Source organism: Chiloscyllium plagiosum, unplaced genomic scaffold, assembly GCF_037043375.1.
Source record: "Chiloscyllium plagiosum isolate Xiang-an unplaced genomic scaffold, Cpla_swu_hap1 HiC_scaffold_37, whole genome shotgun sequence".
Lineage (NCBI taxonomy): Eukaryota > Metazoa > Chordata > Chondrichthyes > Orectolobiformes > Hemiscylliidae > Chiloscyllium > Chiloscyllium plagiosum.
The window spans coordinates 27243734-27491024 of record NW_028270175.1 but is presented as its reverse complement, the minus strand read 5'-3'; the positions used below and the strand labels follow the sequence as shown (position 1 = coordinate 27491024).

At 48.7% G+C, this 247291-nt stretch overlaps 1 protein-coding gene and 1 long non-coding RNA gene across 2 annotated transcripts; one reads left to right on the top strand and one right to left on the bottom strand.

Annotated features, from left to right (window-relative positions):
* Nucleotides 1-13107: 13107 nt before the first annotated feature.
* On the top strand, nt 13108-183052 carry fhad1 (forkhead-associated (FHA) phosphopeptide binding domain 1). The gene is made up of 32 exons (XM_087980527.1): nt 13108-13169; nt 16290-16393; nt 17621-17827; nt 22867-23146; nt 26355-26443; nt 29585-29818; nt 33234-33357; nt 34360-34490; nt 36283-36360; nt 39193-39297; nt 41614-41721; nt 44317-44403; nt 55886-56029; nt 57720-57912; nt 59361-59431; nt 60700-60837; nt 65046-65153; nt 66674-66781; nt 67578-67667; nt 68940-69177; nt 72602-72731; nt 103092-103198; nt 108597-108756; nt 112730-112856; nt 132355-132493; nt 139032-139165; nt 150706-150798; nt 153358-153578; nt 157810-157978; nt 168530-168610; nt 174826-174966; nt 181682-183052. Exons 2-32 carry the CDS (start codon nt 16298-16300, stop codon nt 181712-181714), a joined length of 4164 nt encoding a protein of 1387 aa, XP_087836653.1. The 5' UTR covers nt 13108-13169; nt 16290-16297; the 3' UTR covers nt 181715-183052.
* An 11892-nt stretch (nt 183053-194944) lies between these two features.
* On the bottom strand, nt 194945-204348 carry LOC148139786 (uncharacterized). Its single transcript, XR_015753471.1, has 3 exons — nt 204059-204348; nt 196775-196987; nt 194945-195590 (listed from the first exon to the last, which is right to left on the bottom strand). It is a non-coding gene; the product is annotated as an uncharacterized LOC148139786 (long non-coding RNA).
* Nucleotides 204349-247291: the final 42943 nt, after the last annotated feature.

Sequence of the window (247291 nt, the reverse complement as noted above, 5' to 3'; positions counted from 1 at the left end):
TCTCTCCTCCTCTCTCTCTCTCTCTCTCCTTCTCTCTCTCCCTCCTCTCTCTCTCCCTCCTCTCCTCTCTCTCCCCTTCTCTTTCTTTCCCCCTCCTCGTCTCTCCCCTCCTCCCTTTCCCCTCCCTCTCTCCCCTCCCACCCTCCCCTTCCTCCTCCCTCTTCTCTCACCCCCCTTCCCTCCCTCCTCTCTCTCCCCCTCCCTTTCTCTCCCCTTCCTTCTCTCTCTCTCCTCTACCTCCCTCTCTTCCCCCCTCCCTCTCTCTCGCGCCCCCCTCTCGCTCCCCGCCCTCCCTCCTCTCCTCGCCCCCTCTCTCTCCCCCCCTCCTCCCTCTCTCTCCCCCCTCTCCTCTCTCCCCCTCCCGCCCTCTCTCTCCCCCTCTTCTCCCCTCTCCTCCCTCTCTCCCTCCTCCCTCTCCCTCCCTCTCTCCCCTCCCTCCCTCTCCACCCACCCTCCCTCTCTGCCCCCTCTCTCCCCTCCCTCCCTCCTCTCTCCCCCTCCTCCCTCGCTCGCCCCCCCCCTCGCTCCTCCCTCCCCCCTCCCTCTCTCCCCCCTCCCCTCCCTCCCTCTCTCTCCCCTCCCCTCCCTCTCTCCCCCTCTCTCCCCCTCCCTCTCACGCCCCCTCCCCTCCCTCTCTCTCCCCCTCCCTCCCTCTCTCCCTCTTCCTCTCTCTCTCCCCTCCCCCTCTCCCTCCTCCCTCCCCCTCTCTCCCCGCCCTCCCTCGCTCCTCTCCTCTCCCTCCCTCTCCTCTCCCTCCCTCCCCCTCCCTCCCTCTCTCCCTCTCCCTCCCTCTTCTCCCCCTCTTCTCTCCCCCTCCTTCCTCTCTCTCTCCCCTCCCTCTCTCCCTCCCCTCCTCTCTCCCTCCCCCTCTTCCCCCTCTCTCTCCTCTCCCTCACTCTCTCTCTCCCACCCTCCCCCTCTCTCCTTCCCCTCCCTCCCTCTCTCTCCCCTCTCTCTCTCACTCCCTCCTCCTCCCTCTCCACCCTACCCCTCCTCTCTCTCCCCCCTCTCCCTCTTTCTCTCCCCTCTTTCTCTCCCCCTCCCCCTCCCTCCCTCTCTCTCCCCACTCTCTTCCCCCTCTCTCTCTCTCCCTCCCTCCTCTCTCCCTCTTCTCTCTCTCTCCCCATCCTCTCTCCACTCCTCCCTCTCCCCCTCCCTCCCTCTCTCTCCCCTCTCCCTCTCCCCCTTCCCTCGCTCTCTCCCTCCCCCTCCCTCTCTCTCCCTCTCCACCCTACCCCTCCCTCTTCTCTTTCTCTCCCCCTCCCTCCTCCTCTCTCTCCCCGCCCTCCTCCTCTCTCTCTCCCTCCCTCTCTCTCCCCCTTCCTCTCTCTCCCTCCCCTCTCTCTCCTCTCCCTCACTCTCTCTCTCTCCCACCCTCCCCCTCCCCCTCTCTCCCTTCCCCTCCCTCCCTCTCTCTCTCCCCCTCCCTCTCTCTCCCTCCCTCCCTCTCTCCCTTCCCTCCCTCTCTCTCCCCTCCCCCTCCCTCCCTCCCTCCCCTCCCCTCCCTCGCTCTCTCCCTCCCTCCCTCCCTCCCCTCTCTCCCTCTCCCTCCCTCCCTCTCTCTCCCCTCCCCCTCGCCTCCCTCTCTCTCCCTCCCTCTCTCTCGCCCCCTCTCTCCCCTCTTCCCTCCCTCTCTCTCCCTCCCTCTCTCTCCTCCCCATCTCTCTTCCCCCCTCTCTCTCCTCTCCCTCCCTCTCTCTCTCCCCTCTTCCTCTCTCTCTCCCCCCCCTCTCTCCACTCCTCCCTCTCCCCCTCCCTCTCTCTCCCTCAATCCCTCTCCCCCCCTTCCTCGCTCTCTCCCTCCCCCTCTCTCTCTCCCCCCTCTCTCCCACTCCCTCCGTCTCCACCCTACCCCTCCTCTTTCTCCCCCTTCCTCCTCCTCTCTCTCCCCTCCCTCCTCCTCTCTCTCCCCTCCCTCTCTCTCCCCTTGCTCTCTCTCCCTCCCCCTCTCTCTTCCTTCCCTCTCTCTCCTCTCCCTCACTCTCTCTCTCCCACCCTCCCCCTCCCCCTCTCTCCCTTCCCCTCCCTCCCCCTCTCTCCCTTCCCCTCCCTCCCTCTCCCTCCCCCTCCCTCTCTCTCCCTTCCCCTCCCTCTCTCTCCCTTTCCCTCCCTCTCTCCCTCCTCCTCCCTCCCTCTCTCAGCCTCCTCCTCCCACCCTCTCTCAGCCTCCTCCTCCCACACTCTCCCTCCCTCCCCCTCTCTCCCTTCCTCTCTCTCCTCCCTCCTCTCGCCCCCTCTCTCTCCCCCCTCCCTCCCTCTCTCTCTCTCTCTCCCTCTCTCTCCCCCCCCCTCTCTCTCCCCCCCCCTCTCTCTCCCCTCCATCTCCCCTCTTCCTCTCTCTCCCCTCCTGTCTCTCCCTCCTGCCTCTCCCTCCCTCTCCCCCCTCCCTCCCTCTCTCTGCCCCTCCCACTTTACCCCTCCCCCTCTCTCTCCCCCCTCCCTCTCTCTCCCCCCTCCCTCCCTCGCTCGCCCTCCTCCCGCTCTCTCTCACCCCTCTCTTCCCCCTCCCTCTCACCCCCCCTACCCCCTCCCTCCCTCCCTCTCTCTCCCCCCTCCCCCCCTCTCTCACCCCCCTCCCTCTCACGCCCCCTACCCCCTCCCTCCCTTGCCTCTCTCTCCCCTCCCTCCTTCTCTCTTCCCCCTCTCTCCCCTTCCTCTCTCTCTCCCCCTCCCTCTCTCCCCTCCTCCCTCTCCCCCCTCCCTCCCTCTCTCCCCTCCCTCTCCCTTCTTCCTCTCTCTCTCTCCCCCTCCCTCTCTCCACTCCTCCCTCTCCCCCTCCCTCCCCCTCACTCCCTCTCCCCCCCCTTCCTCGCTCTCTCCCTCTCCTCTCCCTCTCTCTCCCACTCCCTCCCTCTCCACCCTACCCCTCCCTCCCTCTTTCTCTCCCTCCTCCTCCTCTCTCTCCCCTCCCTCCCTCTCTCTCTCTCTCCCCTTCCTCTCTCTCCCTCCCCCTCTCTCCTCTCCCTCACTCTCTCTCTCCCACCCTCCCCCTCTCTCCTTCCCCTCCCACCCTCCCTCTCCCTCCCCCTCCCTCCCTCTCTCTCCTCCTCTCTCTCCCACTCCCTCCCTCCCTCTCCACCCTACCCCTCCCTCTCTCTCTCCCTCTCTCCCTCTTCTCTCCCCCCTCCCTCCTCCTCTCTCCCCTCCCTGCCTCTCTCTCTCTCTCTCCCCCTTCCTCTCTCTCCCTCCCGCTCTCTCTCCTCTCCCTCCCTCTCTCTCTCCCCTCTTCCTCTCTCTCTCCCCCTCCCTCTCTCCACTCCTCCCTCTCCCCCTCCCTCCCTCTCCCCCCTTCCTCGCTCTCTCCCTCCCCCTCCCTCTCTCTCCCCCTCTCTCCTACTCCCTCCCTCTCCACCCTACCCCTCCCTCTCTCTTCTCCCCCTCCCTCCCTCTTTCTCTCCCCCACCCTCCTCCTCTCTCTCCCCTCCCTCTCTCTCCCCCTTCCTCTCTCTCCCTCCCCCCTCTCTCTTCCCTCCCTCTCTCTCTCTCCTCTCCCTCACTCTCTCTCTCCCACCCTCCCCCTCTCTCCCTTCCCCTCCCTCCCTCTCTCCCTCCCTCTCCTCCCCTCTCCCCCTCTCTCTCCCACTCCCTCCCTCCCTCTCCCTCCCTTCCCCTCCCTCTCTCTCTCCCTCCCCTCCCTCTCTCTCTCCCTCCCCCTCTCTCCCTCCTCTTCCCTCCCTCTCTCAGCCTCCCCTCCCACCCCCTCCCTTCCCCTCTCTCCCTCTCCCTCCCCTCCCTCTCTCTCCCTCCCCCTCCCTCCCTCTCTCTCCCTCCCCTCCCTCCCTCTCCCTCTCTCTCTCTCCCTCCCTTCCTCTCTCTCCCTCCCTTCCTCTCTCTCCCTCCCCCTCCCTCTCTCCCTTCCCCTCCGTCCCTCCCTCTCACTCCCTCCCTCCCTCTCTCGCTCACTCCCCCCCTCCCTCTCTCTCTCCCCCTCTCTCTCCTGTCTCTCTCACTCCCCCTCCCTCTCCCCCCTCCCTCTCTTCCCTCCCTCTCTCCCCTCCCTCCCTCCTCCCTCTCTCCCCTCCCTCCCTCCCTCTCTCTCTCTCTCCCTTCCCCCCTCCCTCTCTCTCTCTCTCCCTCTCTCTCTTCCCTCCCTCTCTCACTCCTGCCCTCTCTCACTCCCCCTACCTCTCTCACTCTCCCCTTCCTCTCTCTCTCCCCCCTCCCTCCCTCCCTCTCTCTCCACCCTCCATCCCTCTCTCTCTCCCCCTCCCTCCCTCTCTCTACCTCCCTCTCTCTCTCCCCCCCCTCCCTCTCTCTACCTCCCTCTCTCTCTCCCCCCCTCCCCCCTCCCTCTCTCCCCCCTCCCCCTCTCTCACCCCTCCCTCCCTCTCTCTCTCCCCCTCCCTCCCTCTCCCCCTTCCTCGCTTTTTCCCCCCCTCGCTCCCTCTCTCTCTCCCCCCTCCCTCCCTCTCTCTCCCCCGCCTCTCTCTCCCGCTCCCTCCGTCTCTCTCTCCCTCCCTCCCTCTGACTCTCCCCCCCTCCCCACTCTCTCTTCCCCACCCCCTCTCTCCCCCCTCCCCCTCTCTCCCCCTCCCCCTCTTCCCCCCTCTCTCTCCCCCATCTCTCCCCCCTCCCCCTCCCCCCTCCCTCTCCCTCCCCCTCCCCCCTCCCTCTCCCTCCCCTCCCTCTCCTCTCCTTCTCCCTCTCTCCCCCATCCCTCTCTCTCCCTCTCTCTGCCCCCTCCCACTCCCTCTCTCCCCCCCTCCCCCTCCTCTCTCCACCCCTCCCCCCTCCCTCTCTCTCCCCGTCCCTCTCCCCCCTCCCCCTCCCTCTCTCTCCCCCCTCCCCCTCCCTCTCCCCCCTCCCCCTCCCTCTCTCTCCCCTCCCCCTCTCTCTCTCTCCCCTCCCCCTCCCCCCCTCCCTCTCTCTCCCGCCTCCTTCTCCCTCTCTCCCCCCTCCCTCTCTCTCCCCCTCCCCCTCCCTCTCTCACCCCCCCTCCCCCTCTCGCTCCCCCCTCCCCCTCCCTCTCTCTCCCCCCCTCCCTCTCTCTCTCCCCCTCCCTCTCTCTCCCCCTCCCTCTCTCTCTCCCCCTCCCTCTCTCTCCCCCCTCCCCCTCCCTCTCTCTCCCACTCTCCCCCTCCCTCTCTCCCTCCCCACTCTCCCCCTCCCCCTCTCTCCCCCTCCCTCTCTCTACCCCCTCCCCCTCCCTCTCTCTCCCCCTCCCCCCTCCCCCTCCCTCTCTCTCCCCCCTCCCCCCTCCCTCTCTCTCCCACTCTCCCCCTCCCTCTCTCCCTCCCCACTCTCCCCCTCCCTCCCCCCTCCCTCTCTCTACCCCCTCCCCCTCCCTCTCTCTCCCCCTCCCCCTCCCCCTCCCTCTCTCTCCCCCTCCCCCCTCCCTCTCTCTCCCCCTCCCCCTCCCTCTCTCTCCACCTCCCTCTCTCTCCACCTCCCTCTCTCTCCACCCACCCCCTCCCTCTCCCTGCCTCCCTCCCCTCTCCCCTCTCCACCTCTCTCTCCCCCTCCCCGTCCCTCTCCCCCCTTCCCCTCCCTCTCTCTCCCCCTCCCTCTCTCTCCCCCTCCCCCTCCCTCTCTCTCCCCCCTCTCTCTCCCTCCTCCCCTCCCTCTCTCTCCCCCCTCCCCTCCCTCTCTCTTCCCCCTCCCCCTCCCTCTCTCTCCCCCTCCCGCTCCTCTCCCACCTCCCCCTCCCTCTCTCTCCCCCTCCCTCTCTCCCCACTCCCCGTCCCTCTCTCTCCCCCCTCCCTCCCTCCCACCTCCCCCTCCCTCTCTCTCCCCCTCCCTCTCCCTCTCCCCCTCTCCCTCCTCCCCTCTCTCCCCCCCTTCCCCTCCCTCTCTCTCCCCCCCTTCTCCCCCCTCCCCCTCCTTCTTCTCCCCCCTCCCCCTCCCTCTTTCTCCCCCCTCCCCCTCCCTCTTCTCCCCCCTCCCCCTCCCTCTTTCTCCCCCCTCCCTCTCTCACCCCCTCTCACTCTCCCCTCCCTCCCTCTCTCCTCTCCCTCCCCCCCTCCCCCTCCTTCTCCCTCTCCCCTCCCTCTCCCCCCCTCCCTCTCCCCCCTCCCCCTCCTCCCCTCCCCCTCTCTCCCCCCTCACCCCTCCCCCTCTCTCCCCCTCCCTCTCCCCCCCTCCCCCTCTCCCCCCTCCCCCTCTCTCCCCCCCTCTCCCCCCCCCTCACCCCCTTCCCCTCCCTCTCTCTCCCCCTCTCCCTCTCCCTCTCCCCCCTCCACCTCCCTCTCTCCCCCCTCCACCTCCCTCCCTCCCCCTCTCTCCATCCCTCTCCCCCTCTTCCCTCCCCTCCCTCTCTCTCCCCCCTCCCCTCCCTCTCTCTCTCCCCCCTCCCCCTCCCTCTCTCTCTCCCCCTCCCTCTCTCTCCCCCCCTTTCCCTCCCTCCCTCTCTCTCCCCCCTTCCCCTCCCACTCTCTCCCCCCTCTCTCTCTCCCCCTCCCTCTCTCTCCCCCTCCCTCTCTGTCCCCCCTCCCCCTCCCTCTCTCTCCCCCCTCCCCCTCCCTCTCTCCTCCCCTTCCCTCTCCCTCCCTCCCTCTCCCTCCCCCCTCCCCCTCTCTCTCCCCCCTCCCCCTCTCTCTCCCCCCTCTCCCCTCTCTCTCCCCCCCTCTCCCCATCCCTCTCCCCTCCCCCTCTCTCTTCCCTCCCTCTCTCCCCCTCTCTCCCCTCCCTCTCCTCCCTCCCTCACCCTCCCTCCCCCTCTCCCCTCCCTCACCCTCCCTCCCCCTCTCCCCTCCCTCTCTCTCCCCCCTCTCTCTCTCCCCCTCCCTCTCTCTCCCCCTCTGTCCCCTCTCCCCCTCCCTCTCTCTACACCCTCCCTCTCCCCTCTCCCCCTCTCTCTCCCCCCTCTCCCCATCCCTCTCCCCTCCCCCTCTCTCTCCCCCTCCCTCTCCATCCCCTCCCTCTCTCCCCTCTCTCCCCTCCTCCCCTCCCTCCCCTCCCTCTCCCCCCCTCTCTCCCCTCCCTCTCCCCTCCCTCTCCCCTCCCTCCCTCACCTCCCTCTCCCTCCCCTCCCTCTCCTCCTCCCTCCCCTCCCTCTGTCCCCTCTCCCTTCCCCTCCCTCTCGCCCTCATCCCTCCCCCTCATCCCTCCCCCCTCTCTCTCCCCCTCCCACCGCTCCCTCTCCCCCTCCCCCCTCCATCCCACCCCTCCCTCCCCCTCTCCCCCCTCCCTCTCCCTCTCCCCCCTCCCTCTCCCTCTCCCCCTCCACCTCTCTCCCCCTCCCTCTCCCCTCCACCTCTCCCCCCTCCCTCTCCCCCTCCACCTCTCTCCCCCTCCCTCCCTCCCTCTCCCTCTCCCCCCTCCCTCTCCCCCCTCCCTCTCCCCCCTCCCTCTCCCCCCTCTCCCCTCTCCCTCTCCCCCCTCCCTCTCCCCCCTCCCCCTCCCCCCTCCCCCTCCCCCTCTCCCTCCCCTCTCTCCCCCTCTCCCCCTCCCTCTCCCCTCCCCCTCCCTCTCCCCCTCCCTCTCTCCTCCCCTCTCCCCCCCTCTCCTCTCTCTCCCCCCTCCCTCTCCCTCTCTCTCCCCCTCCCTCTCCCTCTCTCTCTCCCCCCTCCCTCTCCCTCTCCCCCCTCCCTCTCCCTCTCCCCCTCCCTCTCACTCCCCCACTCCCTCTCCCTCTCTCTCTCCCCCCCTCCCTCTCCCTCTCTCTCTCCCCCCCTCCCTCTCCCCCTCTCTCTCCCCCCCTCCCTCTCCCTCTCTCTCTCCCCCCCCTCCCTCTCCCCCCTCCCTCTCCCTCTCTCTCTCTCCCCCCTCCCTCTCCCTCTCTCCCCCTCCCTCTCCCTCTCTCTCTCCCCCCCTCCCTCTCTCTCTCCCCCCTCCCTCTCTCTCTCCCCCCTCCCTCTCTCTCTCTCCCCTCCCTCTCTCTCTCTCCCCCCTCCCTCTCCCTCTCTCCCCCTCCCTCTCCCTCTCTCTCTCTCCCCCCTCTCTCTCTCTCCCCCCCTCCCTCTCTTTCCCCCCCTCCCTCTCCCTCTCTCTCCCCCCCGTCCTCCCCTCTCTCTCTCTCCCCCCCTCCTCCCCCTCTCTCTCTCTCCCCCCCTCCTCCCCTCTCTCTCCCCCTCCCCCCCTCCTCCCCTCTCCCTCCCCCCCTCCTCCCCTCTCTCTCCCCCCCTCCTCCCCTCTCTCTCCCCCCCTCCTCCCCTCTCTCTCCCCCCCCTCCTCCCTCTCTCTCCCCCCTCCTCCCCTCTCTCTCCCCCCCTCCTCCCCTCTCTCTCCCCCCCCTCCCCTCTCTCTCCCCCCCTCCTACCCTCTCTCTCCCCCCCCTCCTCCCCTCTCTCCTCCTCCCCCCTCTCTCTCCCCCCCTCCTCCCCTCTCTCTCCCCCCCTCCTCCCCTCTCTCTCCCCCCTCCTCCCCTCTCTCTCCCCCCCCCTCCCTCTCTCCTCCTCCCCCCCTCTCTCTCCCCCCTCCTCCACTCTCTCTCCCCCCTCCTCCCCTCTCTCTCCCCCCTACTCCCCTCACTCTCCCCATCCCCCTCTCTCTCCTCCCCCTCTCTCTCTCCCCCTCCCCCTCTCCCTCTCCCCCCTCCCCCTCCCCCTCTCTCTCCCCACTCCCTCTCTCTCTCCCCTCTCCCTCTCTCTCTCCCCCCTCCCCCCCTCCCTCTCCCCCTCTCCCCCTCTCCCTCTCCTCCTCCCCCTCCCCCTCTCCCCCCCTCCCTCTCTCCCTCCCCCCCTCTCTCTCTCCCCTCTCTCTCCCCCCCCTCTCCCCCCCTCCCCCCTCTCTCTCCCCTCTCTCTCCCCCCCCTCTCCCCCCCTCCTCCCCTCTCTCCCCCCTCCCCCTCCCCCTTTCCCTCTCTCCCCCTCCCCCTCCCCCTTTCCCTCTCTCTCTCCCCCTCCCCCTCTCCCTCTCCCCCCTACCCCTCTCCCGCTCCCACTCGCTTCCCCCTCACCCCTCCCACTCTCGCTCCCCCCTCCCCCTCTCGCTCTCTCCCCCCCTCCCCCTCTCTCTCTCCCCCCCTCCCCCCTCTCTCTCTCCCCCTCCCCCCTCTCTCCCCCTCTCTCTCCCCCCCCCCCTCCCCTCTCTCTCCCCCCTCTCTCTCCCCCCTCCCCCCCCTCTCTCCCCCCCCTCGCCCCCTCTCTCTCCCCACCTCCTCCCCTCTCTCTCCCCCCTCCCCCTCCTCCCCTCTCTCTCCCCCCTCCTCCCCTCTCTCTCCCCCCTCCTCCCCTCTCTCTCCCCCCCTCCCCCCCTCCCCCTCTCTCTCCCCCCTCCCCCCCTCCCCCTCTCTCTCCCCCCTCCCCCTCTCTCTCTCCCCCTCCCCCCTCTCTCTCTCCCCCTCCCCCCTCTCTCTCTCCCCCCTCCCCCCTCTCTCTCTCCCCCCTCCCCCCTCTCTCTCTCCCCCCTCCCCCTCTCTCTCTCTCCCCTCCCCTTCTCTCTCTCTCCCCTCCCCTTCTCTCTCCCCCCTCCCCCCTCCCCCTCTCTCTCCCCCCCTCCCCTTCTCTCTCCCCCCTCCCCTTCTCTCTCCCCCCTCCCCTTCTCTCTCCCCCTCCCCCTCCCCCTCCCCCTCTCTCTCCCCCCTCCCCTTCTCTCTCCCCCCTCCCCTTCTCTCTCCCCCCTCCCCCTCTCTCTCCCCCCCTCCCCCTCCACCTCTCTCTCCCCCACTCCCCCTCCACCTCCCTCCCCACCTCCCCCTCCACCTCTCTCACCCCTCCCCCTCCCCCTCTCTCCCCCATCCCCCTCCACCTCTCTCCCCCCTCCCCCTCCCCCTCTCTCCCCCATCCCCCCGTCCCCCTCTCCCCCTCCCGTCCCCCCTCCCCCCCTCCCCGTCCCCCTCTCCCCCTCCCGTCCCCCCTCCCCCCCTCTCTCTCCCCCCTCCCCCTCTCTCTCTCCTCCCTCCCCCTCCCCCTCTCCCCGTCCCCCTCTCCCCCTCCCGTCCCCCCTCCCCCCTCTCTCTCCCCCCTCCCCCCTCTCTCTCTCCCCCCTCCCCCTCCCCCTCTCTCTCTCCCCCTCCCCCTCCCCCTCTCCCCCCTCCCCCTCCCCCTCTCTCTCTCCCCCCTCCCCCTCCCCCTGTCTCTCTCCCCCCTCCCCCTCCCCCTCTCTCTCTCTCCCCCCTCCCCCTCCCCCTCTCTCTCTCTCCCACCTCCCCCTCCCCCTCTCTCTCCCCCCTCCCCCTCTCTCTCTCTCCCACCTCCCCCTCCCCCTCTCTCTCTCCCCCCTCCCCCTCTCTCTCTCCCCCTCTCTCTCTCCCCCTCCCCCTCCCTCTCTCTCCCCTCCCCCCCTCTCTCTCTCCCCTCCCCCCCTCTCTCTCTCCCCTTCCCTTCTCTCTCCCCCCTCCCCCCCTCTCTCTCTCCCCTCCCCTTCTCTCTCTCCCCCTCTCTCTCCCCCCCTCCCCCTCTCTCTCCCCCCTTCCCCTCTCTCTCCCCCCTTCCCCTCTCTCTCTCCCCCCTCCCCCTCTCTCTCTCTCCCCCCTCCCCCTCTCTCTCTCTCCCCCCTCCCCCTCCCCCTCTCTCTCCCCCCTCCCCCTCTCTCTCTCTCCCCTCCCCTTCTCTCTCCCCCCTCCCCCTCCCCCTCTCTCTCCCCCCCTCCCCCTCCACCTCTCTCCCCCCTCCCCCCCGTCCCCCTCTCTCCCCCCTCCCCCTCTCTCCCCCCTCTCCCCCGTCCCCCTCTCTCCCCCCCTCCCCCTCCGCCCCCCTCTCCCCCTCCCGTCCCCCCTCCCCCCCTCCCCCTCCCGTCCCCTCTCTCCCCGTCCCCCCTCCCCCTCCCCCTCTCTCTCCCCCCCCTCCCCCTCCACCTCTCTCCCCCCTCCCCCCCGTCCCCCTCTCTCCCCCCTCCCCCTCTCTCCCCCCTCTCCCCGTCCCCCTCTCTCCCCCCTACCCCTCCGCCCCCCTCTCCCCCTCCCGTCCCCCCTCCCCCCCTCCCCCTCCCGTCCCCCTCTCCCCGTCCCCCCTCCCCCTCCCCCTCTCTCCCCCCCTACCCCTCCGCCCCCCTCTCCCCCTCCCGTCCCCCCTCCCCCCCTCCCCCTCCCGTCCCCTCTCTCCCCGTCCCCCCTCCCCCTCCCCCTCTCTCCCCGTCCCCCCTCCCCCTCTCGTCCCCCTCTCTCTCCCCCCCCTCTCCCCCCCCCTCTCCCCCCCTCCCCCCTCTCCCCGCCCCCCCCCTCCCCCTCCCCCCTCTCTCCCCGTCCCCCCCTCCCCCTCTCTCTCCCCCCTCCCCCTCCCCCTCCACCTCTCTCTCCCCCACTCCCCCTCCACCTCTCTCCCCACCTCCCCCTCCACCTCTCTCACCCCTCCCCCTCCCCCTCCCCCTCTCTCCCCCCATCCACCTCCACCTCTCTCCCCCCTCCCCCTCCCCCTCCCCCTCTCTCCCCCCTCCCCCCGTCCCCCTCTCCCCCTCCCGTCCCCCCTCCCCCCCTCCCCGTCCCCCTCTCCCCCTCCCGTCCCCCCTCCCCCCCTCTCTCTCCCCCCTCCCCCTCTCTCTCTCCCCTCCCCCTCTCTCTCTCCCCCCTCCCCCTTCCCCTCTCTCTCTCCCCCCCTCCCCCTCCCCCTCTCCCCCCTCCCCCTCCCCCTCTCTCTCTCCCCCCTCCCCCTCCCCCTCTCCCCCCTCCCCCTCTCTCTCACCCCCCTCCCCCTCCCCCTCTCTCTCTCCCCCCTCCCCCTCCCCCTCTCTCTCTCTCCCACCTCCCCCTCCCCCTCTCTCTCTCCCCCCTCCCCCTCTCTCTCTCTCCCACCTCCCCCTCCCCCTCTCTCTCTCCCCCCTCCCCCTCTCTCTCTCTCCCACCTCCCCCTCCCCCTCTCCCCCCTCCCCCTCTCTCTCTCCCCCTCCCCCTCTCTCTCTCCCCCTCCCCCTCCCTCTCTCTCTCTCCCCTCCCCCCCTCTCTCTCTCCCCTCCCCCCCTCTCTCTCCCCTTCCCTTCTCTCTCCCCCCTCCCCCCTCTCTCTCCCCCCTCCCCCCTCTCTCTCTCCCCTCCCCTTCTCTCTCTCCCCCCTTCTCTCTCCCCCCTCCCCCTCCCCCTCTCTCTCCCCCCTCCCCCTCCCCTCTCTCTCCCCCCTTCCCCTCTCTCTCTCCCCCCTCCCCCTCTCTCTCTCTCCCCCCTCCCCCTCTCTCTCTCTCCCCCCTTCCCCTCCCCCTCTCTCTCTCCCCCCCTCCCCCTCTCTCTCTCTCCCCCCTTCCCCTCCCCCTCTCTCTCCCCCCTCCCCCTCTCCCTCTCTCTCTCCCCTCCCCTTCTCTCTCCCCCCTCCCCCTCCCCCTCTCTCTCCCCCCTCCCCCTCCACCTCTCTCCCCCCCTCCCCCTCCACCTCTCTCCCCCCTCTCCCCCGTCCCCCTCTCTCCCTCCGCCCCCCTCTCCCCCTCCCGTCCCCCCCTCCCCCTCCCGTCCCCTCTCTCCCCGTCCCCCCTCCCCCTCTCTCCCCGTCCCCCCTCCCCCTCTCGTCCCCCTCTCCCCCTCTCCCCCCCTCCCCCCCCTCCCCCCCCTCTCCTCCCCCCTCTCCCCCGTCCCCCTCTCTCCCTCCGCCCCCCTCTCCCCCTCCCGTCCCCCCTCCCCCTCCCGTCCCCTCTCTCCCCGTCCCCCCTCCCCCTCCCCCCTCTCTCCCCCTCTCTCTCCCCCCTCCCCCTCCACCTCTCTCTCCCCCACTCCCCCTCCACCTCTCTCCCCACCTCCCCCTCCACCTCTCTCACCCCTCCCCCTCCCCCTCCCCCTCTCTCCCCCCATCCCCCCTCCCCCTCCCGTCCCCCCTCCCCCCCTCTCCCCGTCCCCCCCTCCCCCTCTCCTCCCCGTCCCCCCCTCCCCCTCCCGTCCCCCCCTCCCCCTCTCGTCCCCCCCTCCCGTCCCCCCCTTCCCCCGTCCCCCCCTTCTCTCTCCCCCCCTCCCCCCTCCCCCTCTCTCTCCCCCCTCCCCCTCCCCCTCTCTCTCCCCCCTTCCCCCCTCCCCCTCTCTCTCCCCCCTTCCCCCTCCCCCTCTCTCTCCCCCCTTCCCCCTCCCCCCCTCTCTCCCCCCTCTTCCCCCCTCCCCCCTCTCTCTCCTCCCCTCCTCTCCCCCCTCCCCCCCTCTCTCCCCTCTCCTCTCCCCCCCCCCCTCTCTCCCTCTCCCCCCTCTCCCCCTCCTCTCTCTCCCCTCTCTCTGGGGGTGGGGTTCCCCGTTCCCATGGAGCTGGTGACGCTGCTCTAACACAGACACAGACGGAGAGAGACGGAACTCGGGGAGAACCGACTTCTGGGGAACCAGGAACCGGCAAAACGGAGCGAGCGCCCGGTGGGAACGTCCTGAGACCAGAGCGGGAGTGTGTACACCGGGTGGGTGTGTGTGAAGTAGCTGAGAGTGGAGTGCGAGCGTGTAAACTGGGTATGAGTAGAGTGAGTGTGTAACTGGGTGTGAGTAGAGTGTGTGTAAATCAGGTGTGAGTAGAGTGAGTGTGTAAACCAGGTGTGAGTGGGGAGTGTGTAAATCAGGTGTGAGTGGAGTACGAGTGTGTAAACTGGATGAGTAGAGTGAGCGTGTAAATCAGGTGAGAGTGGAGTGTAAATGTGTAAATCAGGTGTGAGTGGAGTTTGAGTGTGTAAACCAGGTGTGAGTGGCATGCGAGTGTGTAAACCAGGTGTTATTGGGGTGTGAGTGGAGTGTGTGTGTGTAGACTGGGTGTGAGAGGATTGTGTGTGAGAGAGAATGATGGCAGTGTGTGTGAGAGAGGTGTTTGAGTGTGTACACTGTGTGTGAATGGAATGTGAATGTGAGAAGGTTCCCACATGTGAGTGGAAAGTGTGTGACAGTAATTTTCAAATTGTGTCTGGCCATAGAACAGCTTCCGGATGACTGAAGGACACTAATGTGTTGTAGATGGCAATGGTCAAAGATTGATTTTGTGACTGTGCTCAGTTGCCTAGCACAGGGTTTGGTGTGGGCTCCCTTGCTTTTGTAGTATACATTAATGATCTAGACAAGAATGTTGGGGGTACAATCGCTAAGTTTATAATGGCATAAAAATGTGTATTGTGGTAAATAATGAGGAAGAAAACCTTAGACTACGAGATGATATGAACAGGTTCATCTGAAGGGCAGAGCAATAACAAAGAGGAGTTTAATCCTGAAAATTATAAACTCATGCATTTTTGGAGGACAAACAAGACTAGGCTGGACACATTGAATGGTTGGACCCTAAGAAGTACATAGGATCAGAGGGACCTTGGTGTGTATGCCCATGGGTCCATCAGGGCAGTAAGACAGGTAGATAAGGTGGTTAAAAAGGCATATGGGATACTTGCATCTATTAGTGAAGGCATTTGAATACAAGAGCAGAGAAGACATAACTGGAATATTATGTGCAGTTCTGGTTGCCACTGTATAACTAAAGTCCCCATAGCCCTAGAAGATGACTGAGCTGCTCTCTTATTAGAGAGATGACTGGCGGTGGTTTAACCTGAGGGTCACCATGCCTCAGGTGAAGGCAGAGGTTGAGAAAGAGAGTCCTTCATTGCAACCCATATCCTTCCTTCAGAGGATGCAGAGGAGATTCACTAGGGTATCACCTGGAGTGGTGGGACTCAGCGATGTTGAGCGACTCAGTAGACTGGGATTGGTTTCCTGAGACTAGGTGTGTGTGTATAGATGGAGTGTGTGTGGAGACAGTGTATGAACGAAGTATGTGTGTGAACATAGACTGTGTGTGAACAGTGTGTGGGTTTGTGCAGATAGTCCATGGTTGAATGAATCATTCAACCATTCTGTGAAATCCCAGGCTGGGATAGGGTGGGCAGGTTTGGGGTTTGGCAGCAAGGACCATTTCTCGGGCAATCTCTGTTTGCACAGCTATTTCTGACAGTAACGGATTGCATTATCATGGACAGAGGGGAAGTGATGGGGCAGGAATATCCCAGCCACTGCTCTGGGTTACTGAGCCTGACCAAGTCATCTCTGGCTGATCTCAGCATCTCTGCACTAAGAGGGAGGACATTGTCCATTCAACCAGGAATCCTTTCCTGATTTTCCGCTGATTTTTGTGAGAGCAGAGCCAGGGACTGTCTAAGATTCCATCCACAGCTGGATATTCCCAACCTTGCTGTGTGGATTCAGGCATACAGAAAGAGGTAAGATGTGCAGAGAAGACCCTGCAGCCCCCACCCCATCCTCACACTAAGAAGGAGAAATGCAGGGAGAAATCTATTGCTATTATAATAACCATCCAGATCTAAATGAATGAATCCTGTATTTTTTTGCAGGGATTTGGTAGTTTTGGTAAAGTCTCACTTATTGCCATCTCTAAATGTTCTGAGACATCAACTTTTCTTTGATTAAGGAACCCAACAACATTTGGTGAAATTTTTGGGCGGCATGGTGGCACTGCTGCCTTACAGCACCAGGACCCGGGTTCAATTCTGCTTGGGTTTCCTCAGGGTGCTCCGGTTTCCTCCCATAGTCCAAAGATGTGCAGGTTAGGTGAATTGGCCATGCTAAATAGCCCATAGTGTTAGGTGCAGGGGTAAATGTAAGGGAATGGGTCTGGGTGGGTTGCGCTTCGGCGGGTCAGTGTGGACTTGTTGGGCCGAAAGGCCTGTTTCCACACTGTAAGTAATCTAATCTTTTGTCAGAGCCAAACCTCTTTCCTCTCCCTCTCCCACAGTCTATATGTTTATAAAACAATGAAAGCATGGTCATGAATTAATGATTCAAAATGAAAAATAAGATTATTTTTCATAAAATAAAATGAGAATCTATCTTGAGAAAATTGGTACAATGTTTGACTGAACTGTTAATTGTGCAGATTCCTAGTCCTAAAGCTTTACTCGGAGATTCTGGGGCTACTTCTGAAGTCAGAAGTCACGCTGCACCAGCTTATAGTCCAACAGGGTAAAAACAATAACTGCAGATGCTGGAAACCAGATTCTGGATCAGTGGTGCTGGAAGAGCTCAGCAATTCAGGCAGCATCCAACGAGCAGCGAAATCTTCAGGCAGCATTCCAACAGGTTTATTTGAAATCACAAGCTTTCATAGCGCTGCTCTTTCGTCAGATGATGCCCTGACTTCACCTGATGAAGGGGCAGTGCTTCGAAAGCTTGTGATTTGAAATAAACCTATTGGACTATAACCTGGTGCAGCGTGACTTCTGAGTCTGTCCACCATGGTCCAACACTGGCACCTCCACCTCTGGGGTGGGGGTGCTTTCTGACAGGGTCCTGTCTGATGTTTGTCCATCAGAAGAGATAATTTCATAACTTTGTGGTGATGGTACTGACCCCTCTTGTTGGTTTGTTAAATGCCACGTCATTGGCCTATTCAAGGGGCATTTTGGTGTCATTTTATTTTTTCCGCTCTGGTATCAGTGGCACATATGTATGCCAGGCCTTCTTCAGATAACCCACTTTGGAAGAGCAGCGTTTTCTGGTACTGTTAACATTTCTCATTTATTCCCATGTGTTAGGCACTGGGATGAAGGGTTATCTGAAATTTTCCAATGGGATTTACGCACTTAAAACCAAGACAACAACCATCGGACGACTCAAGGAATCTGCCCTGTGTTTGCAGGTGAGGAATGTTGAGTACTAAACACTGTGGGACAGCCCTGAGGGGTGAACAGCAGGGGGGAGGGGGGCTGCAGCATGCTGGTGGACACAGTCAGGTGACACGTTTTCAGAATTCCTCAAAACATTGGTCAGGCATGGGGCAACCTTTAAGTCTCGCACATTTAAACTTTCCACGACTTAATCTGAAGGGCCAGTCAAAATTGGAGGCATTATTTTGAGAAGTGTTGTGATCGCTAACCATAGCATCTAGGAAGTGTGGGAAGAGGTCATTTGGCCCACTGATTCTAAACTGACCTTCTGAAGAGCATTCCGCCCAGACCCACCACCCCCCTCCCCTTTTTCCCATGGCTAATCCACCTGACCTGCACATCATTTGACTGAGGAAGGAAACCAGAGCAGCCGGAGGGAACCCACGCAGACATGGGGAGAATGTGCAAACTCCGCACAGACAGTTGCCTGAGGGTGAAATTGAACCTGGATCCACGGTGGTATGAGATAGCAGAGCTAACCACTGAGCTAATGGGCTGTCCCCAGTAAGATACTTGGGAGCGCATCGTTTATCTGTTGCACAGTACATTACTGGCCAGTAACTGTTACTGATCCGTTCAGGGGAGGTGATGGCCTACAGGTATTATCACTGGACTGTTAATCCAGAGACACAGCTAATGTTCTAGGGCCTGGGTTTGAATCTTGCCATGGTAGGGGGTGGAATTTGAATTCAATTTTAAAAGAGTCTGGAAGTAAGAGTCTAACGATGACTATGAATCCGTTACCAATTATTGGAGTAAAAGAAACATCTGACTTACTAACGTATTGCAGTGTCTAATGTCCTCCCTTTAGGGAGGGAAACCACCATTCTTACCTGGTCTGGCCTACATGTGACTCCAGACCCAGTGCCCTCTGGGCAATTAGTGACGGGCAAGAAATGCAAGAAATGAGTGATGAAAAAAACAATTCTGCACCTGTCTTACATCACTGCAATGAACCAAGGTATTGGGTACTTGGGTAAATGTGCCCACATTGCTTCTCACCCACTGCCCCCTCCTGTTGTTGCTACCAGAAACCAGCATCTGGAGAGGTCCCAGTCTCACTGAGTGTGAGATTAACCTCGGTCATATTGAATGATGCAGCTCAAAGGGCCACACAGCTCTATCCTACCTTGAGTTCTGACTATTGAAGTTGCTGAATAAATTCACTTACAGTTTGTCATTGAATCTTTCTCTCTCAGAATAGAGGGATTGATGACCGACACGCCCTGATTGAGTTGAACGACTCTGAGAACTGCTTTGTTGTCCAGGACCTCAATTCCTCAAACGGAACGTTTGTGAATGACTGCCGTATCCAGAACGCAGCGGTGAGACTGGCGCCAGGAGATGTGCTACGTTTTGGGATTGGGGGTGACACCTTTGAGTTGCTGGTGGAGACTGTTCCTTCGGTGAGTGGGGCATTCGGTGCTGTTGGGTTGGAATGACACCATGAATGTTCTGAAGACACTGGTGTGTGGTAGGATCCAGCCATGATTTACCAGGTATTGCACCGGTCTCTGTGCCAGGAGGGTGAGGGTACACCCATGACCTCTGCAGAATCCCACTTCAGTATCCAGGCTATTTCTCCCACTGAGGGAGTGCTGCACTATCTGAAAGAGATATCAAACAGAGGGTCTGCCTGCTGTTTTTGTGCACCTAAGAGATTCTGATGCACTATTTCTGAGAACAGTGAGGGGGAATTTTCTTGGTGTTCTAGCTAATCTTTAAGCATCAAAAAAAATCATTAGCTTGTTGTTTGTGGGATCTTTGCTGTGTGTGGAATATTTATTGAGTTTGCTACAATGCAACAGCGACCTCACTGTACAAGTGTACTCAGTTGGCTGTAAAGTGCTTTCGGGCATCCTGAGATGCTACGTAAATGCAAGTCTTTGTTTTTCCTTTGCACTGGTGTTCCTTTCCAGAGTGGCTATTCTTCACATGTGAATATTGTCACTATCAGAAAGTACCTCTCTGTCTGAGGGCAGCACTGCATCTATATTTAATCAGTCTGAATATCAGCCCACTTTCCAGCCTGAGTCACTGGAGACTGATCAAGATCAGCACCCTTTAGTAATATTCCCTGCTCTAGCCAGAAGTACCAAGGTGGTGGGAGCTCCCAAAACGCTGCCCCAAGCTGAGGTTGCTAACTCTATGCCGAGCTGTTTTTGAGCATTGTGTAATTATGATGGTTTCTGGTAACTTTCTCAGGCAAGCTCATATTTACAGAAAAATATTGGCAGGATCATAGTATCTGAAGTGCAGGTGGAGCCCCATCCAGTCTGCACTGACCGTCCAAAAAGCATTCTACCCATCACCCATCCAGTCAGTCACCATTTCCCATGGCTAATCCATCTAGCCTGCACATCCCTGGGCAATATGGGCAATTTAGCATGGCCAATCTACCTAATCTTTTGAACTGTGGGAGGAAACCCATGCAAACACAGGGAGAACATGCAAGCTCCACACGGTCACCCAAGGCTAGAATCAAACCCAGACCATTGGCAATGTGAGATAACAGTACTAACCAGTGTGTCACCATGTCTCCCTGCTTCCTACTTGGAAGAAAACTGAAGGTCATAGAGTTACAGAGTCATAGAGATGTACAGAGCCTTCGGTCCAACTCATCCATGCCGACCAGATATCCCAACCTAATCTAGTCCCATTTGCCAGCACTTGGCCCCATATCCCTTTAAACCCTTCCTATGCATATACCCATCCAGGTGCCTTTTAAATGTTGCAATTGAACCCACTTCCACCGGCAGCTCATTCCATACACACACCACCCTCTGAGTGAAAAAGTTGCCCCTTAGGTCCCTCATCTTAAACCTATGCTGTCTACTTTTGGACTTCCCCACCCCATGGAAAAAGACCTTGTCCATTTATCCTATCCATGCCCCTCATGATATTATAACCCTCTATAATGTCACCCCTCAGCCTCCGACGCTCCAGGGAAAACAGCCCCAGCTTGTTCAGCCTCTCCCTGTAGCTCAGATCCTCCAACCCTGGCAACATCCTTATAAATCTTTTCTGAACCCTTTCAAGTTTCACAACATTGTTCCGATAGGAAGGAGACCAGAATTGCTCACAATATTCCAAAAGTGACCTAACCAATGTCCTGTACAGCCACAACATGACCTCCCAACTCCTGCAATCAATACTCTGACCAATAAAGGAAAGCATACCAAATGCCTTCTTTACTATCCCATCTACCTGTGACTCCACTTTCAAGAAACTATGAGCCTGTACCCTAAGGTCCCTTTGTTCAGCAACACACCCCAGGTCCTTACCATGAACTATATAAATCCTGCCCTGATTTGCCTTTACAAAACGCAACACTTCACATTTATCTAAATTAAACTCCATATATCACTGAGAGCCAGTGTCAGTTATAGTGTCATGAAACTATCACCAACTTCTGTTAAAAAAAACCTATCTGGTTCACTAATGTCCTTCAGGAAAGGAAATCTGCCATCCTTCCCTGGTCTGGCCTGCATGTGACTCCAGACCTTCAGCAATGTAGTTGACTCTTAATTGTGCTCAGACATAGCCTAGCAAGCCATTCAGTTCGAGGACAGTTAGGTACAGGCAACAGACTTGGTCTTGCTAAGGACACATCCACATCCCATGAAAGAATTAATTTTAAAAAGACATTGATTTTGTGACCTGTCACTTTGCAACACCAGTTCTGTTGTACATCCACATATTACAAACACTAACTGCAGTGTTGTGTTTTACAGTAAAATGGCTAAAACGTTGGGGGTCTTTTTATTTTCAAGACCAACAATTATAAATACAGAAAAACAGCAAGCGCTGGAGAGATTCAGGAGGTCTGTTGGCAGAAACAGGGCTAATGTTTTGACTAGAATATGGCTCTTCTTCAGAATTCCACCAAACCAGATCACCAAGTCAGAGAAAGTGAGGGGAGAGGACCAAGTAGAATCTCTGAGAATGATATCAACATTGGCTGTTTGACACAGGTCAGGCAGATCCTGGCTTCGGTCTCTGGTCTGTGCCATTATTGGGTCCCAGGGTGGTGACAAGCTTGCTATAATTGACCTGATGAAGGGCTCATGCCTGAAATGTTGACTCTCCTGCTCCTTTTGCTGCCTGACCTGCTGTGCTTTTCCAGAGCCACACTTTTCGACTCTGACTCTTGTCATGAAACGGGGTAAACTCTCCTGCTTAATTTAAACCAGCAACACAGAAAAGGTTTACACCGTGTAGTAATCTGTGAAAACTCGAGAGGCCGAGAACTATTTAAAGTGAAAATTAACAACTTTATTTCTTAAAGTATGACAGAGAATAATTAACTAACAACTATTTACAACTCCTTCCTCTAACCTATCTTTTACTTTCCCTTCTATAATACTAGTCTGATAAAACCCCTGAGTAAGATTTCAAAACCTGGTAGCTGTCGAATCTTCCCTTTGTATCTTCCTTTGTAGATTTGCTCTCCAGGTCGGTGTCGATGTTTTTTCTCTGTGCAAACCCCTTCTCTAGACTAGTACCTCTCAGAGAGTTCTGACTAGCAGCCTATATCTGTTGATCTTTTGGTGGTTCTCCCTCAACTGTTCACATTTTCCCAGTCTTAGACTCCCAAAGCATCGGATTGTCATTAATATTGTCAATATACTAAATTTAAACTTGATTGGAGTTTGTTTTTTTGGGGGTATAATTTAAACTGATTGGCCTAATTCAAATTTGTTTTTTGTCTCCAGGCAACCAGCTACACTAGCTGCTGGACCAAAAGGTTACATTGTATCTTGTTCAGAACACTTGGTACTGTCAGGTAGTTCTGCTTGCTTTTAACTTTGTTAAAGCTACAGTACACCCACATCTTCATAACAGTCTGCAGTCCTCACTTTCTCCATAATTGACCTCAGCACCTTTGAGCTGAGGAGCTGATATTTGACCTTGGTTTCCTACTCACTATTGGGAAGCAGCATCTCTGAAACAGCATGGTTGAACAGCCTGTTAACAATCATTATCCAGATTTCGACCATGATGATTAGGGAGTACAGTGAGGCTTCCAGGAGGGCTGCTGGTGTTTGTGAAATGGTATTTCATTAAGGGTGAGCAACCTCAGGGCAGATGGGAGGGTGTGTATGGAATTTACCATAGAAGCAATGCCAGGCGAATAGTAGGTTGTAGTGAAACTGGTCTGCAATATCATTACAAAAAATTATTCGACTTGTCTTAGTTTATCACAGAATCATGGAATGTTACAGCACGGATGTAAGCCTCTTGGCCTTTTGTTCCTGAACTGGTTCATTGTTAAAGCAATTTCAAACTAATCCCACTGTCCTCTTCTTCCCCCACAGGCCCTACACTTTACTCAGCTTCAAACTTTTATCTAGTATGTATTTCGACGGAAGTGTGCAGTTATCTGCCACAGCCACTCAGTGTGGTAAAGCATTCTCCCAGTCCCCTCCGCATGACAAAAATCTTCTCGTCTGTTCCCTTTTGATTGGAGCAAATTTAAAACTGATGTTCCCTTATCACCGACACTCAGCCACAGGAACTAGCCTTTCCCTACTCGTTCTATCATGACTGTTTTGATCATTTCACATCCTCACTTATATTTTCCTTTCGCCTTTTCAGCACATGCTGCTCCCAGTATATTCAGTCTTTCCCTATAACAGTTGTCTCCCAGCACTATCATTATGTTCATCCACACTCAATATTCACTCTGGCCTAAAGAATGTTTTGTACAATTTCATCATAACTACTTACGCTTGTACCGTATCACTCTGTTTATTAAACAGCTTTATCTACCTGCAATCGCATGCTGAGAGGCTTTTGTTTCTGAACTTAGGGGTATCTGTTTCTTCAAATCCTTCAAGGATCTGGAACACTGCTATGAGATCTGGGTGGTGCAGTGGTTAGTTGGATTTGATTCTACCCTCAGGTGACTGTTTGTGGAGGGTTTGCACATCCTATCCCCAGGTTTGTGTGGGTTTCCTCTAGCTGCTCTGATTTCCTCATCCAAAAATCTGCAGGTTAGGTGGATTAGCCATAGGAAATGCAAGGTTACAGGGACACTGTTTGGAGGGTAGATGCAGCCTGGATGGAATGGCCTCTTACCACACTGTAGGGATTCAATGATATCCTTCCACAGTGGGAAAAGCCCAAATGTTAACTACATCTTCCCTGATGATGTGGAAAGCGAATTTGGAGCCTTCTGATTTTTCTCTGTCCTTCCATGAATATCTCCTTTTTGACTGAGTGACCAGGGTCGAACATTATATTCCAGGTGTTTACTGACCAAGGCATCCACTCTCATGTCCAGCCTACTTACAGATTATAGTTCATCATTACCACGGCTTTGTGTTTGATGCTGTTTGGACATTTTGAGGCAAGTCTGTGCAGACTGCTATCAAGTGCTGACACTGCTTGTTATCCTGATAAAATGTTTAAATGTTCTTTTCCTCCTCTCCCCTCCCGTCAGATGTTCTGCCCTCCGGTCAGTCAGCGGTCAGCGTGGCCTGGACACCTTCAGATCATCGAGGACTCTCAGCCCCACTCCTGCCCTGTCGCAGTCTCCCAGCTTCCTTGGCTGCCCACACAGAGTTCCACCAGCAGTCCGAACGGCTGGGTTCAAGGAAACAGCGCAACCATTCCTCACCCGCCCCTGAAGAAACGGGCAGCGAGTGCGGGCAGTAAGCGGGTGACCAGCGCACCCCCCATTGGCACCAGCAGCAGCAGCAGCCCGCCCACTCTCAGACGAGGTATAAGCACTCATTGAAAATGGGCTCTGTAACCAATGCCGTCATCAAGGTGGCATGGTGGTTTAGTGGTTAGCAGTGATACTCACAGCACCAGGGACCCGGGTTCGATTCCAGCCTCAGGTGACTCATTTAAAAGGCATTTGGGTGGATATAAGAATAGGAAGGTTTTAGAGGGATATGGTCAAGTTCAGTCAAATGGGACTAGATAATTAAGAATAATCCACGAGTTGGATCAAAGGGTCTGTTTCCATGCTGTATGACTCTATGACTGTCTGTGTGTAGTCAAGATTAGAGTAGTGCTGGAAAAGCACAGGATTCCTGATGAAGGACTTTGGCCCAAAACATTGATTTTCCTGCTCCTTGGATGCTGCCTGACCTGCTGTGCTTTTCCAGCACTCCACTGATCTAGCCCCTAATCTCCAGCATCTGCAGTACCCACTTTCTCCCCCTCAACTGGCTAGTTAGCACGTTCTTCCTGTTTTTGCGTGGGTTTTCTCTGGGTGCTCCGGTTTCCTCCCACAGTCCAAAGATGTGCAGGTCAGGTGGATTGGCTATGACAGGGATGGGGTTGGTGGGAAGCTCTATGGTGGATTGGTGTGGACTCAATGGGCCGAATGGCCTGCTTCCACACTGTAGGGCTTCCATGATCTCACATCGCCACCAACTGGTTCAGATGGGCACTGCTCCCCCATCCTGTGGGGGCTGCAGTATATACACAGAGTTCAGGACTTGCTCCATGTCTGACTTCCAGCTGTCCAAAAGGAATCTTCCAAAATGAAGTTACCAGAAGCCCAGTAAGGCAGCATCTGTTGTAGGGTGAGCTTTATGGAGTGGAGGTTCAGCTACTGTATAACTGAGTCTCTGGGCTGCTCCAGAACTACCTGTGTTTGACTCCAAAAGGGCTACAAGACACCTACTTACAGCAGGGGCTGGAATTCTGAAACTAAACCAGGAATGGCTAGAAATGCTCAGCAGCTCAGGCATCATCCGGGCAGAAAAAAAAGGCATGCGAAAGTGTGGCCTGCAGATGCTGGAGTTCAGAGTCGAGAGTGTGGTGCTGGGAAAGCACAGCAGGTCAGGCAGCATCCGAGGAGCAGGAGGGTCGACATTTCGGGCAGAGCCTTTCATCAGGAATGAGGCTGGGAGCCTCGCGGGTGGAGAGATAAATGGGAGGGGGTGGGGCTGGGATCTGATAGGTGGATGGAGTTGGGGGGGTAATGGTGATAGGTCAGAGAAGAGGGAGGGGAGAAAGAAGATTTAATGTTTCTAGTCTGTGATCTTATAACCTGGAAATCAGGTGAAAAACCAGTAATACCTGGAAATAGATGTACTGGTAATTCGGGAGCTCCATTTGGCATTATAGAAGAGGAATTGGACCAGCATGCAACATTTGCGAGTTTCACTGGATTTTCCTTTAGGAATAGAGTCCTTTCATTTATGCCATTGACCTGAATGATGCCAGAAGGAGCAATGCAGAACGTGAGGAGTAGTGCACCTTGCTTTAAAACAGCTGCATATGCACAGGGCGCCCAACTGTGTTCTTTCTGGTGTTGGGGGACCAGTACAATAAAGGGAACCCATTCACCATCATCCCTTGGGAGTCCTGGGGGCACCTTCTCCCTCAGCACTGTCTCCTCAGCCCAGTTCATGGTTAGTCAGCAGCAATTGGACTCTGCACACTGCAGCTGCTGTACAAAGAATACTTTTCTCCATGGGCTCAGATTCAGCAAGGATAAATTCAGTTTGAGGTACTGTTTGATTCATTGTGAATTCTACCCACCTTCTACCCTTTTCCCAACCTCAGCTTGTAAAACCAACCAAAGGGTCACCCGTCTCCCAACTAGCTGTGGGATCTTGCTGTGCTGGTTGTGCCCACACTACGGCTGTCTGTCCCGCTGAATTAAAATAACCTTGTGAAACATTCTGAGAGGTTTTAACCCACATGGTCGGAGTGAGATGTGAGAATGCAAGTGTAGTCTGTTCGGATATAACGCGATAATTCCTTTCCTTTGCGATCCCGTGTTGTAAGAAAATTGACTAATTGCAGCATCATTTAAACCAATGGGACTGGAATCACATTACAGCCAATGCAGGGAAGGAAAGTTCACATTTTACAAATAACAGTCGAAATTCTTCACTTGCCTTATAGCCAATTCACATCGAAGAAACATGCATTATAGCAGAACCGACTTGTAGAATATTTTGAAAACCAGCCCCATGTGTGAATAAAGAAAGCAAGTATTCTGATCAAAAACAAGGACGTCACAGTGTAGAGTGACGTTCAGCCCATCTTGCTGTGGTAGCTCCTCAACTGGACTACCTCAGCCACTGAGCTTTGCTTTATCACATAATCTCGACTTGTATACTGCAGTGTTCACTGCAGGCTGCAATGAGATGGATTTTCTACCCCAAAGAGATGTGGCAGTACAATCGTTGAGCATATTCCAAGAGAGAAGTTGATAAATTTCCTTATGCAGGTAAGTGGGGTTGAGGCTATTAATCTAAATGAGTGTTGGAGCTGCCTTGAAGGGTAGAATGGTTGACTCCTGTTCCTATCAATGACCATCTGTTTTAGTGACATGAGTTGACAGAGAAATGTTACCTAAGATAAGAGAACTTTATGTTCATCATTAACACTGCCCTGAGCAAGCACAAAGCCTTAATCTAACAGTTTACCCTCAGGACAGTACCTCATAGTGAGTAGCACTCCCTCAGTACTGCCCTGGAAGGTCACCCTTGATTATAAATTTTGGAATCAAGCTTGATATCAAAGACAAACTTTGTTACTGTTATGTCAATCAATAAAGGTATTGCATTCCCCCTCTTGAACTGAATGCCCCTCTCCTCTAACACTGGCTTTCTAAACATCCTTGTACTTTATACTTTTTGTACACTGATCCCTTCTGATCCTGCAACATTGCCAATCCAACTTTACCCTCCATCACTGACAGCTCCTTGTCAGGCTTGATGTCACTGGAAATATCTCCCCTCCACTTGCCCACCTCCCTGCCTCCGTTAACAATTCTTCTCAAAAGCCTCCTGCGCAACCTCATCACAACTTCTCTATTCTCCTCCCCTTCTCCCATACTGTCCACATTTTGCTCTTCATTACGAAGCAACGTGAGATATCTGGGCAAGTAGGGAGCACGGACGTGGTGCTGCTATTGGTGGTGGCGACGTGAACAATAATTTGCCTTCTCGTTAACAGGAGCCTGGACTAATACCCCGGGTCGATCTGTGGGAAATGGGGTCCCTTTTTGCAACTCTCAGAACCAGGAAATGCTCTTGCAAGAGAAGGTGAGGGAACTATGCAATTCCTGCCCCAAACCCCAACTCAGTCCTAAACTTTGCTCATCACTACTGCTGCTGGTAGCTCCTCCTGCTGGCAGAGGTCTGCTATAACAGCATTCCCCACTCACACTATCCTCACACATCCACTGTGCCTCACCCTACAGTTGTTCTGTGACATCCATCATCAAACAACATCTAGACTGACCCCTCTTTCAGCTGCCGTCCACCTTGCCCTCTGAAAGAGCTTTGAGCAATTGGATATAACACTGAGTCATTGATTAATTTTGTTCCTTTTCTGTGAAAATTTTACGCTCCCTATGTTTCTCTCTGTTCCAGTTTGTGTTTTCACTTGTTTTGTTTTTGAGGTGTGAGCTTGTGAAAGGTTCTATATAAGTTCTAAAAACGTTACAACGCCATCCCATTCTCCCAATTCCTTCGTCTCCGCAGCATCTGCTCCCAGGAGGACCAGTTCCAAAAACGTACAACCCAGATGGCCTCCTTCTTCAAAGACCGCAATTTCCCCCCCGACATGGTCGACGATGCCCTCCACCGCATCTCTTCCACTTCCCGCTCCTCCGCCCTTGAGCCCCGCCCCTCCAACTGCCACCAGGACAGAACCCCACTGGTCCTCACCTACCACCCCACCAATCTCCATGTACAGCGCATCATCCGCCGTCATTTCCGCCAACTCCAAACGTACCCCACCACCAAGGATATATTTCCCTCCCCTCCCCTATCAGCATTCCGTTAAGACCACTCCCTCCGTGACTCCCTCGTCAGATCCACACGCCCCACCAACCCAACCTCCACTCCCGGCACCTTCCCCTGCAACCGCAGGAGGTGCAAGACTTGCGCCCACACCTCCCCCCTCACCTCCCTCCAAGGCCCCAAAGGAAACTTCCATATCCGCCACAAATTCACCTGCACCTCCACACACATCATCTATTGCATCCTCTGCACCCGATGTGGCCTTCTCTATATTGGGGAGACAGGCCGCCTACTTGCGGAGCATTTCAGAGAACACCTCTGGGACACCCGGACCAACCAACCCAACCACCCTGTGGCTCAACACTTCAACTCGCCCTCCCACTCCACCAAGGATATGCAGGTCTTTGGACTCCTCCATTGCCAGACCACAACAACACGACGGTTGGAGGAAGAGCGCCTCATCTTCCGCCTAGGAACCCTCCAACCACAAGGGATGAACTCGGATTTCACCAGTTTCCTCATTTCCCCTCCCCCCAGCCTGTCTCAGTCAAATCCATCGAATTCAGCACCACCTTCCTGACCTGCAATCTTCTTTCCGACCTCTCCGCCTCCACCCCAGTCTGACCTATCACCCTCACCTTGACCTCTTTCCACCTATCACATTTCCGACGCCCCTCCCCCAAGTCCCTCCTCCCTACCTTTTATCTTAGCCTGCTGGACAAACTTTCCTCATTCCTGAAGAAGGGCTTATGCCCGAAACGTCGATTCTCCTGTTCCCTGGATGCTGCCTGACCTGCTGCGCTTTTCCAGCAACACATTTTCAGCTCTAAGTTTATCTTTTTCTCTACCAGTATAACAATACTGTGGCTTTATGTATTTTGTCTTGGTTTTGTTTTTGAAGAGAGATTTTAAGGCAGAGGCGACGAGCTGTCTATTGAAAACTTGTCAGATAAATAGATTGTGAGACCTTGGGTTTTTTTTAAAAATGTTGGAATAATAGAAGCAACCTGAATGGGTGTGGTCAACTCCAACAGAACCAGGATTTTTAGTATTAGTTTTCAGTAGAAGCTACTGGGGTCTTGAAGGTGCGTAAGCTGTTTCTTCCCTCTCTTGGTTTATAGCTAAGAACTGGGGGTTCTCTTCCTGCTGCTGGAGTTGTATGTGAGACAATCTATTTTTCTGAATTTGCCTTTGTGAAGGGTATGCTTATGGGATGTTATTATATAGGAACAGTTGACAATTCAGTAGCTAACAAATATTATTTTATTCAGTTTTCTAATAGAATTAATTATTCCCATTTCTGCTTCCTTCTGTCTGAGTTTTAATTTAGTGTGTGAATAAAGTGTGTTTTGCTTCAAGCCTTGTAGTTTGACCAATCGAATTGCATCCGGAACACAACACCTGGCACTTATCTTTGAAAATAAGAAAAGTTAAGGTCTAGGCTGTATTCCAAATGTGTTGAGGGGGTCTGGTCTGGTTCATAACACCCAGGCTAGGGATATTTTCCTAACTGGCCTGTTCAGATGTAGGTGGGACTTGAATGTGAGCCTCTTGGCTCAGAGGTAGGGGCACTACCAACCACCACAAGAGGACTCATTGGTTACCTGTTAAAACATTTAATTTCCTTGCTCAAGTTGTTGGTTAGGCCACTTTTGGAATATTGCGTGCAATTCTGGTCTCCTTCCTATCAGAAGGATGTTGTGAAACTTGAAAAGGTTCAGAAAAAATTTACAAGGTTGTTGCCAAGGTTGGAAGGTTTGAGCTATAGGGAGAGGCTGAACAGGCTGGGGCTGTTTTCCCTGGAGTGTCGGAGGCTGAGGGGTGACCTTATAGAAGTCTATAAAATTATGAGGGACATGGATAGGATAAAGAGACAAAGTCTTCTCTCTGGGGTGGGGGAGCCCAGAAATAGAGGGCATAGGTTTAGGGTGAGAGGGGAAAGTTATAAAAGAGACCTAAGAGGCAACTTTTTCACATATGTATGGAATGAGCTGCCAGAGGAAGTGGTTGGGGCTGGTACAATTACAGCATTTAAAAAGGACCTAGATGAGTATGTGAATAGGAAGGGTTTAGAGGAATGTGGGTCAAGATTAGTGTGGTGCTGGAAAAGCACTGCAGTTCAGGCAGCATCTGAGGAGCAGGACAAATCGATGTTTTGAGCAAAAGCCCTTCCTCACTCCTGATGTAGGGCATTTGCCCGAAACATCGATTTTCCTGCTCCTCGGATGCTGCCTGACCTGCTGTGCTTTTAATCTTGACTGTAATCTCCAGCATCTGCAGTACCCACTGCTGCCTTCGAGGGAAATGGGCCAAGTGCTGGCAAATGGGACTAGATTAGGTTAAGATGTCTGGTCGTCATGGGCGCGTTGGGCCGAAGGGTCTGTTTCCGTGCGGCACATCTCTATGACTCTAATTGGTTGTTTGGACTTCAAATTACAGGAGCATCAGATCCTCCGACTGGGAGATGAAATAATCCGTCTAAGTGTTTTCGAAAGTGAGTCCAAGCGTAAAGACACCGTCATTGCCAGCTTGCGAGATGAGGTTTCGGCCTTGAAGCTGCAGATATCCCAGGTGACTCCCAGCCAGAGCGACTTGGAAATCACGCAGCAGTTACTGACACTCGGCTGTGACATTGAAGCTAAACAGGAGCAAATTGAAACACTGAAAGATGAGGTACGATGTTTGCTGCTTTGTTCACTGTGTACTTGACTCTTGTTTGGTGCATTCAGAATAAAATGAGTTGAGATAAAACCTGTGCTCAGAGGATTCCCATCGGTGATGATTGTGTACAGCGGTGCCCAGAGTTATCCAGCGGCTTATTTTGACACGTTTTTAACTTGTTTCATTGCAACTTTTACATTCCTGCAGTGGCCGCGGTTGGCTTGCTGGGGTTTGGTCACAGCACCCAGACACAAATTAAAGAGAAGGTATTAAAATAAAATTCGCCTGTTCAGGTTGACAAAATCTTGTCACGGTTTGCATCCTTGTTCGCACAGTGTAGAATGTTAGTAATTCACATCGCAGCCTCCAAAGCAGTCTGACGCAAGCTTCTCAAACCAGAAGAATGGCAGAAAATAAGAAATAGGAGCGGGAATAGGCCATTTGGCCCATCGAATCTTTCGCCATTCTGTCAGATCGTGGCTGATCTGATTGTGGACTGAAGTCCACTTTCTGCTTTCCTCAATACCCAGTGATTGCTTTGTCACTCAGTAAACTAGCTTAACTTGCTGTGAGTCTGTTTAATGAGGCAGACAGGGAAGAGAATTCCAAAGACTAACAGCCCTCAGAGAAGGAATTCTCCCCCATTTCCATCTGAAATGTATGACCCATCTCCCCTTCTTTTTATTCTGTTTTCCCATGCTTTTACATTCCCCCACAGGGGGACACATCCTCTCAGGGCCTTACATGTTTCAAGAAGATCACCTCTTGTTCTTGACTCCAACCTGCTCAACCTTTTCCTCATAAGCCAACCTGAGAGTCCCAGGGATCAGCTGAGTGAACCTTCTTTAACCTGTTTCTAATATAAATGTAGGGCGACCAAAGCCTGTACACAACCGTACATAAGTGCTGTCTCACCATTGCCATGTACAGCTATTGCAGGACTTTCCCACTTTAGGGTGGTCAGTTAGCTCAGTTGGCTGGAGGGTTGTTTTCCGATGCATCGTGGTGCCAATGGCGCTGGTTCAATTTCTGTGCCAGTTGAGATCACCATGAAGGACCTGCCTTCTCAACCTTGTTCCTTGCCTGAGGTGTGGTGACCCTCCGATTAAACTGACCCCGAGTTACCTCTCCCTGAGGAGAGAGCAGCCCTCTGGGTCCTTACCTTATCCTGAATCTACATTCTACCCCACGCAATAAAGCGCAACATCCCACCTGCCTTCCCAATGACTTGCTGATTCATGATTCGGAGATGCCGGTGTTGGACTGGGGTGCACTAAGTTAAAAATCACACAACACCAGGTTATAGTCCAACAGGTTTATTTGGAAGCACTAGCTTTTGGAGCGCTGCTCCTCCATCAGGTTGTGGAGTATAAGATCATGAGACACAGAATTTATAGCAGAAGTTTACAATGTGATGTAACTGAAATTATATATTGAAAAAGGCCTGGATTGTTGCTGATTCATGCACAAGGACACCCAGATCCCTCTGTAGTTTTCTGTGGTTTCTCTCCATTTCAATCATATTCTGCTTCTCTATTCTTCCTGCTAATGTGAAAACCTCACACTTTCCCACATTGCACTCCATTTATTGCCCATTTGCTGAACCTATCTATGTTCACTTGTGGACTTGTAGTGCAGGTACACATGTGAAGAATGCAGTCTGACTGTGATCATTGGATGAAATCAGATTAAGCTACCCCGGTCATAGAGTCATTGAGGTCTCCAGCATGAAAACAGGCCAACTTGCCCATGCCACCCAGTTTACACAGTTTAAGCGAGTCTCATTAGCCTGTGCTTGGCCCATATCCCTCCATGAACCTGTCTAAACCTTTCTTAAATGATGAAATTGTACTCACTTCCATCACCACCTCTATCGGCACATTCCAGACACTCACCAGCCTCTGTGTGAAAACATTGCCCCTCTGGACTCTTTAGTATCTCTCCCCTCTCACCTTAAACGATGCCCTCTAGTTTTAGACTCCCCTGCCTGCTAGCTACCTTTTTATTCCTCTCATGATGTTATATACCTGTATAAGGTCACCCCCTTAGTCTCCTATGCCTATTGAACCTCTCCTTATAACTCGATTTCCAGCCCAGGTAACACCTCAGTGAATCTTTTCTACACTCTTTCAAGTTTAATAATATCCTTTCAGTAGCAGAGCGACCAGAACATCACGCTGTACTCCAAATGTGACCTCACCAACGTCTTGTCCAGCTGCACCAAGACATCCCATCTTCTATACTCCATACTCTGACCAACAAAAAGCTAGCATGCTGAAAGCCTTCTTCACCTCCCTGACTACCTGTAACTCTGTTTTTCAAGGAGCTATAAAACTGTACCCCTAGATCTCTTTGTTCTATAACACGCCCCAGGGCCCTGCCAAGGTGTAAATCCTACCTTGGTTTGCTTTACTAAAATGCAACACCTTGCATTTATCTAAGTTAAACTCCATCTGTCTTTACTCAGCCCACTCACCCAGTTAATCAAGATCTCGCTGAATTCCCAAGTAACCTTCTTCACTGTCCATTATACCACCAATCTTGGTGTTATCTGCAAACGTACTAACCATACCTCCTAAATTCTCATCTAAATCATTTATATAAATGATGAGTAACAGTGGATCTAGCACCAAACTTTGTGGCACACCACTGGTCACAGGTCTCCAGTCTGAAAAACAACCCTCTACCACCACCCTCTGTCCTCTACTGTCAAGCTAATTTTGTATCCAGTTGGCTAGCTGTCCCTGGATCCTGTGAGATTTAACCTTACTCAACAACCTATTATGTGGTATCTTGTCAAAGGCCTTGCTAAAGTCCATGTAGACAACATCTACCAGACTGCCCTTATCTATTTCTTAGTCACCCCTTCACAAAACTCAATCAAATTCATGAGACATGATTTCCCACGCACAAGCCATGCTGTCTGTTCCAAATGAGTCCTTGCCTCTCCAAATATCTGTAGATCTTGTCTCTCAGAATACCCTCTCTCAACTTACCCACCACAGACATAAGGCTCACTGGTCTGTAATTCCCAGGCATTTCCTAGCAGCCTTTCTTAAATAATGGCACATTAACCACCTTCTGATCTTTGGGCACTTTGCCTGTGGCTGCTAATAATACCAATTATCTCCGCTAGGGGCCCTGCAATTTCCTCTCTTTGTCCCACAAACTCCTGGGATACACATTATCAGGTCCGGGGGATTTATCTCTACCTTAATGCAGTTTAGGACTTCCGAGCACCACCACCTCTTTCGATTTCCCTCTCCCCGGTCTGGGAATGGTTAGGTCAATTGTATGAGTGACGCATACAGACTGCATCTCGCAGCCACCTCGCCTCTACCACATCGTCAGGTACTACACTCCAGTTGTGTAGAGAATGGGTGCTGGTAGAGGGTGATCAGTTATCTCATTCACTCTTTGCTTCAAGATAACCAAACTTCAGAAGGGCCCCAGTGAGGTGATGCGGCATTCTCTGACTGAAAAAGACCTGGAGATCACAAAACTGAAGAGTGAAACTGAAGACCTGAAGAAAGACAATAATATTCTCTCAGGTAGGACACTGAGATTGTGGGCAATTTCCTGACTGCATGGGCAACTGAGTGACAGAAGGTTAATTGCCGAGGGAGTGGGTAGAGGGGCATTAATGAAGGGGGTCAGGGCAAGGGTGTTAATGGATAGGGTCAGTGCAGGGGAAGGACTAATGGATGGGGTCAGGATAGAGGAGGGGGTTAATGGATGAGGTCAGAGTCAGTTTTCTGCCACCAAACTATTCTTGGCTCATTGGAGAAGTGAACTGAGCAGGAACTATGGCAATCCACTGCCTGGAGCCCATCCATTAACACACAATGTCTGAATGGGCGAGGGATTACATTCTCCTCATGGGCCCCATTCCAGTTCCTTGCTGCGTTACACACGTCTGCTCGCCCCGCCTTCTCCCTGTAACCCTTGATCCCTTACTAATTAAGAACCTATCACCATCTTAAATACACTCAAAGACTTGGCCTCCACAGATACACCACCCTTTGGCTGGAGAAACTCCTCCTCACTGCAGTTCGACAGGGTTGTTCTTTCACTCTCGGCTGTGCCCTCAGGCCCTAGTCTCCCCCACTAATGGAAACATCATCTGCTCATCCACTCTGTCCAAGTCACTCACTCTTCTGTGTGTTTCAGTAAGGTCAGGCCTACCCCCTCGGCAATCTTTCTACCATTGAGTACAGACCCAGAATCCTTGACCGCTCCTCAAATGACATGCTATATGACAAGTTAAAATGGTGGCTTGGTAAAGGAGCCCTTGCCAGTTACTGAGGAAGAGAGATGGAAGTTCGAATCTTGCCCGAGGCTGGTGGGTGAATCACCTGGGTGACAGTGGCCCACCTCCATAGTTTCCATGACACCAATGTCTGATCAGCATTAGACTGGGTCAGCGAGGCAGACGGATTTAGGTGGGTCAATACCATCAGGCCTGGGACAGATCAGAGTTAACCACGGGCGCAGTAGGAAGGTTAAATCATTGTCCCATCCCACTTGATAATTTTCTGCTCCCCCTTGGACAGGGCTGGTGACCAGTTTGCAGCGTGACATCACAGCCAAAGACCAGCAACTGCTTCAGCTCCAAGCAGAGGGAGAGAAACTGAGGGCAGAGATCCGAGACAAAGAGGGACAGCTAGCGGCCATGTCAGCCAAGGTAGGCACTGGGGCAGGAAGGAAAGGGCATGATTTAAATGGATAAAAATCCACTGAGGTAGAAGCTTTAATCTTAGGGAAGGCGATGGCTCAATGATGTTGTTGTCACTAGGCTAGTAATCCACAGACTCAGGTAATGTTCTGGCAACTTGGATTTAAATCTGGCCTTGGCAGATGGTGGAATTTCAATCCCATAAAAATCTGGAATTAAGCTTCTGATGATGATCTGGAATTAAGCTTCTGAATCCAACTGTCAGGAAAAATCCATCTGGTTCACTAATGTCCTTCAGGGAAGTGTGAGGACGAAATTTGGGTATGACATGAGCTAACCTGTAAATCCACGGGAAATCCCAGCTAGGATTAGCATGAGGTAGAAATTTCAGAGGCAATAATCAGATGAATCATTTAAGATCCCTTTTCATTTACTTGATTCAAGAAAGTGGTCAGGTTAAAAGAAAAGTTAATGAAACACAAATTCTGATGCAGCAAACAGAGTTTCTGTGAAAATGCAACATAGTTGATTCAGCATTAATCCTGAGGCCTAATTTGATTGTGAGGGTGACCCTGTACCATACCGAGAAGGACAAAGCAATGGGGTTTAGAGTTGGATGGGAACACAGCACAGGCTTCAGAGAGAAGACAGAATGACATCTGGGGAGACAGGGAGTGTGGTTACCACTACTGTCTCATAGCGCCAGGGACCCGGGTTCAATTCCCACCTCGAGCAACTGTCTGTGTGGAGTTTGCACATTCTCCCAGTGTCTGCGTGAGTTTCCTCCGGGTGCTCCGGTTTCCTCCTACAGCCCAAAGATGTGCAGGTCAGGTGAATTGGCCATGCTAAATTACCCGTAGTGTTAGGTGCATTCGTCAGGGGTGAATGTAGGGGAATGGGTCTGCATGGGTTGCTCTTGGGAGGGTCAGTGTGGACTTGTTGGGATGAAGGGCCTGTTTCCACACTGTAGGGAATCTAATCTAAAATGAAACAAGTGCCTTGCCGCTTTTTGGAATGTGTGAAAAACACACAATTGAAATTTAAGTGAAGATACCACCTATGTAATTTGCAATGTATTAATATCTGATGAACCCTTGTGGAGTTAGAGTGCTAGCTCGGAATCTTTTCTGGGATGGACTCAACAACATTGGTTCAATAAACAATCACTGACTTGTACCTCGAGGCTCCTGAGATTAGTTTGCAAATAATTTACTACGACATCCTTACCCAGTCAGGCCTATATGTGACTCCAGACCCACGGCAATTTTGTTCGGGTCTTCACTGCCCTCTGGCCGATTAGGGATGGGGAATAAATGCTGGTCTCGTCAACGATACCCCTTTCACACAAACAAGGAAAAATAAGCTGGAGCTGGCCGAATGGCCTACTCCTTATAAGTTTTTGTAAAACAGAGGAGGGGAACTGTGGCCTACTCTCATGTCTTGATTGCTATTCTGCCCCCACTACTGTGTTCAGCTTATTCAACATAACCCTGAGATTAGCTGTGATCCATTTTGACCTGGACTGAGTGGGCAGGCAGCCTCTGTGGAGAGAGAGAGAGAGAGAGAGATAAACTGTATTAATGTTTCACATCAGTGCCCTTTGCTGACTAAAATCCGTCAACCTGAAACATTGTCGCTGGATTAAAAAGGGTTTTTACCTTCTGGGGAGGGTTAACATTTTCAGAATACATTTCAATATTTTAAAGCTGTTGTTTTCAGAGGATCTTGGACTTATTTTGAGTGAGTCTCTCTCAGACCTCTTTGCGTTAAGTTTCTAATTTTAAAATCCTTGCTGCTTCAGTTTTCCAGATTGCGAGAATCAAGAGGCCACCAGGAGGAGCTCGTGAGCAAAGAAAAGGAGCTGGTGACCCACAGGCATGTGAGTGGAAATAGTAATGTGCAACTCCATCGTAGAGTCACAGAGATGTACAGCATTGAAACAGACCCTTCGGTCCAACCCGTCCATGCTGACCAGATATCCCAACCCAATCTAGTCCCACCTGCCAGCACCCAGCCCATATCCCTTCTGGAAGCATTTAATCTCCTCTGATTTTCACCCCTCTTTTTTGATTAGATTAAATTCCCTACAGTGTGAAAACAGGCCCTTCGGCCCAACAAGTCCACACCGACCATCCGAAGAGTAACCGACCCAGACCCATTTCCCTTTGACTAATGCATATAATACAATGGGCAATTTAGCGTGGCCAATTCACCTGACCCGCGCATCTTTGGACTGTGGGAGTAAACTGGAGCAAACCCACGCAGACACGGGGAGAATGCGCAAACTCCACACAGACAGTCGCCTGAGGTTGTGTTTAAACCGGAGTCCCTGGCGCAGTGAGACAGCAGTGCTAACCATTGAGCTACCGAGCTGCCCCCTTTAGTCTTGAAGGTCCAGCTTCTGGTTTGCAAATTGTGAGTGGGGGTTTCAGTTGATAGCCCTCTTGCCTCTGCTGATAGGCCATTGCAGTTCTGAGGGAGCGCTGCACTGTTAGAGGTGACATCTTTTATATGAGACTTCACACTGGTCTCCTCGCTCAGGTTAAAAAACCCTTTGGCACTGTTTTCACAAAGAGCTGGAGAGTTCTTCTCAATGTCCTGACCAATTTTTATCCTCAATCAACATGGAAAGGAAAACAGATTATCTAGTCATTATTGTACTGCTGTTTGCCTGAGCTGGCTGTGTGCAGACTGACTGCAGTGCAATGTTTCCCACATTACAGCAGCATCTACATTGTAGATCTACATTCCCTTCATTAGCTCTGCAGTACATTGGAATGTCCAATGGTTGTGAGGAGTGCTGCTATATAAATGCAAGTCTGTCTTTTCTTCAACACTTTATAACCAATTTGCCACAGCTATTGTAACATGGTCCTTAACTTTCAGTGATTGAATTAATTCAAACAAAAATACTGTATGTGGGATTCAGGGTAGTGTACCGGCATTGGTTGAAGATGGGTTAGTTGAAAGTAAACACGCAGAAATATATGGGTCACTGTCATAGTTGGCAGGTAGACGGACTGTAGTGGAGTGTTGAAAATGTGTTGCTGGAAAAGCGCAGCAGGTCAGGCAGCATCCAAGGAACAGGAGCATCGACGTTTCGGGCATAAGCCCTTCTTCAGGAATCAGGAATAGTGGAGTGTTGCAAAGATCGGTGCTTGGCCTCCAACTGTTCACAAGCTACATCAATGATCCAGAGGTGGAGACAAAACGTAAAATTTCCAAATCTGCAGAAATCATGAAAGTAGTGGGAGCGTGTGTGTTGTGAGGATGACACACCTGGATGTGGACAGGCTGAGTATGTGATGTAGATAAGTGTGAGGTTATCCACTTTTGTAGGAGGACTGGAGATATTGAGTATTTCTTAAATGCTCCTGTTCCTTGGATGCTGCCTGACCTGCTGCGCTTTTCCAGCAACACATTTTCAACACTCCACTACAGTCCGTCTACCTGCCAACGCAACAGTGACCCATATATTTCTGCGTGTTTACTTTCAACTAACCAATCTTCAACCAATGCCGGTACACTACCCTGAATCCCACATACAGTATTTTTGTTTGTAGGAAGTATCAATGTGCAGAGGAGCTGGGTATCCATGGTCACTAATACGGAGTGACCGCCATATCCGTGGAATCGTTGTCCGCAGTTTCAGTTACCAGTAGTTTATCACGGCTCAAACATATTATGTGGAATGTTCCAGAACCAGGAGCAAGGGGCTGCTGGGAAGCTAAATTTCCCATTTCAATGAATGGGTTTGTTCCTATCCGTGGTTTTGGGCATGGTAAGATGATGTTGAGATAGATGATCAACCATGATTTTAGAATGGCTGAACAGGTTCAAGGGGCTGAATGGCCTGCTTTGGTGTCCTACAGAGCTTCGAATGGATCCAACCTCTGTGGTCATGCTGTTTTGAGGTACATGGAAAGGAGGAACACCAGGGAAAAGGAAGGTGAAGGAGTTGGTTGGGTTGTAGTGCTCCTAATGGCCTGTGGGGGTTGGGGGCAGTGGAAGTCAGATTAGACTAGCAGTCTACATAATGGACCAGGCAAAAGCTGCGTGTACAAATCAGACAATGGGGTGAAGAGAAACTGTTTCCTTTCTCCAGGATGGCCCAGATTCCTACCAGTCGTCTCATGGTATTTAGGCAATAAAAAGAACCAAATACATCACTAGTTGGGATTGGGTTGGTCGGTTGCAGATTGGCTAAAATACCTGATTGGCTAAAATAAATTAGGAGGAGAAAGTGAGGTCTGCAGATGCTGGAGATCAGAGCTGAAAATGTGTTGCTGGAACAGCGCAGCAGGTCAGTCAGCATCCAGGGAACCTGAAGGAGGGCTTATGCCCGAAACGTCGATTCTCCTGTTCCCTGGAAGCTGCCTGACCTGCTGCGCTATTCCAGCAACACATTTTCAGCTAAAATAAATTGGGGTTGATGGTGGAGAAAATGTTGCTTGTAAATGAGGAAATAGCAGCTGAATCTCAGCTGTGAGTGAGGAGATACTGGTTGAAACTTTTAATTGTGGAGATATGAAAATGGATGAATATTCTGGAGTGTTTCCACTAACCGTTCCCTGCCAACGCACAGACTGCACGTAATGTACAGGAAGAGAGGGTTCAAGGAGCTGAACGGTCTTTTCTCAGCCTCTCTGGAATTTAAATAAGATGAAAGGAAATAAATGGAAAACTAATGCCCCTTCTGTGTTTGTGCCAGAATGCGAATCAGCTGGAGAGGCGGATGAAGGAGTTGGAGTCAGAGGTCAAGCAGCTCCGTAGTCAACAGGATGACATGAAGACCAGTGCATCTGAGGAGAAGCAGGTAAGCACCAGGAACTCCGATGATTAATCCCATAGCTTCCCCAAAGACGTTCCCTCATGCTGAGGTACCTTTCCATAGTTGACCTTGAGTGACATCCACCCAAATCTCATGCTCGAAGTGTGAGGCAGAGCAGTCCGCACCCATCCTGACTTTACCTTCGCCTCCAAAATCCATACTTCCACCCACATCTCTACTTCCCAGTGGGAAGTAGTAATCTAGTGCAGGTGTCCTGGACAATTTTCTCGTATCCTGTTCATCCCAGGTTCACTGAAGCAGCTTGTAGATGCTGGTTTGGCTAAACGTCAATCCCATTGATCAAAGCTGAGACATTCCTGAACTGAGAGCTTCCTGCTCAAAGCTGAGACTTTCCTGGGCAATTTACTCTCTTTATGAAGTGACTGTAGAAACCTGAAGGTCTGAACTTTAATAAAATGCATGGAGATGGTACAATGAACTTATATGCAAGATGGTTAATGGTAAGGAGAGGCTGGACAGGCTGGGACATTTCCACTGGAAGGTAGGAGGTTGACGGGTGACTTGATATAGGTTTATAAAATCATAAGAGGTTGGGGGATTTCAAGTCTGGGGGGATATATTTTAAGGCGGGAGGAGAAAGATTTAAAAAGACAATTTTTTTTACTCAAAGACTGGTTCGTGTGTGGAATGAATTTCCAGAGGAAGTGGTGGATGTGGATGTAGTTACAATGTTTAAAAGACATCTGGAGGCACATGCATAAGAAATGTTTGGTGGGATATGGGCCAAGCGCAGGGAGGTGGCACTAGTTCAGTTTGGGATGATAGTTGGCATGGACTGGTTGGACCTAAGGGTCTGTTTCTGTGCAGTCCGACTCTATGTCTCTATAAGTGGTTGGTAAAATATACCATGTTTATGCACCTGCAAATCAGGAGCTACAGTAGCCCATTCAGCCCCTCAAGCCTACTAGTCATGGCTAACCTGGTTACGGAGAGGGAGCTTAACCTTTGGTTTTCCAATGGGAATGAACCGATTAAACACCAAGTTGCAATTGGATCCAGTGGGGGCTCAGCTGGAATGATTACTCAGTGTAGTATTTGTATCAATAATCTCAGCCTAATATTATTGATTCCTGACTAAATTATCAATAAAACACAATTTTAAAAAAATATTATGGACTCTGAAAACTTACTTGAAGCTATTCACAAAATGAAAGCCAAGCATTGACCTGTTGTATATTTTATGTTTTGGAACAGTGCACAGAAGACTCTCGTGTCTATGTGTGTATGATTTCACGACCAATGGTTTAAAATATGTGTTCCATACCTCGCTGGTGTTCACAGCGCTGTCTGCACTTTGTTTCCTTTTAGCCAGTCCACATCCAAGCTTAACCAGTCAAACACAGTGAGCATCAATAGTAAACAGACTCAGCTAATCAAGGACAGAACAATTGAACATTGTATGACCTATGGCTCAGTACGTCATAAGTATGTAAGAAAGGTAAAGATGACTGAAAAGCCATTCAGCCCAACAAACCTTAACCCTCCGATAGCCCCAATTTCCTGTTAGAAATGTGAACTGTAGGCAACTGTGCTCAGCTTGGTTCAAAAGAAGGGTCACTGGACCCAAAACTCTGCTTTCTCTCATGGATGCTGCCAGACCTGCTGGGTTTCTCCAACAATGTCTGTTCTTGTTGTTGTTGTTGTTCGTGTATGGAGGAACTTCCTGAGGAAGTGGTGAACGCGGGTACTATTACGATGTTTAAAATTCATGTGGATAAGTACATGAAAAGCAACATACATGAAAGAGCAGCACAGTGGTTAGCACTGCTGCCTTGCAGCACCAGGGACCCGGATTCGATTCCATCCTTGGGTGACTGTCTGTGTGGAGTTTGCACATTCTCCCCGTGTCTGCGTGGGTTTCCTCCGGGTGCTCCGGTTTCCTCCCACAGTCCAAAGATGTGCGGGTCAGGTGAATTGGCCATGCTAAATTGCCCATAATGATAGGTGCGTTGGTAGGAAATGAGTCTGGATGGGTTACTCTTTGGAGGGTCGGTGTGGACTTGTTGGGCCAAAGGGCCTGTTTCCGCACTGTAGGGAATCTAATCAGGAAAGGTTTGAAGGGATATGGGCCAGGAGCAGGCAGGTAGACTAGTTTGGGATTGTGTGCCAAATGGACTGGTTGGATTGAAGGCTATTTCTGTGCTCTATGACTGATTGCATTCCAAAATAGTTTATTTTATGCAGTTTTTCTGAGACGCATCTAATGAGGCCTGTGTTCCTGGCTCCATTCTCCTGCTTGTTCTTGAACCAACTTACTGCAATGCTTCTCTTTTGTTTCAGGCCCGAGAGCAGCTTCAAGATGAGTTGGAGAGGACCAGGCTACTGCTTCAGGAGATGGGTCGAAGGGAGAGACTGGTGAGGGTCGACCTGGAGCAGGCCCAAGCCAAGGTTAGAGAGAAAGCTGCCGTGTTTGCCCAGAGACTCGCAAGCTCAGATCACGGCTAAAACACGTGGAACTGGACCAACATCTGGGGGAAGGCCGGGGAGGGAATGGCTTCAAGAGCCACGCTGTAGAATTGGCCAAAGGCTGCCAAGAGTTGAGTGCAGCCAATGTGCTCAACGTGTCTCAGTTGGTGGTTCTGACTCAGAAGAAAGTGTGTGTGTCCCAAAGATGTTGAAGCCTGCTTCACATATCACTGTCATTCGATACTCTATGGCCAACCTGCCACATCTGAGCTCATCCTAAAATACCGCTGTATACTTCCTGACTCACCACAGGCCTGTTCACCTATTGGCCCGGATCTCACTTTGACCGCCAGCCCAGCAACACAACTATTTTTAAGAATCCTCATCCTTATGTTCAGATCCCTCCATGGCCTCATGCCTCTCTTTTTCTGTTACATCCTCCAAATCTGTCATCAGTAATAACTTGCATTTATAAAGTGCCTTTAACATAAGAACCATCCCAACGGTCCTCCAAGAAAACTGACTCATTGAGCATCCCTGATGTTTAGCACTCCACCATTGGTGGTCATGCTTTCAGCTGCTGAGCTCAAACTCTGCAATTCCCTCACTATTTCTCTATTCCCTTGTAAGATGTACCTTACCACGTCTTCCCTCGAGTAAGCATTTATTCAAAGTTTTTGCTATGTGGCTTAATATCAAATTTTGTTTGATAACGCAATGCAAAGCACTTAGGGTGCTTTTACCAAGGAGCTACATAAATACAAGTTGTGGCTGTCACTTTTATACACATCATGACATGAATATAGAACAAAAGCTGTATTGTAAGAATGAAATATTGTTGCATTGTGGACGGTACCATCTTCAAATAAGATGTCAGCTAAGGCATCTGGTCCCCTTGGACTCCATGTCAATGTCATCCTGGTAGCAAGGCCAACTCATTCCTCAACAGCAGATCTGTGTCTAAACATAGCAAGATTCTGAGGTAGGACTTGGTTTCTGGGACAAAATAATTGCCTTCGGTCAGGTTCTGTTGAGTTGTCTGTCAAACTATTGGATAAAGTTGGGTGTCACTGATCAGGATAGTTAAACCAAGGCTAATATCTCCATCACTCATTTCATTGGGAGAGAAAGATTGCCTTTCGATAACGCATGTCTCTCAGGATGTACCAAAGTAGTGAATTATTTTTCCATCTTGTGGGAAGAGCATAACTAGAGACCATCAATATAAGATAGTGTTATAGACCAGGTCAGATCCCCTCCATACATTTCAAGAAAGTAGCCCAGCCCCTAATTTTTCTGTTTTGAGCAGGTATAAGGTGAATATTCCAGGAGGGATGCAGCTAGTCAAAACCCCTTGGATTTAAACAAAACAGCATTTATTTACAGAGTACCAAATGAAGCACAAACAAAACAGAACTGAATACAGAATAACTTAATCTTTTTCGAAAACCCAACAGACTATCCCAACTTAGTGATGCTGTTCCAAATTCCTGCAACAATCCCCATAAACACCCCTTGGCAAAAAAGGTAAAGTCAAGCACAGGGTCTGACAGGAGAGAGGGAGACTCAGTGTGGAACACCTTCTTCCATGTCGCTGTTTCTTTTGGATTCCCAGCTAATAACTGACCAGCAGCTCTGAGCAGCCAGACTGCTCAAACCCAACCAAACCGGTGAAAAGCTGAGCTGGGAGAAACAACCATTCCCCTTTCATTGCACAAGTGTTTGTTTAAAACCTTAAAAGCTTCTTCAGGTAGATAAACCCAGACATTTCGGAATCTATATATTTATAACACCTCTGAAAAAATACCCTAGGTCAACCTAACCTTGTAAAAGGAGCATCATCATCACAATAGTCACCTGTAAATCCAACAGAGAATTCAGGATAAACTGCTTTACCTAACAAATGGGTCAAAATGTCATGTGGGTAGTCATAGTGGACAGTACTGATGTATTTAGAAAGCAGCTGGACAAGAGGATGAGCACAGGTAGAGCACGGACTCCAGCATGGACTGGTTGGGCTGAAGGTCCTGTCTCTGTGTCATATATCCTACCTAACTCAATGTAATGTGCAATCCCATTTGTTAAGTTCGACTATATAAATACCAGTTTGAGCTCAACAATAGCCCACGGGGTGCCCAGTTCTGGGAATATTGTTGTGATGATGGTTAGAGACAGAATATTGGTCAGGATAACTCGCTGCTCCTCTACACATATTATGCCGTCTTAATGTCAGCACAAATCACCTTTATACATGAGACTGGGCCTCAGTTTGAATCTTTGTAGAATGACAGCTCCCCATCCTTAACAATGCAGCATATACTTAATATCGAATTAATACCGAGTAAAGGCCCGAAACTTGGAATGGAACTCTACAATCTTCTGACTCAAGGCCACTTTGTGACCAGCTGAACCAAGGTGTCACTTAAAGGAGGGCTTTCAGGGGTTTTTTTTGTTAAATTGAACCCGCTGAGGGATATGTTTGTATTGGAGTGACAGCTGCTTGGCAATTCAGCTGTAATATTGCGCTTGAGTGTGTGTCCCGATATCAACCTAAAATATCCTATTGTACTTATGCAGCTGGAGCGATTCCGAAGCCGTATCATGCAGACCACGTACTCTGCTCCAGGAGTTCAATCTCCTACGGAGGCTCTTTCCGATGAGCAGGTGGGTTCCTGTTATTGTAGCAATGGGTCCAGCTCTTTATTGCTGTACAGGGGCCAAGGAAAAGATCAGACTCAAAGAGCATGAGGACCCTGGTCCTGAGATACACTCAGAGAAACTGCTTCCACTCTCTCTGGTTTGGGTTGTGCTGACTGTCCCTGGTTTATACTTTCCTGGCAGATTTAGACAATAATGCGTCAGAATATTTTACGTTCACATGAACCAAACTGGGATTCAGTTTAATATCTTATTTCAGAGATGACATCTTCAAAGCTGCAGCACTCTGTCAGTACCACACTGAGCATGTCACCTCACTGGAGTGAACAAGGAGGAAGTGAGGACTACAGATGCTGGAGATCAGTGAAGAGTATGGTGCTGGATGGCCCTTCCTGATGAAGGGCCTCCGCCCAAAACGTCGATTCTCCTGCTCCTCGGATGCTGCCTGATCTGATGTGCTTTTCCAGCACCATACTTTCAACTCTGATCTCCAGCATCTGCAGTCCTCACTTTCTCCTGGAAAAACGCAGCAGTTCAGGCAACATCCGAGGAGCAGGAGAATCGATGTTTCGGGCAGAAGCCCTTCATCAGCAATGAGCCCATTCCTGATGAAGGGCTTATGCTTGAAACATCGACTCTCCTGCTCTGCGGACACTGCCTGCCCGGCTGTGCTTTTCCAGCGCCACACATTTTGACTTCTGGCTCAGAGGCAACAGGTCCACAAACTGAATTGGAAAAGTCTCCATTTCTAATATCGATCGAATACAGCACAGTTACCTGCACCCTAACACAGAGCAGGAGTTGATGCTGGAACCTTCAAGTCTTTACTGTGAAGATACTGAGTCCCTTAACCAGCCTGAACTCTTGGGGCAGTAGCTCAGGTGAAGTGACGTTCAACACGAAGTGAGCAGCTTTTGGTCTCCTTATCTGAGGAAGACTGTTTTGGCGATGGAGGGAGGGCAACAAATGTTTACCAGGCTGATTCCTGAGGTGGCAGGACTGATATATGAGGAGGAACTGGATTAGTTAGGACTTGGGTTTCGAATAAGGAGGGGGCAATCTCAAATAAAGCTGTACGATTGTAACAAGACCAGACAGGAGAAATGCAGGAAGGATATTCCTGCTGATCAGGGAGTCCCAAACCAGGGGTTCACATTCTAAGGATATGGGATAGACCATTTAGTACAGAGATGAGGAGAAATGTCTTCACCCAAAGAGTGGGGAGTAGGTGATGTTCTCTGGCACAGAAAGTAGCTGAGGTCAAAACATGGGAATGTTTTCAAGCAAGAATTAGATATAATTCTCAGAGCTAAAGGGATCAATGGGTGTGGGGAATAAACGGAGCAGGGTACGGAGTTGAATGATCAGCCATGACTGAATGGCAGAGAAGGTTCAAAGGGCTGAATGCCTTATTCTGGTGCTATTTTTCATTGTTGCTGTACCACCTCAACAAAAGGATGGGAGTCTTGGAATGTGCTAGCAGGGGCACCATTTCAGCCTGGCTTTGGGCAGCCCAGTACAGTAGCAAGATTTGGTTACATTGTTATGTTCTGGGTTTTATAACTTCATTCACTGCCCACGTGTATCTGGCTCTATACCGCTGAATCCAAGGAGGCACTGCTGAGGGAGTGCTGCATTTTCAGATGTACCAACTTGGAAATGAGACATTAAAGTGAGATTCTCACGTGGATATAAAACTTTTGGGTGGCGTTATTGGAAGAAGTGAAGGACATTTTTCCAAGATGGCGTGGAGAATATTTATCCATGAGTCAATACCCCTATAAAAAACTTGCTGATGATCCCATTGTTCCTTTTGGGGAGTGGATGTTTCTAAAATGGCTTCCTGCATTACCAGAATGTCATTGAAAAGTATTTCATTGTCTGTAAATTGGCTTTGGGGGTGCTGGAGGTCAGGAGAGGCGCTACATGAATGAAAGTCTTCCTGTCTGATTGTTGCCCATGAACCTATTCTGGAAATTCTGGGTGTTATCAGGTTTTGCTGTGATGCTGCATAATTCAGACAGAACCAACACTGACTGTCTAGGCTTGTACCGGATGATTGGCCATTTGGGTCAGGAGTTTTCCCTTGAAAAATCAACATCTTAATGCTTAATGAAATTGCAGTTAAAATGCATTCTGGAGGAGTAAGTTTCTCACAAATGGAGTAACTCCCAGAGGCTGCTTTATGAGTCGGTTTAAAGAATGTGAGGCAGCCTTGTTCATTTACTTTGCTGACTTGCTGATGCATGTTGCTAGTGTTCACGTTTAAGCCTTGTTTTCTTCCAGTAGTTATCTGATTAATGAGTAAATTGTATTTTTGCATTATAAAGATCCTATATTCTGGGAACGTACTGGAGTCGAAACAGTATCATGGAAACTTGATATTGCAATGAGACTATATAATAAAAGTCACTGCACTTAAAAGTAACTCATTGTATGTGAAGTGTTTTTGAGAGATGATAAGTTTGTACACCCACTCTTGCTGTCAGTACAGAGACTGTAGACAGGCAGGGGGCTGGAAGAACACAGCAAGCCAGGCAGCATCAGGACTGTGCCAGCTATATCCAGTTATAGAATCTTGGAAGGGTTACTGCCCAGAAGGAGGCCATTTGGCCCATTATATCTGTGCTGCTTCTCTGCAAGAGCAACTCACCTCGTGTCACTTCCCTGCCTTTACCCCATAGCCCTGCAAACTTTCCTCTTTCACATAACGATTCTTTTGAATGCCATACTTGAATCTAACCCCAGCATATTCTCAGGCACCACATTCTAGATTTTAACCAATTGATACATAAAAAAAATAATGTCTTCAGGTTGCCATTACTTTTTTTGCCGATTTTACTTTAAACCTGTGTCCTTTCGATCCTCCTGACAACATGGGCAGCACGGTGGCTCAGTGGTTAGCACTGCTGCCTCACAGCGCCAGGGACCCAGGTTCAATTTCCAACCTCGGGCGACTGTCTGTGTGGGTTTCCTCTGGGTGCTCTGGTTTCCTCTCACATTCCAAGATGTGCAGGTCAGGTGAATTAGCCATGCTAAATTGCCCATAGTGTTAGGTGCAGTAGTCAGGGGTAAATGTAGGAGAATGGGTCTGGGTGGGTTCTCTTCGGAAGGTTGATGTGGACTTGTTGGGCTGAAGGACCTGTTTCCATACTGTAGGGAATCTAATCTAACAGGGACAGCTTCTCCCTGTCAATCCTAGAACAGAGCACTCATGATTTTGAATCCTTCTATGAAATCTCCTCTCACCCTTCTTTCCTCCACTGTCTCTGAGCTGCCTGCCTATCTGAAGTTTCCTTACCCATTCTTGGAAATCTTCTCTGAACCATCTCCATTGCATTCAGATCCTTCCAAATGTGTGGCTTTTGGAATTGTGCATAATTCCGAAATTGTGCAATACCTTCCACAGGTTTATCATAACTACCTTGCTTTTTTTCTCTACACCTCTGTTTATAAAATACAGATTCTGGTATGTGTTATTGAACATCCTGTTCACCCTGCCGTGCCACTTTCTGTGTACGCATACTTCAAATTTATCAATGCTCCGTTTCCAGTTGCTAGATGTGTTGGGTATGTTCACTTTGCTGATTTTGATCCCATCTCCTCTCTTTAATTATGTGTGTGAGGTTCTAACTAACCTTGATCTCCCAAGTACTGCTTTATGAATCCAAGGTGTTCTCCTTAAAACATCTTTGTACTTGCACACAATCTCCGAGACTCTGGTCAAAACATTTGCTTCATTCTAGATTTCTCTGTGTCATATAACACTCACCTCATAATTCCGCAGTTAGGCATCATCAGCATCTGTGCTTTCTACTGTTACCTCATTCCTCCACCTCTCTCTCCAAGTCTCTACCCACTCCACCTTCCTGATGAACACCGTCCTTTCAAACTCTCAGACTATGCAGAGTTTGTGATCTTGGTGCTTTAATCGATCTCTCTGATCTAACTCTGAACTCATTTTGAGGTGTTTGGTGTTGTCTACTCTTCCTTTCTTCAGTGTGAGTGTTCCCTCCCCTGGGGAAGGGTCCTGTTGTAACGCTTCTTCTGAGAAATACTTCCACATTCCTATTGGTTCATGTTCAATTAAATGACTGTGTAATAAGTACTTCTGACAATCTCTTGATCTGTAAAAATCCTATGTGATCTCAGTTGCTATGGCTACTCTAATCATTCTTTCCTTTTGTTGATCTCTTATCTTTCTGAACTGTGTCTCTGGTAACTCTTGTGTTCTTTTATTAACATTTCTGTCCTGGATGTTTCTTTGCTCTTAATTCACACATTTTCACACGGTTACAGACTGAAATAACTCCACGGAGATGGGTATCCTGTCACTCTTTATTTCCTGTCACTGAATTTGGCCTGAAGCTATGGGTGGCACTGCCTTCTCCTCAAGTAGACCTAGCAGGGGTTTGTGGTCCGTTTTTATCGGAAACATACATCCATAAAGGTATTGGTGGAACTTTCTGACTCCAAACATGACCACCAAATCTTCCTTCTCTATGTGGGTGTATTTACACTCTGCATTAGCCGAAGTACTGGATGCATATGCTATTGGAGGTTGCTCTCCATTGGGCCACTTATAAGCTAATACTGCCCGATACGATACAGCAAGGCATCACATGTCAATACCAGATCTTATTTGGGATCGTAGTGTGCCAACACCTTAGAGGATGTTCCTTCACTTTCCCTGAAAGCTGTGGCTTGTCTATATGACCCAAGGCTGATCCCTTTTTAAAGAGTTGATGAAAAGGAGTCAGGCTGTGTATGAACTTTCCTTAATAATTTAGCAGGGAGGACCTGGACTCTGGTACGGATGTGGGAACCAGCGCACCTATGATTGCCCTCACTTTATCTTCCAACAGGTACAACCCAGTCTCATCAATTCTGTAGCCTAAGCAGGTCACTTGAGGCGACTGGAACACATATTTCCTTTCTACGGCATATGTCCGCTTTGGAGAGATGTCTAAGGACAATATCCAAGTTCTCTAAGTGCTCCATATTGGTCTTTCCTATTCTTAGTACATCATCTAGATAAATGGTGATCTGCAGGAGACCTTGTAAAATGTTCTCCATCAGCAACTGAAAAAAATTACACAGGCTGACCAACTCTTCTGGGTATTAATTGTATCATACTTCTGGGAACGCCAATCTAACTGCAGTTGCACGTACACATGACTCCTGCCCAGCTTCGTGAAGGATTGGGTATTTGTACAGCTGTGAAAAACGGTTTAGCGTTTGTTTAAAACCCCCCCACAAAGATGAACTGACCCATTGGGCTTCATCATTAGTACGACTGGTGCTGCCCATTCCAGCCTTCTAATTTCTCCCTCTACTTTTACCCATAAGGCAAATGGCATTGGGTGGGCTTTGCAAAATTGTGGAATTGCCTCCTGGTCCACATGCAAGGTGGCCTTCACTCCTTTGATAGTCGCTAGACGTAGTGTTAGGTGGATTAGTCAGGGGTAAATATGGGGGGGGGGTTTCTCTTCGGAGGGTCAGTGTGGACTTGTTGGGCTGAATGGCCTGTTTCCACACTTGTAGGTAGGTAATCTAAACTAATTCCCCTGGTTCTCAAATTGCCAAGTAAACCAGTAACGTCTCAGAATTAAAGGACGCTTGGGCTCGTAATATTCCTTAACTAAATCCATCAACTCTTGTAAGATTTTAGTATCTGATGCCTCAAGGAAAGTTAGGCTCCCAATAACTGAAAAAGCTGTAGGACCACAAGCAGTCAGGAGAATTCCGTGTTGCTTTTCATCTGCCCCAGTGTCATTTGCCTGGACAAAATAACACATACTTTCCACGTACTGGGTCCAGTCTTCAATGGTAGTATCGAATGAGTCAAGCTTCCCAAATGACAGCATGATGCCAGAAATGCTTACCCCAACTCAAAGATGATTGTTGTAAGTGAATTCTTCAGAAGCATGCTTTTCTCTCGTCGCCACTGAGGTAACACCACAGAGGCCGGTATCCCATCACCGAATTACCCTTTATTTACACATGCAAAGCCCGTGACAGTGATCCAGCTCTCAGAGTGAAGAGGACGTGTGACACTCCTGTTTATATCTGTCAGCCAGGGCTCCCTGATTAGACCAGATTAACAGCCCTAATCAGGGAACTCATATTCTATGAGGTCCACCTGGCTGACTTTGTTACAATCACTACATGGACATTTGGTGGTGTTTGATCATCACTTTTGAGACAGAGATAGAGGCTGTGTTCTCAATCTCCTGCCCGTCAATACTTCCGATGACTAATTTTCATCCTGTACTGATGATGATCTGGAGCTCATTGATGCACTTTTTAATTTTTTTCTCAATAATGTCTTGATTGTACAAACTCCTTGTCAGCTTCTCCATTTGATCGAGGATAGTGAGATGAACATGTGTAATGGATAAATCGGATTCATGTGCAAATCTCTTGAACTGCTCATTTGCAGTATATTGCACACAAGGGAACTGCTCCTAAGTTACAGCGAGTCAGGGTAATCAGCCTCAGGGGTTTGCTGAGGCACCAGGGAGGAACTGGAAGCCAAGGTGGGGGGGGGGCGCTTTTGAATGAGAATGGTATTGTGTGACCGTTTTGGTTTGTTCCCTGTTTAGTTTGAAGCCAACGAGGCATCATTCATGCAAAGGAACGTCATGACATTGTAACCTATATAACACACTGATTGTGGCTATGGAAATACTGAGCAATAGGGGGCACCTCTTGAGGTAAACACCACCTTGGCACAATGTAGGACCCAGCAGCAATAGACTGTTGCAAATCTCATGAACTTGCGCTCTGTCCAGTGGAAGTGGGTAACCAGAGGAAGGAGAGACCGGAGAGCCACGGTGAGAGTCGGGGGCCAGACAGTGTGATTTATCCCAGCCCTGCACTCACTAGGAATGGCTCCACTCTGAGAGTACAATGTCCAGAAGGGTGTGTATTAAGAATATTTTCATGAGTGATTCTGTCATAGTTACTGCTGTAATTCAGTGTCAATACTGTGTATGTAATGTTGATATTTTAACTTATTTCTTTATTTTTTGACTCTTTACCTAGATTCCTTGTACCTAAGATGCTGCCATGAATGGCAACATTGTCGACTTTACACTGTACTTCTGTACACGAGAACATATAACAATAAAACCTAATTCTAATTCAATCCGTTCTCCAATAAAAATCTATGATAATGATGATGACCTTACCCATGAACTCAAATCAATCCATTTCTTACTGCTTGCATTGCCTGATGGGAAAGGATTCTAACTTGGCCTTTCACTGCAGGAAACAGTGAAATGGCTGATTATTTCTTGTGTAAGATTTAAAAACCTTGGGCACTGCATCGACTGTTGCATCTTCATGTATCCCTTTGTAATGCCCAAATAACCTTGATGAAGTCTCTGAAGATTTTCATGTCTCTCTATCTCTCTCTTAGACAGGCTTTGGGATCAAGGATAACTTTCTTCCACTCCCCTTGTGAGTCCTGAGGTGACTTAATAGTCTGAGTGCTCTTGGAATCACTAAACTCTCATTTCAAACTAGCAAGTCGTCAATAACAGTCAGAAATCTACAATGTCCTGACAGAGTTTGGCATTATTCTATCTGTAGGCTGGCCAGTATTCCAAACGGTCCTGCCTTACCTGAATACATTCTTCATCATGTATTTGGACTTCCCTGGTTTCTTATAGTTTTCTCTCTGTTGTTGTAAATGTTTTGTGATTTTTACCATTTGCCAACATTAGTGCTGGTGTAGGTTACCTGCCTGAAGGTAGCACCTTCCTGAAGAAGGGCTAACGCCCGAAACGTCGATTCTCCTGTTCCCTAGATGCTGCCTGACCTGCTGCGCTTTTCCAGCAACACATTTCCATCTCTAGGTCACCTGTTGTTTGGTGGTTCCCCTGCACATTGTCTCATTGGATCAAAATCCCAGAATTCCCTATCTCCCTCACAGCACTGTGGGTCTCCGTACGCCAGATGCGCTGCAGAGGTTCAAGAAGGCAATTTCTTCACTTGGGCAGCAAGGCACAGGCGATGAATGCTTGCCCAGCCAGCAATGCCCATGTCGCACAAGTGAATAAAACAAATCCTTACCAGCGTCAGTTTGAACTGTTGAATCCTGACTCTTCCATTTGTATTCAACAGCTTGTGGTTTGTTTATATTTTCTGAAAAAATGTTAGTGTGTCTACATAACTGTCAAAGCCTCCTTTTCAGTCACTGTATGTTGCTGTTCCACTTTCCATCTTTCTGCCCTGTAGGATTACTGCCCCCAATCCTGTTGTAGATACATCGACCTCTGTGACAGTCAGCAGGTGTGGATTAGATTACATTACAGTGTGGAAACAGGCCCTTCGGCCCAACAAGTCCACACCGACCCGCCGAAGCGAAACCCACCCATACCCCTACATTTACCCCTTACCTAACACTACGGGCAATTTAGCGTGGCCAATTCACCTGACCCTGCACATCTTTTGGACTGTGGGAGGAAACCGGAGCACCCGGAGGAAACCCACGCAGACACGGGGAGAACGTGCAAACTCCACACAGTCAGTCGCCTGAGGCGGGAATTGAACCCGGGTCTCAGGCGCTGTGAGGCAGCAGTGCTAACCACTGTGCCACCGTGCCGCCCACGGTGTGGATCATGATGTGCTAAGATTAGATTACTTACAGTGTGGAAACAGGCCTTTTGGCCCAACAAGTCCACACCGACCCACAACACTACGGGCGATTTAGCATGGCCAATTCACCTAACCTGCAGACTTTTTGGACTGTGGGAGGAAACCCCACAGACACAGGGAGAATAGGCAACACAAACAGTTGCTTGAGGTGGGAATTGAACCTGAGTCTCTGGTGCTGTGAGGCAACAGTGCTAACCACTGTGCCACCAAGCCGGCCACACTGTCTGCCCAAAGATGTCTGATGCAATTAGGAATTGTTTGTCAGACTCTTTAACTGGTCAACATTTCAACAGTATGGTTGACCCTGATGCAATAGTTTTGTTAATGGTTCACTTTACTATGAGCTCTCAAGGCACCAGTCGTACTAGTCTTGTGATTTTACTGAAAGATGACAACTCCCTCTCAGTGTTTCATGGCAGAGGTTGCATGACTGCAGCCTGGCAGGAAGCACATTGGTACAGTCTTGTATTTCTATCCCGAGCATCTCCCATGATACAGCAAAAAGACGCATACATTACCTTGTAGATTTCTCAGTGTTACCCAATATTTACATGAATTGGCCAAAAGGCTTGTTTCCATTTTGTATTCCTGTAGGACTCTAACTGTTCCTGTGCATCGGCAGACCATTAATCTCCAGAATCTCTGCATATGCAATGCGCACGTAGCCATTAAGTTGTGCTGCTCTTTTTAACGGTATGCAAGAACAATTCCCGGGGAGTGTCGTCATCTTGGTAACTGTTGTTTCATTTTCGTTATTGGGTTGCTGTGGACTTTTGGATCAGATGACGAATCTGTTGACTGTGTGGGCAGTGGCTTCACCTTTCCTGGTCAGCTGCCTGGAGTTGAGTTGACAAGTGTGACGCTGGAAAAGCACAACAGGTCAGGCAGCATCTAAGGAGCAGGAGAATCGACGTCATCAGGACGAAGGGCTTATGCTTGAAACATTGATTTTCCTGCTGCTCAGGTGCAGCCTGATCTGCTGGGCTTATCCAGCACCACACTTTTTGACTCTGACTCTCCAGCATCTGCAGTCCTCACTTTCTCTCGGTGCCTGTAGTTGAGGAACAGTTTGTCCAGTTGTGCTTCCGTGCCGGCAGTTGTTCAGTTCGAAACATGTATGAATGAGATGGTGTCTGTTCCATGCAGGTCCCAAATTGTCACTTGGGCTGTCCTTTGTTGAGAGCGTCGAATGCTTATACCCTGACCAGCTCTCCAATGTTTAACTCTGGCAACAATTTAGTGGTCTTGTTAAAATGGTGTTTTGTTTTCTGCTGTTTCATCTTGATGTAGTCACTCACACTTCTTGCTCCTTCTGGCTTCAGTAACTTTCTTTGGAAGAATAGTTGGTATGTGATATGACATTCACATTTGTACTGGATGACTCTCCAAGCTTTCAGGAGATGTGTTTCTACACTCAAAGATTGTCTTTTATACAGCTATGCGTGATTTGCTTAATTTCTCATGGTCCCTTTGGCAAGTTTCACCTCGGCCTCAGTCTTTCTGTTTGACTGGTGATCTGCAGAGGTGATGTGCAGTGTTGCATTTCCCAATCCTTTATGCAGAGGCTGAATTCTTCATTCATCACAGTGCTGGGAATGCCAGTAACAGCTGAAGGATCCTTTCAGGCATTTGGCAAAGTCGGCTGGCCCATCTGCCAGTATTCAGAGAAGTGATCAACTGCAACAATTTAACCAATTCCTGTGGAGTGTGAGAAGATCTACTTGCAGTGTTATCCAGGGTCTGTCTGGGATGTCGTACGTCATCAGCTCTGGAACATTCCGACATCATTAGTGCTTTTATTTTTTATAGCTCCTCATCCAGTGCATCCCAGATCCTAACCATTGACTGGTGCTGGCTACTCTTTCTATAAAAGAAAGGTTCGCCTCCTGTCCCCAGTCAGTCTTTTGCCAAATGCCTTAAAAATGTATTCTCTCGCTCTCAACCTTCTGCCCGATGGGAACAGCTTCACCCCAAATATTCTATCCAGCTGCCTCTTGGATTTTCTCTTTGGGGTAGAGAAGGTTAGGAGAGCAACCCCACTTGCTCCAATCCATCCAGGTTCATCAAATTCCTCATGCCTGGAAGCATTCGCATGAGTCATTTCTTCACTCTCTCAAATGCCCTCACGTCCTTCTGAAATTGAGGTATGCTGAATTTTTTTGATTCAATGTAAGTTGGATATTCACATCACAATCACACCAAATCCTGGCATCACCTGACACAAACAGAGGTCCACACACACTCAGACACTCGAACAGACACTGGCACACAGACACACAACACTCTCAACCACACTCATAAACAGACACACCCTCTCAAACACACAGACACTGACATAGATACTGACATGGACACAGTCACAGGCAAACACTGATAAATACACTCACAGACAAGGACGTGTGCACACTGACACAGACAAGCACTCACACTGATGGACACACACATGTAGACACACTTTCAAGCACCAGCACACAAGTGTACATAGTCACACCCTCTCTCTCTCGCACACACACACACACCCCACCCTGCCTTAGCATTGCGTTATATTGAATAGTGAACATGGGTAAGTGTGCTGAACTAATACAGGGTGCTGAGGCCAGTTAGAACATCTGAATTCAGGTGAGCCCAAAGCTTGGGACTTTGAGGACAGTACAGCTAAGGAGCATAATTAGCCAAAAGACACTTTGGGTGGGGAGGCAGAGCCACTCTTAGATTTGATCAGTGCACAAAGCCCATGTCTTTCTCCATCGTGTACTCCAGCTAGCTGATGGAGAGTGCTGGTCAGCTCTCAGTGAATCTACTTGTCTGGATTTCTTGTTTTCAGGTGGTTGAGCAGATGAAGCACATTATCGATGAGCGGGAGGAGTTGAAGGAGAAGCTACAAGGGGAACTGGATTGGAAAGTCTCAAAGGAGGAGAAATGGTTCACCAACACAGAGGGCCTGAGGAGAGCACTCGATGAGATGCAGGTGAGCAGCAATACACAAAGTGACTGCTTGACAAGGATTCGGGTCAGGAGCTCCTCACCTCACCTCACCTGACTGAGCCGTGCCTTCAAACCGTGGTACAGACTCCATGGCCTCCACCATTGGTCCCCTGGAGGACCCCTGCAATGCCTGAAGCTGTTCAGTCCCATGAGGCAATCACCTCATTGGTTCTGAAGCCCCTCTGAGGTCCCACCCCCTTGAGCTTGTTCTTTTGATTGTGAGGCCATTCACCAGCAGAATTAAAGATCACGGCCTTCACGTCAAAGTCCAATGTTTCTCTGTAGAACAAGGACAGACAAGGTCCTGGAATCTGTTCCACCATTCATGGTGGGTCTATATGTCAAATCCATCTGCCCACTGGGGTTCCATATCCCTTTATTATTGCCCTTACCTAACATAAGTTTTCCAGGTCATCTTCCCAGGCTGCAGGTAGTGGGTGTGGCTGACATTCAAATGTTTCCAAGCTGATCCATACAACCAGCATCAATACAGAAAGATTTGAATTTATATAGTGGAAGACCGCTAGATGTCTCAAGATGCTTTACAATTAATTGAAGTACTTATCTATTTATATAAGCAAATTAATATAAGAACCATGCAACTTGCACAAAGAAAACCCCCATATACACAATTTGAGTAATGATCAGATAAACCTTCATTGTGTGTGTCATTGATAGAGGGAGAAACATTAACCAGGGTACTAGGGATAAACCCCCTACTCCTCTTCGAAATAACATTTAATCCACTCGAACAGTCAGATGGGGTCCTGCTTTACTGTCTCATCAAAAAGACAGCACCTCTGACAGAGCAGCACTCCCTCGGTACAGCACAGCAAGTGTTAGTCTTAATTCTCGTGCTCATGCCCCAGAGTGGGACTTAAACCCACGAATTTGTGATTCCAACTGAGCTGCAGCCATTGCAAATGGATGGTTTACACTTCCTGTGAGCTTCTGTGTGACAGTCCAGGCCAAAAAACGTGAATAGCCCAACTGAATATGGAAGGCGGTCACAGATTGTCAAATGAGCAACAACAGAGGGATGTGACAGTCCCATCAACCTGCTGACCTGCTCCAGAAGCTCATTGCCAGCTGGTTCCCTACCTCAGGGCATCTATCCAAAGACAGCTCATCATTCCAGGATCACCTCCAGGAATGTCATTCATTGGAATGGATATTGGATTGATCTGAAAGGGTTGCCCCTTGTTTCCTTGATTTTGATGGAAATTGAGGAACCTCAATTATCTGAAGGGCACGAGCAGGGAGTAATTCATTCGGTTACTCAAATACTGGATAATCAAAGTTCCTATGTATATAAATGATGATGTGCAGTCACATATTGGAAAGCATTGTGCAATGTCAAGACTTAACACTTTCCTAGTTTGTTAGAAGGGACAGCCTTATCTCCTCCATGTGGTTGAACATCATGGTTAGGGTCAGGGATTACGTGAGCAGCAATTGCTGCCATCACAGTTAGTATCTTCTGAGCTGCCTAGTGTTTTAGATGATTGTGTAGACAATGTCACAGCTCTACCTCCCATTGTCAGGCTGTCTCTTGGAGACTTTCCCTTCACGTTTTCACCTCAGCTATTTCCACCTTCCACAGATTCCAGAGTTGTGTTGCTAGGAGTGACTGGGCTTTTCTAACACAGGCTGTAAATTGTATTTATCACCAGGCCCGTCTGCAGACTGACTTTGGGAACCGTGTGAAGGAAGAGCTTGAGAGGATCCAAGAACTCTCCATTGATCAGAACCTTCTTTGGGTACAGAAAGCGGTCGCTGGCATTTTAAGCCTCACGTTGTCGTGGCAACAGCAGTCAGAACAGAGCCTATTGGATGTAGGGATAGATACATCCAGCTATGAAGGAGGTGATGGCATTGTTCATTAACACTGGAGTGGGCTGGTGTCCCAGGGTATCTGCCATTGCTATGTCAACCCTTGGGAGTTTGGTTAAAACCGCATCCCATTCTGGGAGAGAGTGTTGGGTCCTGGACAGGTGAAAAACCTGAAAGAGATCTTTTCTACTCTGCAAATCATAAACTGATTTATTGGACAAAAGTTGTTTAAACATATAAGTAGATGAACTGTAGTAACCCTTAATAGAGCTTATTACTTTGCCCCCATTCCCATTATCACTGCAACATAAACCACTCCTGAAAACCACATTTGGAACAATGGCTTTTTTTAACAATTTGTTCTTGGGTGGTGGTCATTGCTGTCATTTATTAACCATCCCTGATTACCCTTGAACAGATGGTTGAGAAACTCGTTCTTGAACTATTGCAGTCCACATGTTAGGGAGGGAGTTCCAGGATTTTGACCCTCTGACAATAAAGTCAGGATCTATGTGACTTGGAGATGTCCCCTTGCATCTGCTGTCATCATCATGGGTATGGAAGGTGCTGTTAAGTTTTTTAATGAGTTGCTTCAGTGCACCCTGCACATGGTACACCATATTGCTGTTGTGTGTTAGTGGCCAAGGGAGTGAATATTGGAGGTGGTGGAAGAGATGACAACCAACTGGGCTGCTTTGTCCTGAAAGGAGTTGAATTCCTTGAATGTTGATGGGCCTGCACTCATCCAGGCAAGTGGACCATATTCTGTCACACTCCTGACTTATACTGAGTGAATGTTGGAATGGTTTTGGGGAGTCAGGAGGTGAGCTATGTGAAACCACACAATTCCCAGCCATTAACCTGCTCTTGCAGCCACAGCGTTTATATAGCCAATCCCATTTCTGGTCAATAATAACACACAGAATGTTGATGGTGGGAGATTGAGCGATGCTAATGCCATTGAACACCCCAAGGGCCGGGGTTTAGATTCTCTTTTGTTGGAGATTAGATTAGATTACTTACAATGTGGAAACAGGCCCTTTTCGGCCCAACACATCCACACTGACCCACCGAAGCGTAACCCACCCAGACCCATTCCCCTACATTTACCCCTTCACCTAACACTACGGGCAATTTAGCATGGCCAATTCACCTAACCTGCACATTTTGGGATTGTGGGAGGAAACCGGAGCAAACCCACGCAGACACGGGGAGAACATGCAAACACCACACAGAGTGTCACCTGAGGCGGGAATTGAACCCGGGTCTCTGGCGCTGTGAGGCAGCAGTGCTCACCACTGTGCCACCATGGTTGTTGTGAAGTTCCCTTCTCCAAGGCTAGGGCAGGACAGTTTTGAGGGATCTGCCAACTTGCCCTGTGACTAATCTGGGACTTGATAGGGCAGAGGGCTGAAGGTGAAGGATGCACCATTATTTCGAATGGGGGTAATGTCAGCCGGTTCCCTTTTGTTTCTTTGCAGGAATGGTTGGATACTTGCAGCAGCTGCAGGCGAAGCTTTATGGGGCAGAGGAGCAGATAAAGACATTGCAGGTAACATGTGAGGATTCCAGAAGACCGGGAAAGCCCTTTGCCAGCAATCGATAATGCATCCCTCTTCATAAACAGGAACCAATACATGGACTCACACAGCAGCAGGAGCCAATGCATACATAGTATCTGTCCTCACCCAGTCCCCAGACATTTTTCAGCACAGGAGCTGTTTGTGCGTATGTGATTGTTCTGTCTCTCTCAGACCCAGTTAGCGATCTGCCTTGCTGACCCAACAGACAAGCAACTTCTCCCCACAGACCTTGGACAGATTTTCTGCCTCTGTTCCAGACTGGCAGTGTAGTTACTCACTGAGATATTGAGACTGAGGCTGCAATTATTTTTAAAAACTCATTCATGGGGTGAGGATATAGCTGGCTAGACCAGCACTCATTGTCCATAAGATAGCTAAGAGTCAACCACATTGCTATGTGCTCTGGAGTCACATGTGGGCCAGACCTGGTAAGGCTGGCAGTTTTCTACCCTGAAGGGCATTAGTGAACCGGATGGGTTTTTTCCAAACAATCTCTCTTAATGATATTTATTGAATTCAAACTCCGCCATCTGTCATGGCAGCATTTGAGCCTGGGGTTCCCCAGAACATTATCTGGGTCTCTGGGTTAAGAATCCAGTGATAATCCCATGAGGCCATTGCCTTCCCATTAATGTCATATATCGACAGATGATTTCTAAAATCAGTAAGGTGCCTGGGCCAGCAATATTCCAGAATGTTCCCTCAGGATTCGAAGGCAAATTATAAGCCTGACTTGCCAACTCCGCTCTAGGTTTTAATTTCATGGCTTCATGCATCTGACTGCCTCCACCAGTCAAGTAGCCTTTACCCCAGCTCCCAATATTTTTATAATCAACAGTTGAAAATGGTAGAAGAAATAGGCGATTGTTTTTCATACCGGAGGATATTGCTGCCTGTAGTTGTGTCATGGAGATTAATCATTACCTCCAGGGCCTTCCAGCTCACTTCTGGTATACCCTCTCCTCCCTGACCTATCACCTTCATCCCCTCCCCCACTCACCCATTGTACTCTATGCTACTTTCTCCCCACCCCACCCTCCTCTAGCTTATCTCTCCACACTTTAGGCTCACTGCCTTCATTCCTGATGAAGGGCTTTTGGACGAAACGTCGATTCCGCTGCTCCTTGGATGCTGCCTGAACTGCTGTGCTCTTCCAGCACCACTAATCCAGAATCTGGTATATTGCAACCTAGCTTTTAACCCTATGCAACCTAACAGCCTGAATGTGTCACCCCAGGGACAGTCGGATCAGGAGCAGAGATCCTGGGAGAATGAGAGCAAGGAGCTGCTAAATGAGCTGAAGGCAGAGTGGGAACGACAAATGGCAGAGGAGATAAGGCATTCACAGGCAGAGGTTCAGGAAAGGCATGACCAGGTGAGCAGTCTCTGCTGTGACGCTGGAGTCGGTCTGTGTGTTCCCAAGGTTTCATCCCAGTGCAGCTCATTTTTTCACATCGGTATCAATCCCATGAATGTGTCTCTTCCCCCTGAGTGTCAGGAATCATGTCACTGAGCTGTATCAGGCCACAATGTAACCTGGAATTACCTGTCGGTCATTTGATGACTCTGTTTCTGTGTGGGTGAGATTTGACTTCATCAAGTCTGGGGTGCTGCACCAATCCTATAATGCACCACCTCACTATGTCGTTGCCCCGGAGGCAGTGTTTGTTGCTGGGAAGACCTCTGACAATACCTGCATGAGTGTGAAACAGCGTTAAGTGTATAAAGTTAGAAATCACACAACACCAGGTTATAGTCCAACAGGTTTATTTGGAAGCACCAATCTTTGCACCGCTGCTCCTTCATCAGGTCATGATTTGGAGATGCCGGTGTTGGACTGGGGTGTACAAAGTTACAAATCACACAACGCCAGGGTATAGTCCAGCAGGTTTAATTGGAAGCACTAGCTTTCAGAGCGCTGCTAATGAAGGAGCAGCACTCCGAAAGCTAGTGCTTCCAATTAAACCTGCTGGACTATACCCTGGTGTTGTGTGATTTGTAACCTTCATCAGGTGATTGTGGAGTATAAGATCATAAGACGCAGAATTTATAGCAAAGGTTTACAGTGTGATGTAACTGAAATTATATATTGAAAAAGATTTGGATTGTTTGTTAAGTCTCTCATCTTTTAGAATGACCATGTTGGTTTCATTTCTTTCACATGTAAATCACAGAACTTCCTTAAAGTTGCATTTTCAAGTGAACTTTAACAATTGGTGTCATGTCGGCCCAGATAATGCATTGAAGGTGTGAGCTACCCTGTGTGAGACTGTCTGTGCCACAATGTTCAGACTGATTCTAATCTAAAATATGGATTTCTAGAATCTTATATGGATTTGTGCAGTTTTTGAGCAAAGTAAAATGTAATTCTGCAAGTACAAATTCACCCCACAAACTTATATGTGAATGTGTGCATGGTTGTGTGTGGGGGTGGGGGGTTATGAGTGTCTGTGAGAGAGTGTGTGTGTGTGTGAATGTGAGTGCAGAGGGGTATACGTCTGTGAGAGGGTGCACGTGTGAGTATGGGAGTGTATGTGTGAACATATGAGAGACAAATACACTCCTACAGTCACACACGCACCCTCTCACAGATTTATACCCCTTTACACTCACACTCACGCACATATACACTCTCTCACAGACACTCATAATCCCCCCCGACACACACACACACACACACACATACACAATCACACACACACACACTTTTGGATCTGGTCTATCCTTTTCCATCACTCTTTTAAATCTAATAGCATTATGGTTGCTGGCCAAAAGTGCTCCTCCACTGACACCTCAGTTACCTGCTCTGCCTTATTTCCCAAAAGTAGGTCAAGTTTTGCACCTTCTCGAGTAGGCACATCCACAAACTGAATCAGAAAATTGTCTTGTACATACTTAACAAATTCCACTCCATCTAAACCCTTAACACTATGTCAGTCCCAGTCTATGTTTGGAAAGTTAAAATCACCTATCATAACCACCCTATTATTCTTCCAGATAACTGAGATCTCCTTACAAATTTGTTTCTCCATTTCCCTCTGACTATTAGGGGGTCTATAATACAATCCCAATAAGGTGATCATCCCTTTCTTATTTCTCAGTTCAACCCAAATAAGATGCATTGGTTTTAATTTTCCAAAATTGTTTTGGAAGAGACACAGTCACATTGGTTTAGAAGATAGAGAAATGTATCTCCTGTATATAGAAAGAGAGGGAGACACGAAGCAGGAAGTAAGAGACCACTCAGCTTATCATCTGCTGTTGGTGAAATGTGAGAAGGTGTCAGAGACGAGAGTGAGCAGAAAAGGTTTAAACAAAGGGATGAAAGAGATCGATCTGAGACTGGTACAGTTGAGAACAGAAGTGAATCAAACAGTCAGGGCAGGCAGGGACAAGGTAGGACTAATAAATTAAACTGGATTTATTTCAATGCAAGGGGCCTAACAGGGAAGGCAGATGAACTCAGGGCATGGTTAGGAACATGGGACTGGGATATCATAGCAATTACAGAAACATGGCTCAGGGATGGACAGGACTGGCAGCTTAATGTTCCAGGATACAAATGCTACAGGAAGGATAGAAAGGGAGGCAAGAGAGGAGGGGGAGTGGTGTTTTTGATAAGGGATAGCATTACAGCTGTGCTGAAGGAGGATATTCCCGGAAATACATCCAGGGAAGTTATTTGGGTGGAGCTGAGAAATAAGAAAGAGATGATCACCTTATTGGGATTGTATTATATTTCCCACACATGGCTTTGTGTGTGGGAAATCATGTCTCACAAACATGATTGAGTTTTTTGAAGAAGTAACAAAGAGGATTGATGAGGGCAAGTGGTAGATGTGATCTATATGGACTTCAGTAAGGCGTTCGACAAGATTCCCCATGGGAGACTGATTAGCAAGGTTAGATCTCATGGAATACAGGGAGAACTAGCTATATGGATACAGAACTGGCTCAAAGGTAGAAGACAGAGGGTAGTGGTGGAGAGTTGTTTTTCAGACTGGAGGCCTGTGACCAGTGGAATGCCACAAGGATCAGTGCTGGGCCCTCTACTTTTTGTCATTTACATAAATGATTTGGATGCGAGTATAAGAGGCACAGTTTGTAAGTTTGCAGATGACACCAAAATTGGAGGTGTAGTGGACAGCGAAGAGGGTTACCTCAGATTACAACAGAATCTGGACCAGATGAGCCAATGGACTGAGAAATGGCAGATGGAGTTTAATTTAGACAAATGTGTGGTAATGCATTTTGGGAAAGCAAATCTTAGCAGGACTTATACCCTTAATGGTAAGGTCCTAGGGAGTGTTGCTGAACAAAGAGACCTTGGAGTGCAGGTTCATAGCTCCTTGAAAGTGGAGTCGCAGGTAGATAGGATAGTGAAAAAGGCATTTGGTATGCTTTCCTTTATTGGTCAGAGTATTGAGAACAGGAGTTGGGAGGTCATGTTGCGGCTGTACAGGGCATTGGTTAGGCCATTGTTGGAATATTGTGTGCAATTCTGGTCTCCTTCCTATTGGAAAGATGTTGTGAAACTTGAAAGGGCTCAGAAAAGATTTACTAGGATGTTGCCAGGGTTGGAGGATTTGAGCTATAGGGAGAGGCTGAACAGGCTGGGGCTGTTTTCCCTGGAGTGTCAGAGGCTGAGGGGTGACCTTATAGAGGTTTACAAAATTATGAGGATAAATAGGCAAAGTCTTTTCCCTGGGGTCAGGGATACCAGAACTAGAGGGGCATAGGTTTAGAGTAAGAGAGGAAAGATATAAAAGAGACCTAAGGGGTAACCTTTTCACGCAGAGGGTGGTGTGTGTATGGAATGAGCTGCCAGAGGAAGTGGTGGAGGCTGGTACAATTGCAACATTTAATAGGCATTTGGATGGGTATATGAATAGGAAGAGTTTGGAGGGATATGGGCCAGGTGCTGGCAGGTGGGACTAGATTGGGTTGGGATATCTGGTCGGCATGGACGGGTTGGACCGAAGGGTCTGTTTCCTTGCTGTACATCTCTATGACTCCATGACTCTAAGTGGACGAGCCATTTCAGTCAAGGGCGGAAAGATTGGAGAAGGTGGCACTGTTTTCTCTGGAGAGGAGAAGGTTAGGAGGAGATTTGATGGAAGTGTTTGAAATCATGTGGGGCCTGGACAGAGTGGATAAGGAGAGATTCTTCCCACTCAAATGGATCGTGAATCACAAGACACAGTTTTAAACAAGCAAATGGGAGGTGAGAAAAACAAACTGTGTGACGCAGAGTGTAGATCAGGCACTGCCTGGGAGTGTGGTTTATTCAAGACAGTTAAGAGGGCACCAGGTGGTTATCTAAATGGGAGCAACGTGCAGAGGTACAGGATAGAGACAGGAAACTGGCAATCATTCCAAGTGTAGACAGAGCTGATGCAGACACGATGGGCCCAATGGCCTCCTTCAGCATTGGAACAATTCCTTTGCAGACTGAGAGCCCAAGGTACACCTGGGGTCAGAGTTCAGACCAGAGGACACCTACAGGCAGACGGGGGAGGTGGTGAACAGACAGCCACATGTCCATGGATGAGGCTTTAATGAGCTGCACTGTGTTTCCCACAGCAACTGGCTGAGGTGGTGGCTCAGGAGAGAGAGAGGGGAACAGAAGCGGCAGAGGAGGAGAAGAGGAAGCGAGAGGAAATGGAGCTGCGCCTCAAGGAATTGAATGAGGTGAGAGGCAGCCATTCCTGAGGTACAGGATACCCTGGGACCTGGCTAGAAGTGATACACGGGAGCTGAGGCTACAGCCTTGTACGTGCAGTGCATGGGGTGGGGATCTGTGCTGAGGAATAACACATGAGACTGGGGCTAAGGCACAATTCTCGGAGCCCCTGTTGGGGAGGGCGGGTCTCACTCTACTAACCCCAGCACGGCCCAGCCATGAGGCCTCTTCCAGAATGCTGTGTCCAGTTCTGGCCACCCAGTTCCAGGAAGGATATTATTAAGGTGGAGAGGGCTACGGATGTTGTCAAGAATGGAAGGTGTGAGTTATAAAGAAAGGCTGGAAAGGCTGGGACTTTAACCAGTGGAGAGTAAGAGGAGGAGAGGTGACCTGATAAAAGTTCATAAAATCATGAGGAGGATAGACAGTTTATTAGAACTTAGAATCTCAACAGTGTGGAACAAGCCGTTTAGACCAACAAGTCTACACTGACCCTCCGAAGAGTAACCCACCCAGACTCATTCCCCTACCCCATTACTCTACATTTCCCTGACTAATGCAGCTAACCTACACATCTCTGTGCACTATGGGCAATTTAGAATGGCCAATTCACCTAATCTGCACATCTTTGGCTTGTGAGAGGAAACCGGAGCACCCGGAGGAAACCCACACAGACACGGGGTGAATGGGCAAACTCCACACAGACAGTCGCCTGAGACTGCAATCGAACCCAGGTCCCTGGCATTGTGAGGCAGCAGTGCTAACCACTGAGCCACCATGTGTCCCTATGGTTAATGGTAAGTGTCTTTTCCCTGGGATGGGGGAATTTCAACAATTGGGGGTACATTTTAAGGTGAAAGGAGAGAGATTTAAAAAAGTAGGTGCAAATCTTGTACACGGAGGGTGATTCACATGTGGAATGAGCTTCCTGAGGAAGTGGTGGATGTGGGCACAGATACAACAGTTGAAAGACATTAGGATGAGAAAGGTTTGGAGGGATAAGGGGCAAATGCAGGAGGTGGGTCTAGTTTAGTTTGGGATTATGTTCACCACAGACTGGTTGGACCGCAGGGTCTGTTTCCATGCTGTGTGACTCTGTGACAATGACCCAGAGTGTATAATGGTTGTGGGTGATGTCACAGGGCAGCTGAGCCTGCACTTTAAATTTACTTCAATATTCAGAAACACTCTCTATGTTAAAGTGAACATGCTTTCGATTTCATAACATTTAATTGAGACGTTCAAGAGGGCACCAGGTGGTTACCTAAATAGGAGCAACGTGCAGAGGTACAGGGTAAAGGCAGGAAATTAGCAATCAGTGCAAGTGTAGACAGAACAGGTGCAGACACAATGGGCCCAATGGCCTCCTTCAGCATTGGAACAATTCTGCTGCAGACTGAAAGCTCAAGGTACACCTGGGGTCAGAGTTCAGGCCAGAGGACACCTACAGGCAGACGGAGGAGGTGGTGAACAGACAGCCACAAGTCCATGGATGAGGCTTTAATGAGCTGCACTGTGTTTCCCACAGCAACTGGCTGAGGTGGTGGCTCAGGAGAGAGAGAGGGGAACAGAAGCGGCAGAGGAGGAGAAGAGGAAGCGAGAGGAAATGGAGCTGCGCCTCACGGAACTGAATGAGGTGAGAGGCAGCCATTCCTGAGGTACAGGATACCCTGGGACCTGGCTAGAAGTGATACATGGGAGCTGAGGCTATAGCCTTGTACGTGCAGTGCATGGGGTGGGGATCTGTGCTGAGGAATAACACATGAGACTGGGACTAAGGCACAATTCTCGGAGCCCCTGTTGGGGAGGGCGGGTCTCACTCTACTAACCCCAGCACGGCCCAGCCATGAGGCCTCTTCCAGAATGCTGTGTCCAGTTCTGGCCACCCAGTTCCAGGAAGGATATTATTAAGGTGGAGAGGGTTACGGATGTTGTCAAGAATGGAAGGTGTGAGTTATAAAGAAAGGCTGGAAAGGCTGGGACTTTAACCAGTGGAGAGTAAGAGGAGGAGAGGTGACCTGATAAAAGTTCATAAAATCATGAGGAGGATAGACAGGGTTAATGATAGGTGTCTTTTCCCTGGGATGGGGGATTTCAAGAGTTGGGGGGCACATTTTTAAGGTGAGAGGAGAGAGATTTTAAAAATATGGGGTAAATCTTATACACAGAGGGTGATTCACATGTGGAATGAGCTTCCTGAGGAAGTGGTGGATGTGGGCACAGATACAACAGTTGAAAGACATTAGGATAAGGACATGAATGAGAAAAGCTTGGAGGGATAAGGGGCAAATGCAGGAGGTGGGTCTGGTTTAGTTTGGGATTATTTTCACCACAGACTGGTTGGGCCGAAGGGTCTGTTTCCGAGCTGTGTGACCCTGTGACAATGACCCAGAGTGTATGATTCCATCTTTCCTGTATGTGTTTGTTCACAGAATATGAAGGTGAAGGATCAGGAGATAGAGGCTCTGAAACAGCAGCTGAGCAACATGTCACAAGAACTCAAGGGAGCGAGGAAGATTGAGGTAATGTTCTGTCCAACATGGTGCTTTCTGCTGAAAATAAGTGAAAGTTTTTGTTGTATTGCTATAGTCTTACCAGACCATAGGGGCAAGGGGCTGCTCTCTTTTTTGAGGGAAGCGACTGGTGGTGATTTAACCTGAGGACCACCAGACCTCAGGTGAGGGAAGAGGTTGAGAAGGAGAGTCCTTCACTATAACCTCAAACCAGTGATGGGAATTGAACCCATGCTGGTGGCATCACACTGCTCTGTATACCAACAATCCAGCCAACTGGGCTAAACCAATTCCCTATGTGCAACACTAAATCAGGAAAGTCACTTGAAATGAAAGCACGAGAGTAGGACAGAGATGGGGGGTGATGAGGTCAAATAACCAGAAGAGAAATTTAGGATTTGTGAGGCAACTTTGCATCAAAGACAAAGCAATTCATGTGTCATTGATCCTCTGAGTAGGATAACAGAGAGTGAAATCCTGGAATGATTTAAGCAGCAGCTTGAATACATCCGGAGCCAAATGATTTTCCTCATCTGTATTTATTTATGCAATGAATGTTGCCCTTCATTTAACAAATTCTCCTTTTGAACTGCTGCATGGTTTACGTTGAATGTCTTACATCTCCAATCTGTGCAGAGGTGACTAGTGGAGAGCAGTTTTTATTTAAAGTGCTTTAAAACAACTACTCCAGGCCTCAGCTCTTTCTACAGCTTTTCCTCCTTCTCAATCCAGGCCTCAGCTTAATCGATCAAGCACAGTGAGCATCACGAGTAAACAGACTCAAATAATCAAAGTATTGACCACTGCATTCTGCTGTCCCAATGCTTGACTGGAGGATTCATGGATCTGCCATGGACAATTCAGTAGCTTCAAGCTCCCAAAATTGATAGAGTGAGAGGGAACCGGCTTCCAAAGTTGCTGATGGCTGAACTGAGGCCTAGCCGCTCTCATAGAACATGGAACATAGAATATTACAGTGCAGTACGGGCCCTTCGGCCCTCGATGTTGCGCTGACCTGTGGAACCAATCTGATGCCTATCTATCTGACACTATTCCATTCTCATCCGTATGCCTATCCAATGCCCATTTAAATGCCCTTGAAGTTGGCGAGTCTACTACTGTTGCAGGCAGTGCGTTCCATGCCCCTACTACTCTCTGTCAAACTCATTTAGTTTGCAGTTCTTAAGATTCATCTCCAAGACCTCCAGCAAACTGACTCATGTCTTCAGTTACTTCTGCATCTCTCTGCCCCTTTGCTGTGATCCCTCTCTCTTGCGGCAGGTTGATTTGCATCAGGAGCTGGAAGCTCAGCAGAGCCGTCAGAAAGCAGAGGTCGAAGGCCTCAGGGATAAAATCGATCAGGACAGGCGCGGTCACCTGGATGAGCTGGCAGAGTTCAAGGAGCAAATCCGGCAGCATTCCCGGACAATCGTTGCTCTGGAGGAGAGACTGCTCACTGTTACTAAACAGCTCCAAGCAGGAGAGGAGGAAAGAGTGATCTTGTCAGGAAAACTAAGGGGTAATTGTACATAATATACAGGCTTATAGTGGAAGGGATATTTACAGAGTACGTATTGAGTATTTAACTTCTCACAATCTAAGTTAAAAGACTTCATGCTGAAGGCTTGATAAAATTGAGATTGCAATATATAAAAGGAATTATGATGATGTTGCTATTAATACAAATTGCTATGGGGTCTGGACATTTTTGCAGGACAGAAACCAAAGGGAACATTGAATGGGCATTATTTTGGAATGAAAGGCTAGAAATTCTGGGGCTCCAAAGATCATTTGGATTTGGGTTTAAAAGATAAAATGTCAAAATCTTCCCGATGGCCCCAAAAATGCAGTATAAAGTGGGCTGGAGGTTACCTGGCAAGTTCATGGCTTGGGCAGATTAGTGTTGGTTAGGATTTCATACAGTCATAAAAATCGACAGCATGGAAACAGGCCCTTAGGCCCAACTTCTCCATGCTGCCCAGTCTTCACAATTAAACTAGGCCCCATTTACCTGCATTTGGTCCATATCCCTCTATCCCTATCCCATCCATGTACCCATTCAAATGATTCTTGAATGAGAAATTATACTCGCCTCCGTCACTACCTCTGGCAGCCTGTTCCAAACACTCACCACCCTCTGTGTGAAACAATTGCCCCTCTGGACCCTTTTGTATCTCTCCTCTCTCACCTTGAACCTATGCCCTCTAGTTTTAGACTCCCCCACCACAGAGAAAGCTGTTGGCTATCTATCTTATCGATGTCTCTCATGATCTTAGAAGCCTCTATCAGGTCACCCCTCAGTCTTCTATGCTCCAGTGAAAAGGTCCCAGCCTATCCCAACTTCTCCTTATAACTCAAACCTTCCTGTCCAGGCAGCAACCTAGGACAGCTGGTCCTGCTATAGTGCAGGTCGCTCCATTCTCATGCAACCCTCTGCCAGAAGAAAATCACGTAATAGCGACACCTTTTAACTAATTGGGCAAGAATCGCATTATAACCAATACATGCTTTAAAAACTTTGTGCTTTAGAAACAGTGTCCCTAATTCATCAGAAGTGTTATAGCGAATTTGTGTTAACAAAATGTGTGTTATAGCAAAGTGGCCTTTATAGGTGGCACGGTGGTGAAGTGGTTACCACTGCTGCCTCACAGCGCCAGAGACCTGGGTTCAATTCCCACCTCCGGCGACTTTCTGTGTGGAGTTTGCACATTCTCCCCGTGTCTGTGCGGGGTTTCCTCCCGCAATCCAAAAAATGTGCAGGTGAGGTGAATGGGCCATGCTAAATTGTCCGTAGTGTTAGGTGAAGGGGAATGGGTCTGGGTAGACTCTTCGGAGGGTCGGTCTGGACTTGTTGGCTGAAGGGCCTGTTTCCATGCTGTAAGTAATCTAAAAAACAACCTGTAAATCTTTTCTTCCAGTTTAGTAATATTCTTTCTACTGTAATTTAATGGAAGGTGATTTGTTTCTCAGAGGCACAGGTACAGTGAGTAGAAAATTTCTTTGAAAAAGCAGAACAGATGAATTTAGTTGCTTGGATCCACAAATCTTTAAATCTGGTAGGGACAGAGAATGGGTTTGTGGTGTTCTCGAACATCAGGAGGCCCCCGATTGTTACTCGATGTGAGTGTGTGGATCGCGAATCAGGGTGCAAAGGGTTTGGAAACGCAGCTCCTCATCCAATGCAGCACTCCCTCAGGACTGACTGGAATAGATACTGAGTACTTGACTTTTCACAATCTAAGTTAAAAGACACCGTGCTGAAGACTTGATAAAATTAAGATGCTGTATATCAAAGGAACTATGACGATGTTGTTATTAGAAATAAATACAAGTTGGTGTGTGGTCTAGGAAGTTTTTACAGGACAGAAACAGAGGGGAACAATAAATGGGCATGTCCTCAAGTTTCACTGGTGTGTTTTGAAAGTACAGTTTATATCCAGTGATGTGAGAGGTGTGAAAGGCACATGGTGGAAAACCAGACGGTATTAAGTATCTGAAATGATACTATTCAGTTTAAATCCGATTACTAACTCTTGCAGCATTTACTCTACATAAGTAATAACAACTTGTATTTACACCATACAACATCTCCAACACCCTTAAATGTCCCCAGAGCACTTCATTAGGAATGGAATCAAACTAAATTTAACATCAAGCCACATTTGGAGATGTCACGATCGTGGCCAAGAGATTGACCAAAGAGATAAGTATTACAAAGCATCTTCAAGGAGAAGAGTGATGGAGAGGAGCGGGAGGAGTTTAGGGCCTTGGCAGCTAAAGACATGGCCGCCAATGGTGGAGTAATTAAAACTGGAGTTGTTTACACCAAACTTGGAGGAGATCAGATATCTCAGAGGATTATAGGGTTTGAGGAGATTACAGAGATCGGGTGTTGCAAAGCCATTGAGGGATTTGAAATCAAAGACAGAGAATTTGAAAATGAAGGTGTTGCCTAATCAGGAGCTAGAGTACATCAGTGAGCAGAGAATGATGGGTGAATGAGACTTGGTGCAAGTTAGGAGATTGCTAACAAAAGGTCCAGGTGACCTTGGGAGACCAGCCAGGAGCGCATTGGAACAGACAAACCCAGAGGTAACTCAGACTTGGATGATGGTTTCTATAGCAGATGAGCTGAGCCAAGCTGAAGACAGGCTGTGGTGGTCTCAGTGAATGGCCCAGAGATGTGGCTAATGTGGGCACCTTGCAGTGGGAGAAAGTGAGGACTGCAGGTGCTGGAGACCAGAGTCAAGAGTGTGGTGCTGAAAAAACACAGCAGGTCAGGAGGAGCAAGGGAATTGGGCTTTCGGGCATAAACCGTTCATGAAGGGCTTATTCCTGAAATGTCGATTCTCCTGCTCCTTGGATGCTGCATGACCTGCTGTGCTTTTCCAGCACCACACTCTCGACCTCGCAGTGGGATTGTGTATGACACCCAGAGTCTTGCTCAGCTGCAGACAGGCACCATACGATAATGAAGGAGAGGAAACAATCCATCAGTGTTGATCCATGCCAATACCTGACCAGACACCTCACCTCCCGTAATCCCATAGTCATGCCATTTCCCACAAGACAGAACGTGCCAAAACATTGGGCCAAGCAGGTAATATACTTTGGAAAAATTGCTGTTTGATGACCAGATGATCAGTCCATTGTCCCATCCAATGTTAACTGTTGATCCATGCACCTTATTACATGATACCATCGTTGTCACAGCCAAGAACAGACGCAGCATTCCTCTTAGAAGCTCAGAGAAAGTCGCGCACTCAGCACTTGCGAAGAGTTTCTGGTCAACAGAACCCGTGCCCCCTGACCACACAATGCCATACAGCTCCCTCGGCTGGACTACACTGGCCTGGAGCAGCTGTGAGGTGGAACAGGGGGAGGCAGCAAGTGAGGGACCCCAATACCAGCTGACAGCACTGCTTTTGGTTCTCTTTTCACAGAGGCTAAGGGGAAACTGGACAAATGGGAAAGGAATCGCACTGTGAGGCAGCCTGTCCAGTCACCACCAGCAGTGGCAGCACCAAACACATCGGACACACATGCCCAGGAACAGGCATGTGCCTTACTGCAGTAAGTGTCTTTCTGGGTTGAATTGAATGCCATATGGATTTCCATGAGCGTTAATTCACCAGGACTGGATTGGGGCAAAGTCCTATCACAATAACCAGTGAGTGGTTTACCATAGATCCATCTTTTAAACCAGAATGAATTGACAAAAAGAAGCATCTTGAATAGGTAACAGTTCTTCCAAATGATGAACTGAAATTAAAATGCAGTTTAATTTATCAGTCCTACCTTGTTCTCTTCCCACACCTCTCATTAGTGAGAGGTGACTGGTGGTGGTTAAACCTGAGGGCTCCTGTACCTCAGGGAAGGGGAAAGGTTGAGAAGGAGAGTCCTTCATGGTAACCTCAGCTGGTGTAGGAGTTCAATCCACACTGTTGGCATCACAGTCCCATTAATTACATCCCATTAGCTCCACCAGTGTTTGCAATCAGTTTCGGCTCCACAACAATTGATTATTAGTCAGTTCTGAGTGACAAGGGCTGAACTGATGGGAGCTATTGTTCGATGAAATAGTTTCACTTTGCTGTGGATGTTGGCTAGCTCAGTTGGTTGAATGCTTGGCTTGCAAAGCACTGTGATGCCAACAGTGTGGGTTGAACTCCTACATGGCTCAGGGATGGACAGGACTGGCAGCTTAATGTTCCAGGATACAAATGCTACAGGAAGGATAGAAAGGGAGGCAAGAGAGAAGGGGGAGTGGCGTTCTTGATAAGGGATAGCATTACTGCTATACTTAGGGAGGATTTTCCTGGGAATACATCCATGGAGGTTATTTGGGTAGAACTGAGAAATAACAAAGGGATGATGATGATCACCTTATTGGGATTGTATTATAGATCCCCTAATATTCAGAGGGAAATTGAGAAACAAATTTGTAAGGAGATCTCAGTTACTGATGGGTGACCTTATAGAGGTTTACAAAATTATGAGGGACATGGATAGGATAAATAGACCAAGAATTTTCCCTCGGGAAGTCCAGAACTAGAGGGCATAGGTTTAGGGTGAGAGGGGAATGATATTAAAGAGACCTAAGGGGCAACCTTTTCACGCAGAGGGTGGTACGTGTATGGAATGAGCTGCCAGAGGAAGTGGTGGAGGCTGGTACAATTGCAACATTTAAGAGGCATTTGGATGGGTATACGAATAGGAAGGGTTGAGAGGGATATGGGCTGGGTGCTGGCAGGTGGGACAAGATTGGGTTGGGATGTCTGGTTGGCATGGACGGGTTGGACCAAAGGGTCTGTTTCCATGCTGTACATCTCTATGACTCTATAACCTGTAAGAATAATAGGGTAGTTATGGTAGGGGATTTTAATTTTCCAAACATCAACTGGGACTGCCATAGTGTTAAAGGTTAAGATGGAGAGGAATTTGTTAAGTGTGTACAAGACAATTTTCTGATTCAGTTTGTGGATGTACCTACTAGAGAAGGTGCAAAACTTGACCTGCTCTTGGGAAATAAGGCAGGGCAGGTGACTGAGGTGTCAGTGGGGGAGCATTTTGGGGCCAGCGACCATAATTCTATTCGTTTTAAAATAGTGATGGAATCTAAAAGTTGAAGTTCTAAATTGGAGGAAGGTCAATTTTAACAGCATTAGGTGAGAATTCTCAAAAGTTGATTTCAGGTCAGATGTTCTCAGGTAAAGGGACGGCTGGAAAATAGGAAGCCTTCAAAAGTGAGATAACAAGAATCCAGAGAAAGTCTATTCCTGTCAGGGTGAAAGGAGAGGTATAGGGAATGCTGGATGATGAGTGAAATTGAGGTTTTGGTTAAGGAAAAGAAGGAAGCTTATGTAAAGTATAGACAGAATAGAATGAGTGAATCCTTAGAAGAGTGTAAAGGCAGTAGGAGTATACTTAAGAGGGAAATCAGGAGGGTAAAAAGGGGACATGAGATAGCTTTGGCAAATAGGGTTAACAAGAATCCAAAAGGATTCTATAGATACATTAAGAACAAAAGGATAACTAGGGAGAGAATAGGGCCCCTCAAAGATCAGCAAGGTGACCTTTGTGTGGAGCCGCAGGAGATGGGGAAGATACTAAATGAGTATTTTGCATCAGTGTTTACTGTGGAGAAGGACATGGAAGACGTAGGCTGTAGGGAAATAGATGGTGACATCTTGAAAAATGTCCATATTACAGAGGAGGAAGTGCTGGATGTCTTGAAATGCATAAAAGCAGATAAATCCCCAGGACCTGATCAGGTGTACCCTAGAACTCTGTGGGATGCTAGGGAAGTGATTGCTGGGCCCCCTGCTGAGATATTTGTACCATCGATAGTCAAAGGTGAGGTGCTGGAAGATTGGAGGTTGGCTAACGTGGTGCCACTGTTTAAGAAGGGTGGTAAGGACAAGCCATGGAACTATAGACCAGTCAGCCTGAGCACGGTGGTGGGCAAGTGATTGGAGGGAATCCTGAGATACAGGATTTGCATGTATTTGGAAAGGCAAGGACTGATTAGGGATAGTCAGTGTGGCTTTGTGAGTGGGAAATCATGTCTTACAAACTTGATTGAGTTTTTTGAAGAAGTAGCAAAGAGGATTGATGAGGGCAGAGTGGTAGACGTGATCTATATGGACTTCAGTCAGGCATTTGACAAGGTTCCCCATGGGAGACTGGTTAGCAAGGTTAGATCTTATGGAATACAGGGAGAACTAGCCATTTGGATATAGAACTGGCTCAAAGGTAGAAGACAGAGGGTGGTGGTGGAGGGTTGTTTTTCAGACTGGAGGCCTGTGACCTGTGGAGTGCTACAAGGATCGGTGCTGGGTCCACTGCTTTTCGTCATTTATATAAATGATTTGGATGTGAGCATAAGAGGTATAGTTAGTAAGTTTGTAGATGATATCAAAATTGAAGGTGTAGTGGACAGTTTAGAAGGTTATCTCAGATTACAACAAGATCTTGATCAGATGAGCCAACAGCTTGAGGAATGAAGGATGGAGTTTAATTTAGATAAATGTGAGGTTTTGGAAAGGCAAATCTTAGCAGGACTTATACACTTTATAGTGAGGTCCTAGGGAGTGTTGCTGAACAAAGAGACCTTGGAGTGCAGGTTCATAGCTCCTTGAAAGTGGAGTCGCAGGTAGATAGGATAGTGAAGAAGGCATTTGGAAAGCTTTCCTTTATTGGTCAGAGTATTGAGTACAGGAGTTGGGAGGTCATGTTGCAGCTGTACAGCAAGTTGGTTAGGCCACTGTTGGAATATTGTGTGCAATTCTGGTCTCCCTCCTATCAGAAAGATGTTGTGAAACTTGAAAGGGTTCAGAAAAGATTTACAAGGATGATGGCAGGGTTGGAAGATTTGAGCTATAGGGAGAGGTTAAATAGGCTGGGGCTGTTTTCCCTGGAGCATCGGAGACTGCCTCATAAAGGTTGATAAAATCATGAAGGGGACATAGATAGGATAAATAGACAAAGTCTTTTCCCTGGGGGTGGGGAAATCCAGAACTAGAGGGGATATGTTTAAGGTGAGATGGGAAAAATTTAAAAGGGACCTAAGGGGCAACATTTTCACGCAGAGTGTGGTGCATGTATGGAATGAGCTTCCAGAGGAAGTGGTGGAGGCTGGTACAACTACAGCGTTTAAAAGGCATCTGAATGGGTATATGAATAGGAAGGGTTGAGAGGGATATGGGTCAAGTGCTGGCAAATGTGACTAGATTAGGTTGGGAATATCTGGACAAGTTGAACCGAAGGGTCTGTTTCCATGCTGTACATCTCTATGACTCTCTGACTCTACGACTATGGTGACACACCAACTGTCACTTTGTTGTGGTGCAGAGCTGATATTCTGCCACTTGAGGGCGGTGTTGCAGTGTGTAACAGCAAACAACAGTTTAAGATGTCACTTCATGGGCAATGGTCGGGAAGGAGATAGGAACATTCTGGAACTGTGGGGGCACAACCATAAAATCCTTCCCAATTGACCTCCAAAGTGAAGGCATAGGCCTGGAGTTTTTAGGTCTGTGATGTGGATTTCTCTTTCAATGTCATCGGTTTGAATCAAGAGGATCTCCAGGCTTTCAGTAATGCTGATGTCATCAAGTTGGACACGCGAACCAATCTCATGGACATATTCCCACAGACAGCAAAGGAAAAAGTATAAACAGTGCTGAGCTCTGTGTCCTCCTCTACACAGCGGAGGCAAACATAAACGGAACAAAGATCAGACATTGCTGGAGAAACTCAGCAAGTCTGGCAGCATCTATGGCGAGAAAGCAGAATTAACAGTTTGGGTCCAGCGACCCTTCTTCAGAATGGACGTAAACCAGGTGACCATTATGCAAAACACTTTGCCCATAAAAATGGCCCTGAGTGTCCAGTTGCCTGTAACTTCAACACATCACTGTGTTCCCAGAGTTGAAAAGTGTGGTGCTGGAAAAACGCAGCAGGCCAGGCAGCATCCGAGGAACAGGAGAATCGACGTTTCGGGCATAAGCCCTTCTTCAGGAATGGGGCTGGTGTGCCAAGCGAACTGAGATAAAAGGGGGGGGAATTTGGGGGAGGGGCGCTGGGAATACGATAGGTGGAAGGAGGTGAGGGTGAGGGTGATAGGCCGAAGAGGGGATGGGGGCGGAGAGGTCGGGAAGAAGATTGCAGATCAAGAAGGCGGTGCTGAGTCCGAGGGCTGGGACTGAGATAAGGTGGGGGGAGGGGAAATGAGGAAGCTGGAGAAATCTACATTCATCCAGTGTGTTTGGAGGGTTCCTAGGCAGAAGATGAGGCGCTCTTCCTCCAGGCGTCGTGTGGTCAGGGTCTGGCGATGGAGGAGGCCAAGGACCTGCATGTCCTTGGCGGAGTGGGAGGGGAAGTTAAAGTGTTCAGCCACATGGTGTTGGTGCGGGTGTCCCAGAGGTGTTCCCTGAAATGTTCCGCAAGTAGGCGGCCTGTCTCCCCAATGTAGAAGAGACCACATCAGGTGCAGCGGATACAGTAAATGATGTGTGTGGAGGTGCAGGTGAATTTGCGACGGATATAGAAGGATCCCTTGGGGCCTTGGAGGGAGGTGAGGGGGGAGGTGTGGGCGCAAGTTTTGCACTTCTTGCGGTTGCAGGGGAAGGTGCCGGGAGTGGAGGTTGGTTTGGTGGGGGGTGTGGACCTGACAAGGGAGTCGCGGAGGGAATGGTCTCTCTGGAACGCTGATAGGGGTGGCTAGGGAAATATATCCCTGGTGGTGGGGTCTGTTTGGAGGTGACGGAAATGACGGAGGATGATACGATGTATCCGGAGGTTGGTGGGGTGGAAGGTGAGGACCAGTGGGGTTCTGTCCTGGTGGCGATTGGAGGGACGGGGTTCAAAGGCGGAGGTGCGAGGCCAACATCTCTGATTCAGGTCTATTACAGTGCTCCAGCAAAGCTCAACACAAGCTGGAGGAACAACAAATCATCTCCTGTCTAAGTACCTTCAGGACTCAACATTGAGTTTAACAATTTCATATCCATTACCCAGCCCTACATTGTTTGGTCCTGTTCTGTATTGGTTGCTCCAAGCCATTCAGATATATTCATGGTTCCTGTTAACGCCTATTCAGCATTTATTTCTCTCCCAGCTTACAATCAGCAATTACAGAACCAGATGGGTTTTAAGACAGCAGTTACCATTCGACTAACTTTTAGTTCCAGACTTTTCAATCCCCCCAATTCAGATTTCACTCTCTGCTACAGTGGGATTTGAACCCACATCCCCAGAGCATTAGTCTGGAGTTCTGCCTTACTGGGCCAGGTGATATTACCTGGATGTCACTGCTTCATGTTCAAGCTGAATACAACAATTCAAAGAAAGAGCAAAACCAACAAAATCAAAATGGAAACATTGTGAACTCAATCTCTGTTTGTTGTTTAAATCTAAAGTTGTTGAACCTAATGTTGAGAGGTCAGAAGACTTTCTCTGCACTGATGCTGCCTGGCCAGCTGCGTATTTCCAGTACAATATTTTGTTTCTGTTTTCAGCTGCCCAGCACCCGTAGTGTTGTGCTGCTCTTGTATTAGTGTGGAGGGAGCTTTGTTGAGCATCCCATAGAGTCGTAGAGATGTACAGCACGGAAACAGACCCTTCGGTCCAACCTGTCCATGCCGACCAGATATCCCAACCCAATCTAGTCCCACCTATGGCTGGACCTTATTCTGATGCTGTGCTGCTGATATCTGCTCCTGGTGTTCCTGTTCCACAATTTGTGTCGACACACTGATGAGACCTGTTATATTGCTTTCAACACTTCATTGCAAAAAAATGGCTCCAGAAAATCATATTATGCTGTTAACATAGGTCACGAGTGGCACTTTTGGAGCCTCTCATGGTGGAAGACTAAACAATTTGCTAATTGAGTGCTATTTTTTAAAAGCTGTAAGTGTTTAAAGTGTTTGATAAACAGTTCTGTATAACTTAGCACAGAAACCTTAGTGCACTACTTTGATGAATTCCTTCAAATGAACACAGAACAAAGGGAAACGAAATCCTGATAACAACCTGTTCCTGCAGGGCATTCCCTCCTCCAGTGTGACTGCATATTACTCTGTAACACGACTTGATGTCAATTCGTGTTGACACTCATTGGATAAAAACCTAACCCTGAGTTTCAGTAGCTCATTGAGTATAGGACCATTTTCAAAAGGAACATAACTATTTTTCTTTCGTGTTCTCGGCTAAACGTTGGAAGATGCAATATTTTTAATTTTTTTGACAGTGTATGGAATGAGCTGCCAGAGGAAGTGGTGGAGGCTGGTACAACATGCAACATTTAAGAGGCATTTGGATGGGTATATGAATAGGAAGGGTTTGGCAGGTGGGACTAGATTGGGTTGGGATATCTGGACGGGTTGGACCGAAGGGTCTGTTTCCGTGCTGTACATCTCGATGACTTATTCTGTATATTTATACTTGACACATTTCTGGGCGGCACGGTGGCACAGTGGTTAGCACTGCTGCCTCACAGCGTCAGAGACCCGGGTTCAATTCCCGCCTCAGGCGACTGACTGTGTGGAGTTTGCACGTTCTCCCCGTGTCTGCGTGGGTTTCCTCCGGGTGTTCCGGTTTCCTCCCACAGTCCAAAGATGTGCAGGTCAGGTGAATTGGCCAATCTAAATTGCCCGTAGTGTTAGGTAAGGGGTAAATGTAGGGGCATGGGCCTGGGTGGGTTGCGCTTCGGCGGGTCGGTGTGGACTTGTTGGGCCGAAGGGCCTGTTTCCACACTGTAATGTAATCTAATCTAATTTCCAGTAAACCTGTGCATATAATTCCCACTGGGACATCATCAAACCTGCAGAAACTGGTTCCTGAGTGAGGTGTTTAGGATGACTGCCTCTGAATGAATTGTGCAGGATTTCTCCAGCCTCTTGTTTAGCCTTATCTCTTCATTAGGCTGGCGTTGGCTTCTTTTCAGACTCGACGCTTGATTTTCATGAGGGAGCAAGCACCATCAGGTTCAAATGTAAACGCCTCAAGTGTTGGCTAAATATCAGTCTTAATTAAATCAAAAAGCCAATAATGGATGTGGCAATTATAAATTCCGATCTACCAAATTCGGATTTTGTTGAGGTGGTTTGTGCCCATGTGATGCCCAAGTTTCTTTCTTCAGAGCGGGGACAAGCTAAAATTAATTTGGCTGCATCTGTCCCCAGGTCCTAAAGGTGACTTGGTTAACCAGTGATGAACCATGTGGTTAACCAGTGAGCAATAGTTGTGGTGCTGAAATTTGCAAATCGTCCAAAATTGGAATTACACAGAATGTAATTTCCAGAAAGCATTCAATAAGGACCCACATTGCGGAAAATAACAACTCACGGTTGGAGGAGGTAGCACACCGAAGCAGACAGGGCTCAAGGCCAACTATGTGGATGGAGAAATAGCAAATATATTCATTCCAACAAAGTGTGAGGTGGTTCAGCTTGTTATGCAAAGTATTGGGAAGATTCCACATATGCATGCAGAGCCCAGGTTATGAACAGCAGGAACAGAGCTCTCAAGGTGTACAGATGAGCTGCTGTATCAGGCTGTACAGAGGGAGCTGGGGTCTCGGTATGTACAGAGGGAGCTGGGATCTCAGTCTGTACAGAGGGAGCTGGGATCTCAGTCTGTACAGAAGGAGCTGGGATCTCGGTGTGTACAGAGGGAGCTGGGATCACGGTGTGTACAGAGAGAGCTGGGATCTCAGTCTGTACAGGGAGAGCTGGGATCTCGGTGTGTAGAAGGAGCTGAGATCTCGGTGTGTACAGGGGGAGCTGAGATCTCGGTGTGTACAGAGGGAGCTAGGTTCTCGGTGTGTACAGAGGGAGCTGGGATCTCGGTGTGTGCAGAGGGAGCTGGGATCTCAGTCTGTACAGAGGGAGCTGGGATCTCAGTCTGTACAGAAGGAGCTGGGATCTCGGTGTGTACAGAGGGAGCTGGGATCTCAGTCTGTACAGAGGGAGCTGGGATCTCAGTCTGTACAGAAGGAGCTGGGATCTCGGTGTGTACAGAGGGAGCTGGGATCTCGGTGTGTACAGAGAGAGCTGGGATCTCAGTCTGTACAGGGGGAGCTGGGATCTCGGTGTGTAGAAGGAGCTGAGATCTCGGTGTGTACAGGGGGAGCTGAGATCTCGGTGTGTACAGAGGGAGCTAGGATCTCGGTGTGTAGAAGGAGCTGAGATCTCGGTGTGTACAGGGGGAGCTGAGATCTCGGTGTGTACAGAGGCAGCTAGGATCTCGGTGTGTACAGAGGGAGCTTGGATCTCGGTGTGTACAGGGGGAGCAGAGATCTCGGTGTGTACAGAGGGAGCTGGGATCTCGGTGTGTACAGGGGGAGCTGGGATCTCGGTCTGTACAGGGGAGCTGGGATCTCGGTGTGTACAGGGAGAGCTGGGATCTCGGTGTGTACAGAGGGAGCTGGGATCTCAGTGTGTACAGGGGGAGCTGGGATCTTGGTCTGTGCAGGGGGAGCTGGGATCTCGGTCTGTACAGGGGGAGCTGGGATCTCAGTCTGTACAGAGGGAGCTGGGATCTCAGTCTGTACAGAGGGAGCTGGGATCTTGGTCTGTGCAGGGGGAGCTGGGATCTCGGTCTGTACAGGGGGAGCTGGGATCTCAGTCTGTACAGAGGGAGGTGGGATCTCAGTCTGTACAGGGGGAGCTGGGATCTCGGTGTGTACAGGGGGAGCTGGGATCTCGGTCTGTACAGGGGGAGCTGGGATCTCGGTATGTACAGGGAGAGCTGGGATCTCGGTGGGTACAGGGGGAGCTGGGATCTCGGTGTATACAGAGGGAGCTGGGATCTCGGTGTGTACAGGGAGAGCTGGGATCTCGGTGTGTACAGGGGGAGCTGGGATCTTGGTGTGTACAGAGGGAGCTGGGATCTCGGTGTGTACAGGGGGAGCTGGGATCTCGGTGTGTACAGGGGGAGCTGGGATCTCAGTCTGTATAGGGGGAGCTGGGATCTTGGTGTGTACAGAGGGAGCTGGGATCTCAGTGTGTGCAGGGGGAGCTGGGATCTCAGTGTGTACAGGGGGAGCTGGGACCTCAGTCTGTACAGGGGGAGCTGGGACCTCAGTCTGTATAGGGGGAGCTGGGATCTCGGTGTGTACAGAGGGAGCTGGGGTCTCGGTGTGTACAGGGGGAGCTGGGATCTCGGTGTGTACAGAGGGAGCTGGGATCTCAGTCTGTCCAGGGGGAGCTGGGATCTCGGTGTGTACAGGGGGAACTGGGATCTCAGTCTGTATAGGGGGAGCTGGGATCTCGGTGTGTACAGAGGGAGCTGGGATCTCGGTGTGTACAGAGGCAGCTGGGATCTCGGTGTGTACAGAGGGAGCTGGGATCTCGGTGTGTACAGAGGGAGCTGGGATCTCGGTGTGTACAGGGGGAGCTGGGATCTCGGTGTGTACAGAGAGAGCTGGGATCTCAATCTGTACAGGGGGAGCTGGGATCTCGGTGTGTACAGGGGGAGCTGGGATCTTGGTGTGTACAGAGGGAGCTGGGATCTCGGTGTGTACAGGGGGAGCTGGGATCTCAGTGTGTACAGGGGGAGCTGGGATCTCGGTGTGTACAGAGGGAGCTGGGATCTCAGTGTGTACAGGGGGAGCTGGGATCTCGGTGTGTACAGGGGAGCTGGGATCTCGGTGTGTACAGGGGGAGCTGGGATCTCGGTGTGTTCAGGGGGAGCTGGAATCTCGGTGTGTACAGGGAAGCTGGGATCTCGGTGTGTACAGCGGGAGCTGGGATCTCGGTGTGTACAGGGGGAGCTGGGATCTCGGTGTGTGTACAGGGGGAGCTGGGATCTCGGTGTGTACACGGGGAGCTGGGATCTCGGTGTGTTCAGGGGGAGCTGGGATCTTGGTGTGTACAGAGGGAGCTGGAATCTCGGTATGTACAGGGGGAGCTGGGATCTCAGTGTGTACAGGGCGAGCTGGGATCTTGGTGAGTGCAGGGGGAGCTGGGGTCTCGGTGTGTACAGAGGGAGCTGGGATCTCGGTGTGTTCAGGGGGAGCTGGGATATCGGTGTGTACAGAGGGAGCTGGAATCTCGGTGTGTACAGGGGAGCTGGGAACTCGGTGTGTACAGCGGGAGGTGGGATCTCGGTGTGTACAGGGGGAGCTGGGATCTCGGTGTGTGTACAGGGGGAGCTGGGATCTCGGTGTGTTCAGGGGGAGCTGGGATCTCGGTGTGTTCAGGGGGAGCTGGGATCTTGGTGTGTACAGAGGGAGCTGGAATCTCGGTATGTACAGGAGGAGCTGGGATCCCGGTGTGTACAGGGGGAGCTGGGATCTTGGTGTGTACAGGAGGAGCTGGGATCTCGGTGTGTACAGAGGGAGTTGGAATCTCGGTGTGTACGGGGGAGCTGGGATCTAAGTGTGTACAGAGGGAGTTGGGATCTCGGTGTGTACAGGGGGAGCTGGGATCTCAGTGTGTACAGGAGGAGCTGGGATCTTGGTGAGTACAGGTGGAGCTGGGATCTCGGTGTGTACAGAGGGAGCTGGGATCTCGGTGTGTACAGAGGGAGCTGGGATCTCGGTGTGTACAGAGGGAGCTGGGACCTCGGTGTTTACAGCGGGAGCTGGGATCTGAGTGTGTACAGGGGGAGCTGGGATCTCTGTGTGTACAGGGGGAGCTGGGATCTCTGTGTGTACAGAGGGAGCTGGGATCTCGGTGTGTACAGGGGGAGCTGGGATTCCGGTGTGTACAGGGGGAGCTGGGATCTCGGTGTGTACAGAGGGAGCTGGGATCTCGGTGTGTACACGGGGAGCTGGGATCTCGGTGTGTTCAGGGGGAGCTGGGATCTCAGTGTGTACAGGGGGAGCTGGGATCTCGGTGTGTACAGGGGGAGCTGGGATCTCGGTGTGTACAGGGGGAGCTGGGATCTCAGTGTGTACAGGGGGAGCTGGGATCTCAGTGTGTACAGAGGGAGTTGGGATCTCGGTGTGTACAGGGGGAGCTGGGATCTCAGTGTGTACAGGGGGAGCTGGGATCTTGGTGAGTACAGGGGGAGCTGGGATCTCGGTGTGTACAATGGGGAGCTGGGATCTCAGTGTGTACAAGGGAGCTGGGATCTCAGTCTGTACAGAGGGAGCTGAGATCTTGGTCTGTGCAGGGGGAGCTAGGATGTCGGTGTGTACAGAGGGAGCTGGGATCTTGGTGTGTACGGGGAGAGCTGGGATCTCAGTCTGTACGGGGGAGCTGGGATCTCAGTCTGTACAGGGGGAGCTGGGATCTCAGTGTGTACAAGGGAGCTGGGATCTCGGTGTGTACAGGGGGAGCTGGGATCTCAGTGTGTACAAGGGAGCTGGGATCTCGGTGTGTACAGGAGGAGCTGGGATCTCGGTGTGTACAGAGGGAGTTGGAATCTCGGTGTGTACAGGGGGAGCTGGGATCTCACTGTGTACAGAGGGAGTTGGGATCTCGGTGTGTACAGGGGAAGCTGGGATCTCAGTGTGTACAGGGGGAGCTGGGATCTTGGTGAGTACAGGGGGAGCTGGGATCTCGGTGTGTACAGAGGGAGCTGGGATCTCGGTGTGTTCAGGGGGAGCTGGGATCTCGGTGTGTACAGAGGGAGCTGGAATCTCGGTGTGTACAGGGGAGCTGGGAACTCGGTGTGTACAGCGGGAGCTGGGATCTCGGTGTGTACAGGGGGAGCTGGGATCTCGGTGTGTGTACAGGGGGAGCTGGGATCTCGGTGTGTTCAGGGGGAGCTGGGATCTCGGTGTGTTCAGGGGGAGCTGGGATCTCGGTGTGTTCAGGGGGAGCTGGGATCTTGGTGTGTACAGAGGGAGCTGGAATCTCGGTATGTACAGGGGGAGCTGGGATCTCGGTGTGTACAGGGGGAGCTGAGATCTCGGTGTGTACAGGAGGAGCTGGGATCTCGGTGTGTACAGAGGGAGTTGGAATCTCGGTGTGTACAGGGGGAGCTGGGATCTCGGTGTGCACAGAGGGAGCTGGGATCTCGGTGTGTACAGAGGGAGCTGGGATCTCGGTGTTTACAGCGGGAGCTGGGATCTGAGTGTGTACAGGGGGAGCTGGGATCTCGGTGTTTACATCCGGAGCTGGGATCTGAGTGTGTACAGGGGGAGCTGGGATCTCGGTGTGTACAGAGGGAGCTGGGATCTCGGTGTGTACAGGGGGAGCTGGGATCTCGGTGTGTACAGGGGGAGCTGGGATCTCGGTGTGTACAGAGGGAGCTGGGATCTCGGTGTGTACACGGGGAGCTGGGATCTCGGTGTGTTCAGGGGGAGCTGGGATCTCAGTGTGTACAGGGGGAGCTGGGATCTCGGTGTGTACAGGGGGAGCTGCGATCTCGGTGTGTACAGGGGGAGCTGGGATCTCGGTGTGTACAGAGGGAGTTGGGATCTCGGTGTGTACAGGGGGAGCTGGGATCTCAGTGTGTACAGAGGGAGCTGGGATCTCGGTGTGTACAGAGGGAGCTGGGATCTCGGTGTTTACAGCGGGAGCTGGGATCTGAGTGTGTACAGGGGGAGCTGGGATCTCGGTGTTTACAGCGGGAGCTGGGATCTGAGTGTGTACAGGGGGAGCTGGGATCTCGGTGTGTACAGAGGGAGCTGGGATCTCGGTGTGTACAGAGGGAGCTGGGATCTCGGTGTGTACACGGGGAGCTGGGATCTCGGTGTGTACAGAGGGAGCTGGGACCTCGGTGTGTACAGGGGGAGCTGGGATCTCAGTGTGTACAGGGGGAGCTGGGATCTTGGTGTGTACAGGGGGAGCTGGGATCTCGGTGTGTACAGGGGGAGCTGGGATCTCGGTGTGTACAGAGGGAGCTGGGATCTCGGTGTGTACACGGGGAGCTGGGATCTCGGTGTGTACAGTGGGAGCTGGGACCTCAGTGTGTACAGGGGGAGCTGGGATCTCAGTGTGTACAGGGGGAGCTGGGATCTCGGTGTGTACAGGGGGAGCTGGGATCTCGGTGTGTACAGAGGGAGCTGGGATCTCGGTGTGTACACGGGGAGCTGGGATCTCGGTGTGTACAGAGGGAGCTGGGACCTCAGTGTGTACAGGGGGAACTGGGATCTCGGTGTGTACAGGGGGAGCTGGGATCTCGGTGTGTACAGGGGGAGCTGGGATCTCAGTGTGTACAGAGGGAGTTGGGATCTCGGTGTGTACAGGGGGAGCTGGGATCTCAGTGTGTACAGGGGGAGCTGGGATCTTGGTGAATACAGGGGGAGCTGGGATCTCGGTGTGTACAGAGGGAGCTGGGATCTCGGTGTGTTCAGGGGGAGCTGGGATCTCGGTGTGTACAGAGGGAGCTGGGATCTCGGTGTGTACAGAGGGAGCTGGGATCTCGGTGTTTACAGCGGGAGCTGGGATCTGAGTGTGTACAGGGGGAGCTGGGATCTCTGTGTGTACAGAGGGAGCTGAGATCTCGGTGTGTACAGGGGGTGCTGGGATTCCGGTGTGTACAGAGGGAGCTGGGATCTCGGTGTGTACAGAGGGAGCTGGGATCTCGGTGTGTACACGGGGAGCTGGGATCTCGGTGTGTTCAGGGGGAGCTGGGATCTCAGTGTGTACAGGGGAGCTGGGATCTCGGTGTGTACAGGGGGAGCTGGGATCTCGGTGTGTACAGGGGGAGCTGGGATCTCAGTGTGTACAGGGGGAGCTGGGATCTCAGTGTGTACAGAGGGAGTTGGGATCTCGGTGTGTACAGGGGGAGCTGGGATCTCAGTGTGTACAGGGGGAGCTGGGATCTTGGTGAGTACAGGGAGAGCTGGGATCTCGGTGTGTACAGGGGGAGCTGGGATCTCAGTGTGTACAAGGGAGCTGGGATCTCAGTCTGTACAGAGGGAGCTGAGATCTTGGTCTGTGCAGGGGGAGCTAGGATGTCGGTGTGTACAGAGGGAGCTGGGATCTTGGTGTGTACGGGGAGAGCTGGGATCTCAGTCTGTACGGGGGAGCTGGGATCTCAGTCTGTACAGGGGGAGCTGGGATCTCAGTGTGTACAGGGGGAGCTGGGATCTCGGTCTGTACAGGGGGAGCTGGGATCTCGGTATGTACAGGGAGAGCTGGGATCTCAGTGGGTACAGGGGGAGCTGGGATCTCGGTGTATACAGAGGGAGCTGGGATCTCGGTGTGTACAGGGAGAGCTGGGATCTCGGTGTGTACAGGGGGAGCTGGGATCTTGGTGTGTACAGAGGGAGCTGGGATCTCGGTGTGTACAGGGGGAGCTGGGATCTCGGTGTATACAGGGGGAGCTGGGATCTCAGTCTGTATAGGGGGAGCTGGGATCTTGGTGTGTACAGAGGGAGCTGGGATCTCAGTGTGTGCAGGGGAGCTGGGATCTCAGTGTGTACAGGGGGAGCTGGGACCTCAGTCTGTACAGGGGGAGCTGGGACCTCAGTCTGTATAGGGGGAGCTGGGATCTCGGTGTGTACAGAGAGAGCTGGGGTCTCGGTGTGTACATGGGGAGCTGGGATCTCGGTGTGTACAGAGGGAGCTGGGATCTCAGTCTGTCCAGGGGGAGCTGGGATCTCGGTGTGTACAGGGGGAACTGGGATCTCAGTCTGTATAGGGGGAGCTGGGATCTCGGTGTGTACAGAGGGAGCTGGGATCTCGGTGTGTACAGAGGCAGCTGGGATCTCGGTGTGTACAGAGGGAGCTGGGATCTCGGTGTGTACAGGGGGAGCTGGGATCTCGGTGTGTACAGAGAGAGCTAGGATCTCAATCTGTACAGGGGGAGCTGGGATCTCGGTGTGTACAGGGGGAGCTGGGATCTTGGTGTGTACAGAGGGAGCTGGGATCTCGGTGTGTACAGGGGGAGCTGGGATCTCAGTCTGTACAGGGGGAGCTGGGATCTCGGTGTGTACAGAGGGAGCTGGGATCTCAGTGTGTACAGGGGGAGCTGGGATCTCGGTGTGTGCAGGGGAGCTGGGATCTCGGTGTGTACAGGGGGAGCTGGGATCTCGGTGTGTTCAGGGGGAGCTGGAATCTCGGTGTGTACAGGGAAGCTGGGATCTCGGTGTGTACAGCGGGAGCTGGGATCTCGGTGTGTACAGGGGGAGCTGGGATCTCGGTGTGTGTACAGGGGGAGCTGGGATCTCGGTGTGTACACGGGGAGCTGGGATCTCGGTGTGTTCAGGGGGAGCTGGGATCTTGGTGTGTACAGAGGGAGCTGGAATCTCGGTATGTACAGGGGGAGCTGGGATCTCAGTGTGTACAGGGGGAGCTGGGATCTTGGTGAGTACAGGGGGAGCTGGGGTCTCGTTGTGTACAGAGGGAGCTGGGATCTCGGTGTGTTCAGGGGGAGCTGGGATAACGGTGTGTACAGAGGGAGCTGGAATCTCGGTGTGTACAGGGGAGCTGGGAACTCGGTGTGTACAGCGGGAGCTGGGATCTCGGTGTGTACAGGGGGAGCTGGGATCTCGGTGTGTGTACAGGGGGAGCTGGGATCTCGGTGTGTTCAGGGGGAGCTGGGATCTCGGTGTGTTCAGGGGGAGCTGGGATCTTGGTGTGTACAGAGGGAGCTGGAATCTCGGTATGTACAGGAGGAGCTGGGATCCCGGTGTGTACAGGGGGAGCTGGGATCTTGGTGTGTACAGGAGGAGCTGGGATCTCGGTGTGTACAGAGGGAGTTGGAATCTCGGTGTGTACGGGGGAGCTGGGATCTAAGTGTGTACAGAGGGAGTTGGGATCTCGGTGTGTACAGGGGGAGCTGGGATCTCAGTGTGTACAGGAGGAGCTGGGATCTTGGTGAGTACAGGTGGAGCTGGGATATCGGTGTGTACAGAGGGAGCTGGGATCTCGGTGTGTACAGAGGGAGCTGGGATCTCGGTGTGTACAGAGGGAGCTGGGATCTCGGTGTTTACAGCGGGAGCTGGGATCTGAGTGTGTACAGGGGGAGCTGGGATCTCTGTGTGTACAGAGGGAGCTGGAATCTCGGTGTGTACAGGGGGAGCTGGGATTCCGGTGTGTACAGGGGGAGCTGGGATCTCGGTGTGTACAGAGGGAGCTGGGATCTCGTTGTGTACACGGGGAGCTGGGATCTCGGTGTGTTCAGGGGGAGCTGGGATCTCAGTGTGTACAGGGGGAGCTGGGATCTCGGTGTGTACAGGGGGAGCTGGGATCTCGGTGTGTACAGGGGGAGCTGGGATCTCAGTGTGTACAGGGGGAGCTGGGATCTCAGTGTGTACAGAGGGAGTTGGGATCTCGGTGTGTACAGGGTGAGCTGGGATCTCAGTGTGTACAGGGGGAGCTGGGATCTTGGTGAGTACAGGGAGAGCTGGGATCTCGGTGTGTACAGAGGGAGCTGGGATCTCAGTGTGTACAAGGGAGCTGGGATCTCAGTCTGTACAGAGGGAGCTGAGATCTTGGTCTGTGCAGGGGGAGCTAGGATGTCGGTGTGTACAGAGGGAGCTGGGATCTTGGTGTGTACGGGGAGAGCTGGGATCTCAGTCTGTACGGGGGAGCTGGGATCTCAGTCTGTACAGGGGGAGCTGGGATCTCAGTGTGTACAAGGGAGCTGGGATCTCGGTGTGTACAGGGGGAGCTGGGATCTCAGTGTGTACAAGGGAGCTGGGATCTCGGTGTGTACAGGAGGAGCTGGGATCTCGGTGTGTACAGAGGGTGTTGGAATCTCGGTGTGTACAGGGGGAGCTGGGATCTCAGTGTGTACAGAGGGAGTTGGGATCTCGGTGTGTACAGGGGGAGCTGGGATCTTGGTGAGTACAGGGGGAGCTGGGATCTCGGTGTGTACAGAGGGAGCTGGGATCTCGGTGTGTTCAGGGGGAGCTGGGATCTCGGTGTGTACAGAGGGAGCTGGAATCTCGGTGTGTACAGGGGAGCTGGGAACTCGGTGTGTACAGCGGGAGCTGGGATCTCGGTGTGTACAGGGGGAGCTGGGATCTCGGTGTGTGTACAGGGGGAGCTGGGATCTCGGTGTGTTCAGGGGGAGCTGGGATCTCGGTGTGTTCAGGGGGAGCTGGGATCTCGGTGTGTTCAGGGGGAGCTGGGATCTTGGTGTGTACAGAGGGAGCTGGAATCTCGGTATGTACAGGGGGAGCTGGGATCTCGGTGTGTACAGGGGGAGCTGAGATCTCGGTGTGTACAGGAGGAGCTGGGATCTCGGTGTGTACAGAGGGAGTTGGAATCTCGGTGTGTACAGGGGGAGCTGGGATCTCAGTGTGTACAGAGAGGAGTTGGGATCTCGGTGTGTACAGGGGGAGCTGGGATCTCAGTGTGTACAGGGGCAGCTGGGAACTTGGTGCGTACAGGTGGAGCTGGGATCTCGGTGTGCACAGAGGGAGCTGGGATCTGGGTGTGTACAGAGGGAGCTGGGATCTCGGTGTTTACAGCGGGAGCTGGGATCTGAGTGTGTACAGGGGGAGCTGGGATCTCGGTGTTTACATCGGGAGCTGGGATCTGAGTGTGTACAGGGGGAGCTGGGATCTCGGTGTGTACAGAGGGAGCTGGGATCTCGGTGTGTACAGGGGGAGCTGGGATCTCGGTGTGTACAGGGGGAGCTGGGATCTCGGTGTGTACAGAGGGAGCTGGGATCTCGGTGTGTACACGGGGAGCTGGGATCTCGGTGTGTTCAGGGGGAGCTGGGATCTCAGTGTGTACATGGGGAGCTGGGATCTCGGTGTGTACAGGGGGAGCTGGGATCTCGGTGTGTACAGGGGGAGCTGGGATCTCGGTGTGTACAGAGGGAGTTGGGATCTCGGTGTGTACAGGGGGAGCTGGGATCTCAGTGTGTACAGAGGGAGCTGGGATCTCGGTGTGTACAGAGGGAGCTGGGATCTCGGTGTTTACAGCGGGAGCTGGGATCTGAGTGTGTACAGGGGGAGCTGGGATCTCGGTGTTTACAGCGGGAGCTGGGATCTGAGTGTGTACAGGGGGAGCTGGGATCTCGGTGTGTACAGAGGGAGCTGGGATCTCGGTGTGTACAGAGGGAGCTGGGATCTCGGTGTGTACACGGGGAGCTGGGATCTCGGTGTGTACAGAGGGAGCTGGGACCTCGGTGTGTACAGGGGGAGCTGGGATCTCGGTGTGTACAGGGGGAGCTGGGATCTTGGTGTGTACAGGGGGAGCTGGGATCTCGGTGTGTACAGGGGGAGCTGGGATCTCGGTGTGTACAGAGGGAGCTGGGATCTCGGTGTGTACACGGGGAGCTGGGATCTCGGTGTGTACAGAGGGAGCTGGGACCTCAGTGTGTACAGAGGGAGTTGGGATCTCGGTGTGTACAGGGGGAGCTGGGATCTCAGTGTGTACAGGGGGAGCTGGGATCTTGGTGAATACAGGGGGAGCTGGGATCTCGGTGTGTACAGAGGGAGCTGGGATCTCGGTGTGTTCAGGGGGAGCTGGGATCTCGGTGTGTACAGAGGGAGCTGGGATCTCGGTGTGTACAGAGGGAGCTGGGATCTCGGTGTTTACAGCGGGAGCTGGGATCTGAGTGTGTACAGGGGGAGCTGGGATCTCTGTGTGTACAGAGGGAGCTGAGATCTCGGTGTGTACAGGGGGTGCTGGGATTCCGGTGTGTACAGAGGGAGCTGGGATCTCGGTGTGTACAGAGGGAGCTGGGATCTCGGTGTGTACAGAGGGAGCTGGGATCTTGGTGTGTACGGGGAGAGCTGGGATCTCAGTCTGTACGGGGGAGCTGGTATCTCAGTCTGTACAGGGGGAGCTGGGATCTCAGTGTGTACAAGGGAGCTGGGATCTCGGTGTGTACAGGGGGAGCTGGGATCTCAGTGTGTACAAGGGAGCTGGGATCTCGGTGTGTACAGGAGGAGCAGGGATCTCGGTGTGTACAGAGGGAGTTGGAATCTCGGTGTGTACAGGGGGAGCTGGGATCTCAGTGTGTACAGAGGGAGTTGGGATCTCGGTGTGTACAGGGGGAGCTGGGATCTCAGTGTGTACAGGGGGAGCTGGGATCTTGGTGAGTACAGGGGGAGCTGGGATCTCGGTGTGTACAGAGGGAGCTGGGATCTCGGTGTGTTCAGGGGGAGCTGGGATCTCGGTGTGTACAGAGGGAGCTGGAATCTCGGTGTGTACAGGGGAGCTGGGAACTCGGTGTGTACAGCGGGAGCTGGGATCTCGGTGTGTACAGGGGGAGCTGGGATCTCGGTGTGTGTACAGGGGGAGCTGGGATCTCGGTGTGTTCAGGGGGAGCTGGGATCTCGGTGTGTTCAGGGGGAGCTGGGATCTCGGTGTGTACAGGGGGAGCTGGGATCTCAGTGTGTACAGGGGGAGCTGTGATCTCAGTGTGTACAGAGGGAGTTGGGATCTCGGTGTGTACAGGGGGAGCTGGGATCTCAGTGTGTACAGGGGGAGCTGGGATCTTGGTGAGTACAGGGGGAGCTGGGATCTCGGTGTGTACAGGGGGAGCTGGGATCTCAGTGTGTACAAGGGAGCTGGGATCTCAGTCTGTACAGAGGGAGCTGAGATCTTGGTCTGTGCAGGGGGAGCTAGGATGTCGGTGTGTACAGAGGGAGCTGGGATCTTGGTGTGTACGGGGAGAGCTGGGATCTCAGTCTGTACGGGGGAGCTGGTATCTCAGTCTGTACAGGGGGAGCTGGGATCTCAGTGTGTACAAGGGAGCTGGGATCTCGGTGTGTACAGGGGGAGCTGGGATCTCAGTGTGTACAAGGGAGCTGGGATCTCGGTGTGTACAGGAGGAGCAGGGATCTCGGTGTGTACAGAGGGAGTTGGAATCTCGGTGTGTACAGGGGGAGCTGGGATCTCAGTGTGTACAGAGGGAGTTGGGATCTCGGTGTGTACAGGGGGAGCTGGGATCTCAGTGTGTACAGGGGGAGCTGGGATCTTGGTGAGTACAGGGGGAGCTGGGATCTCGGTGTGTACAGAGGGAGCTGGGATCTCGGTGTGTTCAGGGGGAGCTGGGATCTCGGTGTGTACAGAGGGAGCTGGAATCTCGGTGTGTACAGGGGAGCTGGGAACTCGGTGTGTACAGCGGGAGCTGGGATCTCGGTGTGTACAGGGGGAGCTGGGATCTCGGTGTGTGTACAGGGGGAGCTGGGATCTCGGTGTGTTCAGGGGGAGCTGGGATCTCGGTGTGTTCAGGGGGAGCTGGGATCTTGGTGTGTACAGAGGGAGCTGGAATCTCGGTATGTACAGGGGGAGCTGGGATCTCGGTGTGTACAGGGGGAGCTGGGATCTCGGTGTGTACAGGAGGAGCTGGGATCTCGGTGTGTGCAGAGGGAGTTGGAATCTCGGTGTGTACAGGGGGAGCTGGGATCTCAGTGTGTACAGAGGGAGTTGGGATCTCGGTGTGTACAGGGGGAGCTGGGATCTAAGTGTGTACAGGGGGAGCTGGGATCTTGATGAGAACAGGTGGAGCTGGGATCTCGGTGTGTACAGAGGGAGCTGGGATCTCGGTGTGTACAGAGGGAGCTGGGATCTCGGTGTTTACAGCGGGAGCTGGGATCTGAGTGTGTACAGGGGGAGCTGGGATCTCGGTGTTTACAGCGGGAGCTGGGATCTGAGTGTGTACAGGGGGAGCTGGGATCTCGGTGTGTACAGAGGGAGCTGGGATCTCGGTGTGTACAGGGGGAGCTGGGATCTCGGTGTGTACAGGGGGAGCTGGGATCTCGGTGTGTACAGGGGGAGCATTGATCTCAGTGTGTACAGAGGGAGTTGGGATCTCGGTGTGTACAGGGGGAGCTGGGATCTCAGTGTGTACAGGGGGAGCTGGGATCTTGGTGAATACAGGGGGAGCTGGGATCTCGGTGTGTACAGAGGGAGCTGGGATCTCAGTGTGTTCAGGGGGAGCTGGGATCTCGGTGTGTACAGAGGGAGCTGGAATCTCGGTGTGTACAGGGGAGCTGGGAACTCGGTGTGTACAGCGGGAGCTGGGATCTCGGTGTGTACAGGGGGAGCTGGGATCTCGGTGTGTGTACAGGGGGAGCTGGGATCTCGGTGTGTTCAGGGGGAGCTTGGATCTCGGTGTGTTCAGGGGGAGCTGGATTCTCGGTATGTACAGGGGGAGCTGGGATCTCGGTGTGTGCAGGGGGAGCTGGGATGTCAGTGTGTACTGGGGGAGCTGGGATCTCGGTGTGTACAGGAGGAACTGGGATCTCGGTGTGTACAGAGGGAGTTGGAATCTCGGTGTGTACAGGGGGAGCTGGGATCTCAGTGTGTACAGAGGGAGTTGGGATCTCGGTGTGTACAGGGGGAGCTGGGATCTCAGTGTGTACAGAGGGAGTTGGGATCTCGGTGTGTACAGGGGGAGCTGGGATCTCAGTGTGTACAGGGGGAGCTGGGATCTCAGTGTGTACAGGGGGAGCTGGGATCTTGGTGAGTACAGGTGGAGCTGGGATCTGAGTGTGTACAGAGGGAGCTGGGATCTCGGTGTGTTCAGGGGGAGCTGGGATCTCGGTGTGTACAGAGGGAGCTGGGATCTCGGTGTTTACAGCGGGAGCTGGGATCTGAGTGTGTACAGGGGGAGCTGGGATCTCGGTGTTTACAGCGGGAGCTGGGATCTGAGTATGTACAGGGGGAGCTGGGATCTCGGTGTGTACAGAGGGAGCTGGGATCTCGGTGTGTACAGGGGGAGCTGGGATCTCGGTGTGTACAGAGGGAGCTGGGATCTCGGTGTGTACAGGGGGAGCTGGGATCTCAGTGTGTACAGGGGGAGCTGGGATCTCAGTGTGTACAGAGGGAGTTGGGATCTCGGTGTGTACAGGGGGAGCTGGGATCTCAGTGTGTACAGGGGGAGCTGGGATCTCGGTGAGTACAGGGGGAGTTGGGATCTCGGTGTGTACAGAGGGAGCTGGGATCTCAGTGTGTACAGGGGGAGCTGGGATCTCAGTGTGTACAGAGGGAGTTGGGATCTCGGTGTGTACAGGGGGAGCTGGGATCTCAGTGTGTACAGGGGGAGCTGGGATCTCGGTGAGTACAGGGGGAGTTGGGATCTCGGTGTGTACAGAGGGAGCTGGGATCTCAGTGTGTACAAGGGAGCTGGGATCTCAATCTGTACAGAGGGAGCCGAGATCTTGGTCTGTGCAGGGGGATCTAGGATCTCGGTGTGTACAGAGGGAGCTGGGATCTTGGTGTGTACGGGGAGAGCTGGGATCTCAGTCTGTACGGGGGAGCTGGGATCTCAGTCTGTACAGGGGGAGCTTGGATCTTGGAGTGTACAAGGGAGCTGGGATCTCGGTGTGTACAGGGGGAGCTGGGATCTCAGTGTGTACAAGGGAGCTGGGTTCTCGGTGTTACAGGGGGAGCTGGAATCTCAGTCTGTACAGAGGGAGCTGAGATCTCGGTCAGTGCAGAGGGAGCTAGGATGTCGAGGTGTACAGGGGGAGCTTTGATCTCGGTGTGTACAGGGGGAGCTGGGATCTCGGTGTGTGCAGAGGGAGCTGGGATCTCGGTGTGTACAGAGGGAGCTGGGATCTCAGTCTGTACAGGGGGAGCTGGGATCTTGGAGTGTACAAAGGGAGCTGGGATCTCAGTCTGTACAGAGGGAGCTGGGATCTCAGTCTGTACAGAGGGAGCTGGGATCTCAGTCTGTACAGGGGGAGCTGCGATCTTGGAGTGTACAAAGGGAGCTGGGATCTCAGTCTGTACAGGGGGAGCTGGGATCTTGGAGTGTACAAAGGGAGCTGGGATCTCAGTCTGTACAGGGGGAGCTGGGACCTTGGTGTGTACAGGGGGAGCTTGGATCTCAGTCTGTACAGGGGGAGCTGGGATCTCGGAGTGTACAAAGGGAGCTGGGATCTCAGTCTGTACAGGGGGAGCTGGGATCTTGGTGTGTACAGGGGGAGCTGGGATCTCGGAGTGTACAAAGGGAGCTGGGATCTCAGTCTGTACAGGGGGAGCTGGGATCTCAGTGTGTACAGGGGGAGCTGGGATCCCGGTGTGTACATGGAGAGCTGGGATCACGGTGTGTACAGCGGGAGCTGGAAACTCGATGTGTACAGGGGGAGCTGGGATCTCGGTGTGTACAGGGGGAGCTGGGATCTCGGTGTGTTCAGGGGGAGCTGGGATCTCGGTGTGTTCAGGGGGAGCTGGGACCTTGGTGTGTACAGAGGGAGCTGGAATCTCGGTGTGTACAGGGGGAGCTGGGATCTCAGTCTGTACAGGGGGAGCTGGGATCTTGGTGTGTACAGGGGGAGCTGGGATCCCGGTGTGTACATGGAGAGCTGGGATCTCGGTGTGTACAGCGGGAGCTGGGATCTCAGTGTGTACAGAGGGAGCTGGGATCTCGGTGTGTACAGAGGGAGCTGGGATCTCGGTGTGTACAGGGGGAGCTGGGATCTCGGCGTGTACAGGGGGAGCTGGGATCTCGGTGTGTACAGGGGGAGCTGGGATCTCGGTGTGTACAGGGGGAGCTGGGATCTCGGTGTGTACAGCGGGAGCTGGGATCTCGGTGTGTACAGGGGGAGCTGGGATCTTCGTGTGTGTACAGGGGGAGCTGGGATCTCTGTGTGTTCAGGGGGAGCTGGGATCTCGGTGTGTTCAGGGGGAGCTGGAATCTCGGTATGTACAGGGGGAGCCCGGATCTCGGTGTGTACAGGGGGAGCTGGGATCTCGGTGTGTACAGAGGGAGTTGGAATCTCGGTGTGTACAGGGGGAGCTGGGATCTCAGTCTGTACAGAGGGAGTTGGGATCTCGGTGTGTACAGCGGGAGCTGGGAACTCGGTGTGTACAGAGGGAGCTGGGACCTCGGTGTGTACAGAGGGAGCTGGGATCTCGGTGTGTACAGAGGGAGCTGGGATCTCGGTGTTTACAGCGGGAGCTGGGACCTGAGTGTGTACAGGGGGAGCTGGGATCTCGGTGTGTACAGAGGGAGCTGGGATCTCGGTGTGTACAGAGGGAGCTGGGATCTCGGTGTGTACAGGGGGAGCAGGGATCTCGGTGTTTACAGCGGGAGCTGGGATCTGAGTGTGTTCAGGGGGAGCTGGGATCTCAGTGTGTACAGGGGGAGCTGGGATCTCGGTGTGTACAGGGGGAGCTGGGATCTCGGTCTGTACAGGGGGAGCTGGGATCTCAGTGTGTACAGGGGGAGCTGGGATCTCAGTGTGTACAGAGGGAGTTGGGATCTCGGTGTGTACAGAGGGAGCTGGGATCTCAGTGTGTACAGGGGGAGCTGGGATCTTGGTGAGTACAGGGGGAGCTGGGATCTCAGTGTGTACAGAGGGAGCTGGGATCTCAGTGTGTACAAGGGAGCTGGGATCTCAGTCTGTACAGAGGGAGCTGAGATCTTGGTCTGTGCAGGGGGAGCTAGGATCTCGGTGTGTACAGAGGGAGCTGGGATCTTGGTTTGTACGGGGAGAGCTGGGATCTCAGTCTGTCCGGGGGAGCTGGGATCTCAGTCTGTACAGGGGGAGCTGGGATCTCAGTGTGTACAAGGGAGCTGGGATCTCGGTGTTACAGGGGGAGCTGGGATCTCAGTCTGTACAGAGGGAGCTGAGATCTCGGTCTGTGCAGAGGGAGCTAGGATGTCGAGGTGTACAGGGGGAGCTTGGATCTCGGTGTGTACAGGGGGCGCTGGGATCTCGGTGTGTGCAGAGGGAGCTGGGATCTCGGTGTGTACAGAGGGAGCTGGGATCTCGGTGTGTACAGAGGGAGCTTGGATCTCAGTCTGTACAGGGGGAGCTGGGATCTCGGAGTGTACAAAGGGAGCTGGGATCTCAGTCTGTACAGGGGGAGCTGGGATCTTGGTGTGTACAGGGGGAGCTGGGATCCCGGTGTGTACATGGAGAGCTGGGTTCTCGGTGTGTACAGCGGGAGCTGGGAACTCGGTGTGTACAGGGGGAGCTGGGATCTCGGTGTGTACAGGGGGAGCTGGGATCTCGGTGTGTTCAGGGGGAGCTGGGATCTCGGTGTGTTCAGGGGGAGCTGGGACCTTGGTGTGTACAGAGGGAGCTGGAATCTCGGTGTGTACAGGGGGAGCTGGGATCTCAGTCTGTACAGGGGGAGCTGGGATCTTGGTGTGTACAGGGGGAGCTGGGATCCCGGTGTGTACATGGAGAGCTGGGATCTCGGTGTGTACAGCGGGAGCTGGGATCTCAGTGTGTACAGAGGGAGCTGGGATCTCGGTGTGTACAGAGGGAGCTGGGATCTCGGCGTGTACAGGGGGAGCTGGGATCTCGGTGTGTACAGGGGGAGCTGGGATCTCGGTGTGCACAGGGGGAGCTGGGATCTCGGTGTGTGCAGGGGAACTGGGATCTCGGTCTGTACAGGGGGAGCTGGGATCTCGGTGTGTACAGAGGGAGCTTGGATCTCAGTCTGTACAGGGGGAGCTGGGATCTCGGAGTGTACAAAGGGAGCTGGGATCTCAGTCTGTACAGGGGGAGCTGGGATCTTGGTGTGTACAGGGGGAGCTGGGATCCCGGTGTGTACATGGAGAGCTGGGATCTCGGTGTGTACAGCGGGAGCTGGGACCTCGGTGTGTACAGGGGGAGCTGGGATCTCGGTGTGTACAGGGGGAGCTGGGATCTCGGTGTGTTCAGGTGGAGCTGGGATCTTGGTGTGTACAGAGGGAGCTGGAATCTCAGTGTGTACAGGGGGAGCTGGGATCTTGGAGTGTACAAAGGGAGCTGGGATCTCAGTCTGTACAGGGGGAGCTGGGATCTTGGAGTGTACAAAGGGAGCTGGGATCTCAGTCTGTACAGGGGGAGCTGGGATCTTGGAGTGTACAGGGGGAGCTTGGATCTCTGTCTGTACAGGGGGAGCTGGGATCTCGGAGTGTACAAAGGGAGCTGGGATCTCAGTCTGTACAGGGGGAGCTGGGATCTTGGTGTGTACAGGGGGAGCTGGGATCTCGGTGTGTACAAAGGGAGCTGGGATCTCAGTCTGTACAGGGGGAGCTGGGATCTCAGTGCGTACAGGGGGAGCTGGGATCCCGGTGTGTACATGGAGAGCTGGGATCTCGGTGTGTACAGTGGGAGCTGGGAACTCGGTGTGTACAGAGGGAGCTGGAATCTCGGTGTGTACAGGGGGAGCTGGGATCTCAGTCTGTACAGGGGGAGCTGGGATCTTGGTGTGTACAGGGGGAGCTGGGATCCCGGTGTGTACATGGAGAGCTGGGATCTCGGTGTGTACAGCGGGAGCTGGGATCTCAGTGTGTACAGAGGGAGCTGGGATCTCGGTGTGTACAGAGGGAGCTGGGATCTCGGTGTGTACAGGGGGAGCTGGGATCTCGGCGTGTACAGGGGGAGCTGGGATCTCGGTGTGTACAGGGGGAGCTGGGATCTCGGTGTGTACAGGGGGAGCTGGGATCTCGGTGTGTGCAGGGGAACTGGGATCTCGGTCTGTACAGGGGGAGCTGGGATCTTGGTGTGTACAGGGGGAGCTGGGATCTCGGTGTGTACAGAGGGAGCTGGAATCTCGGTGTGTACAGGGGAGCTGGGAACTCGGTGTGTACAGCGGGAGCTGGGATCTCGGTGTGTACAGGGGGAGCTGGGATCTTCGTGTGTGTACAGGGGGAGCTGGGATCTCGGTGTGTACAGGGGGAGCTGGGATCTCGGTGTGTTCAGGGGGAGCTGGAATCTCGGTATGTACAGGGGGAGCCGGGATCTCGGTGTGTACAGGGGGAGCTGGGATCTCGGTGTGTACAGGGGGAGCTGGGATCTCGGTGTGTACAGGAGGAGCTGGGATCTCGGTGTGTACAGAGTGAGTTGGAATCTCGGTGTGTACAGGGGGAGCTGGGATCTCAGTGTGTACAGAGGGAGTTGGGATCTCGGTGTGTACAGGGGGAGCTGGGATCTCAGTGTGTACAAGGGGAGCTGGGATCTCAGTGTGTACAGGGGGAGCTGGGATCTTGGTGAGTACAGGTGGAGCTGGGATCTCGGTGTGTACAGAGGGAGCTGGGATCTCGGTGTGTACAGAGGGAGCTGGGATCTCGGTGTGTACAGAGGGAGCTGGGATCTCGGTGTTTTCAGCGGGAGCTGGGATCTCTGTGTGTACAGGGGGAGCTGGGATCTCGGTGTTTACAGCGGGAACTGGGACCTGAGTGTGTACAGGGGGAGCTGGGATCTCGGTGTGTACAGAGGGAGCTGGGATCTCGGTGTGTACAGGGGGAGCAGGGATCTCGGTGTGTACAGGGGGAGCTGGGATATCGGTGTGTACAGAGGGAGCTGGGATCTCGGTGTGTACACGGGGAGCTGGGATCTCGGTGTGTTCAGGGGGAGCTGGGATCTCAGTGTGTACAGGGGGAGCTGGGATCTCGGTGTGTACAGGGGGAGCTGGGATCTCGGTGTGTACAGGGGGAGCTGGGATCTCAGTGTGTACAGGGGGAGCTGGGATCTCGGTGTGTACAGAGGGAGTTGGGATCTCGGTGTGTACAGGGGGAGCTGGGATCTCAGTGTGTACAGGGGGAGCTGGGATCTTGGTGAGTACAGGGGGAGCTGGGATCTCGGTGTGTACAGAGGGAGCTGGGATCTCAGTGTGTACAAGGGAGCTGGGATCTTAGTCTGTACAGAGGGAGCTGAGATCTTGGTCTGTGCAGGGGGAGCTAGGATCTCGGTGTGTACAGAGGGAGCTGGGATCTTGGTTTGTACGGGGAGAGCTGGGATCTCAGTATGTACGGGGGAGCTGGGATCTCAGTCTGTACAGGGGGAGCTGGGATCTCAGTCTGTACAGAGGGAGCTGAGATCTCGGTCTGTGCAGAGGGAGCTAGGATGTCGAGGTGTACAGGGGGAGCTTGGATCTCGGTGTGTACAGGGGGAGCTGGGATCTCGGTGTGTGCAGAGGGAGCTGGGATCTCGGTGTGTACAGAGGGAGCTGGGATCTCGGTGTGTACAGAGGGTGCTTGGATCTCAGTCTGTACAGGGGGAGCTGGGATCTCGGAGTGTACAAAGGGAGCTGGGATCTCAGTCTGTACAGGGGGAGCTGGGATCTTGGTGTGTACAGGGGGAGCTGGGATCCCGGTGTGTACATGGAGAGCTGGGATCTCGGTGTGTACAGCGGGAGCAGGAAACTCGGTGTGTACAGGGGGAGCTGGGATCTCGGTGTGTACAGGGGGAGCTGGGATCTCGGTGTGTTCAGGGGGAGCTGGGATCTCGGTGTGTTCAGGGGGAGCTGGGACCTTGGTGTGTACAGAGGGAGCTGGAATCTCGGTGTGTACAGGGGGAGCTGGGATCTCAGTCTGTACAGGGGGAGCTGGGATCTTGGTGTGTACAGGGGGAGCTGGGATCCCGCTGTGTACATGGAGAGCTGGGATCTCGGTGTGTACAGCGGGAGCTGGGATCTCAGTGTGTACAGAGGGAGCTGGGATCTCGGTGTGTACAGAGGGAGCTGGGATCTCGGCGTGTACAGGGGGAGCTGGGATCTCGGTGTGTACAGGGGGAGCTGGGATCTCAGTGTGTACAGGGGGAGCTGGGATCTCGGTGTGTACATGGAGAGCTGGGATCTCGGTGTGTACAGCGGGAGCTGGGATCTCGGTGTGTACAGAGGGAGCTTGGATCTCAGTCTGTACAGGGGGAGCTGGGATCTCGGAGTGTACAAAGGGAGCTGGGATCTCAGTCTGTACAGGGGGAGCTGGGATCTTGGTGTGTACAGGGGGAGCTGGGATCCCGGTGTGTACATGGAGAGCTGGGATCTCGGTGTGTACAGCGGGAGCTGGGACCTCGGTGTGTACAGGGGGAGCCGGGATCTCGGTGTGTACAGGGGGAGCTGGGATCTCGGTGTGTTCAGGGGGAGCTGGGATCTCGGTGTGTTCAGGGGGAGCTGGGATCTTGGTGTGTACAGAGGGGGCTGGAATCTCAGTGTGTACAGGGGGAGCTGGGATCTCGGTGTGTACAGGGGGAGCTGGGATCTCGGTGTGTACAGAGGGAGCTGGGATCTCGGTGTGTACAGAGGGAGCTGGGATCTCGGTGTGTGCAGGGGGAGCTGGGATCTCGATCTGTACAGGGGGAGCTGGGATCTCGGTGTGTACAGAGGGAGTTGGGATCTCGGTGTGTACAGGAGGAGCTGGGATCTTGGTGTGTACAGGGGGAGCTGGGATCTCGGTGTGTTCAGGGGGAGCTGGGATCTCGGTGTGTACAGAGGGAGCTGGGATCTCGGTGTGTACGGGGGAGCTGGGATCTCGGTGTATACTGTGGGAGCTGGGATCTCGGTGCGTACAGAGGGAGCTGGGATCCCGGTGTGTCGTGAGGGAGCTGGGATCTCGGTGTGTACAGGGGGAGCTGGGATCTCGGTGTGTCCAGGCGGAGCTGGGATCTCGGTGTGTACAGGGGGAGCTGGGATCTCGGTGTGTATAGTGGGAGCTGGGATCTCAGTGTGTATAGGGGGAGCTGGGATCTCGGTGTGTAAATAGGGAGCTGGGATCTCGGTGTGTACAGGGGGAGCTGGGATCTCGGTGTGTACATGGGGAGCTGGGATCTTGGTGTGTACAGGGGGAGCTGGGATCTCGGTGTGTACAGGGGGAGTTGGGATCTCGGTGTGTACAGGGGGAGCTGGGATCTTGGTGTGTACAGGGGGAGCTGGGATCTCAGTGTGTACAGGAGGAGCTGGGATCTCGGTGTGTACATGGGGAGCTGGGATCTTGGTGTGTACAGGGGGAGCTGGGATCTCGGTGTGTACAGGGGGAGTTGGGATCTCGGTGTGTACAGGGGGAGCTGGGATCTCAGTGTGTACAGGAGGAGCTGGGATCTCGGTGTGTACAGGGGGAGTTGGGATCTCGGTGTGTACAGGAGGAGCTGGGATGTTAGCCTCAGGGGTGTCCAGTGTCCTCTGGTGATGGTTGTTTTTAATCTGACAGTTGGTTTCGAAGGTGACCTCTTCAGGTGGTGCTGCTGCTGCTGCCCTAGGGATTACTGTTGTCAGTGGTAAAGCCAGTTTGGGAATTCAGCATTGAGACGTTTCTTTTGCAATGACAGCCTAACACTAATGTTGGCTGCATGTCATTTTGATTTAGATTCAGCTGAGTTTCCATCTGCTACTTGTCTCACATGATTACATGTCGAATTTAATCTCATGTTTCTGCTCTGGTATGCCACAGGAAGGAGTTAGCAGAGACTCGGGTCCAGGTCCTGGCACAGCAAGATGTTATTCTCGGGCTGAGACGAGATCTAGCAGGAGCTAATGCCAGAATGTCAGACTTGGCAGGTAGGTTACCTCGGCTGAAAATGGCTTCCAACACCTGTCCAGCATTGCCTCTTTGTGTTCCAAAATTACTCTCTGAGGAAAGGTTGTGCGACATTGTGTCTCTCTGACTACAGGCAGACAACAGGCTATTCAGCCCCTTGAGCCCCTGGGTGCTTGCCCAGACCTTCAGAGCCTCATTGTCAGTGTTCCCGTTGAGGCTCAAATCAATGAAAATACCATTACATGGGCAGCTCGGTGGTTAGCACTGCTGCCTCACAATACCAGGGACCCGGGTTTGATTCCAGCCTCGGGCGACTGGCTATGTGGAGTTTGCATATTCTCCCAGTACCTGTGTGGGTTTCATCCGTGTGCTCCAGTTTCCTCCCACAGTCCAAAGGTTAGGTGGATTGGCCATGCTAAATCACCTCGTAGTGTTCAGGAGTAGTGTGGGATGCTCTTCAGAGGGTTGGTGCAGACTTGATAGACCTGATGGCCTCTGTCTGCACTGTGGGAATTCAGTAATATCCGATTCCAAGCAGCTGCAGTATTTCTGTTTTTGCAAACACCATTTATATCACACAAATGCCAGCTGATGACCATCTCCATTAATAGAGGGTTGAATGATCAGCATTTCCAAGCTGTAGGGTCACCATTGACCAGAGCCCCATCTGGCCCAGCCACACTGTGGCTTCAAGAACAGGCCAGAGATTGGGTAATACGTTCACCTTCTGATTCCCCAAAACCTTCCCATCAGCTCAAAGGCCCCGATCAGGAATGTGATGCAATATGATTGTGGCTCCAATAACAATGAGGAAGCTATTGCCATTCAGGGAAAAGCAGTGGGGCTGATAGACCTGCTCACCTGGTATTAAAATTCCTTGACCTGGTTCCTTCGCTGGTGCTGAGTCAAAATCATGGAACTGTCTACTCACCATCACCACAGGGGCAGCCGCACCATGGAACTGTCTACTCACCATCACCACAGGGGCAGCCGCACCATGGAACTGCCTACTCACCATCACCACAGGGGCAGCCGCACCATGGAACTGTCTACTCACCATCACCACAGGGACAGCCTCACCATGGAACCCCATACTCACCATCACAACAGGGACAGCCTCACCATGGAACTCCATACTCACCATCACAACAGGGACAGCCTCACCATGGAACTCCATACTCACCATCACCACATGGACAGCCTCACCATGGAACCCCATACTCACCATCACAACAGGGACAGCCTCACCATGGAACTCCATACTCACCATCACCACATGGACAGCCTCACCATGGAACCCCCTACTCAACATCACCACAGAGACAGCCTCACCATGAAACACCCTACTCACCATTACCACAGGGACAGCCTCACCATGGAACCGCATACTCACCATCACCACAGGGACAGCCTCACCATGGAACTCCATACTCACCATCACCACAGGGACAGCCTCACCATGGAACCCCTCACCATCACCACAGAGGCAGCCTCACCATGAAACACCCTACTCACCATCACCACAGGGACAGCCTCACCATGGAACTATCTACTCACCATCACCACAGGGGCAGACTCAGCATGGAACATCCTACTCACCATTACCACAGGGACATTCTCACCAATGAACCCCTGACTCACCATCACCACGGGAACAGCCTCACCATGGAACCCCCTACTCACCATCAGCACAGCGACAGCCTCACCATGGAATTGCCTACTCACCATCACCACAGGGACAGCCTCACCATGGAACTATCTACTCACCATCACCACAGAGACAGCCTCACCATAGAACTATCTAATCATCATCGCCACAGGGAGAGCCTCACCATGGAACACCCTACTCACCATCAGCACAGGGACAGCCTCACCATGGAATTGCCTACTCACCATCACCACAGGGACAGCCTCATCATGGAACCCCCTACTCACCATCACCACAGGAACAGCCTCACCATGGAACCCCCTACTCACCATCACCACAGGGACAGCCTCATCATGGAACCCCCTACTCACCATCACCACAGGGACAGCTTCCCCATGGAATTGCCTACTCACCATCACCACAGCGAGAGCCTCACCATGGAACTGTCTACTCACCACAGGAACAGCCTCACCATGGAACTGCCTATTCACCATCACCACAGGGAAAGCCTCACCATGGAACCCCCTACTCACCATCACCACAGAGCCATCCTCACCATGGAACTGTCTACTCACCATCACCACAGGGACAGCCTCACCATGGAACCTCCGACTCACCATTACCACAGGGACAGCCTCACCATGGAGTCCCCTACTCACCATCACCACAGGGACAGCCTCACCATGGAACAGTCTACTCACTATCACCACAGGGACAGCCTCACCATGGAACCTCCTACTCACCATCACCACAGCGACAGCCTCACTCTGGAACTGCAACTCACCATCACCACAGGGACAGCATCACTATGGAACTGCCTACTCACCATCACCACAGGGACAGCTTCACCATGGAAACTCCTACTTACCATCACCACAGGGACAGCCTTACCATGGAATTGCCTACTCACCATCACCACAGGGACTGCCTCACCATGGAACCCCCTACTCACCATCACCACAGAGCCATCCTCACCATGGAACTGTCTACTCACCATCACCACAGGGACAGCCTCACCATGGAACTATCTACTCACCATCACCACAGAGACAGCCTCACCATAGAACTATCTAATCATCATCGCCACAGGGAGAGCCTCACCATGGAACACCCTACTCACCATCAGCACAGGGACAGCCTCACCATGGAATTGCCTACTCACCATCACCACAGGGACAGCCTCATCATGGAACCCCCTACTCACCATCACCACAGGAACAGCCTCACCATGGAACCCCCTACTCACCATCACCACAGGGACAGCCTCATCATGGAACCCCCTACTCACCATCACCACAGGGACAGCTTCCCCATGGAATTGCCTACTCACCATCACCACAGCGAGAGCCTCACCATGGAACTGTCTACTCACCACAGGAACAGCCTCACCATGGAACTGCCTATTCACCATCACCACAGGGAAAGCCTCACCATGGAACCCCCTACTCACCATCACCACAGAGCCATCCTCACCATGGAACTGTCTACTCACCATCACCACAGGGACAGCCTCACCATGGAACCTCCGACTCACCATTACCACAGGGACAGCCTCACCATGGAGCCCCCTACTCACCATCACCACAGGGACAGCCTCACCATGGAACAGTCTACTCACTATCACCACAGGGACAGCCTCACCATGGAACCTCCTACTCACCATCACCACAGCGACAGCCTCACTCTGGAACTGCAACTCACCATCACCACAGGGACAGCATCACTATGGAACTGCCTACTCACCATCACCACAGGGACAGCTTCACCATGGAAACTCCTACTTACCATCACCACAGGGACAGCCTCACCAAGGAACCGCCTACTCACCTTCACCAGGTGGACAGCCTCACCATGGAACTGCATACTCACGATCATCACAGGACGAGCCTCACCATGGAACTGTCTACTCACCATCACCACAGGGACAGCCTCACCTTGGAACAGTCTACTCACTATCACCACAGGGACAGCCTTACCACGGAACTGCCTACTCGCCATCACCACAGGGACAGTCTCACCATGGAACACCCTACTCACCATCACCACAGGGACAGCCTCACCATGGAACTGTCTACTCAACATCACCACTTGGAGAGCCTCACCATGGAACTGCCTACTCACCATCACCACAGAGACAGCCTAACCATGGAACTGCCTACTCACCATCATCACAGAGACAGCCTAACCATGGAACTGTCTACTCACTATCACCACTTGGACAGCTCACCATGGAACTGCATACTCACCATCATCACAGGGACAGCCTCACCGTGTGGAGGTTAATGTTTCAGGGAGGCAGCTGACCACATACCACCTTCTGAAGGACAATTAGGGATGGACAATAAATTCTGGCCCAGCCATTAACATCCACACCCCATATATGAATAACAAACTGAAAAACTTACAATGACCACTTTCTCGTGAGATGGATAATAAATGGCAGTCTTGCCAGCAAGATCCATACCCTGTGAATTAATTTTTTAAACTCCCCTAAAAGAGAAACTGAAAAAGAACTCTCCAATAATTCCTCTGTTTCTCTCTCTCTTTCATTCTGTTTTGTTTTTCTTTTTATGATTTCTCTTTCCTTCCTCTGTTCTCCCTCATTCCAATCTGTGTGTTTCTCAATTTGTTTTTTGATTCTATTTCAGCATTAGGAGTCTTTTATCATTTATATTGTATTTTGGCTGCGTACAAATGTGCTTTAACAAAGTTAAAACCTTTTATTACTGGTTTCCATCTTCTCCCCTGTACTCTGTGGCGGTGTTGATTTAACACTGAGCTTGGCTTGAAGCAGTGTTTAAATTCACATTTACTTGTGGGTATGTAGTGACGTGGTTTCTGCCGTGAGAAGTCTCAGAGCAGACATCCGAGAATCCATCAATACTGTGAGACAAATCAGTGTGATGGCAGACACTGGAAACATTGTCAGCAGGTAAATTAACAAAGAATTTTGTTAATATTTTGTATAAACTGCACATCAGCCTGCAAGGGAGTTTCATATAGAAGCTTCTTTTTCTGCCTCTTTTTCTCTTAGTCTACCCACTCCCTTTATCTCAACCATTTCTGCCCCAGCTTCACCGGTGTGGCTCCCATGAAAGATTGAACCAATTTGCAACAGCTAGGAGCAGAAGTAGGCCATTTGGCCCATCGAACCTTCTCTGCTATTCAGTATGATCCTGGTTGATCTTCTATCTCAATGCTGTACTCACAGTCCATGCCCTTACCCCTTGACACTTTTAACCATTGCAAATCTATTTCTGTCTTAAATATATTCAGTGACTTGGCCCCCCACTGCTTTATGTGATACTGAATTTCACAGGCTCACCACTCTTTGAATGAACCATGTGCCAGACAATCAGATAATCGGGGCATCGGATGAGGAATTGACCAAGACACAGGAGAGAACTCACATGTTCTGCCTCAAAGTAGTTTCCTGGCATTTTTAATGCCAACCTGAAAGATAGCACCTCCAACAGAGCAACGCCACCCAGTCAGAACCGCATTTAAAAGTCTCGTCAAAGGTTAGCATCTCCAACTGTGCAGCACTCCCTCAGTTCTGCAAGGGGGTATCAGCTTGTGTTATGGGTTCATGTTTCTAAGGTGGGACTTGAACCAAGAACTTGCGACTCCAAAGCAAGACTCCTACTCACTGAGCCAAGGCCAACACTAGGTACGCACTGTGACAATCTAATTTCCCAAAAATCATTCATGTTTTCTCACCTCTGGTTAGATTGAATGGGATCAGTTCAATATGTTGTGGTCACTTACAGGAGAGCTGAGCGAGAGGCAGAAAGTGGAGCTCGAACAGAACCGAGTAACGGTTAAGGGTCAGGAACTGGAGCTGAACACTCTACGACAACATCTGGCCAAGATGTCGCAGCTGGTGGACATGAAGAGTGAAGAACTTCAGAGCAGGAACGGAGAGTTGAGGTATGTTAGCATCCGAGTAGCCAGATGGAGAACTTGAGAGAGCACTCTGTCTTGGTGCTGGTGCGAGCTTGGACCATCTCCTTCACAAAGTGGCAGAGAAAGACTCTGCCCTCGAGTGAGGGGGCTTGACCAACTCTGTGGTGCAGCATCGAGGAGCAGGAAAATCGACATTTTGGGCAAAAGCCCTTCATCAGGAATGAAGGCAGGGAGCTCCGGAATGGAGAGCTCAATGGGAGGAGGGTGGGGCTGGGGAGAAGGTAGCTAAGAGTACAATAGGTGGATGGAGGTGGGGATGAAGGTGATAGGTCAGAGAGGAGGGTGGAGCAGATAGGTGGGAAGGAAAATGGACAGGTAGGGCAGGTCATGAGGATGATGCTGAGCGAGAAGGTTGGAACTGGGGTAAGGTGGGGTGAGGGGAAATCCATCATGCACAGAGGTTCATCTGGGAGGTGGCAAAGGAATATTGATCTGATGTCATGTGTTCTGTACGGTTTAGATAGTGAACGCATTGCTTAGTGAGGTGCTGAGCCGGGGATGCCCGAGCTGAGTTTATCCCCGTTAACCTGGGGGAACAATAGAGGATAATATTTGATAACTTTGGGCTATGGGGAGAACTATTTAGCCAGAGTTTCAGATTATTGTCCAGAGATTCCATCTGAAATGGGCCAGATCAACTAGGGTCTTAACAGTCTCAGAAAGGATCATCATTCAGCACACTGTAGAATCGCAAAATGGGACTGTGTGTGTGTGGGGGTGTGTGCATGTGTGTTGGGTGTGTGTGTGTGTGGGTATGTGTGCATGTGTGTGTGGGAGGGTGTGTAGGGGTGTGTGTGTGCGCGTGTGTGGGGATGCGTGTGTAGGGGTGTGTGCGTGTGTTGGGGTGTGTGTGGGGGTGTGTGTGCGTGTGTGGGGGGGCGTGTGTAGGGGTGTGCATGTGTGTGTGGGGGTGTTGTGTGTGTGTGTGTGTGCACGTGTGTATGTGTGTGTGTGGAGTGCGTGTGTGGGGGTGGGTGGGTATGTGTGTGCGTGTTTGTGGGTGTGTGTGTGTGTGGGGGTGTGTGTGTCTGTGTGTGGGGGTGTGTGTGTGGGTGAGTGTGCGTGTGCGCCTGTGTGTGTACGTGTGTGTGTGTGTGAATGGGGTTACGGTGGCGATAACCCTATCAGAGAGCATGCATACTGCCTTTCATGATGAGGAGTTCACCGGGTTTCTCAGTTCAAGTTGGAAGTGTGACTGGAGTGTTTCAGCTGCTGTTTTGGCTGGCTACAATGTGTGCAATGTGCTGCCTGTGCTCTCAACAGAAAAGCGTGGGAATGATGCAAACTGACAATGTAAGTGACCACTGTAAGAAAAGTACAAGGCAAAAGTAGCATTCTTCACTCTAATCCCTGTGAGAGGGATCATGAAATAACTGTCTGTCACGTGTTTATAAACACACACACACACACACACACAAAATTGGCAGTAATATTGTTATAGTTGCAAAACACCTTTAAGGAAAGATATATAAAAATTAAAATTAGTAAATATGTAAGTTAGCTTGAACCTTCCAGCTCAGCGAGCTAACTTACATACTTATCATCAATCTGAGATACAAATCTTCTCATAAGTCGCTCAAAAAATTAGTTTGCTCTCTTTAGGAAAAGAGGCAAAAAAGCTGCAGATACTGGATTCCAAAATGGACAGGCAGGAGGCTGGAAGAACACAGCAGGCCAGGCAGCATCAGGAGGTGGAGAGGTCGACATTTCGGGTGTAACCCTTTTTGAGATTACACCTGAAGCATTGACTTCTCCACCTTCTGATGCTGCCTGGCCTGCTGTTTTCTTCCAGCCTCCTGCCTGTCTACTCTTTAGGAAAAAAGCCAATAAGAAAAAATTTCAATGACTTCAGTTAACATGGGATGGGGCTGCCACACCCGCTAGACATTGACCTGAGGGATAAGCTGGGCTCCACACAACGTGCCTACCAACAAATAGTACATCGTCCATCCCATGGAGCAATGCTCTTGTGTCGTGTATTGGCTGCTGGAGGAGCCTCGGCTCAGAGTTAATGAACTGGAGTCTAAGGTGCGGACACTGCTACACATTGGGGAGGGGGAGAGGTACTTGGGCACAGTCTTTCAGAAGGGAGTCACACCTCTTCGAGTAAGTACACCAAATTTGGTCTGTGGTCAGGGACAGGAGGTTATGGCTACGAGTGAGGCTGGTACGGCTATCCAGAACTCAGCCTTGCAGAAGCCTCAACCAGTGCCATTGTCCAATAAATACGAGGTTCTTGCTCCTGGTATGGATAAGGGCATAGATTGCAGGGAAGGTGAGTGAACTGATGACAACACTTTGGTGCAGAGTGGTATTCAAGTGGAGGGAGAAAACAGATATATAATAGCAATAGGGGATGGTATAGATAGGGGAATAAATATGCAAATCTGCATAGTGTAAGTAAAATTAGAGAGGTGAATGCATAAAGATTGCTTGAGACAAATACGCTCCAATTCAGAGGGTGTTGGCACCTGTCCTGCGAAAAGAGAGACATGTCCATTTGGGATAGGTCTAATTTAAACCACGCTGGGACCAATATCCTGACAAATCATGTAACGAGGATTGCAGATGAGGCATTAAGCTCATTAATGGAGAAAGGGTTCAATTGAAGGAAAGTTTAAAAATCAAAAAGGATGAGAGAGCAGAAGTACAAGGTAATGAAGAGATGAACGATAATCAAAGTGTGACTGGAAAGAAGAAAAAAAATGCAGAAGTGTGCACGAGAAATTAGAACCACAGTAATAATTGTTAAAAAGTCAAAGCTTAAGACTGTTTATATGAATGTACACAATATTTGTAGCCAGATAAAGGAGCTGATGTTGAAGTCGAAATAAATGACTAAGACTTGATACCCATTATGAGACATGGTTGCAGGGTGACCAAGTCTGGGAACTCAATACTCAAGAGTATCTAATGTTCTGGAAGAGTAGGCAAAAGAGAAAGGAGGTGGTCATGTTGTTAATGAAGGAAGATATCAGTGCAATGGTGAATAGTGATATAAATCCAATATAGCATGTTGTAGAATCAGTTTGAGTGGCAATAAGGACTAGCAAGGGAAAGAGGCCATAGGTCAGAGTAATCTATGTAGCCCTGAAGAGATGTCTCACTGTAGAATGATATATAAATGGGGAAATAATGGAGGCATGTAAGATAGGCACTATAATTGTCATTTTCAAACATTGTCAATCTACATATTGACTGGATAAATCAGATGGGCAAGGGTAACATTGAAGATGAATTTGTAGATTGCTTTAGGGATTGATTCTTAGATCAGTATGTTGCACAACCTACCCAGGAAACAGGCTATTTTAAATCTAGTAATGTATAATGAGACAGGATTAATAGGCAATTAATCTCACAATTAAGGGTCCTGTAGGGAGTAGGGATCACAACATGGTAGAATTTCAAATTCAGCTTGATGGAGAGCAATTTGGGTCTCACACCTCAACTTAAATAAGCACATTACAAAGTCATGAAGAAAGAGTTGTCTAAGGCAGGCTGGACAAATAGATTGTGAGAAAATTAGTAGATGAGTAACAGCAAACATTTAAGCAGATATTTCATAATGCTGGACGATAATTTATTCTGGTCATAAAGAAGGCCTCAGTGAACTACCCGTGGGTAACAACGGCAGTCAAGGGAAGGACCCAAATGAAAACTAAAGCATACAAAGTGACAAAAGCAAATGGCAGGCCAGAGGATTGGAAATTTGCAAGGAGCCATCAACAGATATCTAAAAAGCTAGTAAGGAGAGAGGAAAATGATTATGAAAATAAATTGACAAAACATGTAAAAGCTCCTGCTGTTTGTTTTTATCAAGTATTTAATAAGTATGAGTAGACACTCCTCATCCCACCCTGAGCCATATGTCTGTAGCTTACCCACTCCTTCTCCTGTTCAATTTCCTTCTTTCTCAGTGTGTAACAATCACTTGCAGGAACTGTAAAGAGAAGCTGGAGCAGCTGAAAGCAGCGAGGAAAGAGAAGGCGATGCAGTGTGAGGAACTACAGCATGAACTCGATGAACGAGATAGCCAGCAGCACCAGGCCTCCATACACACTGAGGTAATGTTGGCTTCACTGTACTCTTATAAGAAAGCCGCATACCGACTCAATGTTACTCCAAACCAGTCATTATCAATAGTGCTCACCTGTGGACTGAGGGCCTCAACCCATTGTATACATGAAAGGTCCCTGAGTGAGCTCACCCACAGTTGTCCCTAGGCACAGGATATCAATCAGAATTCCCAATCATATCTGGGGATACCCTCCTGGAAAATGGGAGGTTCAATAAGGATGGGATTAGGTTCAGGGGTGATGCCTTTTATGGTTGATTAGCTTGCCAGAGCTTACAATCGAAGCACGTGCATTTGGATAGGCTGTTGAAACCATTTCCAAGGTGTTCATGCCTGAACTCAATGAGGGCACTGACTTAATGTAGCAAACACAATGGGCAATTTGCACAAAATAAAGATCCACTCACAGCAGTCTCATGATGAGCACATCCAGTCATAGAGTCATACAGCACAGAAACAGACCCTTCAGTCCAACCTAACATAGGCTCGAGGTAAACTAGTTTCACCTACCTGCTCCTGGCCCATGTCCCTCCAAACTTTTCGTCTTCATGTATCTACGCAAATATCTTTTAAACATTGTAATTGGACCCGCATCTACCACTTCCTCAGGAAGTTCATTCAGTCTTTCCATGATGTTGGTTAATGGATAAATGTCGACAAAGATGCTGGAAAGAATCCCCTTGCTTTTCTTCAAAACACAGCCATTGGTTCGTTTGCATCCACCTTGACCAGGTCCTGCACTACAACAGCAACCACCCGAGCATACACAAGACATTGCCATGACCATACTCACTAGCCACGCTGCCTTACAATAAAACACACCTCAGAACTGACAGTCAGACTTCTCTATAACCACTGGGATTCGTGACAGCCCATAAACCGACAGGCAAGCTCAGACAACAACTCACCAGAACAAAAGACCCTGTACCTATCATGTGCAAGACTAATGTAATTTACAGGATTCCATGCAAAGATAGCATGAAACACTATGTAGAATTAACAACTAGCAATCTGCATCCACAAACACCAAATGGCCACTAAACGACATGACCAGCTCTCCCTAGTAGCCACACACGCAGATGACAAATTCGACTGGGACAACACGATAATCGTAGGACAAGCTTAACAAAGGTCAGCCAGAGAAATTCTAGAAGCATGTCAGTCATCCATGGACTCCAACAACAAACACATAGATCTAGACCCAATTTACCGGCCACTACAACAGACTACTGGAACCAGCAACCGGAAGCAGCAGAAACGGAACTAAATAAATTCCAGAAGAGGCAGTATAGCAGCGTTTCTCACAAGGCTCCAAAGCACTGAAGATGTCACCTAGATAGAGGATGAAACATCAACAAATCAACGTCCCAGCTCGGCAAACATACCCACAGTTACGTTCACCTCGCCTTAATATCTCAGCTGAAAGACAGCAGTTCCAGCATTCCCTCAGTCCTGCACTGAAGGACAACAATTGGTTTGTGTGTTCATGTCTCCGGAGTGAGGCTTGAACCTGTGAGGTTGGAGCTGGGCATGCTACCAACTAAGCATCAGCTGATATGGCTTTAGCCCAGGATATACTAGACCATATCTATTCAATAGCCCAGCATTTGTAGGTCTTCTTTCATGCACGACACACACAATAATGGGGTACGAGTGATTGGTACAGCTACAGGACAGATACCAAAGAAACGTTGGTGGGGGGGTGGCCTTGTCTTTGGAATCACAGCCCAGGTACTGTTGGGCAAGAAATCCTAAATGTCGACAACACCCTGATTTTGGATGGTGGTTGGTTTCCACAAACAACTCAGTGAGTATCACGAAAACACTCTGATCCTGACTCTACATTCACTCGATGAAAAATTGCTGCTTTTTTGTGAGATGTTTTAGATGTATCACGGTCTGCACCAATTCAAAGTCGTGGCTCACTAGCCCTCCCGCGGAGCAATTCGGAATGCCAGCCTTGCCATGGCATCCACTTCCTGTGAGTGAATAAAAGTATAGCATTTCGATAAAGTGAATGATTGATGATGCGGAAAGTCAAAATGTGTTTCACATTTTTGTTGGCACCTTATCAGCTTCAAGTGCAAAGTAACACAGAGTAATTCAGAGGAACACAGAGGGTCCCTGGGGTCAAACCCAGCAGAGTGCTCCTTACTGTGCCACAATGGCATTTTGCACTTGCCCCCAAAATAAGCTCTTGCTATGAGAGTGGGAAATGCCACATTCAGCTCCCCTCAGATAAAACCCTGACAGTCAGCACTGCATCTGGAGGTCATCTCATCCACTGCGCTGGAGTCGGAATCCGGAGCCGGAGGCAAAGGATGGAACTTTCTTTGGGCAAGCATCCCATGGGAGTGGGTGGAAAACTTACCCAATATCACCCTGTGATCACCTCACATAGAGTTTACAGTTAGATTGGGGTGTGGTGAGGGTTGGTGGGGGACGTCATTTTGTGGTGCAGTGGTCATGTACCTATCTCTGGACCAGAAAATCCAACATAACTACAATGGGATGAACATAAAACCAGGGTTCCACATAAGATCTTTCGTTTAAAACCCAGAGCAGGACATCAACAGTGTGGAAATTCCCACCCTTTCCATCGCCTCAAGTTGAAAGGTTTACTTCATTGATGAATATCAGATCAGCTCTGTCCAGCCATTCTGCAATATAGTGTGGTTAATAAGCAGCCAAATGGACCATGCAGATTTCTGCAGGCGTGGGTTGCTTGCAGATGTTAAAGTGGCTTTCTCTTCATAATTTATGAAACTTTGCAATATGCTGTGTGCTACAAGTCTTGGAAGTTATATATAGAAGCAAGAAATTCACAGTCGGTCCATTGATGCCTTGATGAGTGGACGCCCTTTGCTGGAGACTGACAAGAGGGCTCTTGTTCAACTGCTGGGTATATTGTTTCTCAGCTCAACGCTGGGTATTTTTGGAGCTTCTGCTGTGCTGCTTTTTAGCGTTTATGGCAACGAGCACTTGAAAGCACAGCCTTAATGAGGTCATACAGCGTAACCCGTCTATGGCGACCGGAATTGGAAAAACTGTTGCAAAAGATAAGATCATAGGGACCTTCAAAAAGAAATATGTTATTTCTGAAACTTCTTTGAATATTTCTGTTTGCTAATTATTAAAAACAAACATTGGATATGGGGAGGAAAGGCCTTTAAATCAACAGTCAAGGGTTATCCTGAGACCTAATCAAGAATCTGTTTATATTCCAGAAGACACTGCATTGTGAGGGTGGACATGTTGGGGGTGGGGCAGGATTACGTCCTATCAGAGTTGAGAACACCATTTTGGTGATATAGAGATTATTCAGAGTGCTGGAAGCACACAACCAGTCTCCTAGCATTTGGAGAAGAGAGAACATTTCAGTTAGTCTTTCAGATGGAGACCTGGTAGAGAATGATCACTTCTGTAAAAGTCCAGCAGGAAATGCACTTTCTGCCCGACTTGGTTAAAGATCAATGAGGCATCTTCAATGCACAACCTAACCAGGCATTTTGAGATTCCCCATTTACAATTGGTTTTCCCCAGCCACTCTGCACTATCACGGGCTGCATGAAGCAAAATCACCCTGGGAGCGTAGCCTGCAACAAAGAATAATGTAATTTACCATTTCTGCTCCTCCTGATCCTGTATTTAGCTCCCAATTTCAATCATCACCACCGTTTGTCCCCAATCCTCCTCTTGCCAAACCCCATTCACAGTGTCAGCTCAATACCTCCCAAAACATTAAGGGTGTGCTCCAACATCTCATTGCCTCCATTATAGAGAGGCCCCATGCCCAAAGTCTGGGGGTTTGTAACCTCACCGTTTTGTGTCAGGACACATACCTATTTTAAAATGGGTCCATCCTAATTCCTGAGCCCTGGTGTCCTTTTCTTATTGACCCATTACTTAGGTTTCCGAACCCCTTCCCATGCCCTGTACTTGTTGTATTTGTTGATCCCGTAATGGGACCAACTCTTCCATTTATGGAGGGAAAACAGCAATCAAAGGAATGGTGCCAAACAACTGAAAATCGATATTTTATCTTCCACCATTGGCCTTTGACCTTATGCACTCCAGCACCTGATCCAATCAGATGACAGGCAGGTCTCCCTCAAGGTCCCTCCCTCAGCTACAATGAGCACAAACATTCCATTCCCTTTAAAACCATATATTTCCCTGAGGTAACAACAGGGCTGTTATAAATGTTGATTTTAAATTTGCCTGACTTAAAAAGGAATGGGACATATTAATTTTGAAATGAAATTCGTGAGCTTTTCATGACAAATCTTTAATTGATGTAACTCAGGCGAATGAGATGTGTAGCATTTCTAACCACATTACTCAGTGCTGCAATATTTTCACAATGACTGAAGCATTACCAAGTTTGTCTACATGCGTCACTCCTCTCAGCTTTAAGCATCATTTGTTCAGCTTTAACACTAAAACAAGATGTATTACAGTATAGCAATAGTTCATGACCAAAGAGTTGGTTACAAGTCCTCCACCCTCATCATAATTGGCTCAATGTTTCTGAACAATAACCACTACCACATAGGTAATCTGTTGTGGAAACTTACTCAAAGATTGTTGAATGCTTTGAATCCGAACTATTAATTATCTGTGTAAAAGTTCAGCTTTTGGAAAGCCCGCGTTACTAATGGGTCAGTGCACTGTCCAGTGCTGAACTGATCTTCCTATGGACCTGGGAGAGACAACTTGGATCCCTGGTGTCTGCTCAGTCACCCATTCTCAATTGAACCAGCATTACTTGCGAAGGTGGGGCTTGTGTGGGCGAAGAACCAATTGGCCCCAATGTCCCTGGACTAGGGAAGTGGGAAGAACCAAAATCCCTTGTATCCTGCTGTTGTTTGATCTTGAAATTGGATACTAGGCCTGTCAGTGGCATAGTCCCTAGACCAACAGCCTCGTAATGCTCACTATAGAATAGAATAGAATCCCTACAGGGGGCAAAGAGGCCATTCAGCCCATTAAGTCTACACCAACCTTCCAAAGAGCATCCCACCCAGACCCTCCACCCTATCCCTTCATCTCCCATGGCTAATCCACCTAGCCTGTGCATCCCTGGACACTATGGGCAATTTAGCATGGTCAACCCACCTAACCTGCACATCTTTGGACTGTGGGAGGAAACCAGAGCAGCCGAAGGGGACCCACGCAGACACGGGGGAGAATGTGCAAACTCCACGCAAACAGTCGCCTGAGGGTAGAATCGAACTCGGATCCATAATGCTGGGAGGCAGCAGTGCTAACCATCGTGTTGCCCGTGACAAGTCGTAGAGCTGTGTCAGGCAGGAGCAGACACCAGCGGAGAATGTAACAGAAACGTCAGAGGAATAAAATAATCTCCTTTTCAAATTCAACTGGTATCCATCAAACTGTGCATCTCTGAGAGTCCCCATGCGGACAGGAACTGGCTGCTGATAAAACAGCTTCAAAAGCTGACTGTGTCTAATAATGTTTTGTCCAGGGAGTTGTGTTATGCAGTCTTGACTACAAACAACTGAACCATGGGATTGGAACACCACCGAGACACGCTTCAGATGTCTGTTATCTGTGTCATCTCCGTCTTTGATCCCCCTGCAGGGAGAGGAATTGCTCATTTTCAAAAATCCAGTGTAAGCATTCTGTCCATGCTACAGTAGATGTTCATCCCTACTCTCCAAGCAAGTTGGCATTTAATTGAGTGGCTTTCAAGGGCACTTCCAGAGGGCTATTCAACATCGACCATGTCGACAATGTTATAACTCTATATGAAGTTATATAGAGGCCAGACCAGGTAAAGGAAGGCAAGTACTCTTTCCCTACTGGATGTTGGTAAACCTGCTGGATCGTCAGGCAGCTCTCTGACAGCTTTGTCTTCACTGACAGCAGCTACTTTGTTCCAGATTGGCTGAACAGAATTCAAATTCTCGAACACTCACGGTGAGATTTGCACCAACGTACTCTGGGTCATTGGTTCAGCAGTGTGAGTGGTTACCTCTTTGTTGGGAGCTCTGAGTGTTTTGTGCCAGTGCTGTAGAATGTCCAGTGTGAGACAGTGGACAATGAGGTGCAGAGCTGAGCTGAACCCGATTGGAAGCCACGATCAGCCGTTATCTTATTGAATAGCAGAGTGAGCTTGAAGACCCACATGGCCTTGCCCTGTTCCTAAATCATTGGTTTTTAATCTATTTCCCCAACCTCTGCGTTGACATTAAACATACCTGGGGCCTGCTCTTTTGAATTGTGTCACCTCTACGATAGCACACACGTTGTCGAGGAGCCTGTGCGGCCCGATGGAGAAGTTAGAATAATGGAAGCAATTTCTTGCCACAGAAGCGAATTTTCTAAGGGCAGTTGAAAATATTCCCAAAGGAAGTATCGAAGCTGAGATAGGGGGAAAAGTTGGGAAATGTTACAGATTTCTACCTGAGAGAATGTAGGAAAGACTCATCATTTAGTCGGTCCGATCTTATAATTTGTGTTTGCAGAAGCAGAGATGAACCTAGCTGTTGTACTATTGTTGGAATTCAGAAAACCTGACCCCAGCATCATTAATTTGGAACCTGTGACTATTATTGCAACAGTGCTGACCCATATTTGTCAATATTTTTTAATCTCCAGCATATTTTTAATCAAGCTGTTCAGACGTATTGTTTAAGGCAAGCAGGATTTACAGAGATTCTGACACCTTGTCTGTGCTTGTAGCAGTACAACCCTAATTCTAGCTCAGCCCTGACTGAAACCAGGTCCACCCGGCAGCATAGTGACAGTGTTTCCTGAATCCCTGGTCTTGCATCTCAACCTGGAATGTTTGCTGTTACTGAGCTCCCAGGGAGGGAGGGACTCACAGGTAAAAACAACCACTCTGGGATGATCCTAACCTCTGAGGCAGGGAACTGGGGAGCAAGTAGGACAACTTGCAGGTACTGAACCTGACCCCAGAGGGATTAAGGTCCCTCTTTGGGGACTTTCACAGAGGTGTAAATTGACGTGGAGGTGGGTTCCATGTGACAGGCAGGTGGGGTAGAGATGGGCAAGCAATGCCTTGCAGCTTGATCGATGTAGTGGAGGGTGAGAAACTGAGGGAGTGCCTCAGCATGGGGTTCTCTCCCTAACCTTCTTTCTTGAGATTTAAAATGGAAACACAGACTCAGCAACCAAGTTGTGGGCGAAGAGAGTGGGGCGCAATCCCTCTTCAGGAAGGCCTTTGATTACACCCACACCCAGGCCCACAGGCCCATCCAGACCATGGCATGACCCCCTGCGTGAGTGCCTACCGGCTGGACCACATCCTTCACCATGTCAGGGAATGCCCTTAACAGAGCTGCTGGTGAGAATAACTGGCTGCAGCCTGATTTGAGGGCGTGGATGTTTGTGCTGCCAGGTCAACTCACCCCTTGGCAAAAATGCACTCTGCTAGAAAGGAGGTCAGGAAACTGGCATATTGGGCGGCAAGATTAGAATGATGCTGGAAAAGCACAGCAGGTCAGGCAGCATCTGAGGAGCAGGATAATCGACATTTCAGGAAACGGCTGATGAAGGGCTTTTGCCAGAAACGTTGATTTTTCTGCCTCTCGGATGCTACCTGACCTGCTGCGCTTTTCCAGCACCACTCTAATCTTGACTCTAATCTCCAGCATCTGCAGTACCCACTTCTGCCTATACTGGGTGGCATCCAGTTCCCATTCCCCGTCTTGGCAGGGACTGAAAATTCAGCCGCATTCTCCGATTGAAGATGAAAGCAGGCAGGGAACTCGTCTGGAATATGGAAAATGCTCAGCCGATCTGGCAGCACCTGTGAAGGGAAATAAAGATCTAGCATTTTTCAGGTCAGTCCGAAACATTCACGCTGTTTCTCTCTACAAGTACTGGCCTAACCTGCCCAGTACTTACAGCTCCACTTTCAGATTTCACCTGGAACAGTCCGATCAGGTTTCCAGAGGGCTCTGATCAGCTCTGCTTCTGCCCAGCTATGGCAGAAGGTTTGATTCATTGTCATTGCAAGCAAAGAGTCCACCTTTTCAGGACTTGTTTCAAAGTTTCCTGTTCAGAAACTGTTAAAATGCAGCACTGATTTCTCAAATGTGTCGGTCTTGATGCTATCATTAATGCAACAGCAGGAAAGCATCCAACCAAGGAAAATGCGCTCTTGCTGAGGTCTTTATTATGTCTTTTTAGAAATTGGCTCACATATCACGATCTGCCCAAGGGGAGACGTTGGCTGAGATTAATCTGAGCAGTCTTCAGCTGCTCAGTTATTATTCCTGGATCGGAAATAAACGGCCCATTCCCTTTCTCAGCTGTTGTTTTTACACGTCGAACCTGAGCCACTTGTTTGATAGGTGCAGTATGGAACAGGCCCTGACGATGGGTACACACATACTGCTAATGACCAGGGGCCATGCTTTCAGAGGGCACTCACTGGCAACAAGGCATTCACAACAAGTTGCTCCACTCTGGGACAAAATTCCAGATCGGATTGTCCCGGACCGGGAGTGCCCTCCCCTTGGCCATTCGTTTGGACGACCAGGGTTGCAGTCTGGGTGACATAGTCCATCCTTGGCTGCAATCCCCCTCCCCACCGGGCATGAGAGGATGAGGACGTTTCATGGGAGAAGGGGCCTGTAAGAGGGGTGTGGTGAGGAAAAGAGACTATCAGAGGAGAAAGGTAACTGTGAGGGTATGGAAGGGAGGAAGGCTACAAGGAGAATAGGGGAAGACAGTCTGCACAGGAATGGGAGTGGACAGAGGCTGCAATTGTTCCTCATGGCGTTTTGGGTTTGATAAGCTGGTCCATAGACAGATTTTAACATCTTTTAAAAGCTTCTTAATTGCCTGTTTCAGCTGTAACAGGCGAGACTCTGCCTCCAGTGGAACCCACCTGTCATTTTGGATGTCCCTCAGTTTATGTTAAAGGGTACTATACACTTGCCACTTGAGCCTGCAAAGCCCAATGCGCAGATTGTTTTTATTGCTCACAGATCTTGCATTTCCCTGCCATTTTCACCAACCAATCCCTGTTCTTCCTGTTACTGGGTCCAGTGACATTGCTGCAATGTATCCAGTGCAGCAGCTGTAAGAGGTTCCTCGAGATCCTCTGGGAGGCACTAGCTGGGCGATCGGGGTTTTCCAGTCTAATCTGCACGGTAGCTTGGCATGTATCTCTGCAAGGTTAGAGTCATAGAGATGTATAGCACGGAAACAGACCCTTCAGTCCAACTCGTCCATGCCGACCAGATATCCTAAATTAATCTAGTCCCATTTGCCAGCAGTTGGCCCATATCCCTCCAAACCCTTCCTATTCATGTATCCATCCGGATACCTTTTAAATGTTGCAATTGTACCAGCCTCCGCCACTTCCTCTGGCAGCTCATTCCATACACGCAAACCCCTCTGCATGAAAAAGCTGCCCCTTTTAAATCTTTCCCCTCTCACTTTAAACCTATGCCCTCTAGTTCTGGACTCCCCGACCCCAGGAAAAAGACTTTTGTCTATTTATCCTATCCATGCCCCTCATGATTTTATGAACCTCTATAAGGTCACCCCTCAGCCTCCGACGCTCCAGGAAAAACAGCCCCAGCCTGTTCAGCCTTTTCCTGTAGCTCAAACCCTGGCAACAGCCTTATAAGTCTTTTTTGAATCCTTTCATGTTTCAGAACATCCTTCTGATAGGAGGGAGACCAGAATTTCACACAGTATTCCAAAAGTGGCCTAACCAATGTCCTGTACAGCTGCAACATGACCTCCCAACCCCTGTACTCAATACTCTGACCAATAAAGGAAAGCATACCAAGCACCTTCTTCACTATCCTATCTACCTGCGACATTACTTGCAAGGAACAATGAACTTGCACTCTAAGGTCTCCTGGGATATCTGTAAGTCTGTTCTTGAGCACGGGCTGGATGTTCAGGTTTGAGCAAATGGTAGGTGCTCTCTATGGCAGCCATTGACTCCAGAGTCATAGAGTCATAAAGCACGGAAACAGACCCTTTGGTCTGACCAGTCCATGCCTACCATGTTCCCAAACTAGACAAATCCCTCCTGCCAGCACTTGGCCCATATATCTCCAAACCTTTCCTACTGATGACTTATCCAAATATCTTTTAAACATTGTAGCCGTACCTGCATCTACCACTTCCTCTGACAGTTCATTCCACACAGGAATCACTCTCTGTGTAAAAAACGCTGTCCATAAGGTCCTCATTAAGTCTCTCTCCTCTCATGACTGCACTGAGCAAGATGTCCTTTAGGTCATGTTGTCACACCAAGAGATGGTGGTGCCAGTGTATAGAGCAGGAATGCATCCATGTGCTCTTGAAGTAACCTTCTTGATGAAGGGGAGTGATGGTTGTGGCCGGCAGCTTTTTCTGAAGTAAACATCCATTTTCGTTCCAGTTTCCAACTCGGTGGTTTGCAGGCATTCCCCACCAGGCAGTCACAGACAGCGTTGGTATTGAAATCGCCAAGGACAAGGAGGGGCATTCTAGCTGAGTTGAGATATTCGTGTAGAACATATCTTTGTCAGCTGAGTTAGTGTTCAGGGTCTGAGTGTAAATATAGTGGAGTGTTGTCGCTGCTGGTCTTGAGGGGAGAGGTGCAGGGACACGAAATGTTGAGAATGGCTGATTGAAAGTTTCGTGGCAATTACCCCTTTGCCATGAAGCAGACACTGAGGGTGTTGCTGACCTTGAGGTCCTCCCGACCAGTAGAGGGTGTAGCAGACATTGTGTTCTGTCACCATCTTGTTCCGAGAAGTGGCCCTCACTCAGACCATGCTGTATTGAAATCCAATCTGCCCCATTCACGGGCTGAGCCTCATTGAGAGCAACTGTTGTCATGAGAGTCTCACATACCAGCAGTCATGTGTCAGAACATTTGCTCTTTCCTTCATTTTTAATGGAGCTTAGAGCTCATGTCTTCTTCTCTGTAGCAGTTTGGCCACATTAAGAGATGCCCATTTACTGAGGTCACTCTTTCTAGGCTCCTCTCCAATTCAGGGGTGGGCAGTACTGTCCTTTCAGAAAGCCGCTTGGTCAATCAGGGTATAGTCACCACGGGATAATGTTGTCTCTCAATCATCAGCCGGCACCCCATTTTCACTTGCTTGCCAATGCTCTAGGATCTGCTTGTTGAGTTTCACTTAGAGGCTGGACTCATTTATTTTTCCTGCAAAGTGGAGCATTAAGGTGGAGCAGTTTCTCTGTCTGACGCCCTTCAAACCTGAACTTCATCTTTCATGGCCCAGTGAACTGGGATGGAACTAGTTTCTCCTGTCCCTGGAAGGTCACTGACCAAAGCTTCCCTTGCTATTTTATTCTTGTTTAACGTACCAATAACCATCATCTAGACAGTGTGCTCCAGAACATAATTGCCATTCGATACACTTGCCATCCTTCCACCTTGGCTGTTACCTTTGTCAGATTATCTGGCCCAGACGGTGTCAGGTTCATTATTCCTCCCCTCACTACTTGTTGCCCATCAGCTCAGATACTGGGCCTGGGTGTTGGAGCCAGCAGTGAGAGCTGGGTGTAGCTGAGGGCCAGTGACTGAAGTGTCAGGGTACTACCTCTATCTGAAAAGCCCATATATCCCTCTACATATGTCAACAAACGTCCGACCCCGTTTGATGCCCTCGCCACTAAAAAGAGTCTACACTTCAAAAGTATTTCTTCAGTTATACAGCGCTTTGGAGTGTCCTGAGGGTCTGAGTTAAACAAGCTCTGTCTATGAACTGCACTATATTCATGATTCGCCTTCAGAACCACATGACACCAAGTTATAGTCCAACAGGTTTATTTGCAACCATAAGCTATCAGAGTCCCCACTCCTTCCTCAGGCAGCTAGTGAGACAGAATACTTTGGACACAGAATTTAAAAGTAAAAGATACAACTTATGCGGATGTATTGAACAAACCTAGTTGGCTATTAAGTCTTTAGTCAATTAGAATGGAGATGCAGGTTTTGATTAATTAATATGTAAATCCTTGCCCCAAGGTAACTTCGGTTTTTATCACAATAAAGGTGACACCTTAGGTCAGCCATTGCATTTTGTGCAGGTCCTGGGCCTCCTCCGCCGCCACTCCCTCACCACCCGATGCCTCGAGGAAGAACGCCTCATTCTCCACCTCGAACCCTTCAATCCCAGGGCATCAATGTGGACTTCACCAGTTTCCTCATTTCCCCTGCCCCCCACCTCACTCCAGCTCCAACCTTCCAGCTCAGCACCGTCCTCATGACCTGACCCACCTGTCAATCTTCCTTCCCACCTATCCGCTCCACCCTTCTCTCCGACCTATCACCTTTACCCCCACCTCCATCCACATATTGCACTCTCAGCTACCTTCTCCCCAGCCCCACCCCCCTCCCATTTATCTCTCCACCCCAGAGGCTCCCAGCCTCATTCCTGATGAAGGGCTTTTGCCCAAAACGTCAATTTTCTTGCTCCTTGGATGCTGTCTGACCTGCTGTGCTTTTCCAGCACCACTCTAATCTAAACATTGCATTTTATGTGTGAGGCCATGTTTCAGTCTGTTTTATCTCATCCTGGAGCCAGAGTGGTTTTATTTCCAAACTAGGAATTTATAAAATGCCAGATTGACAGACTGCCTACACACCATGTGCTTTTTGAATAAAATAAAATGTATTTGCAAATTCAAATCTGCAAATGCAAATTCACCCCATAGACTTATATGTGTGTGTGCGTGTGAGGGAGAGGGAGAGAGCGTGTGTGTGTCTGTATGTGAGGGAGAGGGAGAGAGCGTGTGTGTGTCTGTGTGTGCGTGTGAGGGAGAGGGAGAGAGCGTGTGTGTGTCTGTATGTGAGGGAGAGGGAGAGAGCGTGTGTGTGTCTGTGTGTGCGTGTGAGGGAGAGGGAGAGAGCGTGTGTGTATTTGTGTGTGTGCATGCACGAGTCATCTAGGTTTGTTCAATACATTCAAACAAGTTGTATGACCCTTTGATCTTTTACTATAAATTCTATGTCTGAAGTATTCTGTCTCACTAGCCGCCTGAGGAAGGAGCGGGGATTCTGAAAGCTTGCGATTGCGAATAAACTGTTGGACTATCACCCAGTGTCATGTCCACCTGGCGCCTCCACTTCAGGGCTCCTGACGAATCCTAGTCTTTGCTTTCACTGCCTCACACAAGGGTCCATTCCACTTGTTGATCACTGCACTGAAGATCTCCCTGACATCCTTTCTAAAACTGCCCTGTGTTATTAGCCTGGCTGACGTTGCTCTGACATCTGCCTGTTACTTCATCTTTATACTCCCTCTCCCTCCTGCTCTGGTTATGCTGAGGTGAACTAAACTTTGACTTTTCACCTCATTCCCACTTTTCAGTCAATCTGCCACCTTTAGTAAATATACTTAATTCTGAGAAACTATACCCAGCTCGCTATAACCTCTGAGCCCCAGACAAGTGCACTCATTACTTGAAATCTACATTTTATTTCCCAAGAATATCCTGAAACCCCTTTAACACCAAAATAGTAACTATACCCATCACCATAGCACCCAGTTTATAGATATATTTAATCAATCTGCTCAGGCACTTTATAATCCACCTACAGAGCAGTTGGGACTTGAATCTAAGCCCTCTGGCTTAGAGGTAGGGGCACTACCACTGCACCACAAGGGCCCTTAGCACCCAGTTTATACTCTTTTGAAAATAACCAATTAAACTAAATTATACCAAATTAAAAGTTAGCAATCACATAAAGGAACATGGTGACAAAATCCAAAGCTCAACGGATACTTTAAATTAAAATCTCGTTATGAGTGGAAGTCATGCACTCCAGCCCCCTCGGTGCCTAGCAAGCATGGGAGAGCTCAAACCTGTCAGGGACAGCACTCTGTTTATATGAGTACAACAAATACCTGTGATAGACTTTGAGGGTATCACTCCAAGATTTTATTTTTCTCTCCTCCGTTAAGATGCTCTACAAAACTTTTAAAATATTCTTTCTCAGGATGTGGCTGACCCAGCATTTACTGCCCGTCCTGACACCCTGAAGAAAGTGATGATGAGCTCCTTCCCTCTTTGTGGTTGATTGACCTGTTCCATTATTTCTTACCATGACTTGGAGCGGCACGGTGGCTCAGTGGTTAGTGCTGCTGCCTCAGAATGTCAAGGACCTGGGTTTGATTCCAAGTGTCTGTGTGGAGTTTGCACATTCTCCCCGTGTCTGTCTAGCTTTCTTCCCATGGTCCAAAGATGTGTGGGTTAGGTGGATTGGCCATGCTAAATTGCCTATAGTGTCCAGGGATGTGTAGGTTAGATGGGTTAGCTGTGGGAAATGTGGGTTTATAGGGTAGGGAGATGCGTCTGGGTAGGATGGTGTTTGGAGGACTGGTGTGTACGCGATGGGCTGAATGGTCTACTTCCACACTGTAGGATAACTATGTTTTGGTGTCAGATTTTACCAGGTAATGCTCCTGTGAACCTTGAGGTGTGTTCCTAAAACATAATGGCTGTATGAATGCACATTGATGTTTACATCTCTTGTCTGGTCTGGCAACAGCTTTGGGGAAGGAAGGAAGGAAGGAAGGAAGGAAGGAAGGAAGGAAGGAAGGAAGGAAGGGGAGAATTAATGTTGCTCGTTTTGATGCACTGAACCGCTGGAATTTATTTCATTCTTGAGTCTCTCTTCTGTGCTGCTTGGCAGGTAATTTCATCAGTGGAATTAAAGTGCCAATCTCAGGGGATGTGACAGCATGCACAGTGAAAGAGAGAGAGGGAAAAAAAAACCTTACAGTACCAAGAGAATTCATTGCCTTCTGGAAACATAGCCGAGTAACCGCTCAGTGTCAGGCACAGAAGTGTGTTTTCTACCCCTGTTAATCTAAATTCTGTCAGATTCTGAGAGAACTGGGGGTGGGTCCCTTTCTATTCTGTGGCCCTGTTCTGAATTAATGCATCCCACACAGCCAAAGGGCCAGAGACGTTTTTACAGATAAATGATAGGAACTCTATAGCCCTGCTTGTACATGAATACTGGAAAGGCAGGGAGACATCTTTCAGTGGCTCTGGAGCAGGCGCTATCCTCACTGATGAATTGAACCAGTTCACTGGTTTTGGAAAGGGTGAGTGTGGTGGAATCGTGAATTGTACTCAAAAGCAACCCTGCTGCATAAACACAGATTACCAAACAGGAAAGAAAACATTTTTTTCCCCTTCTACATTAGATTACAGCCTGATGGCCCTTTGTAAATCTGGTGGATTGGTTGCTTTGAGCTTCACGCTGTAGTGTCCCTACTGCCTCTGTTATTCTGACACTGTTACTAATGATGGACCTCAGCACTAGCCTTCCTATAAACAGCTTCCCGGGCCCTGCTAATTGCGGTAGCTTTGTCTCTCCCCTTTCAATTTGTGATCGACTGTGTAAAGGATTCGGTGAATTAAGCTTCACAAAGACCAGAGAGAGCTGCTGCTTGAACAGATAATGGTGCCCCTGAGAGTGTGGGACGTGCTGAGAGTGTTTTATTAGCAGTGTGGTGAAGTCTATGTAAAAATGCAGAGTTACGACATTCAGCAGAGCTTTGCATTCCCGTCGTTCCTCAATGCTGCTGTAAAACTATCAGCTTCCAGCCAGTGTTTTCTGCCCATCCATTTCCCTCCCTTTTCCTAAAACTGATATTCCCTGGTGTATGGTTTTGTGGCTCAAGTAATGACCTTGCACCAAGTAGGATAGCTATTCACTGCAGAATGGATGGGGGCCTGGGGGGGTGCTCCTCTAATCGTTCCCTCATGTGTGCTTTTGATTGAGTCCTATGGTACAGAATCAGGCCATTTGACCCAACTGGTCTGTGCTAGCTTTTCTGCTCTGCATGATACATTGTTATTTGGAATGAGAAGCACAGAACACTCCCTGACCACCTCCCGACTTGAGCAGTTCTGCCCCAGTGACAGTTAGAGAAGTTATACCAGTGAAAGGGACTGTTTTATGTTCCTTTGTGATTATGTCCCTGAAATTTTCTCAGCTATTTGAATCTCCATTATCCACGCTGCGACTTATATACTGGCAGGGAAATATGCTAGAGCTGCTCGGGAGGATTTAAACTAGTAAGGTGGGGGGGTTGGGACCCAGGGAGGTAGTGAGGAAAGAGATCAATCTGAGACTGGTACAGTTGAGAACAGAAGTGAATCAAACAGTCAGGGCAGGCAGGGACAAGGTAGGACTAATAAATTAAACTGCATTCATTTCAATGCAAGGGGCCTAACAGGGAAGGCAGATGAACTCAGGGCATGGTTAGGAACATGGGACTGGGATATCATAGCAATTACAGAAACAGGGCTCAGGGATGGGCAGGACTGGCAGCTTAATGTTCCAGGATACAAATGCTACAGGAAGGATAGAAAGGGAGGCAAGAGAGGAGGGGGAGCGGCATTTTTGATAAGGGATAGCATTACAGCTGTGCTGAGAGAGGATATTCCCAGAAATACATCCAGGGAAGTTATTTGGGTGGAACTGTGAAATAAGAAAGAGATGATCACCTTATTGAGATTGTATTATAGATCCTCTAATAGTCAGAGGAAAATTGAGAAACAAACTTGTAAGGAGATCTCAGCTATCTGTAAGAATAATAGGGTGGTTATGGTAGGGAATTTTAACTTTTCAAACATCGACTGGGACTGCCATAGTGTTAAGGGTTTAGATGGAGAGGAATTTGTTAAGTGTGTACAAGACAATTTTCTGATTCAGTATGTGGATGTACCTACTAGAGAAGGTGCAAAACTTGACCTACTCTTGGGAAATAAGGCAGAGCAGGTGACTGAGGTGTCAGTGGGGGAGCACTTTGGGGCCAGCAACCATAATTCTATTAGATTTAAAATAATGATGGATGACTAAAGAAATTGAGGGTTTGGTTAAGAAAAGAAGAAAGCATATGTCAGGTATAGACAGGATAGATCGAGTGAATCCTTAGTCAAGTACAAAGGAAGTAGGAGTATACTTAAGAGGGAAATCAGGAGGGCAAAAAGGGGACATGAGATAGCTTTGGCAAAAAGAATTAAGGAGAATCCAAAGAGTTTTTACAAATACATTAAGGACAAAAGGGTAACGAGGGAAAGATTAGGGCCCCTCAAATATCAACAAGGCGACCTTTGTGTGGAGCCGAAGAAAATGGGGGAGATACTAAATGACTATTTTGCATCTGTATTTACTGTGGCAAAGGATATGGAAGGTATAGAATGTAGGGAAATAGATGGTGACATCTTGCAAAATGTCCATATTACAGAGGAGGAAGAGCTGGATGTCTTGAAACGGCTAAAAGTGGATAAATCCCCAGGATGTGATCAGGTGTATCCGAGAACTCTGTGGGAAGCTAGAGAAGTGATTGCTGGGCCTCTTGCTGAGATATTTGTATCATTGATAGTCACAGGTGAGGTGCCGGAAGACTGGAGGTTGGCTAATGTGGTGCCACTGTGTAAGAAGAGTGGTAAGGACAAGCCTGGGAACGATAGACCAGTGAGCCTGACACCAGTGGTGGGCAAGTTGTTGGAGGGAATCCTGAGGGACAGGATGTACATGTATTTGGAAAGGCAAGGACTGATTCGGGATAGTCAACATGGCTTTGTGCATGGGAAATCATGTCTCACAAACTTGATTGAGTTTTTTGAAGAAATAACAAAGAGGACTGATGAGGGCAAGCGGTAGATGTGATCTATATGGACTTCAGTAAGGTGTTCAACAAGGTTCCCCATGGGAGACTGATTAGCAAGGTTAGATCTCATGGAATACAGGGAGAACTAGCCATTTGGATACAGAACTGGCTTATAGGTAGATCACAGAGGGTGGTGGTGGAGGGTTGTTTTTCAGACTGGAGGCCTGTGACCAGTGGAGTGCCACGAGGATCGGTGCTGGGCCCTCTACTTTTTGTCATTTACATAAATGTTTTGGATGTGAGCATAAGAGGTACAGTTAGTAAGTTTGCAGATGACACCAAAATTGGAGGTGTAGTGGACAGCGAAGAGGGTTACCTCAGATTACAATGGGGTCTGGACCAGATGGGCCAATGGGCTGAGATGTAGCAGATGGAGTTTAATTCAGATAAATGCGAGGTGCTGCATTTTGGGAAAGCAAATCTTAGCAGGACATATACACTTAATGGTAAGGTCCTAGGGAGTGAACAAAAAGATCTTGGAGTGCAGGTTCATAGCTCCTTGAAAGTGGAGTCGCAGGGAGATAGGATAGTGAAAAAGGCATTTGGCATGCTTTCCTTTATTGGTCAGAGTATTGAGTACAGGAGTTGGGAGCTGAAAATGTGTTGCTGGAAAAGCGCAGCAGGTCAGGCAGCATCCAACAAATAGGAGAATCGACGTTTCGGGCATAAGCCCTTCTTCAGGAATGAAGCCCTGAAGAAGGGCTTATGCCCGAAACGTCGATTCTCCTGATCCTTGGATGCTGCCTGACCTGCTGCGCTTTTCCAGCAACACATTTTCAGCTCTGATCTCCAGCATCTGCAGTCCTCACTTTCTCCTCCACAGGAGTTGGGAGGTCATGTTGCGGCTATACAGGACATTGGTTAGGCCACTGTTGGAATATTGCGTGCAATTCTGGTCTCCTTCCTATCGGAAAGATGTTGTGAAATTTGAAAGGGTTCAGAAAAGATTTACAAGGATGTTGCCAGGGTTGGAGGATTTGAGGTATAGGAAGAGGCTGAACAGGCTGGGGCTGTTTTCCTGGAGCGTTGGAGGCTGAGGGGTGACCTTACAGAGGTTTACAAAATTATGAGGGGCATGGATAGGGTAAATAGGCAAAGTCTTTTCCCTGGGGTCAGGGAGTCCAGAACTGGAGGGCATAGGGTGAGAGGGTAAAGATATAAAAGGGACCTAAGGGGCAACTTTTTCATGCAGAGGGTGGTACGTGTGTGGAATGAGCTGCCAGAGGATGTAGTGGAGGCTGGTACAATTGCAACATTTAAGAGGCATCTGGATGGGTATATGAATAGGAAGGGTTTGGAGGGATATGGGCCGGGTGCTGGCAGGTGGGACTAGATTGGGTTGGGAATATCTGGTCGGCATGGACGGGTTGGACCGAAGGGTCTGTTTCCGTGTTGTACATCTCTATGACTCTATGACTAAGATGTCAGTCTGGTTAACTCACCCAGTCCTCTGTTCTTCCTGAGAATTAACCTTCAAAACCAAACAAATAAAACCATTTATCTCAGCCCGCTTGGCACACCTTCTTCATTCCTGAAGAAGGGCTTATGCCCGAAACGTCGATTCTCCTGCTCCTTGGATGCTGCCTGTCCTGCTGCGCTTTTCCAGCAACACATTTTTCAGCTTTGATCTCCAGCATCTGCAGTCCTCACTTTCTCCTAAATAAAACCTGCCAGCGTAGTAAGAATGAAATCCTGTGGTTGCGTTGTACATTTTCAAGTCTCATTCTTTGCTTTCTGTTGATTCATACTCGATCAGTGACTCTTCAAATTCAGCGCAAAAGATGATGTGTCAATCTTACTTGTTCAAACGTATCATTTCAGGATAAAGCGCACTCTGAGATCGTGATGCTTGCAGCACAGTGCAAAGGTCACCGTCACGAAGAGGTCATTCAGCGACAGCGTGAGGCACTGGCTGAGCTACGAGCCAGGGTGAAGGTGCTGGAACAGATTCCCACTTCTAGTAAGAGTCCGTTTACTGATCAAAACTTTGTCTCTACTCTCTGACATCTGTCCGCATTATCCAGCCAGTAAAGCAGCAGCCTAACACCTACACCATCCCAGACATTATCATTCCTTGCCACCTCCAACCCACTCCATGGTTAGACTCTTCACTCCGGGACCCTCATATCAGACACAGCTTTCCGAATCAGAGGCCAGCCTGTTTCCAGACTGCCTTTCCCTCTGGGGAAGGATTGCTTGTCCCCAAAGTATCCCACATTCTAGCTGTCAGAACCAGCCCCTCCACAAAGTCAGGATAAGTGAATCTACTAGTTCCCTTTAATCTCACTCTGGGCTTGAATTAAGCAGGACCCAATAAACTAAACAAGCACTTACATGAAGGGAGGCGGTGGCATAGTGATGATGTCAACTGGACTAGCAAACCAGTTGTTATCGCTGGTCGGTTAGCTCTGTAGTCTGGACAGCTGGTTCGTGATACAGTGAAGAAGGGCTTATCCCCGAAACGTCGATTTTCCTGCTCCTTGGATGCTGCCTGGCCTGCTGCGCTTTTCCAGCAACACATTTTTCAGCCCTGATCTCCAGCATCTGCAGCCCTCACTTTCTCCTAGTGATACAGTGACTCCAACAGCATGAGTTTAATTCCCACACTGGCTGATGCTTCCAGGATGGACTTTCCTTCTCAACCGTTCCCTTCACTTGAGGCATGATGGCACTCAGATTAAACTCGAGAGAGAGTCATCTCTCTCTCTAATGGGACTATAGCAACTTCTATTTTTCCTGTGACCTGGAACCCCAGGCTAATGTTCTATCACGACAATTGGTGAAATTTGAATTCAATTAAAAATATACAGTTTCATGGCAATCATGTAACTACTGTCAAATGTCATCAAAATCTCATCTGATTCACTAATATCCTTTCGGGAAGGCAAACTGCTCTCCTTACCTGGTCTGGCCGACACGTGACACCAGACCCACCACAATGTAGTCAACTCTTAATTGCTGTCTGTAGGAGTTGGGTAATCAATGCTGGCCCAGCCAATGAGATCCACATCCCATGAGTGAGTTTTAAAAAGAACGATTGTGTAGCACCTTTTACAACCTCAGGATTCCAAAGCATCTTATGGCCAGTGAAGAGTTTGTTGAAGAGTAGTCAGTGGTATCATTTAGGAGTGGACTGTGATAAAGATCAGAAACACGCAATGACCAACACACACGAGGTTTGCAGAACACCCAACATAATCTCCTCAAACTTGAGTTCCACACATGTAACAAGCACAAATACCAACCCACAATTCATCAACTTTGAGAGTGTGATGCTGGAAAAGCACAGCAGGTCAGGCAGCATCCGAGGAGCAGGAGAGACAACGTTTTGGGCAAAACCCCTTCATCAGACCTTTTTCCTGCTCCTCAGATGCTGCCTGATCTGCTGTGCTTTTCCAGCACCACACTCTCGACTCTAATCTCCAGCATCTGCAGTCGTCACTTTTGCACAATTCATCAAAGCCTCCGCCTAATCTCAATGCCCTGCACCCCAGTGCTACCCAGCTACATTACAGCCCATTTTGAGAGCCAGCTACATCTCAACAAAAAGAAATCTTGGGTCACATTGTTCTCAAGTCCTGCTTTGGGAAAATGCTGTTTTCTGTCAGACAGGCATTGGAAAAGAATGGAAAGCTTAACGGAACTGAAGGCCTCTAATCCTGTCGCTTAATCTCGTTCTGGATTAGTGGTGCTGGAAGAGCACAGCAGTTCAGGCAGCATCCAAGTAGCAGTAAAATCAACGTTTTGGGCAAAAGCCCTTCATCAGGAATAAAGGCAGAGAGCCTGAAGGGTGGAGAGATAAGTGAGAGGAGGGTTGGGGTGGGGAGAAAGTAGCATAGAGTACAATAGGTGAGTGGGGAAGGAGATGAAGGTGATAGGTCGGGGGGGAGGGGGGAGTGGATAGGTGGAAAAGAAGATAGGCAGGTAGGACAGGTCATGGGGACAGTGCTGAGCTGGAAGTTTGGAACTGGGGTGAGGTGGGGGAAGGGGAAATGAGGAAACTGTTGAAGTCCACACTGATGCCCTGGGTTTGAAGTGTTCCGAGGCGGAAGATGAGGCGTTCTTCCTCCAGGCGCCTGGTGGTGAGGGAGCGGCAGTGAAGGAGGCCCAGGACCTCTATGTGGCAGAGTGGGAGGGGGAGTTGAAATGTTGGGCCACAGGGCAGTGTGGTTGATTGGTGCAGGTGTCCAGAGATGTTCCCTAAAGCGCTCTGCTAGGAGGTGTCCAGTCTCCCCAATGTAGAGGAGACCGCATCGGGAGCAATGAATACAAACTGCTGTACTTTTCCAGCACCACTAATCCAGAATCTGGTTTCCAGCATCTGCAGTCATTGTTTTTACCTAGCTAAATCTCGTTCAGCCTGGCGATTTCCCACATTGTGAATGTGATGCCCATTCCTTCCCCTGTTATATCCCTAAGCTCAGACTAACCTCCAATGTTGACACTCACCAGCTGGTACCTTCAGGGGAGGGGGTGGAAATACGGGATAGGAAACGAATTGGGGTTAATCATGTCAAAAAAAACAAGGAACCCATGTTTATTCCATTGGGCAGAATGCAGGTGGTGAGGTGACTGGCAAGGAGAGAGGGATGTTACCAGGGAGGGCACCATCCACATATTGCATCCATCATCTCTGTGCAGTGAAACTTGTAGCAAGGAATGCAAGGACTGTGGACTGACAGTCAAACAGCAGAGTGCAATTTGCCCCGGCACTTAAACCTGCTCGCTGTCCCGTGTTCGGTATCTGGCCCACTTGCTAACTCCCATGTATGCATGGAAGTAATTGTCATTTAAAAAGACCCAATATTACCTCAGTTTTACTAGAGAGCTTTTACTACTGCATTGAATGCTGGGATAGTTCTGCCTCCAATGCCATGGGGGTTTTGATTTGTTTTCCAGGGAAAAGGGAGAAAAGGCATGAATGAACATGGCAGGTGATTTGTCATCACTCAGGTGCATCAATACTTTTCCTGTCTGGGGGACTGTCTATCACAGTCTCTGATGATGGTAGAGGTTGAGCGTTTTTACTCTGTGAGAAATTACTTGCTCAGTAAATGGAGCTTGATTTCCCTCTGTAGCCAGTGGCTCAGTCTTTGCCACATTTATATTTTGAGTTTGATGTGGGAAGACAGTGAGCAAAGATTCAGCACCTGGGGTATATCCAAAGCTGCAACTCTAGGTGCCTCACAAGAGTGTAATCATTGAGGCGCACTATGGCCCATATTATTGAGGAAAGTGTGGATGGACGCGACTTGGTGACCAATGCCATGCTGTGCATGCTCTGGGAAAATTTCATGGGGACAGTGAGAGGATAGTTTTTATCTAATGCTGCGATGTGCGTGCTCTGGGAATGCCTGATAGGGACTGTGTAGAGGCAGCTTTTCTCTATATCTGACCCTCGCTGGTCATGACATGACCTGCACTACTCCTTTGGAAGCAATAAGGTACATTTTCCTCACTTGATTCAAAATCACACTTTTAGAAATGCAGGCAGGCGAATCATCCTGAGTTTGCATAACTCCTGACACAAGTGGTTTGAACAAGATGTTTTCCTGACTCTCCAAAGCCTGTAACTCTTTACCAGACCTTTCAAACAGGTTCTGACACCTGACTCTGTGTTTTCCTTTGACCATGACAATGACTTACTGATTCATCTTGGGCCTGCCATACAGAGCAGTCCTCATGTTATTAACCAGTGTCAGTCCGCAGTGCCTGCTGTACAGTACAGCCCTCGTGTTATTAACCAGTGTCAGTCCGCAGTGTCTGCTGTACAGTCCAGCCCTCGTGTTATTAACCAGTGTCAGTCCGCAGTGCCTGCTGGACAGTACAGCTCCTGTGTTATTAACCAGTGTCAGTCCGCAGTGTCTGCTGTACAGTCCAGCCCTCGTGTTATTAACCAGTGTCAGTCCGCAGTGCCTGCTGTACAGTACAGCCCTCGTGTTATTAACCAGTGTCAGTCCGCAGTGCCTGCTGTACAGTACAGCCCTCGTGTTATTAACCAGTGTCAGTCCGCAGTGCCTGCTGTACAGTACAGCCCCTTTGTTATTAACCAGTGTCAGTCCGCAGTGCCTGCTGCACAGTACAGCCCTCGTGTTATTAACCAGTGTCAGTCCGCAGTGTCTGCTGTACAGTCCAGCCCTCATGTTATTAACCAGTGTCAGTCCGCAGTGCCTGCTGTACAGTACAGCCCTCGTGTTATTAACCAGTGTCAGTCCGCAGTGCCTGCTGGACAGTACAGCCTCTTTGTTATTAACCAGTGTCAGTCCGCAGTGCCTGCTGCACAGTACAGCCCTCGTGTTATTAACCAGTGTCAGTCCGCAGTGCCTGCTGGACAGTACAGCCCTCATGTTATTAACCAGTGTCAGTCCGCAGTGCCTGCTGTACAGTACAGCCCTCGTGTTATTAACCAGTGTCAGTCCGCAGTGCCTGCTGCACAGTACAGCCCTCGTGTTATTAACCAGTGTCAGTCCGCAGTGCCTGCTGTACAGTACAGCTCCTGTGTTATTAACCAGTGTCAGTCCGCAGTGCCTGCTGCACAGTACAGCCCTTGTGTTATTAACCAGTGTCAGTCCGCAGTGCCTGCTGCACAGTACAGCCCCTTTGTTATTAACCAGTGTCAGTCCGCAGTGCCTGCTGCACAGTACAGCCCTCGTGTTATTAACCAGTGTCAGTCCGCAGTGCCTGCTGGACAGTACAGCCCTCATGTTATCAACCAGTGTCAGTCCGCAGTGCCTGCTGGACAGTACAGCCCTCGTGTTATTAACCAGTGTCAGTCCGCAGTGCCTGCTGCACAGTACAGCCCTCGTGTTATTAACCAGTGTCAGTCCGCAGTGCCTGCTGGACAGTACAGCCCTCATGTTATCAACCAGTGTCAGTCCGCAGTGCCTGCTGGACAGTACAGCCCTCATGTTATCAACCAGTGTCAGTCCGCAGTGCCTGCTGGACAGTACAGCCCTCGTGTTATTAACCAGTGTCAGTCCGCAGTGCCTGCTGGACAGTACAGCCCTCGTGTTATTAACCAGTATCAGTCCGCAATGCCTGCTGTACAGTCCAGTCCCTGTGTTATTAGCCAGTCTCAGTCCACAGTGCCTGCTGTACAGTACAGACACCTTAATACATTCAGTGTTGATTTCATGCTGCTTACAGCTGTGTCTGTTGGAGGGAAACCTCTCAGCTGATAGCCACACTGTCCCTTCTTATTTTGAACCAGTCTGCCAGTCTAGTTGTCACTGTCTCTCTCTGTCTTTCTCTCTCCCTGGAGCTTGCTTTTTCTAAACACCCGTTATGGGGCCTTTAATTTGTTTCCTCACCAGCTCCTGCTCTTTTCAAGTTGCTGCGCCCCCAAACCCCAACCTTGCTGGACTCCCGTTCCATGGAATCTCAGTACACCTTAGAACGGGTTTAAAGCAAAGCAACTGAAAAATAAAAAGTCACTTGCTGTCGGTAGGTGCATTCTGCTCATCACCAACGTGCTTCCCAATTTCCGTCCTTCACTGGACTTTTGTCTCCTGTACAATGAGCCTCATTAAGTCCTGCCCTGCGTATTCCTTTGTTTCTGTTTTTGAAAATAGTTTCTCTCTGCGGCTAACTCTTCAAATATGCCTGTCTCAGTCTCTGTGTAAATATTTCCATTTCTGTCTGTCTCTTCTAAATAAATGCGTCTCCATCTCTGTTCTCCTCATGCTCTGTCAGAGACAGAAAGGAGTGAAAAATGCTCCTTTTTTGTTGGCTCTCCCTCCAGAATTTTGGGGCAGAAGATGAAATGTAAGATGTACCTGTCTTCCCATATCAATCCTTACTCCCTGATGGTTTTCCCTCGATATCTATGTGCTGCTCTTTTTCTGCATCATTTCCCTACCGTTACTACTTTCTCTGCCTTTTGCTTGCTCTCTCCCTCTGTCTGTTTCTCCTCCTGTCCTCACTGTGTCTCTATGTCTCTGTTCTTGCACTGTGACCATTTAGAAGGGACATTTACATTCAAGGCATTTTCAGCTACCCTTTCCCATGCGCGAAGCACTCAAGTCAAGAGGATCAGGAATGTAATCCATTGTAATTTTCAGAGGTGACTGATTGTGCTCTATCTGTGAGGGGTGGCACAATGGTTGGCACTGCTCCCTCATAGTACTTGGGTCCCTGGTTCAATTCCAGCCTTGGGCTGTGTGGAGTTTGCGCATTCTCCCCGTGTCTGGGTGGGTTCCCTCCCACAGCACAAAGATGTGCAGGTTTGGTGAATTGGCCAAGCTAAATTGCCCATTGTGTCCAAGGATGTGCAGACTAAATAGTGTAGCGATGGGAAATGCAGGGTCACAGGGATGGGGTGAGATGCTCTTTAGAGGGCCAGGGTGGACGTGATGGGCTGAATGGCCTGCTTTCACACTGTCGGGATCCTCTGAAGGGCTTATTTAAATTCTTAGCCAAGGATTTAATGTCAGAGTGGGATGACAGGATGGAGATAAGAAAGCAGCTTTAGATTTCATTTGAACCTTTGATCTTGGCAGGAATCAGCCAGGAGCAGGCCTCCCAACACCTGACAGTTCTGAAGAAGGAGCTGACTGACCTGCAGTCCCAGCGAGCGCTCAGCGGGAGTGAATCCTTCAGCAACTCCTCACCCAGTAACGATTCAGCGAAACTGGTAATGTTAGTAGTTTTCACCCTGCTGGGTGGCTGCCATCAAACTCGCTGATGTCCCAGCCTGTTCATTCAAAAGATCTCATTAACTTTGCATCATAAATAAGTGCACTCATTTACTTAAGTAATTGATTTTTCTTCACAGAGATGCTTAGTCATAGCAAAGTGAGCTGCAAAGTAGCAGCAGGGAACTTAAGTCAGCAGCAAGAGAATGCCAGCACTGGGGGAAAAAACCCTTTGTAAAGTAAGTGCTTTGAATGCTTCCTCCTGAGGTCCCCAGCATCACAATTGCCACCCTTCAAGTCAATTTGATTCACTCTATGCGATATCAAGAAATGGCTGAAGAAATTAGGCCTGTTAATAGACAAGTTGTGTCAGTACAGCTATAACACCGGCATCTGCCCAACATGGCAGAAAGCTGCTCAGGTTTGTCCTATCTGCCCACAAGTAGCAGGACAAATCCAACCTGACTAATTACCAACATATCAGTCTACTCTCAATCTTCACTATAGTGATGAAGCATGCTATCAAACAGCAAGTCTTCAACACTAACACTGACAATCACTTTGTGTTCAGCAAGGACCACACACACAGCTCCTGATCTTGTTCCAACGTGGACAAAAAAGCTGGACTCCAGAGGGGAAGTGAGAGTAACTACCCCTAACATCAAGGCAGCATTTGACCCAAAGAGCCCTAGCAAAGCTAGAGTCGTTGGGAATCGGGGAAAACTCTCCACTGGTTGGATCTAGGAAGATAGTTGTGGCTGTTGAAGTTCAGGCATCTTAGCTCCAGGGCATCAGTGCTGGAGTTTCTCAAGGTAGATGTTTTCTAACCAACGGGTTCAGAGATCTTATTAAACACCTTTGGAGCAGGTGGCGCTTGAAACTGGGCCTCCTGGCTCAGAGACAGGGTAGTGTCCAAGATGCAATCAACTTTAGCTGCTTCATCAATTACCTTTTCTCCATCATAAATTCAGAGGTGAGGATATTCACTAGTGATTTCACAATGTTCAGCACCTTTTACCACCCCTGAAATATCAGAAAGATCTGGACAACATCCAGGCTTGGTCTAATAAGTGGTAAGTATTATTTAGGCCACACAGTGCCAAGCAATGACCATCACCAACAAAAGAGATTCCAAGCATCATGCCTTGACATTCAATGGCACTAGCATTACTGAATAGCCCACTACCGTTATGTGTCTTACAGGGGGAGTGCACTGGTAATCAGGTCTAACTACTCCATGAGCCATCCCAACAGAATAAATGTGTCATCGAAACACCAAAATAGTCAATTTGTGTTACGTGCACAAGAACAGGAACCAGCCTTAGCTTGATTTCAAGAAGCTTGCTATTGACTGGGTTTTCCTCAGAATAATTACATCATCACCAGAAATAAAGTGTGCTGATACACACTTAAATAAATCAAACCAAACTCTGAGTTCAGCGAAGATTTTAGAGAATAGCTAGTTGGTGTATTCACTTCGGGACTGAAACTGTACGGTCTTGTGGTAGGAGATATAGATGACTCAGAGATTAGAAAAAGATCTCAGTGGCAAAATGGCCCATTTCCAGTGATGTTTCACCAGGCAGTGGCTAAAATAATGCATACCTGCTATATCACATTGGCAACATGCATGAGATGTCCATGCATTTTGATATGCCCAGCTTCTGAACTGTGCAGCAGAAAGATTCAAAATAGTTCGAGTGAAAACCACAGGACATGACATGATTCACCATGGGCGCTCGTCTGCATGGCTGACAGAACAAAATTAAAGCTTGTGGTAATTTTCTAATCTAAAACTGTGCTGAACATGCCTGATGGAAGAGGTAGTAGGAGAGCATTACTGGGGTGGGAGGGCTCTTTGACGTTGGCATCCTTTCTGCAGCAGCGAGAGGTATAAATGGTCCATGGACGGACGGTTGGCTTCCATGAATGTCTGTGCTGTGTACACAACCTTCTGTAGTTTCTTCCAGTCCTGGGCAGAAGAGTTGCTGCATCAGGCCATGGTGCACCCAGACAGCATGCGTTCTGTGCTGCATCTGTAAACATTGGCGAGGGTTGTTATGGACATGCCGACTTCCCTAAGCTGCCTGAGGAAGAAGAGGCATTGTTGTGCCTTGACTGTCGCATTTATATGCCAAGTCCAGGACAGGTTGTCAGTTATCGTCACTCCCAGGAACTTGATGCTTTCAACCCTCTCAATCTCCACTCCACTGATGTAGATGGGGGCGTGTTCGACTCCTTTCTTCCAGAAGCCAACGGTCAGTTATTTTGTTTTGCTGAAATTGAGAGAGCAGTTGTTATCACAGTACTATGACACCAAGCCCTCTATCTCCTCTGTGTATCCTGATTCATTGTTATTTGATATCCATCCTACCACAGTGGTGTTACCAACAAACTTGTAGATGGCATTCATTTGGAATTTGGTTACACAGTTGTGGGTGTACAGGGAGAGTGCAACATTGGTGGGCTCTAGTGTTGCGTGTTGTTGTGGAGGAGGTGCAGTTGTCTATCGTCACTGTTTGCGGCCTATGGGTTAGGAAGCTGAGGATTCAGTTGCAGAGGGTGGAGCTGAGACCTTGGTCTCAGAGTTCAGCAATCAGTCTGGAGGGGATTATGATGTTGAAGGCAAAGCTATAGTCGAGCAGGAGTCTGACATAGGTGTCCTTGTTATCCAGATGTTCCAGTGATGGGTGGAGGGTTAGGGAAATGGCGTCCAGTGTGGACCTATTACATTGGTAGGCAAATTGCAGGGGAGCAAGGCAGGCTGGGCAGCTCGCGTTGACATGGGCCATGATCAGCCTTTAGAAGCACACATAGCTTCCTTGCCTCTATACTTTCAGATAAAGTCTTAATGGTTGCATGATACAACTTGATGTTGGCTTTATGCAGTTATCATGACTTAGCAGAGTAGCTTTGCTCTCCAGTGTGCTATCTGTCATCACAGATGAAGGAGTGTTACTTATAGATGTGTGGTTGTTGTCTGATATCGTATACAGTACTGTTAGTACCTATCCTGTGCAGTTGATGATATATGGTTTGGATATGTTGTCTATTTTTTTCACAGGACACAACCATTGCTCATTACAATGTCATATGATCTAGACTGTACGTAACAATATAGTATCTTTTAACAAGTCCATGTATTTGTATGAAAATCCCAAACTCATGTTTTGCCCTGTTTCAAGTTGGGATAACTACTTGAGTTCTGGTTGGTCCTTGTACCAGTTCCCCCCGCCCCCATCTTGTACACATGTGACTGGCTGATAAAGGTATGGAAAGGAAGAATTGTATGGATTAGTCTCCCAAGTGTGAGAGCTGCCAGTGAGGGCAAACTGTTGGAGTGGAGTTGGACATGGATTGAGCAAAGCTATCTTAGCAAGTCGTGCTACATTTGACAATCAGGGATCTTTTGGCCCAGCTTTGCAGTGTGTTCTGGGTGACACTATCTGTGGATAGTGAGAAGAGAACACTTCATTTCCTACATATGTCTCTGAAGCACCGAGTTCCGCAAACCATTGTCAAACACAATTTGTTGAGGTACACAGAACATACTGATGTGTCAACAGCTATTGCATGAGTGCTATATTTGATTTGTCGTGGAGTAGGGAATTTAGTGAAATGGTCACCTGAGCGTATTGGTGTGCATGTAAAGGGAATATATCAGCGGTGCTGCTTGCTCTTGACCATGACTCAGAAGCAAACATGTTTATAGTCTTGTGATCATGGGCTCACATCTTCCACAGCAGATGGTTAAACTTGAAATCAGTAAGATCTGGAATTGAAAAGCTAATCTAATTGTAACAACTGTTGGTTGTTGTAAGTACCTATCTAAGTTCATTAATGCCCGTTAGGGAAGGACATCTGCCATCTTTACCTGGTTTGGTCGAAATGTGGCTCCAAACCCATAACAATTTGGTTAACTCTTAATTGCCCTCTGAAGTGGCCTGGAAAGCCAATCAGTTCATGGGCACCATTCAAGGAATAGGTAACAAATACTGTTCTTACCAACAACACCCACATCCCACTGAAGGAAAAAAAAAGCTTGACCACATTTATTTGTCTGACTGCGGTCTGCAAGCAATAATATCATGGCTACCTCTTGAACTTCATAGATTCCCTACAGTGTGGAAACAGGCCATTCGGCCCAACAGGTCCACACTGACCCTCCAAAGAGTAACCCTCCCAGACTCATTCCCCCTACCATATTACTCTACTTTTATTCCTGACTAATGCATCTAACCTACACATCCCTGAACACTATGGGCAATTTAGCCTGGCCAATTCACCTAACCTGCATATCTTTGGATTGTGGGAGAAAACCGGAGCACCAGGAAGAAACCCACATAGACACGGAGAGAATGTACAAACTCCACACAGCCAGTCACCCAAGCCTGGCATTGAACCCAGGCTCCTGGCACTGAGGCAGCAGTGCTAACCACTGAGCCACCGTACTGCCCTTCATTAACATACTGTGCTCCATGGATGTAACTTTGACCTTGTTCCTTGATTGGCTTTCCTTCAAATGCTGCTTTGGAGCATTGTATTGTCCTGGGGAATGTAGAGGGCAACTGAATGACCTCCATATTTTAGCCCAAGACCCTCTTATACAATATAGCTTGCATATGTCAGGAAAGGCTGGAAACTGGCTGGCTAGATTAGACAAGTCACGCTTTGTTCAAGATTTCGATATTCCATTGAATGTGTTGATAGCTGCTGTCATTGTTCCAGAGTCCTTGCTGCAATTGCTTTACGTTTGTGCCATTCTTCGTGAGAAGTGTCAATGGTGTGCTGTGTGAGTTTGTCCAGGAGTGGCTTTCTGAAGGACTGATGAGTGTGGAGCCAATGCCAGAAGCCTTTCAGCCATATTAGCTTCAGTGAAATCACATTTCTCACCCTTACGTTGACACCTGCCTTTGAAATGGTCTGTCTTTTCACCTGGATATTGGATAATGACATGAACTCAAGCCTGTGTATCTTGAAACTGACTTGAGCTTTAACATAATCTGCTGATATCTGATTAAAAAAACCTCTCTTAGGATCTTTGCATGTGATCAGAAATACCAGGGAATTTACTTTCTTCTTAACCCCTCAGTGCCCAGGAAGAAATGTAACTGACTGGTGTTCTCTGTCAGCTATCTGCTGTTCCTGAAACTCAACATTTTTTCTTTAATCAACTGAACTGCTGAAGAAAAGCCAATGGACTGTCGATCCATGATGAGATATCTACTTTCCATTTTTCCTTGTGTATCATCATGCTCTTTAAAAAGTGAAAGCTAAAAGCTATCCTGCAGCGAGTATTTTTTGGCTTTTTCTCTTTTGTGTTATTGCAGCTGTAAGAATTTAGACATTATAGGTGTGTGCCTATAGCTGGCATTCACACCAAGAAAAAACCAGTGATGATGTGATGTTTCCCTTTTTTTAATTTTCACACCCAGTAGAAAATGTCTGAATTAACTGTCGTCTGGATACAGGTAAGGCCTTTTCAGTGTAGCAAACGTTTTTCCTGTTGTTCTAAACTGCTTTTATTTTTGTTGTTGAATCATTTTTTTTAAATTAGAGCTGTCCTTCCAGCATCCTTTAGCTGCCATTTTATTAAAAAAGTTGGAAATATCCTGGGCTTCTTGAAAACAACCTTGTGTTTCAGAGAGAGAGAGAATGATACAGTGCTCACTAAGCGTCAGTACCTGCTTTGTACCCGTTACTTGTTCGGTCTTGGTTGTAGTTGTAACCTCAGTTCTGAACTTGGCAGATTGATAGATAAATGTTAGGAAGAAGACTTCTCAGAAGTACCATACTGGCATCACTTTTTCAGTCTGCAGTGTCCAGTTACTGTCACCATTATCTTTCAGTGCCCACTTACTGCCATGACGTGTTTTGTGTTTATGTTAGCCTGTGTAACGTAAAGCACAGAGACTTGGGAGTTTTTGTTGAGACAAATGTCTTGAAGTTTATTTCCAACACTGCCTGTTTACTGATTATAATATCACAGACTAACATACAGTCTGTTTCTGTGTTTACTGATATCACAGTGCTTTATATACAAACAGATGACTGATTACACTGACTCCAGGACACAGAAAGAGTAGCTGAAGGTGAGGGGGTTTATCTTCATACCAGAAGGTTACATGTCATGATGACATGTGATTGTTTTAAAGGGAGCGGCCTATCTGGTCTGGAATCTATACAACAATACAACAGTCATGTCATCAGATAGAGGGATGCTATTATCAGATTTGTTTAAAAAAAACAGAATATCCAATACATTGGATGAAGAGGAAGATGATTTGTTGTGGAGGGATGATTCTGAAACTGAAATCTGATCCAGAGTGGATCTCTACAATGATTCCAAAGTAACTCAGGATAAATTCATTAAACCTTCATCATCAGGTGCTGAAGGCAATAAATTGATTAGAATTAAAATGTTTTGTTAATGGCTAAAGGTATTTTTGAAGAATTGAATTTATGCAGAAACAAATGCCAAATTGATTGAAGTTACTGATGCAGTTTAATTCCTATTTCAAAATGGTGACCACTTACACCTGTGGCTCACACTTTATTCTTTGCATCCCTCATTTCTGGAAGTATTTTTCATAGGTCCTTATTTACAACCACAATCTACATTGCACAGAGTGCTTCCAGTAAAATGTTCAACTCAACACACAGTGCTCCCTCAACCAAAATTCAACTTGCTAGTATTCCCTGTGTAAAGTGGGTGCCAAATATTCTACAGGTACTTTGATCATCTTCCAAGAGCCATGATATAAATAATTATATTTTTTATCAATAGAACTCAGAACTTCCTCTCACTATCTCTTACCCCAGTACCTTTTAACATTTCTCATTGCAGCCTTGTTGTATCTTACTGCTGCTGGATTCTTTCAGTCACTGACATTTTGGGGGCCTGGGTTTTGCTCTGTTGTGATCACAAGGAGGCAGAATTTACAAAGTGATGCCTGAGATGCTGTTAGGAAATTGAGAGCTTCTGTGTTTATATATTGCATATTTCTGTGATATAATAATATGCAGAACTTTACAGAGGTTTATATTACAATTTCATATGTTACATTCACAAAAAGATATTACATTGCGCATAATGAAAAGCCCAGAAAAATATTGGCTTTAAGTCTGGTATATCAGATCTGGTGAAACGCATCTGTATCGAATGCTAAGTGGGATTAAAAGATGAAGAGGATTACACAAAGTGACACAGTTAATAAATTTACAGTGACTTAGTTTCACACTAATAGAGTTAATTCCTAGTTAATTAACTACGTACTTAATACTCTGCTGATAACATGAGCAAGGAGTATTGTTGCCTGTAATGTCAATTATTCTATTGTGGAGGATTTTATGTTTCTGTTTTCATGCCCTCATGCTCCTTGGAGAACAGGGTGGTTAGGCTTATCTGAGGGGAAGACCCTCTTGGCAATACAAAAGGCAATACAAAAGGTCTACCTGCCAGGCACAAATACCTCTCTGGACACTCACTCAGAGTACAGAAACAGACCTCTCGACTACACTCACTGAGGCTGTCTGAAGCAAAACTCAAACTGCGGATCATTAATGCGGATACTGGAATTCCAAAATCAAAAATAGGGAAGTCCACAAACCTTGAGCAGGTCTGGCAGCAAGGCTCAGACAGATGCAGAGTTACTGCTTCAGGTCAAGGTAAATTCTGTTTTCCTCTCTCCATAGATGCTGCCAGGCCTGCTGAGCATTTCAGCATCTTCTATTCTCCTTTTCAAACTCTGCATCTTCTGCCTCAGCAGGAATGTTGCCACTAAGCCAAAGGCTGGTGCAGAGGTGCCCATGGGTAAACATACCATAGAATTCTACAGACCAGAATGGTCAAGGTTTGATGCCCTGTCAGTGCTGACTGAGCTGACCCAGGCCAGGAGCATTAGGACCTGGTGATTGTGGAGAAAATTTGTGCAATGTACAATGAGGCTTATTCCCCAGGCTTCCTATTGACTGCTGTCCAATAGCCCTGCTACAAAGAGTGATGACATGATCAGGTCTGGCTATAATTCCCCACAAGACAAAGTGGAAAGGAAAACTTGCATAGTCTCTCAGTTAGTTATCTCTCAGATTCCTGTCACAGCTCATTTACTCTGGCTGGTCTCTCGAGGGTCAGTATCTGAAATATTCTGCCTGGAAAGCTGGTTGAAGTTGATTCCAGACATTATGTTACAGTGGAGTTGGACAGCTACTTGAGTGAGGACCCTCCACAGCTACGGACAAAAGGTGGGAATGTAGTGCGAAGCAAAGAGCAGGATGGGACGAGTAGCCTCCTTCTGTTCTGTAAATCTCTGTTCATTCTGTTCTTTGAGATCAATGGAGTTATTGGATCATCAAATAGCACCATGGCTTCTTTAATAGTCGAGAGTGTGGTGCTGAAAAGCACAACAGGTCAGGCAGCATCTGAGGAACAGGAGAATTGACGTTTCGGGCATAACCCGTTCCTAGTAAAGGGGTTGTGCATGAAACGTTGATTCTCCTGCTCCTCAGATGCTGCCCGACCTGCTGTGCTTTTCCAGCACCATACTCTCGACCCTGATCTCCAGCATCTGTGGTCCTCACTTTCTCCAGGCTTCTTTAATACCAGAATTACTGGTGCAAGTTACCAGTGTCACAGTTTAATGTTTCATCTGATAGACAATGTAAGATCTTAGGAATAGGAGCAGAAGTTGGCCATCTGGCCCTTCGAGCCTGCTCCACCATTCAATAAGATCATGGCTGATCCTTTCATTGACTCAGCTCCACTTACCCACCCGCTCACCAGAACCCTTAATTCCTTTACTGTTCAAAGATCTTTGTCTTAAAAACATTCAATAAGGTAGTCTTCACTGAGCAGGGGATTCGACAGATTCACAACTCCTTCGGTGAAGAACTTTCTCCAACTCAGTCTGAAATCTCCCCCTTTTTTTGAGGCTATGCGCTGCTAATTCTAGTTTCACCCGCCAGTGGAAACAATCTCCCTGCTTCGGTCTTATCTATTCCCAAATAATTTTATATCTTAAGATCCCCCCTCGTTCTTCTAAGTTCCAATGAGTATAGCCCCAGTCTACTCAATCTCTCCTCATAAGCCAACCCTCTCAACTCCAGAATTAACCTAGTGAAAGTCCTCAGCACCCCCTCCAGTGCCAGTACACCCTTTCTCAAGTAAGGAGACCAAAACAGTACACAGTACTCTAGGTGTGGCCTCACCAGTACCCTATACAGCTGCAGTATAACCTCTCTTTTTTTAAACTCCATCCCTTTGGCAATGAAGGACAAAATTCCATTTGACTTCTTAATTACCTGCTGCACCTGCAAACTACCTTTTTGTAATTCATTCACAAGAACACTCAGGTCCCACTGCACAGCAGCGTGCTGTAGTTTTTCACCAGTTAAGTAATAGCTGTTATTCCCACCAACAGTGCAGCATTCTCTCAGAGCTGCAGTAGGGTGGGTGTTAACCTGGGCACATGACTGCCCTCTGTAGTGGGACTTAAACTCACAATTGGGGAGAAAACAGGGATAACTGGCACTCTCAGTCCAAATTCACACAAGTTAAACGGTTTGGGGGATGAGGACAAAATGCCTGGACCACAGGCTTTCTTATCCCATGGTGAGCTGCTTGCCTGCACTGTAGCTGCAACCACTGAATCAATACTGATTCAACAAAGTGCTCCTCAATAGCAGGACATGTCAGTTCACAAATCTGATATGAGCTGTTTGTCAAAACAGTGCAATTTTAGACCTCGCATTTATTTACATTTACTAGTTTGTTAAATTACTTGCTCTATGGCACTTCCTGCTGTAGAATTCTCTAACAATTCATTCTGCGGAATTATGCAACGGCTCTTTTGTTGAATTCTCCCAGAACAGAGATTAAAATGGTCTGATTTTCAACTAGATCTGCCCTGTTAATGCTCCCTCCCTGTTCTGCATACAGTGACTCATTGCTGGTCTATGCCCAGTCATCCCGTGGTACCTCCTCATGGTCTGAGCTGCTACAGTGAGTGTATAGACAATTAAAGCACAGAAAGCATTCCACCCCAGGGGTGATGGTGGCCTAGAGCTAGTGTCACTGCTTCAGGAAATCTGAACAGCCCTGGAGGTATAGGTTCAAATCCCATCATGGATGCTGGTGGGAATGCATTCACGTAATAGGAATCTGGGATTGACAGCTAATTTTAATAATGAATCTGATATTGATTGTCTTACCCATCAAGTTTATTAATGCCCTTTAGGAAAGAAAATTTGTCCATCCCTACTTGGTTCAGCCTACAATAATGTAACTGACTGGTAACTGCACTCAGTAATGTCCTAGTCAGTCACTCAGTGCAAGAGTATTTCAGAATGGGTAACAAGTGCTGTTGTTTTCACTAACTTTCAGCTCAATGCTGTCTGATGTTCACAGGCAAACATTGGAGGGCCCAGGGACCTTCCTCACCCAGGATTTCTCACGGTAGATGGAGACCTCACAATCACAGATCCAATCAGGTGATGAACCAGACACCTGATGTTAAACCTGAGACCTGGCACTTCTTGCTCTGGGTGCTTCAGTCACACTCTGCTTTTTGTGCTGAACATCTGTTGAAATCCTTGGCAGGTCGCAAACCTGACGCAAACTTCAGAGTCTAAGACAACGTTTGGCAGTATGACTGAAACTGGTAACTGGTCAGATTGCAGAAGTTGCATCTGAGGTGAGTTTATGAAATAAAAACAGAAAGTGCTGGAGAAGCTCAGCAGGTCTGTCAGCATCTGTGGAGAAAGAGAGCGAGAAACCAAATTTAGTGTTTCGAGTCTAATATGATTCTTCTTCAGTTCCAAAGAAAAGTTATTGGACTCAAAGCAGTAATTGTTTTTCTGTCTCTCTCTCTCAACACATGCTACCAGACCTCATAGAATCCCAACAGTGTGGAAACAGGTCATTTGGCCCAACTGGTCTATACTGACTCTCTGAAGAGCATCCCACCCAGACCCATCACCCTACATTATATTTGCCAATGGCTAACCCACCTAGCCAGCACATCCCTGAACACTATGAGCAGCTTAACATGGCCAATCCACCTAACCTGCGGCTTTTGGAGTTCTTCTAGCACTTTTTGTCTTCATTGGCCGTTTTTGCTTTCAGATCAGTCTGAAAGACCGTTTGTGCTCAATTCCATCATGGAGGCGCTTGATGTCTCTCACCTTCTTAAAACATCTTCAAAGGCACATCAGGGTTGTGCATTTAAGACAATCACTGACAAGCCCAGTGTGAAATTCAGGAGAATTTTTATCCAGGGGTGGATGAGAAATGTGGAACCCTCCACCACATTGAGGGACAGGGGCAAATAGCAAGGGTGTATCGAGGAGGAAGTTAGGTAAGCACATGAGAGAGAAAGGAAATAGAAGGAAATGATGTTATAATTGAATGAAGTAAGGTAGGTGTGTGCTGTATAAAGACTGCTGCAGCCCATTTCAGCTGAATGTCCCGTTTCTGTGTTTTAAAGTCTGTGTAATTTAATGTAAAATGCACAATTGTAATAGCCTGTTTTCTCGATTATAGAAGCAAAAGGATTCCTTCTGCATTTCTGAAGCCTCCATCGATAGGACAGCACGTTTGGAAATGTCTGAGGCCCTGGACCTCAGTGAAAGGACGGTAAGTAGACCCCAGTTCTGGAAGGAAGGTTCAGCATTTACTCTACAGAGTATGACAGTGAATATTGCCTTACCATTATGCCTGTAGTCTCTACATGGGTGAGAGGAGGGGTGTGATACTCAATGGGTTAGATTGTATTGTAAAATAACAGCCACAGAATGGATTCAGTCCCCACACTGTCTGAAATAATTCTGTCTCCTTGTCTTGCCCATTGCAAAATCATTGCGTTAGTTATAATTAGCAACTAAGCCAAAAGGTACAGGACATGAAAACAGAGAAGAAAATGTGTTGCTGGAAAGGCGCAGCAGGTCAGGCAGCATCCAAGGAACAGGAGAATCAACGTTTCGGGCATAAGCCCTTCTTCAGGAATGAGGAAAGTGTGTTCAGCAGGCTAAGATAAAAGGTAGGGAGGAGGGACTTGGGGGAGGGGTTTTGGAAATGCGATAGGTGGAGGGAGGTCAAGGTGAGGGTGATAGGCCGGATTGGGGTGGGGGCGGAGAGGTCAGGAAGAAGATTGCAGGTTAGGAAGGCGGTGCTGAGTTCGAGGGATTTGACTGAGACAAGGTGGGGGGAGGGGAAATGAGGAAACTGGAGAAATCTGAGTTCATCCCTTGTGGTTGGAGGGTTCCCAGGCAGAAGATGAGGCGCTCTTCCTCCAACCGTCGTGTGGCTATGGTCTGGCGATGGAGGAGTCCAAGGACCAAATCCCTCGAACTCAGCACCGCCTTCCTAACCTGCAATCATCTTCCTGACCTCTCCGCCCCCACCCCACTCCGGCCTATCACCCTCACCTTGACCTCCCTCCACCTATTGCATTTCCAAAACCCCTCCCCGAAGTCCCTCCTCCCTACCTTTTATCTTAGCCTGCTGAACACACTTTCCTCATTCCTGAAGAAGGGCTTATGCCCGAAACATCGATTCTCCTGTTCCTTGGATGCTGCCTGACCTGCTGCGCTTTTCCAGCAACACATTTTCATCTCTGATCTTCAGCATCTGCAGTCCTCACTTTCTCTCAATGAAAACAGAGAATCCATGCACAAACCACATCACAGCCGCTGTCCACAACATGGAACAAGGAAACATCCCAAATTTACAAAAACAATTTTCAACAAAACATCATCATGAATACCCAATGATTCTACAAATTACATTTTCACACAAGGTCTGAGGAAAAATGCCCTTAAACGTCTTTCTTAAATTCAGAGCATTTCTGACTGGAAGAATGGGAGAAGTCTTTTCATGAGCATCATAGAATCCTACTGTATGGAAACAGGCCATTTGGCCCAACAAGTCCGTACCGACTCTCCAAAGAGTATTCCACCCAGACCCATTCCCCTACTACTCTACATTTCAACTGACTGCTGCCCCTAACCTACACATCCCTGAACATTGTGGGCAATTTAGCATGGCCAATTCACCTAACTTGTGCATCTTTGGTTTGTGGGAGGAAACTGGAGCACCTAGAGCAAACCCACACAGATACTGGGAGAACATGCAAACTCCACACAGACAATCACCCAAAGCTGGAATCAAAACTGGGTCCCAAGTGCTGTGAGGCAGCAGTGCTAACTACTGAGCCACCGTGCCACCCTATTAAGCCTGCTTCTGTCCGTCCCACCATTGGCCTTCCCCGGATGGTTAATTATCTGTGAAGAAGTTGCCTGTACTTCCTTAATGATCTAAAAAAGAATCAAACAAAATTTGAAAACATGGATCCAATTCTCATATTGTTACTGCTCAACTCTGGTCTATTTTTTCAGCCTCACCTGAATTGCTGCTGGATTCCCTGAAATATTTAATTAAGATAGCCTTCACATTGGTTGTGGCTGTATCCCTACCTCAGTTTTACTGATATTGTGGTAATGGTGTACAGGAGAAGACCATTCGGCCCCACAAGCCTGCTTTGCCATTCTAACCTGAATTTCGACTCCATTTACTCACCTGAGATCTGTTTCCCTTGACACTTCTACTTAACAAAAACGTCTCACTTTCCACCATTAATATTTCAATTGCCCCCCTGCAACAACAACTGGGGAGAGAATTTCGACGATCGGACTTGTTGGTCCAAAGGACCTGTTTCCATACTATAGGGGATCTATCTATCTATCTATCTATCTATCCTTTGTGAGTGTGAAAAAGTGCTTCTTGAATGGCCTATTTCTAATTTTAGGATTATGCTTTTGTCCTAGATTCCCCACTAGAAGCCACAGCTTCTCGATATTTAACCTGTCAAATTCCTTCATCTTTACCCATCCGCCAAGTTTTGAAGTGCATGGGAATACCCATGACATTTACTGACCCTTCCTTATAATTAAAGATTTTAGTGCCATTCTGCGGGGTCGTATGTGTTATCTCTTCCAAGGCCAGTGTTTGCTACCACGCAAGACTCTACAACAAAAACATTACTCCCTTCTCTTTGCATTCCAAATCTTTTGAGGGCTATGACGAGAAGTAGTCAGTCTATTTGATTACTTTGTGAACCTGTGTGTTAGATCCTTTGTCATTTGTGTTCCTGGGCATGCTGGTCCATTTCTTGCCTTTCTCTTTCCCATCATGTAGTATCTGGACCTGGTAAAGGCTCTTTCCAGCCTGCTCAGTGTGAAGGAACTTTCGGGGTCCCTCTCCTTGAAGCATGTTCCACGGGATGAGAGGGTGAAGCTTGGGAAAGTGCGGCATAGGAACCTGGAGCTGGTGAACAGCCGAATTACTCAGCTGAAGGGTCAGCTACAGAGGAAAGATGAATTGCTGGGGGAATATGAGAATGACCTGCAGCAGCTCAGGTAGGTGGAAGAATCTAAGTGAATACTTGCTTCTGTGCACTGCTTCTCGTGTTTGAATGTCTTCCTGTGGCTTGGCAACCAAACTGGAGGTCTATCTAACTAGAGCAGTGCACATTTTCACCATCACCTTTTTGCATTTGTATTTCACTGTTTGAACTCTGTTTAACCATATTTCATTGTCTTTGCTGGTTGTTGTGCTGCAATAACACGTTTAGAGTCTAGTCTTTTGGGATGCCAGATATCTTTTCAATTTCACTTTTCACCAAATGCATATGCGGCTTATTTTGACTTCCTACATGCAGTATCATAGAATCATAGAATCTCTTAGGTGCAGAAGTGGCCATTCAGCACCATTTTATCTAACATTGACCTTCTCCTTATCAACCTGTCATCTTTTCATCGTCATCACTTGGGGGATCGCTGATAGATATTGGTATTCTGTTAAGCAAAGCCTCGATTTAAAAATTCTTATCCTTGATCTCCAGTACCTCAATCTCCTCACCTTTTCTCTGTAATCTCCTCTAGCCCCATAATCTTTGCAACTGTCTAATCCTGCCTATTCATGATAATCCTCAGTTTCAGTTGTTCAACCACTGGTAGCCATATCAAGGCCTGAAGCTCTGGGACACTCTCCCTACATCTTTCTTCCACTCTCTCCTCTTCTAAGATATTCCTTAAAACCAATCTTTGTGGTCAAGCTTTTCGGTCAGCTGTCCTAACATCTCAACCTCACCTCCCCCACCCCAATTCTCTGCAAATTATATTCGATAATGCTGCTAAGAAGCACTTTAGGGCATTTTACTAACAATATAAAATGTATCTTCGTGTTGTTTGAAATCTCTGAGTTTCTCCAGTTCAACTGCCTTCCCCAATTTGGTGTCACCAACAAATGTAATTGTAAATTGTAAAAATTAATTGACACAATTCCATGCCCCAGTATCCCAATCATTGGCTCCCATCTACTGCACTAGTCACCAAAAGTTAAATTATCCAGCAGTTACCCATTGTTTTCTGCCTTTTGCTAATTTTTTTTATTCACTCCTAGTGAATTGCTGCATCTTTCTGTTCAACTAGCAGCATTTTTAATGGTATTTTGTCAATATATCTTTTGATGACCAATTTGTCAGATTCAGTCGGCGGGTGCTTTTCCAGCACTGCTTATGGGCCAAATGAAACACAGTTGCTTCCCTTACTCCTCAATGTTAATCTATCACCATCCTTGTAATTACCAGAAAAACAAAGAATAACATTCACACCAAACAAATACCAGGCAATGACCACCGCCACTCAACAAACTGTCAACATCCTCGGGGTTACCATTGACTAGAAATTCAACCGGACTTGCCAGATAATTATAGTGTCCACAAGAGCAGGTCAGAGGCGAGGAATGTTGAGGGGAGTAACTCACCTCCTAACTCTCTGAAGCCTGTCCACTATCTACAAGGCACAAATAGAGTCATAGAGTACAACACGGAAACAGACGCTTCGGTCCAACCTGTGCATGCTGATCAGATATCCCAACCCAATCTAGTCCCATTTGCCAACACTTGGCCCACTTGGCCCATTCCCCTTGAAACCCTTCCTATCCATATATCCATCCAGATGCCTTTTAAATGTTGCAATTGTACCAGCCTCCACCACCTCCTCTGGCAGCTCATTCCATACTGGTACCACACTCTGCATGAAAAGGTTGCCCCTTAGGACCCTTTTACATTATTCCCTTCTCACCATTAACCTATGCCCTCTAGTTCTGGACTCTCCTACCCCATGGAAAAAGACCTTGTTTATGTACCCTGTCCATGCCCCTCATGGTTTTATAAACCTCTATAAGGTCACCCCTCAGCCTCTGACATTCCAGGGAAAACAGCCCCAGCCTATTCAGCCTCTCCATAGAGCTCAAATCCTCCAACCCTGGCAACATCCTTGTAAATCTTTTCTGAACCTTTTCAAGTTTCAAAACATCCTTCCTGTCTCAGGGAGACCAGAATTGCACACAATATTCCAAAAGTGGCCTAACCAGTGTCCTGTACAGCTGAAACATGACCTCTGAACTCCTATACTCAATTTACTGACCAATAAAGGAAAGCAAAACAAATGCCTTCTTCACTATCCTATCTACTTGCAACTTCACTTTATCAGGAGTGTCATGGAATTCACTTGCCTCGATGGGTGCAGCTCCAACAATGCTGAAGAAGTTTGACACCATCTAGGCCAAAGCGGCCCACATGATTGATACCACATCCACCGATGCTCAGTAGCAGCGGTGTGTACCACCTACAAGATACGCTGCAGAAAATCCAAAGATCCTCAGACAGCACCTCCCAAACCTTCAACAACTTGCATCGAGAAGGACAAATGCAGGACATACATGAGAATGCTGTCACTTGCAATTTTCTCTCCAAACCATTACCCCCCCCCAACCCACCTTCTGACTTGGAAATAAATCGCTGTTCCTCCACTGTCACCGGGTCAAAATCCTGGAATTCCCTCCCTAAGGGCATGGTGGGTCAACCTACAGCAGGTGGACTGCAGCGGTTCCAAAAGGCAGCTTACCACCACCTTCACAAGAGCAACTAAGAGTGGATAATAAAAAAAGTCCTTTCAATCTTTTGGATCCCCATTTCCCCTCAAAGACCTGACCCGAGATCACATTGACCCTTCACAACCCCCATGTTAAATTTAGCACTTCTGTGTTTTCTCTGGGTTATTTTGATCACAGGAAGTTGCCAAATAAGATCCCAAACAGTGCTGTGCTCGAACACAGCCCTGTACACCCTGGAAAAAATTATTCACAGCAATCCATATTTATAGGGCTGATCCTGTTCAGTTTCTGACCAATAGTGACACTCCCCACCAAGATGTTAACAGTGGGACATTAAGTGATGATTAAGCCATTGACTATCAGCAGGAAATTATATATGTTCAGTTTCTGGTCAGTACAGGTCGTTCTGCTATAACACAACAGTTGTGTTCATCTGTAACCTTGCACTATAGAAAGTCGCTATGGAAAACCACTATAGAATATTGCACTATAGAAGATTGCTAATAGAAAATTGCTGTACCCATTCAATAGAAAGTTCACATTATCCAAACAGCATCCACAATTCACCAATCACATTATAGTTAAATTGTGCTGACGGAACACATGCTACAGCAGAAAAACCTAATGACCACAGGATGTTAGACGTGGGAAAACGCACTCACGTTATTGTAATTGAATGTGAAGGAGCGATAGATGGATTACTTCTTGTTGAAGATGCTCATTGCCTGGCACTTGAGTGTTACAAACTACTAATCAGCCCAAGTTTTAATGTTGTCCAGGCCTTATAACTGACACACTCAGACTGCGTCAGGATCTGAGGAGTCACCAATGGAATTGAAATATTTTGCTGTGCCATTGCTAATGGTGAAGGCTCAGAAGCAATTCCCAGGCTCTGCTAACTTGGATGAAATGCAACCTCATTTGCAAGCTCCCAATATAATTATTCCTTATATAATCATAGAGTCATACAGCATGGAAACAGACTCTTCGGTCCAACCAATCTATGCTGACCATAATCCCAGACTAAACTAGTCCCACCTGCCTGCGCTTGGCCCATATCCCTACAAACATTTCTTAATCATGAACTTATCCAAATGTCTTTTAAATCTTGTAATTCTACCTGCATCTACCACTTCCTTTGAAAGTTCATTCCACAAAAAACACGCTGTTGTTAGCCCTCGTCTTTTTAAAATCTTTCTCCGCTGACCCTAAAAATATGCCACCTAGTCTTAAAATGCCCCACCCGAGGGAAAAGGCACCTACCATTCACCCTATCCACTCCCCTCATGGTTTTATAAACCTCCATAAGGCCCCCCTCAACCTCCTATGCTCCAGTGAAAAAAGTCCCAATCCATCCAGCCTCTCCTTCTAAGTCAAACCTGCCATGCCTGGCACTATCCTGGTAAATCACTTCCGAACCCTCTGCAGCTTTATAATATCCTTCCTATAACAGGGCCACCAGAACCTAGACTTCAAAAGCCAAGCTTGGTGTTACCTCACCTCCTCTTTCTAATTTACCTCACACTCCATTTGCTCCCTTTCTCAGTCTTGTCCATGACTTGTGCAGGCATTGGGTGAAAGAAGGTCCATGGTTGTGCACCTGTTTCCCAATTGGAATAAGAAGGAAAGCTTCGCCAAACAGCTAACCTCCAGACTCCTCACATTTCCCTCCTGTCGCTTTGGTGTCAGCAGACGGTCAGAGGTCACTCGACACAAGTGCCAAGCCAATGTGGAGAGCTTGCAGGAGCAGCTACAGCGACAGATTGAGGAGAACAACCTGATTCGAGAGTCTCTGGAGCGAACGCAGTCACGTCTCGACCAAGAGAAGAGACTCAACAAAGTCATTAAGCAGCACAAGGTAAGGGGCCTCAAAATGGAGGTCAGCCAAAGAGCAAACTCACTGATATGTGATTGGTCCAGTGCTGGATTGTCAACACATCGCCTGCCTTTCAGAAAGAAATTTTCTTCAGTGTCAAAAGCAGACCTGCATCAGAAACAGAAGCTGCAGCAGGTTTGTATTTCAGGGTAGAATCCCCACCTGAATTCTGATTTTTCTTCTCTTGATTCTTGCCATCATAGTCTACAAACTGGCCATCTCATTGGAAGCTATCACTCATTGTCTCTGCCTTCCCACCCCACCATCCCACCCCCCCTGTAGGGGCCAATGTTTCCTGATGCATGGATTGCATTGCCTTTCCTCTCCCACATTACAACAGCAATGGCATGTCAAAGGGACGTCATGGCCTGAAAAGTGCTTTGGGCTGCCCAAGGTTGTGAGAGGTGTTATATAAATTCAAGTTTCGCTTTTACTTTCCACACTTGGCTGGCCCATAAGACCATAAGACACGGTCAGTGTCAGAAATTAGGCCATCGAGTCTGCTCTGCCATTCAATCACGGCTGAAACATTTCTCAACCCCATTCTCCACTTTCTCCCCGTAACCCTTGATCCCCTTTACAATGAAGAACCTATCTATCTATCTCCGTCTTAAATATACTCAATGACCTGGCCTCCATGGACTTCTGTGGCAGTGAATTGGTCAGTATCAACAGGATATTTGGATGGTGCATGGGGGTTTTTGGAGTTCAAAAATACTGCGTTCGATGTCTATGGTGACTCGCTAACAGTTCTGGCCATTTTCACCAGAGGGTGCTCTGGCCCAGCAGAGCTACCAGCTCCCACAAGGTAACGAGCTGATTGGGGTCATCAGGGACTTCGTTATCTTCAGTTTCCTGAACTGGCAGGGGCAGAGGAGTACCTGGGAACAGGACAGAGGATCAACTCTCCTGCCTCCTGCATCAGCCTCCGAATCCTGATGGTAGTGTCCTAGCTGCAGGAATGAATTGAATGACTTAATTGAATTTATTGTCACGTATACCGAGGCACAGTGAAAAGCTTTGTCTTGCGAGCAATACAGGCAGATCACGGAGTTAAGTAGCATAGATAAGTAAATAATAGGTAAACAGCGGCAAAACAAAAACACAGGTACAGGCGAATGTTATGGGTTTGTGAGTCCATTCAGTATTCTAACGACAGTAGGGTAGAAACTGTTTTGAAACCGGCTGGTGCTTGTGTTCAGGCTTCTGTACCTTCTTGATGGTAGAGGTTGTAGAAAAACATTGCCAGGGTGGGATGGATCTTTGAGAATGCTGGCAGCCTTTCCCTGACAGCGGGCCTGGTAGATGGATTCTATAGATGGGAGATTGGCCTTTGTGATTGTCCGGGCCGAGTTCACCACTCTCTGTAACTGTCTCTGATCTTAAATGGTACAGTTGCCATACCAGGTAGTGATACATCCAGACAGAATGCTTTCGATGGCGCACTTATAAAAGTTGGCAAGGGTATTCGCCATCATGCCAAATTTCCTCAGCTGCCTGAGGGAGAAGAGATGTTGTTGGGCCTTTGTAACCAGTGCATCCACATGAAAGAGTCCAAGAGAGCTTGTTGTGGATGACCACTCCCAGGAGCTTGACACTGTCCACTCGTTCCACCTCTGTGCTGTTAATGTCTAGAGGGGCATGAGTAACATCCCGCCAAAAGTCAATAACGAATTCCTTGGTTTTGCCGGCATTAAGAGCTAGGTTGTTCTCAGTGCACCATTTTTCCAGGTCTTCCACCTCCCATCTGTAGTCTGTTTCATTGCCATCCGAGATTTGACCGACTATGGTGGTGTCATCAGTAAACTTGTAAATGGCATTAGTCTGGTATTTGGCGACGCAGTCATGGGTATACAGTGAGTACAGCAGGGGGCTGAGTGCGTACCCCTGGGGGGCTCCAGTGTTAGTGAGGATGAAATGTTGTCCCCAGTCTTCACTGATTGTGGCCTGTAGGTCAGGAAACTGAGGATCCAGTTGCAGAGAGTGGGGCTTAGTCCGAGATCACTAAGTTTAGTAATCAGTCTCGAGGGGGATAATAGTGTTGAAGGCTGAACTGTCATCAATGAGTAGGATTCTTACATAGCTATTCTTGGTGTCAAGATGTTCTAGGGAGAAGTGAAGGGCAAGTGATATGGCGTCTGACATGGATCTGTTGGTCCGATAGGCAAATTAAAGTAGGTCAAGAGTATGGGGAGGCTGGAGTTGATTAATACCATGACCAACCTCTCAAAGCACTTCATGACGACCGAAGTTAGGGCCACTGGGCGGTAGTCATTGAGACATGCTGCATGAGCCTTCTTAGGCACAGGGATGATGTTGGCCCTCTTGAAACAGGCAGGGACAGTGGCCTGCTGCAGGGAGAGGTTGAAGATGTCTGAGAAGACCTTTGCCAGTTGATCTGCACATGCTCTGAGTACACGGCCTGGTACTCCGTCTGGTCCCATCGCTTCCCTCGGATTCACACAACGGAAAGCTGATCTGACCTTTGATGCAGTGACTGATGGGATACGTTCATCAGGCATTGTCAGAATAAGTGTTACCTCTTGAACTACATTCTCTTCAAGATTTCTAGAAAGCTGTTGACTGAGCACCTCCATGTTCGAACCTCCATTTCCAACTGCTGCTCCTCTGAATTGGTCTTATATCTTTGGACCACTACCAGCCTTAACTGGACAGGGAACCTGTCTCCATGTCAATTCAGGGGTTTTCTCAGTGAAAACCCCAAATAGTGACTGCTGCCCTCTCACAGCAATCTCTCTCAACCTGCAACTGATTGTAATGCTGTCCACTCCATCAGGATAAACAGTACAATTGGTATTTCTCCCCAACTTCATTGATATCAGTGAGATCAACAGAGAGCAGCCAAGTAAATCTGGGACTCCAGTCCAATCAGAACTGTAGCAACCAGCTCATTGCCAACAATAAAAGGATATTTGATCAGAGAGAGACTGAGTCCAAAGGAACATCCAAATGTTTGATGACCACTCAGATCAATTGTGATGTTACCTACAATTCCTCATCCCTTCCACAATCAAATTGCCCTTATAGATCATTTCTTTTGCTTGTTATTTACCAAAGACAAAAATAAATTAGACCAATAATTCTTGCCACGAGAACAAACCAATGTCAATGTACTCCCTTGAAGGTAACTGTCACCAGACTAAAAGCTCCTTTGTTGCTGCTGACCGAAAGGCTGTTACTTTAGTTGACTATATGTCCTCTGACAAGGGTGGGTGGTTATCTGATATGGCTGGACGGTAGGTTTGTGATGCAGAATGATGGCAATAGCACACATTCAGTTCTTACACTGGCTGGGACCACCGTGATCAGCACCTTCTCACCATTACTCCATGCCTGATGTGGGGTGATCCTCAAGTTGAACTCACAACCAATTGTCTCTCTAATAAGACAGTGGGACATGGTGACTGCACCTTTATCTTAACCTGATAGGGTTCAAAACTTATTTTGAGGACTCTCCTTGAAATTTTCTCAATTTTTGGGGGCTACTTTATGATTTTTGGGGGCTCTTTTCTCAGACTCATTAATTACTGAGGTGATGGAGCCACCTGGTAACAGTACATTCTGTATTTCTGTTGTGCCAGGGATTTAGAGTCACATAGAAGCAGAATTAGAAAAAAGATCAATATCCCAATAATTATCATTACTCCATTAAAGTGTGAGCCACAGCAGACAAGGAAATCATTAACTTCTGGGTTACAGTGTATTTAAGTTGGCACAAGACAACAGGCATAAGTTAGCAATATATTTTTTGAAAAGATAACTGACACACTCTATGCACAAAATGCCATCATATCTTTCATGCTGGTGAGATCACAGCAAATAGTGGTCACATTTTGTCTCTGGTACATTCACTATATCTCAAATAATTCACAATGTCTAAGATACTTTGAGGTGTGATAACATATAAATGCAAATCTTAATTAAATAAAACTGTTTCACATTAATTTCTACAATTGACAGAATAGCCATTACAATATCATCCACTACATTTACTCCCATATAATAGCTCCCAAACTCCCTGCAGCATTGATTCCAGACACTCCACCTTAACTCATGGGTATTCATGACCTCAGTATTTCTGGTACCAATTAGGTGAGCATTTCTTTGTTGAAAATGTTTAAACCACGCTCACCCTTTGTAGCTCCACTCTCCCCTTTCAGACTGTTTTCACTATTTGTGGACCAACGTCTCTGTTTAGCTGCCTCTCTGTCCCCTTCCCTGTCTTCCTTCCACCTTTTCAGTCCCTTTATCCTCCTCACCTGCAGCTCCTCTGACGCTACCCCCTCAAACACCTGCCTGCATCTGTTCTCTCTCTCATTCTGCAGCCTCACACCCAGGACACCACCATCCCTCTTCCCCCTCCGCCTCCCTATCCTTCCCTCCCTCTCCAGCTCTCTCTCTCTCTCTCTCTCTCTCTCTCTCTCTCCCCCCATCCCCTCCATCTCTCTTCCCTGCTGTCCTTCTCCCATCCCCTCCCCTCCTTCTGCTCCCCCTCTTCTTCTCTTCACCCCTCCCTCCCCTTCTCTTCCCTTTCCCTTTCCCCTCTACACCTCCCTGACTTGCCCTCTCTCCTCCCTCCCTACCCCCTTTCTCTCTCTCACCATCCCTTTCCTCTCCTCCTTCTCCCCTTTCACCCTCTCACCTCCCCTGTGCTCTCACGACCCTTTCACTGGCCCTCTCGCCTCCCTCCCCACCTCCTTCCTTTCTCTCTCCCTCCCCTTCGTCTTCCCTTTCTCCCCTCCTCCCTCTCTCAACCTGGTCCCTCTCTCTCGCATTCTCCTCCCTCCCCACCCACTTCCTCTCACTCCCCAACTGTTTCCTCTCCTTCTCCCCTTTCTTCTCTACACCCCCTCCCTTCCCCCTCTCTCATCACACACACTCTCTCTCACTCTTCATCTCTCCTCCCTCCCCACCCCCTTCCTCTCTCTCTCTCTCTCTGTCCCTCCCTGCCTACTCCCAGCTTTCCCCACAACCTTTCCTACAATGCACCGCAACCTTCCATTGTGTTCAGGGGTAGATGGGAGGTTGTGACTTTCCCCTGATGGACCCGCCCCCACCTCCATCCAGCCGTGTGTGGATCTTCCCATGCAGTTAGGGGGTATCAGAGCCAATTCACCCATTGGCCCTATGTATTTTGGAGTTCAGTCATAAAGCCAGAAGACTTCATTTCCAATAAAGAAACTCCACTAAAGTGGAGATTGAGTAAGTGCCACCCACACAATGATTCAGCTGTGGATATGTGCCAAATGCTGGCAAATGGGGCTTTATTAATTTCGGATATCTGGTCAGCATGCACAAGTTGGACCAAAGAGTTTGTTTCTTTGCTGTACAACTCTATGACTCTATAACTCCAGTACTGGATATGGAAGCTGCCAAATTGGTTCAGAGTGGGGTGTTGGGAGCTAGGCTGAGATCTCATTGTATGAAAGGAGTTCTTTGCTCTCTGGTGATCTTTGCAGCTGCAAGAAGTAACTTTAGGAGTTCGTTTACGTCTTGAATATTCTGGAAATTACAAAGAAATTTTGGAATATCATATCTGCAAGAAATTAAATTCAATCTTTTTCCTTAAATTATGTCACCATTCGGTGCAGCAGACAAGTTGTTACGAAGCTATACAGAGCAGAAAAGTACCAGACCAGGTTTAATCCTCTGTCCTCACTGAGTTAATAGGTCAGATAGCACAAGAGGCTACAATTAACCTCAGTATTTCAAAGTAATTGTTCCTCCTGCTTCCAATGTTTTGCATTTACTGGAATATCCCTGTGTAGGTAGTGAGTGAGGTCTGGTACTATGAATAACACAGTCTAAATCAGCACTGAATACACTGTATAGAAGACACACTCTGAGCAGATGTTGAATCACAGATACACAACCCACCCACACAATGTACACACAATATAGACATAGATACACAAAACATATGCACGTGCAAAAACTGAACACAAACATACATTGAACACAGGCATACAAAACACCTGCATACTGATCTCACACACTAAACGTGTACACTACAGCACGCCCTGAACCATAATACACTCAAAATACGCATGCATTTAACACACATATGCACACAAAATATATATTAAACAAACACTGAACGCCCACACACACACCCTCACAGACCCACACAGATACACCCACACATACATACACACACACGCATACAAGCACACATGCACACACACAAACACATATACAAAACTACTTGAAAAGACTCAGGAAGATAGAGTCAGAGTCCTAGAGATGTACAGCATGGAAACAGACCCTTCGGTCCAACCCCTCCATGCCGACCAGATATCCCAACCCAGTCTAGTCCCACCTGCCAGCACCCGGCCCATATCCCTCCAAACCCTTCCTATTCATATACCCATCCAAATGCCTCTTAAATGTTGCAATTGTACCAGCCTCCACCACTTCCTCTGGCAGTTCATTCCATATATGTACCACCCTCTGCGTGAAAATGTTGCCCCTGAGGTCTCTTTTATATCTTTCCCCTCTCACCCTAAACGTATGGCCTCTAGTTCTGGACTGCCCGACCCCAGGGAAAAGACTTTGCCTATTTACCCTATCCATGCCCCTCATAATTTTGTAAACCTCTATAAGGTCGCCCCTCAGACTCCGACACTCCAGGGAATACAGCCCTAGCCTGTACAGCCTCTCCCTGTAGCTCAAATCCTCCAACCCTGGCAACATCCTTGTAAATCTTTTCTGAACGCTTTTGAGTTTCACAACATCTTTCCGATAGAAAGGAGATCAGAATTGCACGCAATATTCCAACAGTGGCCTAAGCAATGTCCTGTACAGCCGCAACATGATCTCCCAACTCCTGTACTCAATACTCTGACCAATAAAGGAAAGCATACCAAACGCCTTCTTCACTATCCTATCTACCTGCGACTCCACTTTCAAGGAGCTATGAACTTGCACTCCAAGGTCTCTTTGTTCAGCAACACTCCCTTGGATCTTACCATTAAATGTATAAGTCCTGCTAAGATTTGCTTTCCCAAAATGCAGCACCTCACATTTATCTGAATTAAACTCCATCTGCCACTTCTCAGCCCATTGGCCCATCTGATCAAGATCCCATTGTAATCTGAGGTAACCCTCTTCGCTGTCCACTACACCTCCAATTTTGATGTCATCTGCAAACTTACTAACTGTACCTCTTATGCTCGCATCCAAATCATTTATGTAAATGACAAAAAGTAGAGGACCCAGCACCGATCCTTGTGGCACTCCACTGGTCACAGGCCTCCAGTCTGAAAAACAACCACCCTCTGTCTTCTACCTTTGAGCCAGTTCTGTATCCAAATGGTTAGTTCTCCCTGTATTCCATGAGATCTAACCTTGCTAATCAGACTCCCATGGGGAACCTTGTCGAACGCCTTACTGAAGTCCATATAGATCACATCTACCGTTCTGCCCTCATCAGTCTTCTTTGTTATTTCTTCAAAAAACTCAATCAAGTTTGTGAGACATGATTTCCCATGCACAAAGCCATGTTGACTATCCCTAATCAGTCCTTGCCTTTCCAAATACATGTACATCCTGTCCCTCAGGATTCCCTCCAACAACTTGCCCACCACCAACGTCAGGCTCACTGGTCTATCGTTCCCAGGCTTATCCTTACCACTCTTCTTACACAGTGGCACCACATTAGCCAACCTCCAGTCTTCCGGCACCTCACCTGTGACTATCGATGATACAAATATCTCAGCAAGAGGCCCAGCAATCACTTCTCTAGCTTCCCACAGAGTTCTCGGGTACACCTGAGGAGCTAGCCACCTTTACCCATTTCAAGACATCCAGCACTTCCTCCTCTGTAATCTGGACATTTTGTAAGATGTCACCATCTATTTCCCTACAGTCTATATCTTCCATATCCTTTTCCACAGTAAATACTGATGCAAAAATTCATTTAATATCTCCCCCATTTTCTGCAGCTGCACACAAAGGCCGCCTTGCTGATCTTTGAGGGGCCCTATTCTCTCCCTAGTTACCCTTTTGTTCTTAATATATTTGTAAAAACCCTTTGGATTCTCTTTAATTCTATTTGCCAAAGCTATCTCATGTCCCCTTTTTGCCCTCCTGATTTCCAGCTTAAGTATACTCCTACTTCCTTTATACCCTTCTAAGGATTCTTTCAATCTATCCTGTCTATACCTGACATATGCTTCTTCTTTTTCTTAACCAAACCCTCAATTTCTTTAGTCATCCAGCATTCCCTATATCTACCAGCCTTTCCTTTCACCCTGACAGGAATATACTTTCGCTGGATTCTCATTATCTCATTTCTGAAGGCTTCCCATTTTCCAGCCATCCCTTTACCTGCGAACATCTGCCTCCAATCAGCTTTCGAAAGTTCTTGCCTAATACCGTCAAAATTGGCCTTTCTCCAATTTAGAACTTCAACTTTTAGATCTGGTCTATCCTTTTCCATCAATATTTTAAAACGATTAGAATCATGGTTGCTGGCCCCAAAGTGCCCCCCCACTGACAGCTCAGTCACCTGCCCTGCCTTATTTCCCAAGAGTAGGTCAAGTTTTGCCCCTTCTCTAGTAGGTACATCCACATACTGAATCAGAAGATTGTCTTGTACACACTTAAGAAATTCCTCTCCATCTAAACCTTTAACACTGTGGCAGTCCCAGTCTATGTTTGGAAAGTTAAAATCCCCTACCATAACCACCCTATTATTCTTACAGATAGCTGAGATCTCCTTACAAGTTTGTTTCTCAATTTCCCTCTGACTATTGGGGGGGGGTCTATAATACAATCCCAATAATGTGATCATCCCTTTCTTATTTCTCAGTTCCACCCAAATAACTTCCCTGGGTGTATTTCCGGGAATATCCTCCCTCAGTTACAGCTGTAACGCTATCCCTTATCAAAAACACCACTCCCCCTCCTCTCTTGCCTCCCTTTCTATCCTTCCTGTAGCATTTGTATCCTAGAACATTAAGCTGCCAGTTCTGCCTGTCCCTGAGCCATGTTTCTCTAATTGCTATGATATCCCAGTCCCATGTTCCTAACCAGAACTTCAGCTTATTGCATTGGTTGTGTTTCCAGTAATTCACCTAAAGCCATTCAAAGCAGAACCAAAGGCTGTTGAATTTTAAATACAAATTACATCTGATGCAAATTCAGTATCCTAATTCTTTTGAACTAATGTTAAAGCATTGTTCTGGAAGCTGGTCCCACCCACAAAATGCTTCCACACCCCAGATCAAGTTAATCACCACAGCAAGGTTCAATTATGCTTATTTGTGATTCTTTCAGGTGGCTTGAATTAGCACTTTTAATTGCTTGTAAATATTCAATTTCAGTTTAAAAAAAAACTCACAATAGTGGTTTTGTTTCACTTTTTAAAGTCTCTAACTACTTAAAATACTCACAGATTAATGTGAAATATGGAGAGCAAGCGTAGACCATTCAGCCCTTCTAACCTGTTCTGTGAATCAATGAGATCACAGCTGATCTGTTTGTTTTAAATTCCACATTTCTACCTGCCCCAAAAAACCTTTAACTCCCTATGATTGGATTAGGCACTCAGTATAAATATTTTAATTTTTTTTGTGGTGAACCCCATGTTCAACTATATTAAAAAAGGCTCTTAAATATTTCATGGGGCATTTCTTAATTCAAAGTAAACTTGTAAAAAAGTAATGATACAATCAGGGGTGGACCATTTAGAACTGTGAGTCATAGAGCCGTACAGTACAGATCGTCGGTCCAACCAGTCCATGACGACCATAATCCCAAACTAAACTAGTCCCACTTGCCTGCATTTGGTCCATATCCCTCCAAACATTTTATTCATGAACTTATCCAAATGTCTTTTAAACATTGTAACTGTACCTGCATCCACCACTTCCACTGGAAGTTCATTCCTACAACTCTCTTTGTAAAAACAAATTGCCCCTTATGCCTTTTCTAAATCTTCCTCCTCTCACCTTAAAAATACACCCCCTAATCTTGAAATGCCCCATCCTAGGGCAAAGACACCTGCCATTCACCTTATGTATATTCCTCACTATTTTATAAAACCCTATAAGTCACCTCTCAACCTCACCCGCTTGAGTGAAAAAGGTGTCCTGACAACTCAAACCCTCCATTTGCGTTCACTAATTATGTAGAATTCTCTGCTGCAGGGAGTTGTAGAAACTTGGTTAGTGAGTATATTCAAAACTGAGATAATCAGATTTCCACATCTTAAAAACACCAATGGATAGTGCAAGAAAGTGGTGTTAGATGAGCAGATTTCATTGAATGGTGGAGCAGATTTGATTAACTGAATAGCCTCATTCTGTGTTTATTGCTTTGTTTTGTATGCATATAATTGCAATGGTTAATGTAAGATTTTATATTCAGTTATTTGCTTATTCATTTGAACAGACATTCAGTCAGAAAGAAGCTGATTTCAGAATAGCAGTGAAATTGACAGCAGGGCACCAGATTCCACACAAACTGAGACCTCTCCTTAGCTGACCTTATTCCTTCTGTTTGCTGCAGACGTTTCATTTGGAACAGATTGAGAGAAGAGCTACAAAGTGCCCATCTCACAGCTGCACGAAGGAGGATATTCACGGCAAAGTAAGGGCATTGGACCAAGCCAGTCCATCAGGCTGCAATCATATCTGTACATCATGAGGCTCATTTTAATCTCACCCACCCAATGTCAAAAGTGCTGAAATCCGGCCAGTAAGTGAAAGAATAAAGACTGAAATTGCTGGAAAATCTCAGCAGGCCTGGCAGTGTCTGTGGAGAGAAGTCAGAGTTAACGTTTCAGGTCTGGTGACCCTTCTTCAGAACTGATGGTAGCTAGAAAGACATTTTTAATGTAGGAAATAAGTGTGGGGTAGGGGGTAAGGAGTAAATAATACCTGGACATGGAGCCCAAAGACAGAGAGAAGGGCAGTTGGAAAAACAAAGGAGTGGGTAATGGTCAGCCTAGGAGAAGGAATGGCTGCTAGTGTGGACTGTTGGTGGCTACAATGGGTCTGTCTAGTGCAAACCAGGTGATACCAAGGCCTGAAACAAACAACGATGGAGATCACAGCAGCTGGGGCAGTATCTGTAGAGAGGAGAAAGTGAGGTCTGCAGATGCTGGAGATCAGAGATGGAAATGTGTTGCTGGAAAAGTGCAGCAGGTCAGGCAGCATCTAGGGAACAGGAGAATCGACGTTTCGGGCATTAGCCCTTCTTCAGGAATGAGGAAAGTTGGTCCAGCAGGCTAAGATAAAAGATAGGGAGGAGGGACTTGGGGGAGGGGCGTCGGAAATGTGATAGGTGGAAAGAGGTCAAGGTGAGGGTGATAGGTCAGACTGGGGTGGGGGCGGAGAGGTCGGGAAGAAGATTGCAGGTTAGGAAGGCGGTGCTGAATTTGATGGATTTGACTGAGACAAGGTGGGGGGAGGGGAAATGAGGAAACTGGTGAAATCCGAGTTCATTCCTTTGCAGGTCTGTGAGAGTGTTGTCCTTCCTTTGCAGGTCTGTGAGAGTGTTGTCCTTCCTTTGCAGGTCTGTGAGAGTGTTGTCCTTCCAGTATCTGTAGAGAGAGCAAGCTAACGTTTCGAGTCTAGATGACTCTTCACCAGATGCTCATTTACAAGGCCTGGTGTATCAGGGTTGGGGTAAGGACATGGGAGAAGATTCCTCAAACCCTAAAATTGTTGAACTCGATATTGAATCCAGAAGGCTGTAGAGTTCCCAAGCGAAAAATAAGATGCTGTTCTTCCAGGTAAATAAAGGATAATGCCGGGAATGGTATAACACAGATCCAATCAATTTTCAGAGAGAGGAATTGGATTAGAATTATTCATGGGATAATATTCATTTAACATTCAATAAATTCAATTAATTTAGTTAGAAAACATCTGAATGAAATGATACACTTCTTAATAATGGTCATAAAACTACTGGGTTGTCTTAACAAGATATTGGGTTCACAAAGTTACTTTTCAGGGTAAATTTGCCATTCTCACCCATACCAGCAGGCATGTGATCCTGATCCATAGTGGTGTGGTCAACCTCTCAATGGTCAAGTAAACAACTCTGTTCAAGGATAATTAGGGATGGGCAATAATGCCAGCCATACCTACAATCCAAGAGCAACTAAAAACAACATTGAAAGTGAGGTGTAAAGACTGGAAACATGAAGCAAGGGTTGCTTGTGGATGAAGCAGCCAACTCTGAGATGTATGTGATGTTCCCTATGCAAAGAATACCCTCCCCCCTGTTCAGTAATCACTTCCAGCCCTTATAATCCTTTGGAATATCTACACTCATCCAATTCGAGCCTCTTGCACACTCCTGAATGTAATCACTCCATCACTGCTGCAAAAACCTAAAATTGCCTAATTCCCAATCATTAGACCTCTCTTCCTGTCTGCCTTTAAGATGATCATTAAAACCTGTCTCTTTGACAAAAATCTTTTAGTCTTCCGCCCTAAGTCTCCTTAGGTGACTCAGAGTCACATTTTGTTTGATAACATTCCTTTGAAGTGCTAGGTGACATGTTGGTATGTCAAAGGTGCTCAGGAAATACAAGTTTTGATGTTGCTGTAAGATATTGATCTCTGCAGTTTGGGAGTGAATGTTCCATTGGATTTTGTCACATATATTTAAACCGGTTCTGAGGAAATTTGCAGATCCTTTCCCCTTCACCTACTAATGGGTCACTATTCCATGATATTCAAAGTCTGCTTCGCTGTCAGATGTTTTCATGCAGATATTGCCACTCCCTTACACACTCTGTCAACAATCACCCGGTATTCACCCAGAAACAGTAGAACACAAACTATTTAATAAAGCACCAACAATTTATATTTGCTGAGCACCTCTCATAAAGTAAACATCCCAGCAGCTTCACAGGAACTGAGGTATTGAGGCCACAGTGATATTCAGTCAGGAGATCAAAACCTTGATCAAAGAGGATAGGTTTTACGGACCATTTTAAAGGAGGAATGATGAGATTAGATTAGGTTCCTTACAGTGCGGAAACAGGCCCTTTGGCCCAACAAGTCAACATTGACCCTCCAAAGAGTAACCCACCCAGACCTATTTCCCTCTGATTAATGCTAACACTATGGGCAATTTAGCATGGCCAATTCACCTGACCTGCACATCTTTGGACTATGGGATAAAACCCAGAGGGAGGATGTGCAAACTCCACACAGCCAGTCACCCAAGGCTGGAATCGAACCTGAGACCTTGGTGCTGTGAGGCAGAAGTGCTAACCACTGCACCACTGTGCCACCCCAGTGCATTACCGAAGCAGAGAGATTTACGGAGTTTCAGATCTGCTAGCCATGTTATCTCTTTTCCCTGTATTCCATAACAAGGTATTTTACTTCCTCTTGACAATTGACCACAGTAACAGGTTTGGACCCAGGTATGTATACGGTGGCTAAGCACAGGGACAGATCTAAGTCCCTTCACTCCCTGAGAGTGCCCCTAGGTAAGGCACTTGACGAAAATGGAACAACTGGATTAAACATTAAAGTTAAACACTTATTAAAGTGTGATGAGTAATGGAGTAACTTAAATACTGTTCACCCACCTTTCACCGGGCTTCAAATCCAACTAAGACTGCTGGGCTGTCTTTGAGAAGATGTGTAAGGAGATCTCAGCTATCTGTAAGAATACTAGGGTGGTTATGATGGGGGATTTTAACTTTCCAAATATAGACTGGGACTGCCATAGTGTTAAGGATTTAGATGAAGATGAATTTGTTAAGTGTGTACAAGAAAACTTTCTGATTCAGTATGCGGATGTTCTATTAGAAAAGGTGCAAAACTTGACCTAATCTTGGGAAATAAGGCAGGGCAGGTGACTGAAGTGTCAGTGGGGGAGCACTTTGGGGCCAGCGACCATAATGCAATTAGTTTTAAAATAGTGATGGAAAAGGCTAGTTCGGATCTAAAAATTGAAGTTCAAAATTGGAGCAAGGCTAATTTTAATGGTGTTAGGCAAGAACGTTCAAAAGCTGATTGGGTGCAGATGTTTGCCGGTAAGGGGACGGTTGGAAAATGGGAAGCCTTCAGGAATGAGGTAATTAGAATCCAGAGAAAGTATATTCCTGTCAGGGTGAAAGGAAAGGCTGGTAGGTATAGGGAATGCTGGGATGATGAGAGAAATTGAGGGTTTGGTTAAGAAAAAGAAGAAGCATATGTCAGGTACAGACAGGAGCGACTGTGTGAAGCCTTAGAAGAGTATAAAGGCAGTAGGAATATACTTAAGAGGTAAATCAGGAGGGCAAAACGGGGACATGAGATAGCTTTGGCAAATGGAGTTAAGGAGAATCCAAAGAGTTTTTACAAATACATTAAGGACAAAAGGGTAACTAGGGAGAGAATAGGGCCCCTCAAAGATCAGCAAGGCAGCCTTTGTGTGGAGCCGCAGGAGATGGGGGAGATACTAAACGAGTATTTTGCATCAATGTTTACTGTGGAGAAGGACATGGAAGATAAAGAATGTGGGGAAATAGATGGTGGCATCGTGAAAAGTGTCCATATTGCAGAGGAGGAAGTGTCTTGAAATGCATAAAGGTGGATAAATCCCTGGGACCTGATCAGATGTACCCTAGAACTCTGTGGGAAGCTAGGGAAGTGATTGCTGGGATATTTGTATCATCGATAGTCACAAGTGAGGTTCCAAAAAACTGGAAGTTAGCTAACGTGGTGCCACTGTTTACGAAAGGCGGTAAGGACAAGCCAGGGAACTATAGATCAGTGAGCCTGACACCAGTGGTGGGCAAGCTGTTGGAGGGAATCCTGAGGGACAGGATTTACACGTATTTGGAAAAGCCAGGACTAATTCGGGATAGTCAACATGGCTTTGTGCGTGGGAAATCATGTCTCACAAACTTGACTGAGAGTTTTGAAAAAGTAACAAAAAGGATTGATGAGGGCAGAGCAGTAGATGTGATCTATATGGACTTCAGTAAGGTGTTCGACAAGGTTCCCCATGGGAGACTGATTAGCAAGGTTAGATCTCATGGAATACAGGGAGAACTAGCCACTTGGATACAGAACTGGCTCAAAGATACAAGACAGAGGGTGGTGGTGGAGGGTTGCTTTTCAGACTAGAGGCCTGTGACCAGTGGAGTGCCACAAGGATCAGTGCTAGTCCATTATTTTTCGTCATTAATATAAATGATTTGGATATGAACATAGGAGGTACAGTTAGTAAGTTTTCAGATGACACTAAAATTGGAGGTGTAGTGGACAGCGAAGAAGGTTACCTCAGATTACAACAGGATCTTGACCAGATGGGCCAAAGGGCTGAGGAGTGGTAGATTGAATTTAATTTAGATAAATGTGAGGTGCTGCATTTTGGGAAAGCAAATCTTAGCAGGACTTATACACGAAATGATAAGGTTCTAGGGAGTGTTGTTGAACAAAGAGACCTTGGAGTGCAGGTTCATAGCAACTTGAAAGTAGAGTCGCAGGTAGATAGGATAGCGAAGAAGACATTTAGTATGCTTTCCTTTATTGTTCAGAGCATTGAGTATATGAATTGGGAGGTCATGTTGCGGCTGTACAGGACATTGGTTAGGCCACTGTTGGAATATTGCTTGCAATTCTGGTCTCCTTCCTATCGGAAGGATGTTGTGAAACTTGAAAGGGTTCAGAAAGGATTTAGAAGGATGTTGCCAGGGTTGGAGGATTTGAGCTATAGGGAGAGGCTGAATAGGCTGGGGCTGTTTTCCCTGGAGCGTTGAAAGCTTAGGGGTAACCACATAGAGGTTTATAAAATCACGAGGAGCTTGGATAGTCTTTTCTCTGGGGTGGGGAAGTCCAGAACTAGGTTTAGGGTGAGAGCGGAAAGATATCAAAGGGACCTAAAGGGCAAACGTTTTCACGCAGAGGGTGGTACATGCATGGAATGAGCTACCAGAGGAAATGGTGGAGACTGATACAATTACAGCAGTTAAAATGTATCTGGATGGGTATATGAATAGGAAGGGTTTAGAGGGATATGGGCCGAGTGCTGGCAAATGGAACTAGGTTAGGTTGGGATATGTGGTCGGCATGGACGTGTTGAACCGAAGGGTCTGTTTCCATGCTGAATGTTTCTATGACTGCATGACTCTAAGGTTTATAGCTCAGGTATAATGATAAGTTTTGTAAGCTAGCCCAGCTCAGCGAGCAAACAAATCTTCTCAAAAATTGTTAACACATATGGGCGCTAAAACTGGCTTGAAGATGGGAAGCAAATCTTCCAGCTCAGCAAGCTAATTTACATTCATGTCTGTCTCATGGCTTGAAAGGATCCTGTATGCAATGAGTTTGGACTCTCCCAAATTTTCAAAGGGTATTGTACTACAGGACAAACCTATGCTTAATCCAGCACAATTACTGACAGTTTTTGACAGCTAACATGGGCAATGGAATATATCTTGAGTGGTTAAGAATCATACTCAGCTCAGATAAATTGGACATGTACCAGGTTTAAATGCCCTTTCACCATGTGTATGTGGTGAAACAAAGAGGACCGTTTGACTGAGGAGGTATCCTGATTGGATTTGATTCCAACCTCAGCCAGCATCACTCTGGGCACATCTGTCCACCTACAGCACTGAGTGCATTTTCCAAACAGGGCTGCCTGCATCATCACCTGGGCCAGGAACTGACCTTAGAACCTACCCAGGCAAAAGTGTCAGGGGCCAGTTGTCATTCGGAGCAATTGCCCTAACTAATGTGACTAATGGGCTCTTCCCGGTCAAGTCGGCTAAATCATGCAGCACATTCATTTAGTGAGCACTTCTGTCCTCCTTCAGGCTTTGTTTGTGTTCTTGGCTCCAGGCCGAGTATCAGAAGAAGATGATGCAGGAGAAGCTGAAGAAGAAAGATTATGAGATCGAAACTCTGAAGAGAGAGCTGAGGAAGCAGGACCAGGAGCTGTGTGACACCACCACACAGCTCGTCAACCTGCAGAACGCAATGGTAAGTAGGCACCTTGTACTAGATTTACAGAAAACTCAATGCAGGGTTGAATGTTTGTCTGTTAGTCTATGCATACAACTCAGCAAAATTAAACTGTTTTATGAAGTCTAAGCTTTTCCCAGATTGAAGCTCAGACTGAAAGAAGTGAAGGCTCCTTTCCACGCAGTTAGTTGGGGAAAGCTTGTAAAATGAGTTCAGAGTAACTTTTATCCAGTTAGAATTTTATAGAATCCCTACAATGTGGAAATAGACCCTTTGGCCCAACAAGTCCACACTGATCCTCCGAAGATTAACCCTCTAACCTGTTATCCTATATTTACCCTTGACTAATGCACATATGTGGGCCTGTTTCCACATTGTAGGGATTCTATAACATTCTAACTGGATAAAAGTTACTCCAAACTCATTCTACAAGCTTTCCCCAACTAAGTGCTCGGAAAGGAGCCTTCACTTCTTTCAGTTTGAGCTTCAACCTGGGAAAACCTGAACACTGTGGACAAATTAGCACGGCCAGTTCACAGTCCCAGACCTTGGACTGTGGGAGGAAACCGGAGCACCCGGAGGAAACCCATGCAGACACGGGGAGAATGTGCAAACTCCACACAGACAGTCACCTGATATTGGAATTGAGCCTGGGTCCCTGGTGCTGTGAGGCAGCAGTGCTAACCACTGAGCCACCGTGCCACTCCACATTTTTCAGAGTACTACAGTGGGAGTTATTCCTTCCATCTAACCGTGCTATATATATCCATATAGACTTTGATACAAACACTGAATACTTGAGGTGGAAGGTTCAATTCCCTTTGCTTCAATCAGCATTTAACTCACGTCAGGAACAATATGTTCACCTATCATAAAATCATTGAGGTCATAAATTGAAGGCATCACTGCACTCATTAATTACTCGCTGTGAACTCCAGTCAGTACTCATGACATTGGCTGGGAGGAATTAATGAGCTCAGTCCTGTCAAGGAGCTAAAGGAACAAGTAGTCTTGAATTGATGGGATAATTTGAGCATTTTGTTTATATCTCAACTTATGTTAATCCAACCCCTTCATACTATTTAGTTCATTGCCAGATAGTGTAATATTTGGTGTTGCTGATTGTATATCTCTGTTGCTTAGCCCAGTTCTCTTCCAGACTGTGTCTTAAAATAATATTTAAGTTAATTGGTAACTATTTGATTTTCAACATGAATCCTGAGGCCATCTAGAGCACAGCTTCTTGAGACAAGTTTTTAAAAGGGAGGATGATGTGACAATTACAGATTAAGATGTACATAAACATTTAGAAACATCATTAACAATTTCCTACTGCCCTACACCAGTGGCAGAGCACTTAGCGATTGTGTACATGGGAAAACAGCCATGGCCACAACCAACAAAGGAAGCTCAAATCCCACTGCTGTTAAGGAGGAGAACTGACCTTTGGCTGTCTATTGATAGAATGTGTTATCTCCATAAAACAAACAAAATTAAACCCATCCCCTTGTATTGAGCAAGTTTATTTTCCAGTAAACTTTAATTAGCAAGTCTCAAAAGGGCACCTCATTGCCATCCTTGGAAGGAGATGTTAGGGGGAACTAGAATGAATTGGGGAGTATTTCAGCCCCAGCTTCAGAGCTGGTTCTGAATTGGCTTATTCACAGAGTCATAGAATCCCTCCAGTGTGTAATCAGGCCATTTGACCCATTGGGTCCACATTGACCCTCCAAAGAACATCACACCCAGACACAGCCCCTATCCTTTCCCTTAAATAATGCATTTCCCATGGCCAATCCACCAAATCTGCACATCATTGGACTGTGGGAGGAAACCAGAGCACCCGGAGGAAACCCACGCAGACGCTGGGAGAATGTGCAATTCACATGGCATTGAAGAGAAATTTCCTCCGCCCATCCTATGACCCTCAACCCATTATCAATTGAGATGCGAGCGAGTCAATATTAAATTGAACTCCAGCTAGCATGTCTTAACACAAAGAACAGCAAATGTATCTAATAGTGTGCCAAGTACGATCATGGACACCAGGTAAACTGCAGTCGGATGCTAAGCTGAGAGTGTAAATCGCCTGTGCTGTTTTATTGTTCCCTGCAGAGTTCTGTAAATGTCTACATATTATAAAGTGTGGCAGTCTGACAGGAAACAGCAAGATTAGATCAAAAAAACAACTGTAACATGGGAGACAGACTGAAAAGGAAAAATGAAACTGGTTCATTGAGCTCAATAAGGGAAGTTGCTTTCCACCATGCATATATGACTGCAACAATAGTTTTCAATAATTGCAGCACTCCGAATGAATCAGAGTTCTAATCCAGGTACTTTGCTCAGTTAGTAACTAGTTAGTTAACTATTTGCTGGAATTATTGGTATAATTTGAAAAATGATAAGAATGTGCCATTCAGGGGATATTCAGAATGATGTTCAGGAAAAGACAAACAGGTCAGCGCAGATAGCTCTACATGTGCTGTGATGACTTATACATCACAACATAGTCTGCAACCCCATGCACCATGCACCATCCTGGAAGATACAAACCAACATTTAAAAAACCAGGCCGATTAGCAGGGTGAGGAAATGAACCTTTCTCCTTCACCCTACCCTTCGGTGGTCAAACCTAGTCAAAGAGAACACTTTAACCCTGCTTTATTTAACAAGATACATTCTATTTCTATGAGATGGTCACTACCTCAGCCAGGAACAGCACCAATCCAAGATTAGATTAGATTCCCTACAGTGTGGAAACAGGCCCTTTGGCCTAACAAGTCCACACTGATCCTCTGAAGAGCAACCCACCCCCCTACATTTACCACTGACTAACCCACCTAACACTACGGGCAATTTAGCACGGCCAATTTACTTAACCTGCACATCTTTGGACTGTGGGAGGAAACCGGAGCACCAGGAGGAAACCCATGCAAACACAGGGAGAATGTGCAAACTCCACACAGACAGTTGCCCTAGGTGGGAATTGAACCCAGGTCTCTGGCATTGTGAGGCAGCAGTGCTAACCACTGAGCCACTGTGCCGCCCACAAAGATGGGCATAATTCAAAGAATTGGTATTCATTTCCTGAGCTGTGAGCTAGTTCAACTGGTTCACTGTTCACTCATTCTGCCCATACAAATTTTAAAGGCATGACCCCAGGTCCTTCTTAACTTATTTAGGTGAAATAATTAGTCAATGTGCGTCCAATCTGGTACATCCAGTCTTTCATTAGCAAGGAAACAGAACATACGGACATGACCTCAGATGCTATATTTAGAAAGAAGATAATTGCATTTTGATTTTTAAAAAATTAAATGAACTAATCAATCTTTAAGGGAATAAATAATCAAGTCCTGACAGATTACATCCAAGCGTTTTAAAGTATCTAGAGAGAAAAGAACAATGATATTACTGTACATATTTAACTCTTCATCCAAGTAAGTTATACTTCCAGAAGATTGACGGATAGCTAATGTTTCTCTGTGTTTAAGCAGAAGGCTAGAACCTGACTAAGAAACAATAGATCAGTCAGCTTCATATAGGAGGAGAAATAATGGAATTCCTACAAGAGGAGAGAAATAGAAAGACATCTCAAAAGCAAAACTATAATAATGAATTGTCCAAATGGATTTCAAAAAGAAAAATCTTACCTAACTGAACTCAGTTAAGTTTTTGAAGAGGTAACAGAGAGACAGAGAGATAATCAAAGCATGTTTTTATCTAATTTGTCCAAAATCTATCGTACCACAAAATAGACTAATGAACATGGCTTGAGAATGCAGAGTCAGGGAACGAGTCACAGAATGGATACCTAACCAGCTTTAACCCAGGAAGCAGAGAGGAGGGTAAACATCTTTAGTGAATAACACACTGGAACATCAAAATGTCTCCATTCCGTACTGGGTGTAATTGTTTCTTTGCAGGATATATGGACATTTAACCTGCCCATGTGCATGAGCCCAACACCTTTCTATATTTCTGGTTACCCAGCATGTCACACGTACTCTACAATCCAAGCTCAGTTATCTCAGTATTGTTTGGATTTTGGAGGTTGTTCCCCTAAAACCTACATCTAGATCATTAATGCAAATAGTAAACAGCAGCGTCCTAAATCCAAACCACATGGATACCACTAGCAATTGGTCTCCAAGCAGATCCAAATTCATTGACACCCATTTTTCTATCTAAGACTATTTACCCAATTATTGATCCATTGTAGCAGATAATGCTTTATGAAGGCAGTGACTTTTGTCACACCATGTCACGGAGCATGAAAGATATCCAGGTTCTTTCCAGCTCGATGCTGGGTTCCCTGAATTTCAGAAAGGCTCTGCGAGCTGTCTACAGCTGCCTATTGTTAGGATCTCCGTGGATACCGCTATTCAGACTTTCAATTATTAACTGTAAGAATTACCCTGCAAGATTTCACTTTTAAACAAAATGTTGCCAACTAAGATTTAAACAAATTATGTACTATTAAATAATAATTCAAAAACACTACATCTTTAAATACGAAAACCTCACTTGAAAGCTTTCAGTTTTACTTTTATTTCCATCCAAGAATTCCTCCTTGTCTTGAGGGTTCTTTCACTTTCCCTGAGGTCAAACCAAGTTGTGCCACAGCTCTCAGGAATTCACATTGATTCTCCTCAGCTTCGCTGTTATTCTCGAAGGTGGGAGATTTCCTGAGATCCTTCCACCAGCTAGGTGACCCACCAACTCTACTTGAACGCTTTACATTTGTGAGTATCTGAGCTCAAACACAAATCTCATTCCTTTCTTGCTTAGTGAATCCCATCAGAAGATACCCTTGCTTTCTGATGGTCCTCTATGACTGCTGTACAGTTTCTGGCAGATTCTCTTTTTCTCTGGATGTTTCAAAGCTGCTTCCAGGCTCCAGCTAGTTCTTCTCCTAAGTTGGCCTAACTCCCAATTATCTTTTTCTGTAAGAAATTGCAAAAATGATCTATCTCCATGACAACATGGCACACTTGGGAGGTGCGGATAGAGACATAAATAAATTATCTATAATTCCCAAGCCCTTCTTTAAATCTGGGGAACCATATTAATATTTTAAAAGGCTTAGAATGGGATCATTCATTGAATAGGTTTCCCACTTTGGACTCTGACCTTATTTAAATTTAGCTCTATGATTTGCAATTATGCTAAATCCATTGCGACTTCCCTCCAAACATTTCTCCATCCCAAACTTCAGTTATATTCCTCAAAACATATGAACTTGTGACTTCATAATTCATAACACTATGTCTAAGGAAGGCATATCATTCCAAGTTCTTGCTCCTAATGCCCATCCTATGGCTCCTGTTTGTTATCAGAGAAGGATAGAATCAGCTTTAACTCCACAATAAAATAGTTCACCAACACCCAGAAATTGCCACATGGGTAAACTGTTGAATGGCTGCTACAATCCCAAGTTGTGCTCAGGCATGTATGAGCACCTGCAGGACAGGAGAGGATACTCGAAATAAAAACAGAAAGTATTCCAGAAACTCCACAGATCTGGCAGCATCTGTGCAGCATTTTCTGCATGTTTCACAATTATAGTCATAGAGTCATAGAAATTTACAGCACGGAAACAGACCCTTTGGTCCAACCCATCCATACCGACCAGATATCCCAATCCAATCTAGTGCCACCTGCCAGCACCCAGCTGATATCCCTCCAAACCCTTCCTATTCATATACCCATCCAAATGCCTTTTAAATGTTGCAATTGTACTAGCCTCCAGCATCTTCTGGCAGCTCATTCTATACACATACCACCCTTTGGATGAAAAGGTTGCCCCTTAGGTTTCCTTTATATCTTTCCCCTTTCACCCTAAACCGATGCCCTCTAGTTCTGGACTCCCCGACCCCAGGGAAAAGACCTTGTCTATTTATCCTATCCATGCCCCTCATGATTTTATAAAACTCTATAAGGTCACCCCTCAGCCTCTGACGCTCCAGGGAGAACAGCCCTAGCCTATTCAACCTCTCCCTGTAGCTCAAATCTTCCAACCTTGGCAACATCCTTGTAAATCTTTTCTGAACCCTTTCAAGTTTCACAACATCTTTCCGATAGGAAGGAGACCAGAATTGCACGTAATATTCCAACAGTGGCCTAACCAATGTCCTGTACATCCGCAACATGACCTCCCAACTCCTGTACTCAATACTCTGACCAATAAAGGAAATCATGCCAAACATCTTCTTTATTATCCTATCTACCTGTGATTCCACTTTCAAGGAGCTATGAGCCTGCATTCCAAGGTCTCTTTGTTCAGCAACACTCCCGAAGACCTAACCATTAAGTGTATAAGTCCTGCTAAGATTTGCTTTCCCAAAATGCAGCACCTTACATTTATCTGAATTAAACTCCATCTGCCACTTCTCAGCCCATTGGCCCATCTGATCAAGATCTCGTTGTAATTTGAGGTAACCTTCTTCGTTGTCAACTATGCCTCCAATTTTGGTGTCATCGGCAAACTTACTAACTACACCTTATTTTGGAAGGAAGTAGAATACTATTTAAAATGCATTTTTGGAAAAAACCATGTACTGAAGCAAGTGTGTATTATCCTGTGGCTCGCCCTTTGTTTTCCAGTGTCTTTGTTGTGATTCATGTGGCTGTAACCATTCAAAATGAGAGTGTTCCAGATGATTGTGTGATCTTGCTCTCTGGCCGTATTTTGTAACACAAACCCTTATTCAATGGTCTTCTTTCCCAGGAGATGAAGCGGAGGCAGCTTCCGGAGGAGTGAGCAATTCCAGAAAATGCTGAAGCCGCCATACACTTGTACACATAAATTCATATACACGCACACAAACTCACATAAAAACACACACAAACTCATATACACACACATAAACTCATACATACACAGACAAACTCACATAAAAACACACACAAACTCATATACACTCACATAAACTCATATATACACAGACAAACTCACATAAAAACACACACAAACTCATATACACACACATAAACTCATATATACACAGACAAACTCACATAAACACACACAAACTCATAAACTTATATATACATACAAACTCACATATACACATGCAAACTCATATATACACACACAAACTCATCTACACACAAACTCATCTACACACAAACTCATACACACACAAACTCATATACACAAAAACATATATACACACAAACTCATACACATAAGCTTATATATACACACAAACTCATATATACACAAACTCATATAGACACAAATATATACAAATAAATATACACACAAACTCATATGCACACACAAATTGACATACACATAAATTCATATACACAGACTCATACATAAATTCAAATGCACATACACACATTCAAAATTCCATACACATGCGCACACATGCAAATTCAAATACGTACACAAACTTATATACACATACACACACAGGTGTTAGTGAGTTTTGAGAAGATTTGTAGCTTAGGTTGAGGTTCTGGATGTAGGTTTGCTCGCTGAGCTGGAAGGATCGGTTTCAGACGTTTCATCACCATCCTAGGAAAGGATGAAGCACTGGTGGTATGGCCAGCTTTTCATTTATGTGTTTAGGTTTCCTTGGGTTGGTGATGTCATTTCCTAGAAAACGAAACCTTCCAGCTCATCAGGCAAACCTACATGCACACAGAGACAAAAGCCCATACACAAATTCATATGCACATGTATACAGACTCACAAAGAGTCATGGGTTACTTCATTGCTGGGAAATCCATTTATATCTTGCAAAAGCCACACAGCACCAGATGTTTCTTTAAGTTAACTGTTGTATATTAATACCGAATCTTGTTGAATACTTTTTAAGAGGAAAGGCTTGTATTTATGTAACACGTTTCACGATCTCAGAATGTTCTTCACAGCCAATGAAATACTATTTGAAGCGTATCAATGTGAAGTACTTTTAAACAGACTAACTTTAATAATTGCTGCTTAATTCAAAACATTGGGTATTTCAATTACAGTTTAAGATGACTGAATTCTGAGGATTAGACTATATTCCCACTGTTGTATAAAGGAGCTGGGATCCAAGCCTTTGATGTCAGATGCATGTCTTGTCTTGTTGGAAATGTTCTAAAAAAGGGTCTGTTATTTAGTGGCATTCCAGCAGGGACCTAGCTTGCATCAAGTTAAATATAAAACGGGGAGATTTGGGCTCTAAAGACCAGCAGCCAACATCTCTCACCAATAACACAAACATTAATATAAAAATGCCTGTGTTTGTGTTGCCAGATGGATTGCTTGTTGCAGCCCTGTCTTGTTTATCCAGTTAGTAATTTGGTCACTAGTCAATGTACACACATTATGTGTTCCCCCACAGCTATCGGAAGGATTTTGTGAAACTTGAAAGGGTACAGAAAAGATTTACAAGATGTTGCCAGGGTTGGAGGATTTGAGCTACAGGGAGAGGCTGAACAGCCTGGAGCTGTTTTCTCTGGCACATCGGAGGCTGAGGGGTGACCTTATAGAGATTTATAAAATCATGAGCAGCATGGATATGGTAAACAGACAAAGTCTTTTCCCTGGGTTGGGGCGTCCAGGACTAGAAGGCATAGGTGAGAGGGGAAAGATACAAAAGAGACTTATGGTGCAACATTTTCACGCAGAGAGTGGTGCATGTGTGGAATGGGCTGCCAGAGGAAGTGGTAGAGGCTGGTACAATTCCAACATTTAAGAGGCATTTGGATGGGTATATGAATAGGAAGGGTGTGGAGGGATATGGGCAGGGTGCTGGCAGGTGGGACTAGATTGGGTTGGGAAATCTGGTCAGCATGGATGTGTTGGACCGAAGGGTCTGTTTCTGTGCTGTACATCTCTATGACTCTATGACTGCATGAGACAGGTCGAAAAGTGAATTAATTGCCTTTAACCTTGGGTATGGAGGTGGTGGGGGTGTTGTGGGGAATTTGCAAACTGTCGGTGGGTGGGTATAGGTTGTGGGGGCTGGGCAAGAGGTATTGAGGCAGAGTTAGGGTGGTCTGTTGGCCAAGTTAATTTGTCACGTTCCTAATTCTGACCAAACAACATCCAGCTTGTGTTGAGTGACATTTCACATTGGAAACAGTAGGTTCCGGATGTGTCATTAGAGCAAGTCTCAGTGAGATGAAGCAAACTTTTGTCTTGAGATTTTGTGGAGAGCTGATTAAAATCAGGAATTGGGACTGACAGTGCTCACAGCACACAGAACACAACCTACATATGTTGGCAGAGGCCAAGCTGAATACTCCAGCCAAATAGTTTTAATGCATTAGTTTGTGGAGAAAATAGCATGAAATGTTGGTTTGTAGGGCAGGATCCTTTGGCATGTACGCTGCACTGTTTAATGAAAGTGGCTGTGTTCTTGGAGCTATCTTAGAGCAGAAATACATGTCAAGAGGCAATTTGGATTTCCTCCTGAATTCTTGACCTCAATAATGTTGCTGTGAGGAGGGAAGCGTGGAAGGCAGGCACGTAATCAGAGCTTAATCTTAGATTTGTTGCAGTCCAGAAGGGTAGCTATTTGGCCCATCAAATCTGTGTCAGCTGTTTCCAAGATGAACTGAACTGCTTCCACCTGGCCCATCCATCTCAGGTACATTGTCAGGGAGTTCTCCGCTGCTCAGGAATTCTTGGGAAATTGTAAACATGTCATGCAAAAACTGGAGGAAATCCCATGAGTGTGTTTCCAATGCAGAGATTCAGGCCATCCTTCCATTGAGCAGCAGGCAGGGCCATTCTCAACAGTAACGCTGTGCAAAACATCCTCCCACAGTGACTGAATCATTCCCCCTACAGTGTGACCCTCATCACTCTCCCACGGTGGTATCCCCCTCCCTCCCACGCCACACTGATCTCCCCATCCCCACTCCCACACTGAGATCTCCCTCCCCCTCCCACACAATCCCCGCCTGCCCACACCATTCGCCATCTCCCCTACTCTCACACTGAAATCCCACCCCAACCCCATATTGATTTCCCCACCCCCATTTCCACACTGAGATCCCCTCTCCCTCCCACACTGAGATCCCATCCCCCCTCCCACACTGAGGTCCCCCTCTCGCTCCACACAAAGATCCCAATCCCTCTCCTACACTGAGATCCCCCTCTCTCCCCCACACTCAGCTTACCCCTCTCCCTCCCACTTTGGGATGCCCTCCCCCACCCACACTGAGAACCCTCTCCCCCACCCACACTGAGGTCCCCCTTTCCCTCCCACACAGAGATCCCAATACCCCCCACACTGAGATCCCCCTCTCCCTCCCACATTGGGATCCCCCTCACCCCCCCACACTGAGATCCCCCTCTCCCATCCACGCTAAGATCCCCCTCTCCCTTCCACACTGAGATCCCCTGCCCCTCCCACACTCAAATTCGCATCTCTCATCCCACACTGAGATCCCATCTCCCACTCAAACTGAGAGAGACCCCTCTCACCCACCCACACTGAGATCCCCCTTTCCTCTCACACTGAGAACGCTCTCCCACTCCCACACTGAGACCCCCCCCTCCCTCCCTCCCAAACTGAGAACCCTCTCCCCCTCCTACACTAAGATCCCCCTCTCCCTCCCACACTGAGATCACCCTCTCCCTCCCACACTGAGATCCTCCTCCCCCCACTCACACTGAGATCACCCTCTCCCTCCCACACTGAGATCACCCTCTCCCTCCCACACTGAGATCCTCCTCCCCCCACTCACACTGAGATCACCCTCTCCCTCCCACACTGAGAACCCCCTCCTACACTAAGATCCCCCTCTCCCTCCCACACTGAGATCCTCCTCCCCCCACTCACACTGAGATCCCCATCTCCCTCCCACACTGAGATCCTCCTCCCCCCACTCACACTGAGAACCCCCTCCCCCTCCCACACTAAGGTCACCCTCTCCCTCCCACATTGAGATCCCTATTTCCCTCCAGGTTTCAGTCGAGAGTAACTACAAGGAGTTTCACGTTGAGTATTGTCCCGTGTGAGGAACCCCATAGCAATGAGGCTTTAATGTCATCCTAAGGGTGTTAATGTATTTAAATAAGCCTCTCACTAGTGAGAATCCCAACTCTGTGCAACAGTCGGTTGGAAAATGGGACTTTGCTATTGACATCAGGAATCTCCTATCTACTGATCTGATGTGATTACCCCCATTTTCTCCCCAATCTCCACATCATTCAGAGGGTAGGACCACTCAACCCCTTCCTCCTAGGGGTTCCTTCACCTTAAGCTCCCTTGTCAAGTCTGCCTCATTCTAAATCCAGTATTGCCTGTTCCCTAGTGGGCTCTACCACAAGCTGCTCCAAAAAAGCCATCTCATAAATGGGCAAAGAAATGGCAGATGGGGGTACAACGTAGGAAAGTGTGAGGCATGGACTATTTTCTAAATGGGGCGAAAATTCAGAAGTCTGAAGTGCAAAGAGACTTGGGAGTTCTAGTCCAGGATTCCCTCAAGGTAAACTTGCAAGTTGAGTCATTAGTTAGGAAGGCAAATATAATGATGGCATTTATTTTGAGAGGACTTGAATATAAAAGCAGGGATGTACTTCAGAGGCTCTATAAGGCTCTGGTCAGATCTCATTTGGAGTATTGTGCACAGGTTTGGGCCCCATATCCCAGGAAGGATGTACCTGCCCTGGAGTGCGTTCAGAGGCGGTTCTCGAGAATGGTCCCAGGAATGAAAAGCTTAATATATGAGGAACGTTTGAGGATTCTGGGTCTATACTCAATGGAGTTGAGAAGTATGAGGGGGGATCTAATTGGAAGTTTACAGAATACTGAATGGCCTGGACAGAGTGGATATGGGAAGATATTTCCATTGGTCAGAGAGACTAGAACCCGAGGACACAGCCTTAGAGTAAAGATAAGACCTTTTAGAAAGGAGAGTAGTGAATCCAAAGAATTCATTGCCACAGCAGGGTGTGGAGGCCAGATCATTGAATGTATTTAAGATGGAGATAGATAGGTTCTTGATTGTTAAGGGGATCAAGGGTTATGGGGAGAGTGGGAGAATGGGATTGAGAAACCTATCGACCATGAGTGAATGGCGAAGTGGACTTGATGGGCTGAATGGCCTAAGTTCTGCTCCTATGAATTATGCTCTTATGGATGTGAAAATTGAGTGAGTACCTTTCTTCAGCTTAATGTACAGTGTACTTTTGAAATAAAAATACCAGTTGAGTTTTCGGACTCAGTAGACAGAAGAGTCACCAAAAAGGTCTGAATCATTGACAGGGAAGCTAGGAAGCATATGGGGCACCTAATAATATGCGACATATCTGGAGAGGTGAGGGACATGGAGTGTCTTCCCACCTTAAGAAGAGCACCTCGAAATAAAACTCCCCAAAGTCCTGAACGACACCCAGTCAGATTCACGACCAGCTGGCTGGGAGAGAGGGGGAGCCTGAAATAATCCTGAGCAGTCAGTGGGGGAAGGGTATTTCAGTGCATTTTCAGTTTGCGCTGAGGGTGCAGACTATTTCCTCTGAATTCAGAAAGCTGGGGTTCGAGTGGATGAAGACTCACTGAGGGTCTTAGAGGAGTAGAGGCTGAAGGCATATCTGCTCCTCCTGGCCCATAAAGTGTTAATAGAGAAGGGCAGCTGTCTGGCATGTATCTGTTTGCCAGCAGACAGTGCTGAATTCCTCCTGGCTTGACATTCATATTACAATGCCCTTGTCTGTATTCACCATTCCAGATCCTTAGCAAACTCCACAAGCTGGCACCAACCCAACAATGTGGAAAATTGCCCAGCTACGTCTTGTGCGTGAATAGCAGGACAAATCCAACCAGGCCAGCTACCACCCCATCAGGGCGCACTCAACCATCAGTCAAGTGCTGAAAGGTGTCATCAACAGCGCTATCAAGCAGCACTTGCTTATCAATCACTTACACATTGGCACTCAGTGTCTGCCAGGGTCACTCAGTCCCTGACATCATTAAAGACTTGGTTCAAACATGGAAAAAGAGCTAAATTCCAGGGGTGAGATGAGGGAGATTGCTGTTGACGTCAAGGGTGCATTTGACCCAGAATCATTGGGAATCAGTGAGAAACTCCGCAGGTTGGAGTTAAAGCACATAGGATTGGAGATATTGAGGTAGAAGATTGGTTAGCAGACAGGAAACAAAGAGTAGGAATAATTTTTTTTTCTGAATGGCAGGTAGTGTCCAGTGGGGTACCGCAGGGACCAGTACAAACATCCCAGCTGTTCATAATAGATGTTAATGGTTAAGATGAAGAAACAAAATGTACTATTATCTACATTTTCAGACCACACAAAGCTGGTTGGAAGTGTGAGCTGTAGGGAGGATGCAGGATGTGATTTGGACAGGCCGAGTGAGAGGGCAAATGCGTGGCAGATGCAGTATAATGAGAATAAAGGTGAGGTTATCCATTTTGCTAGAAAAAATAAGAAGGCAGATTATTATTTGAACGGCTATGAATTGAGAGAGGGGAATGTTCAATGAGACCTGGGTGTCCTTGTGCACCAATCGCTGAAAGTAAATGTGCCGATGCTCACTAACTTGATTGAAATTTTTGAGGAAGGTGATGAAGGTGATCAATGATGATAGAGCAGTGGATGTTGTGTACATGGACTTTAGTAAGGCTTTCGACAAGGTCCCTCATGATAAGTTCATCCAGGAGATTCAGATGCATGGTATCCACAGTGACCTGGCCGCATTGATTCAGAATTGGCTTGCCCATGGAAGGCAAAGGGTAGTGTTTTTCAGGCTGGAGGTCCGTGACTAGTGGTGTTCCACAGGGATCCGAACTGGGACCTCTGCTGTTTGTGATATACATAAATGATATGGATGAAAATGTAGATGGGTGGGTTAGTAAGCTTGCAGACAACACAATGATCAGTGGAGTTGCAGATTGTGTAGAAGGTTGTCAAAGAATGCAGCAGGATATGGATCAGGTACAGATATGGGTGTAGAAATGACAGATGGAGGTTAATTAGGTAAGTGTGAGGTGCTGCACTTTGGAAGATCCATTGTTAAGAAGACGTATACACTTACTGGCAGAACCCTGAACAGCAATGATGTATAGAGGGATCTTGGGGTTTAAGTCCTCAGTTCCCTGACAGTGGATAGGGTGGTTGTTGGTTGAGACATTTGAGTACATGAATCAGAATGTCATGTTGCAGCTTTATAAGACCTTGGTTAGGCCGCATTTAGAGTATTGCATTCAACTCTGGCCAATTGCATTCAATTACAGGAAGGAGGCTTTGGAGACAGTACAGAAGAGGCTTACTATGATGATGCCTGGATGAAATGGTATGAGCTGTAGGGAGAGGCTAGATAAAGTCAGGTTGTTTTCTCTGGAGCAGCAAAGGCTGAGGGGAGACTTGATAGAAGTCTTTAAACTTATGAGATGCATCGATAGGGTTAACAGTCAGAAATTTTACCTCAGAGTTGAAATGTCTAATATTGGGGGCATGCATTTAAGGTGAGAGGGGGAAAGTTCAAAGGAGATGTGAGGGGCAAGTTTTTTACACAGGAAGTGGTAGGAGTCTGGAATGCGATGCTCGGAGTGGTGGTGGAGGCAGACACAGTCGAGGCATTTAAGGGGCTTTTAGATAAGTACATGGATATACAAGAAATGGAGGGATATGAACCAGGGCAGGCAGAAAGGATTAGTTAATTTAGCGTCATGTTCAGCACAACATTGTGGGCTGGAGGGCTCGTTCCTGTACTGTACTGTACTTTGTTCTACTCGGTCCAGCAGGGAGTAAAGAAGGTCACTGTATGTCAGCTTTCATAGCGAGATGATTCAAGAACAGGAACAAGGGTGTCTTACTGCAATTATACAGGACATGAGGCTACACCTGGAATATCTGTGCAGTTTTGGTCTCCTTATCTTAGGAGGATGCTCTTGCTATAGAGGGAATACAAAGAAGGTTTGCCAGGTTGATTCCTGAGATGATAGGGCTGATGTACGAGGAGAGATTGAATCAATTAAGGTTGTATTCAGTGGAGTTTAGAAGAATGATGGGGATCTCATAGAAACCTATAAAGGTCTAATCTGATTAGACAGGTTCGATGGTGAAAGGGTGTTTCTGGGAGTCCAGAACCAGGGATCATAGGTTAAAGATAAGGTGTAAATCTTTTAGGACTGAGATGAGGAGAAATGTCTTCTCCCAGAGAGTGGTGAGCCTGTGGAATTCTCTGTCACAGAAAGTGATTGAGTCTAAAATAGAATGTATTTTCAAGAAGGAGTAGATATAGCACTTGTGGCTAAAGAGATCAAGGGATATGAGGGGGAGGGTGGGATAAGAGTTATTGAGCTTGATAATCAGCGATGAGCATATCGAATAATGGAGCAGGCCCAAGGGGTGGAGTAGCCTACTCCCACACCTACCTTCTATTTTCTCTGAATCATGCTGCGCAAAAAGAAAAGATAGTTGTGGTTGTTGGTGGTGAGTCATCTCAGCTCCAGGGCATCTCAGCAGGATTCCTCAGGGTAATGACCTAGGCCCAACCACATTCAGCTGCTTCAGCGATGCCTCCCTCTGTTGTGAGGTCAGAATTGGGAATGTTTGCTGATGACTACACAGTGCTCAGCAAAGCTTGCAACTCTTCAGATACTGAATGCAGCATGACTAGCACATGTAGGTGACAAACAAGTGTCGAGCATGACCATCTTCAACAAGAGAGAATCTACCCGTTGCTCCTTGACATTCAATAGCATTGCCATCAGTAAACATCCTGAGGGCTACCTTTGGGCAGAAAATGAAATAGGCCAAGACCAGGTTAGAGTCTAGGACTCCTGCAGTGAGGGCCCAACTCACCTCCTGACTCCCCAAAGCCTCGCCACCATCTCCAAGGCACAAGTCAGAAGTATAATGGAACACTCCCCTCTTGCCTAGATGGGCGAAGCTCCGACAACACTCAAAGTCTTGACACCAACCAGGACAAAGCAGCCCACTTGATTAGCACCACATCCTCAAGCATCCATTCCCTCCATCACGGACTCACAGTAATAGCTGTGTGTACCATCTACAAGATGCACTGCAGAAATTCACCGAAGACTCTCAGATAGCACTTTTCATACCCATAACCACTTCCAACAAGAAGAGCAAGGGCCGCGGATACACAGGAACACCATCACCTGCAAGTTCGTCTCCAAGCCATTCACCATCTTGACTTGGAAATATATCACTGGACATGTCACAACTTCACTGTCACTGGATCAAAATCCTGGAATTGTGGGTGTACATACAGCACATGGAATGCAGCAGTTTAAGAAGGCAACTCACCACCACTTTCTCAAGGGCAGCTAGGGAAATGCAATACACTGGCCCAGCCAGCAACACTCACATTTTGTAAGTGAATAAAAAATCTGTCATTAATATCATGGCAGCTGGAAGCACGCAATGTGTGATCCACCTTGATTTTCAAACTATTCCTCCCTCCGCCCCCTCACCCTGTCCAGACCAGGAGGTGTTATATCTGAAGCGAGAACATCCTTTCTCATTCTTTTGTTTCACAAGAATCCAGAAACTAAGATTAACGTTGAAAGACTGTTCGGTGGAAACAGAAACAAAAGCATATAAAAGAGGGTTAGAGAAACCATACAAGTGAAAGATAAGGTTGGGGAGAGAGTGCAAGGGTTGAGCTTGTTATTTAGAGCAACAAGAAAAGTATTTTAAAAACATGCTGGAAATAGCACACTAAGAAAAGATATCTAATTGAGCTCAGAATGCAGCTAAAACAAATTGCCTCCTAATTGATTCAAGCCATATTTATTTAAAGCAATAAGATTTATTGTCTTAAGGGGCTAGTCAACTTTGCACACAGCTCCCATTCAATATATTGTACATGACATGATTAATGTACAGTACACTTGCTACTTTTAAAATCGCCAATCTTCTATAGAGTGTGAGCAATGCTGGGGAATCTACTCATATTAGGTAGAGTTCACCAGGTAAATATATTAGGTATAACACTCTGGCAGTGTATAAAGGATAAAAAGTTTGAAATATGTGATTGCCTGTGAGCACTTTAGAAAAAAAGGCTCTTCGTTGAGTTTAATCTTCCATATTTTTCAGGGGAATACAGTTGCTACTCTTTAAGCAAAGAGATCAGTAGTTGGATTGAAAAATGAACTAATATGGCTTTGAAACAAAAACAGGAAGTGCGGTGGAGAAACTCAGTGGGTTTGGCAGTATTTGTGGAGAGAGAGAGAGAGAAGAGTTGACATTTTGAGTCCAATGACCCTTCTTCAGAACCAGACTTGAAACATTAACTCTATTTCTCTCTCCATAGATGCTGCCAGACCTGCTGAGTTTCGCAGCAATTTCTAGGATTTTGTTTCAGATCTTCAGTTGTTTGTTTTATTTTAACATGGCTCTGATGCTAGTTGTGCCACTTATTGGCAATCCATGCCCATGATTACCCAGGCTGTGAGCTCTGGAATTTAAACCTTCAATCTCTCCACCCCTCTGACCCTCCTTAAAACCTACCTAAAGCTTTTGGTCTCCTGTCCAAATATCACCGTAAGTAGCTCAGTGTTGGATTCTTGTCTGCTAATTGTACTTAAGAAGCATCTTGTCGTAGTTGTGGGTATGTTCGCTGAGGTGGGAAGTTGATTTGCAGATGTTTCATCCCCTGTCTCGGTGACATCTTCAGGGATTTGGAGCCTCCTGTGAAACGCTGCTGTACTGTGTCTTCTGTAATATATTTGGTTCCGTGCTGGTTGTTGGTTCCAGTTGCTATTGTAGAAGCCGGTATATGGGGTTTAGCATATAGACCTAAACCCAATATACCAGCGACTACAACAAACCATAGGAACCAACAACCAGAGGTTGCAGGAACGGAACCAAATAAACTCCAGAAGGCACAGTACAGCAGCGTTTCACGGGAGGCTCCAAATCCCTGAAGATGTCACCGAGACAGGGGATGAAACATCTGCAAATCAACTTCCCAGCTCAGCGAACATACCCACAACTACGCCACTGGCATCCGAGCTACAAATCTTTCTGCAAACCTTGAAGCATAATGTGTCATTTTATTATAGGTTGAAAACAGTATACAAATGAAGGTTCTTGCAGTTAGATGGTGTGGCCTTGCTGGGTCAAAAGCCTGTGTCTTGCTCCTCATCGTTTTTTTTTAAGAAAATTTTTTTGTCGTTTCTCTCCATCATAAAGACTCTGTAACATCAGCTGCCTCCAATCTACCTGAGCCCATCATCTGTTGAGACTCTCATTAAAACCATTTATCACTGACCCACTCGACTATTCTATATCTCAGCCCTCTCTCTACTGCTCCTTTGGTTCACTCTTGCTTTTTTTGTCTGATCAGCTTTCTATGACACACTATTGGGCATTCTTTCTGCATTAAAGCTGCTAAATAAATTGTCCGGACAGAGACTACTTTTAAAAACTGATGAAAGATCTGCACTCAAAGTGTTAATGAGATGTTTCTCTTTACAGATGCCATTAGGCGTGTTGTGCATTTCTGTTTTATTTCCAGATTTCCTGCAATCATGAATTTATTTTTATATCTAGTCCTGGTACCAGAATCCCAGCTGATTGAATTATTCATGACTCTGAAGTTTTCCTCCCTCCCATTTTTGTTCCATTGCTATTCCTCCTGACTTGCTTTCATGGAGCTGAGCTGTTACAGAAAATTAATGGAATCATGAAAAGCAAAAATGGACCCAGGGTCCTCAGATGCTGACATTACCTCTGTACTTTCAATGAAACCACAAACATGACTCATTCTGATGGAATGTGATAGAATCAGCCTCCCTATGCCTTCATATTTATCTTCCTATCTCTATGCTCGAGCCTCCCTTTTCAATGCTCCCATTACGTTTCTATTTTGGTCAGCTATATGCTTTCTGTGGATCTGGTTGTGCTACTTAAAACACCACCACCTTCACAGCAAAGAAAGACAGACTTCAGTTATCCAGAGTAGACAGGCAGGAGGCTGGAAGATCACAGCAAGCCAGGCAGCATCAGGAGATGGAGAAGTCGATGTTTCGGGTGTAACCCTTTTTCAGGACTGGGGGTGGGTGTGAGGGGAGCCACAGATAAAGGGGGTGGCGGGGGCAGGGTGGTGAAGTGGGGATAGGTGAAGACAGGTAGAGGGTACAAGCTGGTTGGTCAATGAGAAGAATGAATCCGGTTGATGGCAGGGAGGGGTGGAAGGGGGGAGGGGGTGGGAAGGGAATCGGGGATGGGAACAAGGGTTATTTGAAATTGGAGAACTCAGTGTTGAGTCCTCCGGGCTGTAGGCTGTCCAGGCAGAAGATGAGGTGTTGTTCCTCCAATTTGTGGTTTGGTTCATTGTGGCAATGGAAGAGCCCATGGATGGTCATGATGGAAAGGGAATGGGAAGGGGAATTAAAATGGGCGGGGACTGGGAGGCCTAGTCAGCCCCTGCAGGCCTGGCTGAGATGTTCAGCGAACCATTCCCTAAGACCTTTTACAACCCAAGGAACTCTCACAGCCCTCAACATCCAAATGAAGTCCTTTTTTATTAAACTTATTCATGCATGCAATGTGGGTATTGTTAGCTAGGCAGCATTTATTGCCCATTTATTCCTTGAGGAGGTGGCATGGAGATTATGGAGGCATATGTACATTCAGATGCTGTTGGGGAGGGAGTTACAGGGTTTTGAACCAACAACAGTGAAGGAATATTCTGCATCAGGAAGGTTTGTGACTTAGGGGTAGTTTGCAATATTCCCATTGACCTGCTACACTGTTCTTTCTAGGTGGTAGAGGTTGTGGGTTTGGAAGATACTGTTGAAGTTACCTTGGTGAATTGCTTTTGCTGTCCTTTTCAGTGTAGTCAGTGTTGAAATGTAGGAAGTAAACCAGCCACTTTATAGCAAACTCCCACAGATAGCGATGCAAAAATAACCCAATGAAAACAGAAAATGCTGGAGACATTCAGCAGGTCTGGCAACATCTGCGGAGGCAGAAATGAGTTAATGTTTTCAGTCCGACATGACTTCTTCAACCTTCTTTCCTAATTGTTAGTTGAGGAATAAACATTGCCCATTGACACAGGGGAGAGTTCCACACTTTTTGCCAGGGGACCTGATCAGATGGAGCCTCAGATTAACTTCTTATTTAACATTGGCGCCACCAACAGTGCAGCACTCCCTCAATACAAACATTATTTGGAAACGTCCCGGATAGATCCACTGTGGTAAATGTGCTGTTTGTTGTGCCATACAGATTGGGAAAGAGCTCATTGGGATGAATTCTCAGGGATTCCTTCAATGCACAACTAGCAGAAATCCAGGAAAACAACACCAACGGCTGTTATTTACCGTCTATCTGATGGTGGTTTTAACGTTTTAGCAGTAGACCAGGAGAATTTGTAAAAATTTTGAATGCAACTAAAAGAGCATCTCAGTCCCAGGATTGCACCTCGAAGTTAATGTTAGCCAGGCTGGGAGCTGCAATGGGGCCCTTGCACAGTCTCTACATTGGTAAAGGTTAAAAAGTCTACAGGAAAGCTCACCTGGTTTGAAATATCAACATCAGGCTGGGCATAATTTGAACTGCCCTGCCCAGTGAGGTAGGGTTGGCTTATCATTGGTCCACCATCTTGAAGAATGCCCCTTGAGTAAAATGCCAATGGGCAATGGGTGCCAGTGGAACAGTAGCCCAACACCAGTTGAAAATACATCTGGAAAAAGATTGAGACGGAAATTTTTAAAGACTATACACATTTAAGGGATTCTTAGAAATTTATCTGTCAATTAAATTTGAGTCAACTTATTGGTATTATCACATTGTGGTGCTTGAAAAATAACTTTGTATTGGTGAGATTGTTGTTACTTCTGTGTTTCCAGTTATCTACGCAGTGAGAGTCACAGTGCTGATTGTCAAAGCAATTCCTTTTAATTGTGTCAGAATGTTGCAATCACACCATTAAATAATCATCAGATATTATTAACAAGTACCTCATTACAGACAGACTGAGTTATTGAATCACCGTAATTACCCATAAATACCATATATCGGAAGCATGGTGTTGAACAGCTGCTCTGTGCAACTCTCTTATGTCAAGTTAATTTTGCACTAATTATTTTTTTAAAGGATGTAGGTTGAATTTTGATACTGCTTTTTGAGAAAGACTTGTGGAGGGTTTTGGGATTTCAATAAAATCACAATGGAATGAGGGACTTTTCCACATTTCTGCATCCGTGTGCAGAACATCTCCCCTGCCCCGCCCCATTACTGTTGGCTTCATTTCAATTTGATATGCATTTTGTTTTTACACACCCCAGCCCCCCAGATTCTGCAGGAGATGGGTGTACAGTCCCAAGGGGAGCCTCCCTGTACTATTCTTAACATGTGTGAAGCAAAATTGTCAAGCAATTAGTATAGCCTGGCACAGAGTTCCATCGTGATCAAGCTTCAAAACCCACACACATGTACTTTCAAACTGGAGTCATTTGGATCAGGGAATAAAAAGACATAGGTCTGCCTTTTCCTGTTTTTTTCCCAAGCCTAATGAGTCTCTAACCAATTGTACATTGCTGAGACAGCATGGCATTACAGGCAATAGGCAGATATCCTTCTAGGTGCTATTTTATGGAAATGCCCAGATCCTCCAATTTATTGTGAAAACTTTGGTGGAATTCCTCCAAACAATTTGGTTAAAACCTGCCAAATTATCTTGACAGAGAGGCCACTTCGATATTCTCCTGTTTTGCACTCCTTAGGACTTAAAGATTTGGGTCACATTGCAACATTGGTTGGCTTTAAATAGATCATTAAAATCATTATTTATTTCATTTTATTTTATTGCTTCTTGGCTTTCCTTGTCCATTATTCCTTACAACGTGTTTGCATTGACGTACTTACTGATCATGGTCACTGGGAATATCTCTCCTGATTCTACACTCAAACCGTCCTCCATTTTGTGCAACGTTGCCATGGTAACACACATTGCACCCTGCAAGATTGATGTCCAATTTCCTCAGTCCTGACAAATCTGGAAAAGACTCAAGTCTTTAATTTTCCTCAGAGGGATATTAGGAGGTTAGAGTGCAGCCTGAGTGCCAACATCGCTCTGCTCTGCTGATTGAAACAGATCAAAAATCTCAATCAGCCGATAACTGCACATTATTAAACATCGACATGAATGAAAATCATACAGTATAGATTTTTGAAATTTAGAGATCCTTTATACAAATCCTGGACTGTCTATTCCTAAATCCCTGTAATCCAGTAACCTCCCCTCTACCTGTGCCATTACTTTGTAGAAATGGTGATGCTAAGCACTGAATCCCTATACAGAGTCTACTTTAAAGCTAAGGTATTGTTGATTATGTTGATTATACAAATACTTTTCTTTGAATTTTTAATTAAATAAAGCTGTCACTTGGTGAACGCTGCTGTTGTGCTTTATGTGCTGACGTTTCTTACACAAAAACACTACCACAATTGATAGATAAATTCCATCTATGTTATACAGCACACATTCAATGTAATAAAACTTCCACTGCACCGCCACTGTGATAAAATTGGTTTTTTTACTGAGATGCAGCATGATTTCAGCTTCTATAATTCAGGGAAACTAGATGAGGGTATATAAACGATATATATATATATAAATGCTCAATTATATGTGGAAGTAACCGTTATAATTAGTCACTCTGAGAAAGGTGCCCAAGGGATTAGGGCAAGCTTTTTGATCGTATATATAAATTTTCCTTTGAATAGTTTGAATGTATGTTTTGGAATTCAACAAATGATAATTGAAAACGTTTCTCAGCCTGCCCATTCCCAATTGTAGAATCTTTCTGGAGTCTTTGGATAGAGCTTATCAGTGTTCTTCCACAGGAAGTGAGGGTAAAAGATTTACAAAGGAAAGTTCTGCATGTCATAATTCAACATTTGTTGCTCAAGGTTATATTTTGATTAAATCCCGACTCTTATACTGAAGTGTTACTCTGCTATTTTCCAAATTTAAGGAACAGCACCCGAAATAAGTGATGAAACCAGTGAGGTGAAATATAATGAAGAGGTTATCTGTTGGGCCCTTGGGTTCACTACAAATTGACTTGGTTAGGAACAGGAATGTATTGGTAATAATCCATCTCCACAACGCCAAATAATGTAGGTTCGTTGCTGGGACTGTTTTCTCTTAAATGTTCTAACTCAGGCAGAAGACTTGTGGAGGGTGGGCAAGCAGGAGGTTGGCAGAGCACAGCAAGCCAGGCAACATCAGGAGGTGGAGAAGTCAATGTTTCAGGTGTAACCCTCCTTCAGTCCTGACAAAGGGTCATTCCTGAAATGTTGACTTCTCCACCTCCCAATGCTGCCTGGCCTGCTGTGTTCTTCCAGCCTCCTGCTTGTCTCCCTTGGATTCCAGCTTCTGCTGTTTTTTTTGTCTCTAACTAAGAAGACTTGAGGAAGCACTGAAAAATCTACATTAACAGTAGAAGTTCACTTTAATCTCCACCTCAGAAGATTGGCAATTCTGGGCTTCCCACTTCTTGGAATTGTCCCACAATTGTATAAAACCATAAAATTCCACCACTCTGAGAACACCCATGCAAAGTTTTGTTTTACAATGCTTACACCTGTCAACAAGATTCTAAACCTAGTATTATTCAGTGCACTGAACTTCCTCTGGTTTCACAGGCTATTATCGCTGTCTCACTGTGCCCAGAACCATTAAGTTAATAACTGGACCGTAAGCCGAATACTGCTCAGGAAGTGATACAATTTTCTTTCCCAGTACTTTTTCTTGAATGCAAGCCAACACAAGAATCCAGAGTTAAGCTCTCCTGACTGACCTTATATGGGCAACAAACTGGCTGAGCCGAGAGGGAGGAGGATCAATCGATTCTTTTACAGTCAGCTCTGAGTCATCAAGCTTATGAGTAAAGCCAGACTCAGACCTTGCTTCAGCAATTACCAAGAACATTTCAATTACCCACTGCATCAGAACACTTTTTCTAAAATCTGCCCCAAGGGACTTTTTCAGTCATATTGCTTCAGCCACTGTCCTGGACATTTCTTCACCACACCTTGGTTAGCTCACAGTTAGGATATTTCTGCAATTCCTCCACAGTGTAAGCCCACTCGTTATATTACAAAGTGGCTCAGGAAGCCTTGGAGGAAAAGGCTTAAAGGGTTCATGAGTGTAAGAGCAGAACAACGATGATCAAACTTATCAGGAAAGACTGAAAAGGCTGGAGCTCTTTTCTCTAGAAAAGTAAAGAATGAGAGGTAACCTGACTGAAAACTGAGAGGGTATTTGTAGAGAAAATACTTACATTTGGGGGATATTTATGAAATGTGACGTGCCTGGTCATTGAATTAGGTGGGATGTGAAATTTGATTCCATGATGGTGTATTGGAATATAGAACATAGAACATAGAACATAGAAGAATACAGCGCAGTACAGGCCCTTTGGGCCCTCGATGTTGCGCCGATCCAAGCCCACCTAACCTATACTAACCCACTATCCTCCATATACCTATCCAATGCCCGCTTAAATGCCCATAAAGAGGGAGAGTCCACCACTGCTACTGGCAGGGCATTCCATGAACTTACGACTCGCTGAGTGAAGAACCTACCCCTAACTTCAGTCCTATATCTACCCCCCCTTAATTTAAAGCTATGCCCCCTTGTAATACCCGACTCCATACGCGGGAAAAGGTTCACACTGTCAACCCTATCTAACCCCCTAATCATCTTGTACACCTCAATCAAGTCACCCCTAAACCTTCTTTTCTCTAATGAAAACAGCCCCAAGTGTCTCAGTCTTTCCTCATACGATCTTCCTTCCATACCAGGCAACATCCTGGTAAACCTCCTCTGCACGCGTTCCAGTGCCTCCACATCCTTCCTATAGTATGGCGACCAAAACTGCACACAATATTCCAGATGCGGCCGCACCAGAGTCTTATACAACTGCATCATGACCTCAGGACTCTGGAACTCAATTCCTCTACCAATAAAAGCCAGTATGCCATATGCCTTCCTCACCGCACTATTTACCTGGGTGGCAACTTTCAAAGATCTGTGTACATGGACACCAAGATCCCTCTGCTCATCCACACTACCAAGTATCCGACCATTAGCCCAGTACCCCATCTTTTTGTTATTCTTCCCAAACTGAATCACCTCACACTTAGCTACATTGAATTCCATTTGCCACCTTTCTGCCCAGCTCTGCAGCTTCTCTATATCCTGCTGTAACCTGCCACATCCTTCCTCACTGTCAACAACTCCTCCGACTTTCGTATCATCCGCAAACTTGCTCACCCAACCTTCTAACCCCTCTTCCAGGTCATTTATAAAAATGACAAACAGCAATGGTCCCAAAACAGATCCTTGCGGAACACCGCTAGTGACGGCACTCCATGAAGAAACTTTGCCATCAACTACTACCCTCTGTCTTCTTCCATCCAGCCAATTCCTAATCCAAACCTCCAACTCACCCTCAATGCCATATCTCCGTATTTTCTGCAGTAGCCTACCATGAGGAACCTTATCAAACGCCTTACTAAAATCCATATATACCACATCTACCGCTTTCCCCTCATCAACCTCCTTCGTCACCTTTTCAAAAAATTCAATAAGGTTTGTGAGGCACGACCTGCCCTTCACAAAACCATGCTGACTATCCTTGATCACATTATTCCTATCCAGATGTGCATAAATCCTATCCCTTACAATTCTCTCTAAGACTTTGCCCACAACAGAAGTGAGACTCACCGGCCTATAGTTACTAGGGTTATCCCTACTCCCCTTTTTGAACAAGGGAACCACATTTGCTATCCTCCAGTCTTCTGGCACTATTCCTGTAGACAACGAGGACATAAAAATCAAGGCCAATGGCTCTGCAATCTCCTCCCTTGCTTCCCAGAGAATCCTAGGATAAATGTCATCAGGCCCAGGGGACTTATCTATTTTCACCTTTTCCAGGATTTCCAACACCTCTTCTCTACATACCTCAAAGCCATCCATTCTACTTATTTGTGACTCAGTATTCACATCGACGACAATGCCCTGTTCCTGAGTAAATACTGAAGAAAAGTATTCATTCAGTGTCTCCCCAATCTCTTCCGCCTCCACACGCAATTTCCCACTACTATCCTTGACTGGACCTATTCCTACCCTAGTCATTCTTTTATTCCTAACATACCTATAGAAAGCCTTAGGGTTTTCCCTAATCCTACCGACTAAGGACCTTTCATGTCCCCTCCTTGCTGCTCTTAGCTCTCTCTTCAGGTCCTTCCTGGCTACCCTATAACTCTCAATCGCCCCAATTGAACCTTCACGTCTCATCTTGAGATAGGCCGCCCTCTTCCATTTAACAAGGGATTCCAATTCCTTATTAAACCACGGCTCCCTCGCACTACCCTTTCCTCCCTGCCTGACAGGTACATAATTATCAAGGACACTCAATAGTTGCTCCTTGAACAAGCTCCACATATCATTTACACTCTTGCCTTGGAGTCTACTTTTCCAAGCCACACATCCTAAGTCATGCCTCACCGCATCATAATTTCCCTGACCCCAGCTATAACTCTTGCCCTGTAGTACACACTTATCCCTCTCCATCACGAGAGTAAAAATCACCGAATTATGGTCACTATCCCCAAAGTGCTCACCTACCTCTAATTCTAACACCTGGCCTGGTTCGTTACCCAGAACCAAATCCAGTATGGCCTCACCTCTTGTTGGCCTGTCTACATATTGTGTCAGGAAACTCTCCTGCACACATTGAACAAACACTGACCCATCTAACGAACTTGAGCTATAGCTTTCCCAATCAATATCAGGAAAGTTAAAGATAAAGACACTGATGGATTTTGTGGCTTGTCAGATGTCGCATCACCCTACTTATGCAGTGTGGAAACAGGCCATTCAGCCCATCGAGCCCACATTGACCCTCCAAAGAGCATCCCGCCCAGACCCACACCCCCACCACCCCCCATCCCTATAACCCTGCATTTCCCATGGCTAATCCACCCAGCTTGCACATCTCTGGATACTATGGGCAATTTAGCATGGTAAAAATAATGACTGCAGATGCTGGAAACCAGATTCTGGATCAGTGGTGCTGGAAGAGCACAGCAATTCAGGCAGCATCCGAAGACAGGCAAAATCGACGTTTCGGGCAAAAGCCCTTCATCAGGAATAAAGGCAGAGAGCCTGAAGCGTGGAGAGATAAGCTAGAGGAGGGTGGGGGTGGGGAGAGAGTGGCATAGAGTACAATAGGTCAGTGGGGAAGGAGATGAAGGTGATAGGTCAGGGAGGAGAGGGTGGAGTGGATAGGTGGAAAAGGAGCTGGGCAGGTCGGACAAGTCCGGACAGGTCAGGGGATCGAGTTGCTGGAGGTTAGAAGCTAGGATGAGGTGGGGGAAGGGGAAATGAGGAAACTGTTGAAATCCACATTGATGCCCTGGGGTTGAAGTGTTCCGAGGCGGAAGATGAGGCGTTCTTCCTCCAGGCGTCTGGTGGTGAGGGAGCGGCGGTGGAGGAGGCCCAGCACCTCCATATCCTCGGCAGAGTGGGAGGGGGAGTTGAAATGTTGAGCCACTGGGCGATTTGGTTGATTGGTGCGGGTGTCTCGGAGATGTTCCCTAAAGCGCTCTGCTAGGAGGCGCCCAGTCTCCCCAATGTAGAGGAGACCGCATCGGGGGCAACAGATACAATAGATGATATTAGTGGATGTGCAGGTAAAACTTTGATGGATGTGGAAAGCTCCTTTGGGGCCTTGGATAGAGGTGAGGGAGGAGGTGTGGGCGCAGGTTTTACAGTTCCTGCGGTGGCAGGGGAAAGTGCCAGGATGGGAGGGTGGGTCGTAGGGGGGCGTGGACCTGACCAGGTAGTCACGGAGGGAACGGTGGTCAATCCACCTAACCTGCACATCTTTATGCATCGGCATGCCATATGCGTTCACTAACCAAAACATTTTTCAGTAAAGTGTTACCGTCTGGATAATGTCAGCAGTGTACAAGGAGTCCAATGCTTGGTTAATGATGGTGTGCTCTTTGTGCTCTTGTGCCGGGAGTTAAGTAGTTATCTTTGTTGAACTCTGCAGCACAATGGGAGGGGCAGGAGAATGGGAGCCTGCAGGGAGAATCAGGTTGGGCAAGGCCCTCTCACTGACATTTGGAAGTGAAGGTTGAAGGAGCAAAGTGCGACAGTCAGTCAAAATACCAAAACATGACAATGTCTCTAAATGTGTCTCTATCTCAGAGTGTTGGCTAGGTGGTTCTGACAAGTTTTGAGGGTTTTTAAAATTCATTCTTTCTCAGGAAGTGGGTGTTGCTTGTGTTGCAATCGGTTCCTGAACCAGAGTCCCCAATTTGTTGTGATCCCAATAGTACTAAATGGTTATGGTTCTGGTTGAGGAGGGATAAACTGGTTCCCAAACTGAATTCAACCCCTCTTCAACAAGGTCACTTCATAAAACAACCCTCCCTCAAGATGACCCTTTCCAAAAATATTTATATTTTTGGAGGATCCAAGTTAATGACCAGCCTTTCCTGAGTTAAAGAAGGGGTGAGTTTATTTGGTACTCACATAGCAAAATGTGACACATTTACCCACCAATTAGATATCAGATTGGAGTAAAAAGATAATATTTAAATAGATGTACAAGTTGGTTTCTGAGTTCTGTAAAGAGCAGATAGTGTAGTGTTAAGTTGGATGATATCGCTAATGCTAACACTGGTAGTGAAGCAGTTGATTTTTAGATTATTGGCTCTGCAAATTAGTTGGCAAGCATTTATCTTGCTTCCTTTTCAAAGTTGACTTCACTGGCTGAGCAGGCTTCTAGCATTCAGAGTGAGAGTATATCTTTCCTTACCTGCAGTGCAGGAGTGTCTTATTGCTGTCCTCAAGCTGTGACCTTTGCAACATACTAATCCACATCAACCCACTAACTCACACATCTCGGAAAGGTAAAATGCAAACATGTTTGCAATTTGGGAGTTAATCTACAGGAGATGGCTTTCTGCTAAAAGGGGCAGTCAACCTCCTATTATCTCTGTCGTCACAGACAATCACAATCCAGTTTGTTTTGAAATGCATCTCTCCCTCTGAATGGTTGATGTTTGACATCCTTTCAGCTGAGACATTTCATTGTTCCTCTCAAAATTTTAACAGATACTCACTGTTATATCCACAGTTATATTTTGGCTGTAAGTCCTCTTTTAGGAAACACATGTTGTAATTAACCATCCAATATGTCAGTCAGTAATCCAATGTTACAATCCACTGTAATGACTTTAGCTGGGAAAGCAATTATTGCCCATTTCCAAGTGCCATTGAGAAGGTTATGGTGAGCTCTCTTCCTTATCTGCTGCAGTCCATGTGGTCCAGGTTCACCCACAATATTTAGTAGGAAGGGAATTCCATACTTGAATCCACTGAGCATTCAGGGAAAACTTTCTTAAAATTGGCACTTTTGTCCCACCGACAAAAAAAAACTTTGCCTCAACCACTTCCTGTGGGAGTCAGTTCCCCATTCTCACCCCTCTCAGCTGACACAATAAAGAGAGAACAAAAAAAATCTTTTTTCAATAATGAAGGATATGTTCCGAACTGCCCTGTAACCGTCAATGTGTACCAATCATGGACTGTGCCAGTTAGCTCTCTGACTGTCGAGTATCAACAACTAAAGCACTCATGGATAAAGTCAAACCTATGCAATGTGAAGTATTTGCAAGTGAAATTTAATCACTTGTGGTCTCAACTCTGATGTTCTTGACAGTGGAGTGGGACAGAAAGTGATGTGGCTGTGGTGTAGTTCCTTCCTGTTTGATTAGGAGGTTCTTTTATAGCTCACTGGTCGCTGCAGCATTGTCATTGAAACCAAGCGCGTGTGTTTCTCATGCACACCACTCCCTCTTTGCATTTTAATTGAATCGCATGGAAATGAAAGTAAGAGAGAGGAAGTGATGTCCACATCTTCACTCTGAGAGGGATGAGAATGGGGAACTGACTACCACAGGAAGTGATTGAGGAATTTTTTTTAATATTCATTTCCAGGATAATGTTTGGGATGTCGGCAAGCCATCTGTCTTGGGGTTAATAACTTACATGATGGGACAGTGGTAGAGGGTCTGGGGGAGGATAGCGAAGAAAAAGTGGATAGAAAGCATCAATTTTAAGCAAGTTCTCCCTCAATGTGTGAGGAATACAGCACTACACCTTAGTTATGGAGGACTAGTCCTACTTATTGCTATATTGACAGAAATCAAATTAGGAGAAAGTGGAAATTAGCCAGGGTTCTTGCTGACCCCATCAAATAGTGATCCCCAGCTCCAGCATCTCCGTGATGTGTCAGAATGTCACACAAGGACGGATTACTTCCTAAAGATTGATAAAACACTATCACCTTTGCACACCTGGGCTCCTGCACGAAAATGACCACTTGACTTCGCTACGAAGAGTAACTAGCACTCCCAGACAACAAACCTTACAGAGATCATTGCCTTAAAAAGGAGGGAGGTAAGGAGGAGATTGTGAGAAAAGAGAAGCAACAGATAGTTAGGTGAAATAGTATCTCCACTGAGACATTTCCAACTCCTCACATTGCTTGACACAATCGCTGCCTCAGCCTCAGATCACCTTACCCCTGATGAATCCTTCATCGATCCCTTCGTTATCCCTAGATGTGACTGTCCCAATGCATTTGTTGTCCATCTCCCGTCATAAATCATCAATAAACTTAATCTGGACTGTAACCTGGTGTTGTGTGATTTTTAACCTCCCTCAAACCTATTCTGTTCATATTCTAACTCACATCAAATTCCATTTAGCCATCAACCCTGCATTTACGGATTCATGTTGGCGCCTAATTTAAAAATTCTCATCCTTGTTTTCAAAGCACACAACGGCCTTATCTCTTCGTCCCACCTCCTGTACCATCATGGAGTGCCTGAATTTCATAACGCACTCAATTGTGAAGTCCTGTACATTTATTATCAGGCTTTTGAACAGACCTCTCAAATGTTAATGTTGATCTCTCTCACCATACCTTCTCTGTGGCTGTAACATTGTATTCTGCTCTCTGTTTTGCTACCATGATGCACTTTGTATGGTATGATCTGCCTGTACAGCACAAAAAAAACACCATCTTTCACTGCTTCTCAGTACATGTGACAATAAAAAAAATCAAATCAAACATTCTCAATTTTAACTTCTTAATTGGTGGCTGTGCCTTGAGACGCTGAGGTTTTAGGATCTGGTGTTTCCTCTAATTTTTTTCCATTTGCCTTTTTCTTCTTCTGAGATACTCATTAAACCCAACATTTTGACCAAACTTTACGGTCAAGTGGCTGTAAACAAATTTTGTTTAATAATGCTCCTGTGAAGCAGCTTTTGGCATTGTATGACATGCGTTTAGAAGGAAACTAGGGAAGGACAGGAGGGAGAAAGTGATAGAAGAGTTTGGCCTGTTTTTGTGCTGCTCTTTCTGTATAACATGGTGCATGCTTTAAAAATAACAATGTATAGGCAGCATCTTCAAAATGGCAGAGTAATCTTAAACCATAGGTCCTGGGTGGAACGGGCAGAACTCCTGTTAAGTACAGAGTAAAGTTAGGCAGTGTGTGAAAAGAGCATCTAGCTGATTCCAGTCATGTCCCACTGGGCTCCTGAGGTTAATATGATCCTGAAGGTCTTTGTGTTACCAGCACAAGAACATGGGTACCAGGTAACATTGCTTTCCCACACCAGACCTTGATCAGTGAACAGTGGTTATTTATACCAGTGTTGGGTTATTTGAAGTGGACTGCCCTAACATAGAGTCGTAGAGTCATAGAGATGTACATATGCCTATAAATTACACATTATGAGAGCAGTTAGCTCCTGTGTCTATATCACTAGTGTCCCCCAACATTGTGTTGTTTCACTTTGTTCTTGTGCACTCCTGAAGCGTGCCATCTTGACCTGTGGGTATAAGATGTGCCCTCTGGTACTTTACCCAAGTGACGCCATCTGTGTTTCTTTTCCCTTTTTTAAAGTTCCCTACATCAGCTATAGCATCTCAGCAACAGTACTCCCGACGTCAGCAGGTCAGGCACCTTCCGGAATATGACGCAGTTTTAAATCAGGAATAATTTAAACAGTACAGCTCCCTTACAGCCAAGGAAAGCAACAATTAAACTTACCACCTCAGCAAATTGCTGCGCAAATGATTCACTGATCTGTGGTTGAAGGATTTGCCAGTTAGTTTATTTTTATCAGGAAATTGTGACCCAAACAGAAAGTCTTTGCACAGCAGTGCAATGTTTATCATTGTGCTGTAGTGAACAGCAACAGTTCAGATAGCGCAGGGCTGTTCTGTCAAAGAGAGTGAGAGTGACCTGTCAAACAGAGTGAGACTTCTCTCAGACAATGGAGAGTATCCTATCACACATCAAGGGTCTGTCCTGTGAGACAGAGTGAGACTACCCTGTCAGTGAGGGCGGCTGGCCGAGAGTCTTCAGCACAAAAAAAAGACCCTTTGGCCCTTTGCAAAACAACCACTTAATTATTCCAATCCCATTTTGCAATACTCAGCCCATTGGCTTTTATGCATTGGCATCGCAACTGCATATCTAAATGCTTCTTAAATGTTATAGAATCCTTACAGTGTGGAATCAGACCTTCAGCCCCTCCAAAAAGCATCCCACCCAGACCTGTAACCCTGCATTTCCCATGGCTAATTCACCGAACCTACACATTCCTGAACACTACAGACAATTTACTGTTGCCAGTTCACCTGACTGGCACATCATTGGACTGTGGAAGGAAACTGGAGCACCCAGAGGAAACCCACAGAGACATGTATGGAATGTACAAACTCCACACAGACAGTCACCCGATGGTGGAATCAAACCTGGGTCCCTGGTGTTTGTAAAGCAGCAGTGCTAACCACTGAGCCACGGTACCACCCTTTCTCCCTCTAACACCTTCCAGATAGTAACTTCCAAATTTCTGGTTGAAAATGGTTTTTCTCACATTACCTCTAAACCTCCTGACCCTTTCCTTAATTCCATGCCCACTGGTCATTGATCCCGAAATCAAGGGGAAACGTTCCTTCCTGTCTACGCTCTCTATGTCCTTCATAATGTTATAAATGTCAATCACGTCACATCTCAATCTCTCCTGTTCTAAGAAATTTGACACCATTCTGTCCAAGCTCTCCTTAAAATCAAATCTGTCCAGCCAAGGCAACACTTGATAAATCTCCTCTGTGCACAAAATGAGACTGTTCACCCAGAGAGTAGTGATTATTCTTTCAGACAGAGACAACTGTCCAGTCAGACAAAGGGAAACTTTCCTGTCAGACAGAGGGAGAATGTCCAGTCAGACAGAGGGAGAATGTCCTGTCAGACAGAGGGAGATTATCCTGTCAGACAGAGGGAAAGTGTCCTGTCAGACAGAGAGAAAATGTTCTGTCAGACAGAAGGAGACTGTCCTGTCAGACAGAGGGAGACTGTCCTGTCAGACAGAGGGAAACTGTCCTGTCAGACAGAGGGAGAATGTCCTGTCAGACAGAGGGGAAATGTCCTGTCAGACAGAGGGAGACTGTCCTGTCAGACAGAGGGAGACTGTCCTGTCAGACAGAGGGAGAATGTCCTGACAGATAGAGGGAGACTTTCCTGTCAGACAGAGGAAAACAGTCCTGTCAGACAGAGGGAGACTGTCCTGTCAGACAGAGGAAGACTGTCCTGTCAGACAGAGGGAGAATGTCCTGACAGACAGAGGAAACCTGTCCTGTCAGACAGAGGGAGAATGTCCTGTCAGACAGAGGGAAACTGTCCAGTCAGACATAGGGAGAATGTCATGTCAGACAGAGGAAGACTGTCCTGTCAGACAGAGGGAAACTGTCCTGTCAAACATAGGGAGAATGTCCTGTCAGACAGAGGTAGACTGTCCTGTCAGACAGAGGTAGACTGTCCTGTCAGACAGAGGGAAACTGTCCTGTCAGACAGAGGCAAACTCTACTGTCAGACAGAGGGAGAATGTCCTGTCAGACAGAGGGAGAATGTCCTGTCAGACAGAGGGAAACTGTCCTGTCAGAAAGACGGAGATTATCCTGTCAGAAAGAGGGAGACTGTCCTGTCAGAAAGAGGGAGATTATCCTGTCAGAAAGAGGGAGACTGTCCTGTCAGACAGAGGGAGACTGTCCAGTCAGACAGAGGCAGACTGTCCTGTCAGACAGAGGGAAACTGTCCTGTCAGACAGAGGGAGATTATCCTGTCAGACAGAGAGAAAATGTTCTGTCAGACAGAAGGACACTGTCCAGTCAGACAGAAGGACACTGTCCTGTCAGACAGAGGGAGACTGTCCTGTCAGACAGAGGGAAACTGTCCTGTCAGACAGAGGGAGAATGTCCTGTCAGACAGAGGGGAAATGTCCTGTCAGACAGAGGAAGACTGTCCTGTCAGACAGAGGGAGACTGTCCTGTCAGACAGAGGGAGAATGTCCTGACAGACAGAGCGAGACTCTCCTGTCAGACAGAGGAAAACAGTCCTGTCAGACAGAGGGAGACTGTCCTGTCAGACAGAGGAAGACTGTCCTGTCAGACAGAGGGAGAATGTCCTGACAGACAGAGGAAGACTGTCCTGTCAGACAGAGGAAGACTGTCCTGTCAGACAGAGGGAAACTGTCCTGTCAGACATAGGGAGAATGTCCTGTCAGACAGAGGTAGACTGTCCTGTCAGACAGAGGTAGACTGTCCTGTCAGACAGAGGGAAACTGTCCTGTCAGACAGAGGCAAACTCTACTGTCAGACAGAGGGAGAATGTCCTGTCAGACAGAGGGAAACTGTCCTGTCAGACAGAGGTAGAATGTCCTGTCAGACAGAGGGAGACTGTCCTGTCAGACAGAGGGAGACTGTCCTGTCAGACAGAGGAAGACGGTCCTGTCAGACAAAGGGAAACTTTCCTGTCAGACAGAGGGAGAATGTCCTGTCAGACAGAGGAAGACTGTCCTGTCAGACAGAGGGAGACGGTCCTGTCAGACAGAAGGAGAATGTCCTGTCAGACAGAGGGAGACTGTCCTGTCAGACAAAGGGAAACTTTCCTGTCAGACAGAGGGAGATTGTCCTGTCAGACAGAGGAGACTGTCCTGTCAGACAGAAGGAGACTGTACTGTCAGACAGAGGGAGACTGTCCTGTCAGACAGAGGGTGATTATACTGTCAGACAGAGGAGACTGTCCTGTCAGACAGAGGGAGAATGTCCTGTCAGAGAGAGGGAGACTGTCCTATCAGACAGAGACAAAATGTCCTGTCAGACAGAAGGAGACTGTCCTGTCAGACAGAGGGAAACTGTCCTGTCAGACAGAGGGAGATTATCCTGTCAGACAGAGGGAAACTGTCCTGTCAGAAAGAGGGAGAAAGTCCTATCAGACAGAGGGGAAATGTCCTGTCAGACAGAGGAAGACTGTCCTGTCAGACAGAGGGAGACTGTCCTGTCAGACAGAGGGAGAATGTCCTGTCAGACAGAGGGATACTGTCCTGTCAGACAGATGGAGATTGTCCTGTCAGACAGAGAGAGATTGTCCTGTCAGACAGAGGAGACTGTCCTGTCAGACAGAGGGAGAATGTCCTGTCAGAGAGAGGGAGACTGTCATGTCAGATAGAGGAAGACTGTCCTGTCAGACAAAGGGAACCTTTCCTGTCAGACAGAGGGAGACGGTCCTGTCAGACAGAGGGAAACTGTCTGTCAGAGAGAGGGAGAATGTCCTGTCAGACAGAGGGAGAATGTCCTGTCAGAGAGAGGGAGAATGTCCTGTCAGAGAGTGGGAGAATGTCCTGTCAGAGAGTGGGAGAATGTCCTGTCAGACAGAGGGAGAATGTCCTGTCAGACAGAGGGAGACTGTCCTGTCAGACAGAGGGAGACTGTCCTGTCAGACAGAGGAAGAATGTCCTGTCAGAAAAAGGGAAACTTTCCTGTCAGACAGAGGGAGACGGTCCTGTCAGACAGAGGGAAACTGTCCTGTCAGACAGAGGAAGACGGTCCTGTCAGACAAAGGGAAACTTTCCTGTCAGACAGAGGGAGAATGTCCTGTCAGACAGAGGAAGACTGTCCTGTCAGACAGAGGGAGACGGTCCTGTCAGACAGAAGGAGAATGTCCTGTCAGACAGAGGGAGACTGTCCTGTCAGACAAAGGGAAACTTTCCTGTCAGACAGAGGGAGATTGTCCTGTCAGACAGAGGAGACTGTCCTGTCAGACAGAAGGAGACTGTACTGTCAGACAGAGGGAGACTGTCCTGTCAGACAGAGGGTGATTATCCTGTCAGACAGAGGAGACTGTCCTGTCAGACAGAGGGAGAATGTCCTGTCAGAGAGAGGGAGACTGTCCTGTCAGACAGAGAGAAAATGTCCTGTCAGACAGAAGGAGACTGTCCTGTCAGACAGAGGGAAACTGTCCTGTCAGACAGAGGGAAACTGTCCTGTCAGACAGAGGAAGACGGTCCTGTCAGACAAAAGGAAACTTTCCTGTCAGACAGAGGGAGACGGTCCTATCAGACAGAGTGATACTGTCCTGTCAGACAGATGGAGATTGTCCTGTCAGACAGAGAGAGATTGTCCTGTCAGACAGAGGAGACTGTCCTGTCAGACAGAGGGAGAATGTCCTGACAGAGAGAGGGAGACTGTCCTGTCAGATAGAGGAAGACTGTCCTGTCAGACAAAGGGAAACTTTCCTGTCAGACAGAGGGAGACGGTCCTGTCAGACAGAGGGAAACTGTCTGTCAGAGAGAGGGAGAATGTCCTGTCAGACAGAGGGAGAATGTCCTGTCAGAGAGAGGGAGATTGTCCTGTCAGACAGAGGGAGAATGTCCTGTCAGAGAGTGGGAGATTGTCCTGTCAGACAGAGGGAGAATGTCCTGTCAGACAGATGGAGAATGTCCTGTCAGACAGAGGGAGACTGTCCTGTCAGACAAAGGGAAACTTTCCTCTCAGACAGAGGGAGAATGTCCTGTCAGACAGAGGAAGACTGTCCTGTCAGACAGAGGGAGAATGTCCTCTCATACAGAGGGAGACTGTCCTGTCAGACAGAGGGAGACGGTCCTGTCAGACAGAAGGAGAATGTCCTGTCAGACAGAGGGAGACTGTCCTGTCAGACAAAGGGAAACTTTCCTGTCAGACAGAGGGAGAATGTCCTGACAGACAGAGGTTGACTTTCCTGTCAGACAGAGGAAGACAGTCCTGCCAGACAGAGGGAGACTGTCCTGTCAGACAGTGGAAGACTGTCCTGTCAGACAGAGGGAGACTGTACTGTCAGACAGAGGGAGACTGTCCTGTCAGACAGAGGGAGATTATCCTGTCAGACAGAGGAGACTGTCCTGTCAGACAGAGGGAGAATGTCCTGTCAGAGAGAGGGAGACTGTCCTGTCAGACAGAGAGAAAATGTCCTGTCAGACAGAAGGAGACTGTCCTGTCAGACAGAGGGAAACTGTCCTGTCAGACAGAGGGAGATTATCCTGTCAGACAGAGGGAAACTGTCCTGTCAGACAGAGGGAGAAGGTCCTATCAGACAGAGGGGAAATGTCCTGTCAGACAGAGGAAGACTGTCCTGTCAGACAGAGGGAGACGGTCCTGTCAGACAGAGGGAGAATGTCCTCACAGACAGAGGGTGACTTTCCTGTCAGACAGAGGAAGACAGTCCTGCCAGACAGAGGGAGACTGTCCTGTCAGACAGAGGAAGACTGTCCTGTCAGACAGAGGGAGAATGTCCTGTCAGACAGAGGAAGACTGTCCTGTCAGACAGAGGGAGAATGTCCTGTCAGACAGAGGGAAACTGTCCTGTCAGACAGAGGGAGAATGTCCTGTCAGACAGAGGCAGACTGTCCTGTCAGACAGAGGTAGACTGTCCTGTCAGACAGAGGGAAACTGTCCTGTCAGACAGAGGCAAACTCTCAAGTCAGACAGAGGGAGAATGTCCTGTCAGACAGAGGGAGAATGTCCTGTCAGACAGAGGGAAACTGTCCTGTCAGACAGAGGGAGAATGTCCTGTCAGACAGAGGGAGACTGTCTTGTCAGACAGAGGAAGACTGTCCTGTCAGACAGAGGAAGACGGTCCTGTCAGACAAAGGGAAACTTTCCTGTCAGACAGAGGGAGACGGTCCTATCAGACAGAGGGATACTGTCCTGTCAGACAGATGGAGATTGTCCTGTCAGACAGAGAGAGATTGTCCTGTCAGACAGAGGAGACTGTCCTGTCAGACAGAGGGAGAATGTCCTGTCAGAGAGGGAGACTGTCCTGTCAGATAGAGGAAGACTGTCCTGTCAGACAAAGGGAAACTTTCCTGTCAGACAGAGGGAGAATGTCCTGTCAGACAGAGGGGAAATGTCCTGTCAGACAGAGGAAGACTGTCCTGTCAGACAGAGGGAGACTGTCCTGTCAGACAGAGGGAGACTGTCCTGTCAGACATAGGGAGAAGGTCCTGTCAGACAGAGGGAAACTGTCCTGTCAGACAGAGGCAAACTCTACTGTCAGACAGAGGGAGAATGTCCTGTCAGACAGAGGGAGACTGTCCTGTCAGACAGAGGGAGACTGTCCTGTCAGACATAGGGAGAAGGTCCTGTCAGACAGAGGTAGACTGTCCTGTCAGACAGAGGAAGACTGTCCTGTCAGACAGAGGAATACTGTCCTGTCAGACAAAGGGAAACTTTCTTGTCAGACAGAAGGAGACTGTCCTGTCAGACAGATGGAGATTGTCCTGTCAGACAGAAAGAGATTGTCCTGTCAGACAGAGGAGACTGTCCTGTCAGACAGAGGGAGAATGTCCTGTCAGACAGAGGGAGAATGTCCTGTCAGAGAGAGGGAGAATGTCCTGTCAGACAGAGGGAGACTGTCCTGTCAGACAGAGGGAGACTGTCCTGTCAGACAAAGGGAAACTTTCCTGTCAGACAGAGGGAGACGGTCCTGTCAGACAGAGGGAAACTGTCCTGTCAGACAGAGGGAGATTGTCCTGTCAGACAGTGAGAGATTGTCCTGTCAGACAGAGGAGACTGTCCTGTCAGACAGAGGGAGATTATCCTGTCAGACAGAGGAGACTGTCCTGTCAGACAGAGGGAGAATGTCCTGTCAGACAGAGGGAGACTGTCCTGTCAGACAGAGGAAGACTGTCCTGTCAGACAAAGGGAAACTTTCCTGTCAGACAGAGGGAGACGGTCCTATCAGACATAGGGATACTGTCCTGTCAGACAGAGGGAGATTGTCCTGTCAGACAGAGAGAGATTGTCCTGTCAGACAGAGGAGACTGTCCTATCAGACAGAGGGAGAATGTCCTGTCAGAGAGAGGGAGACTGTCCTGTGAGACAGAGGAAGACTGTCCTGTCAGACAAAGGGAAACTTTCCTGTCAGACAGAGGGAGACGGTCCTGTCAGACAGAGGGAAACTGTCCTGTCAGAGCGAGGGAGAATGTCCTCTCAGACAGAGGGAGAATGTCCTGTCAGAGAGAGGGAGAATGTCCTGTCAGACAGAGGGAGAATGTCCTGTCAGACAGAGGGAAACTGTCCTGTCAGAAAGAGGGAGATTATCCTGTCAGAAAGAGGGAGACTGTCCTGTCAGAAAGAGGGAGATTATCCTGTCAGAAAGAGGGAGACTGTCCTGTCAGACAGAGGGAGACTGTCCAGTCAGACAGAGGCAGACTGTCCTGTCAGACAGAGGGAAACTGTCCTGTCAGACAGTGGGCGATTATCCTGTCAGACAGAGAGAAAATGTTCTGTCAGACAGAAGGACACTGTCCTGTCAGACAGAGGGAGACTGTCCTGTTAGACAGAGGGAAACTGTCCTGTCAGACAGAGGGAGAATGTCCTGTCAGACAGAGGGGAAATGTCCTGTCAGACAGAGGAAGACTGTCCTGTCAGACAGAGGGAGACTGTCCTGTCAGACAGAGGGAGAATGTCCTGACAGACAGAGCGAGACTCTCCTGTCAGACAGAGCGAGACTGTCCTGTCAGACAGAGGGAGAATGTCCTGTCAGACAGAGGAAGACTGTCCTGTCAGACAGAGGGAGAATGTCCTCTCAGACAGAGGGAGACTGTCCTGTCAGACAGAGGGAGACGGTCCTGTCAGACAGAAGGAGAATGTCCTGTCAGACAGAGGGAGACTGTCCTGTCAGACAAAGGGAAACGTTCCTGTCAGACAGAGGGAGAATGTCCTGACAGACAGAGGTTGACTTTCCTGTCAGACAGAGGAAGACAGTCCTGCCAGACAGAGGGAGACTGTCCTGTCAGACAGAGGAAGACTGTCCTGTCAGACAGAGGGAAAATGTCCTGTCAGACAGAGGGAGACTGTCCTGTCAGACAGAGGGAGACTGTCCTGTCAGACATAGGGAGAAGGTCCTGTCAGACAGAGGTAGACTGTCCTGTCAGAGAGAGGGAGACTGTCCTGTCAGACAGAGAGAAAATGTCCTGTCAGACAGAAGGAGACTGTCCTGTCAGACAGAGGGAAACTGTCCTGTCAGACAGAGGGAGATTATCCTGTCAGACAGAAAGAGATTGTCCTGTCAGACAGAGGAGACTGTCCTGTCAGACAGAGGGAGAATGTCCTGTCAGAGAGAGGGAGAATGTCCTGTCAGACAGAGGGAGAATGTCCTGTCAGAGAGAGGGAGAATGACCTGTCAGACAGAGGGAGACTGTCCTGTCAGACAAAGGGAAACTTTCCTGTCAGACAGAGGGAGACGGTCCTGTCAGACAGAGGGAAACTGTCCTGTCAGACAGAGGGAGATTGTCCTGTCAGACAGTGAGAGTTTGTCCTGTCAGACAGAGGAGACTGTCCTGTCAGACAGAGGGAGATTATCCTGTCAGACAGAGGAGACTGTCCTATCAGACAGAGGGAGAATGTCCTGTCAGAGAGAGGGAGACTGTCCTGTGAGACAGAGGAAGACTGTCCTGTCAGACAAAGGGAAACTTTCCTGTCAGACAGAGGGAGACGGTCCTGTCAGACAGAGGGAAACTGTCCTGTCAGAGCGAGGGAGAATGTCCTCTCAGACAGAGGGAGAATGTCCTGTCAGAGAGAGGGAGAATGTCCTGTCAGACAGAGGGAGAATGTCCTGTCAGACAGAGGGAAACTGTCCTGTCAGAAAGAGGGAGATTATCCTGTCAGAAAGAGGGAGACTGTCCTGTCAGAAAGAGGGAGATTATCCTGTCAGAAAGAGGGAGACTGTCCTGTCAGACAGAGGGAGACTGTCCAGTCAGACAGAGGCAGACTGTCCTGTCAGACAGAGGGAGAATGTCCTGTCAGACAGAGGGAAACTGTCCTGTCAGACAGAGGGAGATTATCCTGTCAGACAGAGAGTAAATGTTCTGTCAGACAGAAGGACACTGTCCTGTCAGACAGAGGGAGACTGTCCTGTCAGACAGAGGGAAACTGTCCTGTCAGACAGAGGGAGAATGTCCTGTCAGACAGAGGGGAAATGTCCTGTCAGACAGAGGAAGACTGTCCTGTCAGACAGAGGGAGACTGTCCTGTCAGACAGAGGGAGAATGTCCTGACAGACAGAGCGAGACGCTCCTGTCAGATAGAGGAAAACAGTCCTGTCAGACAGAGGGAGACTGTCCTGTCAGACAGAGGAAGACTGTCCTGTCAGACAGAGGGAGAATGTCCTGACAGACAGAGGAAGACTGTCCTGTCAGACAGAGGAAGACTGTCCTGTCAGACAGAGGGAAACTGTCCTGTCAGACATAGGGAGAATGTCCTGTCAGACAGAGGTAGACTGTCCTGTCAGACAGAGGTAGACTGTCCTGTCAGACAGAGGGAAACTGTCCTGTCAGACAGAGGCAAACTCTACTGTCAGACAGAGGGAGAATGTCCTGTCAGACAGAGGGAAACTGTCCTGTCAGACAGAGGGAGACTGTCCTGTCAGACAAAGGGAAACTTTCCTGTCAGACAGAGGGAGAATGTCCTGTCAGACAGAGGAAGACTGTCCTGTCAGACAGAGGGAGAATGTCCTCTCATACAGAGGGAGACTGTCCTGTCAGACAGAGGGAGACGGTCCTGTCAGACAGTAGGAGAATGTCCTGTCAGACAGAGGGAGACTGTCCTGTCAGACAAAGGGAAACTTTCCTGTCAGACAGAGGGAGAATGTCCTGACAGACAGAGGTTGACTTTCCTGTCAGACAGAGGAAGACAGTCCTGCCAGACAGAGGGAGACTGTCCTGTCAGACAGAGGAAGACTGTCCTGTCAGACAGAGGGAGACTGTCCTGTCAGACATAGGGAGAAGGTCCTGTCAGACAGAGGGAAACTGTCCTGTCAGACAGAGGGAGACTGTCCTGTCAGACAAAGGGAAACTTTCCTGTCAGACAGAGGGAGAATGTCCTGTCAGACAGAGGAAGACTGTCCTGTCAGACAGAGGGAGAATGTCCTCTCATACAGAGGGAGACTGTCCTGTCAGACAGAGGGAGACGGTCCTGTCAGACAGTAGGAGAATGTCCTGTCAGACAGAGGGAGACTGTCCTGTCAGACAAAGGGAAACTTTCCTGTCAGACAGAGGGAGAATGTCCTGACAGACAGAGGTTGACTTTCCTGTCAGACAGAGGAAGACAGTCCTGTCAGACAGAGGGAGATTATCCTGTCAGACAGAGGAGACTGTCCTGTCAGACAGAGGGAGAATGTCCTGTCAGAGAGAGGGAGACTGTCCTGTCAGACAGAGAGAAAATGTCCTGTCAGACAGAAGGAGACTGTCCTGTCAGACAGAGGGAAACTGTCCTGTCAGACAGAGGGAGATTATCCTGTCAGACAGAGGGAAACTGTCCTGTCAGACAGAGGGAGAAGGTCCTATCAGACAGAGGGGAAATGTCCTGTCAGACAGAGGAAGACTGTCCTGTCAGACAGAGGGAGACGGTCCTGTCAGACAGAGGGAGAATGTCCTCACAGACAGAGGGTGACTTTCCTGTCAGACAGAGGAAGACTGTCCTGCCAGACAGAGGGAGACTGTCCTGTCAGACAGAGGGAAACTGTCCTGTCAGACATAGGGAGAATGTCCTGTCAGACAGAGGTAGACTGTCCTGTCAGACAGAGGTAGACTGTCCTGTCAGACAGAGGGAAACTGTCCTGTCAGACAGAGGCAAACTCTACTGTCAGACAGAGGGAGAATGTCCTGTCAGACAGAGGGAAACTGTCCTGTCAGACAGAGGGAGACTGTCCTGTCAGACAAAGGGAAACTTTCCTGTCAGACAGAGGGAGAATGTCCTGTCAGACAGAGGAAGACTGTCCTGTCAGACAGAGGGAGAATGTCCTCTCATACAGAGGGAGACTGTCCTGTCAGACAGAGGGAGACGGTCCTGTCAGACAGTAGGAGAATGTCCTGTCAGACAGAGGGAGACTGTCCTGTCAGACAAAGGGAAACTTTCCTGTCAGACAGAGGGAGAATGTCCTGACAGACAGAGGTTGACTTTCCTGTCAGACAGAGGAAGACAGTCCTGCCAGACAGAGGGAGACTGTCCTGTCAGACAGAGGAAGACTGTCCTGTCAGACAGAGGGAGACTGTACTGTCAGACAGAGGGAGACTGTCCTGTCAGACAGAGGGAGATTATCCTGTCAGACAGAGGAGACTGTCCTGTCAGGCAGAGGGAGAATGTCCTGTCAGAGAGAGCGAGACTGTCCTGTCAGACAGAGAGAAAATGTCCTGTCAGACAGAAGGAGACTGTCCTGTCAGACAGAGGGAAACTGTCCTGTCAGACAGAGGGAGATTATCCTGTCAGACAGAGGGAAACTGTCCTGTCAGACAGAGGGAGAAGATCCTATCAGACAGAGGGGAAATGTTCTGTCAGACAGAGGAAGACTGTCCTGTCAGACAGAGGGAGACTGTCCTGTCAGACAGAGGGAAACTGTCCTGTCAGACAGAGGCAGACTGTCCTGTCAGACAGAGGGAAACTGTCCTGTCAGACAGAGGGAGATTATCCTGTCAGACAGAGAGAAAATGTTCTGTCAGACAGAAGGACACTGTCCTGTCAGACAGAGGGAGACTGTCCTGTCAGACAGAGGGAGAATGTCCTGACAGACAGAGGGTGACTTTCCTGTCAGACAGAGGAAGACAGTCCTGCCAGACAGAGGGAGACTGTCCTGTCAGAGGAAGACTGTCCTGTCAGACAGAGGGAGAATGTCCTGTCAGACAGAGGAAGACTGTCCTGTCAGACAGAGGGAGAATGTCCTGTCAGACAGAGGGAAACTGTCCTGTCAGACAGAGGGAGAATGTCCTGTCAGACAGAGGCAGACTGTCCTGTCAGACAGAGGTAGACTGTCCTGTCAGACAGAGGGAAACTGTCCTGTCAGACAGAGGCAAACTCTCAAGTCAGACAGAGGGAGAATGTCCTGTCAGACAGAGGGAGAATGTCCTGTCAGACAGAGGGAAACTGTCCTGTCAGACAGAGGGAGAATGTCCTGTCAGACAGAGGGAGACTGTCTTGTCAGACAGAGGAAGACTGTCCTGTCAGACAGAGGAAGACTGTCCTGTCAGACAAAGGGAAACTTTCCTGTCAGACAGAGGGAGACGGTCCTATCAGACAGAGGGATACTGTCCTGTCAGACAGATGGAGATTGTCCTGTCAGACAGAGAGAGATTGTCCTGTCAGACAGAGGAGACTGTCCTGTCAGACAGAGGGAGAATGTCCTGTCAGAGAGGGAGACTGTCCTGTGAGACAGAGGAAGACTGTCCTGTCAGACAAAGGGAAACTTTCCTGTCAGACAGAGGGAGACGGTCCTGTCAGACAGAGGGAAACTGTCTGTCAGAGAGAGGGAGAATGTCCTGTCAGACAGAGGGAGAATGTCCTGTCAGAGAGAGGGAGAATGTCCTGTCAGACAGAGGGAGAATGTCCTGTCAGAGAGTGGGAGAATGTCCTGTCAGACAGAGGGAGAATGTCCTGTCAGACAGAGGGAGACTGTCCTGTCAGACAGAGGGAGACTGTCCTGTCAGACAGAGGAAGACTGTCCTGTCAGAAAAAGGGAAACTTTCCTGTCAGACAGAGGGAGACGGTCCTGTCAGACAGAGGGAAACTGTCCTGTCAGGCAGAGAGAGATTGTCCTGTCAGACAGAGAGAGATTGTCCTGTCAGACTGAGGAGATTGTCCTGTCAGACAGAGGGAGATTATCCTGTCAGACAGAGGAGACTGTCCTGTCAGACAGAGGGAGAATGTCCTGTCACAGAGAGGGAGACTGTCCTGTCAGACAGAGAGAAAATGTCCTGTCAGAGAGTGGGAGAATGTCCTGTCAGACAGAGGGAGATTATCCTGTCAGACAGAGGGAAACTGTCCTGTCAGACAGAGGGAGAATGTCCTGTCAGACAGAGGGGAAATGTCCTGTCAGACAGAGGAAGACTGTCCTGTCAGACAGAGGGAGACTGTCCTGTCAGACAGAGGGAGACTGTCCTGTCAGACATAGGGAGAAGGTCCTGTCAGACAGAGGGAAACTGTCCTGTCAGACAGAGGCAAACTCTGCTGTCAGACCGAGGGAGACTGTCCTGTCAGACAGAGGAAGACTGTCCTGTCAGACAGAGGGAGAATGTCCTGTCAGACAGAGGGAGACTGTCCTGTCAGACAGAGGGAGACTGTCCTGTCAGACATAGGGAGAAGGTCCTGTCAGACAGAGGTAGACTGTCCTGTCAGACAGAGGAAGACTGTCCTGTCAGACAGAGGAATGCTGTCCTGTCAGACAAAGGGAAACTTTCTTGTCAGACAGAAGGAGACTGTCCTGTCAGACAGATGGAGGTTGTCCTGTCAGACAGAAAGAGATTGTCCTGTCAGACAGAGGAGACTGTCCTGTCAGACAGAGGGAGAATGTCCTGTCAGAGAGAGGGAGAATGTCCTGTCAGACAGAGGGAGAATGTCCTGTCAGAGAGAGGGAGAATGTCCTGTCAGACAGAGGGAGAATGTCCTGTCAGACAGAGGGAGACTGTCCTGTCAGACAGAGGGAGACTGTCCTGTCAGACAAAGGGAAACTTTCCTGTCAGACAGAGGGAGACTGTCCTGTCAGACAGAGGGAAACTGTCCTGTCAGACAGAGGGAGATTGTCCTGTCAGACAGAGAGAGATTGTCCTGTCAGACAGAGGAGACTGTCCTGTCAGACAGAGGGAGATTATCCTGTCAGACAGAGGAGACTGTCCTGTCAGACAGAGGGAGAATGTCCTGTCAGACAGAGGGAGACTGTCCTGTCAGACAGAGGAAGACTGTCCTGTCAGACAAAGGGAAACTTTCCTGTCAGACAGAGGGAGACGGTCCTATCAGACATAGGGATACTGTCCTGTCAGACAGAGGGAGATTGTCCTGTCAGACAGAGAGAAATTGTCCTGTCAGACAGAGGAGACTGTCCTGTCAGACAGAGGGAGAATATCCTGTCAGAGAGAGGGAGACTGTCCTGTGAGACAGAGGAAGACTGTCCTGTCAGACAAAGGGAAACTTTCCTGTCAGACAGAGGGAGACGGTCCTGTCAGACAGAGGGAAACTGTCCTGTCAGAGCGAGGGAGAATGTCCTCTCAGACAGAGGGAGAATGTCCTGTCAGAGCGAGGGAGAATGTCCTGTCAGACAGAGGGAGAATGTCCTGTAAGATAGTGGGAGAATGTCCTGTCAGACAGAGGGAGACTGTCCTGTCAGACAGAGGGAGACTGTCCTGTCAGACAGAGGAAGACTGTCCTGTCAGACAAAGGGAAACTTTCCTGTCAGACAGAGGGAGACAGTCCTGTCAGACAGAGGAGACTGTCCTGTCACACAGAGGGAGAATGTCCTGTCAGAGAGAGGGAGACTGTCCTGTCAGACAGAGGGAGACTGTCCTGTCAGGCAGAGTGAGATTGTCCTGTCAGACAGAGAGAGATTGTCCTGTCAGACAGAGGAGACTGTCCTATCAGACAGAGGGAGATTATCCTGTCAGACAGAGGAGACTGTCCTGTCACACAGAGGGAGAATGTCCTGTCAGAGAGAGGGAGACTGTCCTGTCAGACAGAGGGAGAATGTCCTGTCAGAGAGTGGGAGAATGTCCTGTCAGACAGAGGGAGAATGTCCTGTCAGACAGAGGGAGATTATCCTGTCAGACAGAGGGAATCTGTCCTGTCAGACAGAGGGAGAATGTCCTGTCAGACAGAGGCGAAATGTCCTGTCAGACAGAGGAAGACTGTCCTGTCAGACAGAGGGAGACTGTCCTGTCAGACAGAGGGAGAATGTCCTGACAGACAGAGTGTGACATTCCTGTCAGACAGAGGAAGACAGTCCTGTCAGACAGAGGGAGACTGTCCTGTCAGACAGAGGAAGACTGTCCTGTCAGACAGAGGGAGAATGTCCTGTCAGACAGAGGAAGACTGTCCTGTCAGACAGAGGGAGAATGTCCTGTCAGACAGAGGGAAACTGTCCTGTCAGACAGAGGGAGACTGTCCTGTCAGACAGAGGGAGACTGTCCTGTCAGACAGAGGGAAACTGTCCTGTCAGACATAGGGAGAAGGTCCTGTCAGACAGAGGTAGACTGTCCTGTCAGACAGAGGTAGACTATCCTGTCAGACAGAGGGAAACTGTCCTGTCAGAGAGTGGGAGAATGTCCTGTCAGACAGAGGGAGAATGTCCTGTCAGACAGAGGGAGAATGTCCTGTCAAACAGTGGGAAACTGTCCTGTCAGACAGAGGGAGAATGTCCTGTCAGACAGAGGGAGACTGTCCTGTCAGACAGAGGGAAACTGTCCTGTCAGACAAAGGGAAACTTTCCTGTCAGACAGAGGGAGATGGTCCTGTCAGACAGAGGGATACTGTCCTGTCAGACAGAGGGAGATTGTCCTGTCAGACAGAAAGAGATTGTCCTGTCAGACAGAGGAGACTGTCCTGTCAGACAGAGGGAAAATGTCCTGTCAGAGAGAGGGAGAATGTCCTGTCAGAGAGAGGGAGAATGTCCTGTCAGACAGAGGGAGACTGTCCTGTCAGACAGAGGGAGACTGTCCTGTCAGACAGAGAAAGACTGTCCTGTCAGACAAAGGGAAACTTTCCTGTCAGACAGAGGAAGAATGTCCTGTCAGACAGAGGGAGACTGTCCTGTCAGACAGAGGGAGACTGTCCTGTCAGACAGAGGAAGACTGTCCTGTCAGACAAAGGGAAACTTTCCTGTCAGACAGAGGGAGACGGTCCTGTCAGACAGAGGGAAACTGTCCTGTCAGACAGAGGAAGACAGTCCTGCCAGACAGAGGGAGACTGTCCTGTCAGACAGAGGAAGACTGTCCTGTCAGACAGAGGGAGAATGTCCTGTCAGACACAGAAAGACTGTCCTGTCAGACAGAGGGAGAATGTCCTGTCAGACAGAGGGAAACTGTCCTGTCAGACAGAGGGAGACTGTCCTGTCAGACAGAGGGAGACTGTCCTGTCAGACAGATGGAAACTGTCCTGTCAGACATAGGGAGAATGTCCTGTCAGACAGAGGGATACTGTCCTGTCAGACAGAGGTAGACTGTCCTGTCAGACAGAGGGAAACTGTCCTGTCATACATAGGGAGAATGTCCTGTCAGACAGAGGTAGACTGTCCTGTCAGACAGAGGTAGACTGTCCTGTCAGACAGAGGGAGAATGTCCTGTCAGACAGAGGCACACTCTACTGTCAGACAGAGGGAAACTGTCCTGTCAGACAGAGGGAGAATGTCCTGTCAGACAGAGGGAGACTGTCCTGTCAGACAGAGGGAGACTGTCCTGTCAGACAGAGGAAGACTGTCCTGTCAGACAAAGGGAAACTTTCCTGTCAGACAGAGGGAGACGGTCCTGTCAGACAGAGGGAGAATGTCCTGTCATACAGAGGGAGACTGTCCTGTCAGATAGAGAGAAAATGTCCTGTCAGAGAGTGGGAGAATGTCCTGTCAGACAGAGGGAGACTGTCCTGTCAGACAGAGGGAGACTGTCCTGTCAGACAGAGGAAGACTGTCCTGTCAGACAGAGGGAAACTGTCCTGTCAGACAGAGGGAGATTATCCTGTCAGACAGAGGAGACTGTCCTGTCAGACAGAGCGAGAATGTCCTGTCAGGGAGAGGGAGACTGTCCTGTCAGACTGAGAGAAAATGACCTGTCAGACAGAAGGAGACTGTCCTGTCAGACAGAGGGAAACTGTCCTGTCAGACAGAGGGAGATTATCCTGTCAGACAGAGGGAAACTGTCCTGACAGACAGAGGGAGAATGTCCTGTCAGACAGAGGGGAAATGTCCTGTCAGACAGAGGAAGACTGTCCTGTCAGATAGAGGGAGACTGTCCTGTCAGACAGAGGGAGAATGTCCTGACAGACAGAGAGTGACTTTCCTGTCAGACAGAGGAAGACAGTCCTGTCAGACAGAGGAAGACTGTCCTGTCAGACAGAGGGAGACTGTCCTGTCAGACAGAGGAAGACTGTCCTGTCAGACAGAGGGAGAATGTCCTGTCAGACAGAGGGAGAATGTCCTGTCAGACAGAGGGAAACTGTCCTGTCAGACAGTGGGAGACTGTCCTGTCAGACAGAGGTAGACTGTCCTGTCATACATAGGGAGAATGTCCTGTCAGACAGAGGTAGACTGTCCTGTCAGACAGTGGTAGACTGTCCTGTCAGACAGAGGGAGAATGTCCTGTCAGACAGAGGCAAACTCTACTGTCAGACAGAGGGAGAATGTCCTGTCAGACAGAGGGAGAATGTCCTGTCAGACAGAGGGAAACTGTCCTGTCAGACAGAGGGAGACTGTCCTGTCAGACAGAGGAAGACTGTCCTGTCAGACAAAGGGAAACTTTCCTGTCAGACAGAGGGAGACGGTCCTGTCAGACAGAGGGAAACTGTCCTGTCAGACAAGGGAGATTGTCCTGTCAGACAGAGGAGACTGTCCTGTCAGACAGAGGGAGAATGTCCTGTCAGAGAGAGGGAGAATGTCCTGTCAGACAGAGGAAGACTGTCCTGTCAGACAAAGGGAAACTTTCCTGTCAGACAGAGGGAAACAGTCTTGTCAGACAGAGGGAAACTGTCCTGTCAGACAGAGGGAGATTGTCCTGTCAGACAGAGAGAGATTGTCCTGTCAGAGAGTGGGAGAATGTCCTGTCAGACAGAGGAAGACTGTCCTGTCAGACAAAGGGAAACTTTCCTGTCAGACAGAGGGAAACAGTCCTGTCAGACAGAGGGAAACTGTCCTGTCAGACAGAGGGAGATTGTCCTGTCAGACAGAGAGAGATTGTCCTGTCAGACAGAGGAGACTGTCCTGTCAGAGAGAGGGAGATTATCCTGTCAGACAGAGGAGACTGTCCTGTCAGACAGAGGGAGAATGTCCTGTCAGACAGAGGAGACTGTCCTGTCAGAGAGAGGGAGATTATCCTGTCAGACAGAAGGAGACTGTCCTGTCAGACAGAGGCGAAATGTCCTGTCAGACAGAGGCAGATTATCCTGTCAGACAGAGGGAAACTGTCCTGTCAGACAGAGGGAGAATGTCCTGACAGACAGAGGGTGACTTTCCTGTCAGACAGAGGAAGACTGTCCTGTCAGACAGAGGGGAAATGTCCTGACAGACAGAGGAAGACTGTCCTGTCAGACAGAGGGAGAATGTCCCGTTAGACAGAGGAAGACTGTCCTGTCAGACAGAGGGAGAATGTCCTGTCAGACAGAGGGAAACTGTCCTGTCAGACAGAGGGAGACTGTCCTGTCAGACAGAGGGAGACTGTCCTGTCAGACAGAGGGAAACTGTCCTGTCAGACATAGGGAGAATGTCCTGTCAGACAGAGGTAGACTGTCCTGTCAGACAGAGGTAGACTGTCCTGTCAGACAGAGGGAAACTGTCCTGTCCGACAGAGGCAAACTCTACTGTCAGACAGAGGGAGAATGTCCTGTCAGACAGAGGGAGAATGACCTGTCAGACAGAGGGGAAATGTCCTGTCAGACAGAGGAAGACTGTCCTGTCAGACAAAGGGAGACTATCCTGTCAGACAGAGGGAGAATGTCCTGACAGACAGAGGGAGAATGTCCTGTCAGACAGAGGGAGAATGTCCTGTCAGACAGAGGGAGAATGTCCTGTCAGACAGAGGAAGACTGTCCTGTCAGACAGAGGGAGAATGTCCTGTCAGACAGAGGAAGACTGTCCTGTCAGACAGAGGGAGAATGTCCTGTCAGACAGAGGCCAACTCTACTGTCAGACAGAGGGAGACTGTCCTGTCAGACAGAGGGAAACTGTCCTGTCAGACATAGGGAAACTGTCCTGTCAGACATAGGGAGAATGTCCTGTCAGACAGAGGTAGACTGTACTGTCAGACAGAGGTAGACTGTCCTGTCAGACAGAGGGAAACTGTCCTGTCAGACAGAGGCAAACTCTACTGTCAGACAGAGGGAGAATGTCCTGTCAGACAGAGGGAAACTGTCCTGTCAGACAGAGGGAGATTGTCCTGTCAGACAGAAAGAGATTGTCCTGTCAGACAGAGGAGACTGTCCTGTCAGACAGAGGGAGAATGTCCTGTCAGAGAGAGGGAGAATGTCCTGTCAGACAGAGGGAGAATGTCCTGTCAGAGAGAGGGAGAATGTCCTGTCAGACAGAGGGAGACTGTCCTGTCAGACAGAGGGAGACTGTCCTGTCAGACAGAGAAAGACTGTCCTGTCAGACAAAGGGAAACTTTCCTGTCAGACAGAGGGAGACAGTCCTGTCAGACAGAGGGAAACTGTCCTGTCAGACAGAGGAAGACAGTCCTGCCAGACAGAGGGAGACTGTCCTGTCAGACAGAGGAAGACTGTCCTGTCAGACAGAGGGAGAATGTCCTGTCAGACAGAGAAAGACTGTCCTGTCAGACAGAGGGAGAATGTCCTGTCAGACAGAGGGAAACTGTCCTGTCAGACAGAGGGAGACTGTCCTGTCAGAGGGAGACTGTCCTGTCAGACAGAGGGAGAATGTCCTGTCAGACAGAGGCAAACTCTACTGTCAGACAGAGGGAGAATGTCCTGTCAGACAGAGGGAGAATGTCCTGTCAGACAGAGGGAAACTGTCCTGTCAGACAGAGGGAGACTGTCCTGTCAGACAGAGGAAGACTGTCCTGTCAGACAAAGGGAAACTTTCCTGTCAGACAGAGGGAGACGGTCCTGTCAGACAGAGGGAAACTGTCCTGTCAGACAAGGGAGATTGTCCTGTCAGACAGAGGAGACTGTCCTGTCAGACAGAGGGAGAATGTCCTGTCAGAGAGAGGGAGAATGTCCTGTCAGACAGAGGGAGACTGTCCTGTCAGACAGAGGTAGACTGTCCTGTCATACATAGGGAGAATGTCCTGTCAGACAGAGGGAGAATGTCCTGTCAGAGAGTGGGAGAATGTCCTGTCAGACAGAGGGAGACTGTCCTGTCAGACAGAGGGAGACTGTCCTGTCAGACAGAGGAAGACTGTCCTGTCAGACAAAGGGAAACTTTCCTGTCAGACAGAGGGAAACAGTCCTGTCAGACAGAGGGAAACTGTCCTGTCAGACAGAGGGAGATTGTCCTGTCAGACAGAGAGAGATTGTCCTGTCAGACAGAGGAGACTGTCCTGTCAGAGAGAGGGAGATTATCCTGTCAGACAGAGGAGACTGTCCTGTCAGACAGAGGGAGAATGTCCTGTCAGACAGAGGAGACTGTCCTGTCAGAGAGAGGGAGATTATCCTGTCAGACAGAAGGAGACTGTCCTGTCAGACAGAGGCGAAATGTCCTGTCAGACAGAGGCAGATTATCCTGTCAGACAGAGGGAAACTGTCCTGTCAGACAGAGGGAGAATGTCCTGACAGACAGAGGGTGACTTTCCTGTCAGACAGAGGAAGACAGTCCTGCCAGACAGAGGGAGAATGTCCTGTCAGACAGAGGAAGACTGTCCTGTCAGACAGAGGGAGAATGTCCTGTCAGACAGAGGGAAACTGTCCTGTCAGACAGAGGGAGACTGTCCTGTCAGACAGAGGGAAACTGTCCTGTCAGACATAGGGAAACTGTCCTGTCAGACATAGGGAGAATGTCCTGTCAGACAGAGGTAGACTGTACTGTCAGACAGAGGTAGACTGTCCTGTCAGACAGAGGGAAACTGTCCTGTCAGACAGAGGCAAACTCTACTGTCAGACAGAGGGAGAATGTCCTGTCAGACAGAGGGAAACTGTCCTGTCAGACAGAGGGAGATTGTCCTGTCAGACAGAAAGAGATTGTCCTGTCAGACAGAGGAGACTGTCCTGTCAGACAGAGGGAGAATGTCCTGTCAGAGAGAGGGAGAATGTCCTGTCAGACAGAGGGAGAATGTCCTGTCAGAGAGAGGGAGAATGTCCTGTCAGACAGAGGGAGACTGTCCTGTCAGACAGAGGGAGACTGTCCTGTCAGACAGAGAAAGACTGTCCTGTCAGACAAAGGGAAACTTTCCTGTCAGACAGAGGGAGACAGTCCTGTCAGACAGAGGGAAACTGTCCTGTCAGACAGAGAAAGACTGTCCTGTCAGACAGAGGGAGAATGTCCTGTCAGACAGAGGGAAACTGTCCTGTCAGACAGAGGGAGACTGTCCTGTCAGAGGGAGACTGTCCTGTCAGACAGAGGGAAACTGTCCTGTCAGACATAGGGAGAATGTCCTGTCAGACAGAGGTAGATTGTCCTGTCAGACAGAGGTAGACTGTCCTGTCAGACAGAGGGAGACTGTCCTGTCAGACAGAGGCAAATTCTACTGTCAGACAGAGGGAAACTGTCCTGTCAGACAGAGGGAGAATGTCCTGTCAGACAGAGGGAGACTGTCCTGTCAGACAGAGGGAGACTGTCCTGTCAGACAGAGGAAGACTGTCCTGTCAGACAAAGGGAACCTTTCCTGTCAGACAGAGGGAAACAGTCCTGTCAGACAGAGGGAAACTGTCCTGTCAGACAGAGGCAAACTCTACTGTCAGACAGAGGGAGAATGTCCTGTCAGACAGAGGGAAACTGTCCTGTCAGACAGAGGGAGATTGTCCTGTCAGACAGAAAGAGATTGTCCTGTCAGACAGAGGAGACTGTCCTGTCAGACAGAGGGAGAATGTCCTGTCAGAGAGAGGGAGAATGTCCTGTCAGACAGAGGGAGAATGTCCTGTCAGAGAGAGGGAGAATGTCCTGTCAGACAGAGGGAGACTGTCCTGTCAGACAGAGGGAGACTGTCCTGTCAGACAGAGAAAGACTGTCCTGTCAGACAAAGGGAAACTTTCCTGTCAGACAGAGGGAGACAGTCCTGTCAGACAGAGGGAAACTGTCCTGTCAGACAGAGGAAGACAGTCCTGCCAGACAGAGGGAGACTGTCCTGTCAGACAGAGGAAGACTGTCCTGTCAGACAGAGGGAGAATGTCCTGTCAGACAGAGAAAGACTGTCCTGTCAGACAGAGGGAGAATGTCCTGTCAGACAGAGGGAAACTGTCCTGTCAGACAGAGGGAGACTGTCCTGTCAGAGGGAGACTGTCCTGTCAGACAGAGGGAAACTGTCCTGTCAGACATAGGGAGAATGTCCTGTCAGACAGAGGTAGATTGTCCTGTCAGACAGAGGTAGACTGTCCTGTCAGACAGAGGGAGACTGTCCTGTCAGACAGAGGCAAATTCTACTGTCAGACAGAGGGAAACTGTCCTGTCAGACAGAGGGAGAATGTCCTGTCAGACAGAGGGAGACTGTCCTGTCAGACAGAGGGAGACTGTCCTGTCAGACAGAGGAAGACTGTCCTGTCAGACAAAGGGAACCTTTCCTGTCAGACAGAGGGAAACAGTCCTGTCAGACAGAGGGAAACTGTCCTGTCAGACAGAGGAAGACAGTCCTGCCAGACAGAGGGAGACTGTCCTGTCAGACAGAGGGAGACTGTCCTGTCAGACAGAGGGAAACTGTCCTGTCAGACATAGGGAGAATGTCCTGTCAGACAGAGGTAGACTGTCCTGTCAGACAGAGGTAGACTGTCCTGTCAGACAGAGGGAAACTGTCCTGTCCGACAGAGGCAAACTCTACTGTCAGACAGAGGGAGAATGTCCTGTCAGACAGAGGGAGAATGACCTGTCAGACAGAGGGGAAATGTCCTGTCAGACAGAGGAAGACTGTCCTGTCAGACAAAGGGAGACTATCCTGTCAGACAGAGGGAGAATGTCCTGACAGACAGAGGGTGACTTTCCTGTCAGACAGAGGAAGACAGTCCTGCCAGACAGAGGGAGAATGTCCTGTCAGACAGAGGAAGACTGTCCTGTCAGACAGAGGGAGAATGTCCTGTCAGACAGAGGAAGACTGTCCTGTCAGACAGAGGGAGAATGTCCTGTCAGACAGAGGGAAACTGTCCTGTCAGACAGAGGGAGACTGTCCTGTCAGACAGAGGGAAACTGTCCTGTCAGACATAGGGAAACTGTCCTGTCAGACACAGGGAGAATGTCCTGTCAGACAGAGGTAGACTGTACTGTCAGACAGAGGTAGACTGTCCTGTCAGACAGAGGGAAACTGTCCTGTCAGACAGAGGCAAACTCTACTGTCAGACAGAGGGAGAATGTCCTGTCAGACAGAGGGAAACTGTCCTGTCAGACAGAGGGAGATTGTCCTGTCAGACAGAAAGAGATTGTCCTGTCAGACAGAGGAGACTGTCCTGTCAGACAGAGGGAGAATGTCCTGTCAGAGAGAGGGAGAATGTCCTGTCAGACAGAGGGAGAATGTCCTGTCAGAGAGAGGGAGAATGTCCTGTCAGACAGAGGGAGACTGTCCTGTCAGACAGAGGGAGACTGTCCTGTCAGACAGAGAAAGACTGTCCTGTCAGACAAAGGGAAACTTTCCTGTCAGACAGAGGGAGACAGTCCTGTCAGACAGAGGGAAACTGTCCTGTCAGACAGAGGAAGACAGTCCTGCCAGACAGAGGGAGACTGTCCTGTCAGACAGAGGAAGACTGTCCTGTCAGACAGAGGGAGAATGTCCTGTCAGACAGAGAAAGACTGTCCTGTCAGACAGAGGGAGAATGTCCTGTCATACAGAGGGAAACTGTCCTGTCAGACAGAGGGAGACTGTCCTGTCAGAGGGAGACTGTCCTGTCAGACAGAGGGAAACTGTCCTGTCAGACATAGGGAGAATGTCCTGTCAGACAGAGGTAGATTGTCCTGTCAGACAGAGGTAGACTGTCCTGTCAGACAGAGGGAGACTGTCCTGTCAGACAGAGGCAAACTCTACTGTCAGACAGAGGGAAACTGTCCTGTCAGACAGAGGGAGAATGTCCTGTCAGACAGAGGGAGACTGTCCTGTCAGACAGAGGGAGACTGTCCTGTCAGACAGAGGAAGACTGTCCTGTCAGACAAAGGCAAACTTTCCTGTCAGACAGAGGGAGACAGTCCTGTCAGACAGAGGAGACTGTCCTGTCAGACAGAGGGAGAATGTCCTGTCAGAGAGAGGGAGACTGTCCTGTCAGACAGAGAGAAAATGTCCTGTCAGAGAGTGGGAGAATGTCCTGTCAGACAGAGGGAGACTATCCTGTCAGACAGAGGGAGACTGTCCTGTCAGACAGAGGAAGACTGTCCTGTCAGACAGAGGGAAACTGTCCTGTCAGACAGAGGGAGATTATCCTGTCAGACAGAGGAGACTGTCCTGTCAGACAGAGGGAGAATGTCCTGTCAGAGAGAGGGAGACTGTCCTGTCAGACAGAGAGAAAATGTCCTGTCAGACAGAAGGAGACTGTCCTGTCAGACAGAGGGAAACTGTCCTGTCAGACAGAGGGAGATTATCCTGTCAGACAGAGGGAAACTGTCCTGAGAGACAGAGGGAGAATGTCCTGTCAGACAGAGGGGAAATGTCCTGTCAGACAGAGGAAGACTGTCCCGTCAGATAGAGGGAGACTGTCCTGTCAGACAGAGGGAGAATGTCCTGACAGACAGAGGGTGACTTTCCTGTCAGACAGAGGGAGACTGTCCTGTCAGACAGAGGGAGACTGTCCTGTCAGACAGAGGAAGACTGTCCTGTCAGACATAGGGAGAATGTCCTGTCAGACAGAGGGAGAATGTCCTGTCAGACAGAGGGAAACTGTACTGTCAGACAGTGGGAGACTGTCCTGTCAGACAGAGGGAGACTGTCCTGTCAGACAGAGGGAAACTGTCCTGTCATACATAGGGAGAATGTCCTGTCAGACAGAGGTAGACTGTCCTGTCAGACAGAGGTAGACTGTCCTGTCAGACAGAGGGAGAATGTCCTGTCAGACAGAGGCAAACTCTACTGTCAGACAGAGGGAGAATGTCCTGTCAGACAGAGGGTGAATGTCCTGTCAGACAGAGGGAAACTGTCCTGTCAGACAGAGGGAGACTGTCCTGTCAGACAGAGGAAGACTGTCCTGTCAGACAAAGGGAAACTTTCCTGTCAGACAGAGGGAGATGGTCCTGTCAGACAGAGGGAAACTGTCCTGTCAGACAGAGGGAGATTGTCCTGTCAGACAGAGAGAGATTGTCCTGTCCGACAGAGGAGACTGTCCTGTCAGACAGAGGGAGAATGTCCTGTCAGAGAGAGGGAGAATGTCCTGTCAGACAGAGGGAGAATGTCCTGTCAGAGAGAGGGAGAATGTCCTGTCAGACAGAGGGAGAATGTCCTGTCAGAGAGTGGGAGAATGTCCTGTCAGACAGAGGGAGACTGTCCTGTCAGACAGAGGGAGACTGTCCTGTCAGACAGAGGGAAACTGTCCTGTCATACATAGGGAGAATGTCCTGTCAGACAGAGGTAGACTGTCCTGTCAGACAGAGGTTGACTGTCCTGTCAGACAGAGGGAGAATGTCCTGTCAGACAGAGGCCAACTCTACTGTCAGACAAAGGGAGAATGTCCTGTCAGACAGAGGGTGAATGTCCTGTCAGACAGAGGGAAACTGTCCTGTCAGACAGAGGGAGACTGTCCTGTCAGACAGAGGAAGACTGTCCTGTCAGACAAAGGGAAACTTTCCTGTCAGACAGAGGGAGACGGTCCTGTCAGACAGAGGGAAACTGTCCTGTCAGACAGAGGGAGATTGTCCTGTCAGACAGAGAGAGATTGTCCTGTCCGACAGAGGAGACTGTCCTGTCAGACAGAGGGAGAATGTCCTGTCAGAGAGAGGGAGAATGTCCTGTCAGACAGAGGGAGAATGTCCTGTCAGAGAGAGGGAGAATGTCCTGTCAGACAGAGGGAGAATGTCCTGTCAGAGAGTGGGAGAATGTCCTGTCAGACAGAGGGAGACTGTCCTGTCAGACAGAGGGAGACTGTCCTGTCAGACAGAGGAAGTCTGTCCTGTCAGACAAAGGGAAAACTTTCCTGTCAGACAGAGGGAAACAGTCCTGTCAGACAGAGGGAAACTGTCCTGTCAGACAGAGGGAGATTGTCCTGTCAGACAGAGAGAGATTGTCCTGTCAGACAGAGGAGACTGTCCTGTCAGACAGAGGGAGATTATCCTGTCAGACAGAGGAGACTGTCCTGTCAGACAGAGGGAGAATGTCCTGTCAGAGAGAGGGAGACTGTCCTGTCAGACCGAGAGAAAATGTCCTGTCAGACAGAAGGAGACTGTCCTGTCAGACAGAGGCGAAATGTCCTGTCAGACAGAGGGAGATTATCCTGTCAGACAGAGGGAAACTGTCCTGTCAGACAGAGGGAAACTGTCCTGTCAGACAGTGGGAGACTGTCCTGTCAGACAGAGGGAGACTGTCCTGTCAGACAGAGGGAAACTGTCCTGTCATACATAGGGAGAATGTCCTGTCAGACAGAGGTAGACTGTCCTGTCAGACAGAGGTAGACTGTCCTGTCAGACAGAGGGAGAATGTCCTGTCAGACAGAGGCAAACTCTACTGTCAGACAGAGGGAGAATGTCCTGTCAGACAGAGGGTGAATGTCCTGTCAGACAGAGGGAAACTGTCCTGTCAGACAGAGGGAGACTGTCCTGTCAGACAGAGGAAGACTGTCCTGTCAGACAAAGGGAAACTTTCCTGTCAGACAGAGTGAGACGGTCCTGTCAGACAGAGGGAAACTGTCCTGTCAGACAGAGGGAGATTGTCCTGTCAGACAGAGAGAGATTGTCCTGTCCGACAGAGGAGACTGTCCTGTCAGACAGAGGGAGAATGTCCTGTCAGAGAGAGGGAGAATGTCCTGTCAGACAGAGGGAGAATGTCCTGTCAGAGAGAGGGAGAATGTCCTGTCAGACAGAGGGAGAATGTCCTGTCAGAGAGTGGGAGAATGTCCTGTCAGACAGAGGGAGACTGTCCTGTCAGACAGAGGGAGACTGTCCTGTCAGACAGAGGGAAACTGTCCTGTCATACATAGGGAGAATGTCCTGTCAGACAGAGGTAGACTGTCCTGTCAGACAGAGGTAGACTGTCCTGTCAGACAGAGGGAGAATGTCCTGTCAGACAGAGGCAAACTCTACTGTCAGACAGAGGGAGAATGTCCTGTCAGACAGAGGGTGAATGTCCTGTCAGACAGAGGGAAACTGTCCTGTCAGACAGAGGGAGACTGTCCTGTCAGACAGAGGAAGACTGTCCTGTCAGACAAAGGGAAACTTTCCTGTCAGACAGAGGGAGACGGTCCTGTCAGACAGAGGGAAACTGTCCTGTCAGACAGAGGGAGATTGTCCTGTCAGACAGAGAGAGATTGTCCTGTCCGACAGAGGAGACTGTCCTGTCAGACAGAGGGAGAATGTCCTGTCAGAGAGAGGGAGAATGTCCTGTCAGACAGAGGGAGAATGTCCTGTCAGAGAGAGGGAGAATGTCCTGTCAGACAGAGGGAGAATGTCCTGTCAGAGAGTGGGAGAATGTCCTGTCAGACAGAGGGAGACTGTCCTGTCAGACAGAGGGAGACTGTCCTGTCAGACAGAGGAAGACTGTCCTGTCAGACAAAGGGAAACTTTCCTGTCAGACAGAGGGAAACAGTCCTGTCAGACAGAGGGAAACTGTCCTGTCAGACAGAGGGAGATTGTCCTGTCAGACAGAGAGAGATTATCCTGTCAGACAGAGGAGACTGTCCTGTCAGACAGAGGGAGATTATCCTGTCAGACAGAGGAGACTGTCCTGTCAGACAGAGGGAGAATGTCCTGTCAGAGAGAGGGAGAATGTCCTGTCAGACAGAGGGAGAATGTCCTGTCAGAGAGTGGGAGAATGTCCTGTCAGACAGAGGGAGACTGTCCTGTCAGACAAAGGGAACCTTTCCTGTCAGACAGAGGGAAACAGTCCTGTCAGACAGAGGGAAACTGTCCTGTCAGACAGAGGGAGATTGTCCTGTCAGACAGAGAGAGATTGTCCTGTCAGACAGAGGAGACTGTCCTGTCAGAGAGAGGGAGATTATCCTGTCAGACAGAGGAGACTGTCCTGTCAGACAGAGGGAGAATGTCCTGTCAGACAGAGGAGACTGTCCTGTCAGAGAGAGGGAGATTATCCTGTCAGACAGAAGGAGACTGTCCTGTCAGACAGAGGCGAAATGTCCTGTCAGACAGAGGCAGATTATCCTGTCAGACAGAGGGAAACTGTCCTGTCAGACAGAGGGAGAATGTCCTGACAGACAGAGGGTGACTTTCCTGTCAGACAGAGGAAGACTGTCCTGTCAGACAGAGGGGAAATGTCCTGACAGACAGAGGAAGACTGTCCTGTCAGACAGAGGGAGAATGTCCCGTTAGACAGAGGAAGACTGTCCTGTCAGACAGAGGGACAATGTCCTGTCAGACAGAGGGAAACTGTCCTGTCAGACAGAGGGAGACTGTCCTGTCAGACAGAGGGAGACTGTCCTGTCAGACAGAGGGAAACTGTCCTGTCAGACATAGGGAGAATGTCCTGTCAGACAGAGGTAGACTGTCCTGTCAGACAGAGGTAGACTGTCCTGTCAGACAGAGGGAAACTGTCCTGTCCGACAGAGGCAAACTCTACTGTCAGACAGAGGGAGAATGTCCTGTCAGACAGAGGGAGAATGACCTGTCAGACAGAGGGGAAATGTCCTGTCAGACAGAGGAAGACTGTCCTGTCAGACAAAGGGAGACTATCCTGTCAGACAGAGGGAGAATGTCCTGACAGACAGAGGGTGACTTTCCTGTCAGACAGAGGAAGACAGTCCTGCCAGACAGAGGGAGAATGTCCTGTCAGACAGAGGAAGACTGTCCTGTCAGACAGAGGGAGAATGTCCTGTCAGACAGAGGAAGACTGTCCTGTCAGACAGAGGGAGAATGTCCTGTCAGACAGAGGGAAACTGTCCTGTCAGACAGAGGGAGACTGTCCTGTCAGACAGAGGGAAACTGTCCTGTCAGACATAGGGAAACTGTCCTGTCAGACACAGGGAGAATGTCCTGTCAGACAGAGGTAGACTGTACTGTCAGACAGAGGTAGACTGTCCTGTCAGACAGAGGGAAACTGTCCTGTCAGACAGAGGCAAACTCTACTGTCAGACAGAGGGAGAATGTCCTGTCAGACAGAGGGAAACTGTCCTGTCAGACAGAGGGAGATTGTCCTGTCAGACAGAAAGAGATTGTCCTGTCAGACAGAGGAGACTGTCCTGTCAGACAGAGGGAGAATGTCCTGTCAGAGAGAGGGAGAATGTCCTGTCAGACAGAGGGAGAATGTCCTGTCAGAGAGAGGGAGAATGTCCTGTCAGACAGAGGGAGACTGTCCTGTCAGACAGAGGGAGACTGTCCTGTCAGACAGAGAAAGACTGTCCTGTCAGACAAAGGGAAACTTTCCTGTCAGACAGAGGGAGACAGTCCTGTCAGACAGAGGGAAACTGTCCTGTCAGACAGAGGAAGACAGTCCTGCCAGACAGAGGGAGACTGTCCTGTCAGACAGAGGAAGACTGTCCTGTCAGACAGAGGGAGAATGTCCTGTCAGACAGAGAAAGACTGTCCTGTCAGACAGAGGGAGAATGTCCTGTCATACAGAGGGAAACTGTCCTGTCAGACAGAGGGAGACTGTCCTGTCAGAGGGAGACTGTCCTGTCAGACAGAGGGAAACTGTCCTGTCAGACATAGGGAGAATGTCCTGTCAGACAGAGGTAGATTGTCCTGTCAGACAGAGGTAGACTGTCCTGTCAGACAGAGGGAGACTGTCCTGTCAGACAGAGGCAAACTCTACTGTCAGACAGAGGGAAACTGTCCTGTCAGACAGAGGGAGAATGTCCTGTCAGACAGAGGGAGACTGTCCTGTCAGACAGAGGGAGACTGTCCTGTCAGACAGAGGAAGACTGTCCTGTCAGACAAAGGCAAACTTTCCTGTCAGACAGAGGGAGACAGTCCTGTCAGACAGAGGAGACTGTCCTGTCAGACAGAGGGAGAATGTCCTGTCAGAGAGAGGGAGACTGTCCTGTCAGACAGAGAGAAAATGTCCTGTCAGAGAGTGGGAGAATGTCCTGTCAGACAGAGGGAGACTATCCTGTCAGACAGAGGGAGACTGTCCTGTCAGACAGAGGGAGACAGTCCTGTCAGACAGAGGAGACTGTCCTGTCAGACAGAGGGAGAATGTCCTGTCAGACAGAGGGAGACTGTCCTGTCAGACAGAGGAAGACTGTCCTGTCAGACAGAGGGAAACTGTCCTGTCAGACAGAGGGAGATTATCCTGTCAGACAGAGGAGACTGTCCTGTCAGACAGAGGGAGAATGTCCTGTCAGAGAGAGGGAGACTGTCCTGTCAGACAGAGAGAAAATGTCCTGTCAGACAGAAGGAGACTGTCCTGTCAGACAGAGGGAAACTGTCCTGTCAGACAGAGGGAGATTATCCTGTCAGACAGAGGGAAACTGTCCTGAGAGACAGAGGGAGAATGTCCTGTCAGACAGAGGGGAAATGTCCTGTCAGACAGAGGAAGACTGTCCCGTCAGATAGAGGGAGACTGTCCTGTCAGACAGAGGGAGAATGTCCTGACAGACAGAGGGTGACTTTCCTGTCAGACAGAGGGAGACTGTCCTGTCAGACAGAGGGAGACTGTCCTGTCAGACAGAGGAAGACTGTCCTGTCAGACAGAGGGAGAATGTCCTGTCAGACAGAGGGAGAATGTCCTGTCAGACAGAGGGAAACTGTCCTGTCAGACAGTGGGAGACTGTCCTGTCAGACAGAGGGAGACTGTCCTGTCAGACAGAGGGAAACTGTCCTGTCATACATAGGGAGAATGTCCTGTCAGACAGAGGTAGACTGTCCTGTCAGACAGAGGTAGACTGTCCTGTCAGACAGAGGGAGAATGTCCTGTCAGACAGAGGCAAACTCTACTGTCAGACAGAGGGAGAATGTCCTGTCAGACAGAGGGTGAATGTCCTGTCAGACAGAGGGAAACTGTCCTGTCAGACAGAGGGAGACTGTCCTGTCAGACAGAGGAAGACTGTCCTGTCAGACAAAGGGAAACTTTCCTGTCAGACAGAGGGAGATGGTCCTGTCAGACAGAGGGAAACTGTCCTGTCAGACAGAGGGAGATTGTCCTGTCAGACAGAGAGAGATTGTCCTGTCCGACAGAGGAGACTGTCCTGTCAGACAGAGGGAGAATGTCCTGTCAGAGAGAGGGAGAATGTCCTGTCAGACAGAGGGAGAATGTCCTGTCAGAGAGAGGGAGAATGTCCTGTCAGACAGAGGGAGAATGTCCTGTCAGAGAGTGGGAGAATGTCCTGTCAGACAGAGGGAGACTGTCCTGTCAGACAGAGGGAGACTGTCCTGTCAGACAGAGGGAAACTGTCCTGTCATACATAGGGAGAATGTCCTGTCAGACAGAGGTAGACTGTCCTGTCAGACAGAGGATGACTGTCCTGTCAGACAGAGGGAGAATGTCCTGTCAGACAGAGGCCAACTCTACTGTCAGACAAAGGGAGAATGTCCTGTCAGACAGAGGGTGAATGTCCTGTCAGACAGAGGGAAACTGTCCTGTCAGACAGAGGGAGACGGTCCTGTCAGACAGAGGAAGACTGTCCTGTCAGACAAAGGGAAACTTTCCTGTCAGACAGAGGGAGACGGTCCTGTCAGACAGAGGGAAACTGTCCTGTCAGACAGAGGGAGATTGTCCTGTCAGACAGAGAGAGATTGTCCTGTCCGACAGAGGAGACTGTCCTGTCAGACAGAGGGAGAATGTCCTGTCAGAGAGAGGGAGAATGTCCTGTCAGACAGAGGGAGAATGTCCTGTCAGAGAGAGGGAGAATGTCCTGTCAGACAGAGGGAGAATGTCCTGTCAGAGAGTGGGAGAATGTCCTGTCAGACAGAGGGAGACTGTCCTGTCAGACAGAGGGAGACTGTCCTGTCAGACAGAGGAAGTCTGTCCTGTCAGACAAAGGGAAAACTTTCCTGTCAGACAGAGGGAAACAGTCCTGTCAGACAGAGGGAAACTGTCCTGTCAGACAGAGGGAGATTGTCCTGTCAGACAGAGAGAGATTGTCCTGTCAGACAGAGGAGACTGTCCTGTCAGACAGAGGGAGATTATCCTGTCAGACAGAGGAGACTGTCCTGTCAGACAGAGGGAGAATGTCCTGTCAGAGAGAGGGAGACTGTCCTGTCAGACCGAGAGAAAATGTCCTGTCAGACAGAAGGAGACTGTCCTGTCAGACAGAGGCGAAATGTCCTGTCAGACAGAGGGAGATTATCCTGTCAGACAGAGGGAAACTGTCCTGTCAGACAGAGGGAAACTGTCCTGTCAGACAGTGGGAGACTGTCCTGTCAGACAGAGGGAGACTGTCCTGTCAGACAGAGGGAAACTGTCCTGTCATACATAGGGAGAATGTCCTGTCAGACAGAGGTAGACTGTCCTGTCAGACAGAGGTAGACTGTCCTGTCAGACAGAGGGAGAATGTCCTGTCAGACAGAGGCAAACTCTACTGTCAGACAGAGGGAGAATGTCCTGTCAGACAGAGGGTGAATGTCCTGTCAGACAGAGGGAAACTGTCCTGTCAGACAGAGGGAGACTGTCCTGTCAGACAGAGGAAGACTGTCCTGTCAGACAAAGGGAAACTTTCCTGTCAGACAGAGTGAGACGGTCCTGTCAGACAGAGGGAAACTGTCCTGTCAGACAGAGGGAGATTGTCCTGTCAGACAGAGAGAGATTGTCCTGTCCGACAGAGGAGACTGTCCTGTCAGACAGAGGGAGAATGTCCTGTCAGAGAGAGGGAGAATGTCCTGTCAGACAGAGGGAGAATGTCCTGTCAGAGAGAGGGAGAATGTCCTGTCAGACAGAGGGAGAATGTCCTGTCAGAGAGTGGGAGAATGTCCTGTCAGACAGAGGGAGACTGTCCTGTCAGACAGAGGGAGACTGTCCTGTCAGACAGAGGGAAACTGTCCTGTCATACATAGGGAGAATGTCCTGTCAGACAGAGGTAGACTGTCCTGTCAGACAGAGGTAGACTGTCCTGTCAGACAGAGGGAGAATGTCCTGTCAGACAGAGGCAAACTCTACTGTCAGACAGAGGGAGAATGTCCTGTCAGACAGAGGGTGAATGTCCTGTCAGACAGAGGGAAACTGTCCTGTCAGACAGAGGGAGACTGTCCTGTCAGACAGAGGAAGACTGTCCTGTCAGACAAAGGGAAACTTTCCTGTCAGACAGAGGGAGACGGTCCTGTCAGACAGAGGGAAACTGTCCTGTCAGACAGAGGGAGATTGTCCTGTCAGACAGAGAGAGATTGTCCTGTCCGACAGAGGAGACTGTCCTGTCAGACAGAGGGAGAATGTCCTGTCAGAGAGAGGGAGAATGTCCTGTCAGACAGAGGGAGAATGTCCTGTCAGAGAGAGGGAGAATGTCCTGTCAGACAGAGGGAGAATGTCCTGTCAGAGAGTGGGAGAATGTCCTGTCAGACAGAGGGAGACTGTCCTGTCAGACAGAGGGAGACTGTCCTGTCAGACAGAGGAAGACTGTCCTGTCAGACAAAGGGAAACTTTCCTGTCAGACAGAGGGAAACAGTCCTGTCAGACAGAGGGAAACTGTCCTGTCAGACAGAGGGAGATTGTCCTGTCAGACAGAGAGAGATTGTCCTGTCAGACAGAGGAGACTGTCCTGTCAGACAGAGGGAGATTATCCTGTCAGACAGAGGAGACTGTCCTGTCAGACAGAGGGAGAATGTCCTGTCAGAGAGAGGGAGAATGTCCTGTCAGACAGAGGGAGAATGTCCTGTCAGAGAGTGGGAGAATGTCCTGTCAGACAGAGGGAGACTGTCCTGTCAGACAGAGGGAGACTGTCCTGTCAGACAGAGGGAAACTGTCCTGTCATACATAGGGAGAATGTCCTGTCAGACAGAGGTAGACTGTCCTGTCAGACAGAGGTAGACTGTCCTGTCAGACAGAGGGAGAATGTCCTGTCAGACAGAGGCAAACTCTACTGTCAGACAAAGGGAGAATGTCCTGTCAGACAGAGGGTGAATGTCCTGTCAGACAGAGGGAAACTGTCCTGTCAGACAGAGGGAGACTGTCCTGTCAGACAGAGGAAGACTGTCCTGTCAGACAAAGGGAAACTTGCCTGTCAGACAGAGGGAGACGGTCCTGTCAGACAGAGGGAAACTGTCCTGTCAGACAGAGGGAGATTGTCCTGTCAGACAGAGAGAGATTGTCCTGTCCGACAGAGGAGACTGTCCTGTCAGACAGAGGGAGAATGTCCTGTCAGAGAGAGGGAGAATGTCCTGTCAGACAGAGGGAGAATGTCCTGTCAGAGAGAGGGAGAATGTCCTGTCAGACAGAGGGAGAATGTCCTGTCAGAGAGTGGGAGAATGTCCTGTCAGACAGAGGGAGACTGTCCTGTCAGACAGAGGGAGACTGTCCTGTCAGACAGAGGAAGTCTGTCCTGTCAGACAAAGGGAAAACTTTCCTGTCAGACAGAGGGAAACAGTCCTGTCAGACAGAGGGAAACTGTCCTGTCAGACAGAGGGAGATTGTCCTGTCAGACAGAGAGAGATTGTCCTGTCAGACAGAGGAGACTGTCCTGTCAGACAGAGGGAGATTATCCTGTCAGACAGAGGAGACTGTCCTGTCAGACAGAGGGAGAATGTCCTGTCAGAGAGAGGGAGACTGTCCTGTCAGACCGAGAGAAAATGTCCTGTCAGACAGAAGGAGACTGTCCTGTCAGACAGAGGCGAAATGTCCTGTCAGACAGAGGGAGATTATCCTGTCAGACAGAGGGAAACTGTCCTGTCAGACAGAGGGAAACTGTCCTGTCAGACAGTGGGAGACTGTCCTGTCAGACAGAGGGAGACTGTCCTGTCAGACAGAGTGAAACTGTCCTGTCATACATAGGGAGAATGTCCTGTCAGACAGAGGTAGACTGTCCTGTCAGACAGAGGTAGACTGTCCTGTCAGACAGAGGGAGAATGTCCTGTCAGACAGAGGCAAACTCTACTGTCAGACAGAGGGAGAATGTCCTGTCAGACAGAGGGTGAATGTCCTGTCAGACAGAGGGAAACTGTCCTGTCAGACAGAGAGAGACTGTCCTGTCAGACAGAGGAAGACTGTCCTGTCAGACAAAGGGAAACTTTCCTGTCAGACAGAGGGAGACGGTCCTGTCAGACAGAGGGAAACTGTCCTGTCAGACAGAGGGAGATTGTCCTGTCAGACAGAGAGAGATTGTCCTGTCCGACAGAGGAGACTGTCCTGTCAGACAGAGGGAGAATGTCCTGTCAGAGAGAGGGAGAATGTCCTGTCAGACAGAGGGAGAATGTCCTGTCAGAGAGAGGGAGAATGTCCTGTCAGACAGAGGGAGAATGTCCTGTCAGAGAGTGGGAGAATGTCCTGTCAGACAGAGGGAGACTGTCCTGTCAGACAGAGGGAGACTGTCCTGTCAGACAGAGGGAAACTGTCCTGTCATACATAGGGAGAATGTCCTGTCAGACAGAGGTAGACTGTCCTGTCAGACAGAGGTAGACTGTCCTGTCAGACAGAGGGAGAATGTCCTGTCAGACAGAGGCAAACTCTACTGTCAGACAGAGGGAGAATGTCCTGTCAGACAGAGGGTGAATGTCCTGTCAGACAGAGGGAAACTGTCCTGTCAGACAGAGGGAGACGGTCCTGTCAGACAGAGGAAGACTGTCCTGTCAGACAAAGGGAAACTTTCCTGTCAGTCAGAGGAGACTGTCCTGTCAGACAGAGGGAGATTATCCTGTCAGACAGAGGGAAAGTGTCCTGTCAGACAGAGAGAAAATGTTCTGTCAGACAGAAGGAGACTGTCCTGTCAGACAGAGGGAGAATGTCCTGTCAGAGAGAGGGAGAATGTCCTGTCAGACAGAGGGAGAATGTCCTGTCAGAGAGAGGGAGAATGTCCTGTCAGACAGAGGGAGAATGTCCTGTCAGAGAGTGGGAGAATGTCCTGTCAGACAGAGGGAGACTGTCCTGTCAGACAGAGGGAGACTGTCCTGTCAGACAGAGGAAGACTGTCCTGTCAGACAAAGGGAAACTTTCCTGTCAGACAGAGGGAAACAGTCCTGTCAGACAGAGGGAAACTGTCCTGTCAGACAGAGGGAGATTGTCCTGTCAGACAGAGAGAGATTGTCCTGTCAGACAGAGGAGACTGTCCTGTCAGACAGAGGGAGATTATCCTGTCAGACAGAGGAGACTGTCCTGTCAGACAGAGGGAGAATGTCCTGTCAGAGAGAGGGAGACTGTCCTGTCAGACCGAGAGAAAATGTCCTGTCAGACAGAAGGAGACTGTCCTGTCAGACAGAGGCGAAATGTCCTGTCAGACAGAGGGAGATTATCCTGTCAGACAGAGGGAAACTGTCCTGTCAGACAGAGGGAGAATGTCCTGACAGACAGAGGGTGACTTTCCTGTCAGACAGAGGAAGACTGTCCTGTCAGACAGAGGGGAAATGTCCTGACAGACAGAGGAAGACTGTCCTGTCAGATAGAGGGAGAATGTCTTGTCAGACAGAGGAAGACTGTCCTGTCAGACAGAGGGAGAATGTCCTGTCAGACAGAGGGAAACTGTCCTGTCAGACAGAGGGAGACTGTCCTGTCAGACAGAGGGAGACTGTCCTGTCAGACAGAGGGAAACTGTCCTGTCAGACATAGGGAGAATGTCCTGTCAGACAGAGGTAGACTGTCCTGTCAGACAGAGGTAGACTGTCCTGTCAGACAGAGGTAGACTGTCCTGTCAGACAGAGGGAGAATGTCCTGTCAGACAGAGGGAGAATGTCCTGTCAGACAGAGGGAAACTGTCCTGTCAGACAGAGGGAGATTGTCCTGTCAGATAGAGAGAGATTGTCCTGTCAATCAGAGGAGACTGTCCTGTCAGACAGAGGGAGAATGTCCTGTCAGACAGAGGGAGAATGTCCTGTCAGAGAGAGGGAGAATGTCCTGTCAGACAGAGGGAGAATGTCCTGTCAGACAGAGGGAGAATGTCCTGTCAGAGAGAGGGAAAATGTCCTGTCAGACAGAGGGAGAATGTCCTTTCAGAGAGAGGGAGAATGTCCTGTCAGACAGAGAGAGACTGTCCTGTCAGAGAGAGGGAGAATGTCCTGTCAGACAGAGGGAGAATGTCCTGTCAGACAGAGGGAGACTGTCCTGTCAGACAGAGGGAGAATGTCCTGTCAGACAGAGGGAAACTGTCCTGTCAGACAGAGGGAGACTGTCCTGTCAGACAGAGGGAGACTGTCCTGTCAGACAGAGGGAAACTGTCCTGTCAGACATAGGGAGAATGTCCTGTCAGACAGAGGTAGACTGTCCTGTCAGACAGAGGTAGACTGTCCTGTCAGACAGAGGGAAACTGTCCTGTCAGACAGAGGGAAACTCTACTGTCAGACAGAGGGAGAATGTCCTGTCAGACAGAGGGAAACTGTCCTGTCAGACAGAGGGAGATTGTCCTGTCAGATAGAGAGAGATTGTCCTGTCAGTCAGAGGAGACTGTCCTGTCAGACAGAGGGAGATTGTCCTGTCAGACAGAGAGAGATTGTCCTGTCAGTCAGAGGAGACTGTCCTGTCAGACAGAGGGAGAATGTCCTGTCAGACAGAGGGAGAATGTCCTGTCAGAGAGAGGGAGAATGTCCTGTCAGACAGAGGGAGAATGTCCTGTCAGACAGAGGGAGAATGTCCTGTCAGAGAGAGGGAAAATGTCCTGTCAGACAGAGGGAGAATGTCCTTTCAGAGAGAGGGAGAATGTCCTGTCAGACAGAGAGAGACTGTCCTGTCAGAGAGAGGGAGAATATCCTGTCAGACAGAGGGAGAATGTCCTGTCAGACAGAGGGAGAATGTCCTGTCAGACAGAGGGAAACTGTCCTGTCAGACAGAGCAGACTGTCCTGTCAGACAAAGGGAGACTGTCCTGTCAGACAGAGGGAGACTGTCCTGTCAGACAAAGGGAAACTTTCCTGCAAAACAGAGGGAGAATGTCCTGTCAGACAAAGGGAAAATGCCCTGTCAGATAGAGAGAGACTGTCCTGTCAGACAGAGGGAAACTGTCCTGTCAGATAGAGGGAGAATGTCCTGTCAGACAGAGGGAAACTTTCCTGTCAGACAGAGGGAGACGGTCCTGTCAGACAGAGAGAAACTGTCCTGTCAGACAGAGGGAAACTGTCCTGTCAGACAGAGGGAGACTGTCCTGTCAGACAGATGGAGACTGTCCTTTCAGACAGAGGGAGACTGTCCTGTCAGACGGAGGGAGACTGTCCTGTCAGACAGAGGGAGACTGTCCTGTCAGACAGAGGGAGAGACTGTCCTGTCAGACAGAGGGAAGATGTCCTGTCAGACAGAGGGGAAATGTCCTGTCAGACAGAGGGAGACTGTCCTGTCAGACATAGGGAGACTGTCCTGTCAGACAGAGGGGAAATGTCCTTTCAGACAGAGGGAGATTGTCCTGTCAGACAGAGGGAGACTGTCCTGTCAGACAGGGGGTGACTGTCCTGTCAGACAGAGGGAGACTGTCCTGTCAGACAGAGGGAGACTGTCCTGTCAGACAGAGGGAGAATGTAACTTAGATGGTCAGCAATGAATTAGCATCTGGTCAAGTGAATAGAAGGTTAGCCTTATAGAGATAAGAATCTGTTGGTTATTGCTGCACTCTGGAATTACTCTGGAACAGTGAGTGGTTCCGGAGCAGGTCAGCAGGGCTCAACTGGGTGGTAATGCACAGTTAGGATTGAGGATTGAAATATGCTGTTGTGGATCAGGAGGCTAAGGGAAGACAGGAGAGCACTGGTCTCAGAGGAGAATGGGTTGTTATAGAGTCATAGAGTCATACAGTACAGAAGCAGACCCTTTGACCCAACCAATCCATACTGACCATAATCCCAAACTAAACTAGTTGCATTTGCCTGTACTTGGCCCATATCGCTCCCAACATTTCTTCATGAACTTATCCAAATATCTTTTAAACATTGTAACTGCACCCGCAACCACCACTTCCTCCAGAGGTTCACTCCACACACAAATAACTCTCAGTGTGAAAGAAATTGCCCCTCATGTCTTTTTGAAATATTTCTCCTCTCACCTTGAAAATATGCCACCTCGTCTTGAAATCCCCCACCCGAGGGAAAAGATACTTGCCACTAACTCTATATATACCCTTCATTACTTTATTAACCTCAATGAGGTCACCTCTCAACCTCCTACGCTCCAGTGAAAAAAGTCCCAGTCTATCCAGCCTCTCCTTATAACTCAAACCCTCCATTCCTGGAAACATCCTGGTAAAACATTTCTGAACTCTCTCCAGCTTTGTAACATCCTTCCGTAACAGGGCGACCAGAACTGGACGCAGTACTTCAGAAGAGGCCTCACCAGCGACATGTACAACCTAAACATGACATCCCAACTCCAATACTCAAAGGCCTGAGCTGTGAAGGCAAGCATGCTGAACATGTTCTTAACCACCTTATCTATATGTGATGCAAACTTCAAAGAATTATGTACCTGAACCCCCTATGTCTCTAAAATGGAGGTTGTACCTTCTGAGGGTGGTAGGCTGCTGAGTGTAGAATCCATGTAGGAAAAGAATGAGCATATCTCAGTTTCAAATCTGGCATGGAGCTAGAGGGAACAGTGGAGAATGAGGATTTATAATGGAGACAGACAAGAGGGATGGAAAAACGTAAGTTGTTATCAATCATTGACAAGTGATCATTAACTTGCAGACAGAGCTTGTAGGATCAGTGTTGGTAGCTGTCGGCAGGAGGGAGAGGAGCGTACTTAGATTGCCTGGGTGGGAAGGTCAGCAAAAGAGCAAAATGGGGCAGTTCAGTTTGCTGTCTGTAAGAGGTCAGTGATTAGTTAGTTAAATCAATAACCTAGTAACAACAGATCGTATTCCAGCACTGTGGCACTTGAAACCAACCCTAGATATTCTCAACTTTTCAAAGAGCACCAGTCCACAGGGGAAAGGAAGCAGTCAAGATTTTTGAAGAGGCAAAGGACCATGTTTGGAAAAAGTTTAGAACTGCTCAGTGCACTCAGATATCCCAGCCACTCCTCCCTTACCAATCCTCCTGTCAATCTCAGTATCTGACACAAAGTGTCCAGGCCCTTACACTAAACTAATGTTTAGAAGGTTAAGGGCTCTTGGTGTGCAGTGATAGTGTCTATTAACTCTGGGCTAGTCTGAGTTCAAGCCTTACCAGCCCCAGAGCTGTGTCATCACATAACGTCATAGAGATGTACAGCACAGAAG

Coding starts and splice junctions, on each gene's coding strand:
- fhad1 (XM_087980527.1), top strand. CDS start 16,298: ATGAAGGGTTATCTGAAATTTTCCAATGGGATTTACGCACTTAAAACC. Junction 33,358..34,359: donor AGACAATAATATTCTCTCAG/GTAGGACACTGA, acceptor CCCCTTGGACAG/GGCTGGTGACCAGTTTGCAG. Junction 132,494..139,031: donor GGAACAGATTCCCACTTCTA/GTAAGAGTCCGT, acceptor TGATCTTGGCAG/GAATCAGCCAGGAGCAGGCC.